At 32.3% G+C, this 288,358-nt stretch overlaps 2 protein-coding genes and 3 long non-coding RNA genes across 5 annotated transcripts in view; all 5 read left to right on the forward strand.

The window, feature by feature from the left end:
- Nucleotides 1-22,161: 22,161 nt before the first annotated feature.
- Nucleotides 22,162-113,100, forward strand: LOC127737250 (CD109 antigen-like). Its single transcript, XM_052247793.1, has 37 exons — nt 22,162-22,326; nt 22,573-22,652; nt 24,156-24,319; nt 25,175-25,200; nt 26,087-26,246; nt 28,204-28,274; nt 36,495-36,620; nt 40,367-40,406; nt 40,936-41,020; nt 44,813-44,903; nt 47,266-47,478; nt 50,286-50,534; nt 57,362-57,463; nt 58,133-58,195; nt 58,882-59,076; nt 61,550-61,699; nt 62,743-62,856; nt 63,560-63,620; nt 65,102-65,282; nt 75,090-75,207; nt 75,613-75,726; nt 78,220-78,309; nt 79,362-79,499; nt 80,897-81,035; nt 81,676-81,852; nt 82,803-82,884; nt 99,431-99,587; nt 100,840-100,929; nt 102,572-102,749; nt 103,578-103,798; nt 104,956-105,108; nt 107,303-107,365; nt 107,676-107,785; nt 111,035-111,191; nt 111,806-111,908; nt 112,421-112,512; nt 112,888-113,100. Exons 2-37 carry the CDS (start codon nt 22,576-22,578, stop codon nt 112,894-112,896), a joined length of 4,359 nt encoding a protein of 1,452 aa, XP_052103753.1. The 5' UTR covers nt 22,162-22,326; nt 22,573-22,575; the 3' UTR covers nt 112,897-113,100.
- A 16,279-nt stretch (nt 113,101-129,379) lies between these two features.
- LOC127737270 (uncharacterized) lies at nt 129,380-135,427 on the forward strand. The gene is made up of 3 exons (XR_007999330.1): nt 129,380-129,499; nt 134,641-134,722; nt 135,268-135,427. It is a non-coding gene; the product is annotated as an uncharacterized LOC127737270 (long non-coding RNA).
- A 1,672-nt stretch (nt 135,428-137,099) lies between these two features.
- Nucleotides 137,100-208,373, forward strand: LOC127737253 (CD109 antigen-like). The gene is made up of 34 exons (XM_052247797.1): nt 137,100-137,173; nt 138,390-138,549; nt 139,118-139,188; nt 139,532-139,657; nt 146,640-146,679; nt 148,195-148,279; nt 150,316-150,406; nt 151,024-151,236; nt 151,962-152,225; nt 153,028-153,129; nt 154,826-154,888; nt 155,668-155,862; nt 163,270-163,419; nt 163,599-163,712; nt 164,908-164,962; nt 167,203-167,350; nt 172,292-172,409; nt 172,603-172,716; nt 174,123-174,212; nt 175,784-175,921; nt 177,717-177,855; nt 185,611-185,787; nt 189,663-189,744; nt 191,184-191,340; nt 191,981-192,070; nt 194,501-194,678; nt 195,836-196,056; nt 196,492-196,647; nt 198,072-198,134; nt 201,614-201,723; nt 202,738-202,894; nt 204,723-204,825; nt 206,016-206,107; nt 208,145-208,373. The coding sequence occupies exons 2-34, from the start codon at nt 138,426-138,428 to the stop codon at nt 208,151-208,153; spliced, it is 4,035 nt and encodes a 1,344-aa protein (XP_052103757.1). The 5' UTR covers nt 137,100-137,173; nt 138,390-138,425; the 3' UTR covers nt 208,154-208,373.
- A 31,161-nt stretch (nt 208,374-239,534) lies between these two features.
- Nucleotides 239,535-257,361, forward strand: LOC127737269 (uncharacterized). Its single transcript, XR_007999329.1, has 4 exons — nt 239,535-239,732; nt 254,254-254,306; nt 256,498-256,653; nt 257,286-257,361. It is a non-coding gene; the product is annotated as an uncharacterized LOC127737269 (long non-coding RNA).
- Nucleotides 257,362-286,424: 29,063 nt separating this feature from the next.
- The window catches only part of LOC127737266 (uncharacterized), a 2,049-nt gene continuing 115 nt past the window's right edge, over nt 286,425-288,358 (forward strand). Inside the window, exons 1-4 of the long non-coding RNA XR_007999326.1 lie at nt 286,425-286,563; nt 286,940-287,066; nt 287,642-287,717; nt 288,266-288,358. The exon at nt 288,266-288,358 is cut by the window's right edge and continues 115 nt beyond it. This is a non-coding gene — a long non-coding RNA (uncharacterized LOC127737266). The remainder of the gene's footprint in view (nt 286,564-286,939; nt 287,067-287,641; nt 287,718-288,265) is intronic.

The following is a 288,358-nucleotide window of genomic DNA, read 5'->3' on the forward strand; positions in this document are numbered from 1 at the left end:
AAACATCAAAATTATTTATTTTGTAAAAATATTTCCTTTCTCTATTTAAACTGTACACGTATACCTAACAACAAAATTATTTTCATTTACCTGTGTTTAAAGTCATTGCAAATGGCTGATATTTTTGTTCGAGCATATTGTTTTTCTCAAATTGATTAACATTTAATAGCGGTATACCATTTTACTTTTATTATTCTTCCCTTAGTTTATTTATTTTGTATTTACATTGTATCATAGGTCAAATTTATTTGTTCAGTGTATGTTCACTGGTGTTAATATGTCCTTTGATTGAGTAAAGCTATTTCAGTTTATATTTTATAGTGTGTCTTTCTATGTTGTCATGTTACACTATTGTTTCAGAAAAAGAGTGAAGATTTGGTACCATTAAAACGTTTAAACCCGCTGCATTTGTTTGCACCTGTCCTAAGTCAGGAATCTAATGTTCAGTAGTTGTCATTTGTTGATGTGGTTCATAAGTGTTTCTCGTTTTTTTATATAGATTAGACGGTTGGTTTTCCCGTATGAATGGTTTTACACTTGTAAATTTTTGGGGCCCTTTATAGCTTGCTGTTTGGTGTGAGCCAAGGCTCCGTGTTAAAGACCGTACTTTGACCTATAATGGTTAACTTTTATAAATTTTGACTTGGATGGAGAGCTGTCTCATTGGCACTCATACCACATCTTCTTATATCTATATATTATTCTTGAATGGACCTGCCATTCGACCTAATTTTGAGCTTCTATAAGGGGTTGTAAAAAAGACAGCAAATTCCTATATTGAAAAAAAACGTCTAGAACTTTCATTATGAATTTTAATACCATATTTCAATCCATTTGAAAGTTCCACAACACTTTGATTATCAGGATATAATTCCTGAAGCTTAGGGAGTTCGTTTACATTAACAAGAGTCCTTCTTAGAGGCCTATTAAACTGGTGTGGATGTAGGTCTGAAAATATGTAAATTATTTTCTGTTAAAACCTCCTTTTGGGGTTTGTCTTTTAGCAGTGTTATTTATCACAGGTGCATTGTTATTCCTCTTAAACTTAAATGTTCCAGTATTAACTTCATTGTCCATAAATCTTCGACATTTTAAAGCAGAGGAGGATAAAAACTACATTTAAGACATGCATGTCTGTATTGGCCAAAGTCAAAATCAAAATCGTAGGATTTATATAATCAACATTAGATTGTTGTTTTTGAGTATTGGTGGTTAAAATACGTAACCACAAAAAAACCGTCTATGGATGACCATTCTTTAAGTCCAGCTGATTCGTGTATATTTTCAGAAGAATTGTGGGTTTGATGATAAAAGCATGAATCTTTGCACAATTGTAGATATATATTTGGTAGTCAATTTAAACTTTGAACCCACTCTATAAAATCCAATATGGCGGCCATTTTCAAGATGTCTGCCAATCAGTCAAAATTTCACAACCATGTTTAAATTAAAGCAAATAATATTCAAACTAAATCTTTTAATTACATATGAAATGTAATCGGACGTTTCTAGTCATGACGTTATATAAGACCTTTCATTTTTTTCAAAATGGCCGCAAAAAAGTAAAAATGCACGAAACTGAGACAAGACTTTGCTGATACCTCATGGAAATGTCGTGTTCATGATGCATGAGAGCCTCTAAAAAGAATCTGCTTTGCATAAAGAACTATGTTTCCTTCTTTGAACGCTTGTTCAACAACTATATTTTAATCAATCACACAAGGTTATCAACGATGCCATTTCTATATGAAGACCTACAACAAAACTATTCTTTGTTCTGCTAGAAGTATGTCTGTCCAGTTCCACTGTTACGATTTTGCAAAAGCAAAACACGATTGATCACAAGTGATTGTTGATACATGTCTTGGAAAAAATTAACACATTGCTGGATTGTTTTCATGGAATGTCGAATCGTTGTGACAGACTTGATCTCTTCCTGACACATTGGTCAATGCAGACTGATATATAAAGGCGGATGATCATTTTCTTGGCTCTACATGCGTTGAATGCTGTCCAAACATATTTAATGTTTTCTTTATCATCTACTTCTAGCGATCTGTGTTATCATTTTGTTAACTTATTCATATCATTGGAGGATAACAATTGACTAATTATTCTTTGTTGGCATACATGTATTTCTGGTTAGACAATTGACAGAGTGCATGTACATAAAATGGTTAATATTAGATGCAAGTATAAAAAACATGGTTATCTTGGTTAGTATGAAGGATATATCTTATTATATAGTAAAATATATACTGCGTTATAGCAATAATACGAACAGTTGTGCTGGTGCATAATATATTGGTTAAAGTACCAGAGATTATAAGGGAAATTCATATATTTCAAAGCAAAAAGGTAATGACGAATTTGCAAAGTAAAACTAAGAAAATGCTGATATATTGAAATTGTCGTACTATGTAACGGTTTTTTTAGCCAAAGTTGAACTCTTGTTGTTGTCAATATTGTCCACGGCTGCTGTTGTTAAACCACCAGGTTTCGCGGGAGGAAACACATATTCAATGTTGAATGTTTCATAAATGAAATAGTCTAGTACTGTAGATAAATGGATAATTGGATCATTCATAAACGACAAACGTAAACTACATTTTGTCATTAAGTACCTCCTTTCCTTGTCTTAGTATCCAGTAGAAGGCCTATATACATTATGATATGGTTTTAGTTTAGTTGAATGTAACGTTAAAATTAGAAGAATAGAGAAATAAAACAAAAGTAATTTTGAAATGGATAGCGTCATTTTTGCCTCAATGGAAATACTCAACTGCATCTGAATATTCGGCCAAACAATTATCAACTAATATTTTTAATGACTGTTGAAAAGACTTTTGCCTGCATCATGTCTTTTGAACTACCTGCATGTTCAGCTTTTTCAAGTATGGTTGTCATACAAACCGATTTTTGCGGTTCCGTGTTTAATTGCAACACAAAAATAATCACTAAACAGAAGCAGCAAGCATATGCCTTGTCAATGGCCTGGCAAGCCTGTGATTACTGCAATTTTTAGATCATTACTTTGTCCTCTTCCAGTTGATCAGAGAGAAAACTGTTCGAGTCGAGAAGTATACATTCTAGTTAAGTCTAGCTTAAATATTAGAATAACGCCAGCCTTTATACGTGATTCATCGTTGTAGACTAATGTTCTACTAGAATGATACCGTAGTTACCATTTTCTATACTTTCCTCACAAATGTTTTGATGTTTGGCTCTAGTATAGAAATGTGGCATATACTTGGTATTACAGGGCACTTAGTTTTACTGAAGGTACGTCAAAACATAACACTTTGTAACCTTCTATAAGTGAATTTTGTTGATTTTGATATCATATGGCGGCCATCTTTGAAAAAAAATATCACTTACCTTACCTTACCAGGGTACCTTTCAGTAAGAACTTGGAAATAAGCAATAACAGAATCAGCCCAATATACAACAGAATTTATAGTACGAGTTTTTTAACTTTCCGTCATTAATTCCAATTGTGTTTTCATTATTTGTTTGACTGTTGAAATTGTTACGATGCATACGAGACAAATCATATAAAAAAGAAGATGTGGTATGATTGCCAATGAGACAACTCTCCACGAGAGACTAAATGACACAGAAATTAACAACTATAGGTCACCGTACGGCCTTCAACAATGAGCAAAGCCCATTCCGCACAGTCAGCTATAAAAGGCCCCGAAATGACAATGTAAAAAAATTCAAACGAGAAAACTAACGGCCTAATTTATGTTCAGAAATTGAACGAAAAACAAATATGTAACACATAAACAAACGACAACCACTGAATTACAATCTACTCAAAATTTTAAATTGTATCCTTAAGCTTTTGACTAATGAATATATCAACCTCATTGAAACCAGGTAACATTAGTGGTTCATAAAAAATTTCATTAACCTACCTAAGGTAGCTTATTGTGGTTCATTCACCTGAATGTTAACGTCAGGGTGCAGGACAGCTAATTGTGGTTCATCCATCTGAATGTTAAATTCTGGCCTCTGGAACTCATGGTCAACCCGCCATCTCCTTTTTAAAGGTGCTTCATCTACATTGATAGGAGGACGCCTTTTCAAATCTCGAGAAACTGGTGGTGGTTGTTTTGCTGCTTCCCGAGAATCCTTCCTAATAACCCGTTGTGTTAATTGTTCCAGACCTCTAACCTGGTCCTGTCGGCGACGCCTTCCTCTACCTCTTGACATATTATAATTATAACAGATTAGATACATACAACAAAGCTTTAAAGCCGGTTCATATTCAAAATATAAATTCAACTTAAGTAAATTGAAATACCAATATATGTTACGGTAAATGATAACAAATCATACACTACGTACATTGTTATTGCCTGTTCAAAATGTATCATTTCACCTGTAGAAAAGCATTTAATTTGATACTAATCAATGATTAATATATGTCTGCACAATGTGACTTAATTATCAAATTATAGTTGGGGCCTCGGTGGCCGAGTGGTCTAAGTAATTACTACTGTAATCACTAGCCAGTAAACACTGAGGTTGTGAGTTCGAACCCCGCTCGTGCGGATGCACTCGACTCCAGTCTTAATTGACTAGGATTGTCAGTTTTCCTATCGAAAGTCGGTGGTTTTCTCTGGGCACTCCGGCTTCCTCCACCAATAAAAACTGGCCACGAAATAGCCCAAAAGCGGTGCTTAAAAGTGGCGTTAAAACACCAAAAATCAAATCAAATCAAATTATAGTTTGTTCAATACAATATGTTATACAAGTGAACAAACCTATTGTATTTAAAAATTCGAACCATTTGCAAATAGCTTTCCATTAAAATTAAATCTGTTTTTTTTTTACAAATTACAGAAATAAAATCGTCCAAAAAATACGACTGCAGTAAATATATTTTACTTGTACTTATCTCATGTCTGAATCAGCCTGTCATTTTGTGTTCCTTCAGTTCAAAGCACGCTATGAACCAATCACAAAAAGCATGAAATTTTATATCAAATAAAAGCAGGAAGCCGCTTATGAATATACGTTAATAAAAATAAGACGCTCATGTCATTAAAAAATAAAGAAAAGTTACCTCTTGTTTAGCAGACGATACGCTCAATTTATAAATTTGATTTAATGCTTTTTGATTAAATCTCATTAACTGCCTTTAAAGGAGTAAAGCCACTTGGAAATAAAAAAAAAATATACGGAACAGTGCATTGTGAGCGCTCTCAAACCAATTTTTTGTATGTTTTTGTCGCGATCGAAAATCATTGCTGATCAATAATATTTACTGAATTTATGTCCCTGGAAATGTAGATTCTTAGGAAACTGTCTTTGAAGCGCCTTCAATCGTACATTTGTTGTCAGTTATGTATTAAAGATATATAGCAGCAAGGTCTTAGATAATCAGCGCCAATCAATTATTTTTACTGGAGATAGGCCCATTGAAAGTAGAAAATGTATGTAAAATAATGTTGTTAGCGATATCATGCCTACATTTCTAGTGGAATATTTATAAAGAACCAAAAACTTATGTGTATGTATTGCCCCTGCAGATCTGTGGATCGGAAGAGAACATTGGAAAATGTTAACAATTTTTCTACAATTATCATGAACTTGTGTAGGTGCACATATCTACGGACTCATTTGACAGTATATAATTACCTTTATCAATGACTAATGAAAATGATTATTACTACACATCATAATCTTGTAAAGTCAGACTAACAAGACTGTATACTGTTGAAGTATAAAGAATTCAATCTGCAGGTATTTGATTTTGTATTACACACAAGGACTTTGTTCAATGTTATTATATAATTTATAATCTTTGTTTGTAACTCTGTTGTTGCTTTTCAATCCTCTGTGTTTTTCATATGCACATTATTTCGTCAACTTACTACTTGAAAGAAAACTAAAAGGATTTGTTCATTTTTCCGCATTAGAATTCTGTACAGGTTATTTTCACAAGAAAACTTACAGATCTGTCGAGTAAGCTTATTCTTATTAAAGGTTATCAAGATATTATGTAATAATTAAGATCTTTAAATATTGACTTTATCTATCGGTACTAGCATTGATATATTTTTTTAAACATAACTAAATTTGTACTGCATAAAGTATATAAATTCTTATGGTCATACATCCTGCCGATACTTATTTTTTGGTATTGTACGCGATCATGTTTTTCTCAGTTGACGAAGTCTTTACAATAAATCTATTGGATGTGTACTAATTGACATTTAAGACTTGGGAAACATAATTTATTCATATGTTATAGTTGATTTTGAAGTGGCTTTCAGTAACTGAGAGTTATTTAAGATCAGAACTTTGTGTCAATGGTCTTTTTTTTAGTTGATTATTATGCTTTCTGTCAGGCTGATGAGTCACGCCATATCCGACTGATGTTATCGGTTTTATCTTGTGTTGTGGATTGTCTTTCTGTCCCGGACTGGAGGATGTAGCGAATGTGGGAATTTTTGACCCAGCCATATTCTGTATGTGCCTGTTCCAAGTGAGGAGCCCTGAGTCGTTGGTTGTCGAAAGTCTTTGTCTATCATATTTGTTTTTCGTTAATAGTTTCGTACACACATCAGGTTGTTGGTTTTCTCGTTTGAAATGTTTTGCATTTTGTCATGGTGGAGCCTTTTATAGTTTTCTGTACGATAATTTATTTGCTTATTGTTAAGTCCGTACTGTTAGCTTTGGTCGCTAACACCCACGTCATTTAGTCTCGTGTGGAAAGCTATCTCATTGGCCATCATACCATAACTTGTTATTCTTAATTCTATCTTACTTTCAGTAACTGCTCAGTTTAGTACTTTGGGTCTTTTGTTCTTTGTTCTTTCGTAAGTGATTTATTTTAATTGATGACAAACTGGGAAGATTATTCTTCGGAATTTCGCCCTGAATATGAATATCGTTTCTAGCCAATTGTACATTTGGTTGTTATGATGATATCAATAATATTGCCTTGAAGTAAACTTTCAAAAATATGATGGTTAAAATAATCGTAAATTCATCTTTCTCCAGTGTGCAGTCCTATGAAGTTTGTAGGGCCAATTTTTTTTAATGTTCTAGAAATTTGTTAATCGAAGTCTGTCACAGAAATATGGTGCTTGCATGCGCATTTATTTCTGTATTTGCAGATTTATTATATTCTGATTATCCTTTTTGTGCACATGAATGATAAAAATAAACATCTTAAAATGTTACATAATTCTAATTCGCTGATACAATCATATTTCAATTTTTAATGTAAATTGATAAATAGATTAAAATGCAACAGTGCAGATAAGAATGTACCATATGTTTAAATACATACAAAATTATTCTGGAAAAGTACATTTGAAGTAGAATATACGTAAATCGTTTTGAATCACCAACATATTTTTAGTTACTTCAATTATGTGCAATAATCATTTGCAATCATGTGAACGTTTTATTAGAGATTTCCAATAAAATGACATTATTATACATAACCGACCTATCTGAACGTTTCTCGGCCTTATATCTTGAAGCATGACGTAGGGGAGCATAGACTGCATGAATTGTTTGCTCGTTGAATACATATTTTGTTGGAATAGATTTCAATTTAAAATTAATCCGATCTGATATATTAAATCTTTACTAATTTTGTTGTTAAAATTTGGAAGATTTTATTGACCATCGCATTTTAATGTAATAATTAATCCCGTCGCTTGTAATCAAATACACCGATCACTAATTGGTCATTTCACTTGACCTATATATTTAGTTCTTTTCAAAGTGAGAATTTAAAAACTACTTAATCATAATTCAGTCAGAAAAAATAAAAAGAATGAAATCTGAAGCGAAATGCTATTCTCATTTTGTATGTTTTTATAAGTTAAAAGAATAAACACGAAGTTTCAAACACAGCCAGATGTAAAAGGTATACCAGACTTACTTCTTTAGCGTACTTCGATAAATTATATCAACATAATTTTATCTCAGGCAGAATAATGTATTAATTAGATTGCATTTTTCATCTTTCTGTAGGCTTTTATCAAATTTTATTCATGAGAATGAATCTTCAAGATGAAAAGTTTCAATTACACCCTACCCAAATGAGTTGTTATTCTATTTCTTTGCTTGTCTTTGGTTATAATGATGCACGAAAGGAGTTTTCATGTTTATTCAATGTCATTTCTCACAAATTGGTTTTTAGAAATCTGAAAAAAAATGTCACGTATGAATTATTTCATTGCATTTTAAGGATCCTTTAAGTTTATGCCCAAATAATGATAGTAGGGGGATATACTATTTTTTCTGGTTAGAACGCCCGACGGTTTATCCGTCCCGTACCAGATTTAAAACTTTTAAAATTCTTATCAAATTTGGGTTTTGATCATGATTTTAATGTCTCAATAAACATAGAAATGTAATACTGTGAGGGAGCACGATTTCACATGAACTCTTAACACATGCCATAGATATACTATACAATTCACATGTACACATGCCTTTCATTAATGACATACATGTAGTTGAACAAAAAATAAATTTGTACAAACTTCATAATTTTGAAAATGAAATAAAATAAAAGTTGTAAAACTGCTAGAGAAGGGAAAAAATTTGGAACCTTTTTCATTTTTCTGTTTTCCAATTCCAATCAGTGTCTTCAGGTCTAAATTCTACGGAACAGATTTAAGTTTAAGAATTAAAGTAAAAAAAAAGAATTTTGTTTAATGGTGTGCTCAATGGAATTTATTACGATTTTTTAAATATTTAGTTCTGTTCAGGAACCATTTCTGGACCGATTTTAATGAAAATATATTTCAAGTATGTGCCTAAACAGGAAAAAAGGAAAATCGCAGGTCAATAGACCTCTTTAAGATGCGACATGTCTTCAACATTGGTCGCCAATCACAGTTTAAAATGGAAGAGAGGGGAGTTTTCAGTTTAACTGTGTTTAATTAATTATAGCACATCTCTCTTAAATTAATTTTTTCCTGATGATATCATTTAAAGAAAGAAAAAACGCTTAAATCCATACACAATAACCCGTCTAATTGTGATTTGCCAATTTTGAAACTTACATCAACGAAACTTAGGAGATGTGGGTAGAACGTCAATGAGACAGCACTATAACGACAATTAACAGTAACCAAAGGACATATAAAGGCCAACATACAGTATTCAACAATGGACTAGATGTCAAACTCCAAATCGTCCCGAATCTATTTTTATTATTCAAATTGTAAATATATTTAACAATGATTAATGTAATAAAAATTAAAAATACACATACATATACATATAAAAATACACGTACATGTATAATATTTAAAACATATGGAACCAGAACATGCTTTATTAAAGAACAAGTCGGTATATGTTAGTTATACTGCTTATGTCACTCTACTTGACCCGAACGACGTCCAGAGTTAATTGAAAGGAAAGTTTGTGCGATTTTTTTTTCCAGCGCACATCAACGGAAAGCATTGTCAGTCCATGGCTCCTGGGAACACATTTTTCTGTGTAAAGAAAGTGTAAAATACGCCTTTACGCAGTAAAACGTGGTTATTTGTAGATTATTAACTTTTCTGCCAGCTATTCCTTAAAGTTCATGTTATATGGCGAATTCAGTTTAACTACAATCTCTAATCGACCACACATTCTAAAGTACAATCAAAATAGGGAATTTCTTCTATAACTTTTATTAAATTCTTAAAAGGGGAAGCTAATGCGATTTATTTAAGTTTTATGCATTACGGTTTCTTCCCAATTGTGAATTATGTTTTTGTTAATAATTATTTAGTTTCAACTATTCAAAAAAGAGGGTGTCGTTTAATTTGACGGCGAGCTATAACAATTTAACCTCAAAGAAGTAAAGTCTGCATCTTTAAAACAGTATATGGGTTTTGTGTAATGGTTAAGCTGAACACATCCTTTCTTCTATGAGAATCCTTTCTGACGTTTGTTTAAATGCGCACATTTATAGAACGTTTATTTGCAAGGAATCGTGAAAAAAATAACACAAAAAAGACAATGAATTATTATAACTCAAATCAATCATATGATAGGTAGGAGATACCTGTATATAAGTGATCTTATGACAATGAACATTTAGGCGAGAATCATGAGAATCACGTGATGATAAAACAAATACAAGATTTCTTTAATTTTTCATCACCTAAAAATTATATGATAATTATTCGTGTCAACTTCACAAATAATACATGATGGTCTTGATGTATAGATTCTAGGTACTGACGTTGTTTATCATCTTTATTACGTGTTATAGTGTTCTTTTATGTGTCGTTGTAAAATATTAACGTTTACTGTTTGGTCCATTTTTGGTAGTATCCTTGTACATCCCGGCATTGAATTGTTGTGCTGTTGTCATTTTTTGTATTCTTGTATTTAAATGTTGCGTATGTGCTTTGTCTATATGCCATTTTGTTTTTCTTTGTTGACATATTTGTTTGCTTTTATAGTGATTGAGATTATAACACAATTTTGACTGCTGTATCCCTATTTTTGACATTCTTACCTATCATGTCTGTTTGTTTTGTTCACACATTGTTGTCAATATAATGGAATTTTAAGCGATAGTCATAAAAGTATGAGGTTTAGCTAGTTTTAAAACCAGGTTTAACCCACCATTTTCTACATAAGAAAATGTCTGTACCATGTCAGGAATATGACAGTTTCTTTCCATTCGTTTGATGTATTGAGCTTTTGATTTTGCCAATTGTTAAATGACTTTCCGTTTTTAATTTTCCTTGGATTTTGGAATTTTTAGCTCACTTTCAAGTGAGCTTTTCTCATCACTTGGCGTCCGTCGTCCGTCGTCCTTCGTCGTCTTCCATCGTTTACCTTTACAAAAATTTTCTCCTCTGAAACTACTGGGCCAAATGTAACCAAACTTGGCCACATTCATTATTGGGGTATCGAGTTTAAAAAATGTGTCCAATGACCCGGCCCGCCAACCAAGATGGCCGCCATGGCTAAAAATAGGACATAGGGGTAAAATGCAGACTTTGCCTTCTATCTCTGAAACCAAAGCATTTAGAGCAAATCTGACAAGGGGTAAAATTGATTATCAGACAAATCAGACAACCCGTTTTTTGGTTGCTGCCCCTGAATTGGTAATTTTAAGAAAATTTTGCAGTTTTTGGCTATTATCATCAATATTATTATAGATAGAGATAAAATGTAAACAGCTATAATGTACAGCAAGGTAATATCTTCAAATAAATCAACAAGACCAAAATGGTCAATTCACTCCTAAAGGAGTTATTTTCCTTTATAATGATTTTTTAACATTTTTTGTAAATTTTTGTAATCTTTTACAAAAATCTTCTCCTCTGAAACTACTGGGCTAAATAAAACCAAACTTAGCCACAATCATCATTGGGGTATCTACTTTACAAATGTGTCCGATGACCCGGCCCGCCAACCAAGATGGCTGCCATGGCTAAAAATAGAATATAGGGGTAAAATGCAGATTTTGGCTTCTTTCTTTGAAACTAAAGTATTTAAAGCAAATCTGTTTGGGACTAAAATGTTTATCAGGTGAACATCTATCTGCCCTAAAATTTTCAGACAAATCAGACAACCTGTAGTTGTGCTGCCCCTGTATTGGTAATTTTTAGGAAATTTTGCAGTTTTTAATTATTATCTTGAATATAATTATAGATAGAGATTAACTGTAAACAGCAATAATGTTCAGCAAGGTAAGATCTACAAATAAGTCAACATGACCAAAATGGTCAATTGACCCCTTAAGGAGTAATTGCCCTTTAATGTCAATTTTTAACAATTTTTTGTAAATTTTTGTAATCTTTTACAAAAATTTCCTCTTAAACTACTAGGACAAATTTAACCAAACTTGGCCACAATCATCATTGGGTATCTTGTTTAAAAAATGTGTTCGATGACCCTGCCTACCAACCAATATGACCGTCATGGCTAAAAATAGAACATAGGGGTAAAATGCAAGGTTTGTCTATAAATTTTTGAACCTTTATAAAAGGAGAAAATCTGAAAGGAGCAAAAATGTTCAGAATAATGAGCTCTACCAATTGTCCATATACATCAAAACTGTTAGACAAATTCTTAAAGGAGTTATTGTCCATAAATGACATTTTATCATTATTTTCATTTTTGCCTATTATCATGAAAACTATGATATTTAGGGAGAAATATTTTTTTTCCTTATGCTTTATGATTTAAATTATACACGTTATAATAGATAAATAAGCACTTTAAATCACAAAAATGATCAGCAAGGCAAGATCTAATGAAAAGTCAAATTTTGCTGATATAGTTAGTAGACTGTCGGTCACTCTTCATAGGAGTGATTGCCCTTAAACGAGGATTTTTGTCATGAAGTCCTGTTGGAGAGTGTCCATTGTTTGATATGCACATAGACCAAGGTGAGCGACACAGGCTTTTTAGAGCCTCTAGTTGTTGTATTACTTTTGACGAAAGTTCCGGTTTATGGTTTTTATTGTCTTGGAATATTTTTTTTAAACTTGAGCGGCGTATTTATCAAAATTCTGAGGTTGACAATAACGGTCCCATTAGGTCTGTACGTCTAGTTACGTACGTATGTCATTTTATTGGAAACCTCTATAAGGCCGAAAATATTGTATCGAATGTTACGAATAAGACATAAGGTAAAAAAAATCAGGTTGAAAAAGTAAATAATGCAATAATGCTGACACGTAGATTACCTAGATTTGATTTTCATAGCATTGATTGATATTTTCCGAACGGACTGAAAATAGAAAGAGCACATGGCTCGTTATATACATTCGTCATATGAAATGTATGGAGGCTTGCAAGGATCATTCGAAATAAGGATTAACACGTTACAGATTCTATTTCAGCAATATAAAATTTTAATTTGAAAATCAAAAAATATTTCCAATCTATCAAGTAACATCCTTCAGATATTTATGACACGATAGTCTTTCAGACATCAGAATTTTGTCTAATATATTTTGAAAAACGGGTTTCAAACTTCTTGCACTTGGTGCAAAACTGAAAACCTCGACAAAACTGTCACAACATTTTGAGAATTTGTCATTAATGTTTAGATAGGAGCTAAGGACTTATCATGAAAAGATATATTTGCTACAAGATGTGTTTCTCACTTCCGTTAAAAGTAATATCAGAAAAGCGTTTATAACTCATGAAATTTATAGTGTTACTATCATTCAATGTGTGTTAAATTTCTTTTGAAACTTAAAAATGACAAACTAAGCTTGATGTAACTTTAAAGGTCTGTAGATGAAACGAATTTGGCTGTAAAAGAGAAGTGAAAGATACCAAAGGGACATTCAAATTCATAAGTCGAAAAAGAACTGACAACGCCATGGTTAAAAAAGAAAAAGACCAACAGACAAAAAAAAAAAGTACATAAAACACAACATAGAAACTAAAGACTAAGCAACACGTACTCCATCAAAAATTGAGGTGATCTCATGTGCTCCGAAAGGGTAAGAAGATCCTGCTCCACATTTGGCACCTGTCGTGTTGCTCCTGTTAGTACAAACCCGGTGATAAGTCGAATTCGGTAGGTCACATTCGGTGTAAAGAGGACAGGAATGTAGTTATGACAATTAGATCATATCGGTTGTCATCTGTGTAACAAATTTTATGTGAATGAAACATACCAGGGTATTCCTGAACACAACAGAATGTTCATTTAACTTATTTCAAATACTGTTGAAGATGGATCTCATTTTTTTAATGATGTTATTTACACACATAATATCACTTTTAGTGAATATTACCTTATGTTCAGGGTATTTTTAAAAACATGTAGCCCTTATCCATAGATTTTTATAGTTTTTTCTTATCTTGTACTGTGACACAACTGTCCGAAGTATGAGGGATGGTTTGGTCCCAACAAACTAGTTTAATCTGGAAACATTCTGTATGTGCCTGTCCCAAGTCAGGAGCCTGTAATTCTGTTATTGTCGTTTGTTGCTGAATTTCATATTTGTTTTTCGTTCATTGTTTTGTACATAAATGAGGCAGTTAGTTTTTTTTCGTTTGAATTGTTTTACATTAGTGATTTCGGGGTCATGTATAGCTGAATATGCGGTATAGGTTTTGCCCATTGTTGAAGGCCGTACGGTGACCCATAGCTGTAAACGTCTATGTCATTTGTTATCATTGAAAATCATACCACATATTCTTATTTTTAAAATAAAAGTTAATACCGAAAAACGTTTGTGGTTAAGAGACAAATAACCTAAAAGGTTACTCTGTTTAATATTTCTTTAATCTTTTTGTATGACACTATAAAATTATAGTTGAACTTGTAAAATCCTGATCACTCATCTATTACACAATATCTTATCTAGTCAAGTTCAATATTTTGTTCATGTGCTAGATAACTACCACAGTTTTTTTTCCAATACAGCGAATGTTGTAGGAGTAAAAGAAAAATATGATTTGGTGAGCTTCTACTTACTTACACTCTTATGAATCGTTTAATCTATTATTGTTTTTATCGTTAAAAATGTCAATGAATTAAGAAGGAAAGTTAAAACCCGGCTTCTTATCGACTGGATTTAATTTGATGTTTTTCGTTTTGCATAAAAGCGAGTAACTTAAAAACCGCAGAGGACGTCCTTTGTGCACAAAGGAGCACAATGTAGCACAAATGACATAAAATCATTTGCACAATGGGCACAAGGGCATTCATACGATTTTTTTTTTTATTAAATACATGCGCTTAATCGATAAGTTGAAGGTTAACGACACCGTGTTACAAAGTCGGTACGGATATGCATAAAAATACGGCATTTTCAAGATTTTCAATTATCGAAAATTTTATCATACTATATTTTTAAAAGTATTACTAAACATGATCATAAAATAAAGACTGGATTTTAACAGATGAAAATAAAGCAAACATTATATACCAGCTTTGATAAGTGTTTGGTATGACTATAAATTTTCACTTCTTCGTACTATGAATAACAAAATTATTTATTTTGTTGAAATATTTCCATTCTCAATTTAAACTGTATACCTAACAACACAAATATTTTTATTTGCCTGTGTATATTATTATATTTGGCGGCTTTTTGTTCAAGGTAATTGTTGTTTTTTTTTAAATTGTTTAACATCTCACAGCGGTATTCTACTGTTGCCTTTTTTTATTTACCCCTTATTTTATTGATTTTGTATTTACATTGTATAATAGATTGAATTTATTCGTTCAGTGTATTTTCACTTGTGTTAATATATGTTTTGATTAAGTTAAGTCATTTCAATTGATATTTTATAGTGTGTCTTTCTATGTTGTGATGTTACACTATTGTTTCAGATAAGGGTGAAGGTTTGTACCTATTAAAACGTTTAAACCCGCTGCATTTGTTTGCACCTGTCCTAAGTCAGGAATCTGATGTTCAGTAGTTGTCGTTTGTTGATGTGGTTCATAAGTGTTTCTTGTTACTCGTTTTTTTTTATATAGATTAGACCGTTGGTTTTCCCGTTTGAATGGTTTTACACTAGTCATTTTTGAGGCTCTTTATAGCTTGTTGTTCGGTGTGAGCCAAGGCTCCGTAATAAAGACCGTACTTTGATCTATAATGGTTTAATTTTACAAATTGTGACTTGGATGGAGAGTTGTCTCATTGGCACTCATACCACATCTTCTTATATCGATTGTATGTCATAATTTCAATTCCACTAATAATAACTATTGTATGATGAAGACTTAATTGCGATTGGCATGAACACAGGGACAATTTTTACAATCAGTTATCAGTGTTAAAAAGCAGTCTTTGAAATCAAGAAAATTGTTTTTTTATACAAATCATATGTATTTAATCAATATTTGACAAAAAAAGAACTCTCAGATCCCGTGTTCAGATCGGTACTTAGTGTCTTTTTGTTGTGGGGATGTATAAGTACCCGTCCACGTCCACTCTGTGCTTTTGTTAGATGTTTTTCCATTTGTATCCATCTGATGAATTAAGCCTTTTTCAATTGATTTTCATAGTTTGTTTTTATGTTGTACTGTTACACCACTCTCCCAGGTTAAAGGAGGGTTGATCGCCTGGAGTTCAGTGATTGTCGTTGGTTTATGTCTGTCATATTTGTTTTTCGGAAATTGTTTTGTTATAGATTAGGCCGTTAGTTTTCTCAATTGAATTGTTTCATACTTTTCATGTCGGGGCCTTTTATAGGCGACCATACGAAATAGGTTTTGCCCTTTGTTTAAGGCCGTACGGTTGCCTATAATTGCTCACATCCACTTCATTTGAACTTTGATTGATAGTTGTTTTATTGGTAATCATACCACATCTCCTTATTTTTATATGCAGACATATGCAGAAAAAACAAGTTTTCTAAGTATAGATCGGAGAAGCAGTGATCAACGAAATCGTCTGTTGAAGTAAAAAGGGAGAAAAAATATTCAAAATCTTTCAAAGCCATACATTTTACGATGATATACTTTCATTACAATTAAGTATCGAGTCTATATAGACAACAACAGGTTTATTTTCTTTTTATGGAAATAAAAAGTCGTAAAGTAAGAACATTTCTGTAGATTATTTGTTTTTGTCCAGAATAAAATTTGATAAAGCAAAGTCTATATTGACATTTCTGAAATACGGATTAAAAAAAAATCATATTAAATTCATAGTTTTAGAAGTACTGCAATACCGATCCGTTTTGCTTCTTGTGAAAAATCTTCATAGATATTATGATTCGCAAAGTAAAAAAAATATCGATATATCCTTTGTTTTGTCCTTAATAATTTGTGACGAAACAAAGTGTATATTGACATATATTCATAGCTTTCGACAACAAAATATTATATTCAAAGACACGGAATTACTGCCATACCGATCCTTTTTGCCTGTTGTGAAAACCTTTCTTCATAGAAATTATGATTCATAATGTTTTAACATCTTTATAGATGCTTTTGTTATGTCTAGAATAAAATTTGAAAAAAGTTAATATTGACATTTCTGAAATACGGATAACCAAAATTCACATGTCTCGCTTCCTACGCCACTATTCGAAGACACCCAGTTACTTTAACACCAGTTCCTTTTTGCGTCTTGTGAAACATTTTGTTCATAGCATATACATTTGAAGAAAAAACATAGTATGATAGCATCATTTACTAAAAAAAATATATTTATGTCATCATAGCAATATCAAAGGACGAACTTACCAAGAATCAACGCTTCAATGACAAGGAAAATGTCACTGCAATAACGCCAGAACAACCTGATAGTCCGTCTTGCCCAGTGGCAGCTTTTCAGAAATACGTTTCTAAATTGCATCCTAAATGGCAAAGGCCACTGGGATCCTTTTATGAAGAGTCTGCTACTTGGTATTGAAATTCTCTAGTTGGTCGTGACACTTTGGCTCAATTTATGAATAAGTTAAGTAAACTTTGTTTGTTATCACAAGTTTACACTAACCATTCAATCCGGGCGACCGGCGCAACTATTCTAACAGAAAGCAGGTACTTTGCTGATGCTCAAATCATGTCTGTAACTGGCCTCAAAAGTGTCTCGAGTTTGGCAATATATCAAAGAACTTCCGACAAGGCAAAATTTCAAATGGGACAAATGATTGATGCTGCAATGAATGGAAGAGATCCTGATGCAAATGCCTTGCCTGCCACAAATCAACAACTAACATTACCTTCACCTGTTCAACCGTTGGCACTTCCTACTCCGGCTAGATCCTCAACAATGGCGTCCACTTCAGAAGTAACGCAAATGACAGAGATTAGAAATCAACTCTTTGGTATAAACATTAATGAGTTGTTCAGCAACTATGACACTGTTCCACAAATGCCAGTATTCCATGGTTGTTACATTTGATCCATCAACATAAACATGAACAACAAATTAATAACTTTCACGTCCGTATGTAATGAATATTGATTTGATCCACGTTTTTTTCAGCCATTCAGAACAATAACAGTCAATTTTACTTAATGTCGTGTTGTTCCAGTGAAAAAAATTAAAACTGTTGATTATCCATGAATATCTTTAATTAAATATGTAATACTCTAAGGATTTTATCCTATTATTACCATCATTGACATTGATTTTAGTAAATGCATCACTTGGCCACCACTTCGTCAATGAAAGGCACTTTTGACCTAGTTATGCAAATGACCCACGTTAACGTCACATCGTCTATGACGTAACGCTCGCGACATTAACCGCCAAATATGAATTTATTCAGTTTCTCTGTCTCTGGATTAAAAACGTCTTATATTTGACTACCTGTAGGGTACTACCAAAGGTAGTACCCTACACCCCGTAATAAATATGTCAAATTTCCAAATTTCAATAAAACTTTTTTAGATAATGAAAAAAACGTTGTTTTCACGTTACACTTTGTAAAATCATTCGATTCGGACTTAGACCGGGGATAAATTCGTTATCTGCGTTCATATCCGTAGATATGGGTATTTTAACACCCTTCAGTACCCTATACACTTCAGGGTGTTAAAATACCCATATCTACGGATATGAACGTAGATAACTTATAATGTCGGTTAAAGTATATTTTACTACCTACTTGAAATATACTTTGGCCATAATAAGGCGATATTTATTCAAACTATTTTTTCTTCCAGGTTACGATGAGGACCTTCAGTTAAGCATATTAAATATGTCTGACTAAGAATCGTATGATTTTGTAAAACCTCAGTTTTTCAATAAGCGGCATGGACGGTATAGAATCCACTTCCTTATTTTATAAACGTAGATATGTTTTTTTTTGGGTCAGATTTTGTATATTAAATTTATGTTGTGAGAAGTGAGTATTTAATTTATGTTTGTGGACAGATTTGTGTATCATTCAAACCAATACAAAATTACAGCTATCATTTCGGATATTGCAGACTTTTCAAACCAGTTCGCATTGGAAAAGATGACAAAGAGAAAAGATCTTTTCTTAAACTTTCCTTTGCCAACAAAGGTCTCGATGGCGTCAAGATAGGCAATATCCTTCATCATAAATTAGTTCGTTCGAAAATACCTCCTTATTTTAAAGATCAGTCTGTACCAATAATTTCTTATACCTATACCAAACCAATTGCAACTAAAATTTTCAATTACAAACACGTTATGCAGGATCTCAACATTGACGACTTCAAGTCTAAACCTCCTGATTGCACCTGTGCTAGTTCCCAATTCACATATAATCCGGCTGGCCACGTTATTACCGGAGACCTCAACATTGTCAATAACACTTCCCTGCGAAATTTGTTATCCAAAGGTCCGAAATATCGTGAGCCTAAATCCATCAATTGGAAATACAACTTCAAAATACTGATGGATTCAGTCGAGGATTATGCCAGGCAATGGGCTAAACGCGAGAAAGAAGACGTAGATACTCTTTCCGAATGGATTAAGGCTGTGAGGTCGTTGATACAAATCCGAATTAAGAAACTAAATGGGCATATCAATACCCACGTAACATCAATTTTTAAAGACCCAAATTTTGCAAAACACTTGACCTACCTCCATGACAAATATGTTGTTGTCCCCGCAGATAAAGCCCCAAACAACATCGTTTTTGTGTGTAAATATCATTACATAAACTGCTTGATAAATGAATTAGGTATTGACAATTCACTTGGAAACTCAACACAACCCTCACGACACTTACCAAAGAGGAAATCCTAGATAATCATAAGTCTGTTCTATGTTCCTTTGGAATTTCAACCAAAGATGAAGAACTGGATCTTCCATCACTGTATTGGATACCTAAACTATATAAGTGTCCTTACAAACAACGGTATATTGCTGGGTCTTCCAAGTGCTCCACGAAACATCTTTCTAAATTATTAAGATCTATTTTATCAGCAATCAAAGCCGGGCTCCAACGTTATTGTGAAACTGCCTATTCTAGAGGTGGCGTGAATCAGATGTGGATACTAAAAAATTCCAAAGACCTTTTAGAGTACATACAATCTAAGACTCTCTCATCTTGCAATAGTATTAAAACATTTGACTTTTCCACACTTTACACAAGTATTCCCCATTCCAAACTAAAAGACAAATTGAAAGAGTTGGTATTACTTTGTTTCATTAAAAAGAACGGCGAACGTAGATACAAGTATCTTGTCTTGGGGAGGGATAAATCCTACTTTGTAAAGAATCACTCTGATTAAAAAAAAAAATTCTCTGAAACTGACATTATCAAGATGCTTGATTTCTTGATTGACAACATATTTGTTACGTTTGGAGGACGTGTTTTTCAACAGACTGTCGGAATTCCAAAGGGAACCAATTGTTCCCCTCTTCTTGCCGACTTGTTTCTTTATTATTATGAGGCTGACTTCATACAGGAACTTCTTAGGAAGAAAGATAAGAAGTTAGCAGCATCCTTTAACTCTACGTTCCGCTATATAGATGATGTTCTCTCACTAAAAAATACAAAATTTGGTGACTATGTTGAACGAATCTATCCCATCGAACTAGAGATAAAGGATACTACAGATACAGTTAAGTCTGCCTCATATCTTGACTTACATCTAGAAATTGACAATGAGTGTCGGTTGAAAACAAAACTTTACGACAAAAGAGATGATTTCAGCTTCCCAATTGTGAACTTTCCATTTCTATGTAGCAGCATTCCAGCAGCGCCTGCATACGGAGTATATATCTGCCAATTGATACGATATTCCCGGGCTTGTGTTTCCTATCATGATTTCCTTGATAGAGGATTGCTGCTCACAAGGATGCTATTAAACCAAGAGTTCCAAATGGTGAAGTTGAAATCATCCCTTCGTAAATTCTACGGACGCCATCACGAGTTGGTTGACCGTTATGGAATAACCGTTTCACAGATGATATCGGATATGTCGTAGTTATGTCGTAACTACAATACCCTTCCCTTTTCACGAATGTGACCTACCGAATTAGACTATTTACCGGATTTGTAATAACATAAGCAACACGACGGGTGCCACATGTGGAGCAGGATCTGCTTACTCTTCCGGAGCACCTGAGATCACCCCCAGTTTTTGGTGGGGTTCTTGTTGCTTAGTCTTTAGTTTTCTATGTTGTGTCATCTGTACTATTATTTGTCTGTTTGTCTATTTATTTTTGGCCATGGCGTTGTCAGTTTGTTTTCGATCTATGAGTTTGACTGTCCCTCTGGTATCTTTCGTCCCTCTTTTTAGTACATTGTACATGTCTTAAAGAAGTTTAATGTATTGTACTGTAAACTATTTGTCTATTAAGTAAAGCGATGAATTCACTCATATAAACAAACTTTTATAAAAAAAATTGAGAATGGAAACGGGGAATGTGTCAAAGAGACAAAAAAAAAAAAAAACAACCAAAGAGCAGAAAACAGCCAATGTCCACATTTGGGTCTTCAACACCGCGAGAAAATTCCGCTCCCGGAGGCGGGCTTCATCTGGCTCCTAAACAATGATGTATACTAGTTCAGCGAAAATGGACGTCTCTCGTAACTCCGAAACATAAATGAACCAAAATTAAAAAACATACAAAGACAAACAAAGGCTAGAGTTTCCTGACTTGGGACAGACGCAAAAATGCGGCGGGGTTTTAAACACACAGCAATACGGACATTAAACGCAGTTAAAAAGAGGTCCGAGTCAGATGTTAGAATAGGTAACAGAAGAAACTAAGCAACATGACAATGATAACATGAATTAACAAAGGACTACAAGCAGTTACTAACATACCAACTCTAGACCTCAATTAAACTGATCGAAAGATTATGTCTTCATCATCTGATAAGAATTTTATAGGTAGATATTTATGAACAAAATTTTTCTCTGTGTGAATCATATAAATGCATTCGTTTTTTAGTAAATCTTTTTAAATCAAGTCATAATTTTTTTTAATACAGCTGTATTATTACCATAATAAAAAAAGAAATGTCAGAATGACATTGTTATATTAGGATTATATAGCTTGTGAATACAAGCACAAAGAGATTAGTTATACATCAATGCACCACATAATTGCATTCTTACCATAAGTACTATTACAACTTAATCGTATTACAGAATGCACGTTAGTCACGTATACAATGATGTATTTCCGGCATTGCTTATTTAACGGGATTTTTTTGCGTTTTGAAATTAGGTGAAAAGATATATAAAATACAATGTGTTGCAAATATAATCAGTTTTTAGTTTGTTTAATAAATAATGTTTACTAACGCTTAAGAAGACTTTTTATTGCAGTCAAAACTCAACATATGCAATCAGTGTCAAAGGTCTTTAAATATAATGTATTCATAGATATTTGTTCCACACAGTTCTTTGATTAAATAAAACTGTTTCTCCTCTACATTATACGGCATTTTAGCAACAAAGATAAACAGGTAAGCTTTATCAGATTGTGAATTATATTCTGGTTTAGGATTTTTGTTTTATTTCTGCTGTTAATTTTTTCCCTTAACTCTTCTATTTTCCACAGAAAAAAATTGCCAAGTTTCGCTTCCGATATTCTGTATAAGTCCTTATGATGACTGTAACATTAGCAAGACGTTCAAAAACTGTTTAATCATTTAGCGCACATATATTTATTATTTATAACAAAACATTATGCTGTTTCCTTTATGTTATAGTTCATGGATACACAAAGAGTAACCATGAGACTTGTGTTAAGTCTACTATTGGCTTTCGTTGGGCTCGTATTGACCAAAAAGTAAGTTACAGCACATTTTGTCTGCAAAAACCCTAACCAAAAACCGTAACTATACGATACCTCAAATTAAAATAAAATTGCGTTCGGTGTCCTTGTTCATAAATAAAGGCAACAGTAGTATACCGCTGTTCAATAGTCATAAATCGATTAAGCGAAAACAAATCCGGGTCACAAATCAAAACCGATGGAAACACATCAACTTTAAGAGGAAACCTCTTAACAACAATAACCCAGAACTGCACCGAAAACCAATTAAGGACATTTTTATAATACAATGCAATATAGGAACCAGTATATGGGAATGGAAGTAGTTAGGTGAGCTATTCAACCAGGTTTAACCCACCGTTTTCATAAGAAATTGGCCGTACCAAGTCAGGAATATGACAGTTATTTCTATTCGTTCCGTTGGTTAATATAGTCGAGCGTTTGATTTTGTCAGTTTTTATGGACTTCTCCCTTTCTGAATTTTTCTTGGATTTCGGTAATTTTGTTTATATTTTTCCATAAAATTAAACATACTGTTTATTTGTCATTTGAAATAATCAAAAAAGTAAATACAAAACCTTGATTATAACAAAACCTAAGTGAACGCGGGGTATGCAGTTTCTGCATCGCGTATGGAAAGCGCCGTTTAGTAATAATGACACATTATTACAATTAATGATGTGATAAACACCGAAAGTATGATGGTACTGTGGTAAACACAAATGAAACATATCCCTCGTCATCTGTGATACAGAAATTCCAGATATTACATAACGATCAACCATACCATGCGGACTCTAGTAAGCCTTTCGAAGGGATGTCTCCAACTTTACTATGGAGAACCCTTGGTTTAGTAGCTTCTTTCAAGGAAATCCCGATAGAGATTACAGCTGTGAAATATCATAACAACTTAGAGATTACACATGGAACCCTCATTGGAAATGTCTAGCCTAAGTGTTGGTCAACATATGAAGCAGACCAAACTGAACCTGTGGTACACATACATGCATTCTTTATATCAAGTCCAATGGATATATGCGACATAACCCTTCTTGAATTTTTAAAAAAATGTTCATTTATTATGACGTTTGTTCCTTTTACATGCTTTAATGTGAAATATCTGAGTGAAATGATAGACAAATGTAATTCACTTTACTTAAAATGATGACAATTTTTGAATTGAAAAATATGTATTGGCGTATAAATTTTTGTTTTTAATTGGAATTTTTGTTCGTATATCAAATTAGCATTAGGTACATTTTACCAGCTTAAAACCATGCTAACTGATATATTAAACCAATTAACATTTCAAGAACATGAACTGTATGTTGTAATAACCAGAATAAAATATGGTTTGGACCTCAACTTTTATGGCATTCATATTTGTAAGTATGAAAAGGAATCGTATTGAAATCATGATAAAACAATAATAAGGATTCAGAAAATCATAAGACCTAAATTACAGAAATTTGTAATTAATAAGTGCTTTGTAATTTATGCCTTGTAATTTTGTTACAGTACATACATAGCAACTGTACCAAAACAGATAAGAGCTGGATCATCGGCTAGAATTTGTTTATCAGCTGTAAAGAGAGGTGTTAGGCAAGTAACAATCTTTGTTACAATATTAGACAAACAAAACGGAACAAAAGCTACAGCCCAAGAACAACGCAATTTACTTCGTGAGTTGAAATATAGAAATTAAATTGTGCTCATAAGATTTATTATGATCAAACTGATAAAATCGACCAACCAATGGAAATTTTGAATAAATTATGATTATAATTTATTAAGACGAATAACAAAGTTATCCTTAACACAAGGAACTGTGTTGGACACAAGTCTTGGCAAAACGACGAAATTAAACTTTACACAAAAAACTGTTGTATATACACGTCATGGTAGAATGACGATATTATACTTAATACAGAAAACTGTTAAACGTGTTAAATATAAGTCATGAGAGAACGACGAAATTATACTTAATACAAGGAACTGTTGGATACACGTCATGGTAGAATGACTGACGAATTTATACTTAACACAAGGAGCTGTTTGGTACACGTCATGGTAGAATGACGAAATTATACTAAATACAAAGAACTATTAGATACACGTCATGGTAGAATGTCAAAATTATACTTAACACAAGGAACTGTTGGATACAAGTCAGGACAGAACGACGAAATTATACTTAACACAAGAACTGTCGAATATAAGTCATGGCAGAAGCTGTGCAATTTGAATACAATAAAGCAATGGTAGTTTACTAATTTTCAATTCACGTAAATAAATAAAAAAGAGACATCAAGGCAACGAACAAAAACTAAATGAGTCGCATGAACCCCAAAAGTATAAAAGTGATCATGCATGCTGTCAAAATAATCTTTGATATTATCATAGATGACCAATCATACTTTACATTTAAATACATGTTTTGTAAATGTACAAGATAATTTTAGTTTTACAAGTCATATATTTCATACATGATGAAATTGTTGATCTACAATTGAATGTATTATTTCTTTTTCTTAAAGGGGGACCTGGATATGTTGATATAAGAGTAAGTGTAATACATTTGAATTGAAGGATATGCTTGGGAAACATTGGTAAAATCAAACTTAGTAACGCATACAAGTATACCAAATTAATGTAGACATACATGGGTACTGAAATAAAACTTAGTTAAACACGCATATATAAAAAAAAAAAAAATAAAGACACACAGAGGTGATGAACTAAATAAGGGTGACAGAAGTTTACCTATGTTCAAATCTCCTGAATCGATTAGAAGATACAAACCAAGGTAACAAACAGAACGGCATGAACATCAAGGAGCGATATAGGGTGCAATTGTAAAACTTAGTTACACATAGAAGTGTCACCAAACAAAATAAACATACAGCGGTGATAAAATACAACCTAGGAACACATTCAAGTATACCAAAACAACGTAGACTTACATTGGTGATGATAAAATAGATCCTTTTAACACGTGTATCAGAACAATGTAGATATACCGGAGCGGTAAAAATAAATACTAGTAACACATGAAAGTGAACCTAGCAATGTAAACATACAAATGAGATGAAAATTAAGCCTAGTGACACACGCAAGTGACCCAAAACAATGTAGATATAAATCTTGTTTTCAGTTACAATAACATCTTCTCGAACGAACCCAATGAAAATGGTTCTAGAAACATTTTACCATAGTGTTCACTTAAATTGGTACGATGCTACTCGTCTGGTCAGTGATACTTAAGAAATATGGCCAACATGACGTTAAATGATCGAACAAAACTAATAATAATCTCACCATATATACAGCAAAGTGTTTTTATAAGATGAAAGTTAATTTGAAAAAAAAAAAAAAAACATTTGTTATACTTTGTTTTCAATTTTTTTTTTAAATGTTGAATTTCAGTATCTGTGTGATATTTCTTTTAGGTACCCGAAAATACCGTTGTAGGAGATGATTACAAGATAAAAGTGAGCGTTAGCGGTGATATCACATTTGACCAAACTGCTACAGGAATCATAGTAACAAGCAAAGCGTCGTCCATTTTTATCCAGACTGACAAAGCCGTTTACAAACCTGGCGATTTAGGTAATTATGACCTCATACTTTAAGTAGTTATACAGTCATAAGTAAAAATGGAACGGACAGCTCATAAGTATGAAGTTAAAGCATGGTATAAAAAAAGTAAAACAACAAAAAGACCGGACTCCTAGGATATTTCAAAACGGAAAGTCCCTTAAGAAATGCCAAAATCAAAAGCTAAAACACATCAAACGAATGGAAAACAACTGTCATATTCCTGACTTGGTACAGACATGTTCGTATGTAGAAAATGGTGGATTAAACCTGGTTTCAAAGCTAGCTAAACCTCTCACTTGTATGACAGTCGCATAAAATTCCATTATATTGACAACAATGGGTGAACAAAACAAACAGACATAATAGGTAAACATGTCAAAAATAGGGGTACAGCAGTCAACATTGTGTTATAATCTCAATCACTATAAAAACAAACAAATATGTCAACAAAGAAAAACAAAATGGCATATAGACAAAGCACATACACAAGAATACAAAACATGACCACAGCACAACAACACAATGGCGTGATGTACAAGTACCGAGCCACGTCTAAAGGATATTACCAAAAAATGGACCAAACAGTAAACGTTAATAATTTACAAAGACAAATAAAAGAACACTATAACACGTAATTAGGATGATAAACAACGTCAGTACCTAGAATATATACAGCAAGACCATCATGTATTATTTGTGAAGTTGATACGGTATATTTATCAACAAGGTATTGGTATCTTCCGATGAACATTTTTTTAGAAAAAAGGACAAGACGTTCTTTGACATAACCCTGGTTCAGTAACTTTTTTCTCAGACACTGGTGACGTTTTACAAAGTCTGAGTAGCAGCTGCAAGCTCTTGAATACGGAATGAATTGAGAAATCTATATCCGATATGCAGGTGAAGTTGGTAAAATTATATTGTTTTTTTCTTTGTCATAAGTGTTGCAGAATTTTTAAACTGTAATATAGCTTGGACTGACAGAAATTGGCAAATAATCTGCATTTTAATATCCATTTGACAGCAAATTTATGAAATCTTTTTAGTTGTCTTTGAGAAGCATTGATTGCTAGTTTGTTTATTGTATCAGATTATTTCAACTTCCCAATTGTGAACTTTTCATTTCTATGTAGCAACATTCCTGCATACTGAGTATATATCTCCCAGTTGATACGATATTCCAGGGCTTGTATTTCCTATCATGATGTCCTTAATAAAGAGTTGCTGCTCACAAAAAAGCTCTTAAAACCAAGAGTTCCAAGTTGTAAAGTTGAAATCGTCCCTTCGTAAATTTTACGGACGCCATCACGAGTTTGTTGACGGTTATGGAATATCCGTTTCACAGACGATAGCAGATATGTTCCAAATGTAGTAACTACAATTCCGTCCCTTTTTTTCCCGAATGTGACCTACCAAATTAGACTTATTACCGGATTTGTACTAACATGAGCAACACGACAGATGCCACATGTGGAGCAGAATCTGCTTACCCTTCCGAAGCACTTGAAATCACTTCCAGTTTTTGGTGGGGTTCGTGTTGCTCAGTCTTCTGTTTTCTATGTTGTGTTTTGTGTACTATTGTTTGTCTGTTGGTCTTTTTTCTTTTTAGCCACGGCGTTGTTAGTTTATTTTCGACTTATGAGTTTGAATGTCCCTTTGGTATCTTTCGCCTCTCTTTTGTAACATGTTAAGAATTGACAAATGAAATCTTTAAATGAGTGGAGCACCATGTTTCATGTTTATATATCAGGAGTTAGTAGCAATTGAGCTACTTAGATTTACATTCTTTAACAACTTCTAATATTTTCATAACTAGTTGTGGGAACGTATATCGGTTATATAGTTACATCTCCTAAGTGAGAACATTGCAATCATTCAAATTATGATAAATATTTGGTTTTGTTAGAGAAATATAAACACATGAAGCTTTCTGTTTAATGGACCAACTGTATTTATTTTTCAACAGTTCAGTTTAGAGTGTTTGGTACTAATACAAGATTAAAAGTTCTCAAAGATCCTTTGACAATTTATATACAGGTTAGTTCATTCAAGAATTTGTCGTTAAGATCCATTTTGTATTAACTTGATTAACAAATTTCATAGGACTCCGACGATAACACAGCTGAAAGAAATACCAAAAAAGTAGCCGTTTATTTGAAACCGAAAAAAAGAATAGAAAAACAATATTGATAATGGGAGATTTAAAGAAACGACTTAAACAAAAACATTACTGACTTAATACAAAAAGTGCAGACATATTTAAGACAAAAATGAAATGATGTCGATATAAATGGTAATGTTCAATTTTGAGTCAAATCAGAAAGATAAAAAATAACGTTTCATTAATTCTGTGCTAATTTGTATTGAAATTTAAATCAAGAATTACAAAACCCCAAAACATAAGTGTCAAGGATGTATTAATACCTGACACCTTGAGGAGCTATATGTTATACATAAATACATAATATTATGAGAACCTATATAACAAATGCTGACTTCATCTATGGTCATCTTTGTCTGAAGGAAGATGGAATTAGTATTTTGAATAATTTCTGAATTTATCAATGTGGTGTTTAAGAAAATTATATTAAACATCATGTCGTCAGTACCGAGAAGCTAATGATACCATCGCGTACTTACAGTCTAAATGTAGTTGTATAGGCAAAATGCTAGAAAATGTAATGAAAAATATTTTATAAATTTCGTGCGTGCTAATCGTTTTTGCTAGATTTGCCTTCTCTAGGAACACTCAAACCCAATACATATAAAATTTCAGTATCTGTAAATATATAAAACCCCATTGAGCATTTTGAATTAAAAAGACCTACAAAGAAAAGTAAAGTTCAGCTACGGTCAATTTTACCTGAGGGAATTGTAACCTTAGTTAAAAAAATCAACTCAAAAAAGTATGTTATAAATCATGTTAATACCGAAGCACTGACAACGGAGCAGTGGATACCCTCGTTGATTAAGAGTCCATCAGTAGTGGTTTCGATCCTGTGATAGTTAATTTAATATCACTTTATAAATTTGATATATCTGAGGGAAGTAGATTCCATTGTCAGGTAAGCCCTAAGGAGAGATATACAGTAAATATTGTTCCGTCTATCTACCTTCAATGAAATAGTAGTCTCAAATAACAAGTTTGCATAAATAAAATACTTGTGATTCTTATTCAAAACAAGATCATCTTAAGACAGTACTCAGTTCAGGTCCAATTTTACCATTCATTTTAGAATTATTTGAAAAAAAAAAAAAAACAAAAACAAAACGTTATAAATTTCATGCGTCAGAAGCGCTTTTCTGGATTCCGAATATTTGAAAGCCAAGGATGTATAAGAACCGAAGACAGTTGAAGAGCTATATGACCAAAAAAGACCTTAAAATAGCCCAATCAATCTAAGGTCAACTTTGTCTGAGGAAATTGAAATCTTCGTTTCTTTATAATTTCAAAATCTATTAACGTAAAAATATTAGAAAGGTTTATTTTAAATCAGATCAGTACCAAAGTACTGACAACTGAGCTGATAATACCCACGGGGACTCATAGTCAGCAGAGGTATTGACCCAGTGCGGGAACAATGAAAACAACACGTTGAAATATATACTCAGTTTCAATCTGATTGACGAGCATTTAAACTACTGAAAATAATTGTTTCATCATTCAATGGGTAGTTAAACAATCTTAAGGAGTGTGACATCATCTCTTTCTTCAGCCCGCTGTATGAATATTCGCGTATAATTACAGCTTTTTGCCACCATAGGCTGTTCCCGCGTATCGACAAACCTAAAGATCATAAACGTCATTTTCTAAAAATTAAATATATTAGCAGAAGTATTGATTTTATCAACTTATCTAGTATATTTAATGACTCTACCGTTCAAAACTTCATACCTCCCTATTTTGATAACACAGAACCACCTTTTATTTCATACACATACAAAAAATCCAGCAGAAGTTTAATTTTTAATTATACACCGGTAACATCAGGCGTCAATGTAGAAAATAATACTCCTTTAACTTGAAACTGTGAACCGTCGAAGTTTAGATATGTTCTCTATGGCCATTTTATTACGGGGGACCTCAATATCGTCCAGGACAGAGAGGTTAAACACTTTTTGAAAAAAGGACCAAAATATCGTCCTCTATCTAAAATAGATTGGAAACAGTGTCGTCAGGTCACCAAAGATGCTCTTTCCTCGTTTTGTAAAAATTGGTGTAAACGGGAAAAATCTGATAAAAAATCTCTTGATTCTTATTTAAATAAATGTATGAATGTGGTAGATAATAGAATATCACATTTTGAAAATAATTTAGAAGTAAATAATAGAGTACATAGTACGCCTATTTCCAGAATAAGAAATAAACTTCAAGAACTTTCAAAGCAGTTTGTGTTTGTACCGGCCGACAAAGCAGCCAACAATGTGGTGGTGGTATGCCGAAAATACTACACGGACGTTCTTAAGAATGAAAGTTTAAATTCATCTACATTTAAGTCCATGCGCCCCACAAAGAGTCATATAGTTAACAAACATATCATAACCACATCACAGCTTAAGGCTTCTTCTGAACATTTGAAGGTCTCTACTATGTATTGGTGACCCAAACTACACAAAAAAACAGTAAAATATCGTTTCAACTCGGCCTCTAGTAAGTGTTCTACAACTAATCTTTCAGTGCTTTTAACAATTTTAAATCAGATCAGTACCAAAGTACTGACTACTGAGCTGATAATACCCACGGGGACTCATAGTCAGCAGAGGTATTGACCCAGTGCGGGAACAATGAAAACAACACGTTGAAATATATACTCAGTTTCAATCTGATTGACGAGCATTTAAACTACTGAAAATAATTGTTTCATCATTCAATGGGTAGTTAAACAATCTTAAGGAGTGTGACATCATCTCTTTCTTCAGCCCGCTGTATGAATATTCGCGTATAATTACAGCTTTTTGCCACCATAGGCTGTTCCCGCGTATCGACAAACCTAAAGATCATAAACGTCATTTTCTAAAAATTAAATATATTAGCAGAAGTATTGATTTTATCAACTTATCTAGTATATTTAATGACTCTACCGTTCAAAACTTCATACCTCCCTATTTTGATAACACAGAACCACCTTTTATTTCATACACATACAAAAAATCCAGCAGAAGTTTAATTTTTAATTATACACCGGTAACATCAGGCGTCAATGTAGAAAATAATACTCCTTTAACTTGAAACTGTGAATCGTCGAAGTTTAGATATGTTCTCTATGGCCATGTTATTACGGGGGACCTCAATATCGTCCAGGACAGAGAGGTTAAACACTTTTTGAAAAAAGGACCAAAATATCGTCCTCTATCTACAATAGATTGGAAACAGTGTCGTCAGGTCACCAAAGATGCTCTTTCCTCGTTTTGTAAAAATTGGTGTAAACGGGAAAAATCTGATAAAAAATCTCTTGATTCTTATTTAAATAAATGTATGAATGTGGTAGATAATAGAATATCACATTTTGAAAATAATTTAGAAGTAAATAATAGAGTACATAGTACGCCTATTTCCAGAATAAGAAATAAACTTCAAGAACTTTCAAAGCAGTTTGTGTTTGTACCGGCCGACAAAGCAGCCAACAATGTGGTGGTGGTATGCCGAAAATACTACACGGACGTTCTTAAGAATGAAAGTTTAAATTCATCTACATTTAAGTCCATGCGCCCCACAAAGAGTCATATAGTTAACAAACATATCATAACCACATCACAGCTTAAGGCTTCTTCTGAACATTTGAAGGTCTCTACTATGTATTGGTGACCCAAGTTACACAAAAAAACAGTAAAATATCGTTTCAACTCGGCCTCTAGTAAGTGTTCTACAACTAATCTTTCAATGCTTTTAACAATTTTAAATCAGATCAGTACCAAAGTACTGACTACTGATCTGATAATACCCACGGGGACTCATAGTCAGCAGAGGTATTGACCCAGTGCGGGAACAATGAAAACAACACGTTGAAATATATACTCAGTTTCAATCTGATTGACGAGCATTTAAACTACTGAAAATAATTGTTTCATCATTCAATGGGTAGTTAAACAATCTTAAGGAGTGTGACATCATCTCTTTCTTTAGCCCGCTGTATGAATATTCGCGTATAATTACAGCTTTTTGCCACCATAGGCTGTTCCCGCGTATCGACAAACCTAAAGATCATAAACGTCATTTTCTAAAAATTAAATATATTAGCAGAAGTATTGATTTTATCAACTTATCTAGTATATTTAATGACTCTACCGTTCAAAACTTCATACCTCCCTATTTTGATAACACAGAACCACCTTTTATTTCATACACATACAAAAAATCCAGCAGAAGTTTAATTTTTAATTATACACCGGTAACATCAGGCGTCAATGTAGAAAATAATACTCCTTTAACTTGAAACTGTGAATCGTCGAAGTTTAGATATGTTCTCTATGGCCATGTTATTACGGGGGACCTCAATATCGTCCAGGACAGAGAGGTTAAACACTTTTTGAAAAAAGGACCAAAATATCGTCCTCTATCTACAATAGATTGGAAACAGTGTCGTCAGGTCACCAAAGATGCTCTTTCCTCGTTTTGTAAAAATTGGTGTAAACGGGAAAAATCTGATAAAAAATCTCTTGATTCTTATTTAAATAAATGTATGAATGTGGTAGATAATAGAATATCACATTTTGAAAATAATTTAGAAGTAAATAATAGAGTACATAGTACGCCTATTTCCAGAATAAGAAATAAACTTCAAGAACTTTCAAAGCAGTTTGTGTTTGTACCGGCCGACAAAGCAGCCAACAATGTGGTGGTGGTATGCCGAAAATACTACACGAACGTTCTTAAGAATGAAAGTTTAAATTCATCTACATTTAAGTCCATGCGCCCCACAAAGAGTCATATAGTTAACAAACATATCATAACCACATCACAGCTTAAGGCTTCTTCTGAACATTTGAAGGTCTCTACTATGTATTGGTGACCCAAGTTACACAAAAAAACAGTAAAATATCGTTTCAACTCGGCCTCTAGTAAGTGTTCTACAACTAATCTTTCAATGCTTTTAACAATTTTAAATCAGATCAGTACCAAAGTACTGACTACTGATCTGATAATACCCACGGGGACTCATAGTCAGCAGAGGTATTGACCCAGTGCGGGAACAATGAAAACAACACGTTGAAATATATACTCAGTTTCAATCTGATTGACGAGCATTTAAACTACTGAAAATAATTGTTTCATCATTCAATGGGTAGTTAAACAATCTTAAGGAGTGTGACATCATCTCTTTCTTCAGCCCGCTGTATGAATATTCGCGTATAATTACAGCTTTTTGCCACCATAGGCTGTTCCCGCGTATCGACAAACCTAAAGATCATAAACGTCATTTTCTAAAAATTAAATATATTAGCAGAAGTATTGATTTTATCAACTTATCTAGTATATTTAATGACTCTACCGTTCAAAACTTCATACCTCCCTATTTTGATAACACAGAACCACCTTTTATTTCATACACATACAAAAAATCCAGCAGAAGTTTAATTTTAAATTATACACCGGTAACATCAGGCGTCAATGTAGAAAATAATACTCCTTTAACTTGAAACTGTGAATCGTCGAAGTTTAGATATGTTCTCTATGGCCATGTTATTACGGGGGACCTCAATATCGTGCAGGACAGAGAGGTTAAACACTTTTTGAAAAAAGGACCAAAATATCGTCCTCTATCTAAAATAGATTGGAAACAGTGTCGTCAGGTCACCAAAGATGCTCTTTCCTCGTTTTGTAAAAATTGGTGTAAACGGGAAAAATCTGATAAAAAATCTCTTGATTCTTATTTAAATAAATGTATGAATGTGGTAGATAATAGAATATCACATTTTGAAAATAATTTAGAAGTAAATAATAGAGTACATAGTACGCCTATTTCCAGAATAAGAAATAAACTTCAAGAACTTTCAAAGCAGTTTGTGTTTGTACCGGCCGACAAAGCAGCCAACAATGTGGTGGTGGTATGCCGAAAATACTACACGGACGTTCTTAAGAATGAAAGTTTAAATTCATCTACATTTAAGTCCATGCGCCCCACAAAGAGTCATATAGTTAACAAACATATCATAACCACATCACAGCTTAAGGCTTCTTCTGAACATTTGAAGGTCTCTACTATGTATTGGTGACCCAAACTACACAAAAAAACAGTAAAATATCGTTTCAACTCGGCCTCTAGTAAGTGTTCTACAACTAATCTTTCAGTGCTTTTAACAAGTTCCTTAACTACTATCAAAGAGCTTATCATAAACTATTGTAATAAAATATATGAAAATAGTGGAATTTACTATTTTTGGAGTGTAAGAAATTCTTTGGATGTTTTAGATAAATTACAAGCTTTTGATGGTGCTTTTGATTTTGTTGACAACTTTGACTTTTCTACTCTTTACACTACACTTCCACACAATCTTATCAAACAAAAATTTGACTATTTAATTAAATGATCGTTTGGTAAATCTGAATGCAAATATATTTGCTGCAACTCATTTAAAGCCTTCTTCTCTAATGAGAAAGGTAAATATGCTAGATATACTTACTGGAGGTGTGATGAGATGATTGAAGCTGTTATTTGTCTCCTTGATAATATTTATGTACGTTTCGGCAGCAAAGTTTATCGACAGGTTGTAGGTATTCCTATGGGCAATAATTGCGCCCCTTTAATAGCAGACTTGTTTTTGTACTGGTATGAATCATAGTTTATGACCAAACTCAGTAAAGACCCGTCTAAATTGCATTTAATTGATAAATTCAACAATATTTACCGTTATCTTGATGATATTTTTGCGTTAAATAATCAAGAATTTTCTCAATATACTGCCGAAATTTACCCAAAAGAACTTACTTTAAATAAATAAAATTTAAACGGTAACAACTGTCCTTTCCTAGATTTAGATATTTCGGTTTTACACGGGAAACTACACACTAAAATTTACGACAAAAGGGACGATTTTTCGTTCCCTATTGTTAATTTTCCCTTTTTGGATGATGATATTCCTTTGGCACCATCCTACGGTGTTTATATTTCACAACTCGTTCGCTATGACCGTGTCTGTTGTGACGTTTTTGATTTTAACGAACGTAATCTATGTATTACTGGTAAATTATTAAGCCAGGGATTTCGTAAACCTTTACTAAATTCTTCCACAGATATAAAGATTTGGTTTTGAAGTTTGGTTGTACCTGTAGAAAACTTATTTCAAACGGGATTGCACATCCTCAATATTGTTTACCGTGCCCGGAAATTTAGAAACGATCCTGGTAAACTTATCGATCCTTTAAATAAACTCATTCTAAAAGGTTACCAATTCAACACTGTAATTAGATCATTAAATATTGTTTTTATTGGTACTAATATTGATTTTGTTATCAATAAATTAAAGCAAACTAAATATTATTGTTATATACATATACACATTCATAGATCTACAATCTGTCGATACCTGTATCTTGGCATTGCTCAAGGTCATGTTTTTCTCTGATTGTTTATGACGTCTTTATACTAAATCCATTGGATGTTGGATTGATAATTTAGTCTTAATTGCATGTTTTATTTTATTAGTTGTTAGTGGCTTTGAACTAGTTGTCAGTAACTGCGAGTACTCTCAGATCTGTACTTTAGTGTCTTTTTGTGGTTTGGATGTACAAGTACCCGGCCACGTCCACTTGTATTTGTAGCATTTGTATTTTTATCCATCTGATGAGTTAAGCCTCTTTCAACTGATTTTTATAGTTCGTTCTTATATTGTACTGTTACACCACTGTCCCAGGTTAGGGGGAGGGTTGGGATCCCGCTAACATGTTTAACCCCGCCACATTCTGTATGTATGTGCCTGTCCCAAATCAGGAGCCTGTAATTCAGTGATTGGCGTTTGTTTATGTGTAACATATTTGTTTTTCGTTCATTTTTTGTACATATATTAGGCCGTTAGTTTTCTCGTTTGAATTGTTTTACATTGTCATTTCGGGGCCTTTTATAGCTGACTGTGCGGTATGGGCTTTGCTCATTGTTGAAGGCCGTACGGTGACCTATAGTTGTTAATTTCTGTGTCATTTGGTCTCTTGTGGAGAGTTGTCTCATTGGCAATCATACCACATCTTCTTTTTTATATTAACCTTCAGTATCTTATAATTAAGACCATTAAGCGTAATATCAATTCAAGTGTTTATTTCAGGATCCCAAAAGAAATAGAGTAAAACAATTTCTGAATGTTCGCCCAGCGTTTGGTGTATTTGCCGGGTCATTCCAGTTATCTACCTTGACAAATCTGGGAGGCTGGACAATCAGCGTGGAGCAAAAGGTCAGTTGCTTTTATAAGATCTGGCGATTATCAAATCTCAAAAATAAATCAGACTTGTGTATAAAGCACTTTAGATTCAGATATCATTTAGAGGAATCTATATTTTCATGAATAACAGAAATATAAACATGAAAAAAAATTATACATCCATTTCATCAAAGTTGATTTTAAATTTTAACTCAAAAAGTTGATATTTTGAGTAACGTGGATGAATGACAGGGAGGTTATTTTTAAATTATATAAAGTTAGAAAATGCATCGTACACTTACAGGGATCTAAACAGTTTAGAACTAATTAAATTATTGCTTAAAGGGGATAAGTAAGAAAAAACTGCAGAAAGTATGTATGTTTCTGTCATTAGATAGACAAATATATATATACATTTTAAGAGTGTGTTTTTAAACACATTTTTACAAAATTAAAAGGAATGGCAAGCACTAAAAGCGAGGGTATATTCAACTCATAAGTGGATGATAAACTAACAAGGCCTTGGCAAAAAAAGCGTAAAACGACTAAAAGACAAAGAACAGTATATAATCCAAAATGAATCATCAAATCTTATCAATTGTCAAAATAATACCTGACGGCAACTGTAAATGCAAATTATCTCAATTAAGAATCGTCACTCAAAAATTATATCCAGTAAAAATCGTTACTTATAACTTGTGTTGATAAGTAACGCATACTAGCAGAAAGCACGAGTCCAAATGCATGTCAAGAAGTATTTGTCACTTCAAACTAGTGTACAAGTTTAATTGTAATTCCAAACTCCTGCATATGTCTAGTTGTAATAGTCACTATAAACTCATATTCAGTACAAATCGTTATTCAAAATTCATATTCAGTATAGATCGTAATTAAGAACGTCCGTCCAGCAGTAAATGTATTTCGTAACTTTTTTCCACTAGTAATTGTCACACCAAATGTGCGTCAAACAGAAATAACGGAGTAAACATATGTCTAGTAGAAATTAGCACTGTAAACATATGTCCAGTAGAAATTAGCACTGTAAACATATGTACAGTAAAAATTAGCACTGCAAACATATGTACAGTAGAAATTAGCATTGCAAATATATGTCCAGTGGAAATTAGCACTGTAAACATATGTCCAGTAGAAATTAGCACTGAAAACATATGTCCAGTAGAAATAAGCACTGCATGTCTACTAGAAATCGTCATTCCAAACTAGTGTTCCGAAGTAATTGTCATACGAAACTCATGTAAATAAGAAATCATCTATTTATCTTTGGAAGACAAACTGACAACGCCATGGCAAAACACTCAAAATGATCAAAAGTCGAACAAAAGTCTACAAAACATAACAAATAAAGAGGCCATCGCGATGTTTTAATTGTGGAAACCACAATTCCGTTCTCTTTTCCTCGAATGTGACCTACCGATTTAGACTTATCAATGGATTTGTACTGACACGAGCAACACGACGGGTGCCACACGTGGATCATGATCTCCTTACCTTTTGGGACACCTGAGATTATCCCCTGTTTTTGGTTGGGTTCGTTGTGCTCAGTCTTCAGTTTTCTATTTTGTGTTTTGTATACTGTTATTTGTCATTTGCTTTTTTGATTTTTTCCATGGCATTGCTAGTTCGTTTTCGACTTTTGAGTGTGAATATGCCTTGGCATCTTTTATGTAAAATAAATTAATAAATTATCAGAATTATGTCAAGTAGTAATTTGTAGTAATAAGTAATTCTAAACCCAGACTTATAATAACTAGAAACTGTCATTCGAAACTCGTGTCTAGTAGTAATTCTAAACCCAGACTTATAACTACTAGGAACTATCATTCCAAACACATATCTAGTAGTAATTCTGAATCCAGACTTATGACTACTAGAAACTGTCATTCTAAACTCTTGTCTAGTAGTAATTCTAAATCCAGACTTATAAATACTAGAAAATGTCATTCAAAACTCATGTCAAGTAGTATTTTTAAACCCAGATTTATAACTACTAGAAACTGTCATTCGAAACTCAAGTCTAGTAGTAATTCTGAATCCAGACTTATAACTACTAGAAACTGTCATTCGAAACTCATATTTAGTAGTAATTCTAAATCCAGATTTATAACTACTAGAAACTGTCATTCCAAACTCATGTCTAGCAGTAAGTCTAAATCCACACTTATAACAACTAGAAACTGTCATTCGAAACTCATATTTGCTAGTAATTCTAAATCCACACTTATAACTACTAGAAACCGTCATTCTTAACTCATGTTTATAGTAATTCTAAACCCAGACATAGAACTACTAGAAACTGTCATTCGAACCTCATATCTAGTAGTAATTGTAAATCCAGTCTTATGACTACTAGAAACTATCATTCGAACCTCATGTCTAGAAGTAATTGTAAATCCAGACTTATAACTACTGGAAACTGTCATTCGAACCTCATGTCTAGTAGCAATTCTAAACCCATAATTTTAACTACTAGAAACTGTCATTCCGAACTGATGTCAAGTAGTAATTCTAAATCCAGACTTAAATCTATTACAAACTGTCATTCCAAACTCATGGCTAGTAGTAATTCCAAACCCAGACTTTTCATTACTATAAACCGTCATTCGAAAATCATGTCTAGTAGTAATTCTAAGTCCAGCCTTATAACTTCTAGAAACTGTCATTCGAACCTCATGTCTAGTAGCAATTATAAACCCAGACGTCTAACTACTAGAAACTGTCATTCCAAACTTTCGTCTACGCAAGATTCATCAGTATCGCTCGATTCAAGCAGTTGGAAGGATAAACCAATTACAAAGTTAACGCTGAAACGATTATAAAAATTATAAAGGTTATGGATTATCGAGTTGAGGCCATCAATTTATTTCTATAAAAAACTTTTATGTGAGATTTTTTTTTTATCCGAACATTTAGTTTAGAAAAAACGAATAATGGTGCTTCTAATGGAACGATCAAAGTCGAATATTTGACAGCAATGGATGTTTAAGAGCCGAAACAGTTGACAATAGAAAAAAATCCCTTGGCCCCGATCCCCCCTTCCCAACCCCCCAACCCAACCCAGCGTAGGTCCACTTTGCTTCAGTGAGTGAAACCATTAGTTTCTTTATTATTTCAAAATTTATAAAAGAACAATTTTAGAAAGGTTTGTTATAGATCATGTCAATACTGACTAATAAGCTGATGATACCATTAGAGACTAATAGTCAAGCAGCAGAGATATTGACCAAGTGTTGTAAAAAGTGGGAAGTACTTTTCTGAATTTACCTTCATCAGGAAGGCTCAAAATCAAATATTTCAAGGCCAAAAATGCATAAGAACCGAAAAAGTTGAAGAGATATATAACTAAAAAGGATCTACAACAACAAGCAAAATCCATCTAATGTCCACTTTGCCTGAGGGAGCTGAATCCTTAGTTTTTTTAGAATTTCAAAATTTATAAACGAACAATTTCAAAAAGTGTTGTTGTTAATTATGTCAGTACCGGAGTAATGACTACTGACCTCATGATACTGAGCTGATTTAAGCGTGCAACAGATACATTACTTATAAATGCTGCATGGAAACTCAGTAATAGTGTAAATACTGAGCTTATTCTGTACATGTGTTATAGCCACAAGTCGCTATCAAGTAAGATAAACATTTCGCCTAGTGTCAAAATCTAAATATTGGGTATAAGAAAAATAATGCCAAAATATATATATGAAGCAGGTCTCACTTATTTTTTGTCAGTTTTGTAATGCTAGTTGCTTTATTTGTTTTAGAGAGAAAAGATATTTAAAGGTTTTGATGTTGAACGGGTTGGTGAGTATTTGTAGAGTGTTTGTAAGACCTCATTGTCCACTGAAAAACTCGAACAAACAAAAATGTATACCGGGTCAAGCCTATATGGGATTTTCGTCATTGATATGACAAATAATACAATCCATCGTACATATGTCTTTATTAATTTATAATATGATATGTTTATAGAATTTATGTATTTAATTAACCTGACGTTCTCTGTCTCTCTCTTTTGCCTCCTCACCAATGTCCGTAAAGTTCCCTGAATAATGCCATTGTGACAATACATTATTATATCCCACTAATTGTTGCGTCTGTTCACTCGATAGAAATCAGTTATATTTTCCCTATTCATTGGTAGATGGACAAATGGTTTAATAACGATTGTGTTACTTATAAGACATTTGACGATTAAAACGAAATATTCAAATTGATGTCGATTTGTTAAGCCGTCTGTCAGCAGTTATATAAAAACTTCTTTTAAACATGCATTCCAGTTTTAGTTAATACAATTGTAGATACTACTGATTTCTGATGTTTTTATATGTAGTTCTACCTAAATTTGAAGTGAACGTTGCATTGCCTTCATTTGGAGTGACAACAGACAGATTTTTCACAGTTACTATTAATGCACTGTAAGTATGCAGCACGTGCTGAGTATTGATATCTAGATGAGAACAAATATGTAATATCTGTCAAAGATGAAAACAAATATGTAACATCTGTTAAAGATGAGAACAACTATGTAATATCTGTCAAAGATGAGAAAAAATATGGACGATTTCACACTCAATACTCAAAATTCAATATCCCAAGTGAAATACCCGATTCGAATTTTCATATCCAAAATTCAGGAGAAATCTTAAAATAGCAATTTCTTTTTTTTAAATATTTTTTATGCACCCGTCGTAGTAAACGGGGGCATTAAAAATTACCCTTGACAGTCCTTCCGTCCGTCTTTCCGTCCGTCTCAATTTCGTTTCCGCACTCTAACATAAGTTTGACTAATTCAAAAACGCATACACAATGCTAAGAATCAAAACTTAAATAACCCTGTTCGAATTTATGAAGTGAGTCACTTACCGTCCTAGAGCTATGCCCTTTATAACTTGAAAAAATTCAAATTGTTTCGTTTCCGCACTCTTACTGAAGTTTTTCCCATCCAAGGTTTATGAAACTCATTCACAATGCTAAGAACCACAAAATGCTGACAAAGTTCAAATTTGATATGAAAGTCATTTATCGTTCTATAGTTATGACCCTTTTGAACTTTGAAAATTGCAAAGCTTGAGTGGGAGCATTCGTGTTCTCGGATATATTCCTCTCTTATTATAGAAAGAACTAACTGTTTTAATAAATCATCAGATAATAGATGACAAAGACACATTATTGTAGACCTAAGTTATTTTTCACTTGTTTCGTTGATTGATAGGGCTTGATTTTGTCAGTGTTTATGGATTTCCCCTTTTTGAATTTGTCTGCAGTTCGGTAATTTTGTTATATTTTTTTCCAAAAGTACAGAGGTATCGAAAGAAGACAAATAATCTAGTTGCGAAATGACTCGAACGTTCTCTTTAAGATAATTACAACTTTATGCAGACTAGACACGGTTGAAAGCTTGATGCACTCTATAGTCTCCTGTCTTTTTTTGAAACTGTGAAATAATACCAAGATCTAATTTGGTTGTTTGTGTCGTCAGATTGATGAACCATTAAGATGAACTCTAACATCACAATGAAATATGTACTTAGTGTTTGAAGAAACAAGCAACAATATAAAAAGAGAGTATTTCAAGTTTTTAAATACCAAATATGTGAAAACAAAGAAAGATGAAATAAAAATTTATCAATAGACACAAAGGAATACAATTTTTATCATTTGTTATTTTATTTATAATTATTTAATGTATTTTGTTGTTTTCTATCAATTTCATTTTTTTTAATGTAATTTGTTTTCTAGTCGTTATTTAAAGTTTCACCTCCCTCAGGCAAGGTTTACCTTAGATGGATTAGGTTTTTTTATGTCCTTTTTGGTGATACAGCTTTTAAGCTTTTTGGCTTTCCAAATTCGGCTTTGGGAGCTCCTGTTGCAGGCAAATCCAGAAAAGCGCTTCGGACGCATGAAATTTATAATGTGTTGTTTTCATTTTGTATAGCGACATAAATGAAAAGAACGAGATTTGGCTTATACGTTAGAGAATAGCAACAAAGAATCACATACTTGAAAAAGTTATGATAATAAAAACCAATTGGCTAACGTGTATTCACCAATAAACTAGTTTTGGTACCATACTTATTACTCTAAAAGAAATGATAGTTATTGCATGAGCAATTCAACAAATCTCCAACAAATAAAGTCCATTAATTTAAAAAAAAAAACATTCCAATGCAATTAGAATTGTTTTGGCATTCAAATAGACCCGAATATTTCACTTCTATGATTCGAAAAACACCATTTTTATTTTGACATGTTTCTGAGGTGTTTTACTTCGAACTCAGAAAAAAATCCAACATTGGTCGTCAACTAGAAGAAAAATATATATTATATCTTTTTGTCTCAATAATGACATTTGTTTCTAGTTGTTTTTTTTTATAATTATAGGTTTCATAACGAAAGAGTATTAGATATCGCTTGTTATCGCTTGATTTCAACTCTATAAATTTCAAAATAAGAATAAACGAACCTTAGGCAAGATCATCATTATCATCTTAAATATAAAAAGATAATATTTATCTATGTCCATATTCACGAGCTGTTTAGCGTTTTTCTCTTACGGCAAAAAACTTATTTTTGTCTTAGTGAAATATTTTTGTTTTTGCAAATAACTCCTCCTATGGTATTGTGATTATTATGTCAGGTACCCAGACTCCTGCTTATATTAGACGTTTTCAAGGTATTTACACGCTAGAATGGAATCAAATTTCACATTAAAAATATTTTGAGGTGAAATATTTGAAAAAAAGTTTTAACAAAAATACCAAACTCAAAGGTAAATTCAAAAAGAGGAAGTCCATAAAAACTGAAAGTCTCTTATCAAATTGCAAGGTAAAAGCTTAAACACACCAAAACGAATGGAAAATAACTGTCATATTCCTGACTTGGTACAGGCATTTCTTTATGTAGAAAATGGTGGATTAAAACTGGTTTAACAGCTAGTTAAACCTCTCACTTGTATGACAGTCGCTCAAAATTCCATTATACTAACATCAATGTGTGAACAAAACAAACAGACATAATAAGTAAGATAGTGAAAAATACGGGTACAGCAGTCAATATTGTGTTATAATCTTAATCACTATAAAAACAAACAAATATGTCAACAAAGAAAAACTAAATGGAATATATACAAAGCACATAACCAAAAAAAAAAAATGAAAGACAAGAATACAAAAAATTACCATAACACAATAACACAATGGCGGGATGTATAAATACCGGGCGACGACAAAAAGATATTACCAATAATAAACTAAACAGTAAACGTTAATAATTTACAAAGACAAATAAAAGAACACTATAACACGTAATTAAGATGATAAACAAGGGCAGTACCTAGAACCTATACGTCAAGACCATCATTTATTATTTGTGAAGTTGATACGGAATATTTATCATCAAGGTCTTGGTATCTTCCGATGAACTTGTTTAGAAAAAGGACGAGACGTTCATTGACATAACCCTGGTTCATCTTTTTTCTGCTTGGACACTGTTGACGTTTTATGAAGTCTGAGTAGCAGCTGCAAGCTCTTGTATACCGAATGAGTTGGGAAATGTATATCCCATAAAGAGGTGAAGTTGGTATATTGCAACTAAGGTTGGGGAAATTGATTATTTCAAAACTAACCAAAGGAACGAATGGAAAAGTAACTGTCATATTCTTGAATTAGTACAGACATTTTCAGAAGAAATATGAGTGTTTAGTATAACATTGAAAAATTCACAAATCTCAGTTCCTTTTGTGGAAATGTGACTTTGGAAAGTTATTGTTGACGTAACAAATGCCAATGGAAATGTCCCAATTGTATGTCATCAACAGAAAAACATAACAGGCCACAACATAATTTAATATATCATTGACGGTAATTATATGATAAAGCAATCGCGTGTTCATTAACATATTTGAATTTCTAAAGACGTCAAGGATGTTCTAATTATACAATTTAGGATGTGTCAGCACCACATAACAAATTTAATGTTTGGCTATCCATAAAGTCACGATCGTACCTGTTAAAGACTATTCCAGACACATGTGCTGTACGAACAGAAATGATTTCATACATGTATGTTTTACATTTGAGTTTTTTGTCACATTCATTTCATCCTCAGGTCTTGTTAAAATTATCAAATCAATTGCCAAAACTTCTCCTAAACTGTATAAAATAACACGAAATATAGCAGTAACTCTGACTCATATCAATGATCTTCAGGTACACTTTTGGGAAGCCAGTACAAGGTGATGCAGTATTGACTATTAAACGACAATGGAATACTGAAGATCAGATTGTAAAGAAATTAAAGGTATATCTGAAAAAATTATGATAGTATCATGTAATTTTTTTTACTTCCAGACATTATATTGTTATATATATGTTTCTACGTATTGTAAGGAAAATTTATGTTGGGTCATCATTATGTTCCTTAAAGCATTTCGTGACCTATTCCCGAATATGACTGTTTTGCTGAGTGTAAATTTGCATTGCTATTAGACGTGTCTCGGTATTTGTACATCCAACATTCATGTATTTAGTTATGATGTTCCATTTGTAATTCTGGTTAGATGTTGTTTTATGTCTTATCGTTTGTGGTTTTAATTCTATTTTTATTTTCTATATGTATGTAAAAGTAAAGATATTAATCACCTAGTTCATCTTTATGATTTTTAGTTTAAAGTAACAATATGCACAGGATTTATTTGTTTTAACACAGTTTGATTTAGAAGAAAAACCGACATGGTTATAAAATACAAATAATTACACCATTACTAACACAATTCTATATTAATATTCTTGTAATGGTTAAAAATACATCAACAAACACCATTAAAAACTTAATCCCAATTTCATATCGTACTTTTAGAAATTTAACTGTGACGTCACTTTTTGTTGCGTTGATATATTTGTGTGACGCACAGTTCATTATTCTATTGTGCTGTATTTGTGTTCTGTCGCAAATTAATTTTAGGTGTTCGTTGTTATTCTGTGGTTTACATGTTGAAATGGACTATTATACTATTTATTTATGTATTTCTCTGTCTTGAATATTCTTGCATTTATTTGTAGTGTATTCCTGTCACGTAATGTTGTCATTTTAGCGGTATTTTTAACATTGCCATATAAGCGTGAGATTTGGCTAGCCACAAAACCAGGTTCAACCCACCATTTTTTCTTAAAATGTCCTGTACCAAGTCAGAAATATGGCAGTTGTTATCACATAGTCCGTTTCTATGTATGTTGGCGTTTGTTTTTGTAGCAGTTCAGTGTTTCCTCTTGTAGTTGATGTGTTTCCCTCAGTTTTGGTTTGTGACCCGATTTGTTTCAGTTAAATCGATTTATGACTATTGAACAGAGGTATACTACTATTGCCTTTTTTGTGCACAATTTTATATGCAGTAAAGTTCAAACATGAAAGCTGTTTTGGAAGTTGCAAATATAGTCTATACAAAATGATACAAAAGTTTATAGCAAACATTTTGTCAAAATGTTTATCAAAAGAACTAATACCATTGGCTACTGCATAGTAAATACAATTAAATCACTTGATAGGTGGTATGATTCTTGATATAAAGATGGCATACAACTTATGTCAAAATATTGCCAACTATATATGCATAGTTTGTAGATTACATATATTTATCAGATTAAACATATAGTTTTTTTTAAAGCTAGAAGTGGCACGAGTGTAAATAAAAACATTTATTAAAATTATTGTTTGCATCAACAAAGTGGCTTTGCTCATTTGAAAAGTGTGCTTAAGATAATTTTGTCACGTTTTCTCTATTCAATGACATAATCCTCGACAGTATCCTTTCATATAAAAATAAGAAGATGTGGTATGATTGCGAATGAGACAACTATCAACCAAAGTTGTTTGTATGTAATGATAAAAAGTATTAGTTGACTCTCTCTCACAAGCAAAATACTCATAACGGTAAAATATAAAAGCATACACTACAAGCAAGGGGACACATTATACTTATCCACACAGCACCAGCAACAAACCCTGCACTCAATATAAAAAAAACTAATATCTTTAAATGGTTAAGTTTTAAAATTACCATTAGTTTGAACGGTGCACTTAACAAAACTTACATTGATGATGTTACTTATACCACAAAGTCTGATTTCTACTTCAGTAATACTGCACCAATAAAAAAGAATATAGTCCCGGGCGAAATATCGTAAAGCACCTGTTGCAATTACCGTTTGTGCTACAAGTAAAAGGTTTACCTAGCTATAAAACATGGTTTAATCCAGCATTTTCTACATAAGGAAATGCCTGTACCAAGTCAGGAATATGGCAGTTATTTTCCATTCGTTTGATGTGTTTGAGCTTTTGATTTTGCCATTTGATAAGGGACTTTCCGTTTTGAATTTTCCTTATTTTTGTTGTTATACTTTTTAAAATATAGCACCAAATATTTATGATATTTGATACGATACGTAAACAATATAATTTGATTTAATAACAAGCATAGCTGATTTGCATAATTTTCATATTGCTTTGCAGCGATTTTAGAAAAAAAGTTTTTTACCATATCATACCTTTCAGTCTTTAGGATACCCATCCTATATTGATGCTAATGGACAACATTTCGTTTTTCAGAAGCTGATCCATCATAAACATTTTCATGTTGACTTTATTTATGTACTATATAATACAGATAAATGGAAAAGCCACAGTTCGAGTTTTAATGAGTGAAATTGTACCAAAAGTGGGAACTTACATAGAGGTCATAGCTAATGTAACAGAAGCAATTACAGGCATCTCAGCAAATGATACGAGAAATGTTATAATTTATTACACACCAGAAAAACTAACGTTTTCCTCCAGTATGTCAAGCGTATTCAAACCTGGATTGGACTATACAATAATAGTGAGTACATGATTAACGGTCACCATCCAAAATTCATTGACCGATACGATTTGTCGGTGTCTCAACTCACAAATTGCATGTTTTCGCGGTCTAATATCATTAGATACTAGTAAGTTGACTGGTATGTTACGTTTTGGTCTCCGTTTCTATAACCTATATTTCAGTCAGTACTTGCATCTCACATATCCCAGTGAACATGAAATTAAGGATACTACTGATACTAGAAGGACTGCTTTATACCTTGATCTTTTCCTTGATAATGACACAGATGGACACTAAATTCTATGACAAACGGAATGATTTCAACTTCCCAATTATCAATTTCCCATTTCTCAGCAGTAACATAACCTCTGCTCCGTCGTTTGGTGTTTACATATCCCAATTGATACGTTATGCTCGTGCATGTTCACACTATACGGACTTCATATACAGGGGTATGCTCCTTACGCAGAAACTGCTCCAACAGAGTTATGAGGAGTAAAGACTAAAAATGACACTCCGTAAATTTTATGGACACCATCATGAATTGGTTGATCTATACGATGTGTCTGTGTCTAAACTATCAAACGACATTTTTACCACGTCTTAGCTTGTGGTTTACCATCTATGTCGTCTGTCTGCTAAGTACTGAACGTGACCTATTCCCGAATATGACTGTTTTGCCGAGTGTGAATTCGCATTGCTATACGACGTGTCTTGGTATTTATACATCCAACATTCATGTATTTAGTTATGATGTGTCTTTTGTAAATTCGGTTGGATATTGTGTTATGTCTTATCGTTTGTGGTTTGAATTCTGTATTTTTGGTACATCTCACATATGTCTTATTTGTCAGTATAGTCGAGTTATATTTGAATTAGTATTGTGAAAATAATTGTGAATTTTAGGATCTCGTTCCATATAATTATATGAATTTCAAGATTATATATACTTCACTGTTTGTGGTGTCCTGTGCTGTCGTTAATGTGAGATGTCCGTTGTTATTCTGCGGTTTACATGTTGTAATTTACTATTATATTATTTATTGATGCATTTCTCTTTGCTTAGTGTTCTTGTGTTCTTAACATTCCCATATAAGCCGAAGGTTTTGGCTAGCCATAAACCCTGGTTCAACCCACCATTTTTTCTTAAAATGTCCTGTACCAAGTCAGGAAAATCGCAGTTGTTATCTAATCGTCCGTTTCTATGTATGTTTTGCCTTTGTTTTTTGTTGCAGTTCAGTGTTTCTGTTGTTCCGTTGTTTTCCTCTTATAGTTAATGTGTTTCCCTCGGTTTCAGTTTGTAACGCTGATTTGTTTTCTCTTAATCGATTTATGACTTTTTAACAGCGGTATACTACTGTTGCCTTTATTTATCATGTCGAAGCACCCAGTCGCGCTCCGTTTAGAGTTGAAGCGATTCCCAATGGTTTGTTTTCGACCTTGACTTGTCTGTTCCTACTCGAGTTACAAGATTTTAACTACTGTCGTCAAAATTTAGAAAAATTTAGCAACAGTATTTACATGCTTTACCACATGTCACTATTAACGGTTCACATAATGTTCATCTAACATACAATAATGACCAGGCGACATATAGAATTGTAGTACATACCATTTTAAGAAACGGTTAAAGAAAGGCCGGAAAGCAAAATACTTTAGAAAATACCGTTGTCTTAGGGAATTGGAATATTTAAAATATAATCAAGCAAACGTATTATTTGGAAAAGACTTTAAAAAGTAATAAATCATGCTTAGCAGTATTGGAAGAACTAATAAGCACATCCAATAACAAGTGCATTACAGAACAGTTGAATTAGTAAAAGTAGATCTCTTGATAATATAGACACTCGAAATATAATAACAAATCAATTCAAGAACCTTTAACAGTTGGATTAGTAAAAAGTAGTTCGACCTATTGATAATATAGGCCCTCGAAAACCGTTGACTTCAATATCTCGACTATGTTTTTCCAATTTGCCGCCGCATTGACATATAACTGCATGTGCTTCCTTGCCTATGAAGTAATTTGTTAAAAACCCAAACGTTTTATAACGCAAATAATATGAACGAAACGATAAAAACAAAAGAAGATATGTAAGGAATAATACACACCTCAAATTTACTAAGGGTTTGTATTTACATGAGCAAAACGATAGATGACACATGTTCAGCAGGATCTGCTATCCCTTCCGAAACAACTAAGATAACCTCTTGTTTTTGGTCAGGTTCGTGTTGAGTTTTCTGTGTTGTGTTTTGTAGACTGTTGTTTGTCTTTTGGTTTTTCTTTTTTTATTATGTCCATTTGTTTTCGACTTTTGAGTTTGACTATCCCTTTGGTATCGTCAGTATCACTTTTTTTTGAACTTTGATTGACAGAGATTGAGCTGATGTGTTATAATAAAATCTAGTAATGTAAGTAATAACCATTAAAATATTAACGGCATAAAAAATAAAATGAGATATGCAAATTTGTTTCAGCTTTTTTGTTACCAATATACATTTGCACAGTAGTCTTTTCATTTAAAATTTGGCAGTTTTCTAAAAGGATTGCCACGAAGGCTTGGTGATACAAGGAATACATTTAAAAAAAAAATTCACGCAATTCATTAATATTTGATAATATAAATTGACTTGTAACTGGCCTATAGATATTTACATCTACACAATTTGGTCACTGGTGGAGAGTTGTCAAATTGACAATCATTCCGTATATCCTTACTTGTCGTTGTTATTTGAGGGATTAGTCAAATCCAATTCAAGGGTTTTTTTTATTGTAAGGTATAAGCATTTTATATACATTTTTGTCTATCAATGGTACATTTTAGTTGAGAGCTACACAGCAAGATGATAGTCCCTTAAACCCACCATTGGGCTTTGTAAACATTACGGTAAGGTATACTGTGCCTGGTGAAAAGAAACCACAAAATGGGAGACCAAGCGGTGATCAGATTATGCCTATTCGTCCATTTCCACAACCATTCAACCATTGGACACGTTTGGAACAGATCCCTGAATCAGGAATAATTGTGCTCTCAGCTAGATTCCCTAAAGCAGCACAGTCTGGTACAATACAGGTATCGATAAAAATATATAAATGAACGAAAATATTATTTGATTAAATAATCACCAACATACTTAGTCTAGTTATAGAGTTACGCAGAACCACGTGTCTCACCTGCTATTACTGCTGTCAGTGTAAAATTGTAATGTTGACTGTAAAAAAGTAATCCATTTATCAGTATAATACAGAGTTTAAAAAACAATCAAACTTTTTCTTTGGATGCTATCTATTGATTTTGAGGATTAGCTTCGGTCGAAGAAGTAAAATACTATAACTTAAATAAATATATTTTCAAAAGTTTGTAACTTTGAAAAAACTGAGTCTATATATCAATAAAACAAGGAGAAACAAAAAAAAAAAAAAAAAAATATTTTCAAAATTTTGCTTTCAGACAGTATCTCTTTATCATAAACGAGCAACTGCCAAAATGTCATAAAATGCTATGAAATTTTTTTAATTTTTTTTATTTCCATTCTTGCCCTTTATAGCTTGCTGTTCGGTGTGAGCCAATGCTCCGTGTTGAAGGCCGTACCTTGACCTTTAATGGTTTACTTTTATAAATTGTTACTTGGATGGGGAGTTGTCTCATTGGCACTCATACCACATCTTCCTATATCTATTGATAAATTACTGATTTATGACCAATATTAATATTATTATTAAGCCACAGTGGATTTGATAAAAATGAATCATAAGTGAAGTTTCTCTCTTTTTGAATAATCATTTCCCAGGATCTTAGTACATCTTTCCAAAAATAGTTGTTTACTGTCATATAAAGTTGTCTAATGTAATCAACACCACAACTAACAAACTTTTTCTGATCTATATTTGACATGAAAATATTTTGCCATTTATTATCTCTCTGCAAAATCCTTCTAATCCATGTTGATTTAAGTGCTATAATAAACATATTCAAATCAAGCATTTTCAAACCTCCCTCCAAATAATCTTTGATTAAGATATCCTTCTTAACTCTATGTATAAGTGAGTTCCATATGTATTTATAAATAAGTTCATTTATTCTCTTAACAATATCATCTGAAGGGTTTGGCAGAGAGATAATGAGATGGTTTACAATGGGCAAGACTAGAGTTTTGATCACAGTTATTCTACCTATTACAGTTAAATTCCTTTTAGACCATTGATTTAAAGTATTTTTGATCTGTACAATTCTTTCAGAATAATTTATCTTAACAATTTTCTCAAGATCTACATCAAAATTGATACCTAGTAATGTAAAAGGAGTTTCACCCCAAGACAGATTTCTGTCAGGACATAATGTATCTGTATTATATATTTTGCTCCCAAACCAAATAACTAGTGTTTTTGTGAAGATAATATTCTGTCCAGATATTTTTGCAAACCAGTCTAATTCTAATAGTGATTCCTGCAGGAATTTTTAACTCCCATCCAAAATCAAAGAAGTGTCATAAGCAAATTGTGACAATTTATGTTCAACCCGTGTGACCTTTATACCACTAATGTCACTATTTCCCCATATTTTCAATACCAGAATCTCAACACATAAAATAAAAAGATATGGAGACAGCGTATCCCCTTGTCTACAACCTCTTCCAATCGTGAAAAAATCTGAAAGGTCCCCCCCCCCCCCCCCCCCCCCTGGATGACAGCTGAATTGATATTATTATAAAAAACTTTAACTCAATTAATGATGGATTCGCCAAAATTGAAAAATTTCAAAACATTCATCAAAAAATCCCATGATATGGAATCGAAAGCTTTTTCAAAATCAATCAATAGTACAAGCCCTCGTATTTCATGTTCTTCTGTGTATTGTAATATATCAAAAATGAGTCGTATATATTCCCCAATATACCTACCACTAATAAAACCAGTCTGATCAAAATAGATTAATTTATCGAGGACAATCTTAAATCTGTTTGCTATAGCTGCTGATCCAATTTTATACAAAGTATTCAATAAAGATATTGGGCGCCAGTTTTTTATAAAGTGGCTGGGTTTATTCCCTTTCGGTAGACAAGTAATAATCCCTTGTTTTTGTGTAACAGATAGTTCTCCTGTTTTTGCACCATAATTTAAAGAATTTACAATAGAAATTTGAAGATCCTTCCAAAACATTTTATAGAACTCTGCTAAAAAACCATCAGTTCCAGGAGTTTTGTTGTTTTTCATTTTTTTCAATGCTTCTCCAGCTTCTTTAACAGTAATTATACCCACCAAGCGTTCTTTTTCCTGAGATGAAAGTATAGGAACACTTAAATTTTTCAAGGTTTTTTCAGATCGCTTAAGGTTGCAATTCTGTAAACATAGACAATGCAATTTATCATAGGAACTCCCTTTGCGGCTGAAACTGTGACACTTTTACTATGAAGTTTCGTGAAAAATGATATCCCAGAACGGAAAGTTTATATGCACTACTATTTTATTCAAAGGTCAAAATATAGGGCTGTGCGGCATATTTTCAACATTTATATGCCCTGAACTTCTAAGAGTTTAAACTTGTACTAAAATTCTATACTACCCTTACCTCCATATTTGGACCTCCTAAGAATTAAAATTTAGGCGCTACCATGTTTTTCTATACTGGTTACATTTCCAAGTAATGTAACTATGAGATGAAACACAGAGATCATAAATGGGAACCAGTACGTTAACAAATTAACATATCTATGAATATTATATATCTCCCCAAAAGAGGCGTGGTTTGAGAAATAGCTGTATTTACAAAGTGCAACCTATACAAACATTTATTCAAAAATAAAACTCTCTAAAAACACCTTTTCTCACAACAATACTTATTTATCAGAATTATAGCCTTAAAGAAATCACTGCATATACTCTAAGTTTCCTTTTACAGTACATTTGTTACCCCTATCCCTGTTTCAATTTTTTAAAGAATTTGAAAACAAGACTTTAATTATTGCCAGCTTACCCTATGTGCATGTTTTCTGACATGAACTGTCTAAAACCTGTTTGAAACTATTCTGATAACAAATTGAAAGCATTGTGTTATACTATAAGTGTATTGTTTAGTAGTTAATCATTCCAACTTTCAAGATTATACAAAGTATCCAATCCTGCCTGTGTCTCCAGTCCACATCTTACTAAATGCCTATTTGTCAATGAAAGTTCATAATTTCTGTCTCAAATGGTCAGTTAAGAGTTCTTGTCTCAACAGTATCATCCCTAACCATATATCTAACATAAGTTAGTTAATATATGAACTAGAAGTGTCTAAACAAAGCCATATTTGCAAAAGTTGTATTTAAGAATATATCAGTCTGGTGCCTAAATTCACTAAAAGTTTGATAGAAATGACTGCTTACATCTTATTTTTGCATAACTTCCCAGCACAGTTATTGTTTTCTTTACAAAAGACCTTGAAAATAATAAAATCATAGCATTTACAAGTTAAATTATCTGTTTTATGACCCAGGGGTAGGCATTTGTTTCTGTTTTTTGTCCCTAGGGCCTCACATTTCCTAAATATTTTCCCTGTTTCTAGCAATGTGGAATATTTAGTATATATTTAGGATAGAACACACTATTGTAAGTTTTATTGCGGTCTTTTTGTAATTCTAGCTTGTACTTTTTAATGCCCCGGTCACAAAAAAGCACATTTAGGTGTTACGGCTTACTTTTGGGTTATCGACAGGACAAAAGCACCCGAACAAAAATATTTAGGAAGGATCAATGAGTTGCAATGACTGCGAAGAGTAAATATAAGCACTTTTAAACAATTTAAATTACAAATAGGCATATATTATGAATTTATTTTGAATTCAGGGCTTTAAGTAAACCATGCATAAAGTACACTGTGAATTTATGCTGAGTCATCATATTTAAGGCTCAGGATTTTCTCAATCTTCATGAAATATTTATAAAACTTCATATTTCAGTTAAATTCTTTAAAATCTCTGAGATAAACCAAATTTTGTGAAAATCTGTATGTTCTATTTTTTAACCCTATATAGGTTGCAATTCTGTAAACATAGACGATGCAATTTTCCATAGGAACTCCCTTTGCGGCTGAAACTGTGACACTTTTACTATGAAGTTTCGTGAAAAATGATATCCCAGAACGGAAAGTTTATATGCACTACTATTTTATTCAAAGGTCAAAATATAGGGCTGTGCGGCATGTTTTCAACATTTATATACCCTGAACTTCTAAGAGTTTAAACTTGTACTAAAATTCTATACTACCCTTACCTCCATATTTGGACCTCCTAAGAATTAAAATTTAGGCGCTACCATGTTTTTCTATACTGGTTACATTCCCAAGTGATGTTACTATGAGATGAAACACTGAGATCATAAATGGGAACCAGTACGTTAACAAATTAACATATCTATGAATATTATATATCTCCCCAAAAGAGGCAAGGTTTGAGAAATAGCTGTATTTACAAAGTGCAACCTTAAAGTATTTTTGGTATCCCTTTTATTTAACTTCATTTAAAATATCTTTCTGTTTTGTTATAATTTCCCCATTTTCTTTCTCTACTTTAAGAATAATTTACTTATAAAATTTCGTGATTCTAAGCCACAGAAATAAATTAGTAGGTTTTTCCCCTTCCTGTATCCATTGGACACGTGATCTTACTAATTCCCCTTGTACTTTTTGTAATTGTAAACTTTCAAGCTCATGTTTTTTGCTTCTAATTCGTTTATTGAATGTTCATCAACTCTATCCTCTAATTGAGTTACTTCATTTCGGAGATTTATCTCCCTTTTTTGTCTTGCTTTTTTTATAACTTGAATATGAAATTGTTTTTCCCCTAATTTTCATCAGAAGAGTCTCAAGCAAAAGTTGACAGTAAATTCTAAAATGAATGTCTGTACTATCTATTTTGTCAATATTTTCCAAATTATAAACTAAAGCACAATATTGTTTTTTCACTTCCTGCATTTTTTGTTTAATGGTATTTATATAGTCTATATCATATAACAAAGAGTTGTTAAACTTCCACAAACCTTTTCCCCTAATGAAAGGGTTAAATTCTAAATCAAGCAAAATCATAGAGTGATCTGATCGATAGCTTGGAAGTACATTACAATTTTTGAGACTGTTTAGGACGTTTTCAGTGAGAAGAAAAAAGTATAATCTAGCCTGTTTAAAAGGATTTCTCTTCCTCAAAGTGTATCGCTGTACATCTGGAAGAAGTTCTCGATACGGGTCTATCAGATTTCTTTCTTCAGTAAATTCAAGAACCTTTTCCCTAGCTTTTAAATTGTTCATATTCACATAGTTGCAATAATCTATCCATGGGTTTTGGACAAGATTAAAATCGCCACAAATAACATAGTATTCATTTTCAAAATCATCAATAACAGACATAATTTTGGAGAAAAAAAAATGGATTATCTGTATATGGTCCGTATAGACATACAAGAGTTATCTTTCCATTTTCTACGAGAATATCTAAGATTAAATAGTTTCCATTTATATCGGTTTTTTTTTCTTTTAACACTTTGCATTCAAAATTATTATTAAACAAAATAGCTACACCCCTAGAGTTTGAACTAACAGATGAAAAGTTACAGTCATAACCCCATATAGATCTCACAATGTTTTCTATATCATCTGTAAAATGAGTATCCTGCATACAATATATATTATTGTTCTTTGACTTCAGCATATCAAATACATCTTTTCTCTTTAATGTGTTCCGAAGGCCTTGACAGTATACAGAAAAAATCTTTAATGAACTTATTGATCATAAAATGTCTGCATCCAAATTACCTCAAGTAGTTGAATGAAAGAAGTAAAAATAATTTTCAAATAATGATGTTAACACAGAAAAGTAATTAGAATGGGGATGTCAAACAGGATAATTTTCAAAAGATTGTTTAAAAATAAATGGAAAAAAATAGAACAATAGATTAGAAAAAGTTTAAAAAAATATTCAATTGATTGAATATGACAATTGTGATAAAGCATTTTCATAATTATGAACAACGCATCACACTTTTTCAGTTTATACAGAATAATATCTGTACATTAACATTTGCCATAAGTGTCTCTTATATTTGTTAAGTGTGAGTAGTATATATATACATGTTCAATTATAAGAATAATAGAAACTAGTGACTCAAGGGAGATAACAAAAATACAAGTTGAATCACCTTAAAAATTATAAATGTTAGTATGTCAAGATCATCCTTTTTAGTTATCCCCTGAAGGTTTGTTTTAATTTCATCAAGGTCCTTTTGTAGACTATTTAATCCACTAGTGTCCATACTATTGTCTGACTCACTAGACAACTCTGAATGAGTTCTCTTTGGTAATTTAGCTTGTGTTCTGGCTTTTGTTTTATCTAAATTCCTTCTGGCTGACGGTAGTGTTTGGACAGTATTAGTGTTAGTAGATTTCTTTTCTGTGGTATTTTGTCCAGTTTTATTACTTGGTAAAGAATTGCCTCCAGGCATAATGTAGTTAGTCAGTATAACTGCTCACAACAGAAAATCAATAATTCAATTCTAAAAATCCAAATGGAAATTCTTTAGGTAAGTAATTCCTCATCATCAAATTTCTTCAAAACATATATATTTAGAATCCAAATTCACTTCTCCATCTTTTGGTATTGGTTTTAACTGCTGGCACTTTGCAAAAATAACTTAATTCTGCAAGACTGTATCTACTTATTAACAGTTAAAATAAATTCAGTCCATTTATCAGTAAAATACAAGAAAATTGAAATAAATATTTTCAAATCTATGTTCTGAATATTGTCTTTGGGTCATAACCATTCATTGACCTTAAGTATGAAGAATTTTTTTTTCATAATTTAAGTTGGAATATTAGGTGTTCATGTACTACTATACATGTAACACTATTTTCATTTTTAACTACAGGCTTTTTACCGCAAATTGAGAGTAACCAGATTTTTGTCCGAAGCAGAATCCCCAAGCAGAAACTACATACAAGTGGAAGTTAAAAATAACAGAAAAGCTCAGGTACAGTTAAAAAAGAGCAAGCATTATCTATAGCCAACTCAGCCCTGAATATTCAAATGAACCTTGAAAACACAATTCAGAACAAATATTCTTATATAGTCAATATACACTTACGCTAACGGTTTTTTTGTTAAGAATTCAAAAGAAAATATTCCTTTGCGTCTAACAGTAAGACATCATATCAGGCTTGCAATTTGTCAAAGTATACAAAACTAATCATTACATTAGAGTATCAGATACATAGATAAAAGCATTCCAAAGTACACTTTAAGAAATAACTTTCGCTATTTATTTTGATATTGAAGAAACCTAATTATCAGAAAAAAATCCTCATTATTTTTTCAAAGTAAGTGGATCTGAATATTGCACGGATATGTATGGCATATAATATTAACTTAAAATGTAGGACAATGACCATCTATATCGTATGCAAATTATAACTCTTCTTCTTGATTTTTTATAAAAATCCTTTTCGAAATATACGGCAATGTCTTTCGAATGAAGGATCGTCCTATTGAAAGAGGTTATAAATTACAATTGGAAAGAAGTCCATTTATCTTCAAACAAACAGATCATTGTTAAATAGGCAATGGAAAAAAATGTTCTCTCTGTATCAATCACTTTGCTTTTATTTGTGAAAACAAATATTTGTTTTTTATTTATGTTTAGCCTGGTCAGAAATTAGCATTGGTTATAAAAGTTACAGAAATGATACGCTTCTGCAATTACAAAGTATGTTATTATTTTTGTCAGTTGGCGAACGCTTAAAAGTAATAATCGGAAATAAAATGGAAAGATGGGCATGCGTCAACTATTCAAGTTCTGTCAATTACTAATTAGTTTTTAGATGTTTTGTAAGGGGGTATATTTGTGTTTATCCTTCAATTTGTAACAATACAAAAGAGTTAAAACATACATAATTTTATGTCGGACCAATAGAAATACTAACAAACTTCATTCGCATATAACAGGTAATTTCTACACCTCCGTAAAATCCGCGAAACTATTACATAGAAGTCTCTTTTAAATGTTTACTACAAGAGGTCGGCATTTTACCTAAATAAAAAAAGGGCAATCTTATGTCATTTAAACTATCTTAAAATGAATGTTACGAGGTTTCAATTTAACACCAGGGGATCCTCTAAGAAGATGAAACTATAAATATAATCATTTTCCGAAGAAGAGAGACCGAAGTATTCGTACATGCCCTAAAAAACAATTCACTTTCGGGGTTATTGTTACACGTTTAATTCCAGAGAACATTCTCCTGGTTGCCAGTAGCAATTAAAATTACAGCAATACTCAACTTTCGTTTGTGCGTGCGTTTTTTTTATAGAATGTTAATTTTCGTTTATTTTTCATGACATCTGATATCGAAATCTTTTATGCAAATTTAAAAATTCCCGTATCATTCATAGGTTTTTTCAAAAGGATCACTTATAACTCAAGGGCAATTTAGGATGAGAAATAGAAAACAGCATGACCAGAATCTAAGTATCACATATGCGATGATTCCTCAAGCAAAGTTACTGATTTACTATGTTAGACAACAAAACGGTGAAGTTGTAGCTGATGCAATTACATTTCCTATTGAGGACATATTTAATAATAAAGTGAGTATTATTGTAGAGTTGTATATCATTTATTGCATTCAGTGCTTTCAAAAATGATTACAAATGTATAATGTAGTTAAAAAAAGCAAAATTCAAATTCACTGCAGAATCTTATATTTTATAAAATAAATTAAGTCCTACGATTGTTATCGTGATTTATAAGGGTGAATTTAAATTTGTCCTGTCAAAAGTCAGTAGTATTGATTTATGGCTCGTCTTTTTAATTCTCCCAGAAGGAAGTTGCTTCGATACAAAATTTCAAAAAGATACATTCCCGTGTCGTTTCAGTGTCAATATTAATGTACACAAAGTTTGTCGACGAAATTCAGTTCAATTTCTATCATACCAATATCATATTAAAAAAAATATAGTAGAAGCTTAACATCATTAATTACACCCTAGTCATCGTCAAGTTAGATCAATACTGATTAATACATGTAATTTGTTTTGTTTGTATTGTTGCTGACTCTAACCAACTGAGGCTAATTTTAAATCAAATAGAGTAAAACACTATGTCGTTAAAGGAAACCTTTGAAATGCATTCAGTGTCACTTTGAAAAGAAACGTCTGTATTCCCATGTCTAATGTGAAAGGTTGCATTAGAAAGTTAATACATAACGTCAGTTGCCTTACAAGCATAAAACTGCCAAATGTTTCTGTTATAAATTCTTGTTTTGTAAAAGGCACTTTAGTATACATGAACAAAATTAAAGAAAACTGTACGTGGAATCTATATTATACGTTTAATGTTAAATAAGCAGTATGTGATTGAAAAAAGAAGAAAAAAAAAAGAAATAAAAGGTCCAAGAATCTAGCTGACTTGGATACCAATTGTTCCTATCCTACGTCGATTGAAAGGGAAATCTAAGTTGTCTTTACATTGTGGAATGACCTTTTTCTTCATAAAGACGTTGAGGAGAAACATTAGTGTCAAAATGTTGGCCTCGATAGCCAGTTTTCAGACACAGTTTGAAAAACAACTAAATGATTTATGGATTCAGCTGATATATTGTGAGACCATCTTATACACCGTTGTGTAGTTTGCATACTTTCAGGTCCGTGTATTTTGAAATATTTACATATAAGTCAAGGTTATAAACAAATTTACTGATGCTGGATTGCCGCAGTGTTAAAGAATGTATACGCCTTCTTAAGACAAATGGTTCCATCAACTTTTTATTTATTTTAAGTTTTGTTTCAAGTTTGGAATATACCAGTTCAATATATTTTTATCTTTACTAATGCATTGTTCCTCTGAATATAAATTACCGGACTGGCAAATGTGATAATAAAATTAAGTACGACAATGTTTGGAACTCCTTGATTTTCTTGGGTTTGACGAAGTGGCAATATGTTACGTAGTTAAGTGAATTTTGGACAGGAGTATAAGCAAACTGACAAATTAGGTAGTTGCCTGTTTGTGTTACCAACTCCAATACCGTTTAGTAAGATATTAAAGACCCCTGTATGACAAAGATAAAGAGAAAACAGTATGTAATTGAATAACAAACGATCAAAAACGATCATTATCACCACTGGATGAAAGGCTTATAGCTTGTGAAAGGAATAATAACAGTATGACGGGATTAAATATGTTGGCAAAAATCTATTTTCGGCAACATTTTCAGTGAAGGTACTATTTTTGAGTTACTGATTTCTCTTGCAGAGTCGTCAAATTATCTCGAAAATTTGAATATCCATGGTGGGCAGCATCTCATTTTCATGATATATTTTGAGATTTTTTATTTTGCATTCTCTGAATATCCATGGTAGACAGCATCTCATTTTCATTATATATTTTGAAATTTTTTTTCGCATTCTCTTCTGGTCGTGGCCTTTCAAATGTTTCGACCATGAGAGATATGTCCCATACCAAATCGAACTGAGCGTGATAAGTACGAGTTACGATGCATATGTTAATTTGTTTGTCCTATCTTATAATGTGGTAGGGAATTGCTCTATTTTCATTAGTCATTAGCTAGGTCAATGTTAACTAGCACAAGTCACGATAGTTAACTCACAATACTAGTTATAGACAATATAATACCGTATCACAGAATGATGGCGGAAACAGTTGATATGAAATATAAATATGCTGTTTCACATACTTATATTTAAAAAAAATTTTGTGCAGGATTCTCTGACACATGAATTTATGATATCTCTACTTCTGCTGAAGTAAAATGAATACTAAGTAATAACATTAGAGAAATAGATGCTTTCATTTAGGAAAGCAAAATTAACAGAAGGAAAGGAAAAATACGCCCTGTCATCCATCTTTTTGTGTTGCACATATAAATAGACCAATGTTGATGGAGAACACCTTTTCTCACTTCATTTACTCGAAGGATAAATGTGATTATTATCATTGCGTTCATATTGTCAGTATGTTTGTATAACTGGGATATTTTTTCATAATTTAAAAAGTGATATCTTGTATAATGCTAAATTTCATAAACTAATATTTGGGTAGGTGTCTATTAACTTTAACAAAAGACGAGCTAAGCCAGGTGATGATGTTGAAGTTGAATTGACGGCGGATCCAAACTCATTAGTCAATGTTCTAGCAGTCGATAAAAGTGTCCTATTACTGAAATCAGGAAATGATATAACTACACAAAATGTAAGTTCATTCACTTTCTCTCTCTCTTATTCTTAATTTTCTACAGACACAACCATAAAGATTCAAAAAGGTAGACGAACTTTTATGATAAAGATTTTCAGTCTGACGTTGATAGGCACAAATAGGACCGAATAGAACCAGGTATGACAACTGGATTTTGTTCTCTTCGTTTCAATTGTTATCATGTTTGCCTTTAATTTGTGACAGTTTATCTGTAAATGATCGGTTGTAAAAATTCAGGACCATAACATAAGTGTCTCAGTTAAAAAAATCATTTTTTTTTCTTTACTCTATTTATAAATGAAAAACATTGTACTGCATTGATATAGCTACATTAAAGATATAATTAAATTCAACACCTTAACCTAACGTATAAAATATCAAAACAGATACGGCTGATGTTTGTACGAAATAATATTTAGAATGGAAACGGGAAAGGGCAGAAAACAGCATAAGGCCGGCCACCAATGGGTCAATGAAAATCCCACACCCAGAGGTGGGATTTAGCCGGCCCCTAAACAATAATGTATACTAGTTCAGCAAAAATGGACGCCAAATTAAACTACGAAACATATAAATGAACCAAAATTATTTTACTTTTTATTCTCATGTCAATTTTGACAATTCTTATTTCCAACTTGACGTAGAGGCTAGCAACTATAGGTCATCGTGCGACTCACAACCATGGTCAACATACATATCGCAAAGCAAGCTATAAAAGGCCCCTATATAACAGATTTTAGGTAAAACTCAAAGTTAACTTTCTCAGTTGAAAGTTGAAATTTCTCAGTTTTATTTTGACATTTCTTCTTTTCATTTTAACATTTCACACTTCAAAATTGACATTTTCAAGTTTATACTTCCTACTTCAAAGTTTGCACTGTTTATATGATCTAAATCTCTCATCCTTCTAACAACTATGCGATTGAAACTATAAATGAAACATTAGAGATTTGTTTAAATTTATTGTTTTGTTCCTATATATTTATTTTATTCACTCATTATGTTGTATAAACACAGTAAACTATCTTAAATATTTAAAGGTATTGAATGAACTTCAAGGATATAGTAACTCCGGATTCTTTGCAATATTTGATGGATGGGATTTTTGGTTGCCAAGACCTGTTAATGACAGGGATGCATTTTCGATTTTTGCTGTAAGTACAAGAGCACAAATGATTGAAAACTCGATTCAAGCTATATTTCTGAGAAATTTCCAGTATTTGAAATGTAAAATACAGTGGAGCCATCTAATTTTATCCTGGTATTTACGATGAGTTTATTTACAACCACTGGGTCAATGCCACTGCAAGTGGAGGTTTACATCTTAAGGGTATCACCAGCCAAGTAGTCAGTACTTTAGTGTTGTCAAGAATTATCATTGATTTCGAGCGTCACTGATGAGTCTTTTGTAGACAAAACGCGCGTCTGAAAGGAAGAGTCAAACTCATAAGTCGACAATAAACTGACGACGCCATGACAAAACACGAAAAGTGACCAAATTGCAATTTACCTGTAAGACGTAGTTTAGATAAAGAGGATCGAAGAAGTAAAAGTAAATACAGTCTTGGATATATAGTTCTGTCATTTCTCCATTTTCGTATATTATTTTTATTAACAAAATTAAAAAAAACAAACATGTTACATTTATAATGCTAAAACACTTAAGAAATATGACTTCAAAAATACAAGTTATATGCTTCTTGGAAATTTTTTTAAAGTAATCGAATTAAATGAATTAAAAGACATTCCGTAATCAAACTATATTAAAATATATAAATCAAACATGCGTTAATAAAATGGTCAGAAATAATTTTACACTCTCGATTTTTTTTTAAATTCGTATATTTTGTTTTACAGGGAGCTGGTGTTTATGTACTTACAGATGCGCTGCTTTATCAGTATATTTCTCAACAAGGACGTAAGCATTTATAACTTACAAAAATTACGTGAAAGATATTGATATGACAGCCAATAGAATAAACTATATGTTGTTCTGGTGTGCATCACTATGAATTAATGCCAAATGTAACTCTCATCAATACAAAAGTCCTCTTAAAATAACAACATCGATTAACATATCGAAATTAAACACTCAACCTTCTTTTTTGGGGGTATTGAATGCGAATGTAACATTTGTCACTGAGCATCTTTCGATTTGACTGAGGAACACAAAATCAACAAAAATATAAAGGGCTTTCGAAAGAATGAATATTTCTTTATCCACTTCGAACATCGATCCGTCGTCGAACATATGAACTCATGTCTGAAAAGAAAGAAATGATTAATCAGCTCGCTTAGGACTTACCAATTTCTATATATGAATTGTCTGCTCTATGGTCGGGTTGTTGTCTCTTTGAAACATTCCCCATTTCCATTCTCAATTTTATATATCAGTTGATCCGAATAGTTCCAAGTGGTATAGGTGAAAACATTACTTTGAACATTTTACGTTTGCCTTCACCAGTTGGTTGACCGCTATGAAATATCTGTTTCACAGATGGCGACGGATATTCTACAATTGTTGTTATCGTTATCCCGTCCTCTTTTTCTAATATGTGACCTACCCAAATAAACTTATCAACTCCTCCAGTTTTTGGTAGAGTTCGTGTTGCTCACACTTTAGTTTTATATGTTGTATTTGTGTACTATTGTTTGTCTTTTCGTCGTTTTTCGTTTCTTGCCATGGTATCTTATACCTCTCTTTTTAGATGCTGATATAAATTAGGGCGATAGTGTTTATCGAAGTTCAAATCTCGTAAGGTTTGAATAAGAGATACAACAACATAAGAGAAAATTCAAGATTAAAAACTTGGTACATTGCACCTACCCAAAAATGATCTAGACCGGTGCTTCGATAGAATAAGCGTTTCATAATGTGCATGCAACAAATGTCATGCAAATCCATAATCAGTTAATGTCACAATCTGGAATAAGACACATTCTTTAAAATTGCCAATCATATGGCTATAATGGGACCAAAAAATCTACGACCGCGGTAACTATTTGCTAGTGAGTTGGAAACCGACACAGAGTATCTGTCAAATAATTCGATATGGTGACCGTACATTTAATGTAGAAGTCGGTTTGAGTCATAACAGAGTATTTGAATTATGAAATAACCGGTGTTACTATAATTAATATTACCCTTTATTGGACTTTTTCTTGTTGTATGTTGGCTTTGGCTATCAGTTTTCATCTTGTAAAAATGTTTTTTTTGTTTTTTTACAAAATTGCACAGCGTTTTTAGTGTTGTCACATTGACAACCATTAAGACGATAATTGTTAGTAGTATTAATGCAAAATAATATAAATGAAGTCCACTCGTTCGAAGAAACAATTTTGCCGTTCACAACACAATTTGCTAGCAAGGAACGTATTATGATGCTGTGTAAATTTCAGCCATAAATGTTTTTCCTGTGGGAATATCAGGACCAACTCGTCTCTTCTTTGGAGGCGGCGTAGGCGGTCTGGGAGGCCTGGGAGCAGGTCTGGGAGGCCTGGGAACAGGAGGTCTTGCAGTTCCAACACGAACACGGAAGAACTTTCCAGAAACATGGTTATGGATAAACAGCACTACAGGGTGAGAATTAATCATTAAACAGTAATTAATTTCTGTAATATTGTCGTGATAATTTAAAAATTTGCACGGTTTACGTTTAATAATAATCTTGAAGCTCAAGCAAGCAGTTCAGATGGGTTTTCTTCTCCAGTTCAAACAAGAAAGGCATTTCCCGAAACATGGCTATAGGTTTATAGAACAACAGGGTGAGAGTGCTTGACTAATCAAAGGTTGAATGTAGGAAATATTATTTTTGTTATATCTGGATGGGCATTCATAATGTATTGCAAAATCTTTCCTTCTACTTTTCATTTTATTTACCAAATGTTTATTATCGATTGATATATTATGGAAATACTCGGGTAACTTGTTTAAGCTGAATGGGCACGTTGGGCATTATCTAGTGAGAAAGTAGTAGCATTTGCTCAATTGGCATCTGTTGGGAGAACTCGAAAGAAATTTCCTGAAACATGGATATGGGTCAGTAAAACAACAAGGTGAGCAACGGAAAATATATTATGTAAACCTTCGGATGATATCCGTTCTGAACACTTATTATATAGATATAAAAAGTGATATTTTGTGAATACATATAAGTTGGAATCTTTCGACTCTCTGTTTCATGTGTAAAAGAATTTAGGATGACATGATTCCATGTGATCAGATTATACATTTTGAGTTGATTTCATAGATTGCGAGCATTCTGTGAGTTAGTAAATCAAGTTGGTATTTGCATTAAGTTGAGTATTTTCTTGAACATCAACATATGTTCTTCACTGTTCGAGAAACATCGTCAAGGGTGGTTGTTTTATCTCATTTAGAGAAAACAAATTTATGGAACAGTCTCGGTCAAATAGGTAGGACATATGTGTCCTTTATTTCACTCAAAGAGTCACAACCAGTTGTAAAAACCTACTAGAATTTGAATACAAAAGAGTCTATATAATATACTTTAAGGCCTTATGATGACTTTTAGTTATGAACATCCTTGTCTTTTTGTCTTTGGTGGATTCTTATTTCATTGCCAAACATATCATACCTCCTTATTTTTATATTTTAATTCATTTTCAATAATTTCTTTATTAAAAATAAAAGAAGTATTATTCAACGATAAATCATGATATTGAAATCAAAATTACATATTTAACATGTTTTATAAGATTGCATAGAAGTACATCTTGAACCAAATAAATGCAACAGTAGTATACCGTTGTTCAAAAGTCATAGATCGATTGAGAGGAAACAAATCCGGGTTACAAACTAAAAGCGAGGGAAAAACATCAACTATAAGAGGAAAACAACGGAACAACATAAACACTGAACTGCTACAAAAACAAACGCCAACATACATAGAAACGGACTATTTGATAACAACTCCCATATTCCTGACTTTGTACAGAACATTTTTAGAAAAAATGGTGGACTGAACCTGGTTTAATGGCTCGCCAAACATCCCGCTTTATGACAATGTTGAAAAAATATCGCTAAAATTACAACTCTACGTGACAGTTATATAGTACAAACACATAATATAATAGTCGACACAACATGTAAACCGCAGAACAACAAAGAACATATTTAATCAACGACAGACACCACAGAAAATCACAAAACGCGCTTACGTAACTAACATGCAATATCGAATTTTATACAATTATTTTCACAACAATGTTATGGAAATGCAGTTTTATAATTATTTGGACTACAAACGATAGGACAAAAAACGCGAAAAAAAATTATTATCATCATTTCAAAATGTTTTTTTTTTCGCGTTTAACAATGTATTTTATCATGGCCACATGTATAATTGTTTTACAAGACATATTTATCTTTCACAGCAATATTGTCCCCTTTTGTGTGTTTTTCAGAGATTGCAATGATTAAAAAAAAGTACGCGTTATATTGAAATGATTTTTGGTACCAAGTATCGGGTTACTAAAATCTTCCCTGTGAAAGGGGCACCAAGCATACTATATACATTATAAGAGTTATTTCCCCCATTTCCCAAAACACTGTTATTGCTACTCTTCATAAACTAAAAGAGTTAACGACACATTTTTTTTTTAAATGTTTCTTACCACATGTCGCAACTTTGATACATTTAAATCGAAGCGATTTATTGACCTCTTATAGGAGTTATCTCCCCTTGAATATTTTACCTAGCGGTATGCTACGGTATCTCATAAAACATAATCCATAAAGACCTAGGGTCTTTTGATTTCAGATCCTTGGACAATAACTTGGAAAGATATAGGTCAAGGTCATGTTTAAGATTATGACGTTCCTTTGATCTCCCTATTATTCTCAAATGGTTATAGATAGAGGACATTTAAATGGTGAAAAATGTTTGGGTCTTTCAGGGGCAACTTTATTACAATATGACTGTATTGATTTAACCATTCTGTAATGGGCATAACCCCAATTGACGGTTTGCTAAACGACATTATTAGGCGTAACTATTAAACAAGAGGTCCTAGACCCATAGGGTCTTTAGCAATGGCATCGACCAATGACCTTGACAAAGGTGAAGGTCATAGGTCATGTTCATGTCCTTAACTGTCAACTTTGAGGTTTTTTTACCCTATCGTAAGGGTTTCATGCATGTTTTAACGCTTTTCAATGCCTTTTGCGTCTATTTAAATATATATTACTTTCCGTAAGGGACATGATTCCTATTGACGGTGTGCGAAGAGATATTATTAGCTATAACTATGAAACCAAAGGTCCATGGTGTCCGTCAAAATCTCAAGAAATTATATTTACATAAAACTGATTTTTTTACACACTTTGATTGGATTTGATAAAGAGAGACCTCCGTTTTCACTTCTGATTAGCACTGTAGGTAACAATTGCACAATTATTTACAATGCATTATTCATAGGGTACCTTGTCTGTTTGAATCCTAATAATAAAAAAAAAAAAAAAAAAATAGAAATTGCATTGACACAAAAGCCAGATTTTTAAAGTAGACATAATAAGAAGTAATTTCAGTAAGAGCTTCTAAAGTCCGCGCTAAATGACATAGCAAAATTTTTAGTTCGCTTGTTCTAAAGAAAAAACTAAAATTTCACAAAAACTTTCACATGAAATTAATAATTATAAGCATACCATCGAATCAGAAACCTCACAGTTTTTTATTCTTACTACCATCTTGGGGTTCAAAAATTTCCATGGTGTAGGGGAGTGTAACATGATTTTAGCGTTAGTCATAAATATACCACTAAATCCCCCCTATCAAGGGACAACTCCAGTATGTTGGTGCGACAAGTGTATGGCAGTATATTTTCTAAAAAAATGTGGAAGGAAAGACCTTTCAATTGTTCGTGAACAATCGATCTTTAATTAAATTCGTTCCTTTCGCTATAATGTTGAAATGATATTAGGTTTCGAGTATTGGTTGACCAAAAGCTATCTTGTGGTTAGGGCACCACGCCGTGTCATTTCCCTCATAGCGGTTATCTCCATTTACACCGAAAACCTTGTTATCGCTTTTTTTAAAAATTATTTTTATTTTTGTCCCCGCCAAACTATGACGACATTTCCCCAAAAAAGTTCGAAACATGTTGAAACGATATTAGGTATCATTATTGGTTGACCAAAAGCTATCTTGTGTTAGGGCACCACGCCGTTACATTTCCCTTATAGCGGTTATCTCACCTAACACCGAAAACCTTGTTATCGCTTTTTCTTAGAAACCGTAAATTTTTTAAATTGTTCCTTAGGACATAGAGCAAGTTTGTAACAATTAAGCCGAAGTTATCCGTTGACTTTTTATAGAAGTTATCCCCCTTAAATATTTGACGTAAGCGATGTGTCTCTAAATATCATGAACCGTAAGTCGTAAAGACCTAGGACCTTTTGATATGAGGTCCATTATCCATGACTTTGAAATTGAGGTCATGGTCAAAGGTCAAAGTCATGACCTAGATTTTGACCTTAGCTTGTTATCGGCATTATTCAAAAAGCGTTAAAGATGGCTGATAGAATGTAAAGGAGAATATGTGTGTCTTATAGAGATCTACGTTTGTTATATGGGTCCAAAATTATTACACCAACCATTATGGTCCTAGGGCACCAAACTGAATTCAGGGTCCGAAATGAAGATTTTTTGCTTATATTTCAAACCAGGTCAGAGTTAGAAAGAAACTTTGAATTGCAAAAATGTTCAGCATAATTTGATCTACAAAATTATGTCAATGTCAAAGGTCAAAATCCCTAGCAACGACATAAAAAACCTTAGCAACTATATTTTTTTGAACTTAGAAGGTTATGAATTATATAAATATGACATTTTAATACTGGAAATGGCATTTTTGTCCCTAGCAACGACATATAAGTCCTAAGCAACCTTTTTTTTTTTAACTTCAAAGGCTATGAATAGTAGATATGACATTTTTGATACTAGAAGTGACATTTTTGTCCTTAACAATGACATAAAGATATATTTATCCTTAGCAAGCACTCGTTATGAACATAAATAACCCCCATTAACGGTTTTTGAAAAGACAAAATTAGCTTTAACTCTTGAACCAAAGTTCCTAGACCCATAGGTTCTTTTGAAATGACATCATGGACCAATTACCTTGACACAGGTCATAGGTCAAGAGTCAAGGTCATGTCCAAAATTTCTAATAATGTTTTTTTGACAATATGTTAAGGGCTTTATGTGTTTTTTTTAGAGCTTTGTAATGCTTTCGACGCCAATTTAAACATATATTTTACATTGCGAAACGGAAAGACTTCTCAATTGTTCACGAAAAATTGATATTTTGATAATATCCTTGGTTTTCAAACCTTCGACTTAGAGTGCTCCTGAATAAGGTAAACGCATGATATTTTGTGTTGTTTTCTTCATTTTGATTTGCCAGTACTATTTTTTGCCGGTACACAAAAAAAATCGTTTTACAGAAAATATCGCATTTATAACAAATTAGAGAAACGTTACAAATCATGAGCGTTCATCTTTTGCGTTATGTACGTGTATCCTTTTGTAGAGAAGCAAATATTACCTTAGCTGAATTTGACAAAACCGTACTGAAGTTTTAGTCCTCAATGCTCCCTCAACTTCCATCTTTTTTGCCTCTGCAACTTTATTTGAGTATTATGTCACTGATAAGTGTCTGGTAGACGAAACGCGCGTCTGGCGATTGGCCTACAAGAAATAAACCTATTATATTGGATGAGCAATTTCTTTCTGCTCATTGTTGATGGCCGTATGGCGCCCTAAATTTTCTTTCATCTACGTCAGTTGGTTTCTGTTGGATAGCTGTCTAAGTGGCAATTATACAACATATTCTTATTTTCATATCTATGAATCAGGCAGTTACGTTTGAATTTACAATGTAAAACGTACGGTTTGAATAAGAGATACAACTTAAAATAAATGATGATGAAATTTAAATAAAAATATCCTGTTCATAAATCACTTGATATTATGAAACATTTTGAATCTGAATTTCTATAATCTTTTTTAAACCCGATTTTTACCAACCGAATTAGAATTAATTGTGGGTCTGTACTAAGAGGAGCAACACGACGGGTGCCACATATGTAGCTCTGCTTAACCCTCCGAAGCACCTGAGGTTGCTCAGCCTATAGTTTTTTATGTTGTGTTTTGTGTACTATTGTTTGTCTGTTTGTCTTTTTCTTTTTTAGCCATGGCGTTGTCAGTTTATTTTCGACTTATGAATTTGAATGTCCCTTTGGTATCTTTCGCCTCTCTTTTATATTCATTTTGATCTTTTAGATTATAATTTTTATAATAGTAGTATGTTACATCAAGGTATTTGTGCGATTATTTTAAATTTGCATAACTATTTATAATTTAAAAGACGTCTACAATGTATTTTCCTTTCGTTGAGTACTTCATGAGTTCTGTACAAATACGTTTTTAATTATTAATCAAAAAAGAGGGACGAAAGATACCAGAGGGACAGTCAAACTCACAGATCGAAAACAAACTGACAACGCCATAGCCAAAAATAAACAGACAAACAGACAAATAATAGTACAGATGACACAACATAGAAAACCAAAGACTAAACAACACGAACCCCATCAAAAACTGGGGGTGATCTCAGGTGCTCCAGAAGCGTAAGCAGATCCTGCTCCACATGTGGCACCCGTCGTGTTGCTTATGTTATTACAAATCCGGTAAATAGTCTAATTCGGTAAGTCACATTCGTGAAAAGGGAGGGTATTGTAGTTACGACATAAGGAACATATCCGATATCATCTGTGAAGCGGTTATTCCATAACGGTCAACCAACTCGTGATGGCGTCCGTAAAATTTACGAAGGGATGACTTCAACTTCACCATTTGGAACTCTTGGTTTAATAGCTTCCTTGTGAGCAGCAATCCTCTATCAAGGAAATCTATGGTTTTCTATTAAATCGTTGTATACCTTTTGCCTCCTTTTTATGTATTTTATCATTCGTTACAAGAATTGAAATATTATGAATAAAATGTGTATAATTATTATGTTCATGTGCAAAAAAAAAGAAATTCATTATAATGAAAAAAAACCCATTGGAATGCATACAATAGTAACCTTCTGCAATGTACACAATGAAGTTGCAGTGTGAAATCTCGCATCTCAGTTGCCGATATGATGGAGTACGATGGCGTTATTTCTGTATCACTGTGCAATGTTCTCTAAGCTTGGTTTTAGCAACTGCATTTATTATTTGGTGTTTTATTGTAAATGATATTGTTTTATGCTTAGCTGTTGTTTAATGTCAATCATTTCAGTATAATAGATGAAGGTTCATTTCTGATTTGTTTTAAATGTTCTGTTATTCAAATGATTGAGTTAAACAAAAAAAGGGGGAAATGGTTGAGTACTTAAATCTTGAATCTGTTTACTGTTCATAGTAATATAGCTTTGATTTACATTTTCAAGTATTTGTCTTAAAGGCAATTAAGTTTTGATGGCCGGATTGCATATAGTTCGATACGATAAGTGTGATTTAAAGCGAAGTATCACTTTGATACATTGTCAGTTTATAAATAACGTATTGTAGAGTGCAAGAGCTACATTGTTAAAATTGTGGTGATCAGCTACCTTCTAAACTTATACGATTAAAGCAGATAAAATACTACTAACAAGCCATAGCCTACATGTGATTTAGAGAATGATCGAGGTATTAAAGTATATGTTTACTGCCACTCATACAACTGGAGGGAAAACTTCAGCTGAATGATGGATCAGTTGCAGGAAAATTACAGAAAATGGATAAATCGAAGGCCATATGAACCAAGCCCTATACATTTATCTGAATGGATTGATTTTGTTCGATCATGCATTCAAAAGCATTTTCAAAATATGCGGTGTAAATGAGTAGACGTGTTTCTGACCATTTCATGAAAAACCCCAAAAATTACCCCTACATCATTCATCGACGAGAATATTTTAAAAAATCACCAATCCGTCCTTCTCTCCTTAGTATTAACATAAAAAAAAAACGACGAAAATATCCCATCTTTATATTGGATACCTGAATTTTATAAAATATCTATGACTAAAAATAAATAAAAGATGCGATATGATTGTCAATGAAACAACTCTCCACCTGAGACCAAATGACGTAACATTTTGCAACTGTAGGAAAGGTCACTATACGGTCTTTCCAATGAGCAAAACCAATACGAAATATCACGCTACATCAGGCTACGAATTGACTAATATAAATCAATTCAAACGAGAAAACTAACGACCTGATATATGGTAAAAACAATAAACAAAAAACAAACTTGATATACAGCATAAAAGGACAACCACTGAACTACCGGCCCACACAGAAAGTGGTGGGGTATAACATGTTTGCAGGCACATACTCTTACCTGGAAAGTTATGTGTCCAGTACAACAACAAAAAATTACTATCAAAATCAGCTGAAAAGCACGTAACTCATCAAATCAATACAAGCACAGAAACAACTAACTCAAAGAAAAGTACAGATCTGATCCTACTCATAATTACTGAAAGCTAGTTTAAAGCCAATTAAAACTAAGAATGCATCTCAATCTGTATATAGTTTTTTGCGGTCGTAGTTTTTTAGATACAGTAGAGTCGTCTTATCTTACTTGTCGACAAATTTCGACAAAAGATGTATATTCAGTGATGCTCGAGTCCAAAATATTTTAAAATCCAAACCTTATTTAAAAATAAAGAGCTAATGAAAAAACAAAATGAGCAAAACGTATAGCCAAAGCCGGGCAAGGAATCAGAGCTTTGCATGAGGAGGGAGATGTATACTTCATTCAAAATAACACAATATCCGTGACAGTACATAAGTACTGGCTAATGCCATGGCAAAAAAAAAAAAACGAAAAACGATCATAAGACAATAATAGCATACAAAAAACTAAAGACTGGGCATAACAAATTGTCTTTACCTGTCAGTTTTGCACTCGTGATCAATAACTATTCAGAATACATGTACTAAAGTCCTTTATGTATGCAAAGGACAAAACAGAATTGTAAAAATGAAAATAAAACAATCACGTAATATTTTCGACAACAATTATTGGATTACCTTTACATTTCTTCAATCAACCATTTAAATTGTAGGCCACAAATCAGAAGCAATGTCGTGTAGTAGTTAATACAAATTGCAGCTGATAGAAAGATAGAAAAATTAAAGTGTTTTACGAATAATCGTTTCGAATGAAAGAATAATTCGAATAGCATATTCAATCATGTCTAAGTTATGAAGGTGACTTGATTAGATAATAATTACTTATATATTTTAATACCAGTCACAGGTACAATTTATATATTTACAAAATTTTAAGTTTTGATTTAACCTTACATGTAAATAGACTAGCAAATTAGGAAAAGCGCAAATATTCTCAAAAGCGGTGTTTTTAAGAATTTCAACAAGAATTGAATAAAATCTGACTTGGAATTATTCTACATAACACACCCTTCATTGACGGATTTCCAAAAAACGAATTTATAATATATTAACAATGATAGAAAAGAACTCGTATCAACTAAAAGACGACATTTCTTTCAATATTGTTTTTTTCTGTTTTGGAATGTGATTCTCCTCGGTCCCAGGTCAGGGGTCTGTAACTAAGTGATTGTCGTTCGTTGTTGTCTGTCATATTAGTTTTTCTTTTATTGGTTTTTGTTAAATAGATCAGGCCGTTGGTTTTCCCGTTTGAATTGTTCTCCTTTTACGAAATGTGTGTTTTTTTTTAGCTGACTATACGGTATTTACTTTGTTCGTTCTGGGAGTCATTACGGTGGCCTAAAGTTGCTTACATAAACGTGAGTTGGTCTACGGTGGGTAGTTGTCTCTTTGCAATCATACCACATCTTCTTACTTGTATGTACGTGTCTATTTTAGTCAGTCATTATCAATAATGAACTTCATTGTTCATCAACAATATGATTTTCGGTCAATTAAAGTGTTTTTTCGACTTATTCAGAGACTTAATGCTCCGAGTTAGACAGATATCAGAAAATAGCATGAACATAGTCCCAAGTTCTCCGTTTATTTGTGCAGAATGTATGTATAATACATATATATTGTCGAAAAATGTATGGACAGAAGATACAGGAAGAAAACCGAAGAATATTGGACTGTTTCTTAGTGACTACAGATATACAATCTACGCTTAAATATACAAAAGATTGTTAATTGGGAGTACAATTGATAATAGCTCTAATCGTAATGCTAAAAAAAAAAAAAAAAAAAAAAAGGATTTAACAAAGTCTCTATGTAGTTACATTTATAACTACTTATGTCTGTTGGAATCACGCTATTATATGGAATCTATTCCAATATATCAAAGTAATAATAATAATTTAATTTTAGTTCGGATGGAACCGCAACAATAAGAACGACAGCTCCTGACACTATAACAGAATGGATTGCATCAGCATTTGCTGTTAATCCCAGCTCGGGTCTCGGAGTTGCGGCAACTACTGCAAATGTAATCAATATATGTTTAATAGTATGCCGAAGACGAGTTTACAATTAAATTAAATTCTAATTTTAAAGACAAAGGTCTGTTTATGAATCGTTGTAATTGTCTGGATGTCATGTAGATCTTGTATACATTTTGCACAAACTCAGAATTCAGAACATTTGTATTTTTAGTAACAGAGAAATTTACGTATAGGAAAAAATATGATTACTCAAATCGTAGAAGAAAAACTTTCTAATGCAATTTACATTAATTTTTAACATCTTATGTTATGTCATCTTATCATATTTGAAGCAGCACAATCATTTTACATTATGCAAAAATAATTGTTGGAAGTTTTCATTTTTATAATTTCAAGAGCAATACGTTTAACAGACATACAACTAGTAAAGCTAATACTTTCTATTTCAGTTAACAACTTTTCAAAGGTTTTTCATGCGTTTTGAACTTCCATTTTCTGCCATACGAGGTGAAATTATTATAGTCCAAGTCACAGTTTTCAATTACCTAAAAAAAGATCAACAGGTAAAATTTCATTAGCTTTGCTGTAAAATATCAATTTTATAAGCTTATATAAAAGTATATATAACCGTTGATTTTTAAAGGTTCCCCGACAATTTAGATGCGACTAATATTTTAATATCATAATTGCACTTGTTAATTACTGTAATCTATATGGATTACGTTGTATATAAACACACACACACACACAAACACACATACATATATATATATATATATATATATATATATATATAATTATCAGCACAACAATGTTAAATCTGCAAATTTGCGGAGCCAATTTTTGTTCTTCCCTCGCCTGGATTCGAACTTATGCTATTGGGTTATTGTGACAACACCGCTTGCACTGTGAATTAAACCTGGTTTTATAGCTAGCTAAACCTCTCATTTGTATGACAGTCGCATAAAATTCCATTATATTGACAACAATGTGTGAACAAAACTGTCAAAAATGTCAAAAATAAGGGTATGTGCAATCAAGATTGTGATATAATCTAAATAATAAAAACAAACAAATATGTCAACAAAGAAAAACAAAATGGCATATAGACAAAGCACATAAGCAAAAATGAAAAACAAGAATACAAAAAATGACGATAGCCCAATAACACAATGGCGGGATGTATAAGTACCAAGCCATGCCAAAGGATATCACCAATAATAACCTAAACAGTAAAGTAAATAATTTAAAAAGACAAATAAAAGAACACTATAACACGAAATTATGATGAACAGCATCAGTACCTAGAATCTATACTTCAAGACCATCGTGTATTATTTGTGAAGTTGATACGGAATATTTATCAACAAGGTCTTGGTATCTTCCGATGAACCTTTTTAGAAAAAGGACGAGACGTTTTTTTACATAACCCTTGTTCATCAACTTTCTGCTTAGACACTGGTGACGTTTTATAAAGTCTAGATAGCAGCTTCAAGCTCTTGAATACCGAATGAGTTGGGAAATGTATATCCCATATGCAGGTGAAGTTAATATATTGCTACTGAGGTGGGGTAAATTGATAATTTCAAAATTAAAATCGTCTCATTTGTCATAGATTCTGGTACTGAGATGACAGCTTATGTCAAATTCGAGGTAAAAGCCAAAAAATGGGACAAAGGAAGCCGTGTCTGTTGTTTGTATAGTTTCACATTCTGGAGGATATATTAATTGAACCCAATCAGAAAAGTTTGGATTGTTAATGGAAAGAACATCATCAATATATCTGAATGTGAAATTAAAGGATCTGGCTTCTTTGATTTTCTTGTTTTTGACAAGTGTCTGAAGGAACTCCGACTCATATGAAAATGAGAGGTCGGCAAGGAGAGGCGCACAGTTCGTTCCCTTAGGAATGCCGACAATTTGTTGAAAAAGTCTACATCCAAATTTAACAAATATGTTGTCAAAAAAGAACTCCAGCATACTGATCACTTGTTCCTCTGTGTAGCATGTTTTACCTTTTTGTTCACTTTTAACAAAATATGCCGTATGGTATCCCTAAGTAATAAATTTACAGCGTATGCTACCATTTTTATATGGAAAAGCATTGTGGATTATTTCGTTTAGACGATTTGTCAATTTCACAATGGGAATGGTGGTATACAGGGTTGAAAAATCAAAAGTTTTGATATAATTAATTTCAGAGAAAGATCGAGATTTAAATTTATCCAGAAGTTCTTTAGAGGTTATTAGAATCCACATATGGTTAATACCACTACGCGAGTAAACAGTTTCTCAGTATTTCTGAAGACCCTCTTTCAATGCGGACAGAATTTTATTCAATCTGATGGACAATTCCTTCGTAGAACATGCAGATGAGCCGGCAATGTACCGTTGTTTGTACGGAATTTTGTGAAGCTTAGGTATCCAATGCAAACAAGGTATTTTATGCTTGCCCTTTGTCAAGTAAACACAACGGACGTAAAGAAATCAGCAATTAATTAACAAATCAATCAATTCATAAATCAATCAATCAAACATTCAAGTTATACGTATAGATATATATCAATATATATAGCTGCTGTCGTCTAGGTTTAAAAAAAATAAAAGGATGCACGGAGACAACAATCCAGCTGACAGAAGATGTCATCAAACGTTATTCATCATTTAAGTTTGGAACTATACTCGATTGTCAAATACATACAAATCATATAAATTGAGAGATGGTCATACCTTGAGTGCAGATATACCATATTTCAATTCCGATAATATCTTTATTTTGAATAATTGATAATCTCGGTAAAATTTTCTTTATCCATATACTCGAAAGAGTACAAATAGGTAGAAATATTTACCTTTGTGGTTATAACTAGGCGTCCTCAAAATATGTTGTTGCATTATTTCTCGGAGTTGTAATACACTAATCAGCTACCTTTTCAAAGTCTGAATAAGTGCAAAATGATAACACTTGCGTATTTTTCATTTGGAGATTGTTACGCTATATGAACTTTAAAGTTATTTCTATATTCTTAAAAACTTAATATGAAGTTTACTTCCAGGTTTCAGTGAAGCTTGCTAATAATGTAAACTTTACCTTTGTTGATGCAAATGGAAACGACTTCAATCCAGCTCCAAACGGTTGGAGAAAGGTAATTGTGCTATGATAGTAATCCCATGGTGTTGCATAAATCATTTGATAGTTTAAAACCCATTAATTATGATTAGAGTATCAATGAATATGTATACTAATTATCATCATTTATAAAACATCCAAATACTCATTGCTTATTGTTGTGTACAGTAAGTGACCCATATTTGTTGACATCTTTGTCATTCTATCTGATGCAGATAGTTGTCTCATCGGAAATTATACCATATTTCCGTATCTTTGTATTCATTTAGTTTGTTCATTGTTTTTTATTCATATTTCCATACCATTGGATATATTTTATTATCGTTTTAAATATACACTCCTTGTATATAATATATGCAGAGAGGAAGATGTAGTATGATTACCAATGGGACAACTATCCACTAGAGACCAATCACCCGTCCCCCTAACAGTGGTGTTACAGCACAACATAAGAACAAATTGTAAAAATCAGTTGTAATGGCTGAATTCGAAAGATCAGGTCAAAGAACAAAATAATACAATCAACATAAAAAAACAGACAGTTTTTGCATTTACTGAAAGCTTGTTTGAATTTGTTTACGACTTATTAAAAAGTTATGTCCTCCCAAACAACCTGTATCAATTAGTGCACATCATACAAAGTTAATGTTAAGACGTTCTAAACAGCATGAGAAACGCTTGTGCAATGCCGTTATATATAGTTATATTTAAATCTTAAAAAAAAAAACCAAATTCAAACTTATGTTCATTCAAAGGATCATTGCGTTTATATGGACCGTATATAAAATTACGGATTCTCTTAAGAACATCACCGTTAAAATAATATGTAATAGGCCGTTTTTAATAAGGATTCTACAGATACCGCCAAAATTTATTATATGTGTATCTATGATAAATTTAGTATACGTTTTAAGTAATTTTGTAACGAAATCCATAACTAAATAATGTACAAGTTATAGACAGATAACATTCATTCAAATCTTAAACGTCCCTTCAGACACGGGCAGAGTAAATATGTGTCTTCCTATTTATCCAAATAATTGATTGTCGTTTTTTAAATGATTGCAGTCTGTGTTTGTGAAGAAAAACAGTGTTGAATCTGTATACTTTCCTCTTAAACCAACAGCTCTTGGTAAAATACTTTTGGACGGAACTGCAAGATCTACTATAGGTGCCGATGCTGTTCAGCGTGAATTCCTGATAGAGGTAATTTAATCATTTATATAAGCAGAACGATCATTTAAATTTACCACTATTTGTTGCTTTAGGTGAAACACCAATAATTCGGGCCCCTTCAGAAAGAATATACCAGAAAGTAGTACAAATTAATAACAAAATAGGTCCTCCGCTTAACTTTTAAAAGAAGGGTATATTTTGCCTGGTTTTCAGATCTGAAGTACCTATTTTGGTACTTCCTATATTCCATGAACTAGTACGCTCTTATATCCAATCAAAGGTATGTTGAATTTTTCAGCACAAGACCAGTTAAGGTATTGCATTGACATAAATAAAGGCAACAGTAGTTTACCGCTGTTCAAAAGTCATAGATCGATTAAGAGAAAACAAATCCGGGTTACAAACTAAAACCGAGAGAAACACATCAACTATAAGAGGAAAACAACGAAACAACAGAAACACTAAACTGCAACAAAAACAAACGCCAGCATACATAGAAACGGACTATTTGATAAAAACTGTTTTCCGAGTGCGAATTCGCATTGCTATACGACGTGTCTCGGTATTTATACATCCAACATTTATGTATTTAGTTATGATGTTTCTTTTGTAAGTACTGTTAGATATTGTGTAATATCTTATCGTTTGTGGTTTGAATTCTATATTGTCGGTACATTTCACATATGTCTTATTTGTCAAAATAATTATGACGTCGTCACAGCATTAATTTAATATAGCCTTTCAAGACTGTCATTATCTAATAGTTATTTGGACTAGTATTGTGAAAATAATTGTGAATTTTTGGATCTCGCTCAATATAACTGTATGAATTTCAAGATTATATATACGTCACTTTTTGTGGTGTCCTGTGCTGTCTTAAAGTCATGGTAGATGTCCGTTGTTATACTGCGGTTTACATGTTGTAATGTATTATTATATTATTTAGTTATGCATTTATCTGTGCTGAGTGTTGTTGTATATTTTTTAACATTGCCATATAAGCGGGAGGTTTGGCTAGCCACAAAACCAGGTTCAACCCACCATTTGTTTCTTAAAATGTCCTGGACCAAGTCAGGAATATGGCAGTTGTTGTCGAATGGTCCGTTTCTGTGTATGTTGGCGTTTTTTATATTGTTGCTGTTCGGTGTTTCTATTGTTCCGTTTTTTTCCTCTTGTAGTTCATGTGTTTCCCTCGGTTTTGGTTTGTGGCCCGGATTTGTTTTCTTTTGATCGATTTGTGACTTTTGAACAGCAGTATACTACTGTTGCCATTATTTGTTACTTGTTTTCGTGTTGAATATAAACTTTTCTTCAAATCGGATAGAGAACGTCTTGCCATGTAGTAAAGCATAATCGGTTAAAACTACAGTAAATTGAGTAAGTGTAAAATGAAGCCTTATATTGGATATGGGTAATTAAAATTGTAGGCCGAAGGTATAAAACAAAACTACAACGTTCCATTACTTATTGACCTCCGACAAAGAAGAAGGTTTACAGAGACCATTCCTTTGTCTTTCCCGCCAAATCTTGTTGAAGATTCAGAATTTATCAAAATTCAAGTGATTGGTGAGTATGCAATATAATCATATTAAACTCTAAGTACTTATTTTAACAACAGTATTCTGATTTTCTTATATTGACAGTTTCAATTATAGATTTAACAGCGGGTTTTCTTAACAAGTCATATGCATGCTATAATGCAATAAAAAAGGAACAAGAAAACTACTGGTTTAAGTTTAAATGATTACAAGTCATGCTATAATGCAATAAAAAAGGAACAAGAAAAATACTAGTATACGTTAAAATGAGGCCCCTTACAAAATCAAATGATTGTTTTATTGGTGTTTATACAATCTTCTAGATACAAGGCACATCGTGAAAAATAAACCAATAAAAGAGAAATAAGTCAGAAAATGAAAAAGATAAAAACATAGTAGAAATATTGTGTTACTTGAAAATTACTAGAAGACATTACATACAATGCTTTGTCACAGACAAATTCAGAAATTCACTTTTCTACTCCTACAACTACATGCGTAAGTAATGTCTAAACCCTTTTTAAAGTCGAAAACATTGCCGTTCTCTTGACACTGCACAAATTTGGGTTATTTTCATTATGTTCATTTCTCATATCATCATCTGTAAATCAATATAACATTAATCTTAAAGAACAGCATTAGCCATAAGTGTAACATATTTTTCACAGGCGACCTTTTAGGGGCAACACTAGCGGGACTTGAGGATCTTCTTCAGATTTCATACGGTTGTGGAGAACAGAACATGGTTAGATTCGCTCCAAATGTTTATGTCAGCACCTACCTGAGAACAACAAACAGACTTACAAATGATGTATTAAATAGAGTGAAAAACATTTTAGAGGGAGGTAATGCATATATATATATATATAAATACAGCTAGAAGATCAAACGTACAAGGATAGGAGGGCGTTATTTGCCTAAATGGAGAAAAAAATTACTGCAATTTCATTTTACGACTTATGCCAAAAACGGATACTTCCATCTTTCAAAAAGGGTGGGTGGATGTACGCCTCCTACGCCTGTTGAATCAGCCACTTGGATATAAATTCATAATCAATTAAAACTTATACCAAATTAGGGCTAACAAGTAGAACGTTAACCTAGTATGCTTGTGTTCATTTGACAGTGAACGGTTTGCGATATCATTATCATTTTAAAAGTATTGTTTATGAATAAAAAATATAACCAGGAACGAATGTTAAAGACATATATGCTTCAACAACAATCAATATCTGAATGTTCTGTTGAATAAAACCACTAATTCATAGCCCCCTTTCTTTCTATGTTAAATTCTGCACCTTCAAGCATGCATAGCTATTTTGTCTTAAGTTTAAATAAAGTGGTAATCATTTCATGCCAAAACTATGCCTTATCCTGAATTGTGCTAATAAAATCAACATACCTTTAATTGCATATTAGAGATCACTGGTTCCCGGAAGTTTGGTAGTACAAAAACAGGTACTGAGCAACAAGGCAAATATGCCATCCTATCTTAATTTCATATCTTTTTTTATTATTCTAAAGAAACTTTTAACAAGGGTTCTAAAGTGATCCCAAGTCCTTAAGCTTTCAGGTGATACTAGAATTACCCAAATATTATACTTATTGACAACGTTAAGGCTATGCATAGGAACTATTTTGTTTAAAATATGTACTACTTTCTTGTATGTTCTTTTGACCGGGCGGAATTAGTGGTTCTACACCTTAAATAGCTATAAACAAGTTGCACTTTTATTACTTATAAGGATCTCTTTAAAAAATGCATACAATTTATTAACATTGTTCTCTTAAATAGGTTATCAAAGAGAACTTTCATATGTTCATAACGATGGATCCTTCAGCGCTTTTGGAAATGATGATAAAAGTGGAGCTACGTGGTAAGATTTATTCATTATAATGTCTGAAAATCCCACCAATGTGTACATTATCTGTATGTTTTGAAATCTTTTAACACATCGTATACTAATATTAGAACTAGTATTAATGGAGAAACACACACCAATAAAAGAAAACGATCAAGGCAACAACAATGAAAGATGATCATGGAACGCCAAAACTGTCTTGTTTCATTATATGATGTGCATTTACCTTTATATGATGTTCACTTGTCATTAAATGGTGTGTAAACACCTTTATATGATCTGCAAGTATCCTTATATGATGTCCACATATCATTATATGATGTGCAAACATCCTTATATGATGAGCAAATATACTTATTTGATGTGCAAATATACTTATATGTTGTGCATAAATCCTTATATGATGTGTAAATATACTTATATGGTTTCATGTGCAAATGTACTTATATGATGTGCAAAGATCCTTATATGATATGCAACTATACTTATATGATGTGCGAATATCCATATATGATGTGCATTTTCCCTTATATGACGTGCAAACATCTTTTTACGATGTGGTTGTGTCTTATATTATGTGCTTGTAACATTATATAATGTGATTCGGTTTACTTCATTATACGATGTCAAAACGTCCTGATATGATGTGCTTTCATCGTTGTTATGGTCAATAAACATGATTACGATTAGAACGATTACTGTCTACGTCATAACTGATTCCGATCTGCTTCTCCGGAATTACTATAAACCCTGCTCAAATCTGTACCTTCCCTTTGGAAAATGGTTGAGCTTTTAAAAGGGAAACATTGGCACGTTGACACCTCGTTTTAAAGATGAAAAAGTCACATCTTATATAATTGTTGAAAAATTGCCAAAGTTTAGGTTTAATTGATGGTCTACAATAATGAACATAAGGTTAAAGTTATCACATTGTGGTTCCTTGACTTTGTATTGAGTACCTGGACTACAAATATTAGATCTTCCAGAGGACATCCTGCAATTTTTTTTAATGCCTGTTTACTGTTTCTGATCTAGCAGCTCCAGCCTCGTATCAGCTTCCGAGAGTGCATTTTATAGCAACAATGAGACAGTGCAATTTAACAAAAATCAAAAATCAACGTTTCAAACATTTCGGAGGAAGATTTAGATCAATTGAAACAGGAGCAAGTTGAAGAATTTCCCGGCTGCGATGAAAATATGATAAAACAACTTCTATTGCAAAAGTCACCAATTAAATCCCAGTCATGTTTAAAAGTATTTCTTAACAATAGCTATAAAATGATCTGCTCATGCATAATTATACCGGTATGGATGATTAATTGATTGATTAATTGGTGTATTGATTGATGTTAAACGCCACTTTTAACACAATCATTCAATTTCGTGGAGGTCAGTTTATATTGGTGGAGGAAGCTGTAGTGCCTGGGGAGAACCACCGACCATCGGTAGGAAAACTGACAATTCTAGTCAATTAATATTGTAGTCGAGCTTACCTGCAACGTGCGGTATTCGAACTCACAAACTAAGTGTTGACAGGCTAGTGATACAGTAGTTCGACTGATAAGGAGATATGGGATGAAATTCAACTCGGTGCATTACATTCGCGCGCAGCTCTTTATTACGATATCGTGCATTTATTTTACAGCTTCCACTAGATGACGATGGATAGATGCTTAACTTCCAGAGACAAGTAAATATGCATATTCAGGACGAGAACATGTTAATGTAATATAAATATTTACACTGCTTTGTATTACACCGACAAGCTGAGCCGGATATTGCACGTGCTAGTTCACAAGGTAACAGTCCACATGAAGACCTATCATCTTACCAGGACACATTATTCTGATTCCGAGACGACCAGTCTTTGCTTTTACTCCTTAATGCCGTGTGCTTAGCGGGGAAACAGCAAATACTAATTTAAAAGTCCTTGGTGTGACCCGGCTGGGGTTCGAACATACGACCTCCCGCACTCGAGGCAAAAATGCTACCATGAAACCAAAGAGGCGGTGGCTTCAACTAGACAGTAACCTGCAATATAAGAGGTTTCCTGTGAGTCCGCTCATATATATGTTAGCGGATATAAGTGAAATTAGGCATTAAGCTTAAATCCTAGGCAATAAGCTAACGCCTAGGCAGTAAGTTTATTGCCTGAATAATGTTAGGCATTACTCTTAAATCCTAGGATTTAAGCTTAAATTCTGAAAATTATGCCCAGGCATTAATGTTAATGCCAAAAATGATATTGAGAGTAAATAAAAAGAAATTTGTTCAAAGTTAAAATACATTTTGTACATAACAAAATAATAAGAACTGAAATTTAAATATCAATTACATGAAATAAAATCATAAGTAAAATATTGATGATAAAACTCATTGAATAAACCTTTTGAAATATATTTTAACTTGTTGGGTAGTTGTCTCATTGGCAATCGTACTACATCTCCTTATTTTTGTATTGATAGAGAATTGTATTGAACTTTATTTGTGACACATTTTATTCTATGGCACAGACTATTTCACAGCTTTAATTTTTTCTATCATTTTTACCTGGCGATCGTCCAATACCTTTGTGTACAGCAGAATTATTTCGAATATAGTCGAATTTGATTCCAATTAACCACTGTTATAAGACTATTTACCGGATTTGTAATAATATAAGCAACACGACGGGTGCCACATGTGGAGCAGGATCTGCTTACCCTTCCGGATCACCTGAGATCACACCCAGTTTTTGGTGGGGTTCGTGTTGCTTAGTCTTTAGTTTTCTATGTTGTTTCATCTGTACTATTTTTTGTCTGTTTGTCTGTTTATTTTTGGCCATGGTGTTGTCAGTTTGTATTCGATCTATGAGTTTGACTGTCCCTCTGGTTTCTGTCGTCCCTCTTTTTTAATTCGTTGTTTCTCATCCATGCAGTAAGCATGTCATGAACATTTCGGTTTGACCACTCAATACAACCCTGTGATTGGAGATGAATTGGCTTCCCATGAACGATAACAAGTTCTGGCCACATTAGTATTAATTTAGCTATAACAGCAGCAAATGCACGACCTTTGTGACTTTGATGTTTTTATTATACCTCAGTTATCCTTTTCTATATAAAATAAGTACACAATATTTTGACTATTTTTCAAATTGCAAGCGTTGAACTATTTGACCAGTCAATAGTTTCAAACTATTGGACCTCGATGAAACTTTTTGACCGCAGGCGTCATTATATTTCGCAGAATTTCAAATGCAGCTACGGGGTTGGAGGATGTTGAGAATACCGTGGGAGTTGCGACGTCGCGTTTTACCTATTGTTTATAGGGTTGACGTCTGTACAGGACGTAGCCTTAGCATTCGATACATACATGTATATGAAATAAACATTAAACAGTATGCTTATGTTTCTGCTTTTTTATATTACGATAGTTGATTTAGCCCCGACATTTATTGTCTGTTGTCTCTTTCGGTATAATTAAACACTTACTGACTGGATATTCGTGAAATAGTAAGTTCATTGTCCCCTCGGATACAACTATTGCCCTCGGCTACGCCTCAGAGCAATCGTTGCACCTCGGGGACAATAAACGTACTATTCCACTCATACCCAGTAATAAATATAAAATATGGCACACCAAATATTGTGAAAACATTAACTAAATTAGAAACCACATTCGAAGCGTTTTTTGACGTAAAAGCTCTAGAAATATAATTTTTGTTCAGGCTATCCTGTTACACCATAAGATAGCATAGTTTCCATCTCACTTTGATAGGAAATCGATTAAATGAACTTGCCCTCTACTGCAAAACTCTTTGGATAATACGGGTTTTACTATTTCCCTCTTCCCTATGCACATTTTATTATGAAATAGTACAATGGAGTCATGGGAAATGTTTGCAAAGCCATTATTAAGTTGTTTAATTATATGGTCTATAATAATAATAGGCCGCTTTGACATATTTCTTTGAATATATGTTTATTTTTGGCCATGGCGTTGTCAGTTTGTTTTCGATCTATGAGTTTGACTGTCCCTCTGGTATCTGTCGTCCCTCTAAGCTGTGAAAAATATGTTTTTTTCTCCCCAAATTACCATACAGTTCCTCTAGAAAAAAATAAACTTTGAAATTTCCCTCATGCATTCTCTTTTACTTAAGTTACCAGTCTTTAAAACCTTCCATGGTAAAAAATTGTCAAATGTTCATTGTACTTTTGCCTTGTGTATATGATCTTTGTTTTCACTGATTAAAATGTATATTCCCGCAAAGATTTAAGAAAATGTTTGTTTCTTTAATGCTAATAATTCAGTTTAAGAAACGAAAAGACAAGATAGGTATTTAGGTGTAATACCACCAAATCATAGTACGTCACATCCGTTTGCATACGAAAATAGGTCGAAAAAAAATATTCCCTTGAATTTGACAGTTGTAGGTAATTGATCCTACATTTCATTGCAGTAAAACATTTCTGGGTCATAATCATATATCTTGGGTATTTCAAAGCACCATTATTTTTTTATTTTGGGTTTCTATAGAATATTTTGGAAACTTGCGGTTACATGGTTACTAAAGCTTGTACACAGGTTAAAAAAGGGGAAAATTTGATTGGTTAACTTCCAGTGATGGTTATTTTCTTATATGCAATGAAATGGTATGTGAATTTTTTTTTATAGTACTGGACAGGATAAAACTTTACTCATGCCAAGTATTTTTTTATTTGAAACAAAGATAAATTCTGCACAAATTTTTGAAAAGTGCAAATTTAACAAAGACTAATAGGGAAAAATCAATGGTGGTATTACACCTAATATGGGAAGCTGTACATGCACATTTGACCTTGTGAGTACTCTCATGTGTTAAAATTTCTTGCTATTTAAGTGAAATATTACAAATAATGAAATATTCTGAGTGGATTGAGTATCCAAAACACATTTTATGAGAAAATTTCCTTGAAATAGGACTCTACCATGAATATTAGTTGACAGAACAAGCCATACTTAGTGTTTTGGGGAGCTTTTTCTCCTTATTTCTTATATTCTGCTATAATAGAAAATTTTTCCTAGGAAATACTTTAATAAATATATAGTTATAAGTGAATGAAATTATTTTTAAAGCAGTAACAACAAATTATTCACTAAAAGAGAAGCTTTTTATGTCCCTCTCTGGAACGCGGCGTAAATTTAAGTTTTACGTTTGGACTTATTGAAATCTCCTTGGAGACAGTAAACTTTTATACGGATAGTTCATTCAGCTTGAATACTTCAATTAATCATTTATTAAAACATTTCTATCATAAATGAGTGAAAGTTACCCCAATTTTTTTATTTATTGGCCTAAAAAGTTGAAATTTTGAGGTAATGAGAGGTATAAATGGACCAATAAATACCTTATAAGGAAGACAAAGAGGTCCTTTAGTGGTATTTATCATCCTAAAGTCATCTTTTGTGTCATATTCAACTGTTTGTAGGCAGATGAGATAAATATTTGATCATTTATTGGTCCACACCATATTCTATCATGATGCGGCTTGGTTTGGATTTTTGGAAGAAATTTTGCTCGAATTGCTGTAGATGTCGTCTTACATTATACTAGATTTTTCTCAAACTATTGAACTGGTTATGACAAAACTTTACAGGAATGCTTGAAATAACCAGTATTACAAAGGAAAAAAGTCACATTCAGTTTATTCAACAAAAAAGTCTTCTTTAAGAAAATTTACATATCAAAACAAAAAACAGATGGAAAGATGATGTCAGTGGCAAAATTTCATATCTTCAGTTGTCTATTTTTTACCACTCAATCCGGCTCGACCATTGAAAAGCAATACCACAAAGAAATAAGAGTAAGTTCTGTTTTGAATACGAAAAAATACTAAAAGATGAAGATCTTTTAAAACATTTCATATTATTTTTTGGAATATAATTTTTAAAATATTATTCATCAAGAATATTTCACCGAATTAACATGTATTTGGAAGATAAACAAAAATCCCAAAATTAACTTATTGCCTGAAATTATGTTTGGCAATAGGATGAATAATCAACAATAGATTTCAGGAAATAAGCTTAATGCCTGGAAATTTCGTGCAATAACTTAATACCTAGGCGTTAGCTTATTGCTTAGGATTTAAGCTTAATGCCTAATTTCACTTATTGCTGCTACCATATATACACCTCCAGACTCAATGAATCGAACTGTAAACAGGGCTAAGGTACCGACCATTCATCATTTTTTTTGGGGGTATGTTTTTTTTTAAATGTTTGATTCTTAATTTCTTGTTGGTCTCATACAGATAGAGAGTTGTGTTTTTTTTTTACGAGAGGCGCTGCAGAAGTTAAATCAAGCGCTATAGATTGAAAGTCAGGCGTTGTAGATATAATGTCCAGCGCTGTAGGTATGAATTTCCTTTACATCTCCGGCTCTGGACTTTACTCTCAAGACCAACAAGACTCCGAAATTATTCAAGCTTGAAGATTGAGGATGTTAAAAATGTCTTTTTTTAAAATAAAGTCCAGTTTTCCAACGGTAACTGATATTGTCATACAGGCATGTAAGGCCATGTGAGCTATTCTTGTCATTAAGCATACATTGTCCGGTAACTTTCGCATTTTCACCTTCTTCTCTGAAACCCCTCCGCCAATCTTAATAAAGCTTAAGAATAATGTATTGAAAGTATTATACAAAAGACCTTCATTTAGTTCCGATTGGTGAAAAATAATACCACCAGAGTCAATCTTTGAATTTGACAGATCAATTTTTAAAAATCCTCTTCACTGAAACTGCAAAGCTTTATGTTTGGAAACTCTATATGATTAATGATGAGTTGACTCCTTTCAACGATGACCATTTACTATTGATAGGTTGCCGATCTTGGTTACAGTGGCACATAGCTTCCATTGAAAAACAACGGGAAATAGTATTATTAAACCACTTTTTCATTAAAAAAATTGCGCAGAATTTCAAGATTTATTCCTACATGTACTTTCTATTTTCACCAAATCTATTCCGGCGATGAATCCTTGTAGGGGTAATTTGGCTTTAAATAAAGGTTTTTGGTTAGAAACAGTAAACAGTTGTAATGGTGAGCAATACGCAATCTAGAGTAATGTCCAAATAGTTTGCCTTACCTTTCATATTGATTTTGGATGTAGACTCGAGTATCTTATTCTTAATTTGAACACATTTGTTCAAGTAAAAAATAATGTTTGTAAATATTTGTCCCTCCAAGCATTTTAGAATTGTGAACTTGAATAATTTTTTTTTCGATAAAAGTTCAGTTCGGGGAGATATAGTTTGCGGCGGCGGCTTTTAATATTTTGCGTTTATCTTAAAAACTACAATAGATTTAGAAAAAAAAAAAGAATAGTGCAATGAAAACAGTCTGAATATGCTTTATAGTAATGGTCCCATTTGGGCAATTTGGACTCTTATGAGTTTTGTTGTTTCATTGCCTACTATCTCGATAACTTATTTATAGAGTTACCTTGCCTTGCAAAATGGTATAGATAAGAACAGATTTACAATTAAATAATAATTCATGACCGAAATTATAGATCAACTACTAAGGGTCATTTTCTTTCATTGGTGGAAGTGGAAGGACACATTGGAATTTCTCTTATTTTTTTCAAGTCCCAACCTTGGAGAAAGACAATAAATTCAAGACCCTCTTTCCGTAAACATAAGCATTTCACCCCCTTCCACACACACACACACATTTCTCAATACTTTTGTTCGTAATAACATAAAAAAATACATTAAATTTCTATTGCTATTATAATTATAAAATATTACGTCGGTACTGGATCTAGAACTTAAAGTGTGAAAGTTGTTTGCGACTTCAGGGAACTTCATTTGGATATTTTGATCTCATTGATATTTAAACAAACCTTAATTCAAATTTAGCTTCAAATGAAAAATACTCTGCTGGAAGAACATGTTGAAACTTAGGATTTATGTCTTAACAATTGAGGCGAGCGGATCGAGGCGTAAACAATTGATTTCTTTCGAGTCAAAACTATTTTATTTACTGTAGGGGGAAGTGAAGGGTGTGGGTCGAACCCTGAACAGTTGTGGCATTTATGGACACACTATTCAAGCTTGATACAGCTCTAAATTTTGATTATGATTAAATACTTGACACAGCATATGTTTCTGACACAGAATGAATGTGGTCTAAGATCCTACAAACTGGACATTTACCTATTATATGGTCCAATATCCACAATCTAAATATATGCACGGTTAGATACAGCATATCAAAGAACCCCTAGGATAAGGAAACATAATATAAGTCATTGTCAACTCAGAAATAATGCTAGCAACCTAAAATCTCATTTATTTAATCAGTTCTTATCAGAAAACATTATTTGTGCAAACTGTAATCACCCTGTTGAGGATAACCAGCATTTCTTTTTTATTTGCCCTAAGTACAATGATACTAGACAGATTTTACTTGATTCTATTTACTTTATTGTTGATAATATTGACATAAATATTGATTTATTACTTTTTGGAAACAGATAATTTTGATATGATATGAATATTGCTATTTTTAAATCTGTTAAAAAATATATCAGTGACACTCACTGTTTTGTTTGAAATTGTCTTAATTTATTTATTTATTTATTTATTTATTTATTTATTTATTTATTTATTTATTTATTTATTTATTTATTTAATTATTCATTTATTTATTTATTTATTTTCTCATTTCTTTCCTCTTTGTTTCCTTCAACATTAATTCATTTGTTCGACTAAGTAAGCTTAGTGTCTCTTCTAAACCTTATATATATATTTCTAATGACTTATACAAGATATTTACATGTCTCAAGGTACTTGAATAAATGATGATTGATTGCCTACATACTTAAATATACTTTATGGTTTACTTTTATAAATTTTGACTTGGATGGAAAGTTGTCTCATTGGCACTCATACCACATCTTCTTATATCTAATTACATTTAGTATTTAACACTGTAAATATATATTTGCTTGTGTGTGCTCATAAGTAGCATGCATTTTCCACTATATCTTATTATTTTAAATACAGTTGTTAATATTTGAAATATATTTTGTACATGTAATATTGAGAGAACTTTTATAGGCTTTGCCTGTTGCTCAATCCTTTTCATATCTTTATGAATAAAATATGTTTAAAATAAAAAAAAAAATCAAAGAACCCCAAGAATTTTTGCTGAAATCAAACAAAGTTTAATTTGGATGTTAATGTGGACTAATCTGAAAACGGGACTGAAAATAAAAAGTCTAAATACACGATTAGATTCGGGATATCAAAGAACCCAAATAATTCAATTTATTTTTGATGAAATCAAACAATGTTTAATGTTTGACCTCAATTTCGGACCAATTTAAGAACGGGGCTCAAAATCAAGAATCTGTTTACACGGTTAGATTCAGCATATTAAAGACCCCAAGACTTTGAATTAAACCCCATTGAAATTGGTCAAGAAATATGCAATTAATACCGTATTAGAAAAGTATTGTTTTCGGCCCCTAATTCCTTAACGGTTGAGGCTATAACCCCCAAAATTAATCCCAAACTTCCTTTTTTTTTGGTATGGAACCCTGTGGTACAATTTCATAAAGATCCATACACTAATACACAAATGATTGTCCTGAAACAAGAAAAATAATTGTATTTGGCCCCTTTTTTGGTCCCAAATTCCTAAACAGTTAAGACATTTACCCAAAAAATCAATCCCACACTTCTTTTTGTAGTATGTAATTTTGTGGTACAATTTGATAGATATCCATACACTATAATGAAGTACCATTATACGGCCGCAAATTTATAAATATAAAAACTTAAATACCACCTTTCAATTCCAAAAAATATTTCACCACCCCTCCCCCCGCCCCCCTTAATTTCCTCCTATCCTCTCTTTTTGGGGTTACACATGATCGGTTCCTTACAGGAGTCATTACCTTTCCAATGTCCGATTTTGTGTCTTTGTTTTACTTATATCTTGAGAAAAGTGATATATAAAGAGAAAGTCGAACAGCTAAAATGATCAGCAAGGCAAAAATTACAAAAAATGAACATACTTGAAATTTATGTATCTACTTCTTATAGAAGAAACTGCATATAAAATAGAAGATACTTTAAATGGAAACAAACTATGATGTTTGCTTCCCTTCTGAACCAAATAATGTCTTTTTCAAGAAATTTGGAATCAAACATTTCATTCTTGAGTGTGGAGGTGTATGTATGAGCGGCTTCCTACGAAACCTTTTATGTTACGGGTTACTGTCTAGTTGAAGATGTAGAATAAATGCATGAACACGTAATAAAAAGCTCTGCGCAAATGTAATGCACCGAGTTGAAGTTCATCCCATATCTCCTCCATATCTCCTTTCATCTATACCGGGGCCGAATAGTCTAAGTAGTCGAATTATTGTATCACTTGCCCGTCAACACTTAGGTTTCAGTTCGATTCCAGAACAAAAAAGCACGTAAGCTCGACTCCAATTTTAATTGACCAGAATTGGAAGTTTTCCTACCGAAGGTCGATGGTTCTCTCCGGGCACTACGGCTTCCTCCATCAATATAAAGTGACCGCCTTGAAATAGCACGATAGTGTTGAAAGTGGCGTTAAACACCAATAAATTTTAAAAATTGACTTGATTTAATAGGTGTCTTTTGCAATAAAAGTTTTTTTTTATCATATTTTTGCAGCAGCAGGGAAATTCTTCATCTAGCTCCTATTTCAATGGATCTAAAGCTTCCTCCAAAATGTTTGAAACGTTGAATTTTGTTACATTGCATTGTTTCATTGTTTCTATAAATAACAAATAAATAATTAGAAGCAGTAAACTGGCATTCAAAAACAAAATGCAGAATATCCTCTGGTAAATCAAATCTCTAAACTCCAGATATTCAATACACAGTCGAGGATCCATAATTCAACCGTATGTTCATTATTGTAGGCTCATTGTCGATTTAACCTAAACGTTGCAATTCATATTTTGACAATTTTCCAACAATTATATAAGATGTGATTTTCTCATCTTTAAAACGAGATACCAACGTGCCAATCTTTCTCTTTTAAAATCTCAACCATTTTCCAAAAGAAAGCTAAAGATTTGAGAAGGGTTTATAGTAATTCCGGAGAAGCAGATCGGAATCAGTTATGACGTTGACAGTAATCGTTCTTATCGTAATCACGTTTATTGACCATAACAACGATGAAAGCACTTCATATCAGGACGTTTTGACATCATATAATTAAGTAAACTGAACCACATCATATAATGTTACAAGCACATACTATAATGACACAACCACATCATATAAAGATGTTTGCACATCATATAAGGATCTTTGCACATCATATAGGTACATTTGCACATCATATAAGTATATTTGCACATCACATAAGGATATTTGCACATCATATAACGACAAGTACACATCTTATTAAGGTAAATGCACATCATATAATGAAAATGGGCATAATAAGAGAGTTTTGGCATTCAATAGATGATGATGATGATGATGATAATTTAAATACGAACCATGTTTTGGACTAGACTGACACGCTGAGGGGATTAATTAACGTGCGAGTTCACGACATTAATAGTCTATATCCCACTTTACAATAGGGGGTGTATTGCAAAAACTATGTACGTCCAGCCATACGTCGATCCGTTCGTAAAAAAAAAGTTTGTTAAACCTTGTTTAATAACTACTATCCGAATGACTTTATGTTTAGTCATCAGTTCACTAGTGATAATTCGTAATGTGTGTGCGCTTTTCGGATATGCCAGAAACATACTTCCTTTTTTCCGATAATTTGAAATACGAATGGGTTATGTTACGTACGGTAACGCGTGTATTTTTTAATAAGATTCTGAACTGTCCAGTTTGTTTTTGTGTTACTCATAATGATGAGTACTTAGCAAGGAGCAGCAAATACCAGTTTTCAAGTCGTTAGGTTGACACGACCGGGAATTGAAACATTAACTTCCCTCACTTTAGACAAGCACGCTTCTTCTTATTTTTACATTGTTATTTTTTAATACTCATTCTCTGTAACCACTTAAACTTTTTCGGCACACATAGTCACCGATTTTTCTGAAAATTGGCTGTAATGTATATCCTATTAGCCTAGTCAGAAAAATAATGCCATCTGATATATATATATTGGTTGGTTACTATGGTAACAGCGGAGAAAGTTGGGAATTTTGAGAAAAATACAATATTTGGTGTAGTGTTGTGAAATTATGCGGCTACATATATTAATAAGAAACACAAAAACAATTAATTTCAGCCTTGCTTTTATCAAAAATCAAAAAAAGTTATGGAGAATCTACTTAGAAACATCTGTAATTAATTTCCAAAAAATGGTCACTGTGCAATATTCCTCAAAATACGAATTATCTCCCTTTGACGGGTTACACTAATGACTGGACCAAAACGAAAATGCTAATAACTTTTTTATTTCTTAAAAATTTTGTCAAATTTGAATTGCTATAAATTTAGTCCATTTAATACATAAATATAAGAAAAAATATAGAAAACTTTTAAATCTTCATAAAACGTGACCTGACCAACGCTGACAATGACAGGACCAAATGAAAATGCTCATTACTTTTTTTATTTCTTAAAGGATTTATGTTAAATTTGAAATATAATAAAATTTGATCATTTAATATATAACTATATGAAAAAAATAGACAAAAATATTTAAAAATTCCGAACAATTCCGAAAACGTGACCCTTCTAACGTTGACATTGACCTGACCAACAACAGCAATGACCTAACCGATGAAAATTACTGTGTTATTTTATATCATTAAAAAAAGGGGGAAAATATATGTTTTTGGGTGAAAAAAAACTTGACCTGACCAACGTTGACTGTGTCCTGATCGTTGTACTACCTAATACCTATTTATATCATATAGGATTTGCTTAAAATTTATATAAAAAAAAACCATAAAGATTGAATGGTAAAGTCTTTATCAAATAATAATAAAAACTGGGAAAAACAGTTTAGGGTACTGTGACGGGCACCAGGTTATTTAAACTTTTTATGGTATTGAGTAGTATATTGTATTTTACTGTGTTGTAAATTATGTTGTATATTACCGGTTATAATTTGACACGTTTGATCACAAATACAAAGTAACACACAAAAGGTGTGAAGTAGGCCAAAAATACATGTAAGTTGATAAATCCAATATAATTGTTTTTTAATATTTTCATAACAGTAAATAATTATTTCCACGTACAACTTAAGGCATGCCCTAGCCTTGTGTAGGATATCTAGGTAGTTTTAAATATTTTCATAAAAAAAATAAACATTTCGCGGACTACTTGAGGTATGCCCGAGCCCCTGCATGCACGATATCTTGGAAGTTTAAAATATTTTAATAAAATATAAGTAAACATATTCAACGACTTAACTTGAGGTATGCCAAATGTTCCCGAAAGTCAATACATTTATCGTTTGCTAATATTTTTGAAAAGCATTTTATATTTTCTTATTTGATAAAATTAATGGTTCAATCTAAGTGTTTCTAAAAATTTGATGCAAAGCCTATTACATATAAATAGGTATAAAGTCATTTTTCCTTGTCATGATAACGGTCAAAATATAGGACAGAAAGTCTCAAACAAAAAGTCAAGGACAAAAAGTCACATGTTTTATATGTTATAAACATTGAGTCCTGTTTCAAAGTAAAATCTATTTTTTTTTGTTAAAAGAAAGACAATATACTAATTTTGAGAAACATCTTTCTGTTAGGGGCTTTCAGCATGTTCAGTGAAAATCAAATTATATGTACATGTAATATATAATTCTCTTAAAGTTATCCTTTCACGGTAAAGAGTTAGCATAATTTATGGTCAATATTTTTTAATTTGCTGCTAAAAATCCATAAACTTAAGATAATTGTTATTTTCTCAAATTTCAATAATCCAATGCCTAATACTAATGTTAAGATAGTGCTACCACAGGCGGATCCAGGGGCCCTGAGGGCCGGTCCCCTCCTTATTTATTGGAAATATTTGGTTGATTACATATGGAATCACTGAAGCATAAATGTAGCGGGCCATCACTTTAGGCAGTCAATTGGACCCGTTATATGAAAATTGTCCGTATGGTATATTTCCCCCCACTGCTCGTTTTAAGACCCGCAGCCACCATCTGACAGATTTTCCGTCGGTCCTCGTAGGGAAACGAATATTTTTGGAAAATCTCGAAAATTCCTCCCCGGCCAGAACGGCAAACAAGAAATGTGTCGGATGGATAGCAGGGACCATCGGGTCAACGGCCGACAGTACCCGCCCTTGTTGGTTATGCCCTTTGTTTGCTAAGGAACCCTTGTGTTAATTCTTTTAGGGGCACCCAAGTTGACTTATTGAAATTTCTGTCCTTGTCCAATTGATCCCGATTACCAGTGATATTTCAAATTGTCCGCCTTCATCCCAGCCTACCCATATATCCGGACCTTTTAGAAATTGTCTATTTTTTTCACCTTCACCTCAAAAAATGATCTACATGTAGATACTCATCATCCAATAATACAATAATATTCAAAACGTATAGCTATACATGCTTTGCCATTTCAACATTGAGTTTAATAATGAATAAACAGCTCATAATATAGGTATTTTTTCCTTTATAGAAAGAAAGGTTAGATGGTCAATTATCATTTACTTAGAGGACCAACGTCTGACTCTTCTTGTTCTATTTTTTATTGTGTTGAAGTGTATCAAATTATTGCCTTTAATTAATTTTGGGTCAGTAGACTAGCACTGGACCAACAATGCTCCTTTTAAATTTATTGATTTTGTTCTCTTATGAAATATGCATGAGATATTTGACACTGGACACAAAGCAAACCATAACTAATCGATCATTTCATTTTTACAAAATCTTACCCTCCCCCCCACCCCCTCCCCCCTAACGATATTGATTATTTTCATTTGTGATAAGTATTTATTTCTGTGCCTCACACAAACAATTTTAAGCTTGGCCTTTCTTGAACTGTCAATATTCTGATTGTATCTTCTTAATATTATGTATAAATAGTTAGGAGCTAGTAGCTAAAATTCCAAACTGTCAACACCAAGTGGCACTTTGATCTTTAATCTTCACTACAGCATTTGAATACTAGTTGACAAGACTGACTTGTAAAAGCCATCATTCTTTGACACTGCATTAAATTGAAAACTTACAGAAGAGAGTTTTTGTATGAGAGATTGAGTCTATTTTCAAGCGTTTTCCAAGTTTATGCATATACATGTAATTTGTTGTTTCCATGGCAACACTATCACTAATAATGCCTGGAATATTATTAATATTTCTTAAATACAAGAAAACCTGCTTATGTAAGCAAAACTGTATACATTCATTGTTATATGTATCGAAGTTCATTAAAACGCGTTTGTAAAAATGAGTACTTATCCGTATTTTTGCAAATGAACTACTTGTTTCCATGGCAACACAGTCAATGGCAAATATTGTACAATTGAATATGTAATTTTTTACATGATTTTATTTGTTTTTTTCTAGATTGAGTAATTGTTTTTCTTGTATATTTTTCATGATCATGAAAACAGACTGAAATTTCTTTATAATCAGCACTTTTATCCAGAATAGGGAAATTGTGTTTGTTTCTTTCAGGTGGTAACACCATTATCGAAATACTATACTAGCAAAATCAGTTATATATATACATGTGTGTATACAGTGAAACTTAATAAGTGTTTTAGTTTTCCTACTTTTGTGCACATTTAAGAAACTAACTGAAACTTTTTTCAAAATTGTTTTAAACTTGTGTATCAAAATGAAATTGTTTCCATAGCAACACAGTTTAAACTATAATACCGTTATATATGAATATGTTTAAAATTTTGATGATTACAATAATTTCTACATATTGTATATTAATTTATTTTTTTCTGACTGCAGAATTAAGTTTTAAACATTTTTTTTCAAAATTTTCAAAAAATAAATTTTTCTGAAAAAATGAAAACTAAGCATTTTGTATCCATGGTAACCAAAATATTGAGACATACTTCCCCATTACTTTTTCGCATCATTGATAAGATAAGACTATGATATTTATGAATTCATGGTTGACTTCAACTCAGGTGTCCGCAAACAATTATGGTGAGCATTCAAAAATGACCTCAAAAGGGTATTTTTTACCTAATGCAAACCACATAAAAAGGGGGGTATATGTGATTATTATTAAAATGAAAATATCAGTTATTAAATTACATTAATAAAATGCATATATTTAATAAAATCATAAAACAATATTCATTCTCTTAATTATTTATTATGAAAAATTATGTTGAAAATAGCCTTTTTCAGCTTAAAATCATAGATATTCAGAAGAGGTAAAACTGGTCATTGGTTGCTATGGCAACCGATATGCTTAGCAACCAAAATTTTGCCATTTTTTGTTTGTTTCATCAAGACTAGTAAGTGTGTGAAGTTTGAAGAAAATCCATGACCATGCGTGCCACACTCCCTATATAAGAGTTTAAATTGTTACAGAGAACCAGTATTAATGTTTAAAAATAAAACTTTCGATTTCATAGGTTGACTGCTTTTGTGATCAAATCATTTTCACAAGCTGTAAGTTTTACCTATATTGACATCAACGTCATAACAAAGGCTGTGCAATGGATTATAGAGCAACAAGAAACATCCGGGGCTTTTAATGAACCAGGAATTGTTCTCCATAAGGAAATGCAGGTACAATAAAATGTGTTGGTTAAACTATTTATGGCAGTCTATATTTATTATTTACTACACTTTCACTGTCATGGTAATTGAGTAGTAATTACAACACTATAGGTATCCTTATTTACCCTTTATGCATTACTTGCACGTGTAGTTGAAATAATGTAATACCACATTAATTACTATTATATTACGCCAAAAACCTGCTATATTTAAAAGGCTGTTTTAACTATTATTTTTTTGTTTTTAAATGTATTGATAGTCATCGTGTGCCTTTTGAAAAACACATTCAATTCGCATGACAATTGCATCTAAACCGATAAGGACATTTGTGCATAACTACATGCTATTAGCTATTTGTCTTCTAGAAATAGAGTTATTGTGTTTTATACCTTCCATCCTCTTATATCCAAGCTATGAGATCAGCAGATTTGACCTGGAATGGTAAAAGTCATATTGTTAAAATGTTAAAGGTCTTTCTATGTCAAAAACAACAACACATTTATGTTGTTTTATACAGTTTAAGCTAAAATATTACTTTTACCTAAATTACACATACAGTCATTTCAGGACAATTCCTTTGATAGATGTAACCCAAATGTTAAGAATTAGTAAACTTGGCTGTGGTAATATGTCCTAACTGATACTTATCCTGCATTTCAAATAAAATACCAACTGTTCTTTATCAGTTCTATATTATTGCATGCATATTGGACATCTGGATTCATCATTCATATCTTCAACAAAACAATCAAGAAAGTCATTATCTCTCTTTGTCCTATCTGAAATGATAGTCATAAAACTTATAGAATAACTATGATATACTCCTTAGAGTCAACATGAACAACGTTTGTTCGGTCTTTACAAATTGGACCGGGTTAGGTTTTAACCCATAGTTCATTTGAATTCACTAACGACAAAGTTAATTACAATTAATCTAATAAGTACAACTCATGAAGTACTTGAATACGAACATCGTAGAAACCTATGCATAATTTTCTTAATCAATCAGGGAGAAAGACCTTTTATTTGAAATCTTGTCATCAGTCTTTGTTTTCTGCTTTTTTTTTAAATTTTTGCTGAAAGGTTACTTGTGATGTCACTGTGAAAAATATACATGTTGAAATAGACAAATCTTAGCAAAAATGACCTGTTTGCACATAGGATATAATAAAATGTGATTGATTTACAAGTTTTTGTAGTTATGACATGACAGTTTAACAATAATATACAGTTTATAATGATTACAATTTTCCTTTGTAAGGGAGGATCTGTGTCTAGTAAAAGGAGTCTGACAGCATTTGTACTCATTGCACTTCTTGAAGCCCGAGATAATAAACAAGTGTCCAAAGAGGCAAGTAATCTTAAAGATAATGTTTTGTGATTCAAGCTAATCTCCCTCCTCAAACTAGGTTTGCACTAGGTGGGTGCATCGATCGGTTGTTTTTTCATTTTTAGTTATCAAAAAAAAAAAATCTTTTTTTTAATTTTTGATACACTGCAAAAAAAATATATCCACTGTCAATTGCTGAATCGATTGTAATTCAAAATGATAAAACTGATTAATTAATCGTTTACTAGAATTTCATTTCTGTCGTTATAACCAACTATCCAAATTGTCAAACAGCAAACAAAAACAAAAAAAAGAAAAAAATCACAAAAAAAAACCAAACAGAACTTTTATAATACAAAATATGGAGATTGTATGTTTGCCAATGAGACAACTATCCACCCGAGTGCAAATGACGTACACGTAAGTAACTATAGGTTATCGTATATTTAAACCTTAGAGCAAAGAAATATAAAAGAGGGACGAAAGATACCAAAGTGACAGTCAAACTTATAGATCGAAAACAAACTGACAACGCCATGGCCAAAAATAAAAAGACAAACAGACAAATAATAGTACAGATGAAACAACATAGAAAACTAAAGACTAAGCAACACGAACCCCACCAAAAACTGGGGGTGATCTCAGGTGCTCCGGAAGGGTAAGCAGATCCTGCTCCACATATGGCACCCGTCGTGTTGCTTATGTTATTACAAATCCGGTAAATAGTCTAATTCGGTAAGTCACATTCGTGAAAAGGGAAGGGTATTGTAGTTATAACGAGTGTTTAACCTTGCTATTATCAATGAAGTCTTAGAGCAAAGAAATGTATAGAATGTTTAACCTTGCTTTTATCAATGAAGCCTTAGAGCAAATAAATGTATAGAATGTTTAACCTTGCTATTATCAATGAAGTCTTAGAGCAAAGAAATGTATAGAATGTTTAACCTTGCTATTATCAATGAAGTCTTAGAGCAAAGAAATGTATAGAATGTTTAACCTTGCTATTATCAATGAAGTCTTAGAGCAAAGAAATGTATAGAATGTTTAATCTTGCTATTATTAATGAAGTCTAAGAGCAAAGAAATGTACAGAATGTTTAACCTTGCTATTATCAATGAAGTCTTAGAGCAAAGAAATGTATAGAATGTTTAATCTTGCTATTATTAATGAAGTCTTAGAGCAAAGAAATGTATAGAATGTTTAACCTTGCTATTATCAATGAAGTCTTAGAGCAAAGAAATGTATAGAATGTTTAATCTTGCTATTATTAATGAAGTCTTAGAGCAAAGAAATGTATAGAATGTTTAACCTTGCTATTATCAATGAAGTCTTAGAGCAAAGAAATGTATAGAATTTTTAATCTTGCTATTAGCAATGAAGTCTTAGAGCAAAGAAATGTATAGAATGTTTAACCTTGCTGCTTTTATCAATGAAGTCTTAGAGCAAAGAAATGTATAGAATGTTTAACCTTGCTATTATCAAGGAAGTCTTAGAGCAAATAAATGTATAGAATATTTAATCTTGCTATTATTAATGAAGTCTTAGAGCAAAGAAATGTATAGAATGTTTAACCTTGCTATTAATAATGAAGTATGCATACTATCTATACAATTTAGATTACGAAGAATATATTACAAACAAATGATTAATATCTATCTTTCAGGTACAGGTGAATGTAACCAAAGCTATAAAGAATGCAGTAGAGTTTGTAGCAAATGGTGCACCTGCGTCAATTACTAATTTATATGAACTTGCTATATCATTCTATGCATTGTCGTTGGCAACACATCCGTTGACAGGTGCAATTTTGGCTGAACTTGAGAAAAAGGCAAAAGTCAGTGGTATTTATCGCAATTTTTAAATAATTTTTGCTGTTGCTAGAAATTAACGTTCTTCATCAAAATATAACAAATAAACAACAGTTAGGTGTTTTACTATAGAAGGATTCAAATTTATCAGAACACTAAATTTTCAACAGCCTGTGTTGATCATTACATTGCCAAACACATTTATTTGTAAGTTTCAATTCTCTTGGAATTTTTGGCTTTTATGATTTGGCTCGGCAACTTCGTATTTGATTTGGCCGTCCAACTTTTTTGACTAGAGTGTCTTTAACCAGTCTTAGTTTTAGCTGATGTACCATATTATAAGCCTGCTATCTTTGATTAGTTTTTACAACTGCTTGGTCAATGCAACTGCCGGTTGACGATTTGATTCGAGGGAATCACCAGCCTAATAGTTCGCACGTGAAATATCATTCATATGGTCAATTTCTTAAAATGACTGTTTATTGAATATTAAATTATTGAAAACTCTTCGCTTTTTCTATCTTAAGATATGAAGGCTAAGTCGTATTTGGCCTAACTATTTGTTTATACATGTATTTGGTTTTCAATTAGTGCTGTTTAATTCCGTATTGGAAATCGCCATGTCAGTGTTTTATTTCGTGCAAAGCAGAATCAGAACAAATCTGTGCAGGTTTCTATATTTTCACTTAGATTTTTAAAAAGATAAAAAGTATTTTGTGTTCAAATCAATTCTTCAAGTAATATTAGTATTTAAAGGATGAAAACAACTTTTATATGAGGGGTGAAAATACAACTAATTATATAAACTAAGAATGATGATATGATATAATATTTAAAAAAAATAATCTTTAAACGTTTAAGGCCGTGAAAAATATTGGACATTACCCGAAACTGAAGCAGACAAACTAAAACCTTGGAAATCCTGGAGACCACCGCAAACTAAAGTCAGAGCTATAGATGTCGAAATGACATCTTATATACTGTTAGGATACAATCTCAAAGACGATACAGTCAACGGCATTCGGATAATGAAATGGTTAAGTAGACAGAGAAATCCACGAGGGGGATTCATTTCTACACAGGTATTATACCCTTACTACGGAATTTACCTTATACACTAATTTTAGAAAGTATAACCTTTTTATAGAAAATGTTGATTTCTCTCAATACATTTTGTTATAATTCGGAATTGGTCATAGAATTTAATGTTACAAAAACAGACCATAATTTATTGCATACATTTTAGATTGAATGATTGGTGTTTAATGCCACTTTAAGCACTATGTTGCTATTTTGTGACAATCAGTTTTATTTGTGGTGGAGGCCGGAGTGCGCGGACAGAAGCATTGACCTTCGGTAGGAAAACAGACAATCCTAGTCATCTGCTTACCTTTCCGGAGCACATGAGATTACCTCCAGTTTTTGGCGGTGTTCCTGTTGCTCAGTCTTTAGTTTTCTATGTTGTGTTTTGTGTACTATTATTTGTCTGTTGGAATTTTTCTTTTTTAGCCATGGTATTATCAGTTTATTTTCGACTTATGAGTTTGAATGTCCCTTTGGTATCTTTTGCCTCTCTTTTAAGATTGGAGTCAAAATTAAAATAGCAAAAATACCGAACTCCAAGGAAAATCAAAACGGAAATTCCTTTATCAAATGACAAAACGAAAATCTCAACTACATCAAACGAATGAAAAACAACAGTCATATTCCAAACTTGGTACAGGCATTTCCTCATGTAATAAAAAGGGGGATTAAACCTGGTGTTATAGCTAGCTAATCCTCTCAAGCGCGCCTGCCACGTGTGGAATTCGAACTCACAACCTCAGTAGTGACAGGCTATTGTTATAGTATTTCGACTACTTACACCAGGAACCGAGGCCCCTCATTCATTATACAACTATCTCAGCTGATCAATTGAATACAGCTTACTATGAACCTTCTGTTAGGAAGGTTGATTACACATTCAAAATTAAATTACTTTTGTATTTCTCCATTTTTCAACATTTGGCTGTTGGCGATCCTGATGAATTGTTACTTTATTTGATTAAACATAACTGCAAGAAATGATGAATGTTATGTTGAATTTTTTTTTCCTCATTGCATTACCTTCTAAAAGTGCTATCATTGGAATTCTTTCTAACCGTTCTTAATTAAAAATCAACATGAGAAAAGCAACATTATGTATTCCACATGCACTTTATGTCGATCAACTAATAAGATATAAACATGATTTATTCAGGACACAGTAATAGCAATTCAAGCTCTCTCAGGGTTGGTAGAAATTTACGTACGAAATTTTCAAATGACTGTAAAAACTGTTGGTGACACATGGCCTCAAGGAAAAACGTTCAACGTGAACAACAGGAATGCTCTTGTACTACAAATAGAAGATGTAAGTTAAAAAAATTATCCATAACAAAGATGGTAGAGAAAACGATGATCCGAAAAAATTATGTCATTACTTATTTATGATCCGAAAAAGTCATTTTCTTGTTTTTATATAACTTTGGTGAAACATGTATTGCTTTTGTGCGATGAGAACTGTTTACCTTTGGTTCTTTGCCCGATTTGTTTTCTGATTGATGCAACTACATGAGATATATAGAACATCATGTCGTAGATACAAATATATCGTTAACTTAAAACATTTATGGAATATTGTATACTTCATTTTACACACACAAAAGGGTATATAAGGATCAAAATATGACAATCCTCATCCTTCGTTTCCTGTTAAATATTTACAAGCTATATAAATAAGTCAGTGTTTAATTACATTTTTTTAACAAATTAAAGAATGATCATTTGTTTCGCATTTAAAACCATAATAAAAGACCAAATATAAAAAAGGGATACCAATGTTCAGTTAGTATCTTAAGATTTATTTCTAAAAAGACAAAATAGAAAAAGGGCACAGTTGTCAGGGTGAGTATATCATGCTGTGGATTACAAATTCATATTCCTGTGAAAATTAGAAAGCGTTGAACATGATAAAATTGTTAATACATTTGATTGGAATAAGTACATCTTTGACTATGGCATAGTTAGAAGGTCACTAAGTCCTTTGGATCAATATCTAACAATTAATGATAACAACCAAAAATCTTGTGTAAGTTTCAGTTGTTTATCATTGTTTCCCTGCTCCATTAAAAGAAACAAAATTAGATAATGGCATTTCAAAAAAAGTTCTTCATCAGCATAACTTTTAAAATGTACTTTCATAAAAAACGGACCTCCATGTCTCTTAGGTATCCTCGATTTCTAGTTCATTGAAATAAGTGAGATGTTAGTACTCTCTTTAAAATAGTTGAGAGGAAAAAGAAAGAAAAATACCATTAGGTCAAGTAATAGCTAAATAACGGACAAAGATTCAAAGTAATCGCTGCAACACGGATGATAGGCCATTGCAAAAACCATTCGACCAGAAAATAAAACCTTAGCAGCAAAACCTGATGTAAAGCCAGGGTGGTCTTAGGGGTCCAATAACGTTCAGCAATTTTCGTTCAATCCCGTTGTCTTATTACCCTAAGAAACATAATTAAAGACAACCACTGACTCTTCAAGACTTAATACGATTCAGTGGTTGGCATATCATCTATCAATCGTTAATACATTGCAATTGTTGAAAAAAAACTTATGTTCATGGTTCACAATTGGCTTTAAGGGAAATTCGTATTACTCAATATGTAATAATTGTGGAAAGTCATATTTTGTTTTCTCTTATTCAATGGTGTTGTCTGTTTTCACTTGAGTTATGTATTTTGACCTCCTTTGTAGTTTCTTTGAATCTATTGATGAGTTTTGTTGTCTCTCTCACTAGTTTTTGTTTAATTACTGTCTATTGACGTTTAATTTATATTCAATTTTGTATTCCACTAATGATTATTTATCATTTCACTAAAATGTTGTTGCAAAAATATATATTCAATCGTGTGTCGTCAAAATATGAGTTATTCTTTCTGCGACAGATATATCGAAGGCAACTATTTAATTTTTTATCGGTTAAATCTTGAATATAACAGTATTTAAATATCCTCAAATTTAATTCATTACGTAAAACACACCCGCATATATATATATATATATATATATATATACATGTATATATAAATTGTATGGCTTTCCAAATACTGTTTCGATTCCTAACATCACTGAAGAGACATTAATTGTCGAAATCCGGATATGGTGTACAAAAACCTTTGAACCTTTTGTTTGCGGTATATCATCTTTTCCGCAAGTTTATTGTTTTCTGTTTAGTATTACATTTAAAATTAAGATCCATTTATTACATCGGTGATCCGTTTATTTGGCAATCGCCAATGGCAGTCAGCAGGGTTTAAGAACATTTGTTGTTCGACCTGTTAGTCAAATGCGTTTTGTTAAAATATACTTTTTCACTTTTTTGGTCTTTTGGAAAATGTTGTTTGTGCTGTATTTAGACCCCTCTAACAAGAAATTTGTTTTGCATGCACACGTATAAAAATTGCGGTTTTTATCCAACGCAATCATAGGTTTGAACGTTGTTTACAATTTAGACTTGTATATATAAAAATATATCTAATAATGTTTTTGTTGGTGTCATTAAGATTCCAAATACAGTACGAAGTGTATCGGTGAATGCTAATGGAAGAGGGCTTTGTTTGATGGAGGTAATAAAACATTTTGTTATATAAAAAAAAAACATAATATTGTTTAAATAATGTGACTTTACATTGTTTCTATTGAACTTAAAATTTATTTCATTTCTTAAATTAATATTTAGAACCATGATAATCTTCATACATCTGAGATATTTACACATTGCATGTTAAATTACAAAATGTTTGCATGAAATCAACAGGAAAGAAATGTCACTTAATTAATTTGTTTTTAATGTATAACGTATAAGCTTATACTTTTATTTTATTCGTATACCACTGAGGAATAGACATTAGATTAACACAGATATATCATATGCAGGTTGCAGTTTATTTCAATGTCAATAATGACTTACGAGAGCCAGCATTTGCTCTGACAACTTCAGTACTCAATGATTCAACTAAAGGATTCAGACTAAGAGTTTGCTTCAGGTAAATAAAAATACACTGATTCAGGTAAATAAATACAAGCCGCTTCGTGTAAATAAATACAAGCTGCTTCAGGTAAATAAATACATGCTGCTTCAGGTAAATCAATACAAGCTGCTCATGGAAAATCAATAGAAGATGTTCGAGGTAAATCAATACAACTGCGTCAGGTAAATAAATACAAATAAATACACGCTGCTCCAGGTAAATCAATAAAGCTGATTCAGGTGAATAAATAGAAGCTGCTCCAGGCAAATAACTACAAGCTGCTTCAGGTTAATAAATACAAGCTGCTACAGGTAGATAAATACAAGCTGTTTCAGGTTAATAAATACAAGCTGCTCGAGGTAAATAGATACAACCTGCTCCAGGTAATTAAATACAAGCTGCTTCAGGTAAATAAATACAAGCTGCTCCAGTTAAAACATACAAGATGCTTCAAGTAAACAAATACAAGCTGCTCCAGGTTAATAAATACAAGCTGCTTCAGAAAAAAAAAATACAAGCTCGGACTTGATTGAATTTGGTATATCTCGGTAAGTTATATAGCTCAGCTAATAGCCAATAAATACCAGGGTAAATGCAGAAACACCAAATTCATTTGTAACACATTTATGAAAGGATGAAGTTTTCATATTTGTTTGTTTTTATAGTTTCATACAAGTGAGAGGTTTAGCTAGCTATTAAACCAGGTTTAATCCAACATTTTCTACACGAGTAAATGCCTGTACCAAGTCAGGATTAAGACAGTTGTTTTCCATTCGTTTGATGGGTTTGGACTTTTAATTTTGCCATTTGATAAGGAACTTTCCGATTTGAATTTTCCTTGGAGCTTTGTATATTTGTTATTTTACTTTCTTCTAGAACTAAGTAATTTTAAAACTGTTATCCACGAACATCAATAATATATCTGAAGTTATATTTTTTCAGTTACCGTGAATTTTGTCATTATTGACGGAATGGTAAAAAATATGTTAAAATCAAGTTACAGTATATGACCGCCTGATAGTGGATTTAGTGAAATATTGCGATGTATTGTAAGATGTATGTCCCGTTAAACACAACATGCAATTTGGCGACCAGTGATATTTTGTTAGGACACCAACAAATTTGGTAGGCAGCGTATCGCTTCTAGGACCACGTTGATTAACACTTGCAAATTATGTAGATGAGGCTCAAAATCAAAGTCCTCTGTAGGACGCAGGAGAGTAAAATTTACTACTCGTCGCTTATTTGGATCATTATTCAGTAAAATGAATGAATAATCATTAGCTTCAACCTGTTTTTGAATAACTGTGAAGAAAAAAGGAAAAACGGTCTTGGTAGCATTATAGATACCGCTTGGTTGAAATAAGTTACATGTACAGCAACATTATTGTTCGACAAAGACTTCGATCTTAAATAAGAAGGAATGCAAGTGAATTACCCTAGAACCTCAAGATAGCCCCTGATTAAATTCGTATTACATAAGCTATTACAAGCAAAATCTACCAAAAAAGAAAAGAACATACTAGTTTGATATACATTAAACGAGAAAGACGATGTCTTTCTTTGTTTTAGGGAACATGTGCACATTTAGAAGCTATAAATAAAAAAACCTTAAAAAGATATATAACAATTCTCATATGTGAAACTTTTTAACCTAAACAATATTTGGTCTATAAAATCGGTGAGAGCTTTAATCAATTGACATGATAGTTACCAACTTCCAATTAATGATATAAAACTTCGTACAATATTTGCCATACATATTTATTTATCATAAATTACAGCGACCCCGTTTTCTTAACACCTTATTTGATTTAAGTAGGATATTCGAAAACAATCCTCCCCTCTTCTTGGTCTTCGACTAGGATAAAACTCTGAAAAATAAAAAAACAAAAATCGAAACGAAAATTGACAATAACTCTTTATAAAAGTTATGCATCCGAATCGCTTTTCTGAAATTATCTTCATCAGGAACGCTCAAAGCCAAATATTTGAAAGCCAAGGATGTATAAGAACCGAAGCAGGTTGAGGGCTATATAACCAATTTTTAAAAGACCTAAAAATAATAGCTAAGTCCATCAAGGGTAAACTGTGCCTGAGGGTGTTGAAACCTAATTTTTATATTAATTTTGAAGAGTCTATCAGATAAAAAATGACCTACTTATAAAATATGTTAATTTATTTCTTATAGAACTTAAACAGAAGAACAAGTGGATGGACATAAACTATACATGCAAAGCATCAACAAACGCAAAAATGAAAGACATCGTTTGTCGACATGCATTCTTAGATAATAGACAAGTGTCCATACAATAATTCGAAACGATCAAAGAGTACAAACTTAAGACATTAGAGTAGAAAAGGAAAATGGATAGGTAGATTTTCTTTTTTTAAAAAAACTTTACCACCAGAGAAAAAGGTCAAAATATAGGCAGAAAAGTAAAATGAGAAATATTTTCGGACTTGCTTACAATTATTAATATCGTTGTAGCTATTTAGCATTTACTACTATTAAATGAGATGAAATGAGAAAATTGCGCTTATTGCATTTATCTTTTAATATATATCTCAGTCTGTTAGACAGTTACATTAACTGAACCAGAGTCTTTTCGACCACCTAAACATATCAGCTGTATCGAAGAGATGATACTACCAAACACGACAAAAACAACTCAATCGAAATGTACATAAGAATCTGCTGGCATTGATTAACTTCTCTCTGAACTATTTTTTTTTATCAAAACATATACATGGATATAAAAAGCTATCTTATAATTGTGGAACCTAGACGAGCGTTTCGTCTACATAAAACTAAACAGTGACTTTCGAATCAAAACAGTTGAAAAGGCCAAAAAGTCCAAGAACATCTAAAACCGAAAATTTCAAAACGATGTGACAAATAGGAATTAGTCACTCTATATCTACAGGTAGAAAAACCTTCATATTTAGAAAAATTCAACAGAAAACAAATATCATTGCATACAATTGGCGGATTTTAAATGTCTGATGCAACCTTTCTTATTAAAGTAAGTAAATGTTTAATAAAATGTTGTCAGTTTTACATGTTGTTTATAACTAAAGGCATGAATCTCAAGTATGTTATTAAATGTATAGGTTCAATAAGATTTTGACATCCATTTATAAAGCAGTTGTACACAGGAACATACCAATTTAATGCGCCATCTCAAACATATAAGTAAACTGATGCGCAATACTTTGTATATGTTATTTATACGTTATACAATACTATTCATTATATTACAGTTGGTTAAGGGGAGGACAGAGCACAATGGGAATACTAGAAATATCTTTACCATCTGGAATGGAAGCTGACTTAGACTCAATTGATACAACAAATACTGGAGGGCAATACAAAAAAGTGGAGAAGGCTTTCCGTCAAATTAATTTATATTTTGATGCGGTAACGATTAAGTCATTATATGTTTCTTTAATTTGTCTCCAAAATTAAAGAGCTACAAAACTAAACTGTCAGTACATATAGATTTTGACAAGTCGTCTGAATACCACTCAATTGCATTCCAATTACATTTTCCAGTTTTACACATTCAGTTTCTAATGTGTCTGTTTGAAAACAAAAGCATTCGATTGTGGTTAACTTCATATACAGGCAACAAAACAAAAAGTGCATCGGACATTATTTTTTTCTGTTATTTACTTGTCTTGTTGCTTAGTATTTTGAAAGAAGATATAGAATATCCCTATCTATAAGGGGGATATTCACTATAATAACTCTCCCTTTTCTGTCTTTCCGTCTGTCACACATATTTTATTACATTTTTCTAAACGAATAAATAGTTAAGAGGTAGTTGATATATTGTACCTAGCTTCATTTTGGTAGGCTTTACCGTGTAACACAAATCATTGTCAGTGTATAGTTCACCGTATTGAATTAAACTTTTGTACTCTTCGATCATTAAGAGTCGACGATCGATAGTATCGTAAACCATTTTCAGTCGGTATTTTGATAGGCTTATTATATTGTTTGTTAAGAGAAGTCAAATGTATTTTCTATAGATTCTGTCAAAGGAAATGTGTATTGAAGTAGACATAAATAGAGTAGCCCTGGTTGCTCGACATAAACCTGTATGGGTCAAATTGAGGGAGTACTATGAACCAAGTAAGTTATATAGTACCATAGAACATAACAACACTTTGGGTAAACAAACACCAGGCGGGTTACACTTATGAGTTTGAATGTCCCTCTGGTATCTTTCGCCTCTCTTTGGGTAAACAAACTCCAGGTGGATTACACTTATGAGTTGGAATGTCCCTCTGGTATCTTTCGCCTCTCTTTGGGTAAAGAAACTCCAGGCGGGTTACACTTATGAGTCTGAATGTCCCTCTAGTATCTTTCGCCTATCTTTTACACACTAAGCAACTTCAGATTCAAACGTTTATAATGTACGCACCTCTTTAATATTCATTCTAAATTTGAAGATGTATTATCTGGCTGTATACGCAAAAGATAAGGCTAGATATATCAATATTTCCAACTTTAAGAAAAAGGCAGATTTAAAATTTGATATGACCTTTAGCGAAAGTAAATTGCGTAAACCACGAGATAAAAAGATAATTTGCCCGCTAGATCAGTTGTGAAACAATAAGTCATCGCTGTATTTTTATTATTAGGTAATGAAGTAGTTAAGTTTTACCAATCGAAAGCTCTTGCCAATGCTACCATTATAGAAGTATGTGGTCCGAACAATTGTGAAGAAGTAAAGGTTAGTAAGGTGTCATTAAGTCTTGGTTTTCGTTTATGTGTGTTCGTTGTTGTTGTCGTCCTGCAATTGAGTCTTTACTTTTAATCGTTAAATGGAAATGACAAACAAAAAAACACAAAAAACCCAAGGTTTTCTGACATAAGACTAAGAAGAAAAAAGTTTGATATTCGTAATCACATGTATTAAACAAGCTATTTATTTCTGTTTTTAAAATGAATGATTTTAAAACAAGTAGTCAATTATGTCTTGTACTAAAATATATTTAATGTATTGATATTTTAAGTAGCTTTGTTACTGAATTTTTACAATAATGGTTCATAATATTTTAAATTATAAAAAAGGGAAGTTTCTTATGATATATATCATTTTTTTCAGAGACGGTGATCCTGAAATACGAGAAAAGGGAATGGTTTCCAAACTTTCTATAGATGAATAACTATTCTTTTTCATATACAAATAGGCACTGAGTTTAACAAGATATCTTATGGCATGCATTATTTTCATACATAAAAGTTTAACTTGTACTGTACAAATCTTAAAGCAGATTAAATTGTGTTTGTTTCAATTGTTGCTACACATTGTTAAAAATTAAAATATAAAAAGTTTCTTTGTTTATATAATTGATTAAAATAAATAAAAACAAACTTTCAGTTTGATATACCGTGGCAAATGCAACTACTCCATTGATTATACACTACATGAGAAATAACAAGAGGGTGTCTCTTATTTGGTTCATTCACTCTCCCTTTGCGAAGTATTGGAGTTAACTCTTAACGAATGCAGCTGCGATTTATACATATTTAAACATCCATCCATCTACAACATCAGTATAACTGCTGGTCGAACATTGAACAAATTAATGGAAATTTTTACACAGTTAAATGATTTCAGACTGAAACGATCATTTTGACCTTAACAGGATCTGAAAATTCTAAGCAATACATAGTCAGTCATGTTCAGCTTTTCATTCAGTTTTCAGTCTTATCGACTACAGTTAATTCAGTACTGGTCACACAGTTCTCTTGCAGTCAATTTAGTACTGTCTAGTAGCATTTAAGTATGATGTTTATGTGTACAGGTAAATAGCAGCTACTGAAAAATCTGGACATAGCCTGATTAGATTTTAATTGACAGCAAGAGAAACGTCTGAACAGTTCTGAATTTACCGCAGCGGATAAGTTTGAAAATTGACTGAACAACTGAAAATCACGTAATACCTTTAAGTTATTGTTCCGTTTTTTAAGAGCTGTTCAGATCAAAATGTGTTTACTAGTGTTATATAATCTGACAGACGTTTTGGACTGTTTGAGATGCAAAAAATCAAAACTAATTAAGCCATCATACAAGATATTTTGAATATAATTCAAGGATGGCTTGTATTCAAACATTTGGTCACGCGACATCTCTGGTATGGTAACAAAAAACGATTGATAAAAAAATGTCTTTTTTTCCTCTTCATAGTACGGATACTTCTGAGATATTTGACATCGGATGAAAGAAAACAACTGCAAGCTACTTCTCTCAAGGGAAGTTTTTCACATTTATTCGACAGCCTTCAAAATTTTGTACAATCTTAGAAAACAGTATATCGATACTTTGTTTTAATGTAATCACGGTGTTGTATTTCTGTCTTTAAATTGTTATTGATGTATACTCACTTGGTGCCTTTAGTTTATAAATCTCTTTACATTTAAAATAAATGGATCATTTGAAAACAAACACCTATATATGCATTGCTTAATATTTTCCATCCCATTTCAAAACTAAAAGAAATAGAAAGAACTACAAAAAAGACAAACAGAACTCATTTGTTTTAGTAAACAATTTACAGTTTGTATCAACTACATATTTAACTATAAAGGTTTACAAAGCAATGTTTCACAGTTTCGGGTAAAAACGTTGGACGTCAGCATCCAAAAAATTCAACAAGTTATATTCGATAGAAGTTAATTAATGACCCAAATCAATACACATAAATTCAAAGCACTAGTCGACCAAACAAAACAAGATAAGTATTAGCTTTTATGGTATAATCAAACAAATACATTCAATGGAATCTGAAAAATAATCGCAGAGAAATGAAGGGCAATTTGCTTAACAATAAAAATATCGCAAAAAACTTTGAATTTGATTGAGGAACACGAATTCAATCAAAAACAAGGGATGAACTTCTTTGCTTCATAACAGTTAGCAGTTTTCAATAATACCTGCCGTGTTGCCCAATGCAAGCAAATGTCGATGATAAATCTGCTTCGACCATGTCATTAACAAGGAAATCGTGGCAAAATTAAATTCAAAGCAAGGGGAACGTATCAGAGATAATCTATGACACAGGTATTCAATAACTGTCCGTTAAATCATGATTGCGTGACATCTTGAAAATAAGTGCTTGCACTGGAATGTCATATCAACAAGGAGATGTGAGGTATTGCTGGTATGTTCCTACAGAAAAACCGAAAGTTCATAAGAGGAATCTTGAAATTATCTATTATTGCCTATACCACCATGTAAGTTTCTAGCTGTAAGTATATATATGTAGCAGACCCAAATATATTTGTGTTATATCTTGTTAAAGGACAAATTGGATTGATGAAATTAATATAATCACAAATCGTAGAATTAATTTGTGTGAGGATATCATCTATATAGCAGTTCATGTTTTTGCTGAGAATAAGTAAAATGTGATTGACAAAGATAGTCTATACTGAAAAGCAACAGCTATGAATAGAAGGAGAGATGGAGTTATGTAAATAGGTCAATAAGCCATTACTAGAAAAAAACATTAAAAAAAGAAGTGAAGAGGTCAGCATAGTGTTCAACTGGTGTCTGTACTTTATGCCACGCAATAATAGATAACAAAAAAATATCAATAAACATGAAGACGTTATTCTGTTTAAAACATAGTTTGACTATAGAATACACAAGGTAAGAAAAGATGGGGTGGGCAATCTGGTTTTGATTGGATGCCAATAATTTGGACAAAAGATTTACTCTGATTAATGTTCATTGGACAAAGGTTAATACTCCCTGCTTGCTTCTATGACAAATTCACAGAAACATTAAATTTCTTTGGAAATCAGTATTTTTTAATAAAACAGAGGCGAAAAATCCAAAGTGAATTCAAACTCATAAGTCGAAATCAAACTGACAATGCCATAGAATCAACAAAAAACGATGAAAAGACGAACAACAGGACACAAAACACAACATAGAAAACTAAAGACTGAGGAATACAAAAAATTAAGTGATATCATGTGCTCCGGAAGGATAAGCAGATCCGGCTGCACTTGTGGCACCCGTCGTGCTGCTCATTTAAGTACAAACCCGGTGATTAGTCTACTTCGGTAGGTCACATTCGATGAAAAGAAGACAGGATTTGGTTATAACAATTGGAACATATTCATCATCACCTGTGAAACAGATACTTTAGTCTTTTGTTTATCTATGTTGTGTTTTGTGTACTGTTGTTTGTCTTTTGATTTTTTTTTTTGCCATGGCGTTGTCAGTTTATTTTCAACTTATGAGTTTGAATGTCCCTTTGATATATTTTGCCTCTCTTCTATATAAATATAAACAATCCAAAATCTAGAGAGAAAAGTTTAGAAATGAAAGAATATAAGAATGTTCTCGACCCATTTAGAGAAAGATACCGTGACCTTCGACGATTCACGTAGAGAAGAAGAACTCCTTTCAACAATCTAGATTAGATTTGTTTTGATTTCTGAAAGCCTTATAGACGACATTTGTAAAGTTAGCATTGGTGATCATGTTTACTCTTCAAACTAACGAATTTATAAAAAGCAGAAGCTGCTGGAAGTTTAGTACCTTTCTCCTTCTAGATACTGAATATGTAAAAATAATAAAACAAATAAATAGTACTACAGTTGGGAAATATGCACTGCTAGTATATAGCTGATGCTTTACATGTTATGAATAATTTGGAAATCCAACTTGTCATATTTTCTATTTTTCTTTGGTACTTTAATTTAGATCTTACTTTAAAAGAGCAGATACTTCATATTGGCAGAATGCATTTTGATAACAAGGCTTCATCAGGGGGGTACCCACACACAACCAAAATTATTAAGTACAACACAAGATATGAATCTTGGTGTACAGTATGCAAAACATGTAAGTTATATAAATCAATTGGGACAGATAGCAACAGATATAAGTGTGTAATATATGTGGATAATATTTTATTGTCAAAATATTTGTATGCATATCTATGGCATCCATAGTAGTAGGTTCTGTAAACTGTAGGGGATTAGCAAATAAGGTAAAAGGATTAGATATTTTGTCAATTTGTAAGAAACGTTATGATATTGCAGTGTTGGTTGATACTCACTGTTGTTTAGAAAATAAAAATAAATGGCTTCAAGAATGGGGATATACAGGTAAATTTAGTAGTTACTCAAACAGAAGCAGAGGAGTAGCAGTCTTGTTTAAGAATTCCTTTGAATTTAAAATAAATAATGAAATGGTAGATAATAATGGTAATTTCATTATTTTAGATATTACTGTTCAAGATTATAGGTTAACACTTGTAGCATTGTATGGCCCAAATGAGGACTGTCCTGATTTTTTTCATTCATTGGAAAGCAAAATTTGTCTTTTTGAAAATTCTTCAGTTATAGTTGTTGGAGACTGGAATGTAGTAAAAAATTATAGTCTTGATACTCTAAACTATCAGACTGAGAATAATCCCAGAGCTCAAGTTAAGATTCATGAAATGATGAATAATTTAGACTTACTAGATATTTGGAGGACACAAAATCCTACAGTTAAAAGATATTCTTGGAGGGGCCCTAACAAAAAACAAGGTCGTCTTGATTATTTTTGTATTTCTTCCGACTTAGAGCCGTTTGTTGTGATATCAGATATTGGGATTAGCTATAGATCTGACCACTCACCAGTGAGGATTGAGCTCAAATTTATTAATCAGATCAGGGGAAAAGGGACTTGGAAATTTAACAATAGTTTATTGAAGGATATTGATTTTATTAAAAAAGTCAAGCATGATATTACAGAGGTTATATCTGAAAATGAATGCAATCCAAATGAAGATCTTGAAAACCTTGATAAGGCATACAAAATTGATAACCAACTAGAAAATGAAAATAAGGACACAGCCATTTCTTGCTCTTCATTTAAGAAAAAAGAAAAAGACAAGATGGAGAATATGCTTTTTGAAAAAATAGAAAAATTAAACAACCTATTTGTTTTAAATAATTCAGATGAAATTAGACTTGATATTGAAAAGGCTGAAACAGAACTTAAAATTTTAAGAGAAGAAAAAATTAATGGAATTATAATAAGAGCAAAGGTAAAATGGCAAGTTGAAGGGGAGAAAAATACACGTTTCTTTTGTAATCTTGAAAAAAAAAACATTATACAGAAAAAAATTATATCACAATTACATTTGGAAAGTAATCAAGTTATTCAAGATCCAAACGCTATACTTAGAGAACAAAAATTATTTTATGAAACTTTGTACAGAAGTTCTAACCCAAGGGATGAGGAGAATGCCACATTCATGAATGAAAATAATCCCTTCTTAAATAAACCTGGCAGAGAAGAGATTAATTCCTGTGAGGGTCAAATTACCTTAAAGGAATGCAGTATTGCCCTTTAAAATATGAAAAATTTAAAGTCACCAGGCATAGATGGTTTTACTGCAGAATTCTATAATTTTTTCTGGAATGACATAAAATTTCCACTTGTCAATTGCCTGAATGAGAGCCTTGAAAAGGTAAAATTCTCAGTAAGTCAGCGACAAGGGTTAATAGTATGTCTACCAAAGGAGGGAAATGAAAAACACTTCATCAAAAATTGGCGTCCAATTACTTTACTATGTGTTGACTATAAATTAGCATCTGCTTGCATAGCAAATAGATTTAAACCTCTACTGCAAAATATTATTAGTCAGACACAAAAATGATTTTTAAGTGGAAGATACATTGGTGAATGTATTAGAATTATTGCAGATTTGATAGATAAATTAGAAGAAGAAGATATGCCAGGATTATTATCACTGGTTGACTTTGAAAAAGCCTTCGACACGGTCGAATGGTCCTTTATTGAAAAAAAACTTTAGATTTTTATGGGTCTGGTCCCACACTTTGTAGATGGATAAAATGTTTTTATACAGACATTACCAGCGCAGTTCCATATAATGGACATTTATCAGAATTTTTTACTTTGGCTAGGGGGGTTAGGCAAGGGGATACTTTATCCCCTTATCTCTTCATTCTTGTGTTGGAACTACTTAGTGCAGCTTTAAAATATGACCCAAAGGTATCCGGTGTCACAGTAAACGACTCAGAGTTTTTACTAAGTCAATATGCAGATGACTCCTCTCTGATTCTGGATGATAATGAGGAATCTCTTAAACAAGCTTGGCACATTTTTGATAGCTTTGCTGCTTGTGCTGGTTTGAGGGTAAATGTAGATAAAACTGAAGCTATATGGGTTGGCTCAAGATTGGGCAATAATGAAAAACTATTACCAAATTAGAAATTATCTTGGAATACATCAGGAAAGTTTAAACTGTTGGGAATTCATTTCAATCTCTTAAATGAGGATAAAACTTCAGAAAACTATACAGAAAAAATCAAAAGCATAAAACGTCTTCTCAATTTATGGTCATACAGAAACTTGACATATATTGGCAAAACCATTGTTATAAAAACTTTGGCTCTCCCACTTTTGGTACAGGTTCTGACAGTACTTCCAAATCCACCAGTTCAGGTTATGCAAGAAATACAAGGAATTTTCTTTAATTTTTATGGGATGGAAAGCCAGACAAAATAGAAAGGAAGGTTATTATAAATAATTATGATGAGGGAGGTTTAAAATTCCCCCATATAGAAAGTTTTTGTATGTCCCTTAAATTGCTAGATCCCTTGAATGTTTCCCCCTGGAAAATTTTATTATTGAGTTATATAGAAAAATATGGAGGGGATAAAATATTGTACCTGACAGAAGAGGGTATGGAAAAAATTGCAAAAAAGTTAAATCCTTTTTGGAGGGACATTTTTCTTAATCTTGCTAAATTGAAGCCAGAAAAGGTGAACAATGAAAACAATCCCATAAATATCCTGAGTCAACCCATTTGCCTTAATAGTAACATTAAAAGATGTGGAAAGCCATTTATTTATGAAAATTATTGTAATGATGGTATATTTTTTATAAATGATCTAATCTCAGATGAAAACAGTACTGACATTTGAACAGCTTAAAACTCAGTATGCAGTTAAAACCAATTTTGTTGAATATTATGGTCTTGTTAGTGCAATCCCAGGTATCTGGAAGAAAACTATTTCAGATCACGGTAGATTAGATATTTCTGATATTGTAGAAAAACTTAAAAATGATAAAAAAAACCATGTAAATATTTTTATCAACTATTTATAGAAAATATTAAAGAAAATCCATCAGGATCACAAAACAAATGGTCTGAGGATTTATGTGTTAAAATTGATGATTGGGGGAACATTTACTCGATGGCATTTCAAGCAACAAAAAACACCAAACTTCTAAATTTTCAGTTCAAGTTATTACATAGAATTGTATACACAAACTCTTTTCTTTATAAATGTGGTTTAACAGAAACAGAATTGTGCACTTTTTGCACTGAAACCAAAGAAAGCTTATTGCATATCTTTATTTGGATAACACTTCAAAATCTATTATTAAAATGTGGTTTTAGCCTTAAACATATAGAGGCAAAAGATGTTTTTTTTTTTGGTATTAGGGAAACTTTTGACCCATATAATGTAGTACAACATATAATGTTGATTTTAAAATTTTATATTTATAGCTGTAAAAATTCAGGAGAAAAGCCTACTGTGAAAGGTAGTATTACATATTTGAAATGCTGTATAAGAAAGGAACAACATACGATAAATTTCTTATCGCCTACACAAAAAGAATTTATAGATAAAAAATGGTTGCCATTACAATCTGTCCTAGGTGATTTAAATATCTCATAACTAGAACGAAAATTAGAGTTATATTTTGTTTTATGTCTTGCTATTTAGAGTTGTAATATGATAATATCTTTAAGACCTTATTTAAAACTGTACATGTGTGTAATCCTGCTTGATTGTTTTCTGTCTTTATATCAAAAATAAACAAATTACAAAAAAAACTAACATTACAACTAATGATTACAATTTCATGAGCTAAAACATGATTGCTTACAACTCAAATAAATGTTCATTTGAATATTAAATTTAATAAACAGATCTAATGCTGACTGAATAAATTTATGACAGGTGATTGCCATCGTCGGCGAAAAAAGTCGGATGCATATCATCAAAATCAACATGCTGGATTGCCTTGCCCCCAATTTTGTGTATGTAAAATCTAACCCCCGTATTCAAACGAGTTCTAAAACGTTCTATTGCCTTTTATTCATTGCATTCCTCCAAACTAGCCTTTGTCCAATGTAGAACCAAATAAATATTGTATTTGGTTACGTTGGAATTAAATATTGTAAAGTGTCCTTTATATTGAATAAAAGTTCGCCATTTTGTATGTTACATAAATCATTACCATCGAAATGAATAAGAATTATTGAAGGTTGTCTACTCCAATAATGCGGATATAATTGAAGGAACCACATGCCATAACATTCCTGAATGACTTATCGAAACAATAGCGTCTCCAAGTTTATCCAGACCAAGATCAATAGTTGCTATAGTTTATGTGTGTTCAGATGCCTTTTATTTTCGAAAGATGAACCAATAATCCAAACATCAGTTTTTGCTGAAACTAAAAGTAAATATGAGGAATTCCAATGTACCGCTTGAATGAGGACGACAACCAGCGACCAATGGTTTTTATCTGAATTTCAGATTTATCAGACATAAAGGCTGATGTCACTGCTCCTATTCGAAACGAATGCGTATGATACTCAAAAACTGGAGTCCCTTGTTAAAAACAGTCTGAAAATGATATCTTGTAAATGGTTTCCCAATAATATTGCAAAAAAAAGGGACAATCATTTCCAGATCTAATTTGTAAAAAAAGCTTTCAAACTATGTAGAGGACAAATTTTGGTCTACAACTAAAGTTGTGGATCTCCATTTTTGATCAGTTTTTGAAAATGTTATAGTCACAAACAGCTGATTTTTTACATGATTAATATAAACATCTCGCCTATGTAAACATGCTCGTGTATAACATTTGATGTAATGGCAAGTTCACCTACATGTAAAAATGCAGCAAAAGCTAAGTTAAATGATGTTTGAAACGTTATAGTTTCATATCGGGAAGAGCACACGTGCTTCAAAGCCGCTTTTAGTCTGATTAAAATATTAATAGTATTTAGTTCCCTGAGATCTTAAGATTTGTTAAGTCTATCACAACCACCCAAATGATTATGAATGATGAAAGATTTCGTTAAATCTTCATTCCCTTGAATTTTTAACTTGAAGCTTATCCCAGATATATATGATCTAACTGTTGAATAATAATTAAGTGACAAAATAACAAAATATCGAATAATGAGTCTGCTACTTGGTGGCCAAATAAAGGGAATAAAATAATCCATCCTGAACGAATGCACTGCCATTTCGTGAACGTTCTTCGTACTTTGAGAAATTGAATAATTAAACAATTTTGAAGCTTTTACATCAAAAGATCAAATAATTGTTGTGGAATAGTCTCTTGCTTCGGATCGGCATTGCTTGTTACTTCTCTTACTTTCTTCATCTGTCTACGAGATAAAGCATCAGCAATAAAATTGTCTTTAAAAAAAAGATGCAATGCTTTCAACTGAAAATTAACGTCTCAGAACTACTTTTTTCAACAAAAACACAACCCTGTAATTTTTGGAAGATTTTGTATTTAGAATTTTAACAACAGCCATATTGTCACAATGAAAAAAATTATCTTCTTATTTGTAAATTTTTCTTTCCATGGATAAATAGCCAAAGCAGTAGGTATTATTTCCAAATAATTAATGCCACTTAATAAAACTTTGTCTCAAGTATATGGCCATTGTAAAATTGCCCATGATTCATTTAAATCAGCTGCACAACTCAATGAATGACCACATGCACTGTCAGTATATAAATGTAAATAAAGGCAACAGTAGTATACCGGTGTTCAAAAGTCATAAATCGATTTGGAGAAAACAAATCCGGGTTACAAATCAAAATCGAGGGAAAAACATCAAGTATAAGAGGAAAACAAAGGAACAACAGGAACACCGAAGTGCGACAAAAACAAACGCCAATACACATAGTAACGAACTATTTGATAACAACTGCCATATTTCTGACATGGTACAGGACATTTTAAGAAAAAATGGTGGGTTGAACCTGGTTTCATGGCATGCCAAACCTCCCACTTTATGACAATGTTAAAAAATATCGCTAAAACACTACGTGACAGAAATACAGCACAAACACACGCAAGAACATTCATAACAGAGAAACGCACAAACAAATAATATAATAGTCGACACAACATACAAACCACAGAAAAACAACGAACATATTTTCCATCAACGAAAAACACCACAGGATATCAACAGTGACGCGTTTACGTTACGTAACTAACATGCAATCTGGAACTTTATACAATTATTTTCACAATATTGGTCCAAACAATTTTCATGACAATAATGGTATTGAAAGGCAATTTTATAATTATTTTGACTACAAACGATAAGACATAACAGATTATCCAACCTAAACAATAACAGAAACAACAAAATAAATCCATTAATGTTGAATGTACAAAACACCGAGACACGGTGTAAATCAGAATTTGAAACCCAGTCTACATCTTGCATATATGTATAGCCGTTAAATTCATCAAAAAAAATACTGCCACATTTGCAGATCATCTCGAATACCTTTGGTCAATCTTATAAATGGTGAGGTTTTTTTTATCATATTCAAAAGAGCCATATAGACGCCTCATAAATGCCCTACCGGAAAGAAGAACCCTTGCACAAAAAGCCAATGAACCTGTTAAATATTGCATTTCTTTAAGAGTAACTTTTCGTTTTTCCAATACTCCATCAACTATTAAACCTAAATATTCAAGTTTTGTGCAAAGACCCTCTGTTTTTTGCATTTGCTATAGGAACTTCCAAGCGTGATCAAACATTTAAATATGCAGTCTAAAACAAAGAGACAGTCATCTTTATGAGCTTTTCCAACAAATAGAAAATCATAAAGATAATGATCTAATTTTCAAAATGCGCTTTATATTTAACTGACCAATGCAAAAAGGTAAAACATTTCTCAAACGTAGCACAAATAATAGAACATCCAATGGGCATTGATTTTTTAATATAGTAATGCCATTCAGCTTGATGCCAGGTAAATCAAAATCACCCGGGTAACATTTTAGTAAGGGAAATGCTGATTTTATATCCAGTTTTTTCTATTAAAGCTGATTTCGTTTTAACAATTTTGTTAATGAATAAGACACGTTGGTAAACTGAGTATGAATGAAATCATTGATGCTTTCATTCGGAGGGTAAGATAAATGAGTTATCAATCGAAGTGAATCGGTTTTCTCATGAACTAAACCAATAGGTGAGCACTGGAGATTTGAAATAGGGTTATGTTTGAATAGGCCTGCCATTCGACTTAATGATATCTCATTGTTCATTTGTTTTTGCTTCTATAGGGTTTTGTAAAACAGACAGCAAATTCATATATTCAAATGAACGTCTAGAACCTTCATAATGAATTTTAATACCATATTTAAATCCGTTAAAAAGTACCACAACACTTTGATTATCAGGATATAATTCCAGGAGCTTCATTTACATTAACAGGAGTCGTTCCTAAAGCCCAAATATTAAACTGGTGTGGATCAATTTGTTTTACTGAATTTATGTCCCTGGAAATGTAAATTCGTACGAAACTGTTTTTGCATCGCCTTCAATCAAACATTTGTTGTCAGCTATGTATGAAATTTAGATGAAAGATCTATAGCAGCAAGGTCTTAGATAGGGATAGGGGCCCTAGCTTAGAAGTAGAAGTTATGTGTAACTTTATAAGAGATATCATGCCTACATTTCTAAAGGAATACTTATGAAGTTTTAAAGTCCAAACACTAATTTGTATGTATTGCCCCTGCAGATCTGTGCATCGGAAGGGAACATTGGCAAATGTTCACATATTTTCTACAATTACCATAACATTTTGTTGGTGCACATTACTAAAATATGGGGCCTTTATAGGATGGCATACGGTACTGGTATTTTTTATTTTCAAGTCCGTACTGTGAGCTTTGGTCGCTAACATGCACGCCATTTTGTCTCGTGTGGAAAGCTGTATCATTGGCCATCATACCATAACTTGTTATTTTCATTTTGATCTTACTTTCAGTAACTGCTTAGTTTAGAATTTTTTGTCTTTTGTTCTTTGTTCTTTTTTTAGTGGTTAATTTTAATTGATTGTTTTATTGGTAATAAGTCATATTTGGAATAATATGCTTTGAAATTTCGCCCTGAATATGTAAATCGCTTCTAGCTAATCATACTTTTAGTTGTTATGGTGATATGAATAATATTACCTTGAAGTAATTTTCATAGATATGATGGTTAAAAAAATCTTAAATTCATCTTTCCCAAAGAGGGACGAAAGATACCAGAGGGACAGTCAAACTCATAGATCGAAAACGAACTGACAACGCCATGGCCAAAAGTAAAAAGACAAACAGACAAATAATAGTACAGATGACACAACATAGAAAGCTAAAGACTAAGCAACACGAATGTATGAAGTCCTTAGAATTTTACAGTTTTTGAAGGGTCCCTTTTTAATAATGTAGGAATTGTTAATTTTAACCGTGATTGAAGTTTGTCACAGAAATATGCTTCATGCATGCGCATTAAATTATGAATTTGCAGATTCATTGTATTCTGATTATCAGTAAAAGATTGGTGCACATGAATGATTTAAATAAACATCTTAAAATGTTACATTATGTTAATTCTCTGATACAATCATATCTTAATTTTTAATGTAAATCGATAAATAGAATACAAATACAAAAGTGCAGATAAGAATGTACCATATGTTTATATACATACAAAAGTATTCTGCAAAAGTATACGTAAAGTAGAATTTACCTAAATAGTTCTGAACAGTAAAACATATATGCTTTTTATCACTGACAGATTTCCAGTTACTGCAATCATTTTCAATAAACATTTTAATCATGTTTACGTTTTATTAGGCCGAAAAAATATTGTATCGAACGTTACAAATAGGACTTGTCTAAAAATGTATGGAGGCATGAAAGGATCATTCGAAACACGGGTTAACACGTAACAAATTCCATTTCTGCAATATGATATTTCAATTTGAAAATCAAAAATTATTTCCAATCTATCAAGTAACATTCTTCAGACTTTCTTGAAACAATAGTCTTTTAGACATCAGTATCTACGTTTTTGAATTTTGTCTAATATATTTTGAGTTACGGTTTCAAACTTCTTGCATTTGGTGCAAAACTGCAAACACCGCAGACACTACCACAACAGCCTCGTTTTGAGAATTTGTCATTCGTATTTAGATGTGAGCTAAGGGCTGATCCTTGACAGATATTTTTGCTACAAGATGTATTTCTCAACTCCGTTAAAATAATATTGTGTACTGGTTCAGTATAAAATGGACGTCACATTTAATTCCAAAACATATAAAGGAACTAAAATTAAAAAAACATACAAGACAAAAAAAGACCAGAGGCTCCTGACTTTTGACAGGCGCAAAAATGCGGCGGGGTTTAAACATGTTTTGTGAGATCTCAACACTCCCCCTATACCTCTAGCCAATGTAGAATACAGAAACACATAGCAAAACAATCAGTTCATATATCCGTTTCCAAAACCTTGAAATCACAAAATAATTTTGACCTAAATTTTTAGTTTTTGATATTTGAGGAGGAATTTGTTCTTAATTCTTCAATTACAGTCTTTGTGAGAAAAAAAAAAACGCTTGTATCCATGTTTGCATACAAAGAAACGCAACTGATAAACTGTTTTTTCATATGTATCCCGTGCGTGTGTACGTGAACGTGTTCTTTCGTGCGACCGACTGTCTATGTATTTGTCATTGTTTGAAACAAATTTTAGGCGCCGAAGATTTAGCAGGAAGCCTCAAAGCCAAATATTTGAAATATAAGACAATAAGACAAGTTCCCATTAAATTCAAAATGACGTTAAACTTAACAACTATAGCAAACGGTAAGAGGATCTTAATGTAAAAACTGTCCTCTATTTAGTTTTGACTTCAAATATTAAAACTCTAATATCAAATACCAAAGTTGGAATGAATAATATGTCATGTGGTCTTTCGTAAAAGTCTATGCTGCAACCTATACTTGAAATGTAATTTGGCCATAATAAGCCAATATTTTTGTCAAAGAAGAATTCAAACTATATTAAAAAAGCGGCTTGGATGGTCTAGAATCCACTTCCTTATTTTATAAACGTTGATATGTTTTTTTCGGGGTTTTGTTTTTGGTGGGGGGAGGGGGTAATATTTTGTAAATTCATTTTATCCAATCTTGTGCCGAAATTTCGTTCAAAATGAATTTGTTCTAACTATTACCAAACTCCTCACCCGGAGGCGGGCTTCATCTGTCCCCTAAACAATAATGTTCTTGCGTTTTTGCGTTTTTTGTACATAATTCCCGTCAGGTAGTGTTGTCATTTTAGCGATATTTTTTTATTATTTATTAACTACACTGTTATTGGACTTAATATGATGAAAACTGCCTATGCAATATAAAGGTGTCAACTCGGCCAATACAGAATAACTCGGCCAATATAGATTTTTTTTCTGTATTGGCCGAGTTCTGATCCGGCCAATACAGGATTTCGGAACGTCTCTAGTTTTTAGATCGAAAGTCACGATAAACACAAACTGAAAGTAAACAGTTGTTTGGAAGACGCAGTTTTCATTTACTCACCATAAACATGCTGAAACGTTCAGTATGGCATATATTTCAGGCTTAAGACGGTCACATTCATTTAAAAAGCATTTTGAAAGCAGACGATGGAATTATTTCAGGTTTGGAAAACGAGTAGATTATCACAAAGTTCATTTCTTGTCGACCTCATAATTTCACGATGGTACAAATCGATTTACTGTTTACTTTCGCTTCTTATGTTTTGTAAACTGTCATTTATTTTTAAACCCGAACCAGGCATATGCATTCTGGAAGGGTGACCTGTAATTGTGCAAATCTTCGTTCTTTGGTCAGTTGGCTTATGGATAGTTGTATCATTTTCAACTCCTACATTATTTTTTCAGTTTGTTTCTGCATAACACATGCAATGGCAATACCTTTCCAATTACTATTTATGTGTTGTGTCTAAATTTAAATTGTAACACTTTATAGTGACTGGAAAGGGTAGAAAATGCTGAAGACACCTGGAAACGACACCAGATCATTAGATAGAGCATCTTATAAAAAGAAACTGAGATTTGGATAGTTCCACTTCAAGGTAAAAATGTTTATCTCTTGTGAAATGAAATAAAAAAAATATTGTAACACTGTAGTTAATTAATAAAGATACTATTACGTGTATTTCTGTATTGGCCTTGTTATTGGTCCTCGGCCAGCTGTATTAGCTTTCGGCTTCGCCTCAGGCCAATACAGCAAGCCTCGGACCAATAACAAGGCCAATACAGAAATACTCACGTAATAATATCATAATTTTGCCATATAAGCGGGAGGTTTGCCTAGCCATAAAACCAGGTTCAACCCACCATTTGTTCTTAAAATGTCCTGTACCAAGTTAGGAATATGGCAGTTGTTATCAAACAGACCGTTTCTATGTATGTTGGCGTTTGTTTTTGTTACAATTCAGTGTTTCTGTTGTTTCCCTCTTATAGTTGATGTGTTTCCCTCGGTTTTAGTTTGTAACCCGGATTTGTTTTCTCTTAATCGATTTATGACTTTTGAACAGTGGTATACTACTGTTGCCTTTATGTATACTAGTTCAGCGAAAATAAGCGTCACACTAAACTCCGAAACATATAAATGGATCAAAATTAAAAATCATACTAGACTAACAAAGGCCAGAGGTTCATGTCTTAAGACAGGCGCAAACATAAGGCAGGGTTTTAAACACACAGCAATATGCACAGTAAAACTCAGTTAAAAAAAGTCCAAGTCAGATGTTAGAATAGGTAACATAAGAAACTAAGAAAATGACAATGATAACATAAATCAACAAAGAACTACAAGCTGTCACTGATATGCCAGCTCCATACCTCAATTAAACTGATCGAAGGATTATGTCTTTATTATCTGATACGGATTTTACAAATAGACATTTATGAACAAAAATTTTCTGTGTGAATCATATAAATGCATTCGTTTTCTGGAAAATCTTTTTAAACCACCAAATCATAGTTTCCTTTAATAAAGCTCTATTATTACCATAATAAAAACAATAATGTCCGAATGAGATTGTTATATTAGGATTATATAGCTTGTGAATACAAGCACAAAGAGATAAGTTATACATCAATGCACCACAGAATTGCATTCTTACCATAAATACTATTACAACTTAATCGCATTACAGGATGCACTTTAGTCTCGTATACAATGATGTATTTCCGGCATTGCTCATTTTACGGGACTTTTTTGCTTTTATAAATGATTATTTTTGTCCTGAAAAAAAGCGTTATTTCCATACATATAGAAAACATGTTACGAAAGACATTATAATTACTGAATATAAAATTAGGTGAAAAGATATATAAAATACAATGTGTTGCTAATATAATCATTTTTTAAAGTTTGTTTAATAAATAATATTTACTAACGCTTCAGAAGACCTTATATTGAAGTTAAGGCTTAACATATGCAATCATTGTCAAAGGCCTTTAAATATAATGTATGTATAGATATTTGTTTCACACAGTTCTTTGATTAAACAAAACTGTTTCTCCTCTACATTAGACGGCATTTTAACAACAAAGATAAAAAGGTAAGCTTTATTGGATTGTGAATGATATTCTGGATTTTGTTTGATTTCCGTTGTTAAATTTTTCCTTAACTCTTCTATTTTCCACAGAAAAAAAATCGCCAAGTTTCGCTTTCGATATTCTGTATTAGTCCTTACGATAACTGTAACATTGGCAAGACGTTCTAAAACTGTTAATCACGTCCCTTTATAAAAACAACACGACGTTGAGGGCAAATCTGAAACGTTTCGCCCGGATTACAGACGAGAAAAATTGGTGATGAACGATTGAAAGAATTCAGAATACACATTAAAAGCTAACAAGTGTTTATTGTTGGCATATATTTTTGTATAGACCAATGTTAGTAGGTTCCTTGTATTGAAGACTTGATTTCTTTGATAGGTCACTAGCTATATAGTCTAAATGCCACATGTGAAGATAGTCGGCAAGATAAATTCGTTACCCAGTGTGCTAGTGACCTAAAAAATTCCATATAGGGTACGAGCTTCTGACCCCATATATATCGTATTAGCTATTAATTGTTAGCTTTTACTGAGATTTATGAATTTATTTCAATTGTTCATCATCAATTTTTTCATCGGTTGTCCGGGTGAAACGTTTCAGATTTCCCCCCAACGCCGTGTTGATTATATAAAGGGAGGTAAAACCACTACTAATCGTGTTTTAAAACAAATAACGCCTACTAACCCAATATGAAATATACAGAATTTCCACGCGGTCGGTTTTAACCAATCATATTCCTAGAAATGTATATGAGGTAAGATAACTAATATTATTGGCGAAAACCTCTATATAAAAGAGTTGATTGAAGACTTTGGACCAACATTAAGAATGTCAGATCATATGCAAATGGTGTTGATGTTATTGTTTTTTTCTATATCTGTAATATCTTTCAACATATTAGCCACGAACTTTATTTAACCTTGTTTTTTGTGTTCGCTAGAGCATTAATGATTTGTTTTGCTCAGCGTTCATATAAGACACAATTTTTAAATGAAAAACGGTCAAGATCATTGTTTCCAAGCTTGTCCTGATTGGCATATTGGTTTCAAGAAAAAAATACAATAGCTCGTAAGTTTGTTCTAAGTTAGCTAATGATAACAATCGCAATGATTGAATAACTAATGTATACATATTATTTTATCAATGAGTCAAAAAAGAACTAAACAAAAATAAAATCTATACTTGTATACCCTTATAAGTCACATTACAGTATTCTATTGGATGAAATATACTTATCATTACCGTTCTGAAGGTACAATATCTAAATATGCGAAGAGTTGAGAACAGTTTTACCTATATGACATCTATATCTGTGCTATCAACGGTGAAGAAGTACTTTAAATGTTTCGTGTATTGACATCTAAGACGTCATTGTCAAATGTCTATATCAAAGAAGCTGATCATTACGGAAAACAAACCCGATGGGAAGGAGCAAACTGTACAAAACCGTAAAGTAAACCTATAGTTAACAATAGAGAAGGAGAAAACATTCGGTTTATCATTAACTTCGATATATAAATTACCTTAATAAGTGTCATTGTCAATGTCTAAAAAGGTCGTTTATCTTTGGATTTAGTAAGAGTGAGTTTATATACATTTCAAAAAGACAACCTTCACTTTTAATTTCTGATTGAAAATGTCTATCATATCAGTGTGTAGCTATAGGTGAATCTTGCAAAGAATGGAAAATGCGTTTCTGCTTTTGGCAATTGTCAGCTGGGTTGCACTGATTGTTTCTTTAACAATGGAAAAGTCTGTGATGAACATTTTAAAAAATACATGGAAATATAGAATGGCAAAATGACAAAAAATACTCAAACAATCTTAAAATGAAAGGAGTACAACCTCAATAGGTTTGCAAACTCTCTGTGAAATCTTAAAGATCTCTGAGTTAAAAAATTGTTAAATCTTTTAAAATTTTCACTGACAAATTACTATTTATTAAAAATACGAAACAGTTTTTAAGTTTACAGTCGCTTGGGGAATGAACCCCCTCATTTTTGTCTTAAATATAATTTTGTTTTTTTTTATTAAATATTCTACATTACATTTTCAACTTATTTGCACTTAGCATTTATCTAATGTGTCCTGCTATTTAATTCTAAAACACTATTATGATAAAAGGATGTCAAAATTTATAACTATTGTAAACAAAAGAAAAAAGCAGGACACATTATATACATGAAAAAAGTTAAAATGTTATAATATTTACCAAAACACACAAAAACAAAAAAAAAATAGAAAAAGTGGGTCCATTCTTCAAGCACCTGGGTCTAAGGTTGGAAAATACGAAGAAGCTTCCTCAAACAATAGTAATTCTATAAAAGCAAGTGTGCAACTTAATTATGTGTGCGATCTTTCTTTGAAGTAACAATCTGGGTTGAAAACTGCATATGGAGGAAGAGATGGTTACACAAAACTAATAGTGTTATTTAACCGAAAACTATGATGACTAATTTCCAATGACTGGAAAAAGGAAATAAATCCTCAAGGATTTCAATAATAGCAGGTGTATACATTCCATATGCTTGCAATCTTTTTAGCTTAAGTTTCAAGGGGTCCGGGTTGAAAACTGGAGGACAATTTTCTTACACTTCATTCAACCCACAAAACACATGAATTGATAATCGGATTAATATAGTTTTATTCTTCCAAAATCGGGACAGTTAAGGCCGAAATTTATGTTTTCCTAAAGGAATTCTCAAAAACACTGAACAGAAAAAGAAAAGTATTAGTTTTGTAATGTTTTCCCCTAAACCATCACATTTTTGTGATAAAATTGCACAATAAATATAGTTTGGCGTTTAGGATAAGCCAGTATTCACAACTGTCAAAACCTGGGAATCTATCATTCTGGTTTATGTGTCTATTAAAACATATGCGAGCAATAACTTTGTATATCCGTGATAAAACTGTTTAGATGTTTTTATTTTATGGTCTTCAAAAGGGAATTATAGATTATCGTTGGTCATCTCAACGAGATTGATTTTTCTCGCTTGAGCCGGTACGGCGAAATTGAGAAAAGTAATCGAGTTGAGATGACCAATCATAATCTGTTTATCGCTATTTTGCCTATGACGACGTTGATGTTTACATAGACAACGGCACATGCGCCCTTAGTTTCTAGCGATAATTTTTCATATCACTCTACTGTGCTGAGAAGGAAATTATCAGTCAGTAAGATCAAAGGAAAATTTTGCAAAATAGCGATATTTTTTATTACAGCATATGCTAATGTATGTAAATAAAAATGTTTATGATGTAAAAGAATCACCTTTTCTAATCTATATGGTTTCCCGAGAGTTGTAAATGTAAACAAGTGAAAATCAAATTATTTGTGTAATTGTGTTTCCTTAACAGATAGAACAAGTAAAAATAGATACAAAATTTAGTTCTTGTGGCAACATTGCCCATGTTTGCTGGTTCAGCAGTAACCCGTCATCAATTAAAAAAAACTTTACTGAAAACAAAAAACAGATGAAAAACACCCCTTTTTGTAAGTTTTGTTTTTTGCAATTGGCAACTAGAAAATCTTTCTGCTTTTATGAGGTTAGTAGTATTAAAAAAAAACTTTTTTAAGACAATGTATTTATTTAATTTTTATACCCCCTCTCTTAGCTAACACAAACAATAGAGTTTTTTTTCGCATCCTGGAAAAATATTTGTGTACATGTATAACAAGGCATGATTTCCATATCACTTTATCAAATACTTTGGGTCTTCTTTCAATAAGTGCAAGTATACTTTGAATTGTAATTTTGATATTGACAATACAGTTTTTTTTCTCTTAAACAATTATATTGAATAGTTTTGTTTTCTGTCTCTTTAACGTGATAGAGATAAAAAAAAAAAATAACAAAGGGGGACGAGGGTAAAATACTCAAATTATATTTTCGCTTTTTCTTAAATCAATGTGCATACCCTAAGAACATCATAAGTGCTAAGCGTTAGCTTTCTCTTCACCAGAGACTCAAAGACACAGAAGTTGACCAAATGACATATATGACAATTCATGTGTCTTTTTGTTCAAATGTTGTTGGGAATAAAGGCAATAAAGAGCCTTTTATATGGTCAAGACACAATTCTTTTGTTTAAAAGGAATACAAGGAGAAATGGAGAATGATTGTTTGATTGATTGATTGATTTTTGGTTGTTAATTGTCCAGTTCCAAATATTTCATTCATGCTCAGACCGAGAACAAATTAACAATAACTACAATAGGTAAGTCCTGTAATAGAGGCCGTCCGGAATGAAGGTCGAGGAAATTTGGACTACCACTGGAAAATGAGGGCATAATGGACAGGGACAGAACTTTTGCCTTGCAACAGGTCACCTACATACCCCTCAAGTTGAGAGAATGACGTGGCACATAAGATAAGTTATCTCAAGAATAAATACACCAGAACTTTAAAAATACAGAAGAGCATACATATCAAGCACTGGGAATTAATTCATTTTAGAAAGGCAAACAATGTTCTCATTAATTTCATACTTGAATAATATTGAAATAAATAACTATCTTAAAATGCATGTTTAATTCTTTGAAAAAAGAAATACTTAAAAAATAAAAACTAATTCATCAAAGTTTTGTGAAATAAAATGCCATTTAAATAAGTAGGCTTCCTTTTTCAAACACAGGAAAAATAGCTTTATTATGGGAGCGCGAGAGTGAGTTTCATTCGAATCTTAATTCATTAAAGCAAAATGCACCAACAATGGTTTTGATTGACGATGTGCAGGCGATTCTAATAATTGAAATAATTGCTTACTAGACTATTACAATGGTCCTATTTGATAAGTACATGGAAACCACTCGTACTTAGTCTTTTGAATTAGAACTTTCCTCAGTTTTTGTCATCCTCCTTTCTATGTTTGATCTTTAAAATATGCATCACCTGCTTTACAACTCAACCATTTCCCATGCTTAATAGGATAGTTCGAAGTAACATTAAATTCAATGTATATACATTTGTAATGGATGACTAAACATTATGAAAATTATAGTTTAGAGCTTTATCTTTTTACCGTTTACCAGGTATAACCTTAATAAGGTACGTATGTTCCATAATGTGACATGGGACATTTTGTATTCTCAAATATAAATATGTTATATAAATATGATTTACATGCTTATTTGCAGATAATAATACATTAATTCAGGACATGACGAGACTAATAATCGGTCTACTGTTATGTGTCATTGGTCCTGCCTGGGCGAAAAAGTAAGTAATTGCACTATACCATACATGTTGTTAGTGGTCAAGACTTATTATTTATATGAGGCACAATTCTGATCTGATTCAAAATACAATAAGATATTTGAATTTCATCCGTCGACCAAATAGACACAAAGCCAACTGCCGACCAAATAGACACGAAGCCAACCGTCGACCAAATAGACACAAAGCCGACCGTCGATCAAATAAACAGAAAGAAGTTTAAGATATAAGTCAAAAGATATAAAAAAAAAACACGGCATAACATAGACAACCAAAGCAAAGCAAACAAAAAGCGAAAACGAAAAACAAAACAAAATGAAAATAAATAAAACAGAGCAAAAAAATAAAAACAAAATATTGTAATGCAATGCAATTAAATAAACGAAACAAAACAAAAAATCAAAACCTTAAACAGAAATGAATGTTCGTAAAAACCCATAGATATTCAATACCGTTTTTATTTGAAGTGACTGAAAGCAAGCAGTGTCATTTTAAAAGTCTCATAGCATTACAACCATTATGATATTCTTTCTGTGTTCAACTTCAAGTACATATATTGTGACGGTACCACGTCAAATACGAGCTGGTTCAACGGCTGATATCTATATAGCACCTATTAATCCAATTGAACGAGGGGCTAATGTAGTGGTTACACTTTTGGACAAAGACAATACCAAATTAGCAACTAAAAGGGAGTCAATAGTTTCAATGCGTGAGTAGACATTAAAAGAAAACAAATGAAATAAGCATCAACACTAAACGGCTTAAGAGAAAAAAAATAATCGAAAGGAACAATTATTCAGTGCTTTAGTTTTAGTGCTTGATCATTTAGTTTTCCTTTGCGTTTAAATGTTAAGTTTGAGCGTTCCGGATGAAAGTAAATACCATGTTGAGGGAGGGTTGGGCGTACACAAACATGTTAAATCCCGCAACATTCTGTATGAGCTTTCTTAAATCAGAGTCTGTATTCCAGTGGTTGTGATGATGCACCGTAGCCCATGAAATCAGAGGTGTGAAAGCCTTACAATGGGGCAGAGAGTATGTTTCTTCCTAGAGATGGAAATGTCATTGCCATATATGAGATGCAAGCACGCGTTAAAAAATCAAACGTAAGACTTTATCGACCAACGGAATGAATGGAAGACTACTGTCTTATTCCTGACTTAGTATAGGCATTTTCCAAAACTTAATTATCTAAATTGTTGCCTCATGTTCCCTTACATTATATGTTCTTAATTTTACTTTTCTTTAAGTTATGCATTTCCCTTTTTCATTTAAAAAGAATAGTAATCGTGAGTACATTCTTACATTTACTTTTACTATAAAAGTGTAAATGAATCATATTAATGCACCTTGAACTATTATGACAACAAAACTGAAAATGGTGGCAATGTCCAACAGCTCATTCATGTCTGTCCATTGTATAGGGTGAAGTGATCCGATTTCAGCACATTTAAATTCATCGGAAAAGAATAAATACTGCAAATGGCTGTAATTGGTTGATTCAAACCAACCATTTTCATTTCCCCCGCGTCAGTCAAAATACGACGCTAATTATTCTAAATAAAGTAAGATATTTGCCACCGAACTTGAATTAGAAATACTTAATCAATAATTAGATGAAAATGCATTAATACTTCTTCGAATGACATTTTGTTAGGTATATATGGTTTTTGAATTCAAAACTATATTTCAGTTAGCTTTGTCATCATTTAGGGTTGTATGCTTGATGTGCTGCTAGTGAACTCTCTTTAGATTTTGGGTAATTCAAATTTTGTGGAAAAACAAATTGGATTCTTGTGTTACGCTTTTACAAAAACGTAGAGATGTGGTATGATTGCCAATGAGAAAACTATTCACCACGGATAAAATGAAGTGGTAGGCAATTATAGGCAATGGTAGGCCAACTTATGGCCTTCAACAATGAGAAAAAACCCATACCGTATAATCAGGCCCGACATGAAGAATGTGAAACAATATAAACGAGAAAACTAACGGCCTCATTAATAACAACACATTTTACGAAACACAAATATGATATACAACAACAAACGACAGCCACTGAATTTCAGGCTCCCGACCTGAGACAGGGAAATATAGAATGTAGCGGGATGAAACATGATTGTGAGCGCTCAACCCTCCCTTAACATGGGATAGTGGTGTCTTATATATAACGACTACATTTATTATTTTAAGTCATTTTAAATGAAATTAATATTTACATCGAATAATTGACAACTCGTTTGCTGTATCTTCTTTTGGTGATTCACATAAGAAGTCCATCATTCTTGCTTAATTTGTGCATGTTTAAAGATGCCAATACCATAATTATTGACTAGCTGTAGCGTTGTTCATAAATGCATATTGTTTTGATTAACACTAGTTGAATACTGAATTTCTGATCAAGGTCTTGTGACTTAAATTTCAGGACGACCTGCAGTGGTCAAAATAAACGTAAGTTCAATTTTATGTACAGCAATTTTTATATGTCGATGATAGCTTTCGTAACAAGTGAGAATTAAATATTGCTTGATATCATCTTTGATTATTTCAGTATAATATCAACACATCAGAGGTATCACCAATAGTTTTTGATTGCATCCCTGGAATCTTTTGTATAGTTTTTGATTGCATCCCTGGAATCTTTTGTATAGTTTTTGATTGCATCCCTGGAATCTTTTGTATAGTTTTTGATTGCATCCCTGGAATCTTTTGTATAGTTTTTAATTGTATCCCTGGAATCTTTTGTATAGTTTTTGATTGCATCCCTGGAATCTTTTGTATAGTTTTTGATTGCATCCTTGGAATCTTTTCTATAGTTTTTGGTTGCATCCTTGGAATCTTTTCTATAGTTTTTGATTGCATCCCTGGAATCTTTTCTATAGTTTTTGATTGCATCCCTGGAATCTTTTCTCAATATTTACCCTACCGAGATAAGAAAAAGCTAGTGTTCTATTTTTTACGTGTGGCAACAAATGACATTCTCCTTATAAAAACTTAAAAATGGTCTAAATTTCCTTTTATTCATTATTCAACGAAATAAATGACGTCAGTGGTCGTCCTTCAAATTGGTGCGACTCATAGCAAATGGCATTTTTAAATATTTATGACAAGAAATACGCTAAAAAATTCTTGTGACTTCAAATGTTCAAAGGATACATTGGCATATGATTACAAATCAATATGATACATTGGCATATGTTTACAAATCAAAGGTTACATTGGCATATGATAACAAATCAAAAGATACATTGGCATATGATTACAAGTCAAAGGATACATTGGCATATGATTACAAATCAAAGGATACATTGGCATATGATTACAAATCAAAGGTTTCATTGGCATATGATTACAAATCAAAGGTTACATTGGCATATGATTACAAATCAAAGGATACATTGGCATATGCTTACAAATCAAAGGTTACATTGGCATATGATTACAAATCAAAGGTTACATTGGCATATGATTACAAATCAAAGGTTACATTGGCATATGATTACAAATCAAAGGACACATTGGCATATGATTACAAATCAAATGATACATTGGCATATGCTAACAAATCACAATAGATAAGCACTATTTGATTAGTGTATTGAGATAGTTAATAGTTTATATAAAGAATATATTAACTGATTTGAGTGTTTTTTTTTCTTTAATGAAGGTACCCGATACTATTCCTGCTGGACAGGATTACAAGATGAAAGTCAAAGTTTCTGGAGGACTCTCGTTTGATAAAACAGTAACAAGAATACAAGCAACTACAAAAGCGACCTCTATCTTTATTCAAACTGATAAAGCTATTTATAAGCCTGGAGACTTAGGTACATTTCTCAATATTGGAATTGAATTGTGTTTCATTGATAAACTAAGTATTACATGTACCTGACAGGATTTCCTGACATTTTTTTAAATGACTATACAGTATCATATCTTAAACCGGACTATCATAACCATAACTACAACGCTTTTTATTTTCGTATATAAAACACACTAGAAAGTATCTGCTGTCCGTTTAGTATGGATATGCTAGTTGATTAAATGAATGAGATCACCAATCAGAAAAAAAATGTTAAATTGCCAATAATTTTTTTCTTTCAACATTTTACAAGGATGCATGATTTTTTTAAATAACTTTATATTTAAGTTGAAAGAAACATAAGAAAAAGAACATATTTTTATAATTGTATTTTTAAAGGAAAAATAGATATTTCACAAATATTATATGTTGACCTATATATTTCTTTTAAAATATTTTGTTTTGCTGGGTTGCTGTTTCATTGAATGTTATATACATGATATTTGTATTTGTTCTTTTCTATCGTAACAACTACTTTTATCCTTTTTTTTTCTCTATAATTATCATTGTTCTACATTCATTTTTTACAACAGTTCAGTTTAGAGTATTCGGTACTGATCCTAGTTTAATAGTCCGAAATGAATCTTTGGATATGTTCATTCAGGTAAGACAAACTTTAAGTTTTCCTTGTGAGTCCTTTTGTTTCCCGACTCTATCAAGCTAAATGATACGAAGGCAGGAAGTATCAGGCCGTACTTTGACCTATAATGGTTTACTTTAACAAATTGTGACTTGGATGGAGAGTTGTCTCATTGGCACTCATACCATAAATCTTCTTATATATATTATTAAATAATTTTTTTCAGAATATCTTAATAATTGAACGTTACTTTCATAATTTTGGCAGTTGTGTTAAATTTTATCGATGAAAGAAAGATGGAAGGGGTAAAAATGTCCCGGCATTCATAGATATATTGAAGTATCAACGAGGCATGCTTTCATTTCAGGATCCCAAAAATAACAGAGTAAAGCAGTATCTTAAAGTAAAGCCTGCATTTGGTGTTTTTGCTGGATCATTTCAACTTTCAACTTTAACAAATTTAGGAACATGGACGATCAGAACAGAACAAAAGGTATGTTTTACATCATCAGTAAAAGTTATGTTGTACATTTTATAAATCAAAAGTATGGTGTACAACACTTTCAGTAACATGTATTTTTCACAATTTATAAGCAAAAGCTATCTTGTACAAAATTTAAGTAAAAGGTATGCTGCACAACCTTATATATAAAAGGTATGGTAAACAACATTATAAGTAAAAGGCATGGTAAACAACATTATAAGTAAAAGGTATGGTGAACAAATTATAAATAAAAGTTAAAGGTATGGTGTACAATATTATAAGAAAAAGGTATGGTGAACAACATTATAAGTAAAAAGTATGTTGAACAATATTATAAGTAAAAGGTATGGTGAACAAAATTATAAATAAAAGGTATGCTGTACAACATTATAAGTAAAAGGTATTATGTACAATATTATAAGAAAAAGCTATGGTGAACAACATTATAAGTAAAAAGTATTTTGAACAACATTATAAGTAAAAGGTATTTTGAACAACATTATAAGTAAAAGATATGCTGTACAACATTATAAGTAAAAGGTATGGAGAACACAATTATAAGTAAAAGGTATGGTGAACAACATTATAGGTAAAAGGTATGGTGAACAACATTATAAGTAAAAGATATGGTAAACAACATTATAAGTAAAAAGTATTCTGTGCAACATTATAAGAAAAAGATATGGTGAACAACATTATAAGTAAACGATATGGTGTAAAACATTATAAGTGAAAGGTATGGCGAACAACATTATAAATGAAGGTATGCTGTACAACATTATAAGTAAAAGGTATGGTAAACAACATTATTAGTAAAAAGTATGGTGAACAACATGATAAGTTAAAGGTATGGTGTACAACATTATAAGCAAAAGGTATGGTGAACAACATTTAAAATAAAAGGTATGGTGTACACCATTATAAGTAAAAGGTATGGTGAACAACATTATAAGTGAAGGTATGCTGTCCAACATTATAAATACAAGGTATGGTGAACAACATTATAAGTAAAAGGTATGGTGTACAACATTATAAGTAAAAGGTATGGTGAACAACATTATAAGGATGGTGAAAAACATTATAAGTAAAAGGTATGGTGAACAACATTATTAGTGAAGGTATGCTGTACAACATTATAAGTAAAAGGTATGCTGAACAACATTATAAGGATGGTGAAAAACATTATAAGTAAAAGGTATGGTGAACAACATTATAAGTGAAGGTATGCTGTACAACATTATAAGTAAAAGGTATGGTGAACAACATTATAAGTAAAAGGTATGGTGTACAACATTATAAGTAAAAGGTATGGTGAACAACATTATAAGGATGGTGAAAAACATTATAAGTAAAAGGTATGGTGAACAACATTATTAGTGAAGGTATGCTGTACAACATTATAAGTAAAAGGTATGCTGAACAACATTATAAGGATGGTGAAAAACATTATAGGTAAAAGGTATGGTGAACAACATTATAAGTGAAGGTATGCTGTACAACATTATAAGTAAAAGGTATGGTGAACAACATTATAAGTAAAAGGTATGGTGAACAGCATTATAAATAAAAAGTATGCTGTACAACATTATAAGTAAAAGGTATGTTGAACAACATTATAAGTGAAGGTATGCTGTACAACATTATAAGTAAAAGGTATGCTGTACAACATTATAAGTAAAAAGTATGGTGAACAACATTATAAGTTAAAAGTATGAATTATCACCCCCATTCAGGTCCACCAACTTTATGGGTTCGATTTATATTTCATTTGCCTAAAAATTATTTGCCAATGTTAAAAAATAAAGCAAACAAAACAAAATGAAGTATTTCTGTATGTTATTGATGGATTTATCAATACGTCAATTGCTCATAGAAAATGACAAAACTTCAAAGACTTTTGTTAGACATTGTATAAGCATGTTTGTTTGTTGAAGTATAATTTGTAAAATATAAAAGAATAGAAAATTGTCAGGACAGTTCCTTTGTCTGAATATTTAATACTTCATAAGGTTAGCCTTGACTTTTGAATAAGCTGTTAATGCAAAATGATAATGTCCAAACTTGTGTATGTATATGATGACCTTTAAGCAAATCAGCTTTTACATTTGCCAATAGGCTAGTATTTTAATATATATACATTTCAAACCAAAAATAAAATCAAATATTTTCATAACTGGCCCAGTAGCCAAAACTTGGGTCATATAATGAAAATACAGATATTGTTTGATTAAAGTTTGCTGCTATAAAATTTTGATATCATTTTAAATGAAAGAATATGTCTCTCTCATTTAAAGCACTGCCTTTTCCAGATTTGTTTTAATCATTTATTTGGTTTAATAAGCTCTTGGACGTTTGAACTAAGTTTTGGATTTTCAAATATTTTGGTCTCGAGCATCACTGAAGGGACATTGATTGTCGAAATGCAGCCAGGGTTGGGTTGGTTAAAAGTCGAAATGATGACGTTGCAGAGTTACCAGTAGCATTCGATTGAAACTCTTACTAGTAATTTGAGTAACTTCAACCGAAGTCAATCCTCATGTTTGAATCAAATGGCAACCTTCATGTTTAAATAAAATGTCAACCCTCATGTTTAAATCAAAAGTAAACCCTCATGTTTAAATCAAATGTCAACCCTCATGTTCAACCCTCATGTTTAAATCAAAAGTAAACCCTCATGTTTAAATCAAATGTAAACCCTCATGTTTAAATCATAGGTCAACCCTCATGTTTAACTCAAAAGTCAACACTCATGTTTTAATCAAAAGTCAACTCTCATGTTTAACTCAAAAGTTAAACCTCATGTTTAAATCAAAAGTCAACCCTCATGTTTAAATACAAAGTCAACCATCATGTTTAAATCAAATGTCAACCCTCATGTTTAAATAAAAACTCAACCCTCATGTTTAAATCAAATGTCAACCCTCATTTTTAAATCAAATGTCAATCCTCATCTTTAAATAAAAACTCAACCCTCATGTTTAAATCAAATGTCAACCCTCATGTTTAAATCAAATGTCAACCCTCATGTTTAATTAAAAACTCAACCCTCATGTTTAATTAAAAACTCAACCCTCATGTTTAAATCAAATGTCAACCCTCATGTTTCAATAAAAACTCAACCCTCATGTTTAAATCAAATGTCAACCCTCATGTGTAAATCAAATGTCAACCCTCATGTTTAAATAAAAACTCAACCCTCATGTTTAAATCAAATGTCAACCCTCATGTTTAAATCAAATGTCAACCCTCATGTTTAAATCAAAAGAAGAAAGTTTTGTCAAATGTTCTTCTACAATAAAAAAAAATATGATCTTATTAGTTTGTAATAGTAAACTCATTTTGAATAAAGTAGATGACGTTAAGTTCTTTATCAGAAATCAACTAAGAATCGTTCGTACGCGTTATGACCTGACCTTTTCTTCCTCAAGGTAGGTCATAACCTGCATTTTCATTTGCAGAGGTTGACAGGTATGTTTAAGGATTAATTCCGATTGATTCGTCAGTCATAACTTGTAATATACAGAAATAAATACTAAATTATGATAAACGCTGCTAAAATGAACGCAAAAAAGCTTGTACATATAACAAAATAGAGGCAAAAGATATCAAAGGGACATTCAAACTAATAGGTCAAACACTAAAACGCTAAAAAAGAAAAAGACCAACAGGCAAACAACAGTTCACAAAACACAATATAGAAAACTAAAGTCTGAGCAACACGAACCCCTCCAAAAACTGGATGTGATCTCAGGTGCTTCGGAATGGTAAGCAGATGCTGCTCCATATGTGGCACCCGTCGTGTTGCTCATTTTAGTACAAACCCGGTGATATGTCTAATTTGATAGGTCATATTCCGGTTAAAAGTGACGGGTTTTTAGTAACGACAATTGGAACATATCCGTCGTCATCTGTGAAACAGATATTCCATAATGGTCATCCAACTCGTGATAGCGTCCTTAATAAAGGCAACAGTAGTATACCGCTATTCGGAATTCATAAATCGATTGAGAAAAAAACAAATCCTGGTTACAAACTAAAACTGAGGGAAACACATCAAATATAAGAGGAGAACAACGACACAACAGAAACACAACACTAAAATGCAACACACACAGAAACGAACTATAATATAACAATGGCCATTTTTCTGACTTGGTACAGGACGTTTTAAGAAAAAATGGTGGGTTGAACCTGATTTTGTGGCTAGCCAAACCTCCCGCTTATATGGCAATGTTAAATATAACATTAACATGACAAGATTACATGACAGGACTACAATACAAATAAATGAGAGAACATACAGCACAGAGACACACACAAATAATAGCTATCAAAAGGTACCAGGCTTATAATTTAATACGCCAGACGCGCGTTTCGTCTACATAAGACCCATCAGTGACGCTCAGATCAAAAAAGTTCGAAAGCCAAAACAAGTAGAAAGTTGAAGAGCATTGAGGACCAAAAGTTCCAAAAAGTTGTGCCAAATACGGCTAAGGTTATATATAAAGGCAACAGTAGTATACCGCTGTTCGAAATTCATAAATCGATTGAGAAAAAAACAAATCCGGGTTACAAACTAAAACTGAGGGAAACACATCAAATATAAGAGGAGAACTACGACACAACAGAAACACAACATTAAAATGTAACACACACAGAAACGAACTATAACATAAAAATGGCCTGGGATAAGAAAATCCTTAGTATTTAGAATGATTCATACTTTTGCAAACAGTAAATTTATAAAAATGACTATATAATAGATATACATGTTAACACCGAAGTGGTGACTAACTACAGAATAAAATCGAATACGTAAAACAACCTAAATCAGCACATAAAAAAGGCACAGCCGAACAACGTATTATATGTTAGCCGAAGAGATCGACGCACAATGTGACGTCACATATAAATTTCTTGAAATTTGCGAAATTCGTTTACTGTAAGTTAGTAGGCGCGAGGTTTAGATGAGTTGTCGAGTTAACGTTGGAAGTAAAGATTTTCATTTTTGTCATTTTTTATATATAATTAACGCATGTAGTAGAAAATGTGTACATTAATTTGTTCATTATTTTTTTTTTATATATATATTGAGGGTGATTTCCACTGATTTAATACACATTTTTACAAATGCATATTCTCAAATTGCTACTATGTGGCCCTGACTAAGTTTTTTCCTATAGGTTCAGTAACATACATGCATTTATATATTTTTCTTATCAGTTCAAATATGCTTTATTTTGTAAATTAAAGATACCTTTCAGATTCCTTATCATTCAATGGAAATTTCGTATAAATCTAATGACAGTGCACCATTCAGTACAATTTGGAGGTTATTTGAACTCAATGATTAAAAAATTCAATTCATGAAAGAACTTTAACTTTGGAATGACATTACAACAATAGCTTAAATAAAAGACACAATATATAAGCATTGAATCTTAAAAAAGATACCAATCACCCTCGGGAGTCGAAGTTTCTTTTTAACTAACTAACGCTGTGTCTACTTTATGTATTTATACATTTATTGAGGTAGTTTGGTTTTAGCGATCCTGGTGAAACTAATTATATAAGGTAGATTAACTGTATACCGCCATCTTGGATTGTGAGATAGCAGTTCTAAATGTCTGGTTTGTTGCTTTATCCTGCAAATTTTGAGACATATGGGCAATTAATGGGTTATAAATATGAAGATGTGGTATAAGTGACAATGAGACAACTAGACTGATTATAGATAATGTGTTGTGTCTTATCGTTTGTAGTCCAAGTAATTATAAAATTGCCTTTCAATACCGCAATTATTATGATAATTGTTTGGACTAGTAAAAATAATTGTATGAATTTCAAGATTATATATTCGTTACAAAAAAACGCCACTGTTTGTGATGTTCTATGCTGTCTGTCATTAATGGAAGGTGTTTGTTGTTATTCTGCGGTTTACATGTTGTATCGACTATTATATTATTTATCTCTGTGATGAGTGTTCTTGCGTGTGTTTGTGCTGTAATTCTGTCACGTAGTGTTGTCATTTTAGCGATATTTTTTAACATTGCCATATAAGCGGGAGGTTTGGCTAGCCATACAACCAGGTTCAACCCACCATTTTTTCTTAAAATGTCCTGTACCAAGTCAGAAATATGGCAGTTGTTATCAAATAGTTCCTTTCTATGTATGTTGGCGTTTGTTTTTGTTGCACCTCAGTGTTTCTGCTGTTTCTTTGTTTTCCTCTTATAGTTGATGTGTTTCCCTCGGTTTTAGTTTGTAACACGGATTTGTTTTCTCTCAATCGATTTATGACTTTTGAACAGCGGTATACTACTGTTGCCTTTATTTATCAAATACCAAATATTTGTGTTTATTCGAATCAAATTGTCAACTGAGCCATTTAAGGGGATATAACTCAAATTGTAATTTTGTTATAAAAGAATGATAAAGAAGTTTTAAATGTTTACTTGTAGCAAGAAAACAAAGTCGGTGACGTCATTTTTCTTTTGGTTTTCTTAAAGCATATTTTAAAAATTATCTTCTCATATTTTTTTTTCAAAATTCTATCTCATAGATTTCTTTTTATTCACAAAAAAAAAAGTGAACAATCTATGCAAATTTTTTAGCTTGAAAAATGGCACAGTGACCCATACTTTTGTTATGTTTTCTTTTAAGGCATGTACAATCTATCTTCTGGCGAAGTATAAGAAAATTATATCTGAGGAAATATACACCAATGATTCACTATCAGTACATTCATTTGAAGCAAAAAGTTATTATTTTATTTTCAACTAATGAAACGGAATCAATTACGTCAATAAAGTTCTAAAATTACTGTTTCTTTTCTCTAAACATTTGACTGTTATTTGCCAATTACTTTTACCTAGAAATAGTGTAGTACATTGGCGTTTGCATGTTCTAGATTTTGTATTCCGTAGATTTTTTCCTAGGAAGATACACGATTCGTTGAAATGAAATCATTATATTGTATATTGTATGATTTCAGACCGAAAAAACTTCAAAAAGCTTTGACGTAAAAAGACTTGGTGAGTATATAATTTGTTATTCTGAAGTGAAAAACAATATTTCCCTTTAAAAGAGGGACGAAAGATACCAGAGGGACAGTCAAACTCATAGATCGAAAACAAACTGACAACGTCATGGCCAAAAATAAAAAGACAAACAGACAAATAATAGTACAGATGACACAACATAGAAAACTAAAGACTAAGCAACACGAACCCCACCAAAAACTGGGGGTGATCTCAGGTGCTCCTGAAGGGTAAGCAGATCCTGCTCCACATGTGGCACCCGTCGAGTTGCTTATGTTATTACAAATCCGGTAAATAGTCTAATTCGGTAAGTCACATTCGTGAAAAGGGAAGGGTATTGTAGTTACGACATAAGGAACATATCCGAAATCATCTGTGAAACGGTTATTCCATAACGGTCAACCAAAAACTTTAAAGTAGTATCACAGCACTTTCGTTTTATTGGATTAATAAGTCGAAAATAAATTGCCAACGCCATCGATAAAAAAAGAAAAAAACAAACATACAAACAACAGTACAAAGAACACAACATAGAAAACTAAAGACAGAGCAACACGAACCTAATCAAAAACTGGGGTGATCTCAGGTGCTCCGGAAGGGTAAACAGATCCTGCTCCACATGTGGCACCCGTCGTGTTGCTCATGCTCGAACCTGGTGATAAGTCTTATGCGGTAGTTCACATTCGGGGAAAAGGGGACGGGATTGTAGTTACGACAATTGGAATATAACCGTTGTCATCTGTGAAACAGATATTCCATAACGGTCAACTAACTCGTGATGGTGTCCGTAGAATTTACGAAGGAGTGAGTTCAACTTCACCACTTGGAACTCTTGGTTTAATAGCTTCTTGGTGAGCAGTAACCTACTAACAAGGAAATCATGCAAGGAAATACAAGCCCTGTAAAGTACATTTAAATTGTTAGATAAATTTATAATTATAGTAATTCTGTGTTGCGTACAATACAACTGTCCATGAATGAATGTGATATATATATATCCTTCCTTCCATATAATTATTTGCACTGTGCGCTCTTCGTGATTGGTAATATAAGCAAAATAAATGATTTTAACCTAGTCCAAATTGGTGAACACACTTGTAATAAAGGGCTAGTTCTGAACATGATATTTAACCAATAGTAAACCGTTTGGCGCTCGTATATTTTGATATATCAAGTTGATAGGGCAGCGCATTCTACCTGTTTCTGATTCTTGTACAAATAAACTTCATATTTTGAAACAATGTGTGGTTTTTGTATATTTATAGAAATAAGTATTATGAAATAAACGTCTCTTTGAATCTAATCATTGTTAGTAACAAGACTTAATACAAACATTTTATAAAAAATACTTTAATGTGTAAAATGATTTTTGGACACAATGTTACTCCTTTTTCAAAATGATACATTTCAACGGAAACAAGTCTTATTAAACACGCACAACCATGGTGTATACCTTTTGCATTAATAATTTGCCGAAGATCAAAAAGCATGTTATTCTTGATATTTTAGTTTTACCTAAATTTGAAGTAAATGTTGTATTGCCGTCATTTAAACTGAAAACTGATAGATTCTTCACAGTTGAAATTAATACAATGTGAGTATATTTAATGGAAATAACAAACGAGTTACAATTAATACAGTGAGTATATTTAATGTAACTAACCAACGAGGTACAATTAATACATTAAGTAGATTTAATATAAATAACAAACGATTTACAATTAATAGAGTGAGTACATTTAATGTAAATAACAAACTAAACGTGTTACAATTAATACAGTTTGAATGTAAATAACAAACGAGTTACAATTAATACAGTGAGTACATTAAATGAAAAAAACAAATGAATTACAATTGATACAATGATTACATACAATGGGAATAACAAACGAGTTCCAATTAATACAAAGAGTACATTAAATGCGAATAACAAACGACACGACTTTGTAATATACAATTATTGACTGTTGATGATTGTCACGTTGATATTCACTGGCAAATCTCCAGCAGTTGGAATGGTCAATTCACTTAAGGATGTTCGCAACTCTTGTTTTTGATTTTTTGCCAGATGTTCGAAATCCTCTGGTTTTAACCATGTAGCGCCATTAAAAACTTTGCCCGCAAACCCTGCTTTTCTTTTCATAATTTTATTACATATAGTTTTTGAAAATCTTGTAAAATCCTTGCTATTTTTTCATAATTTTTGAAAGAAAAAAGGTGCCATTGTTAAATGTATGAAAAATCTAGAGAGAATCATTTCCCGCCAATTTTTCCATTGATTACACCTCAAAAACAAAGACACAGTCCTGTCATTTTTTTCTTCTTTCTAAGTTCCATTATTTATATACTATCAATTTGTAACAGTCTTTTAAAAAGCTTGTTATTTTGAAACAGAGAAGCAAACATCCTTAAGCTTGATTGAGATTGCATCAATAACATTAACGTTACATTAAGCGTGAAATAAACATGTGAAGTTTATATCTAAAACTACATGTGTATATCAATATTATTGATATTGCTAGAGCCTGTTATAGTCGAAAAGGAAACGGAGAATGTGTCAAAGAGACAACAACCCAATCAAAGAGCAAAAAACAACACGAGGCCACCTATGGGTCTTTAACACAGCGACAAAATCCCGCTCACGGAGGCGGGCTTCAGCTGAACCATAAGTAAATGAGCAAACATTTAAAAAGAAAACACACAGATTAACAAACACTAGAGGTTCCTGACTTGGAACCATGTTTTGTGAGATCCCAAACCCTCCCTCTATACTTATGGTCAATGTTATGTAAACACACACACAGCAATACGCACAGAAACACTTAGTTTAAAAGAAGCCCGAGTCCAATGTTAGATTAGGTAACAAAAGAAACTCAGCAAAATGACAATGATCAACATAAATTTACAGAGGACGACTAGCAGTTACTAACATGCAAGCTCGAGACATCAACTAAACTATCGAAAGATTATGTCTTCATCATATGACATTTAGCCAAAAACCCTCCGGTTAAGGGTTTAGTATCATGCCATCATAAATTATACGAAAAGAACATAACCCATATCATTACAATAACTGGTTTGAGAATGAATGTCTTCATTTCCGACGCAAAGACCGTAGTCTAGTATAATAGTATATCTCTTGTGAATAAGTCTGCTTAAAATAATGTTTTGCTTTTGCGGTGAATGGCGACATTTTTGTGCTTTGTATATAGTATAACCATTAAAGATTGAATGTGAAATACCTGAAGGTGTCTTCACGTTGATTTATATTTACGAATGCTGTCCTTGTACAAATGAAAAAGTTAAGATCATGTTTAAAGCAAGTAAGATTATTTTAGCTATTTGACCTTTTACGTATATCAAAATAAAAAAGAAAACAAAAAATGCTCACATTATCTTAAGCAAGTTTAAAGCGTTTCATAATACTAAGACCTAGCTGCCATATAATGTAACCATTCAGACCTGACTACCTTCATATAGAATACACACGCTTCTGTGGTATAGGACAGGAAATGTAACACAACATCATAAAAACTTGCATAAAGGTTATAAGGGTCGTTCAATTTAAAAAAAATCTGGAGATAAATGTTTGTAAATACTAACAATGGTTCATTTTTAAATAATGTTTAGGTATACGTTTGGAAAGCCAGTACAAGGGGACGCAGAAGTGACAATGAAACGAAGATGGACGACTGAAAAACAGATTGTGAAGAAATTTAAGGTTTATTTGTTGCAAACAATTTTATTTCTAAACAACGTTAAATTTATCTTTATACTCTTAAACCTAAACATTAGCTTATGAAATGAGCTAACATTTAGGGTCTTTTAGGAAATACGCAACAGAAAGTGCATTTGAACATCACAGCAAACAAAAGAGACATGTATAGGTCAGAATGATTAAACAGAAATACATTGTTGATGTAATTATGGACAAAAATACTGTAGCAAAAGTAAATATTTCAATTAACTGATCACTACAGTCAAAAAAGATACATATCAGTGTTTTGATCGGTGATGTTTGAGCTCAAAATCTTTCAACGTTTTATGAAATTTTACAATCAGATTATTTAATTTTGCTGCTCTTATAAATTCAGCTCTTCACGCTTCAAATTCAAACTACTTAATGTACATTCTTGTCTTTCATTTTTAGGGTTGGGGCATATATAATGAATATAAAACCAGAAAAGAGCTCCGGACTAACAAAATATATAAAGTTTTTTTTCAATTAACATCAATCATTTTCACACCAATCATTCAGCAATAATTGTAAAATAAGTGTTACTTTGTAGATAACACCAATCTTTCAGAAATAATTGTAATATAATTGTTACTTTATAGATAAAAGGAAAGGCAACAGTCCGGGTTTTGATGAGTGAAGTGGTTCCTACACTTGGAACTTACATAGAAGTCATAGCTAAAGTTACTGAATCCATTACTGGTGTTTCGGCAGAGGACAAAGGCTCTGTTCGAATTTATAATACACCGGAAAAACTCAATTTCTCTCCTAGAATGCCTTCTGTTTTCAAACCGAGTATGAAATATGCCATAATTGTAAGTATTTTATTGTTATCGAAATGTTATAATTTTTGAAAAAGTTAGATCCAACATATGTTTTAAAACATTTTTTATTTAAATATTATTGAAGCACAGCCCTGACATTCCTTGAAAATATTTTCCGTTGTGATGGTTCTAGATTAACTTCTAATGTGATTTATTACAGGTCAGTAAACTATAACTACAACGGATTCAGGCAATTCTTATGTTGGTATTTTCCTTATAACAGTTAAAGTCATGGTGCTTTATCTTATCCGCATATTTCTGAATTCAAATACCAATAGACTGCAATAGGGTAGGCGCATATCCATTGTGTGCATAACATAAACGTTTGACAAGTAATAATCATATGTAATAGATATAAAAAAAAGTATGCATCGTCAATGTCGTTGAAATTTATTTCTTATTGTACGAAATAAGTTTTTTATGTGTTAAGCTAATTAAGAGTTGTATATTGCAAATGCAACATTGTTCTTGTCTTTAAATTTAAATTTTCACGGGGAGAAATTAAGTTAGAAATATAATCTCTGGGCGGCTTACAGCTTTTTTTTTTATTGTATTTATAGAGAAAACCCCGAATGTTGAAGTCTAGATGTTTTTTCGATTTATTGTATCCTTTTTGTTTTTCGATGACTTTCGAGTTGACGTAGTTATATCATCTTCTTTAATTAAAATTATCAAATTTGTTCATATTACATGTTATGTTATGAATGTGATTTTAGTTGCGGGCAACACAACATGATGACAGTCCAATAAAACCACCTTTAGGTGTAGTGAACATCACAGTGACATATTTTGTAACCGTTATCGTTAGTCCTGAATCATCTGGTAGTGGTGGTCAAGTCATGCCAAAGAGACACATGCCTCAACCGGAAACTCGCAGTGAACGAAAAGTATTATGGACAAGGGTGGTACAAATACCTGAATCAGGAATAATTGTTTTATCAGCAAACTTTCCGCGAGCGGCCAAAACTGGAAATATACAGGTAATTTTATAAATATTAGAGATTAACTGCAAATATAAATGAATATCATCTAGAGAAGACAGTTACATGTATAATGCACGAGTTGGCAATTCTGGATATTCTACGAAAAAGGTTATTCGCCAAAATTCTTGTGTATCATGTTACCTTTTTATTGTACAATAACAAAATGATGAGAACATCATGTTAACTTAACAATAACAGCGTAATTTGAACCTTTGCTTTAATTTGTGACATCATGCTGCTCGCACTGTCTTGGTTAACTAAGTTTTTCTTCGTCGATTAATGTCTCAGCTTCATCTTTGGCTGTTATACAAAAGGGCTAATATGTTTACTCTGCAGTCATATTGATATTAGGTTATCATATCCGTCTAAAAAATTGACAACTTAACGACTGCGATATAAGATTTAAATTATGAATATACATAAACACAGTTGAACACGCATGTCCCTATATAAAAGTTTGCATTCTCAAAAAGTAGATATCAATTATTTACTACAAATGTTTGATAAAAATTGATTACTAAATATTTTTAAAAATAAAACTACTTCCTTGTTTATACGAAGTAATTTTTGTTATGTTTATTATACTGCACATTAGAACATCATATCATCCATCGACAGATCTAGGTAAATAAGTTGGAAAATTTGTAATTAAGTAAGAAACTTCAAACATGTGCAAAACAAATTTGTGATTTCAGCGTCTTCTGATGTAAACTTTGGTGTAAACTTTGTATTACGGAATTTCTAATTTGTTTAACAGCAGTCACCTATTTTTATATATAGTTTAAATCATTACTTACAGGCGTTCTATCGTAAAGCCAATGCATATAAATATATTAATCGAGCGGAATCCCCTAGCAGAAATTACATACAGGTTTCTGTTAGGAACAACAAAGCTGCAAAGGTGTGTATTCAATTTTACAAATATTCTCTTCAAGATGAAACATATTATTTCTTATCTTACTCTAAATAATACTGATAGACACATTTCAACTTTTTTCAAAATATCCGTGAATGAAATATGTGATAGACATAAGATTCATTCTTCCATAAAGCTTTTAATATAGACCAGCTACTTTCCACTTGAAATAAAGTTTTACTTTGTTATTTGTAATTTTTGTCGAGCCTTCGACTTTTGTCGAAAGGGCGAGACATAGCGATCCTACATTCCGTCGGCGTCGTCGTCGGCGGCGTCGTCGTCGTCGTCGGCGGCGTCCACAAATATTCACTCTGTGGTTAAAGTTTTTGAAATTTTAATAACTTTCTTAAACTATCCTAGATTTCTACCTTACTTGGACAGAAGCTTGTTTATGATCATAAGATAATATTCAAAAGTAAATTTTGTAAAAAAAAAATTCCATTTTTTCCGTATTTTACTTATAAATGGACTTAGTTTTTCTGCCAAGAAACATTACATTCACTCTGTGGTTAAAGTTTTTGAAATTTTAATAACTTTCTTAAACTATCATGGATTTCTACCAAACTTGGAAAGAAGCTTGTTTATGATCATAAGATAGTATCCAGAAGTAAATTTTGTAAAAGAAAAAATCCATTTTTTCTCGTATTTTACTTATAAATGGACTTAGTTTTTCTGCCAGTTAACATTACATTCACTCTGTGGTTAAAGTTTTTAAAATTTTAACAACTTTCTTAAACTATCCTGGATTTGTACCAAACTTCGACAGAAGCTTGTTTATGATTAAAAGCTAGTATCTAGAAGGAAATTTTGTTAAAATGTTTTCGATTTTTTCCGTATTTTACTTATAAATGGACTTTGTTTTTCTTCAGGTTAACATTACATACAGTCTGCAGTTTAAGTTTTTAAAACATTTATTAGATTCATAAACTATCCTGGATTTTTACCAAACTTGGACAGAAGCTACTTACAATCAAAAGATGGTATAGAGAGGAATATTTTTATTAATTTTTTTCCTCATTTTTGTTGAGCCAGCGATTAACAGCAAAAGTAGGCGAGACACTGTGTTCCGCGGAACCCTTACGAATTTTATTATAAATTAAGGTATTGATAAGAGTGGTAAGACATTTCAGATTTAAGTGATGAATTCATCAATCATATCGTGAACTTTGTTTAATTTATTTAGAATGCATATAACAATGACGCAAAAATCACTACTCGCTCATTAAAACAAAACAAATGCAAATTAATAAACCAACGCGTTTATTGATGTTTTTTTTATATCAAAGTCAATGTCACAGTAGGAGTTTCAACATGGATAAGACAAAAGCACATAATTACAAGTGCACGCAACCACGCTTTTGAACTATGTCAAACACGCTATATGTGTACATTCAAGAACGGAGCTGTGAGTGAAAAAAATTAATGACCAGTTAAATCTGACATATTACAATTTATTCCTAAAAAACACTTGAATTATACAGATTGAGCAAATTATGATATCACATTTCAGAGAAATTGTGATATCACTTTAACATGAATTAACCAATACACTTAATGTCATAAATTTGGTAAGATCAAAAGTATTGCGATTTTTTTGCGCAGAATTTTGAAAACGAGAAATTCATTGTAATCATGCTATCACGGAAAGTTGTCTGTGATTACACATATGATTTTTTTTTAGCCTGGGGAATATTTACCACTACATGTGAAAGTCACAGAACCAATTCGTTACTGTAGTTATAAAGTAAGTATTACATGAGCAATACAATTACATTTTAAGAAATAAAACAGAACTTGATAAAGCATTCAACTCTCAATCAACGTGTGTATACTTATCAACAACTTTTAAATAAACTACAAACAAGAGTAGTTTATTGATAATCGATATAAATCCATTAGGAAGATACAAATCAAGGAAAAGACCGAAAACTGAGGTTCGCAATAACTTGTTCAAACAATCTTTAAAATTTAAGATCTTTTAATGATACGATATCAAACATGTCTTATTAATGGATTAATATTTTTGTTTAAACCTTCAACATGCTTCATGTGCCTGTCCCAAGTGATTAGCCTGTAATTCAGTGTCTTTCTTTGGTCGCTATATTTCATATATTTTTTTGTACATAAATCCGACCGTTTGATTTTTTCGTTTGAATTGATCCACTTCTTGTCATTTCTGGGTCTCTTGTAAAATACTTTACTATATGGGTTTGTTTAAAGTCCAAATGTGGACTAAAGATACTTACACCGTTCTCTTTGGTCTGTAATTGATAGTTTTATTGTTGGGAATGATACCACATCTTCTCATTTTTATATTTACACACTGTCAGATTTCAATTGATCGAATATGAAGTGATAATTTGTCATATTTTCCTCACTTAATATTTGGAGTTGAATATGTTATCTATAATTATAGGAGGGAACATAATAAACCTTATTGGACACTTTTACTGTAGTTTAAAAAAAAAACAATTAAAAATCTTAATACATAAAAATAAGAACAATTTTTATTTTTGTTGACAGGTGTTTTCGAAAGGATCCCTTGTAGCGCAGGGTAGATTTCCAATGAGACAAGAAACACAGCGAAACCAAAGACTCATGATAACATATGGAATGGTTCCTCAAGCCAAGTTATTGGTATATTATACTAGACGACAAGACGGTGAAATTGTGGCGGATGCTATCAACATACCAATTGAAGATATATTTGACAATGCAGTGGGTAATTTTAAAGTTATGATTGATATAATCGTGTTTTTTTTTGTCAAAGTTGATGCAATCTTTCTGTAAATTATCATTGAGTATGAACAGTTTATTTTTTTGTTTAACAGAGTTTAATATTCTTGGGAAATCTAGAAATATAATGGTTTATGCTTTAAAACTTACTGTATGATGTTTTATTTTTTATTGACCGAACAAAATAAATGCATTACGATTGTTTTCCACTGTCTACCTTTAGACCCCTGTAATATAATTGCAATGTTTTTTCCATGTGCATAGATTTTTCTGTTCCTTTTATCATACGCCCTTGATAATGACTTAAATTTTAAAACTGTTCTTCAAGATACTACAAACAAGAAAGTTATAGGAAATAAATGGATTGACCCTTATTGAAAGCCGAAGGGAATGATTGATATTCATTTTGGTATTTTGGTCTTTTTTGGATAATCAGATAGTTGTCAGTTATATCACATACGCATTTTTATATGAAACATAGAAGTTGGCAATCGTGGAATTTGCTATTTTCAACGTCTTTGCCGTCTCCGATTCATACAAAATGTGGTAGACAAGACATCTGGAATTCAAAAATTTGTTTTCAAACATGGACAGATTCTCTAAAATAAAATCACATTAGAACAGAAGCTGAATATAGGGAAACTATACTAAGTTATTATGGGCGCCGATCCTTTTCTGATATGCAGACGTCGTCCTTCATGCGAAACCGACTTGTAATTCGGGAGCAAGCGACAGTAACTAAAACATAACTTAACCTATTCTTATCCTGATAGACAAAAGTGGACATATAGGATCACTGTATGAGTTAACACGCTAAATAAAGAAACATTATTACAATCAATTCATGATAATAACCGTAAAACTAGTTTTTGTTGAGTGATAATGTATGTTGATCGCTCTTCTTGATATCTTTTCGAGTGAAGATTTTGAGTTACGAATATTTCTCTGCTAAAAAAACCCGTAAGGAGATTTTTCTGCCTTTTTTTGTCCAATTTTATATATGAAGTCTACCAACATAAAATTGCGTTTTTTCATTGATACTAGAAGAAATTTTATGTTGCTCATTTATTTCATATCACACAATTGATAAATTTCGGCATTGCGATTTGCGATAAAATATAATTTGATACAATACGGTTTATGTTGAAACGCCTCAGTTTTTTTGGAAAGATATATGCATTTTAAGCTAGTGCAGTTTTATGATAATATAGTATCCCTCAATCGATGAAAGACTAGACATTATCATTCTTATTCATACTGACAGAACTCTCACGTCAATCTGGCGTCCTCTTTAAAGGGAAACTTCGCAAAAAAATTAAAAATTCATATTCTGTTCATTATGTATAAAAAAGCACAAATTCATAGATATTAAAGTTTTATTCTGCAAGTTAAGAGATCAACATCGATTTTAAATTTAGAGTATCAATTCTCGCATGCGGCCATTTTGACATCCTCCCCGAATATTGACCGCGATATATCTATAAACCACAAAGGACCAAAACAAGCAGTAACCTAACGTAGCCGTAATTGAGTGTCGATATCTTGTCAAGCGTACGGTTGTTTTATCCGACAAGGAAAGCATAAACAGTTTCCCGGGTCACAAAAAAGATTATGATAGACATGGTTGTGCAACCTTTCATAACTAACTTGATACGGAAAATGTAATTTTATATATATTATTTTTTAAATAACTAGTACTAATAGTATGGTCTGTCGTTTTGAAACTGTTTTGTTTACGAAGTATTTAAAACAAGAAATTGAAATTAGTTAAAAAGTCAAAGTTATAAATAAGTGTTCCGTGTAAAATTGTTTTTGAAAATCTAGTTTGTTCATAATTGTTTAAAATAAATTCGGACCTTTCCTTATATGATCACCAGAATGGCTAAAGGAATTGTTCCCAGAGGTATTGTGAGGTGACACGTACAGGTATTCAAGCGATTTCCTGTCGGGCTTTAAAACTGTTATTACACAATTACATAAAACAAGTTCGTGCATCACTTCTTTTCTGGGGGGTATTGATCAGTGTACACGGCCGATAACATGTAACTTCCATTTTGAATCTATCAGGTGTAATATACAACTTTGTATAGCGTATCCGATAGTGATATACTAGTCATTGCTAAACTCATACGCTTGTTAATAAATAACATTTTTGGTGTAAAGAATGATATTTATGAAAATTTAAATAATTAAAAAAAAAAAAGATTTGATGAAATAAAAATCTATTTACACATTTTCCAAGGGTAAATTGGGGAAAATGTAAGTATATACTCGTCAATAATTATGGACATTTTGAAACATACAAATATTGATTTATCAAAATGTGCGGCACTTGTCGATCATTGGTTTATACGCCTAGATGGAAGGTTTAATACGGAACTATGGATAGTCGCAATATAGAACTAATATCATACAAGTATATTGAATATACGAGAGAAACATCCAGAACCAATCTGATTTAAATACAGGTCGATATCTAACTTGCTTTGGTTCATCGAAACTATAGGCATAGTAAAATCACAGATTTATATTTCAATAAGATTATTTCGAACAGTTTAAGAAATTCGTCATCATCACATTTTCCTGGTCCGACATGCATGTTATATATATATGCCACTGGACGTGCACTAATGATCACCAAAAGCCTATTTGAAGAAATAAAGAAACTTCACTCCGGATAGACTGATGGTAGTTGTATTAACGTCTGGTCAGCTAGAGGGTTGATTTATTTATTTAGTTAGCTTGTAGGGGATTTAACCACTCTTAATATTGCACTTATGCATTAGATATTAAATGACAGTACCGGTAATATAAGAGAAAATATAAATACGAAAAGTCGCATATCAGATAGAAAAGGACTCACCATGAACTATAGGATTGTACGTACGATTGTCATTCTAAATCGCATAACGGACAGTCATTTAAATGCATGCATGTACGCTGTGATAAAAAGGGGTGTCGCAGTTGCAAAGTATTCATCATAAATCTATTTCAAGTTTATTATTTCCTGTTATTTTTATAAGTTAACGCAGAGACATGTATACACTAGATCTCTATTTAACGACAAGCAACTATATAAATATCTGAATCTGATGTGACTTACAGTTCATCTCTTTCTTTTTTCTCATTTTATTTTTATTTTTCTTTTTTCTCATTTTATTTTTATTTTTGCAGGAATATACACATATATTTATAATGGTTTCTGATATAACAATTAGGGTTTTATAACATTCACACTTCTGCATGTTCTGTATACCAAATTCGTATCTTTTTTTCAGACCGAATGAGGATGTGAATATTTTCCAGGATCAAATTCATTTCGGGATTTTTTTTATTTCTTTGTATTAAATCTCAGAAATTTACAGAATATACTGCTTGTCCGCTTTAGGAGTTTTCTTGTCAGTTTAAACAGACGTATATATGTCTCTGGTTTAGAGTGGGTTTATGAATGAATGATAAGTCTTACAAAGGTACAAGATATCAAGCACAGTGAAAATTGATTTCGACGTTCTGTCTCCATTTAAAAAAGGAAAGTTGACGTTAGATTGATTCTGCTAATTTTTTTAAACATCGTTGGTCAAATAGCTTAAGAATTATATAAATACGTTGTCATTCCTGATTAGGTAAATGAAGATCGCTTTGGACGACAAAACTATATTTTTGTAACTGATAATTTTCTCTGCACATTTAAATATTCAAGGTTACCGATGATAATTTAAAATAGTACTGTTTTAATTTATACGCTCGTTTTCGTGGGCCATTTATAATATTTATATAATTATTTTATTAAAAGTGATTCAGAATTTCGATGTTACAACAAAATACTCACCTATTTATTTAAAAACTGAGCAAATGCAAAATGTTAAAAAAATATATATATAACGGCGATTAAGGTATTTTGCCACCATATTCCTCCCTTAATAATTAAAAAAAATCTGTCTCATACCTGCAACGGTGAACCCTTGAGGACAAACACCACTCTAGTGAAGATCAAAAGATTAAAATTACATAATGCTAATCTTTTAATTACCGTGAATTTAACCACGCCTTTACCAGGTGGTGTCAGCATAATACACATGCATTGTATTTACACAGTACTAGACTGAAGCAAGGATTTGTATAGTAAGACAAATCCTCGACTGAAGTAATAGGGGAGAATACAAACGTGAATTTCTATATACTATCAGTTATATATGTTGTTCAAAATATCCGTCGAAAAAAAAAATCATAAAAATATTCTATTGTATGATTTGCTTTTATTACTATAATCATATCAGAAATCCTTAAAATATAAATCGTAAATTTTAATTTAAAAAAATGCACGGCTGATCACTTTTCTTTCTAAATTGTTAGTTGGTTAATAGCTACGCTAAAAGTCGTCGATGCGCTTTAAATCGCGTTATTAGATGATTAACGAACAAGACTTACAATGAGATTTATTCACTCCCGGCATGCAAAAAGACTTAAACTACGTCACATAAGTCAGGAAGTTGGAATAAATAGAATTATTAATTCCCAATTTTCTTCTTTATTAGTGTTCATATCCAGATAAAACTTGGTGAATATGTTTTTAATGGTATTATGAACATAATAAGATGATAAGTAAAAAATCGCGAATTTTCCCTTTAACTATAAGATTTGAATTACAAACTATAAGCCGCAGTGATTGCGGAAAGAATAAAAACTGTTTCTTCCAAAACTCAATTATCCGGATCAGACAGGGTATGTGACTGGTACATACATTTGTGAAAATTTACGACTTATTGCTGATATCATATTGGTGATTACATAACAGAATTATCCAGGTCTTTTTAACTAGTGTTTTTGTTTTCAAAAAGCGTTCGATACTCTGGTATGCTGGAGTTTCTTGTCGACAACATTTTTGTTGAATTTCAAGGTAGACTTTTTCAACAAATTGTCGGCATTCCTATGGGAACGAACTGTGCGCCTCTCCTTGCCGACCTCTTCTTATTTTCATATGAATCGGAGTTCCTTCAGACATTTGTCAAAAACAAGAAGATCAAAGAAGCCAGATTATTAAATTTCATTTTCAGATATATTGATGATGTTCTTTCCATTAACAATCCGAACTTTTCTGATTGGGTTCCATTAATATGTCCCCCAGAACTAGAAATTAAAGAAACAACAGACACGGCTTCCTCCGCCTCATTTTTAGACTTATACTTCGAATTTGACATACACAGTCATCTCAGTACCAGAATCTATGACAAACGAGACGATTTTAATTTTGAAATTATCAATTTACCCCACCTTAGTAGCAATATACCAACTTCATCTGCATATGGGATATACATTTCCCAAGTTATTCGGTATGCAAGAGCTTGCAGCTCCTACTCAGACTTTGTAAAACGTCACCAGTGTCTGAGCAAAAAGTCGATGAACAAGGGGTATGTCAAAGAACGTCTCGTCCTTTTTTCTAAAAAAGTTCATCGGAAGGTACCAAGACCTTGTTGATAAATATTCCGTATCAACTTCACAAATAATACATGATGGTCTTGAAGTATAGATTCTGCGTCCTGACACTGTTTATCATCTTAATAATGTGTTAAAGTGTTCTTTTATTTGTCTTTATTAATATTACTATTACTGTTTGGTCTGTTTTTGGTGATATACATTTGACGTGGCTCTGCATCCCGTCATTGTGTGGTTTGTTTTATTTTTAATTTAAACTTGTGTGCTTTGTTCGTGTGACGTTTTATGTTTCTTTGATACATATGACGTGTTTCTGTACTTTAAACATCCCACCATTGTGTTATTGTTCTATTATAATTTTTGCATACTTTGAACGACAAAATTATTTTATATCTCTACCTGTCTGACGTTTACATTCTGACGTCAAACACGCGATTCTACGCCAGAGTTAATGTTAAAATTACGATTCGGTCCCAGTGCTTAAAATCCCTCGATCCTTTATGGGTTGATTTGGCATACATACATAAAATACAAAAATAAGTAAGCAATGAACGAGGTTGTTAAATGTGATATATGCTTTTTTGTGTTTCTTTGTTGAATATTTGTTTGTTTTTGTTGTGATTAAGATTGTGACACGGTGTTGACTGCTGTACCCCTATTTTGTCATTTTTACTTATTATGTCTGTTTGTTTTATTCACGCATCGTTGTCAATATAATAGAATTTGATGCGACTGTCATACAAGTGAGAGGTTTAGTGCTATAAAACCATGTTCAATTCACCATTTTCTACATAAGAAAATGCCTGTACCAAGTCAGGAATATGACAGTTGTTGTCCATTCGTTTGATGTGTTTGTGCTTTTGATTTTGGCATTTGATTAGGGACTTTCCGCTTTGAATTTTCCTCGGAGTTCAGTATTTTTGTGATTTAACTTTTTTCTAGAATGAAAATTTTTCAAAAAGTGTTGGTTGTTTTAATGGATCTTACTTTTGTTCTCAAACATATCTAGTGTTGTAGTTTATAATGAATGCATTTTTAGTTCATTCAAAATTGAGAGAGGTGTTAGAAAAAGATGTCCTTTGTCTTCTTTTTTTAATTATTTTGTACCATTGAACTGCTTGCAATAAGTATTTGTAAGAATAATCAGACATTTGGTAAAAGCTAAATTGGTGACATTGAAATAAAAATAACATAGTTTGCTGATGATACCAGTTGTTTTCTAAAAGATGTTTAATTGAATTTCTATGAAGCAACATAGATTGGATGAAAAAAATTCAACGCATAAAATTCCTTTTCCATTCAATGGACTATTAGCTTTTAAACGTTAGGTTTAAAATTTAATGCCTCAGAAGAAATAATGTGTTCCTACATAGATACATCTATATACAAAATTGAATAATTCATTTAAGTGTGGAGGTCAAAAACCATTCCTTGGTAGTAAATAAATTGTAATTCTCAAATCACTTGTAATATCTATGCTAATGTCTGTCATTCCATCTACTCCAGTACCAACATCATATGTAACTAAAATACATAGTGATGTTAACATTTGTATGGAATGGTGGCACTTCGAAAGTTTAATACGAATGTATTCAAAAGTCACCTAAATAGGGTGGTCTGATGCCCCAATTTTTATATTACAGCTATAATCCATTTTAATTTTGTGGAGAAAACGATTCTATCAGATTACGATTCCAAATCGAAAAATATTTACAAATCATTCATCCCTATATTTGGTTTTTAAGATTTTCGAAGTATTTCTGTATTATTTTCACAATTAATTGTTATATGCCTGTTATTTTCATTTACAAATTTTCGTATTTTAGGGCAAAAGGATTTTCAATGATGTTGTAGATGATATTCTTATATAAATATCAAGAAGAAGTATCCATAAAGAAATACAAAAATCCATGTTGATTTTCTTTTTAGAATCTCACTTTTAACTTGATGTTTTAGGTGTCTTTGAAATTTAACAAGAAAACAGCAAAACCCGGAGAAGAATTAAGCCTTCAATTGACGGCTGATAAAAGCTCACTAGTGAACGTTCTGGCTGTTGATAAGAGAGTTCTTTTACTAAAATCAGGAAACGACATCACAACACAAGATGTAAGTTAAATGCAGCTTCAATCAAAATGATGCATGTAGTTTTTTAAATTGGTTTTGTTTTTATATAAGTGTTTTTATATTTCTCGTTCATTTATTGTTTTTTTAAGACCAAAAATTTTATGAGTTATATATTGTATGATAAATACACATATGTAATCCTTGTTTTAACACCTTGAAAGGTTTTGAATGAGCTCCTAAGATATAGCAACTTTGGTAACTTCCCAAGACTTGGTGGAAGGGACTCCTGGATACCTACTCCTGTAAGCGACAGGGATGCATTCTCCGTTTTCCAGGTGAGTTTGCACTTTATGAAATTAAAAACAACTTCGTACACATTCATCTGAAGCGGATTTAATAAATAGTTACAAGATTGTTTTGCATATTATACGACTGGTTGCCAGTTGTATATCGTTACTAAATAACCTCTGGTAATATACTTATGAATCTGCCATGGCGTTTTTTGTAATATTTTGTTTTACTCCATAGGTAGTATTAAACATAAGTTGAGTCCAATGTAGAGGTTTGCTACCTAATAATTTCAGGATGGAATATATGTCGTTTTACAATTCGTCGTACTGACTCGCACACAACCAACCATGCACCTTAACTATCTTCCTTTAATTCAATTGTGGTTTATGAAATAATTATGTTTAAATCAAGTTCTATCTTTCGTTTTATTTATTTAATTGTTGCTTTAGTTACCACGTGTACAGACATATGTTTAGAGACATACTTTACGTCTCCTTATTAAGTTTTATATTTACACTTCTTTCGGTACTTACGCATCAATGACTTTTACATTTTTGGCTATGAATGTTTCCGACGAAAGTTAATCCAGAAAAGCGCATTTAATTTAGAAAATGTTATTTTCCATTTTTGTCTATAAATTTACACTGCTGGTTTCTTACTTTGTTACCATTAATGAAGAATGAAAAGAAAAGAGGGTCATATAACACAAAAAAACTATATAATAGTGAAGAAACTCTTATTTGCACATTACCACAACTTTCACCTTATGAAATTATTCATTAAATGTATTTTCATGCAGAGGAACAGTAAGAGGCCTGAATGCTATAATATTATAAATCTTTCAGGCTACAACCGGGTTTAAGTTTTAACTTACTAACACGTGTTTTAAAATGTCCTAGTGTTGTGAATATGAGGGGATGATTCCTTTGATATATTTGAATAAGTAAATGTGGTTTGATTGTCAAGAGGACAACTATCCAACAGGGCTTAAATGACGTAGTTTAAGTAATCAAAGGTCAACGTCGGCTTTCAACAATGAGCAAAACTATAAAAGGTCCTGTTATTGCAAACGATCAAAAGGATAAACCCAACGGACTGATTTACGTTATAACAACACACGAGATAAAAATATGAAGTAAAGCAACGCATAACAACCACTGAATTACAGGCTCCTTTTCCTTTAAAAGTTGCTTCAGATCTGTAATACCTTTGTATTGAAATTTGACTGATATTTTATAGGGAGCAGGTGTTTATGTATTGACTGATGCAGTATTGTTTCAATATACACCTCCGGGTAAGTAATTGTATGTATATCGGTATTTCTGCATAGCTTATTTTCATTATTCCAATATATGTTAACAAGTTCATTTTATTTTAAAACCTTTCCGAAAAAAACGTGTGTATATCTCATTTTCTTTGTTTTACACAATATCAGATTTTATATCGAACGATAATGTCAACATGGGAATCATAATACTGAAATGTTTGTATAAAAAATACATATTATATAAAAGAAAAATCAACATTGATTTACAATTTTTAATATACAATTCTCGAGAAAATGTATGATAAAACTGTCACATGCATTTGAATTTATAATATACGATAATCGCAACGAAAAACATCGTATTTCAGTCAGCACAAACGATTGGACAAACAAAAAAAATCGTTCATTGTTTATTTATCCACGATTAATCGTAGGCACAGTTTTATAACTGCTTCACTTTCTTTTACATTGTGTGACCCTTATCGACTCTGACATATTACCCTATGGTTAAATGTATACATGTTTGCTACTACTGGGTCCTTCCCGCTTATGGTGGACTATTAGTTAGTTCTTGTTAATAATATTCATCAAGTAGCCTCACAGTTTCACACGATTTAAACGATAAAACCATTTTCTGTAAAAGACAAGATAAAAGCCGTGACTAAGTACCTAGAATTGTTACACTTATATTTGTTGTAATCGCTATAAAATAAATATATTTTATAGATAGATTAATGTCATGCCATAGATCGGTCACTTCGTTGTGCAAATGTCATTTGATATATCGAAAACAATCTCAATATCGAGATACTGTAAATTCCGAAATTATTGCGATGTTTTTATTTTTGCGAAAATGCGACAAGAATATTATCGCAATAATTTAAACTCGCATTTTGAATTTTTTTATATGAAATGAACAGAATATTTCTAAATATCGCAAAAAAATAAATCGCATTTTAATCTAAAATGACAAAATCGCAATAATAAATGCACGCAATAATTTCTGAATTTACAGTATTTGACTTGTAATGGCGTTTCAAACAATTTAATATAAGTAGCAGCTTCAACCTTGTCATCTTTTTATCAGGAATGGTAGTAAAGAGTTGTTGTTAATGCTGTTTCTTATTTCTAAATGTTAAATAATATGAGAGTGCTTTTACGGTTTTTGCAGTTTTGCAAGCAATTTGAAACCTTGACTGTTTGTAAGATAAAATAAAAAAATGTTAATTAAAATATTTGAAAGATTAATCTTTTATGGAGTTCAAAAGATTGTTTTGTTTGGCTTTTCAAACTTTTGATATCCAGTGAAGATATCCAAAAGGATATTAATTTCCTTTTGAATATTTCATTACTCAATCATATTTTACTTTTCCGTTATTGATTTTTGTTAATCTAAGATGGGTTTTTGTGGGTTTTTTCTTTTCATCTCATTTTTCAAGATCTACAAATAAAAGCGTCCTGAAAGTTGTTATTGCGCTTTAAGTGAGCATGAATTTTCAGATTCATCGCTCCTTAGCTTCTTGTTTAACGAATACTTATATTTTCTTAAAATAATCTATGCAATTTTCGTCACATTCTTTAGGGAACTTAAGAAAAGAGCTTCTTAAAATGTGTAATACGCCTTCATGTGAACACGTTATATCGTGTAATGAATCATCATATCCAATGCTCTTAATCTTCCTGTTTACCGGATACTAAAAGCGGGATATCATTATTGAGTTATAGCTCACAGTTCTGATGAAGCTAAATCCAGAAAAGCGCTTCGGACGCACAAACATTGCAAAGTGTTTATTTCATTTAATAGCACTGGATCAATACCGCTTCTTGTTGATCGATCGATCTCCCATGGTATCATCAGCTTAGTAATCAGTACTTCAGTAATGACACGATTTATAACATACACTAATTGAAAATTCACCGTTCGCAAATTTATTAATTACTTGGAAACTAAGATTCCAATTTCCTGAAGCATAGTCGACCTTAGATGAATTAAGGTATTCTGTTTTTTTGGTTTTTTTTTTCAGGTTGGGGGTTTTTCGGGGTTTTTTTTTGGGGGGGGGGGGGTGTCATATAGCGACTAAATTGCAATGTTTTTACGCATCAATGGCTTTCAATTGTTTCGGTTTGAGCGTTTCTGATGAAGGTTAATACATAATATAGAACTTCGGCCTCACAAAACTTACATCATGTGTATTGCATGTGCTTGTTATTTACAATACAGAAAAAATTAAAATAATATTAGATTCATTTGATTCAAATATTTTTAGGCACTTTTCGTAAGAGAAGGACGATGTCGGGAGTGACTGTATCAAGAATGGGTGTTAGCGGTAATGGTGGTGGGGGTAGTCTAATGTCTCCCACACGAACAAGAAAACATTTTCCCGAGACATGGCTTTGGGTTGACAGAACAACAGGGTGATATTTTACTTTTCAATTATATATTGCCTGATTATTGTGTGTTATGAAATTTTGGAATTCTTGATCATGGGATCAATGCAGAGTAGATGAGAGGAGCTGGTATAATATAACTTATTACTTATTTCTCAAACTATTGTAAACCTACTTAACAAATAGAACAGTTAGTTCATGATATTACGTAACATGAAAGTGATATTGTTTACGTAAACGTTTTCCCTGTTGCAAATTTTTGAGAACGTCTGCAAGTTTTAAAAAAAAACTATTTTACACTTGTTTATATTTGAAACCGTTAATAGGAACAAAGGACATATTGGTTGTACATTCATAATTCAGCAACACAAAGAAGCACCAAAAATGCGTCAAAATATACTGTTTCCAACAAAATACAACTGTTTGTCGGTTCCCATGGGAATGCCGATTGTTTGTTGAAAAACACGTCCTCCAAACGTAACACATATGTTGTCAATCAAGAAATCAAGCATCTTGATAATGTCAATTTCAGAGAATTTTTTGTTTGAATTCTTTACAAAGTAGGATGTATCCCTCCCTAAGACAAGATACTTGTATCTACGTTAGCCATTATTTCTTATGAAACAAACCTGGACCAACTCTTTCAATTTTTCTTTTAGTTTGGAATGGGAAATACTTAAAGTGCAGAAAGGTCAAATTTTTTAATACTATTGCAAGATGAAAGAGTCTTACATTGTATGTACTCTAAGAGATTTTTGGAGTTTTTTTAGTATCCACATCTGATTCACGCCACCTCTAGAATAGGTAGTTTCACAATAACTTTGAAAAAGTATAATAACAAAAATACCGAACTCCAAGGAATATTCAAAACGGAAAGTTCTTTATAAAATGGCAAAATCAAAAGCTCAATCACATATAACGAATGGAAAACAACTGTCATATTCCTAACTTGGTACAGGCATTTCCTTAGGGATCATAGATTAATTCTTACGAGGAAGCTCCGAGCATGCTCGGAGGATGCTCGGAGCTTTTTAAGTAGGCTCTTCTCAGCAATTTATGTGACAATAATTATCATGATCCATTAAGATGTTAATCAAATCTATAGCACTTTTATAATACGGAATGTAGAGCATTATAGAGGAAGCTCCATTATTAGTTATCAACGGTACCAGGATTATAATTTAATACTCCAGACGCGCGTTTCGTCTACATAAGACTCATCAGTGATGCTCAGATCAAAATAGTTATAAAGCCAAACAAGTACAAAGTTAAAGAGCATTGAGGACCCAAATTTCCAAAACGTTGTGCCAAATACGGCTATGGTAATCTATTCCTGGGATAAGAAAATCCTTAGTTTTTCGAAAAATTCAAAGTTTTATAATAGGAAATTTATAAAAATGAACATCTGGTATATTCAAACAAATCTTGCATTAATTTTACAAAACTATAAAATAGATGAGAAATTCTTCAATATTACTGTACAATGCTTGGTATCAAGTCTTCACAGAAAGAAAATGATTTTAAAACATTTTCTTAATAATTATCATTCTTTTTTAATACACATGATACAAAAAAAAAACACTCAAATTTTATATTTGAAATATAAATATATTTTAAATTGATACTATATAAATAATAATTATATATAATATAAAAGTCATCAAAGACACAAACTATGGTTATTGATTTATAACCATACTACCAAAGCATAGTACATTCAGTTTCATGCGAAAAAGGGTTGATCTTTTTTTACATTCCATTTAATTTGACAGTTGTTTGAAATTAACCCTCCATTTCATTCCAGAAAAGTTTTTTTTAGTAGTAAACATGTTTCTTGGGTGTTTCAAAGCAATACAAATATACTATATTCTACAGGGAAAAAAGGGGGAGAAAATTTGATTGGTTAACTTCTGGTGATGTTTACTTTCTTATATGCACTGAACAGTTATGCTATATTTTCACTGTACAGGACATTAATTTTAATAATACTTCACGTTAAAATGCAAGATTTTGATTGGCTAATACGAGGGAGACAATTTACTCTATCCCATGGCTGAGCGATAGACAATTTTTTTGAATGTCACCCTCTCGTCCAGACCAATCAAAAAATCTATAATTTAAATGACAATGAATTGAATTTACACAACGTAATTAAAGACAATGCTGAAGTTCTTCGTTTTGGCTCAGATTTTATTATTTGGCTAAAACATCTTGCTTCACTTCTGTTGATTTTTCTCATACCCCCGTAACGTTGTTATGTTATTTTAAATAAAATTCATCTATAAAAAAACAATAATAATAGGACATTAAGTATAATAGATTAAATAACACATAGCTGAGAGGGTGATAGAGCAGATTGGTACTCCTCGAAAAAGCATTGTCAACCTTGGCTTCGCCGCGGTTGACAATGTTTTCTCGGGGTAACAATTTGCTCTATCACCCTCTCAGCTATGTGTTATTTATATAATGTCAAGTATTTCTTGATTTAAAACATAGATAAATTCTGCACATTTTTTTGAAATATAACAATCATGACAATTAAACAAAGACTTATAAGGGGGTAAATAATTTTACTCATGCCAAGTATTTCTTTATTTAAAACAAAGCTAAATCTGCACAATTAAAAAAAAAGCCAAGTAAAGAGAGACGTACTAGAGGGAAAACAATGGTGGTATTACCCCCTCAAACCAGGCTTCCACTAATGAATTACAACTTTTTTTTAAAGTAGCCATAATTTTCTATAAAAGAACTTAGTTTGCTATTTAAAAAAAAAAACATATTACCATTGTTTAGTTAGGGGCATTACTTATACAAGTAGATTTCAAAATTACCTATACATGTTGAAAACGAGGCTGTTTCAAATATTACTTCTATATCATGAATAAGTAACTTCTGTTAATATTATTTTTATAGGTGTCCATTCATACAGGTTTTACTAGCTTTAACAAATTTTCACAGACATCTGGTTATTTTCCCCATGAAATATATTGGTAAAACTATTCAAATCCTCAACAAGCACTTATTGCTTTTCTGATGCCAAACTTCTTGATCAAAGATTGGCCTCGTGGGGCTATTAAAATATCATTTCCCCTTAAAATCTTAGAGATAGACAGTTATAAATAGAAATGGAACCTTTAATTTAGACTTGAAGTTATTTATAATTTGAATCTTAATCAAAAGCAATTACATATATTCCTTAAATAATTGTAAGTACTAAGTTTTTTGAAGTTGTATAAAATAATTTATTAAAGTAATATTTTTGTCATTATTTTTTAAAGTAACCTCTCTATGCTCATCTAAAATTGGATAAATACTTATTTTTATTTAATGAAATGATATAAAAAGTCTTAAAAACTACATTTAGACCATGCTTTATTTGACATTTAAAATAACTATTGAGTTATTAAATAATTTTTAAAAACAAAAAATACTTATAAAAGGGATTAAAAAAATTACTTGTTTGGTATCGCCACCTGACTGTTGTTTGTGTCTTGATAACTTTTATCATATTATATAATATAAACTATTTTTAAATCATATCATCTAATTATAAAAAAAATTAATTATAAAAAAAGGAATGATTATTAAATATAATAAGAATATATTTAAACGACTTTTACTTTTTGTGGAGACTTGAGATTTCTTTCCAAGCATTACACAGCACTGTTGAAGAATTTCTAATCTATTTTATAGTTTTGTAAAATTTCATGCAAAATGTATTTGAATAGACCAGATGTTTACACACTCAGGTGTTTATGGAGCTTCTTCTATAATGCTCTACTTTCCTTATCATAGAAATAGTGTAGGTTTGATTGACATCTTAATGGATCATGATAATTATTGTCACATTAACTGCTGAGAATAGCCTACTTAAAAAGCTCCGAGCATCCTTCGAGCATGCTTTGAGCTTCCTCGTAAGAATAAATCTATGATTCCTTATGTCGAAAATGGCGGATTAAACCTGGTTTTATAGTTAGCTAAACCTCTCACTTGTATGACAGTCGAATTGAATTCCATCATATTGACAACAATGTGTGAGCAAAACAAACAGACATAATAGGTAAACCGTCTAAAATTAGGATACAGCAGTCACTATTGTAATATAATCTTAATCAAGAAGCCCGGCTTTGATTGCTAATTGAATTGATGTTAATAATTTAGAAAGAGGTTTCGTGGAGCAATTGAAAGGCCCAGCAATATAAGTAAGAACACTTATGATATTTAGGTATCCAATACAGTGATGGAAGATCCACTTCTTCATCTTTTGTTGAAAGTCCAAACATAGAACAGACCGATGTTTATGCCGGGTTTCCTTTTTGGTAAGTGTCTTGAGGGGTATATGTTAAGTTTAAATGTGAATTGTCAATACCTAATACATTTATCAAGCAGTTTATGTATTGTGATTTACACACAAAAACGATGTTGTTTGGGGCTTTATCTGCGGGAACAGCAACATTATTGTCCAACCAAATTAAAATCTCTTCAGCAACGTAATAGGTACCGTTATTGTTGTTTCTCCCTACAATCTTATTTACAACATAAAAATGTAAGACATGCTCCGGGAATTATTTAAGTTTGTTTAGTAAGTAAACATGCTGTATCTTTTCCATTTCTTTTTAATGACTTCTTTTTTCCTTTCAAAGACGATATTTGACTCATATTCAATAAAAAATGCAATTAAGTAAGCCAGACTACTTTCTCATGAAATAAATATTAAAAGAAATTGGTTAATGAATTTACACTTGTGTGCTTACATGCTTAGGAAAGAAAATGAGAACTCTTTTTATTTCTGGTTTCCATTCCTAAATAAAATCAAAGGTACATTACATGTACTATATTCAAAAACCAAACCGTGAAAATAATTCGTTTTTGTAGCAATATAAAAACCTGTACTATACATTATAGGGAAGCCGTAGAGTTTAATGAAATAGTTACATATTAACCTTTGAGTTGGTTCTGAAATTTTAGCGCTAATGGAACAGCTACTATCAAAACGACAGCACCAGATACCATTACAGAATGGGTGGCATCAGCGTTTGCCGTAAATCCTGTTTCTGGTCTTGGTGTGGCTGCAGAAATGGCAACTGTAAATATCAATTTATTTATCTATTTATATTATAAATTGTTCAATTGTGTTACCTATGTTGAAAACAAATTGTGTTATTTTTTTTGACATCTTGTGTATCAACACCAAAAACAATACTTATTCAATATTCTTTTGTAAGAATTACTGTTAATATAACATATGACAAATTATATGTAATAGTTTTTCGTTTTAGTTGACGACATTTCAGAAATTTTTCATGAGATTTGAACTTCCGTATTCTGCAATTAGAGGGGAAATTATTATAGTTCAAGCCACTGTCTTTAATTACTTAGACCAAGATCAACAGGTAAAATGGCTTTCATGAAATAGTAATTTTTGTAAAAATGCATGCAACAAAATTGAAAGTTAGTATCATTTCTTTTAATTATGGTCTTCATCTTGAAAATCAAATGAAATAGTTTTTTTTATCAAAAACTGTTCAATATTTCCAATTAATTCATTAATATCAGAATTTATAACGTTTTTTTTTATTCATCATTTAACTTTCATCAACAAACCAAGTTATAAAAAAAATAGGTGATAGAAATTGACCAAATTCTGTCGTGTTTACTAGTCTTAAAATATGGGATACGCGTTTTTCATGAAAGGAAAGTGCAATAACTATGAACGCTTTGTTGGACAGCACACGTCTTCGGATGACTTACAATTACAGTAAACATTGCATGAAATAACAATTACATTTGTTGGGAAAGCTTTTAAAACAAGTTTATATAAATGTATGATACCAATTGCAATGCACATGATATATTTTTTAAGGAAAACCCTGATCAGGGAAGTTCATGACCAAACGAGTAGCACAATATAAAACAAAAAATCAAAAAAGAAAGAGAAAGGATAGCCAAAATTGTTTGTTTTAACTCTGTTAATATAGTTTTACCTTTGAAACAATAACATTTGACAAAACCTATTCTGCAAGCTATGACACGCACAGATATTACAAAATATCAAACAGTACAAACAAACAAAAACCAAACATCCTGATTTATTTCATAAAACAAAACAAATAAAGAACAAATATGACAGACAGCAAACAACGACAACGACTGAATTACATTATCCTTACTTAGTACAAACTCTATTTGATCTAAATCGTAAACAGTCTGGAAAACAGTGGTTAATAATAGGTTTTTAGACACAACAGTGTGTACATTTGTCACTACTATCAGTATTTCGTCATTTGTTTTGAGTACCGAGTTGATGATTCTAGCCCTTTTTAACTCACTTTTTGTTCTAAAGTTGTGCTGTCACCCCGTACAGTGACCAACAAGTTGTTTACATCCATGTCAGTTGGTCTTTTGTGGATAGTTATCTCGTTACCAATTATATAATATCTCCCAAATTTTATATTCAACGTTATGGGAACAATTTTTTAAAACATTATTTTTCATACATTGTGAAACAATATTGTTTTTTTTTCTAAAAAAACATTGTACAATAATAGAAAAGTAACTCAAGATGAAATGTTTGTTAGTTTAATTAATGAAATTAAAAAAAGTCATAAACGTTACGACAAACTTAATTATCTTGAGAAAATTGAAACCTAAGTTAAAGTACAAACGTGAGATAAGACTATTATAAAAAATTATCTTGCGATGAAAATCACCATCAGTTGATCTAGGCTTATTGCTTTCATAAAACATTTACCATGTTTCATTTCTGTATTTAATAAGATCAGACAACTTTGTTCCATAGGTATCTGTGAAGTTGTCAAACAAAGCTGACTTCAGTTTTGTAAATGGAAATGGAAACAGTTTAAATACAGGTGGTGATGGTTGGACAAAGGTAAATATACTTCAAATAAAACACTGCATTTAAAAGAATTACAAAAAGCGTTGCAGGAGTTGAAAATAATTTTGTCAACAACAAACAAACAAATACTATTTTAAACTTAACATTTAAATAAAAAAAACAAAGCTTTTGCGCCCTTTCAGTTTTGTAAACTACATCATCCGTTATAGAACTGTCTACAATAGTTGCATGGAACACATCTGGTTTACACTTATGTTACAGAATGTGTCCTTCAAAAACTCCACTTTGTTTCTTTTTTTTTTTTGCTTTATAGCTGGACAATTAATGAAGAACTAATAACATAGGGTAAAATCGATGATATGTCTTTTTTAAATTTTCTTTTAAAAAGCGCATCAAAGATCTCAGGCTTATGATTTAGTACACCAGACGCGCATTTCATCTACACAAAATGCATAAAATAATTTGCAAGACCAAATCAGTTAAGAATGTATAAGTAAATTAAAAAAACAGTTAAAATGTTGACCCAAATTTGACGGAGGTCATCTATGCTTAGGGTAGAAAAACATGAGTGTTTTGTATTAATGGTCTGTACTAGGCTGTTGATATCCTCGTGCAGAAATGTCCCCAACAGGAGAATCGACCCTTTTGTTGAAAAACCTCATCACAGGTACTAGACCATCGTACATGTCTTCCTCGACATATATCGACGTTTTATTTTAAATCGTTTTTACTCTTGTAGAACCTTGCAATATTGAACAATTTGGTATTTCTTGTGAGAAAATTATATACAAAGTTAACCTTCCAAAATGCTGTACGCCAATTCATTTCAAATTTTGAAATTAACATTGTATTTATCTTTAGGCATTATTATTATTGTTGTTTTATAAGGAATGACTGTAATATTTTGTCTGTCTATTCGAAATAACCTCACAAATATGTTGCACACTTTTAAATAACCCGTTACGCGCGTTATTCAGTGTGCGCCACATTTTTGATTTTATTTCGAATAGACAGAAAAAATATTACAGTCATTCCTTACAAAGATAACAGAAAAAGACGATAGTCTTGGAAATACCAACAACACCATTGAAAACGGTAAAAAGGAACACGCAAAAATTAGTCTACTAAACAATACATATACAACTAAATATTGGGCAGTTCTTTCTAATCCACAAATATGATAATGGGACTGATCAACGTAATAAGAGTGACAGGACAGAAGATAGCAGCTATTTATTTAAAATTTTAATTGTCTATATGCGGGAAACAAAGTTAAATTGGATATTGAAAAGCAGAAGACGGCCGACAAAACTTGAAATTTGGTGTCTTAAGTTTGTATTACATATCTATATAGAAAGTGAAGCAAATATCAATCAATAAACTTATTAAACAAGTTTCATATTCATACTATATCCACCTGATTCAATTCCTATCTTTAACGATAAAAAATATTAAAAACAGATATTGTCATTCACTATTACATATCTATTATATTTCTCCCAGCAAATATGATGTTATGCCATGTAATTTAAGAAATACAATTACTAGTATGCTGAAGTTTGGACGTCTATTTTGAAAATATGATTTGTTTGTTTTTACGTCAGTCTGTGCTTGTGAAGAAAGACAGTATTAATGCTGTGTATTTCCCTATCAAACCAACTGCACTTGGTAAAATATTACTGAAGGGAACAGCTAGATCTACTCAAGGTGCAGATGCTATTGAACGAGAATTTCACATAGAAGTAAGTTTACCCGGTAAGCCCTTTTTGTCGTACTGTGTACAATTGATTTTCCCTATGCCGGTTTGATTGTACTGAAGAACTATGTATTATAATAAGAAATAACTTTTTCGTGCCATTCTCTATACTCATTTTTTTCATGGGATAGGCATACTATTTGTCAACCTTTTTATACTGAGCGTTAGGAAAATTCACAACTTTCTTCGAATCGGACTTATAAAGACGAGTTCGAAAGACATCCGTTTTCATTTGATGAAGCACAAACGTTCTAGAAAGCCCTCTGTTTCAAGATTTAAAAATGAATTGAAACATGTAAATTACTATATGAATGGTTTTATTAATTTCATAGCGAGCAACACCAAGAGAAAGGTCAGTTTTGGTCTTCGACTTTGTTAAAAAAAATCAATTGAACTTTTTAATTGTGACGTCGCATACTTGCACGCCATCTTCCTTTTTAAGCAGTAGACGGTTTTGTTTATAAAGCAAAAAAAAAAAAGAAGAGCTAAATGTGCACCTTTTGACTTTACACATGATCTAGGAAAACTACAGATAGTCAAATTGAAAAGAAAACTTACCAAATATTTTGAAACATAACATTTCGTTTCTCAGTTTAAATAATAATGAAATTAAATTGTATTGGTAGTCTCATATGCTGACAAGTATTTTGTTATATGACACCGATGATAAACAATGACACAAATTTAATTTCGGTGAAGTTAACCAATAAACTTCAATGAATACCCGTTTGGTAGGTGATATTGATAGCCATTAGGTACCACTTTATCACTACAATATGACTTGTATAAGGTCATTCGTTTCTCAGATCTTTTATGGCGTATTTACACTAAATAGGTTGGATGTGTGCTGATTGATACTTTAGTCTGGGAGAACATGATTAATTAGTTGTAGTTGGCTTTAAACAAGCTTTCAATAACTCCGAGCACTCTTATTTCGGTGCTTCGTTTCTATTATTTTTATGTTAGTTGTGTTAGTTGTGTTAGTGTCTCTTACCGATCTTTTGAGTGAAGACTAATGCTACTGATTTTTAGAGTTTGTTGTTACACCATTCTCTGGTTAGGGAGAGGGGTTAGCGCTCACAAACATGTTCAACTCCGCCACATTCTTTATATGCCTGTCATAAGTCAGGAGCTTGTAGTTCAGTGGTTTTCGTTGGTTTTTGTCTGTCATAAATGTTTTATTTGATTTGTTATAGATAAGGCTTGAATAGGTTTGAATTGCTTCACATTTTTCAGGGTCTTTTATAGACGACTATATGGTATGGGTTTTTCGCATTGTTGAATGCCGTTTAATTACTTACATTCACTTCATTTGAACTTTGATGGATAATTGTCTCATTTGCACATACCACATCTCCTTTATACATATTATAATAACGTTAATGGTACTGCACCTTCGTTGTTTTAATTTTAATTAAATTTATCTTTTTGTCACAAATGATTTTTGATTGCCTCTTTGTATCTTCGTCCTTTTCTTTGTTAAGACAATATTATTTACAAATACAAATATACTAGGGAAAAAACTTTCCTCTGGAACTATGTGTTGATGAATAGCAGTACAACATTTATTATTCTCCAAGCTAACGTACATTTCTTACCAATAATAACCAGTAAATTTCAACCCATCTTTCCTTCTATATGCGGTATTGTACTTGCATATTTCATTATTTTTTGGTTTTCTCTGAAGCTTCAATGTGAGTATTTTAACAATCATGAATCAGTGATGTGAATTTACTGAACAGGACATGTGAATGAAAATTTTTCTTTCAACTATATTGTAGGCAGAAGGTATAAAACAAAGCTATAACGTACCATTAATCATTGACCTTCGACAACAAAGAAGCTCTACAGATATTATACATTTGTCATTTCCTCCAAATCTTGTGAAAGATTCAGAGTTTATTAAGATACAAGTTATCGGTGAGTTTCAAACGTTATGTGTGTACACTTCCTTTCTTTCTTATGCATAGTTTATTCTATCTATACCATATTGCTCGCCTTGATTTAACTTTTGTGCATAGTTAAATCATTCTATACCACATTGTTCGCCATGATTAATGTGTTGTGCATAGTTTATTCTATCTATACCAAATTGTTCGCCGTGATTTAAAGTTTTTTTTTGACAAAAACTGTTGATTCGATACAATAATGTCAATACGGCAATTACAAAATTTAACCCCATAAAAGGCGAAAAGACGAAAGCCATATCATGTAATGAGCCATTTAATTTCACAAAGTTACATACTAATGAAAAATCGTTCCATTGTACTATGCGGCGATAATTGTATTTCAGATATTGTTTATCTCACTATTGATATTGGTGTCTTTTCGCGAAAGGGGTAAAACCAATGTCGAATTTTGTATAACACAGAGAAAGCAATATTTAATAGATAAAAAGGTTAATCTGTAATAAATGTGTCTAAATAACAGATTTAAGTTAGCACAGTTATGGTAGCTAATAGTAATATACAAAATAAATATATATATATATATATAAGTACGAATTCTTCTCAGTGTTCTATTAGTTTCTTCAATATATATATATATACATAAAATACAATCAAATCTACTCTAACATTGTAAGGTTGATTTTCTAGACGAATTATATATACAGAATGTATTTTCAGCCTTGTATCACCATCACTGCTGGTGATCCGATGGATAAAATCTGTTGTAGAGTCGTCACTGGTTCAGACGTACTTATAACTATTTCTGTGACTGCATCTTACATTAATTTGTATGATCCTTTACAATAGATAATTCAGCTGATCTGTAACAATTCTATCTTCATGCCTTATATAGCATGTACTGTGTTACGACGATAGATACAAACTGACGAGGAAATGTAAAATCCGGCCACCGAAAGCTTTATTATTAAAGTGCCTTATTGGTCGAGTGGTCTAGCGCGTCGGGCATAGTGAAAGGCGATTTGGTGCCACGATATCTTAGTAGCATAAGTTCGAATCCCGGCCAGGGAAGAACAAAAAATTTGCTTCCGCAAATTTACAGATCTAACAATGTTGGGCTGTTGTTTAGACAAATTATATATATATAAGTGCCTATAAATAGCAACACATATCATACGAATCTATTTGAGTGTGGATTAATCAGTACAAAGATTAATTCAATTACACAAATGAAATTATAAATTGCCTAACAATGTTATTTTAACACACTATTGAGTATGTAATTATTAGAATGTTTAAAATATTTACAACGCGATAAATAATAAACGCAATATTTCGCTAGACAAACTAGCTTCATCAAGCGTGCATCTATCCAGGTGAAATCGGATGTAGATAAGAAACTTTTGCAGCTCATTGTACATAAATTTAGCTGTCTTGTAAAGAATTCAAAATTTGAATGAAGTTCAAGATTATTAACAAAATTGGTGGGTGAAGTTTGCAACGTCCATTGGCCAATATCACAGGATAAAAGGGACGATGCTGTGTACTAAATTATTCTTTATCTTTCCTGTATCTTTTCTCGTCTTTTTCAGGTTCTAAAGTGTAGAGCTGGTGGATCCAAAAGTTCCAAATGGAATCATGGTTTCGTTTTATTGACGATATTGATTTTAAATGGACAGATTCACAAGACCATCTGAATGAATTTCTACAACACTGTAACTCTTTCCAGCATTCAATTAAATTTACACAAGAAACCTCTATGGAGAAAATAAACTTCCTTGATACTACGAGATACATCCAAAAAGAACCATTATAACGGACCTTCATACGCAAAAAACGGACAAACATCAATGTCTTTCTCCTAAAAGTTGCCATCCTAAACACTGCATCCGGGGTATCCCATTCAGTCAGGCATTGCGAATCAAGAGAATATGCTCAACCGAAAATAAGCAAAATGTTAGACTTGGACAACTACGTAAACATCTAGTTGTTCGAGTATACAATAACAACATCATTGATACAGCTTTCAAAAGAGCAATCAACACTAGTCGCCATGAACTTCTGCAGTACAAGGATAAAAATAAAGGAGTCAACAGAACACCTCTTGTACTCACTCATCATCCTGATTTTAAAAATGTGTCATCCATTGTTCAAAAGCATTGGAAAATTGTAGAAAATGACCAAATTTAAAAAAAAGTATTTTTCTCACCACCAGTCATGGCCTTCAGAAGACCTAAAAACAGCCGTGACAAATTAGTGACAGCTTTATTAACAAAGCAACCTACTCCACTTCCCGGTTGCTACAAACAATGTGGCAGAAGGAATTGCTGATGTTGTAAAGCTGCCAATACAAGCAGTTCTTTCATCAGCTCCTTTACAAAACAAAGTTATACCATCTACTCAAATTCCAACTGTAAAACGGAGAACTCAATTTATGTATAACATGTAACACTTGTGGCATTCAGTATGTGGGAGAAACAATGGATAAATTCAATATTCGGCTTAATAACCATCGTTCATGGTATAAAACCAACAAAAACTGTCCTCTCACAAGACATCTTCGCTCAAAGAAACATCCTTTTGATGAAGTTACTTTCAAATTCAAAGAAGTCAACACCGAGTGGGACACCACGGCGAGAAGGAGAAGAGAAAACTTTTGGATCCACCAGCTCCACACTTTAGAACCTGATGGTCTTAATGGAAAAGACGAGAAAAGATACAGGAAAGATAAAGAATAATTTAGTACACAGCATCGTCCTTTTTATCCTGTGATATTGGCCAATGGACGTTGCAAACTTCAACCACCAATTTTGTTAATAATCTTGAACATCATCCAAATTTGAATTCTTTACAAGACAGCTTAATAAATGTACAATTAGCTGCAAAAGTTTCTTATCTACATCCGATTTCACCTGGATAGATGCACGCTTGATGAGGCTAGTTTGTCTAGCGAAATATTGCGTTTATTATTTATTGCGTTATAAATATTTTAAACATTCTAATATTTACATACTCAATTGTGTGTTATAATTACATTGTTAGGCAATTTATATATATATATATATATATTCCTCTAGCTCTTAGCCGATTTATCCTTTTCCTGACCTGTTGATTATTTTATTTTTGATTTTTTTAATCAACGTGTGGCTCGTTTGATCTCAGTTCGTCATTGGTCAAAATATGATTTTGACGTCAAATGATCTTGCTTCCCTCTGAATTTTCTATTGTGACGTCATGAAAAAGGCGATCATGCCTGATGACGGCACATGGAATGAACATCTTTTTGTTGATCAATCGAAACAAATGAATAATATTGTCTGTATGTCGTCTAAAAATCATCAGAGAAACAGATTCCACCACCACATCTCGTGCAATACAATATTTATCAACTCTCGACAGTTACATTTTAAATATTTAAAACGCTCGGCGAGCCTCAGGTTTTAAATTTATAAATTTAACTGTCTCGAGTGGTTACATATCGTATCACACTCGATGCAGTGGTAAAATCTATATATATGGACTGATATATGATTCATTCAACATCACAATCATATTTACTGATGAAGGATATCTGTTATCCGAAATATTTATAAATAATTACATTTATAGTTCCTTTTTTTGTTATTGGTGTTGTTGTGTACACTTTTTAGGCGTTTATATAATTTATTTATTGTGTACGTGTATCGTTACTCGTAACGATCCAGCGCCCTCGTGGGAAAAATCGTTGACTATTATTCAGACGTTTTATATATATTTTTATTCTTAGTCTGTATCGAGTGATTTATCACGCGATCCGATTTTTCTTACAGCCTTACCACCAGGCAAACTATGTCTTTTTTTAAAAAGCTTAGAGCTTTGAGTCTTAAAATAGTTAAAACCGAACATCATGTATCAAATTTAAAAACTTATCTGTCTCAGGGTATTGTTCCGATGGGGCTTATTTTGAAAGCTTCACCCCTTACCACCGGTGAAAAATCTATCAGATTTATGGATAGATGGAATAATATTCTCCACAGTAGTTCCGTGAAATTGATGGTTCTATTACACGCTGAAGCGTCTCATAAACATTTAAATTTACAAACTAGTTATAACCATCTTTACAACAAATCATGCCAAGAACTTTCCAGTCCTGAATTGTTCACCATCAACGAGCGCCTCCATGACATCTTGCGCATTGAATCCCGGAAATTACACAAAAAACAAATTAATAAATTTAAACGAGACGGCGTACTTTTAGACACTGTTGTAAGAGAGCAGACCACTTTAACTCTCAATCGTACCATCATAACCGGAAAAAAATCCCGGAATCGCCGATTCAGGAGAAAAAAACAAAGTTGCATGAACTCTACAAACACTGTAGTCAATTTGTCTTCAGTTGCTTTGTCGGAGACCGAGACTAAGGTACTGTCAAAAGGTCTTAATTTTTGTCCCACGCCGGGCAAAATAGATTCTATACTTTTGGAGGATGACCTAGACAATTTAGCAAGATCCCTCAGAATCAAGGAATATTTTTCTAAGGACACCACAAAAAGTACCACTGATAGTGACACAAGTGATCTCGACTCAGATGACGACCAAGAGGATGTCGATATTCCCAGATTCAGGAAAAAAAGTTCATGGATTCCTAAACCCAGTAAATGTGCTACTTTAGAACATATTATTGACAAAATTAAATCCGACGTAACACATCTGTCCACTGCCACTTCCCAAACATTCAACAATTTATCGTCTGAAGAAAATGAAGCTGTGCGGCTACTTAAAAACAGAGACGACATTATAATAAAACCAGCAGATAAAGGTAGCGCTGTTGTCGTCATGGACAAATGTGACTACATTCAAGAGGCAGAACGTCAACTCTCTGATGAGAGATTTTATAAGAAATTAGACTCTGACCCCACCCCTCAATTCAACAAAGAGATCACCACAAACCTGAAAAACATGTGTGAAGAGGGACTTCTGATGAAAACACATTTGAATATCTAAAACCTGAAAAATCAAAGCCGGGGCGTTTCTATCTTCTGCCCAAAATACATAAAGTCAATAATCCAGGTAGACCAATTGTTTCCGCCAATGACCACCCTACAGAGAAAATATCAGAATTTATTGACTTTCATCTGAGACCACATGTGGAAAATTTACCATCCTATATACAAGACACAACACATTATCTTAAGAAAATGGAATCTTTGAACCCTCTCCCACCTGAAACGATCCTTGTCTCGCTTGATGTTACCTCCCTCTATACTAACATCCCCCATGACGGTGGTATTGAAGCCTGTAGGGAAGTCTGGAACTCTCGTAACACCTTACATCCACCGACTGAATGTCTCATCCAGCTTCTAACTTTGGTATTACAATGCAATAACTTCACATTCAATGGTGAACACTTTCTCCAAGTTAATGGAACAGCAATGGGAACAAAGATGGCCCCGTCTTATGCCAATATTTTTATGGGGAAATTAGAACAGAGAATTCTCAATTCTTCTCTTTATCAACCCCTCTCTTGGTTCCGATTTATCGATGATATTGACATGAAGTGGGATAATACTGAACAAGAACTAAACTTGTTCATTCAACATGCCAACGATGCCCATCCCTCAATAAAATTTACATATGAAATCTCTGACTCTAAGATCACATTTCTTGACACTACAACGCAAGTGAGGGATGGAAACATATTTACAGATCTGTATTGCAAGCCCACAGACAAACATCAATATCTATCTCCTTTGAGTTGTCACCCTAAACATTGCACTAAGAGCATTCCCTACAGCCAGGCCATACGAATAAAAAGGATTTGCTCCACCAACGATATTGCAAAAAAAAGACTACAAGAACTTCGCGGTCACCTAAAACATCGGGGCTACAAAAGAAAAGACATTGATAAAGGTTTTTCTCGTGCTAACAACATCAGCCGAGATGAACTTTTACAATATAAAGTCAAAAAGGTCAACAGGAGGGTGCCTTTTGTGTTGACTTACCATCCAAAATTTGACAACTTATCTCACCTAATCCGCGAAAATTGGAAAGAAATCGAAAAACATCCTAAACTATCCAAGATCTTTCCCGAGCCACCTGTACTGGCTTTCCGTAGGCCCAAAAGCCTTAAAGACTTGCTGGTGAGAGCTGATTTATCCTCTCAAGCAGGCTCTTCGTCTGTGGGCTCTTGCAAGGGTTGCGGAAACAAACGATGTCTGACTTGCAAACAAATACTGGTTACCCAGACTTTTAACAGTCACTCCACTGGTACAGAATACACCATATTTTGCAATGTTAATTGCAAGACTACAAATGTTGTGTATCTCCTACAGTGTAAATGTGGTAAACAGTATGTTGGCGAGTCAGAACAGCCGTTTCACAAACGAATGAACGGTCATCGTAGCGACTACCAATGCAAGCCAGACCTCCCTCTCAGTCGACATTTAAGATCCCCTGGCCACACTAAGGCAGATCTCAATCGACTGACCATTACAATCATTGACCACAACTCTGCTTGGTCTAGGGAGGATAGACTCACTCGGGAAAGATTTTGGATAAGAAAATTAACAACTTTGGCACCAAATGGGATAAATGAAAAGATGTAGTTCGACTCCATGCAGTGCTTCACATTTGGGTTATATTACTTTTTATTATAGTCTCTGTTTCTATTTCTTTACCTTACTCATCTGTAAAATAAATCTGTATACCAATTTAAATTGCTTAATTTTTTTGAGGGATGTAAAAGTACCAAGCCACGTTCAACTAGTTAACCTTAGTCAAAATTTATTATTATATTTTAACGGCCGTTTGTTTGCGATGTTTAAATACGCAGACTCTGTTGCAACTACTCTACCGTTGTCAAATTTGAAATATTTACAAATTTAGATCGTTCAGTGCTGTTTATTTGGAATTCTTATTGACGCAATCGTTCTTGTAACATCATAACTGTCGTCACCGTTAAAGCTTTAGAATTGTGCTAGTTCATATCGCACATTATCATTTTTATTTAAAGCATATATTTGAATTCTCTGTTGTAATTAGTCATATAACCTATGTGGTGTTTAACACATATTTAGAATTTCGAAGCGTCTTACCTGATGTTCGGTTTGACATTTTTATTGTATAAATTTCAAGATTGGTATAGTTTAATCTAAATAGACTGATATATGATTCATTCAACATCACAATCATATTTACTGATGAAGGATATCTGTTATCCGAAATATTTATAAATAATTACATTTATAGTTCCTTTTTTTGTTATTGGTGTTGTTGTGTACACTTTTTAGGCGTTTATATAATTTATTTATTGTGTACGTGTATCGTTACTCGTAACGATCCAGCGCCCTCGTGGGAAAAATCGTTGACTATTATTCAGACGTTTTATATATATATATATATATATATATATATTGATATTGTATATAAGCACACACTAATAAAGTTGTCTACCGACAGCAAAGTTCGGCATTGAGAAAGCGGCATTTTAAATATATAAGGAAACGAAAATTTATTTTCTATTTATCTTTCAAAATTTACTTTACTCTATAGACAATGAGAAGATTTATTGCTAATGAGAAACTATTCATAAATACTATAGGACGAAGATGTTAACAGCTACAAGCCACCATATGACATGTTGGCAATACAAAATGTAGTCAGCATTTCTTTATTGATCGCCGTAAAAACAGGGAACTCCGATTATTTCTATTATGACTGAACTTTTTGCTTATAAACTGTTCCATTACTAAATTATGTATGATAACGACATATACTATTGCTTTATCAGGAGACTTACTAGGTGCAACATTAGCAGGATTGGGAGATCTTCTAAAGATTTCCACAGGAAGTGGAGAACAAAATATGGTTGATTTCACCCCTAATGTTTACGTTAGTGCTTATCTGAAAGTAACTAACCAACTAACAGAAGAAATTAAAAAGAAGACAGCCAAATTTCTAGAGGGAGGTAATATAACGTTTCTAATCATCGGTTATTGTGTTAATTTGATAAAACATATGATGATATATAGATATCTAAAAGACAGGCGAAAGAAACCAAAGGAATATTCAAACTCATAAGTCGAAGACAAACTGACAACGCGATAACAAAAAACAAAAACTACAAAACGGCAGAAAATAGTCTACAAAGAACAACATAGAAAACATAAGACTGATCTACACGAACCCTCTCCAATAACCGGAGGTTGGTCTCATATGCTCCTGAAAAGTTAAGAGAATTTATCTACACGTAACATCCATCGTGTTGATGATGTAAGTACAAATTCGGTGATAAGTCTGATAAGGTAATGTCAGATATAAGAAAAGGGATAGGATTATGATTACGACAATATTGATATATCCGTCGATATCTGTAAATAAAGGCAACAGTAGTATACATAAATCGATTTCGCGAAAACAAATCCGGGTCACAAACCAAAACCGAGGAAAACACGTCAACTATAAGAGGAAAACAACGGAACAACAGAAACACTGAAATGCAACAAAATCAAAAACCAACATACATAGAAACGGACTATTTGATAACAACTGCCATATTCCGGACTTGGTACAGGACATTTTAAGAAAAAATGGTGGGTTGAACCTGGTTTTAAATCTAGCCACACCTCCCGCATATATGGCAATGTTAAAAATACCGCTTTAAATAACAACATTACGTGACAGGAAAACAATACAAATAAACGCAAGAAACAGATAAACAGATATTCTACAACGATCAACTTACTCGTTAAGGCGTCTGTGAAGGTTTCGAAGGGATGACTTAAAGAATATTAACGGTACCAATTTTACTGCACCAGATACGCATTTTGACAATTAATGTCTCTGTAGTGATGCTCGAGAATAAATATTTAAAAATCCAAAACCACTTGACCTCTTGGAACTCTTGGTTTAATAGCCTCCTTGTATGTAGATACCCTCAATCAAGTATATAATTATAGAAAACGCTCTTAAACTACTTTTTTACTGGGAAGTGTATACGCCATATGAAGATGCTGGTGGAATGTGGTTAGTTAAGAATGTAGAGTTGACCTTTGTGAAGCTGACATCACAATTTGTGTCGTAAAACTTTGTTCTCAACCGACCGCCATTGCCAATTTCTACATGTAAGTCAAGATCAGGGCGGACTTAACTGTGTATGTGGTAACCTTTATTTTAAGTTCGATAGTATAAATGCATTCACCATAGTCACCAAACTTTGAATCATACATCATCTATTTAGCAGAACGTGAAGTTAAAGGATAATACTAGCTTCTTATCATTCTCATAAAAATCTCCTATATGAAGTTTGACTTATATCAGTAAAAGAACAAGTCGGTTAGAAGAGGAGCACAATTATTGCCCATTGAAATGCCGATATTGTTTTGTTAAAAAACACGTCCGCCAAACGTAACAAGTATGTTGTATGTTGTCAAGCAAGCAATCAAGCATCTTGGTAAGGTCTGTTTCAGAAAATATTTAATTTGAATCACAGCGGTGTGTTTACGTAATATGATTTAACCTAATTTAAGTTAAACTGGGAACCTAAAATAGACAAAATGAAATCCTTACTTATGGCATAGAAGAAAAGAAAACTGACTATGGTTGGAAAAATATTGATACTACCAAAATTTACATTTTTGGCTATTTCATGTGTTGTTCCAGACAAATTTATTAAAGAAATTGAAAGCTGTTGTTTTAAATATATTTGGAAAGGTAAAAATGACAACGTAAAGAAATACAATTATCGGGGAATATCAAAAAGGGGGTTAAAAATGGTTGATTTTGATAGCTTTTTCACATCATTGAGAGCTTAATGGGTTTCCAAATTAACTACAACCACTCAGCCAACCTGGAAGATTGTTCCTACCAAATATCTCAACAATCTGGGTAAACATTTTCTTGTCTTTAACATGAATTTAGATATGTGAAATCACTAAAAGAATTTTAAAAAATACAGGACTTTTTTTTGCTAATAATTTCAAGTTGGGTGAAAACAGGGGGAGGTTTAACAAAATGTAAAGATCATTTTTCAAATATCAGAAAACAGATTATTTGGGGAAATAGACACATTAAACATTGCAACAAAAGCTTGTTCTTTCAAAACTGGGTAACAAGTGGATTGATATATATAAACGACATACTGGATCGTTATGGAAAGTTATCAGAGATTTTTATGTTAGAAAAATTAAGCAATAAGTCAAATTGGATTGCAGAGTTTAAGATATTTAAATCCTTCATCCGGAAGGAATGGCAGCAAGTTCTGAGTAAAGAAAACCTTATAAAGAGTAAAATCACTATTTGTAAGGATAAATTGAGATGGGGAAATTAACAAATACAAATAAAAGATATCTATAATAAAATGTTATATAATAGTTTAGTAGATCAAAAATATACACAGCCAATTGGTATTAACATCTGGACAAGATATTTAAAGTTAGATTACAGGCCACATATGTCATTCGTAAACGATTTTATATTTAAATTATTAAGAGAGAACAAGATGAAAATGTTTAGATAATAACTGCTACATTATATTATTCCCACAAAGCAGTTGCTATTTAAATGGAAAATTTCTAACAATAGTAAATGTAATTTTTGTAAAGCAGAAGAGGAAGATTACTTACATTTCTTTTTTACATGTTCATTTTTAAAAAAGTGGAACATCTCCTAACAAAACTCAATTTTAAAAACAAGATATCATTAAAACATATAGTATTTGGATACAAAATATCAGATCAGGGATATTATGGTTTTGCTATTATTTGACAGTTTTAGGTTTTTGCATTTACAAGTCATACTATGTTTCAGAGCAAAAATTGAAATGCTTAGATGTGTACAAATTGTTTTGAAAGGAATTACGAAGGGTTATGAATGAAAGCAAAATGATTTCTCAAAATGTATTTTTCATAAATTTAAAGAAATTGATATAATAGAATAATTAATATACATTGTCATAGTTTATGTAATGTTTTTAAATTATATTCTGAATAAGTTCCTGGCCATTCAGAAATATTCACAGGAATACTCCAGTGGCGCTTGGACAGTGAAGTATAAATGCAACAGGCAATCTAAAGAATAAAGAATATATTTTTGTTGTTAAAAAAAAAATGATTTAATCTGATTAAACAAGATATTTTTATCTAAGTTAGCCAATCTTTTTTATGATGATAAGTTGAACCAATTTTTTTCACTACGTCTTTTTTTTAGTTTGTAATACTGGTGTTAATGATGTACTTAGGTGAGGTTTTGGAATAAGTGTCAAATGTTCGGACTCCTCAGTGTTTTTCCATACGATACAAGGTAAAATATTTTGCCCCATAACACCTATTTATCTTTTAACATAAGACTTAATAGCTCATAAATGGTCATTTGACAAAATTTAAGCAGATTCTTGATTTTCTTTCTTTTGATTTGAGACCAAAATAATACCAATGCAAATATAAGGTAAAATTCCGAGTCAGCCTTTTACCGCCATATTTTATAAATCAAATATCTCGAAAAGGAGCTCCATGACCTATCAATATTTTTAGCTTATTTTGATCCTTAACTAATACTCTTCCAGCTTAAAGTATCAATTTTGAATTCTTGATTTATTCAATTTTACCTTAGATCACCTAAGTACATCCTTAAGTACGATTAAATTAATTTTCAAACTATGTTTTGCAGCCAGATTGTTAGAAATTTCGAATAATAAAGTTTTGTTTCTATACAACGTTTTATATAAAAAAATATGATAGGTCAAATCAAATAATATTTCATATGTTAAAGCTTCTTTGAATCAACCTTTGATTTCATTTAATAATTAATGATATAAATTGAATATAAGTAACGTTTTTTTTTCAGGTTATCAAAGGGAACTTTCATTTGTACATAGTGATGGTTCTTTTAGTGCGTTTGGAAGTAACGATAAAAGTGGAACTACCTGGTAAGGTTTAATTTTATCTTTTGGTTTCATTATGGGTTTGCATTTTCGGACGACTAGGAAAACTCCTCGATATCTGCTGGTCTTAAAATTGGCCATATCGAACGTTTTAGATAACTCCTCGATATCTGCTGGTCTTATAATTGGCTATATCCAACGTTTTAGAAAATTTTTAGATATCTGCTGGTCTTATAATTGGTCATATTGAACGTTTTAGATAACTCCTCGATATCTGCTGGTCTTATAATTGGCCATATCGAACTCTTTAGATAACTCCTTGATATCCTCTGGTTTTATTATGGGTTGACCTTATCCTGCGTCACAGACAACCTCTGTCAATATAAATACTGCTACAGCATCGGCTGAACTATAATTCTCAAATTAATAATAGTCAAAACTGTTTTAAAACAGAAGCTTCTCCGAACCGTTCATATTCTCTGTTATATCAATACCAGAGAAAAGTTTGGAAATTTGTGGTCTTTTTGTCATTAAAAACGAATGGAAAAAATAAAAAGAACGAATAAATTAAAAATGCACACCCCAAATTGATTGTAAAATGAAATCAATAACTTATTTCGAAAATATCAATCAACCAAGAAATAGAAAAATATTATTTTTATTTGTTTACAAGGTAAAAGGTAATGTTAAAGAACGGCGAAAGATAACAAAGGGACATTCAAACTCGTAAGTCGAAAATATAGTGACAACGCTACGGAAAAAAACCAAAAAAGACCGAAAGACAAACAGAATACAAAACACAGCATATAAAAACAAAACTAAATATAAAAAGAGTAACACGAACCCCACCAAAACCAAATGTGCTCCAGAAGAGTAAGCTGATCCACAAGTGGTATCCGTCGTGTTGCTCATGTCATTATAAACCAGGTGATAAGTCTAATTAGGTAGGTTACATTCGAGGAAAAGAGGATGGGATTGTGGTTACGACAATTGGAACATATCTGTAGTCATCTGTTAAAGAGATACTCGATAACGGTCGACTAACTCGTAATGGCGTTCGTATAATTTAAGAAGGGATGATTTTAACTTCACCACATGAAACTCATGGTATAAAAGCCTCCTTGAAAACAGCAAACCTCTAACAAAGTTATCATGATAGGAATTGAAAGAAGAGACAAATAAAGGTAGCTCACAAAATATGAACTTCAAAAGGAGTGAGACTGGGAACGTCTTTTGTTATGCATCTATCATCAGTTTTCAAGTTCAGTCTAAATGCTAGTCATGCATCTTAAGATCTAAGACCGCGAAAACGTATCGCTAGTTAGTTGAAACACATTTAACCAATTCGTGATGGTTGTCGTAAAACTTATGCCGTGTTGGTTTAAGTTACTTTTCCACATGTTAAACGCAACAAAGTTTCAAACAGATCGGTTAAGTTTACAGCTTATTATTGTTATACAATTTATGTCTGTCTTTTTTGTCAGGTTAACCGCATTTGTAGTTAAATCCTTTTCCCAAGCCGCAGACTTAACATTCATTGACATTAACGTAATGACAAAAGCTATCCAATGGCTTATTAGGCAGCAGGATCCATCAGGGGCATTCAATGAACCGGGGATTGTAATTTATAAGGAAATGCAGGTCAGTATCATGTTTTAACTTTTTCATTATCGAATACTAAGTATATCATGGGAAGAATATTAAACTGATTACAATGCTTAAATTAAAGAAAAGAAATATTATCTGCACTTTAAGATTGCATAACATTTGGAGTGAGTGTTGCATTATCCGATCAAGACGACGTTATCAACAGCATTTTAGAAAAAGAAATTAATTATAATGTGTTCTACCATTGAGAAGATGTAAAAGAGAGACGAAAGATGCCAAACGGAAATGCAAACTCATAAGTGGAAAATAAACTGCCAATTCCATTTCAAAAAACGAAAAAAAGACCAAACGACAAGCAACAGTATACAAAACACAACATAGAAAACTAAAGACTGGGAAACACGAACCCCAATAAAACCCGTGGGTGATCTCAGGTGCTGTGGAAGGGTAAGCAGTTTCTGCTCCATATGTGGCAGACGTCGTGTTGCTCATGTATGTAAAACTTATTTGATAAGATGTGAGGTAGTTTGGAAGATTCGCCACCATTGGTATGGCGAGGTATCTGTGATCAAATAATCTAATTTTAATAGATATCTTACCTTTGAAATATACTATATTATATGATTTCAATCTTATCTGTATATCAGTATTGATTCAAATGGTCATATTACAGGGAGGTTCTGTTTCAAGCAAAAGAAGTCTTACAGCATTTGTTCTCATCGCACTCCACGAAGCAAGAGCTAATGATCAAGTATCTCCAAAGGTAAGTTAAATAATACTTCTCATTATTACCAAATTACATACATGGATTGATTTTTCTTAATACCTGTTTTACCTAAATAAAAGTTTCTGATTTCTATATTCAAAACTCAAACATATAAAAAGTTAAATACTATGGTGGCCGGTTAAGGCCATTTCGCGTTTTCGCCTTAAGGGCGAAAATGCGAAGTCGGAAACTCGAAGTCGAAAACACGAAAACGCTAAGTCGAAATTGTGAAAACGCGAAATGGTTTCACCTCTTGGTTTCGCGTTTTAGACTTCGCGAATTTCCGTTTTCGAGTTTGGGTTTTCGCGTTTTCTCGATTTCTCGTTTTCGAGTTTGTCAATTACTGCTCCCTATAAAAGGACCATAAATGAAGAATTATAAACATTTCAATTGAGAAAACTAACGGCCTAATTTATAACAAAACAATTTATGAAAAACAAATATGATTTATATAGATAATTAATATTGTATGCAGAGAGCCTTACTGAAAATTGGTCTAATCCTAACGAGTAAATCTCTTTAAACAAATATATTTCTATTATTCTTATTACTTAGTACTCGTTGTAAAAATTAATAGCACTTGAAAATAATATAATCCGGTCAGGTTATCTTGAAATTGTGAATCATAATCCAATCAGATAAAAGATACGAAATGATTGACAGAAAGGGGCAGTAATTGACAAACTCGAAAACACGAAATCGTAAAGTCGAAAACGCGATATCAAGAAGTGAAACCATTTCGCGATTTCGCGTTTTCGCGTTTTCGCCGTACAAAATATGAAAGGCGAAAAGGCGAAATCGGGAAAACGCGAAATGGCCTTAAGCAGCCACCATAAAATACCCATAAATAGAACAAGTCGAATAATGTTTCATAAATAAAATGTCTAACGTAGATACTAATAACTTGTATTAGATACACCTTGAGGGCGTTAGCCCAAATGGGTGTATCTAATTTACATCAAAATACATTGTCAATGCAGAATGATAATTTTCAATCATTTAGGATTGGGTCTTTCAGCTATTTGATGATTAGATATTGAAAAGCATGATAAATGCAGGGTATCCAATTTCATTTAACGACATCTTGGTGTAAATAATGATGTTCTCCGTGGTTGTCTTAATGTTTGTACTGTTTTTGTACAATTCAGATTATCAGGCATGTGTAGCCAGTATCTGTTATTGTATTGTTTTGTACAATAGAGATTACCAGGCATGTGTAGCCAGTATCTGTTATTGTATTGTTTTGTACAATAGAGATTACCAGACATGTGTAGCCAGTATCTGTTATTGTATTGTTTTGTACAATAGAGATTACCAGGCATGTGTAGCCAATATCTATTATTGTATTGTTTTGTACAATAGAGATTACCAGGCATATGTAGCCAGTATCTGTTATTGTATTGTTTTGTACAATAGAGATTACCAGGCATGTGTAGCCAGTATCTGTTATTGTATTGATTTGTACAATGGAGATTACCAGGCATGTGTAGCCAGTATCTGTTATTGTATTGTTTCGTACAATAGAGATCAACAGACATGTGTAGCCAGTATCTGTTATTGTATTGTTTTGTACAATAGAGATTACCAGGCATGTGTAGCCAGTATTTGTTATTGTATTGTTTTGTACAATAGAGATTACCAAAAATGTGTAGCCATTACCTGTTATTCACTATTAACGGTTTCAGAACGAGTGAGAGTTGGATGTCGCTTAATATCAACTCGAGTTATTTAATTTCAATATAATAGTAAACGAGCCATGGAGTTCATTATTACTATTTAGATTAAAAAACGAGAGTTGATATCAAGCAGTTGTTAAACCTATATCTCATATGGTCAACACTCTCATTGTGTTGAATTAAAAATTTCGCGAATCATTGATCTAGTTTTTTGCACATACCAGTATGACGTCATATGTCTTGTCATAAAAAGTGAACTGATAAAAAATTTCTGTGGATATGCATATCTATATATTATTTTCTAAATAACTACAACATTTCATGAAATTGTGTTGTGTGGTTTCAGAGAAATTGCGCTGACTAACTATTGCAGTAGTATATTAAAGCTTAATTTCTAATTTCAAAGGGACATAACTCCTAGAAGAAGCATTATTTCCAGTCGGTATGCACATTTACATAGTATGCCCTAATCATCTACAAAGTTTCATGAAATATGATGAGTGGTTTCAGATGAGTTGGTTAAAAAGGCAAGGAATCTGATTATCGGAACCATTACCTCTCTGACCATCTGTCTGTTTAAAAAAATTAGTTTTTGATTTTTTTTAAACCAAAGGATACTGATTGGTTTCTACTGTCCTTTGAAATTTTCTTTGAATCAAACCTTGAAGGCATATTCAAGTTGTTAGAGAAGAAAATAACCAAAAAAGAAGAAAAAAGTATTCATATGATTTATCCTTCATTGTCATTTCAGATTAAGCAACAAGTTACTACTGCTATCAAGAAAGCAACAGATTACACTGCAAAGGGAGGACCTGTTTCAATGGCTAACTTGTACGAACTTGCTATATCATTTTACGCATTATCATTGGTTAAGCATTCTTCAACTGATGCCATTTTAGGAAAACTTGAGAAGAAAGCAAACATCACTGGTAATGATTAATATACTATCCAGTTTTATGAAATTGTAATTCATTGAAATTTGCTAATGTGTTTTAAAAAATTATTTACATTTTTATAAATATTTACATGTAGATTTTGATTTGCATATACTAGATTAATTCTCCATCCCCTCTATCTGTATGTTATTTAGGCAATGTTTATACTTTTTCATTGCTTAAGTGACTTTACATTCTAAATGCATATTTCTGTATACTAAATATATGATCTTCTGTAATTTAGTGGTTGTCGTTGTTTGGTGTTTTTTTTATGTTTGTTCCTAAATTCTTGTTTTGTCATAAATTAGACCTTTTGTTTTTTGTTTGTTTGAAGTGTTTTATATTTTGTCGTATATGGTCTTTAATAGCTGACTGACAAATGATATGGTTTTATACACATTTGTAAAGTCCGTAAGGTGACCTATAGTTGCTTAAAGTCACATCATTTGGGCTATGCTTGATATTCGTCTCATTAGCAACACCACAACTCCGTATCTTATTCTGATAATGGAAATAATTTTAAGAAAAATTTAAATAACTTTTTAGACTTGGAACTCCTAAATACAAATATGTTTGATTGTGTTGATTGCTGTTTGATTAAAGTCAATTGGTAAATATTTCAATCCAATTCAGAACGAAAACAAATTAAAATCAAATGAATATATATAGGTTCTAAAAAGTCGGTCAACTTTGTGAAAAGCCACACATTTGGATAGACACAGAACGTTTGCGGTTAACAAAAGGTCATCAGTGGTTCCTTCTTAGGGATGTTTCAAAGTTTTCATCGATTGTTTGTACATGGAACCTAGCATCAGATGTATCATCCCAATTCAAATTGTATTCGACAGCTTTTTTATACACAACCTACATAGACTAACTACCAAATCCTCAGCCATTGGATGTACAGGTTGTGGATGGCCGCAATTCCGGTTGGGCGTCAAACATTAACATGGCCAATATCAAACCAAAAGCGGTTGAACAAAACATTTCTTATTGCTGAAAAGATGCGACAAAACAAGTAAATTTAGACGGTGAAGGGTGGGTATCATGTTCTTCAGGTATTTGGAGTATGTCTGTACCATTTTTTTATTATTTCATATAAATATAAAGGAAGTACTAAATTATATATACATGTATACATCATTTTAAAGGTGGTGAAAAATATTGGGTTTTACCGGACACTGAATCAGATAAAATACAACCTTGGATATCATGGAGGTCACCACGTAATGACGTTAGAGCATTAGATGTAGAAATGACGTCATACGTACTTTTAGGTTACAATTTGAGGGATGATACAACTAATGGCATTCGTGTTTTAAAATGGTTAGCTAGACAAAGAAATCCTAGCGGTGGATTTATTTCTACACAGGTAAACAACGGTGATATAATACTATGATAATATATAACCTATAAATGCAAAAGGTATTGTAGCGGTTATTTTTTCATTTTTTTTCATTTTTGTAACACGATGGTCACTAACAAATCTAAGAAATACACTAAAATCCATAGATTTGTTGAAGTGATATATTTCATTTTATTTATGTAACCTTTTATAGTTTTCCTTTGTCAATATTCAACTACACATTTAGTCCTAAAACCTCACTTTCATTGCAATGTCGAGTCAATGTATAAACGAGAGACAGAAAACATCAAAGGAATATTCAAACTCGTATGTCGAAAACAAACTGACATCAGTATGGCAAAAGACAAAAAACGACGAGAAGACAAGCAACAGTCAACAAAACAATTGTGTATAACATTGGTTTCAATCTGTTGTATTATTATAAATCTGTATATTTTACAGGATACAGTGATAGCCGTCCAGGCATTGGCAGGACTTGGAGGAAAGATTTACGCCCCCAATTTTCAAATAATTGTAAATACTAAAGGTGATACATGGCCCGTAGGTGAAACTTTCAAGGTCAACAATCAAAATGCTTTGGTCCTACAGAGCAAAGACGTAAGTTATAAACGCAATGGTTTTAAGAATTATTTCGTATGTACAAATGTTTACATATGTAAGAAGTGGCTAAATTATTTCCTTAAGCATTACTTGTGTTTCCCTAACAACTTTCATCTTGTATACTCGAAACCAAACCGTGTCAAAAGCCAAATTTCTGTAACGTTTAAGAGCGTGAAAAAAACAGAGGGCGTAAAGACAACAGACAAAACTGTCAAGGATCATTTTTGCTTGAATTAGATTTGAAGTGAATACATTAAAAGAATCATAAATTAAAAATTACATAAAAAATATAAAAAAATTCTAAGACCTAACCCTGTTCTGAGCATTTTGCCCAAATGAAAAAAGTATTAACTTTAATGCTGAACTCCAACGTTAATTCCAAAAAGAGGAAGTCTATAAAAACTCAAACTTTTCACTTTATCAATCAACGGAACGAATGAAAAACAACTGTCATATTCCTGACTCGGAACAGGCATTTTCTGACGAAAATGGTGGGTTAAACCTGGTTTTATAGCTGACTAAACCTCCCACTTGTATAACATTTGTTTAAAATTCCGTTAAATTGACAAAATTTGGCGAGCAATCGAAACAGACATAATAGGTTAATATGACAATAATTGGGATTCAGCAGCCAAAACTGTGTAAACATACAGCACAGATATACAACACATCTGCCTTCAAAATTCAAACAAACATACAAATAAATCTAACAAGAAAAACACCAACAAAACAGATATTGCAGTTGATTCTAAATCTGACAAAGACGACACCAAAAATGTTAATAGTACATATAGTATATAGTATACACTTTCTCGATTAAGTACAAATTAAGTAAAATATAAATACAAGGGTAAACAAAACGGAACTTATTGGACGTCAGATGAGGAACCGATGGATCAAAAGTAAAGGAAATCTTTGTCTATTCACTTAACAATTGTTTCTGTAAAAACAACCATTGTGAAACTGATTTCCGATTGAACGACGAGTGTTTCCGGAATATCAATCATCATTTGAGCTCGAACGAAAACGGCTGGAGAGCAAAATCATTATATTATTTGAGAGCATAAACGAGAGGCGAAAGATACCAAAGGAAAATTCAAATTCATAGGTCGAAAACAAACTGACAATGCCATGGCAAAAACAAAACAACGAAATGACAAACAACAGTACATTTAACACAACATAGAAATTTTAGACTTTACATTTTGAATTTTTCAACTGAGAATTTTTCAAATATCAATATAAAGTAACGGAAGATCAGACTAGATAGACCTAGTGTACAAGAAGCAACCAGCAGTGGTATTAGTCATATCGAAAAAAGGCTAACCCTCCTTTTCTGGTCAATTGTATTTCAGCTGCCAACAACTGTTATTCTCTGGTTTGTTAGACAATTGTTTTTACACTTCTTTTTTCTATTTAAGATTCCAAACACTGTGAAAAGTGTATCAGTAAATTCTAGTGGTAGTGGATGGTGTTTGGTGGAGGTAAGTGTGTTAGTTAAGTTGTGTACGATGTGTTTGTGATGAAGGTAAGTGTGTCAGTAAATGTTAATGGTAGAGGATTGTGGGTGTTGGAGGTAAGTTTGTCAGAAATAATAATGGTAGACGATTGTGTATGATTGAGGTAATTATGTCAGTAAATGTTAATGGTAGAGGATTGTGGATGATGGAGGTAAGTATGTCAGTCAATTTTGATGGTAGAGGATTGTGGATGATGAAAGTAAGTATGTCAGTCAATGTTGATAGTAGAGGATTGAGTATCATAGAGGTAAATGTGTCAGTCAATGTTAATAGTAGAGGATTGTGTATGATGGAGTTAACTGTGTCAGTCGATGTTGATGGTAGAGGATTGTGGATGATGGAGATAAGTATGTCAGTCAATGTTAATGGTAGAGGATGGTGTATGATGGAGGTAAATATGTCAGTCAATGTTGATGGTAGAGAATTGTGTATGATGAAGCTAAGTGTGTCAGTCAATGCTGATGGTAGAGGATTGTGGATGATGGAGGTAAATATGTCAGTCAATGTTGATGGTAGAGGATTGTGAATGATGCAGGTAAGTGTGCCAGTCAATGTTGATGGTAGAGGATTGTGTATGAAGGAGGTAAGTATGTCAGTCAATGTTAATAGTAGAGGACTGTGTATGATGGAGGTAACTGTGTCAGTCAATGTTAATGGTAGAGGATTGTGAATGATGGAGGTAAGTGTGTCAGTCAATGTTGATGGTAGGGGATTGTGGATGATGGAGGTAAGTATGTCAGTCAATGTTAATGGTAAAGGATGGTGTATGATGGAGGTAAATATGTCAGTCAATGTTAATGGTTGAAAAATTGTATATGATGAAGGTAAGTGTGTCAGTCAATGCTGATGGTAGAGGATTGTGGATGATGGAGGTAAATATGGCAGTCAATGTTGATGGTAGAGGATTGTGAATGATGCAGGTAAGTGTGCCATTCAATGCTGATGGTAGAGGATTATGTATGATGGAGATAAGTATGTCAGTCAATGTTGATGGTAGAGAATTGTGTATCATGGAGGTAAGAATGGCAGTCAATGTTAATAGTAGATGATTGTGGATGATGTAGGTAAGTATGTCAGTAAATGTTAATAGTAGATGATTGTGGATGATGTAGGTAAGTATGTCAGTAAATGTTAATAGTAGATGATTGTGGATGATGTAGGTAAGTATGTCAGTCAATGTTGATGATAGAGGATTGTGTAGGATGGAAGTAGGAATGTCAGTCAATGTTAATAGTAGATGATTGTGGATGATGTAGGTAAGTATGTCAGTAAATGTTAATAGTAGATGATTGTGGATGATGTAGGTAAGTATGTCAGTAAATGTTAATAGTAGATGATTGTGGATGATGTAGGTAAGTATGTCAGTCAATGTTGATGATAGAGGATTGTGTAGGATGGAAGTAGGAATGTCAGTCAATGTTAATAGTAGATGATTTAGGATGATGTAGGTAAGTATGTCAGTAAATGTTAATAGTAGAGGATTGTGGATGATAGAGGTAAATATGTCAGTCAATGTTGATGGTAGAGGATTGTGTAGGATGAAGGTAATTATGTCAGAAAATGTTAATAGTAGAGGATTATGTATGATAGAGGTAAGTGTGTCAGTAAATGTAAATGAAAGAGGATTGTGTATGATGGAGGAAAGTTTGTCAGTAAATGTTAATGGTAGAGGATTCTGTATGATGAAGGTAAGTGTGTCAGTTAATGTTAATGGTAGATGATTATGGATGATGTAGGTAAGTGTGTCAGTAAATGTTAATGGTAGAGGATTCTGTATGATGGAGGTAAGTGTGTCAGTAAATGTTAATGGTAGAGGATTCTGTATGATGAAGGTAAGTGTGTCAGTTAATGTTAATGGTAGATGATTCTGTATGATGGAGGTAAGTGTGTCAGTTAATGTTAATGGTAGATAATTCTGTATGATGGAGGTAAGTGTGTCAGTTAATGTTAATGGTAGATGATTGTGGATGATGTAGGTAAGTATGTCAGTAAATGTTAATAGTAGATGATTGTGGATGATGTAGGTAAGTATGTCAGTCAATGTTGATGATAGAGGATTGTGTAGGATGGAAGTAGGAATGTCAGTCAATGTTAATAGTAGATGATTGTGGATGATGTAGGTAAGTATGTCAGTAAATGTTAATAGTAGATGATTGTGGATGATGTAGGTAAGTATGTCAGTCAATGTTGATGATAGAGGATTGTGTAGGATGGAAGTAGGAATGTCAGTCAATGTTAATAGTAGATGATTTAGGATGATGTAGGTAAGTATGTCAGTAAATGTTAATAGTAGAGGATTGTGGATGATAGAGGTAAATATGTCAGTCAATGTTGATGGTAGAGGATTGTGTAGGATGAAGGTAATTATATCAGAAAATGTTAATAGTAGAGGATTATGTATGATAGAGGTAAGTGTGTCAGTAAATGTAAATGAAAGAGGATTGTGTATGATGGAGGAAAGTTTGTCAGTAAATGTTAATGGTAGAGGATTCTGTATGATGAAGGTAAGTGTGTCAGTTAATGTTAATGGTAGATGATTATGGATGATGTAGGTAAGTGTGTCAGTAAATGTTAATGGTAGAGGATTCTGTATGATGGAGGTAAGTGTGTCAGTAAATGTTAATGGTAGAGGATTCTGTATGATGAAGGTAAGTGTGTCAGTTAATGTTAATGGTAGATGATTCTGTATGATGGAGGTAAGTGTGTCAGTTAATGTTAATGGTAGATAATTCTGTATGATGGAGGTAAGTGTGTCAGTTAATGTTAATGGTAGATGATTCTGTATGATGGAGGTAAGTGTGTCAGTTACTGTTAATGGTAGATGATTATGGATGATGTAGGTAAGTGTGTCAGTAAATGTTAGTGGTAGAGGATTCTGTATGATGGAGGTAAGTGTGTCAGTAAATGTTAATGGTAGAGGATTCTGTATGATGGAGGTAAGTGTGTCAGTTAATGTTAATGGTAGATGATTCTGTATGATGGAGGTAAGTGTGTCAGTTAATGTTAATGGTAGATGATTGTGGATGATGTAGGTAAGTATGTCAGTACATTTCATTCTTTGTTTTGGTTTTTATTTGTATCATTTATTTTTGTATGATTTATATATATAAAACCAGGTTTAATCCACCATTTTCTACATAACGAAATGCCAACACCAATTCAGGAATATGACAGTTGTTTTCCATTCGTTTGATGTGTTTAAGCTTTTAATTTTGCCACTTTATAAGGAACTTTCCAATTAGAATTTTCCTCGGAGTTCGGTATTTTTGTTATTTTACTTGTTTTATGGCCAATTTGTTATGGTGTTTTCGTCTTAATATCTGCTTGTTATTAGATTGTAACTAACTTTTATTTTCACTCGTAGATGTTTAGAACTAAATCATCAAAATCTAACCATAATTATTTTTCAATGCAACCAACAAAATGTTCTGTCTTATCTGCAGGCTGTTGTTGTGTTCAATGTGAATAAGCAATTAAGAGAGCCTGCGTTTGCCTTGACACCAACGATACTAAAGGATTCAACAAAAGGATTTAGACTCAAAGTTTGCTTCAGGTAATGTATTTATCATTTCTCTGCAGATGAAAGTCTTATCCCTACCAACACAAGTGAAAAATTCTATTATAATATAAAATTTTAAAATTCTAACCAATATGAGTGAAACATCACATTTTACTGTACATAAATAAACTCATCACAGATATGATGAATGGAATGATGTACACCAGACGTGTGTTACGTCTTGAACAGATTCATCACAGATATCATGATTAAAATGATATACACCAGACGTGTGTTACGTCTTGAACAGACTCATCAGTGACGCCCGAAACAAAAATGATGTACACCAGACGTGTGTTACGTCTTCAACAGATTCATCACAAATATCATGATTAGAATGATGTACACCAGAGGTGTATAACGTCTTCAACAGATTCATCACAGATATCATGATTAAATTGATGTACACCAGACGTGCGTTACGTCTTCAACAGATTCATCACAGATATCATGATTAAAATGATGTACACCAGACGTGTGTTATGTCTTGAACAGACTCATCAGTGACGCCCGCATAAAAATGATGTACAGCAGACGTGTGTTACGTCTTCAACAGATTCATCACAGATGTCATGATTAAAATGATGTACACCAGACGTGTGTTACGTCTTGAACAGACTCATCAGTGACGCCCGAATAAAAATGATGTACACCAGACGTGTGTTACGTCTTCAACAGATTCATCACAGATATCATGATTAAAATGATGTACACCAGACGTGTGTTACGTTTTCAACAGATTCATCAGTGACGCCCGAATAAAAAAAGATAAAAAGGCCAAATAAAGTATGAAGTTGAAGAGCATTGAGTACCTAAATTTCCGAAAGGTTTTTCCAAATTTTGCTGATGTAATCTATTCCTGGGGTAGAAAATCCTTAGTACTTCGAAAAACTCAAAGTTTTGTAAACAGTTAATTTATAAATCTGACCATGTCAATGACAAATCATGCAACACAGAAGTGCTGACTACTTTTATATTGCTAACATAGAAAATTATCAATGTTCACAGGTGGTTGAAGGCAGGACAGAGTACCATGGGAATACTTGAAGTATATGTACCATCTGGGACGGAAGCTGACTTAGATTCAATCGATACTACCAATACTGGAGGACAATATAAAAAAGTAGAAAAGGGCTTCCGTTCAATTATTTTATACTTTGACACGGTAATTAGTCTTTATTAATGAAAAGCTGTCGTTTCAATCTTTATATTACAAACTGTTTACCAGTCATTTGTAAATTACCATCTGTTCTTGTTTCTACAATTCATTACCTTTGCTACAGTCTGCAAAATTTATCCAATTATTTCTTCAAATATATATAATAGTCCAAAATATATATATTAACATCATTCTTATTGTTATGGAAACCGCTAATTTTTACAGACAAGTTTTAAAATTTGCCCAAAATACTTTTCTGTGTAAACCAATTTTCTCTTCTATTCAACATTAGGACAAAACAATGTAACAAAGAATTTAAACGGTTTTTTTTTTAGCTTTTATAATAACAATTGTCAAATAAAAGCGTTTTCTAACAATAACTATCTGATAATCATCCTCCACATTAGTTGCGAAGAAGGTGAACAGAGCTTTATTAGAAATAATGCGAAAACAATTTCTCCGCCTTCAGGATAGTCATATACTTCAGTTGCCAAAACAATTTCTCCATTTCAGGATCTTCATATACTTCAGTTACCAAAATAATTTCTCTACCTTTAGGATATTCATTTACTTCAGTTACCAAAATAATTTATCTACCTTCAGGATCTTCATTTATTTCAGTTACCAAAATAATTTCTCTACCTTCAGGATCGTCATTTACTTCAGTTACCAAAATAATTTATCTACCTTCAGGATCTTCATTTATTTCAGTTACCAAAATAATTTCTCTACCTTCAGGATCGTCATATACTTCAGTTGCAAAACCAATTTTTCCACCTTCAGGATTGTCGTATACTTCAGTTGCTAAAACAATTTCTCCACCTTCAGGGTCTTCATATACTTCAGTTACCAAAAACAATTTCTATACCTTCAGGATCGTCATATTCTTCAGCTTCTTTGTCTGTGTTATATTGTTTTGATTTACATGTCTTGGTGCACACGTTGTACGCCAGTCTGTGTTATGTTGTTTTGATTTACATTTCTTGGTGCACGCGTGTTATTTCCGTCTGTGTTATGTTGTTTTGATTGACATGTCTTGGTGCACACGTTGTATGACAGTCTGTGTTATGTTGTTTTTATTTACATGTCTTGGTGCACACGTTTTACGCCAGTCTGTGTTATGTTGTTTTGATTTACATGTCTAGTTGCACGCGTGTTATGCCTGTCCGTGTTATGTTGTTTTGATTTACATTTCTTGGTGCACGCGTGTTATGTCCGTCTGTATTATGTTGTTTTGATTTACATGTCTTGGTGCACGCGTGTTATGCCTGTATATGTTATGGTGATTTGATTTAAATGTCTTGTTGCACGCGTGATATGCCTGTCCATGTTATGTTGTTTTGATTTACAAGTCTTGGTGCACGCGTGTTATGTCAGTCTGTGTTATTGTGATTTGATTTACGTGTCTTGGTGCACACGTGTTATGCCCGTCTGTGTTATGTTGTTTTGATTTACATGTTTTGGTACACACGTTGTATGCCCGTCTGTGTTATGGTGATATCATTTACATGTCTAGGTGCATGCATGTTATGCCCGTCTGCGTGTGTTGGTTTGATTAACATGTCTTGGTGCACGCGTGTTATGTCCGTCTGTGTTATGTTGTTTTGATTTACATTTTCTTGGTGCACGCGTGTTATGTCCGTCTGTGTTATGTTGTTTTGATTTACATGTCTTGGTGCACGCGTTGTGTGCGATGTTATGTTTTTTTAATTTACATTTCTTGCTCCTTACAGTGTACGCCCGTCTGAGTTATGAGTTGTATGCACTATTGACCTATTCGTTTTACTAGGTACACTTCATACTGTAAAAACATATATTAAATTCATTTTGACAGATTTTGTCCACACAAATGTGTATTGAAGTAGATATAAGGAGAGTTGCCTTAGTAGCTCGACACAAACCTGTACCTATCAAGCTGAGAGAGCATAATGAACCAAGTAAGTTAAAGCGAATTATCAAACATGAATAGTATCTAACAGCATAGTGCCTATCAATCTCAATTTCCAAAATGCTAGCATTACTATTGATTTCCGACGTTCTCAAATACTAGTACTTATATCTCTCAAAAGTTTATCTGTTCCAACTACTCTAGATCTTAAGTGCATGTGGTGAGGAAAAATATATCAAAATAACGCTATAAAGCGACGTACAAAGAGCTTTTCTTGATTTTGCTGCACGCTCCAACCCAAAAAACATGTAAATCCAAAGATTGAATAAGGAGTAATCCTAGGATTTTTAACCTCAACTCTTACCATTTTAATATAAATCCATTATAAAAAGGTGCATTTACCACAGTACATTAAAATCAGCACTTGAAAGTATTTCTATTATTTTAAGTCGCTTATTACTTTGCTCGAAGATTTGGTTAATATTATCATTAAGCGTGCATGTAATTTGCTTGCTCTTAATTCAATGATGACGTCTAATTTTCTTGTCTGATTTCGACGTCACGGATGAAACTGAGTAAAAGACCACCACGATTGATGACATTCATATAATTAACACAACGTTTTACAGATCATTGACAAATAAAAAAAGATCAAGTGTGTACATATCGTCTAAAAACTAGTTAGATACATATTCCACCAACCTAATTAAATGCAATCAAATATTTCTCAATTTCAACAGTTAATTTCGAACACTTTGAATACTCGTCAAGTCTCGAGTTTTAAATTATACATTAAGTTAACTATCTTAAGAGAAGAGATGTCGCATCACACTTCGATGCAGTGTTAAAATTTATATGTATTGCTTTAAAACCAGCATATTATATATGATGAACAAACGTTCAAACAAACCAAAAGTAAGCAATGCTGCGTCTTGGAAACATGCTTGCAAATACTTCACGCATGCTCATAGTATTTAACCTGCTGATATATGTTTGAGAGATTGGTGCTAGAGGAGCACATGTTTGTAAGAAAAATGTATAAGGTTAAGAAAAACGCGAGGGATGACATATATTTCAACAATCTCAGAAAGTTTAGATGATGTATCACTGATTAACATTGCTTGCTCAGCGTCAAACGGCAATTATTTCGTGCCACGGACGATTCAATGAACGTGTATTTTGAAAAGGAAGAATCTGAACTATAAATATGAACATAATTCATCATAAATTTACATTTAGGTAATGAGGTCATAAAGACTTACCAATCAAAAGCCCTGTCTTCCGCCACCATCATAGAAGTATGTGGTCCTGGCAATTGTGTAGAAGTCAAGGTAACAAATATCAATAATAAATGAAAACAATAAGTATGAATTTCTTAACTCAAGAAAGAAAGAAAATATAAAACACCAAACTTAAAAAGAGAAAATCTACTTTTCAGCTGAATGGAAAAGATATTGTAGTTGTATTCAGTTCTAGCTTTCTGCGATTTATTCATGTGTTTGAATATATACGGTGACCTTTAGTTATTAACTTCTAGGTCATTTGGTGGATAGTTATTTCATACGAATACGAAGGCTTTATCTAGATTCTGTATAGTTATAACCTACAGAACATAAGCTCTCTAGCGTTTTAGCCGACATTGCTGACTGGCAATCATACTAAAAAAAAAAGCAACAGTAGTATACCGCTGTTCAAAAGTCATAAATCGATTAAGAGAAAACAAATCCGGGTTACAAACTTAAACCGAGGGAAACACATAAACTATAAGAGGAAAACAACGGAACAACAGAAACGCTGAACTGCGACAAAAACAAACGCCAACATACATTGAAACGGACTATTTGATAACAACTGCCATATTTCTGACTTGGTATAGGACATTTTAAGAAAAAATGGTGGCTTGAACCTTGTTTTATGGCTAGCAAAACCTCCCAGCTTATATGGCAATGTTAAAAAATATCGTTAAAATGACAACACTACGTGACAGCAATACAGTACAAACAAACGCAAGAACACTCAGCACAGAGAAATGCATAAATAAATAATATAATATTACATTACAACATGTAAACCGCAGAATAACGACGGACATTCCCCATTAACGACAGCACAGGACAACACAAACAGTGACGTATTTTTGTGACGTATATGTAATCTTGAAATTCATACAATATATGGAATGCGATCCAAAAATTCCAAATTATTTTCACAATACTTGTCCAAATAATTATGATGATTATGACGGTCTTGAAAGGCTATTCTAAATTAATGTTGTGACGACGTCATAATTATTTGGACTAACAAAATACTTTATCCATGGGAAATAGAAATTAACTCGACTATACCGACAAATAAGACATATGTGTACCAAAAATACAGAATTAAACCACAAACGATAAGACATAACACAATATCCAAACGAACTTACAAAAGAAACATCATAACTAAATACATGAATGTGGATGTATAAATACCGAGACACGTCGTATAGTAAAACGAAATCACACTCGACAAAACAGTCAAATTCGGGAATAGGTTACTCAGCAGACAGACGACGTATATGGTAAACCACAATCTAAGACGTGGTAAAAATGTCGTTAGTTAGTTTAGACACAGACACATCGCATAGATCAACCAATATGTGATGGTGTCCATGCAATTTACGGAGTGTCATTTTTAATCTTTCCTCTTCATAACTCTGTTGGAGCAGTTTCTGCGTAAGGAGCACACTCCTGTATATGAAATTCGTATAGTGTAAACATTCACGAGCTTAACGTATCAATTAAGATATGTAAACACCATACGACAAAGCAGAGGGTATGTTACTGCTGAAAATGGGAAATTGATAATTTGGAAGTTGAAATCATCCCGTTTGTCATAGATTTTAGTGTGAAGTCATCCATCTGTGTCAATATTGAGGAAAAGATCAAGGTATGAAGCAGTCCTTCTAGTTTCAGTAGTATCCTTAATTTCAAGTTCACTGGGATATATGAGATGCAAGTACTGACTGAAATATGGATTATTCAGTGATAGGACATCATCAATATATCTGAAAGTAAAATTAAAGAATTTCGCAAGGTGCTTTTTCTTTTTGTCTTTTAGAAGGTTCTGAATGAATTCTGCTTCATACGAGTACAAAAACAAATCGGCCAGAAGGGGTGCACAATTAGTACCCATTGGAATACCGACTGTCTGTTGAAATATCAATCTTCCAAACTCAACAAATATTTTGTCGATTAAAAAGTCCAGCATTTTGATTATATCATCTTCAGTGATCTTCTTATTTTTATTATGAATTAATTTCAAAAATCATTTGAACTAAATTTTATCGTTGATTATAATGATTTTGTTCAAAATTTTGTTTTCAGAAGCGATGATTTGACAACACTTGCTTTCCAGAGGAATTCCTAACTTTTATGATTTTTTTTTGCTTTATATAAATACTGTATTTTATTTGAAGAAGTCGATTAAAAGGTGATTGTTTTGTTTCTCTTGTATGTATTTGGTGTTTTTAAGAATGAACCTGAAAATATTTCTATGTTTTAACATTTGTGTCTTAATGTCTTTATTTCAATAAACATAAAAATAATAACGATAGTTTGATCTTACTCATTCGTAGACTATGTAAAATTTATTGTAACAATCATATAGTTAACACCTCATTTGTAGAAAAGGGGAATAGTTTACACCACATTTGTAGAAAAGGGGAATAGTTTACACCACATTTGTAGAAAATGGGAATAGTTTATACCTCATTTGTAGAAAAGGGAAAAGTTCACACCATATATGTATAAAAGGGGAATAGTTTACACCACATTTGTAGAATAGGGAAATAGTTTACACCACATTTGTAGAAAAGGGAATAGCTTACACCACATTTGTAGAAAATGGAATAGTTAACACCCTTTTTGTAGAAAATGGAATTGTTAACACCACATTTGTAAAAAAGTGAATAGTTTACAGCACAGTTGTAGAAAAATGAATAGTTTACACTTCATTTGTAGAAAAGGGAATAATTTACACCACATTTTTAGGAAATGGAATAGTTAAGACCTTTTTTGTAGAAAATGGAATAGTTTACACCACTTTTGTAGAAAAGGGAAAAGTTAACACCTTATTTGTAGAAAAGGGAATAGTTCAAACCACATTTTTAGAAAATGGAATAGTTTACAGCACATTTTTAGAAGAGAGAATAGTTTACACCATAATTGTAGAAAAGGGAATAGTTACACCACATTTGTAGAATATAGAAATTATGTATACAGGAGTGAAAGTAAAATTTCGAAAGTATTTCATAAAAGAGATACTTTACTCTAATAGATAGGACAAAAAACGATAATCTTTAATTAGTATCAAGTCATTCTGTATTTTTTTTTTATGTTTGTACCTGCGTCGCAAAAGGCGAATGCAGGTGGTCTAATAACCGCTCCACTCCGTCCGTCCGATAGACCTTGGGTAAAAATCTTTCATCAAACTTTTCTTGGCTTCAGTGGAAAAGAATGACTTTATATTTAGTCTGAAGTTTTATGATATTAAGTTGTTGCCTGTTGAATTTTTTTACATCAGCCGTGCAGCAAATTCCAGTTGCCAATAGTTTGACATTTTACAACAATAATTTTATAAGGAGATTTTCGTCAAACTTTCCTTCGTTTCTATGAAACGGAGTGATCTGCAGCTTGATAATGTTAAGTTGAAGCGTGTAAGCATTTGTTACATCTGCCGTGCAGCCACTTCTTTGAAAGTTAACAACACCCACTGTACAAGGAAAACTTTTACGAAAAACAAATATGACAGAAGTGAACCAACGACACTTACTAAACTAAAGGTTTCTGAATTTAGACAGGCACATAAAGAACTAGGCGTGATTAAACATGTTTGTGAGCTCTCAATCTTCCCCGAACCATGGACAGTGGTATTTAGATTTTAAACTTATTCTATTTGACAATGGTATTACAGCGCAACAAAAGAACAAACTAAAAAAATCAGTTGCAATTGGCTTAACTCAAAAGTGCACGATTGTTTACATTCTTTCATCCGCACTTGCACTGTGTGGTAGCCGAAGTGATAACGATAAGTCTCGTATTTAAAGTCACTGCATACGAAAACATATCTGCGAATTAGAGTTAAGGTACGGGAAAAAAAGAAATCAATCAGAAATTATTTCCTGGAGAGATGTGCAGGACTAAACAGCAAATATTTTCAGTTAACACTCAAGCCATTCTCGACTAATAAAAGGGTGACATGTTTCACACTTTTCTGTCAGTGATTCGAACATGATACATATGACGATCATCAGTTTATAAAAAAAAGTAGAAGACAGGAAAAAAGACCTTGTATCAACATATTAGATATTAATAGGCTTTCTATTGCCTACCCAATAACCTCTGGATAAACATTTAGTTCTCTCCACCTCCTCTCTTATCTTTATTAAAGTTATTTAAAGGCGAAAGATCCCAAAAGGACATTCAAAATCGTAAGTTGAAAATAGACTGACAACGCCATGACAAAAAAAAGACATAGAAAAAGACCAAAATACAAACAGTATTCAAAACACAGCTTTATTTGTGTTTACTATATAAGTTATAATAGAAAAAGGTGTGTTGAAGTATGTTCTCTTTCCCGTTATTGTGAATCAATGTTTAAAGGGTGCCACAAGGATCTATAAATGGACTTTATATTTAGAATTCGACCAGTATTTGCTCCCTCTCCTAAATTTCGCGAAAAAAGGCAAACATTAAAGACACGTAAGGATATAATAAAATGTTGGCACATTTCTAAGGAATAGTTTGATATACGTTCTTCTTCTTAACTTCAGAGTACTTGACACAGGTTGGTGTCTGTTCAAGGCAATGACTACGATTAGTTTTGATTTATTTGAGTATACTGTATCCAATTAAGCAAGGAGACAGATTAACATAAGCACTTGTTGCTTGTTTATGAATCCTATTTGTGAATGTGAATATATATTGTAATTAGTATAATTCAAAATAAACTATTGTTCACCCTCATGACTACAATTACTCGCAAAAAGTAACAACAAAAAATAATTATTGTTACACAGCAAAAAGTGCAACGCATGTTTTACGTACGTTTCAAAAAACGCCTGTAAAACGTACGTTTTACGTATGAAATACGCATTATTTTAGCCAACATGCGTTTAACGGCTGTACCAAAACGGGCGTAATACATCACATACGTAAAACGTATGTTTTAAAAACGCATGTAAATGTGTTTTACATGCGTTTTCATTATATATGTTTGTGTTACGCAGCCTTTCTTTTCCAAATTAAACTTTTTTAACATCAATTAAACATATAACTTCAAGAGAATTTCACGTCAAATTGGTCAGATTATTTTTTTCACAGAATTTATTTTCAACTGTTTCTCATTTTTAAAAGAGCATATTTATAAATGGTGTCTAAGCTGATAAAAAAAAAAATAACAACAGCATGCTGTAAACATAAATATTTGCATAAAGGTTTATCTTTTCATGGTAAACCTTTCAGTACAACATCCTCCTTTAAAAGGCTATTGCATGTACTATTAAAACTTGACTTTTACACATTACATACATGTGAATCAAGAAATTTAAAACTGCATGTGAAAATTTTCAGGTAAAGTACATATAAATGAAAAAAATTAATGTGAAATAGTAAAACATTCATTTTACAAGAAAAAGTTCCCACAAATTTTAAACATAATTACCAATATTTATTCCACAATTGAAAAATTGTATCTTTTCAAACTATTCTTGTTTCTCAAGATTAATTTCATTTTACTTACATGTAAAAGGTATACTTACAGAGACACACATGTATAATGTACAATTGCATTGCAATGTATATGTCTCTGATACTATTATATCCTTTAAATTAGATTTTTTTGTTTGGGAAGAATCTTTTCCACTTAAGGTGAGATGCTACTACTGAACCATTATGAGTCAAGATATTTTCTACTACTTGTTACAAAACACATTCATAGTTATATATTACTCAAAAAATAAAATTGAGAATGGAAATGGGGAATATGTCAAAGAGACCTACAGACAGCCGAAGGCCACCAATGGGTCTTCAACGCAGCGAGAAAATCCCGCACCCGGAGGTGGTCCTCAGCTGGCCCCTAAATAAATTGTGTACTAGTACAGTGAAAATGGACGTCACACTAAACTCCAAAACATATAAATGAACTAAAATTGAAAAAACATGCAAGACTAACAAAGGCCAGAGGCTCCTGACTTGGGACAGGCGCAAAAATGCGGCGGGGTTAAACATGTTTTGTACTGTTTTATTGTACCAATTGCCCCCACGCCCAGTCCTTACCCTATGATTAAACAACTGGGTTAATTACCATTTTAACAATATGTATTATAATTATAAACTCAGAACAAAGGAAGTTTCACTGTTTGATGTAGGAAGCATAACAGCATTCCAACTTGGATCTTGGTTTTTTTTCCAATGCAGGGATACATTGATACAGGGGAGCGAAACATAGCCTCTACCTATAAGTTTTTATAGGCAGAGGAAAGTAAAATACGAAAACAATATTATATCTGTTCAGTAAGTGATAATTTGAAACGGAACAAGTTACAAAAATTAACGGTCACTCAAAAATTATCAGCAAATCAATTACCATTACCAGAGACGTTTAATAATTAATGTATATATACATACGTCATGTATTATATATTTCTACCATTACTTTATCAAAGGATTTTACCTTAATCAACTCATCAAGGATTTAAAAAAAATATTATTGGGACATTCGGGAAGGGGTACTGGGTAGCAAGATTTTCAAAATATCCTAGCCTTGGTAAAAAAAAGAAGGTTGCTGATTGAACCAAGTAACTGTTGAAACTAATTAGATGTCCGGTTTGTTTTCAAAAAGAGAGGTGGCTGGCAAGCCGACATTCGGAGTGATTCTTTTATAAAGTCTATTCATTTATCATAAATGTAGAGTCAATAAGCCCCCCTTCCCTAAATCCGCCTTTGGTTCCTCTATTCTCATTTTACCAGAACGTCATATTGGTGTGATATTTACATGACCATATTCTAATTTATTCAGTTTATAATCACAGTAAGTACATACATTTCGGGGGGGGGGGGGGGGGGGGGGTTTGGGGGGTAATGGTTTATTGGTTACGTTGACGGCTCTTTTGAACTGTCCAATATTTGAAGTAATTTCTGTTATCTTTTTATGCATTTATTACTAATCACAGAAGTCCATTACTAAAAAAAGTGTGCAACCTGTGCTATATATTAAGGCGATCGCGATGTCCCCTTAATCAGTGGAAAGCGCCATTGGTGGTCCCCTCAAATCTCGTTTTATAACTATGGAATCATGGGTAAAAATATTATCATCGAAAAGATAGCTGTTAATTAGTCTCCTTGAGCGTTTGATTAATTATCAGTATGTTGTAAATAAAGTGAGCCGACTTATTGCGGTTGTTTCATATTGCCAGTTATTGTCAGTGTTGCAACGCGCAATAGTCTTTTTTTTTTTTGCTGTTTTATACTCACAAGACCGAAGACATCTGTAGATCATGCGGATTTAAAAAAATGATTTATCATGTGTTGCTAGCTCAACGTTTAGTGGCAAATATATTATGCACATCCCATCAAAGAGTTGTCGCAAGTGTTATTTAACATCAGAGATCGTAACATTCATCCTGAATACGCGAAGTACTGCATTTAAAGTAGCCTGGGATCCTTGCTAACTGCTCGAGGAAGTATTAGATTGGATCAGGATGCCTGGTTAGATTGAAAGTCCCTACTCCGACATGACGTGGCTGCTTTTAATATATACATCCCAAACTTGTAAGAAAGGGTTCTACTGTTGAAACCGGACAATTCCAGTGATTACTTTGTTTCTTTACGGCACAACTTAACCCTTCAGATTGATTTAGTATTTGAACAAATTAAATCAAGTTGTCCTAAAGCTAGGTTTTTAAAGTAGGACTTCGTCATATTTCAATATGAACAATACTTACATAAGGAATATATATTACTCATTTGTTTACAAAGATCGTGATCGCAACTTTTCCTATCATTTTAACCTAAACAATTTATTTGTCGAACGCACGTGTTGTGAGCGGTATTTTTACATGTATTTTAACGGATAAATGTAACAATATCTGACTGAAATGATAACCTTTGTTCATCCACACCATCATTCGAGGTAGTATTACAGTCAAGATCTCAGTTACGCAGGATCGAAGATATTTGAAATTGAACTGAGAAAGGGCATACAATTATTTCCCCCTCTTTTTTCAAAATTGTTGGTACACTTTGTTAATTTCGCTGAAAATGGTTATATCTACAGAAATCCCTTTTAACTTAAAAAAAAATCTCATTTCTTGAAATTTGTAATTCGTAATATATATTCTTAAAATAAATATAATGCTCATTCCTATTAAACTCATTCCTAATACTCTAGACCGAATTCTTCTGTCCCTATAATGCATATATTTCTTAATTTACATTTGCTTTTTATTGATTTCGCTATTTACTTCTTTCTTTTTTTTTTTGCAATATAGAGACAGAAAGCAGTGTCCATCCAAAATAGGAGATTCGCATACAATTTGTTTGCGCTCTATTTTCGCTGATTTTATACATTTTTCAGCCATCTGTACCTATATACACTAATAGATAAATGGTTTTTCTATAATTGTATGTGCCTTACAATGATCAACGATCTTTCTGAGTCTAGAAAAATACATCTTTTTTAGCTTGCTGAGAAGTGAAAGAAGAATGTAATAAATGTTAAAAAAAGGGGAAATATTATCAAAAAGGCGCTACTTTTCCATTGCTGAAAAAAGAAAAAGATCTATTTTAGAAATAATGGCAAGTCACCCAAAGGAAGAAATTACGAAGGAAAACATATTTTCATGGTAATTTATGAATATACAAATGTTCACACAAAATTGTCTTATGAAAAGAATTAAAAAAGTAAGCCATTTGATCTAATATTTTTTTTTGGGGGGGGGGGTGCATTATGACCACTTTCAATAAAATTAAAGGCTTGATCTTGTTCTTCGTCCATTATATCTGTTTGTTTACATTCAGTAATAGTTCGGAAATCATCGTATCACTTTATTTGTTTCATGTGTACTTGCAGAGATGTTCCGAAAATATCCGGGAAAAAATTACTTCCCCTTAACAAAAGTTCGGGAAAAAGTAACTTCCTCTGAATATTAAAACAGTAAACTTCCGGGCTCGTAAATGTGTAAATTGTGAAAATAGTAAAAATCTTTTTGTTATATTCTTGAGATGGACTAAAAATGTTACGAACAATACCAATTTGATAAACAGAAACGACGTCTGCGATCGGACTGCGAGAAAGGCACGTTTTCCATAAAAATCGATGGGGAATCCAGGTAGGTCAATTTTATTATTTATTTATAGCACGCAAGATGGCGTCGAGTTAGTTGCCTTTTTGTTTCTTAGTGTGGATATTAAAATGGGGGTTGTCTCAGAGTTGATAAAATCACTCGAAACTAGGTGAGACATGCGCAGTAGTGATAGATATGTAGTATAAATATAGAAATTGAATATTTTAATCAACAAAAAAAGAACAATCCAAAAACATATCTGTATCATATACCCAAGCGCCTGTGTCAAAAACATAAGAAAAGTACGCAAAAGAACACTTGCAGAAACCTAATGAAATGGATGGATGAGTCTAAATATATTCAACTTAAATGATAGGTAAACAGTACTCAGACTAATATATACAAATAACAGTTACCTAATTGCATTGAAAACGGACCGATTAAATGGTAGTAAATCATTTAGTTATTTAAGTATTATAATTTTTTTAGCATTGAAAAAACATCATAGGATAGTTTTATAAAATTAAGGGGTATATATATGTTTTTGAATTCCCAACTTTTCAAAATAACGATATTTTATTTTATAAATGAGTAAATCAAGACCCTATACAGACCTCATTTATCAATGATCAATAAATGTTCTGCACAAGAACTTCTTGTTATATACATTTGATGTTTTTAATCTGCCAGTGATCATGAAATAGATTCGTAAAGACCAGACCATATGAAAACAGTAAGTAAACTCTTCCAACAATTAGTTATTTTAAACAGTAAGGGGAAACAACTCATTACTCTAATGCAAACATAGCGTCTATGCGGGGAAGATCAAGTTTTGTGTTTACAAAAAGGTTGATTTAGCGGATCGTACATATCAGAATGACACAATGAATTATTTTCCGACTTTTCAACCGTATGATAAAATTAAAAAATCCTTGGTTTTTTGGCATATTTAGGACAGAACCTTAATTTGAAACTAGAAATGTTTAAAGAGCAGGACTACTACCTCTGGGATATGTCAATTTAACAGACCAGGGTGTCCAATTATACCCAATATAATATATGCATCTTCCTATTAAAACCTAGAGATTCTTACAGTTTCATGAACATATGTTACTATACATATAAACATTGACTAAGGACAAGTTGCATCCTCAAAGTGCATTCTTAGTAACAGACCTAGATGCCCCACTAATATGGACACCTTATACTGTTGCTACAGTTTTTGTCAGTTTTATCCATGTTGTTATTTACATGATTCTTACGTTTGTCTAATGTTTCAAAGAAGTTATTTCTTACTTCTTAACATTTTGTAGTCACTCAAGTAATGTCCCTTTATTCAACACCTTTATGGAAGCTTAATCTATATAATTTATTGAACAAAGCAGACATTTTTTTAAATTAAAGGCTTTAACCCCTAACTTCAGGTTTCCAGAAACTTTGTCATTGTCAATTGGAGTTGTTGTAGTGAAAAATCCTTCCTTGTGAATAGCATCATAGCTATTTTCTGACATTAAACAAAAAAGAATTCCAAAAGACATTATGAATCATACATATTCGCAATAGGTACTTTTTTGGATCAACAGAGAATTCAAAATAGTCACCAAAGGCAATGAAAATAAACATGAGAACCCGATAAGATATCGACTTTTGTCTTATTTTCACCTACGCTTAAAACAAATGGTCCCAGTTTTCAAGAACAAATGAAATGGAATCAAATGATGCAGGAATATTCAGTCTGTCCAACACTTTTAAAAATCTGTTTTGTGCTTTGCAACATTGCAAAGATTTAACCTGCTAGTAACAATTTGGACATTGAGGTATATATAAAGTGTTATCTGTGACTTCGTATTTTAAATGTTTCATCAAAATGATACCAATGTTGACCTGACATAACTGTCAAAAACTTTAGATAAAGTATGTTTTGGATCAAGAAAACGCTCAAATGAATACAGAAACAAATATATGTATCCAGCATACAAATGCAACATGTACAAATATTAATCAACAAATTCAAACTTTTTTCTTGGCTCATTCTGCCTCCTGATGGACCAAATGAGTCATCGTATGGTGTTATACTCTGTCGTCCTTATACTTTCTCAGGGTGTGTAGAATATAGGTTGTTTTTTTTATATGTCAATGTGACCACCAGTCCCACTATGGCCGCAAATGAACATAATAGTAAAATTAGGTAATCACTAAAAAACCATAACAGATACAGAAAATCTGATCAGCGGGTGAAATAATATTTTCGGAAGGTGAAAATTAACATACATGTATACAATTTTTACTACATTCTACAATAGCAAATTTCATCGATTCATGATCAAATAACAACCCTTAGTAAATATCACCTATAGAATATTCCTTCATGGTTTGATTTCATTTCAGTATACGTGTTCAGAGACATATATATATATCCGTTCATCCTATTTCGACTCTTCAAAATTCAAGAGTCAATCCCAAATTGAGGTAAATTATATGGCCTTCCAAATACCGTTTCGATTCCTAACATCACTGAAGAGACATTAATTGTCGAAATCCGGATATGGTGTACAAATTTTTGCACCTCATGTTTGCGATATACCATCTTTTCCGCAAGTTTATTGTTTTCTGTTTGGTATTAAATTAATATAATTAAGACCCATTGTGTTACATCTGTGATCCGTTTATTTGGCAATCGCCATGGCAGTCAGCAGGGTTTAAGAACATCCGTTGTTCGACCTGCTAGTCAAATGCGTTTTGTTAAAATATACTTTTTCACTTTTTTGGTCTTTTGGAAAATGTTGTTTGTGCTGTATTTAGACCCTTCTAGAAAGAAATTTGTTTTGCATGCACACGTATAAAAATTGCGGTTTTTATCCAACGCAATCATAGGTTTGAACGTTGTTTTCAATTTAGACCTGTTTATATTTTTTCGTTTGGGCTTGTATTATATTTGCCTTCGGGTTTATATTATCCGTTCATCCTATTTCGACTCTTCAAAATTCAAGAGTCAATCCCAAATTGAGGTAAACTATATGGCCTTCCAAATACCGTTTCGATTCCTAACATCACTGAAGAGACATTAATTGTCGAAATCCGGATATGGTGTACAAATTTTTGCACCTCATGTTTGCGATATACCATCTTTTCCGCAAGTTTATTGTTTTCTGTTTGGTATTAAATTAATATAATTAAGATCCATTGCGTTACATCTGTGATCCGTTTATTTGGCAATCGCCATGGCAGTCAGCAGGGTTTAAGAACATCCGTTGTTCGACATGCTAGTCAAATGCGTTTTGTTAAAATATACTTTTTCACTTTTTTGGTCTTTTGGAAAATGTTGTTTGTGCTGTATTTAGACCCCTCTAGAAAGAAATTTGTTTTGCATGCACACGTATAAAAATTGCGGTTTTTATCCAACGCAATCATAGGTTTGAACGTTGTTTTCAATTTAGACCTGTTTATATTTTTTCGTTTGGGCTTGTATTATATTTGCCTTCGGGTTTATATGATCCGTTCATCCTATTTCGACTCTTCAAAATTCAAGAGTCAATCCCAAATTGAGGTAAATTATATGGCCTTCCAAATACCGTTTCGATTCCTAACATCACTGAAGAGACATTAATTGTCGAAATCCGGATATGGTGTACAAATTTTTGCACCTCATGTTTGCGATATACCATCTTTTCCGCAAGTTTATTGTTTTCTGTTTGGTATTAAATTAATATAATTAAGATCCATTGTGTTACATCTGTGATCCGTTTATTTGGCAATCGCCATGGCAGTCAGCAGGGTTTAAGAACATCCGTTGTTCGACCTGCTAGTCAAATGCGTTTTGTTAAAATATACTTTTTCACTTTTTTGGTCTTTTGGAAAATGTTGTTTGTGCTGTATTTAGACCCCTCTAGAAAGAAATTTGTTTTGCATGCACACGTATAAAAATTGCGGTTTTTAAATGAAAAAGTTCTCGTTTAGTTTAAGCATGAACGTTTGACCGCCTATGGTGACCATGAGTCCATGGTGGTTCTCCGATTGGAACCAAAATAAAATACTTATGGGTAACTTCAAACGCAAACACTGATATCTGACAGGTTTGATTGTATTGGTTTATCGGCTCTTTGAAGCTAAGACCAATCCGATACCATTTAGCTCTTGCGACCACATTGGGCTTTCTGTTAGGTAATACAGTGAAAACATATTGTTAAGATATTTTCTAAATAACATTCCAGAGTGATTATCCTTCATGTGTTCCACAATATAAAAATATAAATCTGATTTTCCTTATGGTTTCATGAAATGTTGAAGAAAGAGGTGCATGGATGCCAACAAAAACCTAGTTGTAATGAACATTCTTCTTACTTTTTGTTTTGCCTGAAAGAATTCAATAATGCGAAACTTGTGTGTGCTCTTTACGGCGTTGGTGTCGCTGCTTGACAAAGTTTGTGATTAGGTTCCTTAAAAAAAACCTTGGGACAAATCGATCATATTTGGCATGCATATATTGGCGTATCTCGTATTTATGGATTTTGCATAGTTTAAATGTTGAAGTTTCTGATTAATTCAGTTTCTGAGCAAACATATGGTAAGTTCGTGATTTCTTCCATAGAGATTATTTGCCCTTTCCGCTTAGTCATGGTCCATTGAAATTGAAATTGAAACTTTTGCCTAGTTTACATGTTAAAGTTAGCGATTGGTTCAGTTGAACTGAAGTGGACCAATAACTGTAGCTAGGTCAATGACAGGTGTAATACAGTTGTATAAGCAGTAGCATATCATTCCCATTGCGATTATATGCCCCCCTTCGCCATTTTCATGTTTTATTGATTAACAATAGCAAAGATTATACATGTTCATGTTGTGGTTAGGTCATGTTAAGGAGAATCGGGTGATAAAATCAGTGATAGTGCACGTATTGGCATTTTCAGCATCAGCGGTGGATTTAGAGGGTCAAGGGACCCACCCACTCATGTATAATACGGCATAGACTTTTAACAAGTATCACCCCCCTCTTTTTTTTTTAAATTCTGGATCCGCACCTTAGCATATCTCATTTCCATGGAGATTATTTAGCCATGCGCCTTCGGTCATTGGCATTGAATGACTGAATATTTTTTCATAGTTAAGTTCTGTAAAAATTTTAGCCATTTTTTCAACCTATCCATTTTATCATTTAAATTGCTTACAAACGAGACGTATCCCTGTGTCAACAGTTAATTAAATAATAGAACCTGGGAATAGTTTACTAACTATTATCACACATAAGGTGCACAGTTTTCTATGCTTTCAAAAGTTTCCATATGAGTTTCTATAAGCACCGGCTTGCCTACAGATTCCTAGTGAACATACTTTTAGACTTTACCGTACATATACTTTAATCACAATATAGTAATCCCGTGTGAACACTGAACTTTTAGATTTTAAAGAGCAAATATCTTTAGAACATTGAACTTTAAATACGTTTTAACCAGGCAAAGCCGCTCTATATATATTCCGTATGTGATAGTGAGGGCATTTTAGATTTTAAACGATTAATAAGGCGTCGCTTTTATATATTAACGCAAAATCACGTGTGGAAAGACTTGTTTTAGCTTTGATAAAAATCGCAATGAACTATATAACATATATAACTTTTAAAATGTCAGGAGGTGTCGTTGCGGATTGAAATACTATCTTTAACGATATTCATATATGTAAATAATGTACATAATGGTGGAAGGATAATCTAAAATTCATGGATAAATTGTGGTGATGGGATCCACAGTCACAGCACCATTGTAAATAATGAGCACCGCCACCCGAAGCACCTGTTCAACACACAAAACTTGTGTGGTTCTCCTTTGAAGGGGGTAGGGATACAGAGGTAAGGAACCCGTCCTGGTTTCTTACTATTGGAATTTTAGCATGAGTATCTGGACAGATGTCAGAGTGGACAGAGAAAACATCGCTTATTATCCCGGAGAACCTCATATTTAGCATTGTAGATATGCTTTACAACATGGGTAGTGTACTTGCTCATGAAAAAGTAGTTAGCGGGTTGTTTTGAGGGTTTGAATTCTGTTCTTGTAACACAAAAGTAAATAACAAATGACAGGAAATAAACATAGGGACTTGACTACAGGTCAGATATATAGCCCGTTAATTGTCTACGTGCATATAAAAAATTGTATGCCCCTTTCTATCCAACACGAGTATAAATGTCTCTGGTTAAAGGGTGCTAGCCTGTTTATTGAATAAATAAATAAATGCAAGGAGAAACAAATATTATAAACTCTTTAATAGATTCAAGTTCAAATATTTTATTGATAACATGAAAAGAAACGAAAAAGACACAATAATGTTTATTTATATAAATATTATATGATTTCAAATTGACAAATACAGTACGTAATCCTAAAAATATTGATTAGAAAATGAAAGGATATGGAGTAAATGTACATGGGACAAAATTGCACACAATACATAGAAAACATAGAAAACTGGATTAAAATATCCTGTTTTCCATGGTGCTGTCATAAGCACATAATAACAAGCCGCTTTTGTTGTAAATAACTAAATTATGCATCCGTGTATTAATAGACAATAAATATAAACAAAACTGTGTATTGACCTTTTATTTTAGAATAATAGAGTTCAAATATATCAATATTCATGTTATAACTTATTGTCATATTGACAAAAAAGGTTTTTAAACCAATGGCAAGATAAAATTTCGATAATCTCTGATATTTAGTCGTTTGATATGGTAAAGTTCAAAAAGGTTCGAATAAGATCTTCCACGTATATTATCATTGGTTTCCCTCCCCTTACTTATATTCCCCTGTTTTAACAGCTTGTTTCACAACTAATCGAACAGACCTAGATGCATAAGGTCCTTTACAATATTCAGGTAAATGTTCATTTTGGTTTTGATTCTGTTATTTCCCTACACTATGTAAAATGTAAATGCAAAATAATTAGTGTTGTCTGTTCAGTCCAATTACTTAACAAATTTTGTTCTTATTGGTTTTTTTTTTTATTAATAAAAAAATATGCCTGTAAACTTCAATATAATAAAATCGTATTTAAATAGCCTAAATGTAACATCTTTAGAATCAAGTTATGTAGGTTTGAGTGGCTCGATCAAAACGTGTATAGATGAGATATTTTCACATGGTTGATCATTATTCTTAAATTGAAATACAATGTATTATATGAAAACAAACACTTTTATTTTAGTCGCCCGTCATTCCCTTTACACGTCTAAATGAAGCATAAACCCCTTGAAAAAAAACCGTTTACCTTTCTTAGTTTTATAATTGCCTGACATAATCATAAATTATTAATCGTTATAAAACAGAAGATAAGAACCATAGTAAAAAAATATTTAAAAAAAAATATATGTCTTTAGTCATGTAGTAAATTACAAAAAATAACTTAAAAAAAACATCAATTGTTATTGAGTGATTTAAATGGAAATTTTACATTATAACATTGTACGATATCTTGTCTTCGTGTACTTTGTACATGGAATAATTAATCAAGTTGATTGATTGTTGTTTGCTTTACATCCAGTGGCAAATATTTCATGAATGTTCATGACGAGAACACATGAATTTTAAATACAATAGATAGGTCTTGCAAAATAAGGAGGTCGACAGTTAAAATGGACGTGAAACTTGGAATACCACTGGAATGTGAGGGTATATTAGATAAGGACAGAAATTTAGGCTTGCAACAACTGGCCATATCCAGACACCTCAAATAATTGGTGCAAGAGTTTTTAATTTGCAGAGAGCGTTGATATATAAAATATACTCTGAAGTTGGCCATTGATATTTACGTGTTGTTTCCAATATCATTCAACGTATTTAATTTAGCTCGCTTGGGTAACTGTGAAAATTCTGTGAAACTATTGTTTATTGAGTTTTTAGTATGACATTCTATACTACCGACCTCCTGGTTGGTCTCGTGGGAGCATATTCGCCTCGAGAGCGGGAGGTCGTTAATTTGAACCCCGATCGGGTCAAACAGAAACGTTAAAATTGGTATTTGCTGTTACAAAGGTAAATGCTAAACACGCGACATGTAAGAGTAAGGGCAAAGACTGGTCGGCTCGGAGTCAGAAATGTGTCCCTGTTAGGGTGACTTTTCTTCCTGCGAACTTTTACCTTGTGAACTAAACTAAACTAAACTAAACTAAACTATTATATTGACATGTTGACGTCCTGAATATGCATTACGGTAAGCAACCATCCATTATCATCATTTATTTTACCGTTACTATATAGTGAAGTTTTTTTTTCTACTGGTTTATTTTACACTTTCCTTGATTTCCACTGATCGAAAGTGGAAGGTGATATTTTTCAACCACACACATGTGTCTGTTGGGATATCTTTGACGGTAAATACTATTAAATTAAATGTGCCTGTTGGGATATCTGTGACGGTAAATATTATTAAAATAACTCCGTTTCAAAGTCATAGGGCGGTTTTGAGCTTATTATTCTGTATAGGCATCTTTTTATTACAAAAGACTGAATATTGACTCTTAATGATTTGATGTGTCTGTGTCGTTTGGTTGTTGTTGCATTAATGTATACCTTTATCTCCTTTTATTCAAAACCAAAGGATTGACTCGGGTATAGAAATATTGACATCTCTGGACTTCTCTCGTCCTTCAGTATATCCTTGATTAAGGGTTTCGTCCGTTTGGCTGTGCGGATGTATAATACGCAGCTACTTCCGGTCGAAATAGAAATGTCGTATATCCAAAGCCTCGTGAAATGAGAGTTTCACGCTATCTATACGTTAAAGAATCATTTGAATAACTCTTTGAGGGGGAAATACGATCTACGCACAAGTTAAATGATTGAAACAACAACAAAGGTCAGCTAAATCTTCAAATAAGTCGCATGGCTGATTTTAACACATTGTTTGTGCCTTTTGCAAAGACAATTGTAGATGGAAGAAAAACAAAACCGGTCAGTAAGACAATATAAAAAAAAATGAAACGGCCAACATAAGTTTAATCCTTATATAAATTGTTGCCCTTTAAAACATTTTTTATCCATTTTAAAAAAAAAAAAACTTGAAACAGCAAATTGTGTCACCTAGATGAGACTGCCATCGTCGTAAGCTTCAATATATGAGTTATTGCCACTCAATGAAGATTTTTTTCTGTTCGACTCCACTCCCCCTAGTTTGGCTGGATAGGATACAAGGTAAACCCTGATATGGACTTCGTTAGTTAATGTTTAAAAGAATTAAATGGAAAGAGAAAAGTGAGGAAAGAAATGCTAAAAGTTACGTTTATGGCAGATCTTCTTGATATTAGTGAAAAAAATCTAAAATAAAATCATCAAAATCATAAAACATAAAAATGTCTATACACTATTTAATTATGATTGAAAATCCGAACTAAAGTTACCGTTTATTGAGTTGTATGTAATATTCAGCTGAATGTTTAGTTACCACCATGAATCTTTTATTTCAGATAAAACCGAATCGATTTAAAAAAATATATTCAACGTATTTTTTATATGTAGGATCCCCTATTATAGACGTTTTCAAACCTATTCATGTAAATGCAAATTCAAATATGTCATTTCTACTGAAACCCTCGCTTAAAAAATCAAATATAAAATCAAATATATAAGAAGTGGGAAACTTTTATCAACTAAAGGCTAATGATTATACATCACTAAATAAAGCTGATTAATTGATTGCTCCCTTAATGTCCAGAGACAAATATGTCATGCATATTAACGACGAGATGCAAAGTGGATCGACCTGAAGCAAATGTAAACAATCTTAGTGTGACACTTAATATGATAGAGAGTTGACTAGAGGTTAAACGTATGCCGTACTAGAAAAAAGTTGAACAATGATCAAAATTGTAAGTTAAGCTATTAGTCCCTTTTCTTTTTTTCTCCACGGTAGACGAATGCCAAAAAACAAAACGAAATTTACCTATGAAATCGTGTCCACAGATGTGAAAAAGTGTCCTTCAAAGAAAGGACAATATTTCAAATGAAAAAGTGTCCTCCATAGAAAGGACAGTATTTCACGTGAAAAAGTGACCACTCTCAACACCTACAAAATGTATACATAGCTTCAGTTCTTTATCTAACTTGAAGTTTTAAAATTAACATGGGGGTTTTGTCTCTATTAAAACATGGCATGTAAACTGGAGTATTGAATTCATACAAAATGTGAGCAACACCCTGTGTAATTAAACATAAATTATACAATAAAACAATACTCTCTCTTTTGTTTTTTAATCATTTTTTATTTTATAGTTGGATGCTTTTCTCATTGCCAGTTGAGATTGGTAGATACTTTTTGTTGACATCTTTATAGCTAAGATAATTGAAATGCTTTGGAATTCAACACCTTCCATTTTTGTTTATATCAAATTATAACTGGTTCTTAATTGGTTTGTCTTTGTAATAGAAAATTAAATATAGCTAAAACTTTTTAGTGATTTTTTATTATCTCCCTTTAAAAAACACTTTTTACTGTGAAAAAGCGTCCTCTTATTGAAAATCAACCTTTACAGGACAGAATTTAATAGTATTTTATCATGAAACTATGTCCGATTGAATTGACACTTTTTCACAGCATCGGACACATTTAAATATACCTTTTCTGTGAAAAAGTGTCCGGGTGGACGCTATTTCACAGGACACTTTTATGGCTCACACTTGGTCCCCCCCCCTTTTCTTTCCATATGGTCTTATTTTGTAAATAAATTCCTATTGCAAACAACATTTCCCGGTTTCGGACAGGTTTGTATTTCCACTCAAATACAGTCTGATTAAGCACTTTGATTCTCTGAAATTGTAAATTATGGTATTTCGCTGGATGTTTTTTCCGATCCTATGTTGGACCCCCTGATTCTAAGAGGGCGCGTCTAATTAGTCATGCCCGATTAACTTTTAGTAAATAGAACCTCAACTTAAAGACCTACACCGGGTTAATAAGTTCGAGGTACAATAAGTAAACAAAAGAGATCCTTTATGAAATAAGATCGTCCCAGGTATCTTAGATAATTATTTTGCTTTGAATAACAATGAAAAATGTACGAACAGGTTTGTAAGATCAGTTTCGGTATTCATTATAATGTAATCTTTAATATAAGTTTTGTTATGGTTTGAGCTTTTGTATACATCTTGAAATTCTCTTTCAAGTTGTAAAATTTTTGTAGGATCGCTATGTATCTCTCCATTTTTGTCTTTAAGGGCTGTTATTCTTTTTCTTGTTTGCCTAGCCTTTTCCAATCCTAAAAATAATTTTGTATTTTTCCCCTTCTTCATTTCAATTTAGTTCTTGATCTAATTGGTGCCCTTTAGGTTTTTATTCATAAACATTACTAAGTTTGTTTTCTAATCTACCGATTTCTTCATTAAAATTGATAATAACGTTTTCTTGGCATTTCATAATTATACATTGATTAAATTTTTTAAAGTTTATTTTCTAAAATGTGCATGTCTTTAACATTATTTTGTGATTTCCTTTTACAGAATGCTATAGTGTAGTCTTGCACCTCTGTTTTAAAAAGACCCTATTGAAGCCCAATATCATTGGTAAGTAATACTTTACATTCATGCTGTTTTATAAGTTTCTTAATGATGTTGTGATACTCTTTATTTTCTGAAATACTATTATTTATCTTAAAGTATCTCTTTCCTTTTTGTTGTGATCTACATATTATCATAGGATGTATTGCTTGATGATCTGTATGGGTTATAATGGCTGGTCTTATGTCCGTTGATTTTATTTGAGTTCGTTTTTCAGGTTAAAAAGAAATCAATTCTTATTGCTTCATGGATGTTATTTTCCGTCTCTAAGTCAATTGTATTTTTCCCCATGTATTTCTCGCCATATATACCTTAACTTATGCATTTTTATTAAATATTCTAAACTGGGTACAGATTTTCTCTGTTTAAAGGACTTTTTTTTTTAAATAGTATGCTTATTATCTATATTAGTTAAGGTGTCATTCATGTCTCCTCCTATGATGACCATCCCTATTCTGTTTTCTGTTATGACATCTTTAACTTTAAAAAAAAAGGATATTTCTTTTTTTTTTGGTATATTTGGTGCATAAACATTTACCAAAGTATATATACTATACTCAACTTATATATTTAAAAAGGATCAACCTGCCTTTCTCATCTTGAAATTTATCTATAAATTTACAATGTATCTCATTATTTATGAAGATTGAGACTCCTGTTGATTGTGAGGTCCAAAAGCTATGAAATTGTTGACCTTTGAATTCATATTCTAAATTTATATTTAATTTTTCTGTAAAATGACTTTCCTGTACAAATAAGATGTAACATTTTTGATATTTCATCCCCATATATAATCTATGTTTTTTTTCTTTTGCACCAAGACCTTGACAATTTAAAGAACAAATATGTATTGTTTTGTTATAATTTTCTTATTCAATATAAAAATAAGAAGCTGTGGTATGATTGCCAATGAAACAACTCTCCACAAGAGACCAAAAGACGTCTTATTTAAGTTTATATGTGTTTATATACTGGCGTGTTAACATCTTCAAGTTAATAATTTCCTGTATGACAATACAGATGCATGTATTAAATAAACTTAAATATATGTAAAATATTTGTATTATAAATATGTTAGTACAGGAATTAATATATTCTATAAATGAACTATATATTTCTTGTGCAGACATGTAATACATTCTACAAGTGGTGTTAAACAAAAAAAAGTTGTCTGCTTATATTCTTTTTGGTGTGATATTCTCATTTTATGTTCAATAAGTAGCACGTGTTATTTTCTATTTTCAGCTGCCCAACTACCTTGCCACTGATACATGAATAGGCGTGGCCTAGATAAAAATAGAGATAGAATTCCGTGAAACCAAAATGCTTGTCACCAAGTCTTTTTGTCATGACATAAATGAATTTAATTTGAACTAAACTGGATGTTTTATGTGCATAGTGAAAGATAATATCACCTGGAATATACTTTGCAATCGTCAAGATTTTCTTTTTTGAGACATGAAATGTACTATAACCAGATCCTTTCGTCAACAGAAATTCCCTTCGTGCAGCTGATAAGTGGACATCTTTGATTAAACAATACAAAAAGAGTATCATATGCGTAATCAAGCATTTCAATATGTAATGTTCTATAAACATTTAACACAAGATAACAAGAAGAACAAAGAAGCCAGATCATTTAATTTCACATTCAGATATATTGATGATATTCTTTCCATTAACAATCCAAACTTTGCTGATTGGGTTCCATTAATGTATCTTCTAGAACTAGAAATTAAAGAAACAATAGACATGGCTTCCTCCGCCTCATTTTTTGACTTATACTTCGAATTTGACATAAGCGGTCATATTAGTACCATAATCTATGACACACGAGATGATTTTAATTTTGAGATTATCAATTTCCCCTTCCTTAGTAGCAATATACCACCTCACCTGCATATGGGATATACATATCCCAACTCATTCGATATTCAAGAGCTTGCAGCTGCTACTCAGACTTTATAAAAAGTAAAACAACAAAGTGAGAGGTTAAGCTAGCTTTAAAACCAGGTTTAATCCACCATTTTCTACATAAGAAAATGCCTGTACCAAGTCAGGAATATGACAGTTGTTTTCCATTCGTTTGATGTGTTTGAGCTTTTGATTTTGCCAATTGTTAAGGGACTTTCCGTTTTGAATTTTCCTTGGAGTTCGGTATTTTTGTTGTTTTACTTTTTACTTGTATTGTCTTACCAAGTGACCGTTGATAATAAACGTCTTCTTTATACTACATGTATGTCCTTTCGTGAATATAACAATTAAAAAGTGTGTCTGTGCAGGTTCAAAAATTAAAGTTAAATATGTTTATAAAGTAGTCATCTTTTAACTATTTTTTATACAATTTTAAGAAAAGTATTTGCGGTCTTCTCGATCTATTCACATTCAATGTTTACATCGGGATAAGGTCCATTTGAATTTGCTTAGTAAATAAATTTTAAATGTAAATCTTTGCTGCATATCATCGATTCCTTTAAAAAATTGTCCCTGAACTTATCTGATCTAGCTGCATATATAGATATATACAGCCAGTAGAAAATAAATTGAAGTTGACACTCCAGGAATATATTCGCATAGCAACATTTTAAACCAGTTTTTCATCAAGCTCCTATAGCCTGTCGTACTCATGGCATTGAGTACAATAAGTCAGTCTTATCAAATAACAAAAGAAAAGTGGACAAAAAAAATAATAAAGAAGAGAGAATAATGGGGGCTAAAATGTAAAGAATAATTGTGTAAAAAAACAGAATAAGGTAAAAAAAAAATTGATTACAGAAATAAATGATAAACAGAATAATGAAATTGTGCGCTTTCTGTACTTACATTTTTAATTGATAATTGACAATAGATTAGTAGATCATTTGGTATAAAATGTCGAAATGATCGTAATCGGAACTGTTTCATTGATCTTAATCATGACAATTCTATACATTCGTAAGCATCGGGATTTTTCCTCTCAACAACTATCTTGCACAAGTTGAAAAAAAAATGTTGGAGTATCATTTCGTGCGCTAGTTCTCCTGCATTGTGTCAGCAATGATTACATATTACAACACCGATAAAACAGTTTGTGACTAACTTCAGACTAGAATAACTATTTACAACAAAAAGCATTGCAATAGAAGGGAATTGCAGAGACAAAATGTCTCTTTCGCCGGCATGATTCCTCCGTCTGAGTTTTTATATATAAAAAAGCAACAACAAAAACCCGCAATTTCTGGGAGATATCTTTGATATTTGCAACAAAAGTTAAATCCTTGTGCAAGTATGTGATCGTATCTGTTGAAGTAGAATGTGTTATCACTAAGCCTTGTAAGTCTAATTCCGGTCTTTAGTTATTAGAGTTAAATTGTACCTTTTTTGCCATTGTTTCTTTTTATTCACTGTTTGGTATTGTCACCTGGTTTGTCTCTGCATTTCTGTTCTTTTGCACTGACGCTTTGGTTTTGATCTTTTCTTTATCTAATATATGAATTCATTTGCTTCTGACTGACTATTTTTGGAGTAGTTTTAATTATATGAAAAAAGACTGCTTACCCGAGATTACCCGCTGTTTTTTTGTTGGGTTATGTGTTGCTAAGTCTAGTTGTCTATGTTGGTTTTTTTTTTAAACTTGTTTGTCTTTTGATTGTTTTTCATTTGTTGCCATGGCCATTGTCAGTTTATTTCGACTTGAGTTAGAATACTTTTTTCACCGTTTGACAAAGATTTTAAACAAAATGTGTGGAATATTTAAGTATTTCTTGTTAGAGCAAGCGAATCTTATTTTATCCTTTAGGTTTTTTTATTGTTTCTTTTACATTTTGATCAAAAACATCAATGTTCAGTTTGAATTATCGAACTGAGTAACACTTGGGTATTTTTGTCATAGATATTAGAGCTATGTTGTCAATATTAGTTATTTTGGTCAACATTTTTTGAATATACACCTATTGTGACAGTGAAACGATTTTTTCTTTTGTTATTGAACGATGCATTGACTTTTTGGTATTTAAAGCTAAGATATCTTTCTGGATGAATGAACAATTCTTTCGATGAAACATGGGTCATTTTGTCATATCTTTGAAAAAATTGTTTATAGGGCAAATGAGACAGTTTTGATCCCACAATTCAATATGGAACAAAACATATATCTTTATGTGCAACTCTTAGAGATAAATGGGTCAAAATTTAAGACATTTACTCCAAATTTTCGTTTTTTAACACACTTCCATCCCTTGGAAAGACATACCGAACTTTTTTCTTTAAAAAGGAAAACAGAAGCGGCTTTTTGAAAAAAAAAAAGAATATTTTTTTTACATGCGAGTGCTCTAAATTTGAATAATAAAGAAACTTCTCATTTTACATTTATGAAAATCAGTGTTTGTAAAACGGCACTATTTTTTAAACAACAGTTTCTTAAGCATGGTCGGTCATCACGACAATTGGTACAATGGGACTTTTAAAACTGACAATTACAATTTAATTTTTGAGATTTATTGTACACGGTATGTACAATTCAAAATGCTATATAAAAAATAATTTCAAAAAAGTGATTTATAAATATTTACAACATGAGTTTATGCTTATTTATTTATCAATTGGTATTGTAGAATTGAAACAAATCGATCTTGGTTAATATTTTCATGTCGGGGCCTTTTATAGCCGAATATACGGTATTGGGTTTTCTCATTGCTGAAGTCCGTGCAGTTGCCTATAATTGCTTACATACACTTCATTTGAACTTTAGTGGATAGTTGTCTCATTGGCAATCATGCCAGATCTCCTTAATTTGAAATTAAATTATAATTCAAATAATAACCGAATGAAAACTTGAAATGGTAATTTTTTTGTCGTCAATAGAGTCGTTATGTGCGCAAATGTGCAATGCCAGTGTAAAGTCATTTAACGAAAGTAAATTGCTGTTAAATGTAAGTTTTATGTGTATTTTTCAAAATTTTTAATAGCTTGTGCGTTGTTCAAAACACAGTAACTCATATTATAAGACATTGTATGTGAATTAGTTATTTATGATTATTCAACCCAAGTCATCTTTACTTAAAATCTTTTATATCTTTTTTTTTTCTAATTTAAAACATATCTGAGTTAGAACGGAAATGACAGTAAAATATAGAATGATCATATACATTTGAGGTTTCTAAAAAACCAAACTGTTTTGGAAGATAGCTAAATATAACTATGAGCCCATGCCGTATTAACTAAATAGTATTTATCAAGTTGTGTAGTCTTTGAGTAACAAGTAACAAGAGAGAAATTCCAAAAATTAAAAAAATTAAGATTATCTAAGCAAGGTAAAGTTGTTGTTCTCGAACGATGAGCTTAAGAAAACCTCATACAGTAACGAAGCAATGCATTCTTAAAACAACAGAAAAAAATTAATAAAAATGAACAAAAAATACTTCGATAACATGTAATAGCTATCCCCCGGATGACGACAATTATTATGCAGTGAAAAATGCAGAAACTGTCAGAATATGTTCAAAATAGATTACCTTCTATAAAGCTAATGATCAATTAGCTTAAACAAAATTTAGTCGACATGCAACATTGGGCAAAACAAATAGTGATTTCAGTTAAATCTATTATTATGCAACAACAAAAGAAACACTCGACAATGAACACAGAGATTTAGTTCCAGTGATGAGGAAGAAATGATGAAAATTGTTGAAAGCTAACTTTGTATGAGCATGACATGAACATATGCATATATCTTTCCTTACAGTATCTAATATTGACAGGAAAGAATGTCGAAATATCATTATGAACTCTCTTCTTACTACAATATTTGATGTAGGAAAGAAAACGCTGATAACGAGACTTATTAATAAGATTCTTTTGTCAAAGAATGCATGTTGAGTATCGTTTTAAACATTTCAAGCGTAACAAACTCTTTACAACATTGTTTAACCTAAACCACTACTGTAGGGATGCTTTTGTGTTTGTACCATCTTACAAAGCATGCAGCTATGGTCAGTAGTACTATACTAAGATATTCAAAACTGAGATGACATATAGTGCATCAGATTATGGTAAGTTTATATTTACTACATTTACTGTAGAAAAAACAGTATAGACAAGGTAGTCAACGGCTAAACTATGTTCCTACTCTTATTTGCTTCCTTATTTACACTTCAAACAGTTTTGTTCTTCAGACTAGTGCTCGTACACCCGTCACAAATATCGTGATAAATCGTATAATATTATCAAGTATTTCCTTCGTGTAAACATTCCCTTCAAACTCGTTGCTGGGCTATATTCCTTTTGTTTGAGTTTCAATTTGTCTCAAAGTTTTTTTTTTTGAAATCCCAATACTACTCTTCAAATAATCTTACCAAACAAAGACGATAGTATTTTTGGAAAACAACAAATGTATGTGTTACTACATCTGCTGTAGTCTTTTTTTTAAACAACAACTACACCATACACTTATTTGACAAGCTATGAAATCATTAAAGCCAGTCGTTATTTAATCGATAAAATACACTGTCGTCTTTGAGGCAAAGGATTTCATCAACTGTTTGATATTCCTGATTAGATTTATTGTTCAGCTCGTATCCTTTTTTGTTTCATAATTGTTAGGAATTCCAGTAATGGTTTCTTTACATATATAAAGATTCACATTTCAATATCTTATGATTTACTATTTTCTCGTTTGTAAATCGCACAGTCATGCATAAATACCTATTTAGATACACGTAGTTGTTTTTTCGTTATATCCAGTAATATTTATTTCAGCAAACCATAGAACGTTTCGCAGTGTAGTAGTTCCACGAAGAAACCTAGTCGGTGGAAAAACCATAGCCAAGGTACAACTACCAAGCCAGATTACGTTACATCAATGGCAGCAAAAAACCGCTAATTAATACAAAAAACACAACGGTTTGTGATTAACCTATGTGTATCATCACAAATTAAATGTAAACATACTTTTAAGGGGGTGTCCTCATTATAGAAGGCCGTACGGTGACCTATAGTTGATAATTTGGGCGCAGGACGTTTGCGCTTTTTTACCTGTAACACGAAAGGACATTTGCTCTCCAAACAATATGGACATTTGCACTTTTAACTTTGATATACCTAAACAAAATAGACAGGACATTTGCGCTTTTTAACTATAAACAATCGATAAATTAAGAAACAAGTTATTCGGGTAAACCAGACATATAAATTGTTTAACATTTCACAATGGTATCATACTTTAACTTTGTTTAAACCTGTTTATTTACTTTTGACCTTAATTATTTATCCCTTATAATTTTTATTAACTATGTATTTGCATTCAGGTATCACAGATCAAATTTATTCGTTCATTGTGTGTTAATTTATGTTTTTTGATTGAGTTAAGCCTTCCAACTGATAATTCATAGTGTGTCTTTCTATGTTGTGATGTTATACTATTGTTTCAGAAAAGGGAGAAGGTTTGGTACCATTAAAACGTTTAATCCCGCTGCAAATGTTTGCACCTGTCCTAAGTCAGGACTTTGATGTACAGTAGTTTTCGTCTGTTTATGTAGTTAATACGTGTTTCTCGTTTCTCGTTTTTATATAGATTAGACCGTTGGTTTACCCATTTGAATGGTTTTACACTAGTAAGTTTTGGGGCCCTTTATAGCTAGCTGTTCGGTGTGAGCCAATGCTCCGTGTTGAAGGCCGTACCTTGACCTATAATGGTTTACTTTTATAAATTGTTACTTGGATGGAGAGTTGTCTCATTGGCACTCATACCACATCTTCCTATATCTATATAATAAAAAAAATATAATATATATTTCTGGGTAAACGATTGAGAAAACGAAACTTTTATAAATGGAACATTGAAATTTTGCCCTGACTTTTTCAATTAGCTTTATAATTCGTTGATTTGAAATTGGAAACTATATTCCTCTTGTGTTCTTTCTGTTGCATGAATAGTCCAGGGGAACTGTACCTTAATAGTTTATCCAAGCTTGTTTAAATTTATGAAGACCGAAATTTGATTTTAAAACGACCTGCTGTACATGTTGACTTTTTATTTAGAAAGAGTCATGGTTGTTATAAGGAATTTTAAAATCTTGAAGTGTTATCGTTTTTATCTGATATAAGCATGATGGGGAAAGGTTGATTCTTTTAGCTGTATATAAATATATGAATGTTTTTTTTTTTTATTAAATGATTTTCGTAAACCTTTTATCATGATAACTCATATGTTATGTTGATAAAGCGCAAAGGTCCAATTAAAACAGCGCAAATGTACTATTTTGAAAAGCGCAAATTTCCAAATTTAGAAAAACCCAAATATCCATTAAAAACCGCAAATGTCCTATCAAAAAGGTTAATTTGATGTATATGTCATTTGGTCTCTTGTGGATAGTTGTCTCATTGGTAATCATACCACAACTTCTTATTTTTATATTGTCTCGTCCTTTATTTGAATCTGATCTTTTTTAAACTTGTTTTTTTATTATGATTACAAAACCATTCTTCAAAAAGATAGAAATAAACAAGACAGGGGAATGTTAATAAATAACATTGTGTTTGTTTTCGGGGGAAGGGGGTGTTGTTCTTTTTTTGTGGGAAGGCGGTGAGTTGTATTACTATCTAATCTTTTTACTTTGTTTTATTTTCCTGTACTATATAGTCGGTACTATGTTTAAATGTGTTTCTTCTTTTATTTTATTTTTAAATGATTTCCTTTTTTTAAAGTATTAAAAAAAGGCCCGGAAACTATCAAAGGGACAATCAAATTTCGTAAGTCGACGACAACCCGCTTACATCATGGCAAAAAAATGAAAAACGACAGAAAAACAAAATTCCAATATAACTTTTACTTGTTATCGGTAGATATGCTTTCGGTTTACTTTGAATTTATATAAAATCCCTTCGATTTAGAAATAAAGACAGCACTTGTATTAAAAAATTACCCTCTCCGGGATGATTTCAACTTCCCAATTATCAATTTTCCAGTTCTCTGCAGTAACATACCCTCTTCTTCGTCGTATGGTGTGTACACATCTCAATTGATACGTTATGCTCTTCCATGTTCACACTATACTGACTTCATATACAGGAGTGTGCTCCTTACGCAGAAACTGCTCCAACAGAGTTATGAGGAGGAAAGATAAAAAATGACACTGTAAATTTTATGGACACCATCACGAATTGGTTGATCTATACGATGTGTCTGTGTCAAAACTAACTAATGACATGTTTACCACGTCTTAGATTGTGGTTTAACATCTATGTCGTCTGTCTGCTAAGTACCGAACGTGACCTATTCCCGAATATAACTGTTATACCGAGAGTGAATTTACATTGCTATACGACGTGTCGCGGTATTTTCTACATCCAACATTCATGTATTTATTTTTGAAGTTTTCGTTATGGTTTCGGTTGAGTAATGTGTTATGTCGTATCGTTTGTTGTCCAAATAATTATAAAATTGCCTTTCAATACCATCATTGTCATATTCCCGAATATGACTGTTATGAAGACTGTGAATTTGCATTGCTGTGCGGCGTGTATCGGTGTTTTGTACATCCAACATTAATGGATTTATTTTGATGTTTCTGTTATGGTTACGGTTGGATAATCTGTTATGTCTTATCGTTTGTAGTCCAAATAATTAAAATATTGCCTTTCCATACCATCATTGTTATGAAAATTGTTTGGACGAATATTTTGAAAATAATTGTATAAAGTTCGAGATTGCTTGTTAGTTACGTAAGCGGGTCACTGTTTTTGTGGTGTTTTACGTTGATAGAATATGTTCGTTGTTGATCTGTGGTTTGCATGTTGTGTCGACTATTATATTATTTGTTTGTGCTGTATTTCTGTCACTTGGTGTTTTAGCGATATTTTTTAACATTGTCATAAAGCGGGAGGTTTGGCATGTCATGAAACCAGGTTCAACCCACCATTTTGTCTTAAAATGTCCTGTACCAAGTCAGGAATATGGCAGTTGTTATCAAATAGTTCGTTTCTATGAGTGTTGGCGTTTGTTTTTTGTTGCATTTCGGTGTTCCTGTTGTTCCCTTGTTTTCCTCTTATAGTTGATGTGTTTCCCTCGGTTTTGGTTTAAATTTGTAACCCGGATTTGTTTTCTCTCAATCGATTTATGACTTTTGAACACCGGTATACTACTGTTGCCTTTATTTACCTTAGAGAAGGTATCACCGATAATGGACGTCCAAACGATCACATAGCATATTTAAGGTCATACTGGGATAAAAACAATTTAAAAAGTGTGTGATTCTAAAGTGTTATAAACAGTTTATTATGAAATATATTAGTATTTAAAAAAATAGAGAGAGAAAACGAGGACTGCTGGCTACATCTTTGCTATTTAAAATCTGTTTCGTAAACGCTCGCTTTCAAAAGGTGTCGGATGTGTTCTACATTTGATATACCACGAATTGAGAAAATTAATCGTGAAGGAATAAGTAACGGCGGTCAAGTATTGCGATCGTTAAAGTTCTAGTGTTTAACTTCAATATATAATAATAAATCCGGTGTATCTACAAATCAGAGCTTTCTGAAATTTATAATCAACCTTCATGTGTGCATGCTGTACCGTGTGATGAGTTTTTACGTCAATCACTCATCAACCTTCGTGTGTGCATGCTATACCGTGTGATCATCCACTCATGAACCAAATTACCCAGAGTAACAAATTCTAATAGCGGGATATCATTAATGAACAATAACTAATAGTTCGACTTGTCATTCCTCAATAACATATATCTTTACTCTCAATAAACCATCATTTTGACAAGGTATAAACTGTTAAAACTTTCTCGGCAAAAAATGTTTCGACTCGATATTATTTAATTTCCAGTACGGGACGGGCCACCTAAAGGTTGGATTAGTGTTTGCTCATTTCTAAATCGTATGAAATTGTAGAATATAAATGCACATATTACTAGTGTCGATTGTGAGATGTAACATTTTCATCAACAGTTCTATATTAATGTAGAAAGAGGTAAAAATGCACGACAAAATGACAACCGTCGTGACCCTTATCTCACATTTGCCTTAATTTTTCATTTAACTGTACTGAAAGAAACATTCAGAGGGAATGATATAAGCTTGGGATTGAATGATAATTTACTTTTTGCACCTCAAATATTTGTATTTCTGTGCATAGAACGCAAGAAACGGTTAGTAGTGGTGTTACGTCCCTTTATAAAAACAACACAGCGTTCAGGAAAAATATGAAACGTTTCGCCCGGACAACAGATGAAGAGACTGATGATGAACGATTACACTAAATGCAGAAAACACATTAAAAGCTAACAAGTTGTTACTGTTGGCATTTGTTTTTGTACAGACCAATGGAAGCAGGTTCTCTATATTGAAGACTTTGATCACTTTGATAGGACACTTATATAACAATTTAGCGAAGTCGTTATAACGATATAGCTAAGTCGTTATAACGACTAAAAAATAAAACTACACCCTGACACTAACCGGCTTCTGTAGACACTAGTCTAAATGCCACATGTTAAGATAGTCGGTAAGATAAATAAGTTACACAATGTGCTAGTGACCTAATACGATATATATTGGGTCAGTACATATGGAATTTACTGACCCCATATATATCGCATTAGGTCACTAGCAAACTGTTTGACTAGTATTATGCAAATTATAAATCCGACGGCAAGATGGTTGCTTGAGTAAATATTCCAATTTTGTTCCAAGTTGGAAAAATTTTGACTGAGTATGGATTGGCCGGTCGGTCGATGCATGCATAACAATATAGTTTATTATCTTACCTCCTTTACATTTCTAGAAATACGATTGATTGAAAGCAACCACGTGGAGACCGTGTATATTTCATATTGGGTTAGTAGGTGTGGTAAATTTCAATACCAGGTTAGTAGTGGAGTTACGTCCCTTTGTAAAAACAACACGGTGTTGAGGACAAATCTGAAAGGTTTCAACAGACGAAGAAATTGATGATGAAAAAGCACACTATGTAACTGATATTACGCACGTTTATCCTGTTGACACAGAGGGTATCGCTCCTTGTGGAGATTGCGATTATTTTTGGGTTTGTTGCTTTTTTTTGTATTGGATTGTATCATCAAAATAGATTTACTAAGAGAGAATATTTTAATTTGATGCATGTTTTCAACACAACCAAATGCATAAGTGAAAATATCCAAGATAATTCAATTTAATAAAGAAATCTACAGTAAATCTCCCATATTGTTTTGTAGCTTGAAAAAAAAACCAAGTACGTTGGCCACAACTTTATTTTCTGAAGGCACATTATATAAAAGCTATCTTAAATATCTATTTCAGATCTAATTAGTCTAAATTGCAATCTTTTAGTTTTCTCTCTATTCACACAAAACTGATTTTTCAACACATTGCATTACAAAACTGACAATTTTGCACAATCTTTAGCTAAGAAAAAGCTCTGAGACAATCCTTTTTATAATATTTTTAAAAGGCATGATATTATGACTGATCAGCAAAGAGGCCATAACTATGATCAACTATAAGTTGATGTCTTGGGAAAATGACGGATGCAAATTATGTTCTGAGGGCCTTACAATGTCAGTTTTAAAAGATAACACTTGTAATATAGATACACTAACGTATGTTCGTCTTTTCTAAAACCTTTTCAGAGAAACTTTAGAGTAAGTTTTTCCATAAAAAGAGGATGTATCTATTTTCCTTAATTTTTGTTTTATTTTTTCCTCATCCCTTTTCTTGATTTTGGCAGGTAAAAAAACATCCATCTGTTACACAAAAAAAAATCAAAAGTATTGTGATCTTTAGAATACTTCATTCAATTCAATTTAGTAAAATATTGGTATTTAAATGATTATTATTGACGTAACTATATTCTTCCGTCTATAACACGACACATGTTGTCTAGAGTTTTATGATAGGATCGGTACATCCCTGTAATTACATGTGCATATTGTGTTTATTCTGCAAAAGTTAATGCAACCAAGGCGTGGCACCAAAATTAGTGCTGTTAACATTTTCAATTTCTGCCATATTTCATGTACATTTAGTTACGACATCAAGCTATTTCATCAATTTGCAATTGGAGTTTCTTTTGATCAATTTTACAGAACAGAAACGATATTTGTGGTATGTATAAGGCTTAAATGAACACAAATATATTTTATTCTGTATATATATATATATATTTTTTGAATGAGCTGACAATCAACTTCTTTTCTAAATGATTTAAGAATTCTTTTTATACATTTATGTTTTTTTTTCTTTTTCTTCTTATCTTATTTCTTTATGGTGGATTTTTTAGGCAGGTTGGATTGGATGTCTCTCCTTCAGTTATAGTTAAGTTTTTGTTTGTTCGTCAGTTTTTTTATGTTATTTGAAACGGTTTGTCTAGAATTAATATTCATTCGTTTTAGTTTATATCGTTTTATGGAGTATGATTTCTTCGTGTAATTGTTGTTGGTTTTCTTTTTCTTTTTCTTTTTTCTTTATTTCTTTATTGTATTTAGTTATTTTTTTATTGTTCCTTGTAGTTTTATTAACATAAACTTTGGAGATTTAAAGGGAATGGTTGAGATATAAAAGAAATATATAAAAGTTACCGCACGTTAATCATTGTGTCATACTTAATTCAGGTGTCCTTTTAGTAGATTGATGTGTTTTGTCATGTTTTGGTGGGCTTTTTATCAGTTTATAGAAAATTTTGTAAATCGTTTCATAATTTTTCAAGACTATCTTTTTAGAAAGATTTATATCTTGTTATATTAAAGACACTCCTCTAATTACTGACGACCATATTTTGAGTTTTATTTGTCTTTGTTGTTTTATGCAGTAGGGTTGCTGTTTCATTGGCGTGATGATGTAAGTAAGATTCTTGTTTTGTTGTGTGTAAAATGACAAATTTAAATGACATTTGATCAAATTTGTTAACTCTGTCAATGTTAATTGACGATATAGTAACATCGCATTCGCATGAGTCTTTTATTCAATGAACAGAAGTAACCAAATTATTCTTTTCTTTTGATTTTCATTTATGGAATAAAACCACTAATGCATAGCCACCATTGCTTTCTATGTTAAATTTCAAGCATTCTTATCTATTTTGTCTTAAATTCAAATAAAGAGGCGGTCATTTCATGTCAAGACTATACCTTATATTGGCTTGTGCTGAAAAATTCCATATACCTTTACTCAAAAAAACTTTCAACAAGGTATAGTAATCCCAGGTCCTTAAGCTTCCATTTGATACCAAAATTACCCAAATATTTTACTTATAGACACAGTTACATGTATGCGTAGGAACTATTTTGTTTACATATGTACTGCTTTATTGTGTGTTTCTTCTGACCGTGCCCGAATTAGTAGTTCTTAACCTGATCAACAAATTAAACATAATGGAGTTGCGTTGTGCAATGATTAATGAACCCAGTTAAGTATAGATCATCTAGTTTTTTGTAGTTTTATATCGTTAAGTTTCAATCGCGGGCCACAATTTGAACCTTTTTGACGAGTGAATGCAACGAACGAACGAAAAGGTTTCCACAGTGTGGAGCAGTTGAAATTTTACAAAATATGTACACAGAAATCTCAGTTTGATAAGTTTTGCTTTCATATAGCGACGTTGCTGATAACTCCTCCTAACACGTTGTGATGTGACGTCTGTTCACGTCTAAAAACAGTGATACGAGGGCCTGGGAAGTAAGATAATTGCATTATATCCTCCTAATATGAAAATCGGAGGATGATTTGTTTTTAACAGGCATATTTTGCAGAGAATGGAAACGGGGAATGTGTCAAAGGTACAACAACCCGACCAAAGAACAGCCCAAGGCCACCAATAGGTCTTCAACGCAGCGAAAACCCATTGGTGGTATTGGGCTGTTTGCATGTTTGTTTTACGTGTCAGTCACATTGTCATTTGACAAATGTTCACCTACCACTTTTATCCAATTTATACGGGTATTATATATGTATGTCGTTACAGCTATATGTATGTATGATTTAAAAACAGAATATCAGCAAAGAACTGGATATTATGTATTTATTTGACTTTTTAAACGTTTCGGGCATTATCACCCGAGATCAAGTCACGAAAATTGTTATAGTCCTAATGTTGTTGAAGGTTTTTCAGGTATATGGTATACAGGCCAAAATTGGTCGTCTCATCATTTCAGCTCCCTTCGTGGGTTTTTACAACTGATAGCTAACTTGAAAAAAATTATATTATAACATGAATTTTACATGGAATTTTCACAATAATTCACTTGAATCAGAGTTCATGTGGATGTCACGTAAAATTAACGTGAACAACATATGCCTGTGTAATTTGATAGTCACTAGAAGACATTCGAGTAATCGCAGGCATGTGAATTGGATTGTTATGTTCATTTTCCAAGTTATCTGTTGTCATCTTACGAAGATCACATATAGCAATTTATAATGTTGAGGATAATAACCAGTTTTGTTAATCTTAGACCAAGTCAATGTTCATCTAAGGAGGTTGTGGTGCGTTTTTGTTTCAATTTCTTTTTTGGTGCATCCTTGTTTTCTCTATGTATATTGTGGTGCGTTGGTGTTTAGCAATGATGTTAATTTGTAATCATTTTGTGTTCGTCCATTTACAATTTACTTACATAGGAAACGAATATATTTACATAAATCCGAAAAATAAATGTTCATCTCAGAACGTGAAGTTGCGTTGTTTTATATATTTTGGGTTTTTTGTCCAATCTTATTACATTTAGGTTTGTTGTGGTTCGTTGTTGTATGGATTTGTTTTTTGTTTTCGTTCCTATCTTTCTTCGAGGAAACGAAAGTTTTCACATAAAACCGAAAGGGTTGTCGAATAGGACATTCTAGAATCCTTTTTTTCCGTAAGTATTCCCCAATACGGGATGGGGGGATGAATGATGATTCATGATTTTTATTAATTTAAAAGAAAGATAAAAAGGGTACAACTCCTGGATCTCTTTTTCTTCTGGACCATCAAATTGATTTCTCTTTTATGGGTTCGAATACAGAAATTTACACATTTACAAAGCCATCGCTTAGTAGCTTAGTCCATCACTGACTATTACTTACACGACTAGCGTAACAGGTGGAGCAGAAATTGTATCCCTTGAAGCAGCTTAGTGCATCACTGACTATTACTTACACGACGAGCGTCATAGGTGGAGCAGGAATGGCTTCCTTCGAAGCAGTTTAGTCCATCACTGATTTTTTTTTAGGTGTATTCTACGATATTTGTTTTCCTTTTCTCTGTAGTGGTGCGTTTTATGGACTTGTTCGACTGGTTCGACTGGTTTGTTTATTTGGTTCCAATAACTTTGTTTGTCGTTCTTATACTTTGTATTACATCTTTGGTTTATTATTTGGTTGAAGTACCTTACATTTTAAACACGTTTTTATTAAAGTATAGTGAGATAGAGAAAGACTGGAATTCCTCGTTTGCAGTTTTAACATTGACGTCTTTAGATGCATACTAAGAAGGTATTTCGATTTTGTTGTTATAAGTATATGTATAATATACGACGAAGGAAACGAACAGATACAAAAAATGAAAAAGTCAATAAGCTAAAGGTCGTATCACTGATATGCACAACTGTTGTGCAAGATTATTACATATATATTTATATATATATATAACACTAAACATGAAATTTTGCATTTCACAATTCATGAATGTTTGTTTTTCTTGTATATGATGTAATTGGTATTATTACGAATCTTTAATAGAAATTTCTAACCATTTGCAGTTAACAAGTAATGATCATTTTGATATAAAAATAAGGGAATGTGGTATTATTGCTAACGAGACAACTATTTGCACACTGTACAATATAAACCACTCCTGTTACAAACAATAAAATGTTTTTTTTAATTAACACATTAAAGACTTTTATTCACATAGTATTGAAATACAATAAGCATTTATGATAAAACCATGATTTCTTTTAAGATTAAATTACTTAATTGTATTTGATATTCAATAAACAAAGGAGTAGGCAACATGTGATTGTATCAGTCATGTTAGTCCCAGGAAACATGGGACCAAAAGTTAGATTGTTTCAGTCATGTAAGTCCCAGGTAACATGGGACCGAAAGTTAGATTTTATCAATCATGTTAGTCCCAGGAAACATGGGACCAAAAGTTAGATTGTTTCAGTCATGTAAGTCCCAGGTAACATGGGACCGAAAGTTAGATTTTATCAATCATGTTAGTCCCAGGTGCAACAGATTTTCATTAAATAAATGAATAAATAAACTATAGAAACGAATTTCTCGAAAAAGAGTATATTATTATTTAACATGGGCAACTCGGGCATTTTTGAAGACAAATCGGACCACTTTTAATGACAACTGGGGCCAGTCTAAGTGTCGGGTCGAACCAGTTTGAAAGACCATTCGGACAACTATGAGGGTCTGTAAGAATAAAAAAGCATAAAAAAAGAACAGAGACAAAATAGCCAAACATACACTTTTAGCTACCTCTTTACAAGCAAAATCAAAAATGAAAGTTCCAACTATGTACTGGCTTCCAAAGCTGCACAAAACTCCTTACAAATATAGGTTTATTTCGTCTTCAAGCCATTGTTCCACTACTAAACTATCTATTCTACTTACTAGTACACTTTGTACAATCAAAAACCTGGTAATAAATTGTTCAAAGAAAGCCTTTGAAAATAGTAGAATTAATTACTTTTGGAGTGTCAAAAATTCGTTTGAAGTACTTGATAATTTACATGCTTATATTGGTGCTTTCGAATCTGTTCAAATTTTTGATTGTTTTACCCTATATACCGTTTTGTCTCATAATCATATTAAGAAAAAATGCACACACCTGATTAAATGGGCATTTAAAAAGTCAGAATGCGAATATATATGTTCAAACTCTTTTAGGTCATTTTTTAATAACAACAAACAAAAGAACTATGTCAATTGGACCTGCTTTGATAGTATAACTGCCCTTGAATTTTTACTAGATAACATTTTTGTTCGCTATGGAGATTCCATATATCGTCAAATTATCGGAATTCTCATGGGGACTAACTGTACACCACTTATTGTGGACCTGTTTCTGTATTGTTATGAGTTACAATTTATGACTAAAATCAGCAAAGACCCATCGAAACAACATCTAATTCAAAAATTTAATAACACTTTTAGATATTTGGATGATATATTGGCGCTCAATAATGACGACTTCAGTATGTACACTAAAGAGATTTATCCTGCCGAACTGACTTTGAATAAAGCTAATACTAACAATGAACACTGCCCACTCCTGGATCTTGACATCTATATCTTTAACGGGAAGCTTAATACCAACATTTATGATAAAAGAGATGATTTTTCATTTCCTATTGTTAATTATCCATTTTAAGATGGTGATGTTCCCTAGTTTAAACATATTTATTCGTCATGATTACAAATATATCATCATACAAAATACATAATTGTAATAGGATTCGGAAACAAGCTGTACATAGCTTTTATTAATCCGTTTCCTTGAAATACCAACTCCAATTAACGATTACATAAATATAGCATGCAATGTTAAAATGATATGGAACAAGAATAAATAAGTAACTATATAACAAACAAAAAAAGGGTGAAAAAAATTATGATTTGAAAATAATGAAATTAAAACAAAAGAAGAAAAAAATAGAAAAAAAAAAAAATAGAAAAAAAGTAAGAAAAAAAATACACTTAAATACTACACACATGTCCAGATGAAATGCAACTTTGTCAAAAATAGTGAAAAATAATTTAACTTGTAAATCTCTTGCACTTTAGTAAAATTTTTTATACTTTTTCAAAAATATCTTTGTTTTGGTCTAAAGTTAGAGCTTTTGATTCAAATAAAAGTAAATTTGTGTTTAGTTTGACTGGATAATTAATTGAGAAAATAATGTCATTACGCAATGCGTCATATTTTTTACAATGCAATAAAAAATGAACTGTAGACTGGATTAGACCACACGAGCAGTTTGAAGAATCTACTAGATTTCGTTTGAACAAATGTTCATTTAAAGAACTACTATTCATCCTTAACCTGGCATGTAATACTTGACCCATTCTTGTACCAGTGTAGTAAAAATTTGGGCATTTATTAATTGGGTTTTTTTATACGACTTTTAAAAATACTTAAAGACGAAGAATTTCTCGTTTAATCTGGTAACTTATTCCACAATTTAATAGACAAAGGAAGGAAATAATCGGAGTAAAGATTAGTTCTTGTGCGTATTTTCGAAGTATTTTGAGTCCGACGAGTGAAATGGTTATGTAAATTAACTATTTGATTTGGTACCAAGTGTTGTAAATAATTTGGAGTTTCCTTATTTACCATTTTATAAAACATAGTGAGCTAGTGTTTTTCCCTTCTTTTTGAAAGTGTTTCCCAACCCGTTTCCTCATAAAGCATCTGTATTGAAGTTAATTTATTCCCACCCGTTACAATTCTCATAGCTTCAATTTGAACATTTTCCACTTTATTTATCAAGTATTGTGTTTGGTTATCCCAAATGACATCCCCGTACTCAAATATTGGTCGAATATATGAAAAATACATTTTTTCTAAAGTGAACCTATTGAGTATAAAACGCATCTTTCTAAGGATATTTATTCTATTGTATGCACGTTTAACTATATATTCAATATGATTATTCCATAACCCATTATTTGAAAAAATAATACCTAATTGTTTATGAGTAGCACCCTCTTGAAGATCAATGTCATTCATTTTTAAGATCGGATGACTAGGTTTTATTGATTTTCTTGAAATAATCATGGTTTCTGTTTTTTCGTGAATTAAAGTTTACAAGCCACTTAGATAACCACATATGAATTTTATTCAGATCTCTATGTCAGCAGTATTTTCAGGGGTGTCTACTGTCAAATGAATACTTGTGTCGTCTGCAAATAATTTGATAGTAGCTTTAATATCAGTTACTATGTCGTTAATAAAGATTAGAAAAAGTAGCGGATCTAAAATTGAGCCCTGCGGGACACCTGCAGTTATCTATCTACATGTTGAATTGCTCCCATTTAAGACCACTCGTTGACTCCTTTCAGATAGATATTCACAAAACCAATTTTGTAAATTTCCAGAAATTCCATATTGTTTAAGTTTGGATAATAGTCCTTTATGCCAAACCCGATCAAAAGCTTTGCTGATGTCACAAAAAACCACCCTAATTTCTTTTCCGTTATCCAAAGCTCTACCGAATTTATTAGAAATATCAATTAGTTGATTTATGGCAGAATCGCCTTTGGTAAAACCCGATTGATTAGGGATGATGATCCTGTTTTCAATTAGAAAGTTGTGTACATGTTTATAGACACATCGCTATATGCACTTTGATAAGATACTTAGCAACGAGATTGGTCTGTAATTTTTTACCTCATTTCAGTTGTTACTCTTCAAAACTGGAGTTACATTTGCTTTTTTTCCAATCTGCAGGAAATATAGCTTTAGATAAAGATAAATTAAATAGTTTACAAAGTGGTTATTTTTTAGCTGTGAAGCAGCCTCTTTTAATAATATTGGGTTTATCAAGTCTGGACCTGAGGCCTTATTAGGATTTAAAATCTTTAGTACATCTTCGACTTCACTATCTCTAAGTGTAATGTCACTTAGTGTACAGTCTTGAATGGTTAAGTCAGGAATAACGGCTTCGGTATCATCTATGTTTGTCTGCATGGCAAAAAAGTTATAATATTCGTTTGCTTTATCAATATCATTAAATATCAAATTATCATCCTTAAGCAGGGGAGGAATACCCGAGTGAGAAGGTTTAATACCAGAAATTTGGTTACAGGTTTTCTACCAAGTTCTTGTTGATAGGCTACTATTTGAAAATTTTTGTAGAAGATTATTTTGATATTGTTTGCGAGCTTGTCTTATTGAAGTGGTCACTTTATTTCTATTTTGTCTAAATTTGTTCCATTCGGCGGGTTGATTAAACCGCTTTGTTTTTCTTTCTTATGAGTTTTCTTAAATCGTTATTTAACCAAGCAGGGTCAGTTTTCCTAATAGTTACGATTCTATTGGGAATGGAAATTTCAGCTGCATTTAGGATACGATTTGAAATTTCAGAATTTATTTTATCAACATCATTTAGAGCAAATATACTATCCCAGTTGGTTTTGGTTAATATGCGCCTATATTCATCAAAATCACCTTGCTTATATAACCATATTTTTCTTTTAAAATACAAACAAGCAGGCTTTTGTGCATTAATAAACCCCATTACTGGACAGTGATATCTTATTTGGTCTAATGGTGGTGGCCCAACTCCACAATACGGTACAAAATCGGAGTTATCAGTTATAATTAATTCAAACAGTGACGATGACTGTTCAGTAAAATGAATGGGATCTTCAATAAGTTGCTCTAAACTGTAATTTGTACAAATATTATGTATTTTGGAATTAGCACCATTTAGCAAGTTATCGTTAAAATCTACTGTTACAATAATTCGGTCATATTTAACATCATTTATGGCAGACGCGATTGAACTTTCAATGGTTGTCCATATCACATTGTTACCTTTTGTTAGCACGTAGAAAGTTCCATACAATAGGAAGTACACCACTAATTCGTGGCCCCATTGCTTTCTATGTTAAATTCCTCAATTTCAAGCAGACACAGCTCTTTTGTTTCAAGTTCAAATAAAGTGACAATCATTGCATGTCAAAGCAACACTTTACGGTGTCTTGTACTGGAAAAATCAACATACCTTTAATGGCATATAAGAAAGAACTGGTTCCCGGAACTTCGGATGTACCAAAACAGGTACTTCAGATCTGACATACAGGCAAAAAGTACCCTCTTTATAAAATTTGGTGCAGTTTTTTTAATATTTAAAATTATAAGTCAAAAAGTGTTCTACAATGATCACCAGTCATTAAGCTTTCATTTGATACCAACAATACCTAAATATTCTACATATTTTGAAAGTTACACTCATGCGTAGGAACTATTTTGTGCTAAATATGTACTACTTTCTGGTATGTGATTTCTGGCCGGGCCGAATTAGTGGTGTTACACCTATAACAGAACAAAACTTGCTATACTGACTTCAGCATCACTTTATTTCATTCTATGATCTATTTCAAGCAATAAAAATTACATAAAGCTTAAGTCCAAATACTATTTTACTAATTTTAAGCTCAAATTGGACTGGTAGTAACATATAGGTTATTCAAAGAAAACTGCATATGGATATTATAAATGGCCAATATACTTATTTTATTCTCAATATCATTGTTGTATTTAATAATTTCTGTTAGGAAAACAATGTGCTTACCAATAGTCATATTTCACCAGAGTTTGTTCATTTAATAAAAATATATTAGACCAAACCTAAAACATAATTGAGAAAATTGTCCCCCCTTTTTTCTTCAAATTGGAAAAGGGACATTTTTGGTATAAACCATACTTCTGTGGTACAACATAGATTATAAAGAGCAATTTATATATATTTCAGCTGGATAACTTGCTAAGCTGGTTCAAAATTGCATGTACAGTGAGATTTTGGAATTCTTATATGAGTATATACCAATTGCCTAGATTGTGAAAGGCTATCATAAGAAAACCAATAAAACTTGAAAAATCATAGAATTATTTGACCAAGAGCTATTTTTTTTACCATAAACAAGTCATTATATACATGTTTTATTGATTGCAATCCCAAATAATGCAAAAATAAGAATTTGGAGTCAAGTCTTAACTGCATGCATGTTGTGTGACCATAAAAGGCTAAAATACCTGATTATGTCAATTTAAGAGCTGAAATTTCCCATAAACAGAATTGTTCATCCAAAAAAGATGATTAAACATGTTTACTTACATCAAATATGACTTATTTTCATTGGAATAGGTACAACTTCTAAGAATTGAATTTCTGATGATTCTCTGTAATAGGAAGTACACCACTAATTCGTGGCCCCATTGCTTTCTATGTTAAATTCCTCAATTTCAAGCAGACACAGCTCTTTTGTTTCAAGTTCAAATAAAGTGACAATCATTGCATGTCAAAGCAACACTTTACGGTGTCTTGTACTGGAAAAATCAACATACCTTTAATGGCATATAAGAAAGAACTGGTTCCCGGAACTTCGGATGTACCAAAACAGGTACTTCAGATCTGACATACAGGCAAAAAGTACCCTCTTTATAAAATTTGGTGCAGTTTTTTTAATATTTAAAATTATAAGTCAAAAAGTGTTCTACAATGATCACCAGTCATTAAGCTTTCATTTGATACCAACAATACCTAAATATTCTACATATTTTGAAAGTTACACTCATGCGTAGGAACTATTTTGTGCTAAATATGTACTACTTTCTGGTATGTGCTTTCTGGCCGGGCCGAATTAGTGGTGTTACACCAATACATTTTTGTTATTTATGTTTAGCTGAATCCATATTACCTCAACACCGGGCACTTCCAAATCATCACGTCTCTTCGAGTGAATATTTTCTTTAACATATACTATCACACCTCCCCCACTTTTTATGGGACACCTATCTTTTCTGAATGGTTTCTGGTAGTTAAAAAGTTCAACTGAGTCTGTCGAGTTATTACCGTTCAACCAAGTTTCAGTAAATGACAGTTTATCAAAATCTTCTACTCAGCAACAATCAGATCAAGTTTTGGAAGTAAGCTTTGCACATTTAAATGTAAAAAGGAAATTGAAGTTGAAAACATTTCACGTGAACTGTTACTCTCTGATACACTTTTCGAAGCAAATATTATGATCGTCATTATCATCAGATAATTGATGAGGACCAGGATAAGTTTCTATCCCACCAATAATTAGAAGTAATTGAAGAACAAATAACACAAAATTAATTTGAACAACGTGATCCGAAAACTGATCGTTATCGCCAAAACATTTCGATTGATTAACACTTTCGTTAAAACCGAAGTGTGAACGATTTTTTATACATTTGTTTAAAACAGACAATTCAAGGGAAAACCAAATCATTGTGTTAATTCTTAATGTGTTAACCTTGTCTTTTGAAAAATTCAACAAGTAGAAAAGATATACCTCATACATATTACAAAATAGATTTTTCGTGTTACCACATAAGTATTGATCGACTCCAATACCCATTATGTAACACCTGACTGATCAACTAAGTAGCGAAGTGGTCATACAAAGCTACATAGAAGATAACAGTATAAATCTATACAATCTATAAATAAACATTCAATAGAATACAAGACACAAAACAGTTTGCATTTCATCGGTGCACAAAAATAAACAATAAAAAAGGAATTTAACATATATAAAAAAATTATGTTTCTGGCCCAATTAAGGAACATACAACTGGGGCATGGAGGATTTGAAAACAACGTTTTTTTTTACTATGATGACTGACAAAAATTTGAAGATAAAGGTCATTCGTTTGCGAACTATTGTTAAACAGTTTTTTGACACAACCGTTAGGTCGTGATAATACGCATGAGTAATTATTTATACGATCTTAACTGTAAAGTTATACTTATAACTCTCCTAGATGTTTTGTTAGATGTAACAAAATTTTTACACAATTTGTTGAGAACATAGATTGTAGTGAATTCATATTAAATAATAAAATATGTAGCAAAATTATCCTAAAAGCTCCACTTATGATTTACCGATAACTTTGTATATGCGATTTTGATTATTATAATTTAATTGTTATATTTGTTTTTTTGTAAATCTAAAATTTCAGATATAGATACATAAGGCAAATTTATAAAAGAAAAAAAAATACTATACCCTTTATAATAAATAGGGTTTTCCTTTAGTTTAACGGTCATACATTTACGCAAATTACAGTAAGATACAAATTTTAAGCCATTTGTGACTGATTTCTATTTTGCCATTAACATACAAAAGCTACTACCGACTTATTTTGATTTGCTATACAGTTTATGCATGTGACTGGTATCATGTCTAGGATCCATCATGTCGATCATCTGAGATGGCTGATTGATTAATAGAAGCTGCAGAAGAAACTGTCTGGGCATAAGTACGGTATTTGGGATCTTTGGTACTCTCTTTGTTGTGGCGTCTTTCTGTAGAGTTCATTTCCAGTCTATGAAGGAAATCAAAAACGCCTGGCATACACAAATTGGTACAAAACTGGTCAAATGAATGAGTGTTTACTTAGTGTATTTGTTCTTGGTTGTCCTTCACCATTATTTTGCCATCGTTTGGCCATGTGTCTTTTATAATATGTTCTATTTTTAACTGTCGGATCTTGTAAGCAATGTTGTTTCTTGTTTAAGTTAAGTCTTCGTTCAGTTTAACATTCTTCATATCCTGTCTATTTTTCGGTAGCTTTTTGCATCGAAGTATGCGTTTTTTGACTTGAGGGTCTTTAAGTCTAACAATAATTTGCCTTGGTGGTGTGGAATGAACATTATTCTCGTTTTCATTGCTGTTAATAGTGAGCGGCGCCGGACCAATTCTATGCGACCTTATAATGTCTCCAGGTTGCAGCTCTCTGTCAATCGATTTTACAAGGGTTGTTACCAACTTACCAGTTGTTTCCATATTACCACCGTCAGGAATGCCATTGATTCTCATTACATCACGACGTCCATATTGCTCGAGCAAATCAAGATCGTCTCGCAATTTTTTATTTTCATTCGTAAGTTTATTTATCTCTTGTTTATATTGGTCTATGGTTGCTTTTGATAGTATAATCAATTTCGGAATGTAGCATTTGTTTGAGTTCCAGTGCAATTCTAGTTACATCGGATTGAGTTAAAGAACACGTGATTGGCTGTGAGGTAGACTTTAAGGGTGGTTGGTGGTCAAAAGAGCTAAGTCCAGCTTCTATAGGAGCATGTCTTATAACGGACTGATCGACATTTATAGACGGAGATTAGCTGAAGTAGCTGGTGAAGTTTGTGATGACACTATAAATCTTTTTGTAGATTCCTGTTCCCTTGTCGCCATCTTATGGTGTTTATATATCTCAACTTGTTCGATTCGCTCGTGTATGTAACAGCGTATTTGATTTAATCGAAAGAAATCTCTGTATTACTTTAACAATTATTACACCAGGGTTTTCGATATCACAAACTATTCAAAAACATTTACTAAATTTTATCATCGGTACAAGGACATCATTCGAAAATATATATAAATCAACATGCAGACATCTTGTAAGTTCATGTATTTCACATCCAATCTTTGATGGTAATATTCTTTACAAAGCACAAAAATGTCGGTATTCACCTCAAAAGCTAACCAAACCTTTAAACAGACTTATTCAGAAGGGATATAGTTATGATACTGTTGTCAGGTCATTAAGGATTGCATATTTTGGTATTAATATTGATTCACTCATAGGGTCTTTGCATCGGAAATAAACACATTTATTCTAAAACCAGTTGTTGGCATGATACGGGGTTATGTTCTTCTCTTATATTTTATGATGGTATGATACTAAACCCCTAATGGGAGGGATTGTGCATGATTTTCGTATGATGAAGACATTATTTTTCAATCAGTTTAATTGAGGTCTGGAGCTGGCATGTCAGTAACTGCTAGTAGTTATTTGTTAATTTATGTATCATTGTCATTTTTCTTAGTTTCTTTTGTTACCTATTCTGACATCGAACTCGGACGTCTTTTGAACTGGGTTTTACTGTGCGTATTGCTGTGTGTTTCCTTATTCTACATTGGCTAGAGGTATAGGGGAGGGTTGAGATCTCACAAAACATGTTTAACCCCGCCGCATTTTTGCGCCTGTCCCAAGTCAGGAGCCTCTGGCCTTTGTTAGTCTTGTATGTGTTTTTAATTTTAGTTAATTTATGTTTTGGAGTTTAGTATGACGTCCATTTTCACTGAACTAGTACACATTTTTATTTAGGGGCCAGCTGAGGCCCATCTCCGGGTGCGGGATTTTCTCGCTGCGTGGAAGACCCATTGGTGGCCTTTGACTGTTATCTGCTCCTTGGTCGGGTTGTTGTCTCTTTGACATATTCCCCATTTCCATTCTCAATTTTATTCAACATATAAAGAATAGAGAAAATTTTGGTGTTAAAATATAAGGAATAGAAATTGATAGGAAAATTATTTAAAAAATAGACGGGAAATGTTATAAATATTATTGAATAAAGAAACAACTACAAAACAGTTGTAATAAGTGGTAATTGAAGGACAATAACTCCTATTAGAAATCCGCTGATGCTTTCGATCATTCATACTTATCTGTATATCTTTCTAAGCGTACAAGTTGTTTTTATCAATTTAAAGTGTCTGTTATTTAATCTGAGTGTTGAACGTCCTACACAACAAATAAATTCTTTAAGTCGGAGGGTTAAAATTTCTGAATTAGTACCCCTGCATGAAATGTTAATGACCAACTTACCAGGTGAGCCTGTCAGGCTCCTGGGAGTCTGTAGTTAGTTCTTTAAAATATCGATATCTATGAAACGAGAAGATCCTTTTTGTGTGTTGCTTCTCCGTCTTCTAGATTAAATAGTCACTATGGCTCTCTTTCCTAGAGGTAGTATGAAAATTGTAATTTTGTTATCCACATCCTTTTGATTATTCATTTTTTGGTAAGTTATTGGGGAATAATTCGGAAAACAAAAATTACCATCGTTTATGACATTGTATATATTTTTGATTACAGATAGAAAATGAAAATGTTAATGGTATTGACGGTGCTCTGTATGGTAATATTTGGTAATTATTAACTTATCGTTTACTTAATGTTAACAATCCTGATACGTGTTCTGTATGGTAATACTTGGTAATTATTAACTTATCGTCTACTTAATGTTAAGAATTATGATCCAACTACATTTCATAAATTCGTAACCTTGCCAACTTGAAGTTTTGCTTATTTTCTTTATATTGATAGAACATGTTTCCCTAGTTCCCTTTACTGTGCCTTCATTGATGTTCGTGGTATACAAATTTTCGTGGATTTTGTGGTTGTAAAAAACACAAATTGAAATATTTGACGCTATTTAATTGTGTGATTACAATAATAGTAGCAAATGACGAAACAACGTAATAAAGATCCCTCGAATTATTTTTTTCCAAAACTTGAAACAAACGAAAATAAAGGAATCCACAGTAATTGCATTCGTGGTATGGTATACAAGTGTTATATTTATGGTCACATGTGTAGAATGAACAATTGGCAGTCCACACCAATCTAAGGCATCAGTAGACTTTACGCTGAAAAACACATATTACATATATATATATTAAAAAAAACAGTGTATATGTGTTGCAAATAAAATACTGTGTAACAGATTATATAGAACCTTATATCATTTACCATGTATATGAGTCCAATTTTTGAACGATAGATAAATAAAAGAGATGTGTTAAGCTTACTACTTTATCTGTCGTGTTATTTTTTTTTAAATAATGTTTCGAAATATTCATATAATAAAAGAACGATATGTCGACAACATTCAACATTAGAAGTTGGAGGTTTTAAAAACAGTTATTCAAGTTGGACTGTCGATGTTTGCTTTTGTGAAATATCTTTTAAAACACAGTCCATCCATATATTAGAAATAAATCATTTAATGCCATTTTGGTTAAATTTGATCTCATTATATGTCCGGGCCCATTTTAGACAACTAAAATACTACTTATCGCACCAAGCATCATAGCAGTCAACAAGAACATTAGTAATGTCAAAAACGTATGCTAGAACATATAATGTAGTATTGAAAGGAAGGCTTTTCTCACATTTTTGGTTTAATGACTGAAAATTAGGAACTGATATTTTGGTAACATCCCAGAACGAACCAGCAGCTTACTTCATCACTTAGAGTTATGGAATGATTCTTTTTTCTTACTATCCCGGAACGGAGAAGGTATGAAAAGGTCACTTTTCTGTCCTTTGAAAATTATAAAGCATTAAATTGTATCAAGTGACATCGTAAAGATGTTTACGAGACCACTTAAATGTCCATGAGACCTTCCTGGTCGGTCAATATCAGCAACATTTGGTTTCAGCTTATATTAGGTACATACTGAATCAAAATGATTTCCCGACAAAATTTCACATTCGATAAGGTCGGTGGCCTTTAAGGGAATCTGTAATGTTGTATCCGGCAGTATTTTGTGATATGTTGCCTCCGTACACATCGAAGATAAAAGTCTCCATCAGTTCCTCTTGGTATCATTTATATAAATATATATATCATCTACATCTAGACCTAATTCAATGAAGATCGAAATAACAAAAAATGTCTACACAATGCTCGTTGACCCTTTTCGTGGATTTTCGTCGATTTCTAATCGCAAACTGAAACTTTAAGCGCTATATGCATATATCAAAGTTGAAATGTTTCCGGGAAAACTTTTCATAAAATCTGTGTCTATTTGAGTTTCCCTTTGTTAATATTTTTAGAGATATCATGTTTTAAAAGTACATTTTTATTAAATTTTGTTGATAAAAATCAATGAACTATAAATAAAAAATTGTGATTTGCGTAAGGGTAAACTTTTTTCTAGAACAATGATAATTTACGATTACTTGTAGAGAAGTAACAAATCTTTATCATATATGCTATTTGGCACTAATGTTTAGAACGATTCTGTTTCTTAACACTATGGGAGGAGAACGTATGATAAAGCCACTTTTTAGTTTCCTGATTTTGATAATTAAAATGCAATAAATTGTATCAAGTAACATCACAAAGACATCAATTACTAGTATAATTTATTCAAACTTTGTATTACATTTTCTGTTAGATTTTTCGAATCTCATGTATTTGAATTTCACTGTTTTTGCAGTTTTTCACATAAAATAATGACTTGATTATACCTCATTATTTAGAAACGGCGATAGTCACGTGATTTTCTGCTTTGTGTTGTGTCTACCTTTGATTTTATGTTTAATCTAAAGGTGCAAGTTCTCAGTATATGACAGGTGAGTACTGCCAGGATATTTTGTGTGAATATACGCATTCAGCAACAGATTGTATCAGCTGTTGTCAAACCAAAGGATTTAGTGCAGGTGGAGCGTGTAGTTATGACAAGTGTTTGTGTTACGTTCACGAAGGTACGTGTTGTATTATTCGGGATTTGATTAACTTTATTACGAAATGTGATGTGTATTTATAAATACGTCAAGTCATACAGTGATTCTGGTTTAGTACTTAACTAGCCTACAAACGTTGTCAAGCTGATATGTATCCGAAAAGAACCAAAATATAGCCAAACCTATACAAGGAATCAGATCTGTGTAAAAGATAACGTAATTCTAATAAAAAATAATTAGAAATACAAAATTAGAAAAAAATGTACACAACTCCATTTGTAAATATCACTGATTTATAAAAAAAACTACATCGCAAAATTCAAATAGATCTCATGTAAATAAATCTTTTGCTAAATAAAACAAAAACTGTAAGGATACATCTACCATATAAATTGGCGTTATATACATAGAAACGGTGAGTAAAACAAGCATTCGAAATATTCATAGTACCGTCTTTAAATGATCTAAAGTTGAAGTTAATTCATGAATATTTTCAGTCTCTATAAAGCAGAGATCCTGTAACATGTGTTTTCAGATATACGGATTCCATTTTCAAATATGCTGTTGAACTATTAAATCAAAATGTGTAATTTTATTTGTTAATTTTATTTATTATAATATATATATATATATATATATATATATATTTGCAGATAACAACGACCGTTGATCGTCCAAGAAAACACGCCACAGTTAAAATTCATGAATAAATAACTATTACTCTTACAATTGATTTTTTAAGTAACCTCCTGATAAATGACTTATCTAATAATACTTTTTTTCTGGTAAAAGGAGAGCAATTACATCAGTATACTTTCTACAGATTCATAACAAAAAAAGTGTACGTAAATAAAGTATGATTATAAAAATAAGGAGATGTGGTGTGATTGCCAATGAGACAACTATCCACAAAAGTTCAATAACGTGGATGTAAGTAATTGTCTGTTTACAACTTGTCATATGATATTACATCAGTATGCTGTCTACAGATTCATAAAAAATACAGTGTCCGTGAATAAAATATGTCTGTCTGTTTACACCTTGTCATATGACATAACATCAGTATACTGTATACAGATTCAGGTATGAATAAAATAGATTCTTTATATTTCCAAGTCACCATACGTCAATGTTTAAACTTTGTCAGAATGCGTACTCGGTATTTCGTATATAGAAATAAGAAGATGTGGTATGATAACCAATTAAGTAACTCTCCTCCAGAGATTAAATGACGTAGAAGTTAACAACCATAGATCACAGAAAAAGAGAGGAGAGGAAATTCGCCAAATTTCTTTTCGAAACATCCGCAGCAAGGTTTGCCAATGCAAATATTTACTGTGCCATCAAATGTGTCTGGTGATCTTCCATTTAAGTATAATTTTTCTAACACCCATACAAACAGTCAGTTCACTAACTTTAATATGTCTTGGGATGCAGACAGCGTGAAATTTCATTCTTCTGATAAAAGCCATCAGCAAGAAAAATAGGAACGTCATCGTACTGTGAATAGAGGAATCGCGTTTTCTGATTAATCAGAGCATTCTAATGATAAACAGAAGACGAAAAGTCTCAAATGAATTGAGATGCTACCCGAATGTAAGCTAGAAAAAATACTGTTCAAGTTAACACTAACGACGTTCTCGTCGCGTTTTGTTGAACGATGTTCATTCCTTCATCCGACATGATAAAACAGATCAAACGAATGAAGCTAAAAAAAAATCAATTTGTTAAGAACGAACGTAGCAAGCACAACACTGGATTGACCGTTCAAAGGTCAAAACCGGTTCTTCAAACACATCGAGAGGTAAAAAAAGAGACTTGGTCGACACAAATTTGGCGAAAGGAATTTGAAAGAGACAGAGGGACAATTCACACCTACTGAAATAGTAACTCGTTTTCAGGAGGAGCGGCCCTCTGAGAAAACAAAAACCGTTAGTCGTGCACATAGCTAAAATTATGTAGTCGTTTATAGTTTTAATACTGAGATCCGAACTTTAGGAGCACACCATAATAATCAGTGGAAAACGAAGTCACCATTTTCCCTAGATATATCCAATAAAGATAAGTCTGTACTCGGACATAATAATCTCGATAACACCCACAATTTCAACTGCATGGGAAAATAAATTTCTAAGTGATACACTAATCGATAATACTAATAATAATGATAAACACAAAATAAATAAAGTAGCATGGGTGAAACATGCAAGTCAACCTCGAAAGATACACACTACTTTAAACAATAAAAATCATTTTCCTCGGAAGGACAATGAAGAAAAGTTTTTAAATTTCCAAAGTTCTTGGCACAAATCCTGGTGGACAACATAGTATTGACAACTACTATACATTTTGAATACTTGTTGATGTATGAGTCTACATTCGTCACAACTTGATTATCAACCCTCACAGACTGATAAAAAAGGAAGTAGATATTTGTACATATTTTGTAGATGATATGAAAACTGAAATAACAGCTTAATTTGATAAACATTTTTTCTTCCAAAGATGCTAAGATTTGGTTTGAAGGTTTGGCTGTACCTGTAGAAAACTTATTTCAAACGGATTAGCACATCCTAAATTTTACGGTGATGTTGTTAATCGAGACCGGAAATTAAGATACGATCCGGGTAAACTTATCAATCCTTTAAATAAATTTATTCTAAAGGTTTACCGATTCAACACTGTAATTAAATCTTTGAATATTGTTTTTTTTTGGTTTAAATATTGATTTTGTTATCAGTAAATTAAAACCATACTGAATATTATTGTTATACACATATGTACTTTCACGGTACTACAATCTGTCGATACCTATATTTTGGCTTTGCACAAGGTCATGTTTTTTTCTCTGATTGTTAATGACGTCTTTACACTAAATCCATGGGATGTTTAATGTGTACTGATTGATGTTTTAGTCTTAGATACATGATTTATTTAATTAGTTGTTACTGGCTTTGAACTAGCTGTCAGTCACTGCGAGTACTCTCAGATCTGTACTCAGTGTCTTTTTTTGTTGTTAGAGATGAGGGATGGATAAATACCCTGAAACGTCCGGTCTGTGTTTTTGATTGAAGTGTAACTGATTTGTATCGATCTGATGAGTTAAGCCTTTTTCAACTAATTTTTATAGTTTGTTCTTATGTTGACTAGTGTGAGGCTAGCCGGCGTTAATATTCATGAGGCTATAGCTAGCCGTCAATAATATTCATGAGATGAGACCGCGTTCGATGAAGTGGTGTGTGTAATTAATAGATTGTGACAATAAAATAACATGTTGCTGTAAATATCCAATATGGTTCTGCTATTTATATCAATATAAAATCTTAAATCAATAGGTGTCTTTTGCAAGGTCTGCGTTTTTGAAACCATTTAACATAAAAGTTAATAAAAAGGTTAATGCCTCAATACACATAAAACTAAGAAACGATTCATTAAAATTATGTGATTAGTGAAATATTTTAAAATGAAACTACAATAAATAAAAGGATGATTAAATATAGAAATTAAGCGATTACTGTAAATAAAGAAATTGAACAAAGGTGACGCCATGCTTCTTCAACATAGGACATACACTCGTTCAAACAATCCATATAAATACGGTTCTTATTAATAGTTATCATCTTTGACTTCTCGAAGTGTTTAAACATTTGACATTAGTGATTTAACAAATATAATTTACACGTACATTGAAAGGAATTAAAGGGAAATAATTTTCATATGGGCATTCCATAATCTCTTCGTTTCTGCAAATATAGACTCATCTCAAAAGTACAACATGCCATAAATACGATCGTATATCTTCCATTTTGAACAGATCATACAAACAAGAAGATTTACAGTTAATGAAAAAAACTGAAAAATAAAAACTATCAGTTACTATTTCAATGACATATCATTTTTCAAAACTACGGAGATCAATCAGAGTCTTTAATCTCAACATTAATAGGCCATACCATTCAGAGGTAGGCATGGCATCTGAAAGGCCCTAGACTCGTACGATATTGTCAGTATAGGGTGGGGGAAGGGGATGTACCTCGGTATATCACATAGTCAAAATTAAGTATCGCCGGCTGGCCAAACAAGGAGATTCTCCACGTGGGCCATTATACCAGAGGTAGAGGTAGGCATGGCCTCTAAAATGGCCAAATAACACTTATGCCCTAGACCCGTACGAGTTTGTCAGCATATAGTTGGGGAGGTGGGTACCTCGGTATATCACAAAGCCAAAATTAAGTATTGCCAGCTGGCCAAACTAGGAGATTCTCCACGTGGGCCATTATACCAGAGGTAGAGATAGGCATGGCCTCTTAAATGGCCCATAGCACTATTGCCCTAGACCCATACGAGTTTGTTTTCATAGGGTTGGGGGATTACCCTTTACGGTGTCCTCGTTTCTGCGGTAACTTGCCTCTAACGGTTACTTTCAGACCCTCCAAAAACATATTCTCTATACAAATTAACTAAAATCAGCTGTCACTTCTCTAACGCGGTCAGCGGTCACCTATTTGTTGCACGACATCTTCATTTCAACTTTTAACAATGATCATTTTAGAGTTTTCTTCACGTTTACAGCACCGGAATCTTATCTTCTTATCCACTGACGCAAGAATTATAACTCTACCGATTGAAAAGACTAAAACAATTTGCCCCGATCCCGAACTTAGTCGATCTCGGAATCAATTTGTTTTTACGGAACCTCCTTTCAAAGGTAACCTCTCTTGAGCGGTCACTTTCGACACTCTACAAGATTGACTGCTTAATACAGGTTTGACTGTATATCACAAAGTAAAAATTAACTATTGCCGTCTGGCCAAACTAATCTCATCTGTGTTTGATATGAAATTCATCTTTCCCTTGCTTAATCCAAACTCTTTTAGAAATATGCGTCTAACCCGCTCAAAATGTGAAATGGAATTGAATGAATTTTGAAAGTTGATATTACAAATTGCATTTACTGTTAGCTGTATGGCGATATTTATCAGTTAAACGGGCATGGTCGCGAACTTTATTAGTTTTTAATTCTCCAACGCATATATTACAATGTAACACTTGAATCGAAAGATACATAGTGTTCATTCTTCATTCTCAAGCATTTGTATAAGGCCCGGATGGATTTGGTTGCCACGAACCCTCAACGTGCAATTGCAATTTACAAATTTGATATATATACCTTGCTCTGATAATTCTGTTTCTACAGACTCATGTTGACTGTAGTACTTGCTGTGTTTTTCTAAGATGTTTTGTCTGGTGCATTGACTTACACATTGTCGACACCAAAAAGTGTTATGTCCATGCGTTGATACATGTGATCCTAAATTTGAGACAAAGGTCTCGATCCAACAGTAGTGTTGACTATCATTATTGGTTACAAATAAAAGATCTACTAGCATTCGTCTGATTCTTTACTTTTCGATATTCTGAAGGAGTATGCTTCATCTACCTCCTTATAACAAAAACGTTTTATACTGAGATCATGTCTAATCGCTCAAATTTATTAATCTCCTTGAGTGACCTTGAAAATTTAAATCTGAATTAAAATCATCTAAACATTTGTGTAGTTTTCAATTATACTTCTTGTTCAACTTTTTTAATGGTAGCCATTCCACTTTTTTCTTTGCACTGATTTATTTCATTACAAACACTATTTCTATAAACGGTGTTTGTTATTTTAAATATTGATGTCATGTTTTATTTACTCGTAGCACTTAATAAAAAACTGTTTTTTTTTGCGCATTCAATCACTTCAAATATTGGTTCTACTTTAATTTTTGATCCAATTGTTTGGATTACAAATTTTCTTCTTTCTTTCCAAACCTAGATCCTTGGTTTCTAACCAGTGTAAAAGAAAAATATTCCTTCTTTTTTTTTGTCAAATGTAAACCGTCACTTCTCATGTATGCCCCTTTCAAGTTTGTTACCTTGTTACCCAATGCTTACCCAGTAAATCCAATACTTACAATGTTCTCCAATTTGGTCTTTAACTGTCAGAATCTTATTCATCCCAGACTTACCCTTAACTTCTACAAAATTCAAACTTTTATGAAACAAAATCAATTCGAGAGATCCTTCCACTTAAATGCTTCACAATTTTGTCCTTTGTCCTTCTCTTCCAACACGTATTCCCTCAAAAATTCATCATCTTCCTCCTTAAGCATATAGGCGAGTGACATTTCTCACAAAGACGCTAAGTTAACGACTTTAATGCACCCACCTAGCATACGGCTGTATTATATATAATTCGAAAGCTAATTATCTGTACTTTCTGTTTTGCCTGGTCGTCAATAATTCGTACGGTGCAATGTTTGTTAAATCAAGGTCAAAGGTCATGAAGGGACATTCCCAAATTTCACAAGAATTAAACAAAATGCCTTTTGCTGGTTCTTGTTGTTTTTTTTTCTTAAATTGATATGGACAAAATAGAACAAAATACCTACCATAATTCCAAATCAAATGCATATTAAAATATTAATTGCGAAATATTTGCAGAAAACGCAACTCTTAAAAAAAACTTCAAAAATGATAAAATTGCGCTTAAAACAAACTATTTCTTCAGAAATCAATATTTGTATTTCACAAATAAAATTAATTTATCGTTTATAGGTGAAGGGATGTGTTTTTGTCATTTTAATCTGAAATCAATATCATATTGGTCAGGAATCAGCCTTCTAAGGAAGCTTTTGTAGTTGCCCTAAATACCACTATCTGCAAATAGGAATCACTTTGCTTTTCATTGTTTAGACAACACATCGATTGTTTTCTATATCAGGAGAAAGTAATTTTTCACATTTAAAGAAAATGGTGATAACAGTACTTATGGAATATACAAGATATATACAGTAAAAGTATGTTTTATCGATGTCATAAGTGGAAAACATATTAAGAAGTTTATTCTCGTTTATTTTTGTTATTTCATTATTACATACTATATGAGCTGTTTTGTAAAAAAAACGACAGAAAATTGATATTGTGTAATATCATAAACTAATTGCAGCTATGAGATCTTCGGACCATTAGAAAACCAAACGAACAGATTATAGCCTGCAAAACATCGAAATGTAAAAGAATAGAAAGGATTTTACTTATTCATGTTCTTGCTTGGACAAGTTTTAGGGGTTTTCTTCATAATGCAGTTTTGAACAATTTAATTCACCCGACTTTTGTGATTAGAAAAATAACACAAACAGAAATAACCTATTTCTTCTCTAGTATAAAAATAAAGTGTGAAAATAGCCATACAATCGCTGCCAGTTCAACAACAGAGGGTTTAGCGCAGCAATATAAAAAATACTATGTTTTGTCAGAGGTCGTCTACTTTTACAAAAAGGTCTTGGTGATGATTGGTTAAATTGTTGTTGTGACACTTTCACAGTAATTTATTTCGTTATAACTTTTATTCTACCTGTAAATATTTGCTATTTAGACAGTCTAATTATAACTATAATTGTTGCGAATTGATAGAATGTTCTAATAAACAAATAAAGACTGTAAGATGATGTATATAAACTCCTCATAGATACCAGGCTTAAAATGTTTTAATGTTCTATTATATTATTTATTTATGTATTTTTCTGTCCTGGGTGTTCTTGCAATTATTTGTACTGTATTACTGTCACGTAATGTTGTCATTTTAGTACATTGCCATATAAACGGGAGGTTTGGCTAGCCATAAAACCAGGTTCAACCCACCATTTTGTCTTAAAATGTCCTGTACCAAGTCAGGAATATGGCAGTTGTTATCAAATAGTCCGTTTCTATGTCTGTTGACGTTTGTTTTTGTAGCAGTTCAGTGTTTATGTTGTTCCCATGTTTTCCTCTTACAGTTGATGTATTTCCTCGGTTTTGGTTTGTGACCCGGATTTGTATCAATTAAATCGATTTATGACTATTGAATAGCAGTATACTACTGTTGCCTTTATTTATGCTAGACGCATAGGTTTTGCCAAATACAGCTAATGTTATCCATTCCCGCGTTAGAAAATCTGTAGTATTTCGAAAAATGCATTGTTTTGCAAACAGTTAATTTATAATTATAGACACCAGACTTAAATTGTGTATGCCAGACGCACGTTTTGACTACAAAAGAAGCAATAGTGACGCTCGAATTAAAAAGTAAAAAAAGCCAATTAAAGTAAGAAGTTGAAGAGCATTGAGGACCCAAACTTTTGACAGGTTTTGACAATTACAACATGAAACTGTAACTGCAGCATATGTTCAAACAAAAACATATAGACTGTAAGATGATGTATATAAACTCTTCATAGATACCAGGCTTAAAATGTTTTATGCAAGACGCGCGTTTCGTCTACAACAGACACAATCGTGACGCTTGATAAAACAATATAAAAAAGGCTGAATAAAGCACGAAGTTGAGGATCATTGGGGTCCCCAAATTCCGAAAGGTTATTTATTCCCGGGGTAGAAAATCCGTAGTATTTCGAAAAATACATTGTTTTGCAAACAGTTTATTTATAACTAAAGACAGCAGACCTAAATTGTGTACCCAAGACGCGCGTTTTGGCGACAAAAGACGACACAGTGACACTCAAATTAAAAAGTTAAATAGGCCAAATAAAGTAAGAATTTGAAGGGCATTGAGGACCCAAAACTTCGAAAGGTTTTGCTAAATACAACATGCAACTGCGTGCAACTGCAACATGTCAATTTTTTACAAGAAAATTACGTATTTGGATAAGGTTTTCTACAGAAATTTACGTATTTAGATAAGGTTTCCTACTTCGGGACTGGCACAAAGAACATTAACAGTGTTTGAATATAAAAAGTTTTCTCTTTTTTCGTCAATGCACGATACTGTTGAAGCAACCAAGAAAAACAAATTATAATTTTATAACAGAAATATTTCAAGGTCAACTTTTCATTAATCAACTTACTTACTATGTAATTTTGTATTTTTTCTAAATGTGTTTCTTCAACCTAATATTGACTACATACATATTTTTTTAACGTAGAACAGCTTAAAAGTTATCTGTTGATGGCGGTATTTTGGGCAACTGTATTGGTTGTTATGATTGGCTGTGTAATTTGCAAGAAATCTGATAAATAAACAAATAATTTGGTTTTCACTCATTTTTATCATTTTAACTGGAATTTCTGGAAAAGGGCGCTATCTATTAAAAATACGTCATTAATATCGTAAAGTGCGTTTGATAATTAATTAATAGTCTCTGTTCTAAATGTTTTACATATTTCCACACATAATTGTATTATTTGGAAGACAGAATATGCAAAAATGCTGACGGTTTGAAAAAAAAAGAAATTGTCCGTCCTTGACCTTTCATCATGATTTTAACAGAAATTGCACCGTACGAATAATTGACGACCGGGTAAAAAAGAACTCACAGATGAAATGTTTTCAAATGGTATATGATTAAGCCGTATGTTAGGTGGATGTATTAAAAATGAAATTTTATTGCTTATGTCACTCGACTAATAGTTATGTTGGTTTTTTTTTTTTTGCCATGATTTAATTATGTAGTTTAATATTTTTTTTAAATATTGCGTACTCTCGTATCATTCTTCATATGGAGAATCTATTAGTATGGCCAGCCGACAATAGTGCAAGACTTGGGGGGGGGGGGGAGGGGGTATACCGCGATCTTTATCTAAAATCTGATGTGTTATTATGGAAATGGAAGATGTGAGGGATGTTTGTATAGGAAATTTTAAATTTTAAATTATATCCCATGTGGTATTACACACCACTAGGATAAGCTTATGATGATACAGGTCTTAAAATTACTAAAGTTAAATTGGAATTGCTTTCGGATCCAGATATGGTGCTTATGTTTGAAAAATCAACAAGAGCAGGAGTTGCTTTGATGACATGGTAAAGCTTATAATTCATATATGGATGATAATGATAATACACAAGTAACTAAATACTCATCTTATTTGAATGCTAATTACAATTGTTTGTGGACGGGCTATGTCGCAATCTTTACCTAAAGGATATTTTGATTGGGTAGATCCACAGATTAAACTGTTCAGATGATAACAATTATAAATACATAGTTTGAATATAAAAATAAACTTTATGATCCACATACTGACTATTCAATAGCACCAGAAAATGTTGAGATTAATAAGGTTGGCAAACTAATACCAACATAAATAACTGTACAAAGTATGTGCTCCATTATAGAAATCTTAAACAATATTTTTCACTAGAAGAAACGAAATTGACTAAGTTCATGGTATAATTAGTTTTGTTCAAAGCCTCTTGCTTAATAAATGTATAGTTGGATATATAGGTCTTAGATCTAAAGACATTTAAAATATGAGAAAAAAATGATGATTTACAACATGTTTTAAATATCTATGGAACATATTTGCAAGAGAGTCGGTGTGTAATTGGTTACCCGTCAAAAAAAGCACGTAAATTCGTGGTTAAACCAAGTTTTGACAGTAGAGTAATTTTTACAGAACAGTTGATAGCCGTTGATATGAAAAAGACTCCGCATAAATTTGCAAAAATCATTTTGATTTGGGGGTTGTATTTGAGATCTCCTAAAAACATTAGTGTATGACTTTCATTACAATTTTATACCCAAATTGAATGACAACAAGTCTAAGCATGCGTTTACTGATACAGATAGTTTAGCCCTGATATTCAAACGGGTGGTTTTTACAAGGATATATCCCTACATGTTCAGGAAGTGCAGCTGATGTTAACAAAATAGTAATTGGCATTTTTAAATATGAATTTCCGGGTAAAATACTGACCGAGCTTGTTGGTTGAAGGGCCACAATGTACGCCTACATGGTAGATGGTGAAATTACGAAGAAAGCAAAAGAAAATGTGATTATGATAAATATTACCTTTAAAGAATAAAAACCAGAACTAGAATCACAACTGGAAATATACAAATCCACGAATATCAGTAGGAGTCATCTCCACATTACTGACGACATTCACAAGGTTGGTTTGTCGACTAAATATTACATATTGACCGATATAATTCATACATTAGCTAATGAATATTACAAAGTTAAAAATAAGTATTAAAGAAGCACAACATATAAACTATAAATCATGATAATGAAAATAAAAAAATTGGTTTCAAAAATTATATCAGACGTCTAATAAGATGAACTTGGTAATCCAAAGTCTGAGCATCTAAATTTTGTAAAAGTTACCGGTCTTCTGAGGAAGAATATTCTGAATATCCCGATAAAGCTGATACATTAATTTGTAATTTGACTGCGGTACAACAGATACATACAACTACTAGATACGTTTAGTGGTGGGAATTTAAGTAGTTCAGATATAATGACAATGATTTTTTAATGTATATGATTGCAGAGCTGTTTACTACTAATAATAGGTATGACTCGTATGAAGATTTAAAAAAAACAATAAAAATTTTGAAAAAAAATACAATCAACACATTAAGGAACTTACAAACAAATCGAGAGCAAAGTGGACAATTCTGACTTCACTTTGCAACAAAAATCGATGCACTAATGGGATGTTGGTGGTGAAAGAGAAAAACCAAGGAAAACCTGGACAGTTTAAAGTTGTTTGTTTAATGATGTTAAATGTCAAGACAAAAACAAATTTAAATCTTTACAAAATCCGATGGTTTGATCCATGAGTTGAATATCGCGGGATAATATACCAATATGTCATTTTCTCAATTCCGGGGTCTACTTCGCAATATTCATTCGATGTGGTATATATCTGTATAAGTCTTCTGATGTTCAGACTCATAAAAGGATCCTTGGATGTATTCATCGTTGAAATATTTGAGATAGTAGGTCGGTGGCTGAGTACTTATCATTCAGGAAATAGTGAACTCTTCTTCGGTTCAACTTGTTTTGTATCCCTTTTCAAACATGTCTTTCTGGTGATTTACACTATGTCACCCAAACTAAATTTGAATGTTGCATAGAGGTTCCAACAAGAGGTTTAACAATACTCCTATTTTTCCCCTCTAACTGTAGGATTGGTAATACGATTGAGTTCACTTGACATTTTTTGTCACACATATAGTTTCGTATGAATGAATCCTTGTTTTTATAATAACGGAGATCATGTCGATAGACCGCAGAGGATTTATTATTTGGACAGCAGGAAGCAGCAAAGAAATTGCTGAAATCTTCTCCTTCGATCAGATTGGATGGATTTGGGTTTGTATGTATTTGAAAAATCGCTACAACAACCGATCAACCAACTCTTGAGGACTGGTTTGGACGGAGACATTTTCTAAAGAAGACAATTATCATCTCATCTTTATAAAAAAACAAGTGTTCTTATTTGCTACCTGATTTGGTGAACAGTATACATTAACCACCTCCGAGACAGCCGAATGGCATTGATTCCCATTTCTTTTAATAAGACAAAGATGTACCTGATCCACGCGAACTTGATATGTGGCAGAAAATTGATTGTATTTGAGAAATCATTGTTGGGAAAACAAAAGAAGTGTAAATGTTGCATATGTTTATGGACGGCACAAGTATGTCGACTCGGTATATCTCTCACAAAATTATCTGAAAATACCCCGACAGACCATTCGAGAATACACCAACTTTATTTGTCTCTTCCAACAAGACACCAAGAATCTAGATCATATTGATCGAGACCACTGTAGTGGAGACTTTGGTAAGCTTTTACAATCGGTATTGGTCCGAGCCACATGGGTTTGTCCCCCTTGATCTCACCAGCCTAAAATCAAATGGAAAGAAAAGATGAAAATTAGATGACTTCTACAGAGTATAAATTAAATGGAGAAGTACAGAAAGTTTTTTTGCTGATTTTAATACTAGTTTAATTTCAGACTCTGCATCTATATTATAGACAGAAACTATATAGACATTTCACGGTATGAGATAGGTTTGAAAAACGTGATCCAAGGAATATCAACTCAGATCGATAAAAAAAAGGGGGGGGGGGAGAAATTTTTTATTGTAAGAATAAGATAAATGACCGGAGAGAGGTGATTTGCTATCGATGTCGTATAGGTAAGTGGGCAAAGCCTATTAAATCGTGTGTATGTGTGTGTAACACAGGAAAATAATTGCAATAACCTTTGTAGACCAAATCATTACAAATGTCTCAGACACTTAAAGATGGCTTTGCAACCGCCAAATATCATCATGAAATGGCTCCGGGACTTGAAGGGATATTCTTGAGATATATATTCAAATTCAAAGGCTAGAGACCGTTCAAAACCGTTAAACACTGATCAATCCTGTTCAACAGCATTCAAAACTATTTAACACTGTTTAACAGCGTTAACACTATAAATAATTGACTCCTATTGAGATTTCTAATCATAAATAGAGTGATGCACTTGCATAGGAAATGCATGAGGTCAAACAAAATATTCGAGCAAGCAACTATGAACCCCGAATAGACGATATTGGATTAACACGCAACTTTACTAAAGAGTTTAAAAAACCACTTCTTACGACATCGACAACATCACAAATAAAATTCAACGACAGATACAACCTAGCAAATATTAAGCCAAAATTTTCTCGGTACCAAAAGTAGTTCTCTGAGAGCAACTTTAGCCAACAACTATTAAGTAGACTTTAATGTAAACAACAACATAAACACGGTGCTTAAGAAAAATAAAAACTCATACAACAAGGCTACAAACGATTACATAGAAGGTGAAAACATTGTAAACATAATGAGTGTCAACAGCATTTTAGTCAATAGTGATATCATTTAATATTGTTATATGTTGGTTTATATGTATGTTTGTTGTTTTGTCTATGTTTATATCTGCGTTTATGTTCCTCATAGCTGCTTGTACAAGTATATACCAAAAGAAAAAAATCCTTGTGGCCTGTAATGAATGCTGTAAGTAAGACATATTTTTTTTTTTTTTTTTTTGCTTTTGCCAAAATTCCAAATTTCTGTGATTTTTATTTTGTTTTTTCTCTTCTTTTTCAAATATACGGATCAGTCTATATTGATATATATGTATTATTTGGATAAATTATAATTTAGAAATGTATATATATCAAAAATAAGTTAACCAATAAGTACTAACCAAATTGTTATATACTACTAATGGTTAACGAGGCCGGGATCGGGTACCGGGATGTTTTTGTATCAAACTAACAAATGTCAAAACTATCAATAAATTATGATACACATTTGAAAAAAAAAAAAAAAATAGTGATATCATTGATGGTAGTTATGAAAATTGATCACAACAACCCATCATCTACAGATTTATTCCAAATGTTTCGCCTGGTACCCTAATCCCTAAAACCGCTAACCCCTTGGAGTGTTTCAGTTACATTTAAGGCAATCAGTCGTATGCACACTTATCTAACTGATCAAGATGGACACCTTATCGATTTGAGGAGCAAGCAATTAAATATACACTTCGCGAGATAAAACGCAACGCATGTAAGAGAGTTAGTTAAAAAAAAGGTAAAGATCTGTATCTCACCTCACGAAAATTATCCTCAGCATTTGAAAATGAATGCTTCTTTAACAAATAAGTGCTATGGGCCAATTTAAAGGCCATGCCTAAACACTTTGGCCAGCCGGCAATATTTAATTTTGAATGTGATACACCAAGGTACCCCCTCCCCCATACTATGCTGACAAACTCGTACGGGTCTAGGGTATAAGTGCCATAGGCCATTTTAGAGGCCATGCCTACCTCAACCTCTGGTATAATGGCCCACGTGGAAAATCTCCAAATTTGACCAATACTTAATTTTCACTATGTGATATACCGAGGTACCCCATCCCCCACCCTACGCTTACAAACTCGAACGCGTCTAGGGCATACGTGTCATAGGCCATTTTATACGCCATGCCTACCTCTACCTCTGGTATAATGACCCACGTGAAGAATCTCTTAGTTTGACATAATCTCTGTAGACCAGTTGAAAGGCAATTTCTACCTCTACCTCTCGTATCATGGCTTACGTGGAGAATCTTTTAATTTGGCCAGCTGTCAATAAATTTTGACGCTGTGATTTACCATAGGCCATTTTAAAGGCAATGCCTACTTCTACCTCTTGTATCATGGCCCACGTAGAAAATCTCTTAGTTTGGCCAGCCGGCAATAGTTAATTTTGAATTTGTGATATACCGGGGTACCCCCTCCCCCGTTTAACCCCTTAGCTGACAAACTCGTACGAGTCTAGGGCATAAGTGCCATAGGCCATTTTAAAGGCAATGCCTACTTCTACCTCTGGTATCATGTCTCACATGAAGAATATCTTAGTTTAGCCAGCCAGCAATAGTTAATTTTAAATTTGTGATGCCGGGGTACCCCCTCCGATATTTAACCCTTTGCTGACAAACTCGTACGGGTCTAGGGCATAAGTGCTATATGCCATTTAAAAGGCAATGTCAACCTCTACCGCTGGTATCATGACCCACGTGGAGAATCTCTTAGTTTGGCCAGTCGGCAAGTTTATTTTGAATTTGTGATATACCTTGGTACCCCCTACCCCGTTTAACCCCTTAGCTGACAAACTCGTACGAGTCTAGGACATAAGTGCCATAGGCCATTTTATAGGCAATGCCTACTTCTACCTCTGGTATCATGTCTCACGTGAAGAATATCTTAGTTTAGCCAGCCAGCAATAGTTAATTTTTAAATTTGTGATACCGGGGTACCCCCTCCGATATTTAACCCTTTGCTGACAAACTCGTACGGGTCTAGGGCATAAGTGCTATATGCCATTTTAAAGGCAATGTCAACCTCTCCCGCTGGTATAATGACATACGTGGAGAATCTTTTAGTTTGGCCAGCCGGCAATAGTTAATTTTAAATTTGACATTTAACCCTTTGTTGACAAACTCGTAAGGGACAAGGACATAAGTGTTATTGGACATTGTAAAGGCAATGTCTACCTCTATCTCTTGTATCATGGCCCACGTGGAGAATATCTTAGTTTGGCCATCCATCAATAGTTAATTTTTACTTTGTGATATACCAAGGTATCCACCTTACCTTTTGCTGACAAACTCGTATGCGTCTAGGGCATAAGTGCCATAGGCCATTCCAATGACAATGCCTGCCTCTACCTCCGGTATAATGGCCCGCGTGGAGAATCTCTTAGTTTTGCCAGCAGGCAATAGTTAATTATGAATATGTGATATACTTATGAACCCCCTCCCTATTTCACTTTACTGACAAACTCATACTGGTCTAGGGCATAAGTGTTATAGGCCATTTTAAAGGCAATGCCAACTTCTACCTCTGGTATCATGGCCTACTTGGAAAATCTCTTAGTTTGGCCAGCCGACAATAGTTAAATTTGACTTTGTGATATACCAAGGTACTCCCCTTACCCTTTGCTGACAAACTCGGACGGGTCTATGGCATAAGTGCTATAGGCCATTTCAAAGGCAATGACTACTTCTACCTCCGGTATAATGGCCCACGTGAATAATCTCTTAGTTTGCCCAGCCAGCAATAGTTAATTTTGAATTAGTGATACCGAGGTACCCCCTCCCATATTTTAATCCTTTGCTGACAAACTTGTACGAGTCAAGTGCATAAATGCTATAAGCCATTTCAAAGGCAAGGCCTAATTCTACCTCTGGTATAATGGCCCACGTAGAGAATCTCTTAGTTTGGCCAGCCGGCAATAGTTAATTTTGAATTTGTGATATACCGGGGTACCCCCTCTTCCGTGTAACTCTTTGCTGACAAACTCGTACGGGTCTAGGGCATAAGTGCTATATGCCATTTTAAAGGCAATGTCAACCTCTACCGCTGGTATCATGATTCACGTGGAGAATCTCTTAGTTTGGCCAGCCGGCAATAGTTAATTTTAAATTTGTGATATCCCGGGGTTCTCACTCCCCCATTTAACCCTTTGCTGACAAACTCGTACTGGTCAAGGGCATAAGTGATGTAAACCATTTCAAAGGCAATGCCTACATCTACCTCTGGTATCATGGCCCACGTGGAGAATGTCTTAGTTTGGCCAGCCGTCAAAAGTTTATTTCGACTTTGTGATATACCAAGGTACTCCCCTTAACCTTTGCTGACAACCTCGTACGGGTCTAGGGCATAAGTGCCATAGGCCATTTTAAAGGCAATGCCTACTTCTACCTCTGGTATCATGTCTCACGCGAAGAATATCTTAGTGTAGCCAGCCAGCAATAGTTAATTTTAAATTTGTGATACCGGGGTACCCCCTCCGATATTTAACCCTTTGCTGCCTAACTCGTATGGGTCTAGGGCATAAGTGCTATATGCCATTTCAAAGGCAATGTCAACCTCTCCCGCTGGTATAATGACCCACGTGGAGAATCTTTTAGTTTGGCCAGCCGGCAATAGTTAATTTTAAATTTGTGATATACCGGGGTACCAACTCCCCCATTTAACCCTTTGTTTACAAACTCGTAAGGGACAAGGGCATAAGTGTTATTGGACATTTCAAAGGCAATGCCTAATTCTACCTGTGGTATAATGGCCCACGTAGAGAATCTCTTAGTTTGGCCAGCCGGCAATAGTTAATTTTGAATTTGTGATATTCCGGGGTACCCCCTCCTCCGTGTAACTCTTTGCTGACAAACTCGTACGGGTCTAGGGCATAAGTGCTATAGGACATTTTAAACGCAATGCCAACTTGTACCTCCGGTATCATGACCCACGTGGGTCTACTTCTATCTTCTGTATCATGGGCCACGTGGAGAATCTCTTAGTTTGGCCAGTTGTCAATAGTTAATTTTGACTTTGTGATATAACAAGGTCTTCCTCACCCTTTGCTAACAAACTCGTACGGGTCTAGGGCATAAGTGCTATGGGCCATTTCAAAGGCAATGTCTACCTTTACCTCTGGTATAATGGCCCACTTGGAGAATCTCCTAGTTTGGCTAGCCGGCAATAGTTAATTTTGAATTTGTGATATACCCGGATACCCCTTTTGCTAGTCTTAGTTAAAACAAAAGTTCTACATGTTTCGTCCCGGTGTTCTTCGAAAATCTTCTAGTTTTTCATCTCCATTCTCATTTATATCTACACCATCATAACCAAAAACATTAATGTTAAATTCTGTATTCCGTCTTTCACATACATTTGTCAATGGACTTCAACGAAATAGGAAAAGCAATACCTTCAAAGTTAAGCTCGTGTTCCCATGTTTTGTATTGACTTACCCGATTAGTCTTTTTTTTGTCTTCTTCTTCGTGATGTAACGCCGATAAGAATGCCCATTGAAAACACCGATCATCCTTGTTTTTTACGTTAACAATAGCCTTCTTTTGTGCAAGTTTGGCTGGTAAAGCTATGCATGAACTTCACGTGAGTGGTGTTCATTTGTTCACATGAATTTGTAATTGGTTCATCCACTACCATCACACATGCACTTTGCCATATTTTCTTTTACATTTTCCACCATGAATGCAATTTCTAATTCAAGGTCTGTTGCTTCAGTGATAATAACAACGGATGATATAAAGAAGGGGGTAACGTAAGTACTGTCACCAGTTGCAGGGTTTGCTTTCACAAATTCCACTCGAAGCACTAGTTGCACCTTCAAAGCCTTCTTTTTAGTAAGAGTATCTAAAATTATACTAGACATTTTGCTTTAACTCGCCTAAAAGACGTTTCTACATGAAGCTGCTTCAAATGTTCAATAATTACTGTACCAAATACACCATTCGGTGCTTCTCTTCTATTATTTACATTAATTTCATCTTAATAACAGGTCTTTCCAATTGTACTAGATCTTAACCTAGAGTACTTGGTTATACCACGTTTCTTTGCAAGTGTTGTTAATTCCTTCTAGGTAAATTGTGGGTATTTTCCAAAAGGTGTTTAATGATTTCCTTGTTGTCGCATGGCTCATTTAGTACTCCAAGATAAACAATATTAGCCTTTTCTGTTTGATTTTTTTTCAAATTGAGATAGATAGTTCTTAAGGTCATGGACGCACATGTCTGAATTTTTTGACACAGTTCTTTTGCGAGATGAATTCAAACATTTTTTTCTGAGGTCAGTAACTTCAAGCTTTTAAAAGTAATTTTGGAAAAAAAGAAAGGCATAGATGCCCGATTAGCTGTTGTAAAAGGTTCAGATGAATCAATATTAAAAGCAATTTGTTTAGGCTGTAGAGCCTGGTAAGATGTAGCATGTATACCTCTTTTTAGGGTCATTAATGTTTGCTGATGCATGAGGCTGTCATACGTCAATATTGTCAATTGAAACTACAGTGAGAGCAGCTTGAACAAGATCCTCTAGAAACTTCGTACTTATTTTCTCTTCAACTTTGGCTGATATGTGTTGACGACATTTTATTTTGAAAGAAAGGATGCACTTCTTCAAGGATAAGTATGTGGTTAGTTTTTAAACATATCCTTTGATTTCCTCCTGTTAAACCCTTATCCTTAGCCATCTGACGAAGTTCCTTTACAGTGTTTTTTACTTGTAACGTTTCACCATTGTCACTAGTAGGTTGTTTTGAATGTTTACCACACACTCCGTTTGTTTTAGGTTTGTTTTGACAAACACCCTTCTTCCCCGTCAGTGTTGCGCCACAATATGTCTTTACAAATTTAGCACCACCGCTTTCACTTGGTATACATGGTGTTGTTGACAGCCCAGATTGACCAGGCATGTTTTCGTTAGTTGTATTCACGTCTGTATTACTACTTATAACCTATCTCTTTTCTTTCAATTTTCAAATGTGTTACTCACACCAATATTGTTTTAATCTAGTGTTTCCTAGATTAAAGATTAATTGGTATTCACTTGGGGGCTGTTTGCTAGGTGTCACTTATCGTTTGTAGTCCAAATAATCATAATATTGCCTTTCCATACCATCATTGTCGTGAAAATTGTTTGGACGAGTATTATGAAAATAATTGTATAAAGTTCGAGATTGCATGTTAGTTACGTAAGCACGTCACTGTTTTTGATACCCTGTGGTTTTTTTCGTTCATGGAATATGTTCGTTGTTGTTCTGTGGTTTGCATGTTGTGTCGACTATTATATTATTTGTTTTTGCGTTTCTCTGTTATGAATGTTCTTGCGTGTGTTTGTGCTGTATTTCTGTCACATAGTGTTTTAGCGATATTCTTTAACATTGTCATAAAGCGAGAGGTTTTGCATGCCACGAAACCTGATTCAACCCACCATTTTTTCTTAAAATGTCCTGTACCTAGTCAGAAAAATGGCAGTTGTTATCAAATAGTTCGTTTCTATGTGTGTTGGCGTTTGTTTTTGTACTTCGGTGTTCCAATTGTTTTTTTTTTCCTCTTATAGTTGATGTGTTTCCCTCGGTTTTGGTTTGTAACCCGGATTTGTTTTCACTCAATCGATTTATGACTTTTGAACACCGGTATACTACTGTTGCTTTTATTTAAGGGTGGGGCTGTGTTTACATTCTAACCAAGTCGTACGAAATATACTTTTGTATAGATTTTTTACTTATTTTTAAACCTGAACTTCTTACGTAAGCACCTTCCAAAGGTTCATTCTCTCTGTTTAACCCACTGCAAGCCCACACCCTTGTTATGTCTCCTTCCCTTGTTTTCATTATTAGTATACGACCAAACTTACCATCTACTTCGTTCACTTCATTAATTTTATACCACACCTCAGTTGGAAGGTTTTTCCATTTTAACGATTCTTCATTTTGTGCCGGTACCTTTTTTTCCAATGCACTTATACTCATAAAGTCATTCTTAAAAGAAGCCGTCGTAATATAATTACTAATAACCCATGTCTTAATGGTGTTTTTTTTTTCAATTTTGTATTGTGTTACATAATTTAACTTTCAACTCTTACTCCTATTTGAATTTTAACCCTAACCCAACTTTGAAAATTCATCTCTTACTACTATTTGAATTTTAAAAATTTGGAAGTGCGGCAGAATACCCCTTTTGTACACTACAAAAGTCTAAAAGTCTGAAAAGACCAGTTTTTGTCTTAATTTGCATGAACTTTTACTCGACATTCTCCAAAGTATGACTTGTGTCTTAATTTTTCTTGACAAATTCTCATTTATATTAAATTTGTATGAAATTTACTCGACATATTCTCGACATTCTGAATATGGTCTTAAAATTTCTTGACAAATTCTTGACATTTGAATACTGTCTTGAAATTTCTCGACATATTCTCGACATTCTTATTTTTTCTCAGTATGGCTTGACATATTCTGAACATTTTGAATCGTGTCTTAAATTTACTTGACAGTTCTGAGTTTTACAAATCATGACCAATATTCATGATATAACTTTAATCTTTATTTCTCTTTATATGATATACTGTTGTTTCAAGTTACACTTCTTTACAACAAAAATAAAAGTTGGGCATGTAAAATAATTGAAAATTTGGGTATATAAATATTTTTACAAATGCAAATATGGCTATGAAATCTAAAGTATAAAATAATTCAAATGTGGGTGTGTTGATATAAAACAATTTCAATGTGGGTTTTTAAATAATTACAAATTTTGATTCCTAAATCTTATAAATTAAATGATTCAAACCAATCATACTGTAGACATATTTCATTCTACATTCATAATATTCAATGTTGATATGGTAAATAATTATTATACCAAAATGTGGTTTATATAAATAGCAAATTATGATGATAATACAAATCATTCATTTAACAGAAGAAAAATTTGTGTAATGTCATCTGTTGGAATATATTAAGTATTACACATGGACAGGATGTTCCCCATAAAATTAAGGTATTCCACACCCCAGAGTACACGCAACTGTCAAATAGAAATTATTGCTTTACCTGTAATCAGCCATACAACTTATCAGTTGACCGACCATGCCACTACAATTTAAAAAGTTTGTTGATAGATGAAAATGAAAATCATCATTTTGATGAAAAAAAATTGAATTGAAATGGATTTTCTTCATCAAAATTATGAAGTTAATTATTTTAACATTAAAACAAATTGAATACTTCCCAAAGATTAAAAGAAAATTATTATCTACTCCAGGAATAATAAAAAAAATGTATTTATAATGGGTCCCATCAATGATTTCTATAGAAATCATCGGTCTTATGAAATTGTTCTCAAACAGACATGCATAATATAGATCTAAACATTTTTTTCTTTTCAGGAAGGAGTTATCACAAATATTTATTTTTGATAAAAAAAAATAAAATTCAACACTCAAATTTGAATAAAAAATGTTTTTGGGTTGTTTTAAAAAATGAATAAGGTTTTTGAATCAAGATGGGAACAAATTCTTTGACCTAAACGAAAGCCCCCCCCCCTCTTTTTTTAGCCACACAAACCCAAAAGATGAATTGTGGGGTCCAAAAGAGATACAATTAAAGACACCTATTTTAGTAAAGCAAATTTGACTGGCAGTTTTGCGAACGACAAAAATCTAAATGCTGTTTGTCAATACCTTCGACTTATATTCCAAGTGAAAACAATTACTTAAATGTTTAATAAAAATAAATCAAAATTAAACTACATGGGGGATTATTCAGGGTATTCCAACTTAGTTGCACCAAAAGGGTATCTTACTATACCAAATTAATCCTTGATTCTTCAAAGTTTAGTTTATCCATAATAAAAAGGAGTATATAACAGCAATAGAATGTCATAAACAGTGCAGAATAAGTCTGTTCACATTTCAGGCGAAATTTATACTGTTGAGATAGTGTCAAGACATATTTAAGACTGTCAAGAATGTGTCGAGACATATTCAGACATTATTTAGAATGTCAAGAATATGTCGAGACATATTCAGACATTATTTAGAATGTCAAGAATATGTCGAGACATATTCAGACATTATTAAGAATGTCAAGAATATGTCAAGACAGATCGAGACAAATTTAAGACAGTCAAGAATTCGTCGAGACTAATCCAGACTCTTTTCAGATGATACAGGAAGTGTCGAGAAATTTTAAGACAATGTTCATACTGTCAAGACACTTGTCAAGAAAAATCAAGAACCTTATTAGACAAATTCATACTATGTCAAGAATTTTTAAAAATTATTCAGACAAAATAAGAATGTCGAGTAAAAATTCATGCAAATTCAGACAAAAACTGGTCTTTTCAGACTTTTTGACTTTTGTAGTGGTAACCACTAATGATAGTCCCTTAAAGTTAATTTTTATAAAAATGAAAGTTAAAATAATATTAAATTCATCTTTCTCAAGTGTGCAGTCTTGAGAATTTTTGTTGTAGTTTTCGTAGAGTGTTTTTTAAATGTTGTAAAAATTGGTTGATTTTAACCGTGATGGAATAAAGGCAACAGTAGTATACCGCTGTTTAATAGCCATAAATCGATGAAGCGAAAACAAATCCGGGTTACAAACTAAAACCGAGGGAAACATATCAAGTATAAGAGGAACATACGGAACAGCAGAAACACTGAACTGCAACAAAAACAAACACTAACATACAAAGAAACAGACTATTTGATAACAACTGCCATATTCCTGACTTTTTTTTAGAAAAAATGGTTAGTTGAACCTGGTTTTATGGCTAGCCAAATCTCCCGCTTATATGGCAATGTTAGAAATACCGCTTAAATGACAACATTATGTGACAGTAATACAGTACGCAGAAAAAAATACATAAATACATAATATAATAGTACATTACAACGTGTGAACCACAGAATAACAACGGACACCTCCCGCACCTCTCGAAGTCTGTAACAGAAATATGCTTCATGCATGCGCATTAAATTCTGTATTTGCAGATTTATTATATTCTGATTATCCTTTTAAAGATTGGTGCACATGAATGATTAAAACAAACACCTTAAAAAGCTACATTATTTTAATTCTCTGATACAATCATATTTTAATTGTTAATGTAAATTGATCAATAGATTACAAATACAACAGTGCAGATAAGAATGTACCATATGTTTATATACATACAAAATTATTCTGGAAAAGTACATTTAAAGTAGAATATACATCAATCGTTTTGAACAGTAAAAACATATTCTCATTTTTATCACCGACAGATTTCCAGTTACTTCAATCATTTTCAATAAACATTTATAATCATGTGTACGTTTTATTAGTCCGAAAAAATATTGTATCGAACGTTACGAATAATACGTAAAATCAAAATAATCAAAATGTTTAAAAATTAAAAAAAGCAACAAAGCTGACACGTATTACCTACATTTACTTTATATATCATTGACTGATATCTTCCGAATGGACGGGTAATAGAAAGAGCATATGATTTGTCTTAAAATGTATGGAGGCTTCAAAAGATCATTCGAAATACGAGTTAACACGTTACAGATTCCATTCCTGCAATATGATATTTCAATTTGAAAATCAAATTATTTCAAATCTGTACAGTAACATTTCTCTGACTTTCATGACACATTAGTCTTTCAGACAACAGTATTTATATTTTTGAATTTTGTCTTACATATTTTGAATTAAGGTTTCAAACTTCTTGCATTTGGTGTAAAACTTCAAACAACATCAAAACTACTACAACAGCCTTATTTTAAGAATTTGTCATTAATATTTAGATTGGAGCTTAGTATCGGTATAATAACACCGTTATAACATGTATAAATAAATACAGAAGCGTTTCAAACTCACGAAATTTATAAAGTGTTATTATCATTTAATTTCTTTTTAAACTGAAAAATTACACACTAAGCTTGGTAAAAGATCTGTAGATGAAATGTCTTCAGCAAACAAATGCCTATGTTGTAGAATTTGACTAATAACACTTGAACTAAGAACATTAAAGCGTTCTCCCGGACACAACATAATATCAACTTAACTTATTTCAAATACTGTTGAAGATGGGTCTCATTTTTTGGACGAAAGCATCTATACACATAATTTCACTTTTAGTAAATATTACCTAATGTTCAGGGTATTTTCAAAACATGTTTAATAGATAATTGTTGATTGATTTGGTGAGATACATGTAAGCCCTTCTTACTGATTTGTGCAGTTTGGTATTATGTTGTGCTGTAAGATCACTATACAAGACAAGGATGGGACTGAGCGCACGCAAACATGTTTAACTCAAGTCCCAATTCAGGCGCCTGTTAACCAGTGGTAGTCGTGTGTTGCTGTCTATCATATTTATTTTTCGTTTATTGTTTTATTGTAAATCTAACCTTTGAGTTTCTCAATTTTTTTCACAAATTATTTTGTATTTGTGGAGGCATTTTATAGCTACATTGTAGCTATATGGAATGGGTTTGTGCATTGTTGAAAAGCTGTTCGGCGACCTATAATTGCTTACTTTGACTTCTTTATTCTGTGGTGGATAATTGTCTCGTTGGTAATCAAACCACGTATCCTTATTTTTTATGTAATGCATTTGACTGGATTTTCTTCTGATTGATTTGGGTACATTGAAATATCATACTTGCTTATCCTAATTTTGAATTGACTTTAAAGAAGTAAGCTATAATAAAAATATTGGTATAAAAGTATTCCGTAAGAAAAGAAATTCGCGCGATACAATAAAGTATTTACAATTTACAATAATATACTAGTCTTGCATTATTATACCACAATATACAATCTTTCACACAGGAATGTTGCCCTCTCTTCCGTTATGATCAATTCATATATCCATTCCATTTCCAAAACCTTGAAAACACAAAATAATAATTTCTGATTAAAACTATCTTGACCAAGGTGTCGCATCTGTATTTAACGTTTTAGTTATCATGATTTGAGGAGGAGGTTGTCTGTTCTGAATGCTACAATTACAGTCATTGTTAGAAAAAAATACACGTCCTCATGCTAGCGTACGTGTTTACGTGTACGTATAGTTCTTCCGTGCGACCGACTGTCTCTTTATTTGTCATTGCTTCAAACAAACAAAAATGAAATTTTATGCGCCGAAAATTTACCTGGAACTTGAGAAGACAAAATAACTTCAACATGTTTTAATTCGTTACTATTATCCGCAAAAAAAAAAGAAAAACATTATCACAAAATGTGTCTAGAAAATAGGAACATTATTTATATAAGTGTCCAATGAAAAACTAGCAAATACAACCAGCGAAAATGTCAGAAAATACACTCATATTATTACACAATAAAAACATTAATGTTAATGAATAAACATAATCTTAAAAAAGAAAGTAATGAATGTGTATGTTAAGTATTGTGAAAATTAACAAGTTACTCATATAGCAAATCATTTATAAAAACATGAAATTGCAATATAAATAAATGTCAATAATCAATGCGAAAAGTGTTGATGATACGTAAAAATATGTAACACAAGCATCAGCCTTTAGGTCAATGACGTGGCAATAGCCATCACCAAATAAATGCAAATTACTCATTGAAAATCAATACAAAGTAACTTCAAAAAACCTTTCAAATGAACTGCAAAATGAGTTATAAACTTCTCAAATATTAATCTAAGTAAATGCAAAGTGTTTTATAAATGTACGCTACATAGAATTAATCTATGAATTGCACAACAGCGTATGCAAATTAACGTGTACAATAAAATGCAAGTTTTCAGTGTAATATGCTTATTTAAACAATTTTGTAAATATTATTTAATACAGTTTTCTTACCAAAACAGAATTATTTAAAACAAATGTTCAGTACATATAAAATGTGTTTAGACCTCATGTTATCCAAATAGGTATATTTTCGTTGTGGGGAGCAAAACATGAAGAACAAGTAAAATGATGATGTCTGCCCATACAAGTTAGGTCGTCCCTAAAGCAAAATATGATGTCAACAAGGAAGCCTCAAAGCCAAAAAAATTGAAATCCAAGACAATGCAACGACTCTACATCAGACAAAAATGACGTTTAAGTTAACAAAGGGGAGTGGGAGGGCGAAAGATACCAGAGGGACATTCAAACTCATAAATAAAAAATAAACTGGCAACGCTATGGCTAAACAAAACAAATGTGGCACCCGTCGTGTTGCTCATGTTAGTTAGTACAAACCGGGTAAATAGTATAATTCGGTAGGTTACATTAGTGAAAAGGGAACGGGATTGTAGATACGACATTATGAACATATCCGCTATCATCTTTGAAACGGATATTCCATAACGGTCAACCAACTCGTGATGGCGTCCGTAAAAATTACGAAGGGTAGATTTAACAACTATAGCAAACATTAAGAGTGTCATAATGTAAAAACTCTACAAGTGAGAGGTTTAGCTAGCTATAAAACCAGGTTTAATCCACCATTTTCCTCTTAAGAAAACGCCTGTACTAAGTCAGGAATATGACAGTTGCTATCCATTCGTTTGGTGTTTTTGAGCTTTTGATTTTGCCATTTGATTAGAGACTTTCCGTTTTGAATATTCCTCGGAGTTCGGTATTTTTGTTATTTTTACTTTCTATGTAAAATTAAAAACAAACATTTAATTTATTGTATTGTAAACTAGTTTATTATTCAGTTAAGTGATAAATTTCGTCTAACTTTTATCATGACCGTTAAGAATTTTACAGTTGGACATTTATGAACAAGTATTTTCTGTGTGAATCATAATGCATTCGTTTTCTGGTAAATCTATTCAAATCAAGTCAAACTTTCTTTAAATAAATCTGTATTATTACCATAATACAAAAAAATGTCCGAATGACATTGTTATATAAGGGTTATATAGCTTGTGAATACAAGCACAAAGAGATTAGTTATACATCAATGCACCACAGAATTGCATTCGTACCATAACTATTTTTACAACTTAATCGCATTACAACAAGAATAGAAAAACAATATTGATAATGGGAAAAATATGAATTTAATGCAAGAAAAAAGCGTCAATACTTCAGAATATCAGTTGAAAAAAATGATAATGATACTGAAAATGCATAGAAAAAATTTAGTATCTTTTCTGTTTTGTAATTATAATTAGATTTATATACTGCTTTGGTTTATTTTATCTTTTCAGATGATGTTTGAGATGACATTTCTGGACGCCTACATGTATTTTGCGAAATGGGCAGGTGAAGAATTCCGATTGATGTAATATAACTGTCCTCACAGACTGATTTACTTTGCCTCGGATTTGCAGAATTCGCTGCATCAAAAATATTTCGTTTTATAAATATTATCATTCACTACAGATGAACAATGTAACGGTTTTGATCCATCACCTGTGTTCCCACGGCGGTCCTTATTGTTTAAATCTTATCTCCAGAAACCACAATCTGTGGTAGTCATTTATATAATAATATATATATTTGACAGCACGATAGCCATAATCAGCGATCAGCCGGTAACCTCATATTTTCAGATATACCAGTGACAGCAATCTGCGGCACATACATATATTGAGATTACTGTGGCTGTTGTCAAATACTGCCAATTTGTTGTTGGGTTTTAACAAGCATCTGGAATTGCGTTATATGTATTTTTTGAATTGCTGATAAATGCAATGACTGATTAGTTGTATTTTTCAAAATCTAATGATCGAAATAACATGCATATTCAGACGAGAAAAACCTTAACAACAAGTGAACAGTCAGGGTTGTAAAGTCAAGGCCGAGGTGAAAAGGTGTATAATCCTGGGGTCAAAATGTTACCGTGTTGTGAGCGCGACACTCTCCTATAACATGAGGCATCCCATTTGACGTTCCAAATCAAACCGAAAGTGACTGCGATTTTACATTCTTCGATGCTAAACAAAACACCTCTTTTACGCGGGAGAAATCCGTTGACAATATTTAAAACTCAATCCTTGGGTCTTATCGCGATAAAACAAAATTTTCATGCCTTAGTTTTTTATCATTTGAACCAATTTAAAAGTGTACATTATAAATTTGATATTTCTTTAAAGAACGACACTATGTATAAATGTCAATAATTACAATTCTAATCAAATGATTACAACTTTTCATATTGCACAGCTCATTGAATTACTGTCAATAAATTAGTGCATTGTACAGTTGTATTATACTTCAACCTTGGCCTGAAAAAAGTATAGGATATCTAGGGACAATAAAAATCATAAATCAGAAGACAAAACCAATATTGTGGATTCATTTATTTGAGAAAAACTTGAATTTTCGTGGATATTTGATTTCGTGGTTTTGCCAAAGTCTGCATACATTTCTATACAACATTTGTAATCGTTGGACATTGGAATTCGTGGTTCCCAGGTAGACACGAAACCACAAAATATTGGTATTCAGGAAATAATAATGAAACCACAGCATTTGGAATATCTTCTCTACATGAAAATAAAGGCAACAGTAGTATACCGGTGTTCAAAAGTCATAAATCGATGCTTTGAATTTGTGAAACAACTCTTTGAAACAATTCATTTTTACATAACATTTTACTGTGTATTTTTCTAATTTAAAAAAAGAAAAGCATCAGTAATTTTTTCATAAACAATGGTATTAATAATGTTCATATATAATCAAGACAATAGAGGCTCCATGTACTCGTTTTCGAGCTAGAGAGCAAATTCAGTCCAAAAAAACATCTTTTCCCGATATGTTACATCAGCAACGTCATTGCATTCCCTGTAACTGTATCGCATGCTCTTATTGTTTTCAAAAGTGTGTAATATTGCTTTCGTAGATTAAGAAGTATATCTGATCTTTTTCAAAGTCATTTTAATTTTACTCTTTTTTTTCTCATTTGTTATATATTTATTTTTTTCTAGAAAATGTGTGTATTTTTTACATGAAAAGAGAGACAAAACAAGTATATAAATAAAAACAATAATAATGTTCACTAGGTTAGGGTATTTTTTATTGTCTATCGGTTAGAAAATTTATCAATTGTTAATTTTACGGATAACTGCTCTTTTGCTTTTTAAACTATTGTCTTTGATATATACCAATACATTCAGGTGACATATAACACGAAAAAAGAAACTTCTCATTTTACATTTATGTAAATCAATGTTTCACGAACCGGCACTATTCTTTAAACAACAATTTCTTTGGCATGATCGGTCATCAAGACAAATTGGTACAATGGGACTTGTAAAACTGACAATTACAATTTCATTTTGGATATTTATTGTAAACGGTATGTACAATTTAAAATGCTACATACCAAATATTTTTAAAAAGCGATTTATAAACATTTACAACATGAGATTATGCTTATTCATTTATCAATTGGTATTGTAGAATTGAAGCAAATATAGGTCTGGAAAAAAACATATAAGTGCTTTCTCTACTTTTCCTTTTATGTTGTACCTGAGGAAAAAAACTGGGGGGCATTTATGCATTGTTCATTTTTGTAGTGAATAATTATCTTAGTTACCTTGAATATCGAAAGAAATTTTCAAATGTCATGATGATGAAACTTGTTTATTTTACAAATGTTTATTTTCTTTTTATTGTCAATGGAGTCGTTATGTTTACAATGATAGAGTTTAGTTACAATTTTATCATTTAAGGGTCTTGTCCTTTTGAATACTACCAGTGCTCTGAGTTCCTTGATTTGTGTTGTCCTGATGGCTACAAATGTACTGGTAATACTTCTTGTGTAAAGAACCTGACATACACAACCTCATCATCAGGAGGGTAAGTCAAGTCTAATCATTCCGCATTTTTTTCTTTATTCATTATTTATCAATTTTTAAGTCCTGTACCAAGTCAGGAATATGGCAGTTGTTATCAAATAGTCCGTTTCTATGTATGTTGGTCGTTTGTTTTTGTTCCAGTTTAGTGTTTCTGTTTTTTCGTTATTTTCCTCTTATAGTGTATGTGTTTCCCTCGGTTTTGGTTTGTGATCTGGATTTGTTTTCGCTGAATCGATTTATGACTATTGAACAGCGGTATACAACTGTTGCCTTTATTAAAGATCAGACGAAAATGAAAACATGAAATCTTTGTTTTGTATACAATAATTCAATATACAAATGAGCAATAATCACCATCACCATCACCAGCAGTATTAACAACACACACACACACACACACACACACACTAGCATAATTATCATCATCAATTTAATTAATTCTATAAATACTGTATAAAATAAATCAGTGGAAATTTCTTAACTATATCACAATTATTTAATGTAGTCTGAAGCAAATCCATGGTTTATATTTACTTTTCGTCCGTTTAACCCTATTTATATTATATTTATTACTAGGGCCATTGCTGGTGGCATTTTAGGCGGCATAGTTTAATAGCACTCGTATGCAGCTGTATCTCAGCGGCTGTTAGATGTAAGTTTCTGTGTATTTTTCAAAAGTTTTAAAAGTTTGTGAGTTGTTTAAAACAAAAAAAGCACATGTTATAAGACACTGTTACGTTAGAAATATTTGTGCAAAAAAAGTATTTGGGTTTTATACGCACTGTTTTTATGTAAGTGACTTTGTATATATTTTGACAACAAGTAATATTGATAAACCCAACCTGATATATATATATCTCATAGAACAGCAATCAATAAATAGTCAAGTAATCATTAAAACAAACTTACGCGAGCTAAAATGTAATGACTGAGTCAGCCTTTCATGTCAAAATGTGTGGTGATAAAAAATTTGGAGTGTGCAAAAGCAGAGATAATTAATCAACTAGAGACCGAAACTTAAAAGATATTCATAAATAGAAAATTAGTAGGACTTCCAGTAACATATATAAAGATTCACCGTTTCAATTTCTTATGATTTACTATTTTCTCCTTTACAAATCGCACAGTGATGTATAAATACATATCAAGATGAGAATAAAGGCCATTGTTAATCCTAATATCCAGTAATATTTTTTCCAGCAAAGTCATAGTTCTACGGAGAAAAATAGTCGGCGGAAAGACCAAAGCCAAGGATCAATTACCAAACTAGATTACGCTACCCATATGGCAGCA

This window comes from Mytilus californianus, unplaced genomic scaffold (genome assembly GCF_021869535.1).
Source record: "Mytilus californianus isolate M0D057914Y unplaced genomic scaffold, xbMytCali1.0.p SCAF_4, whole genome shotgun sequence".
NCBI lineage: Eukaryota > Metazoa > Mollusca > Bivalvia > Mytilida > Mytilidae > Mytilus > Mytilus californianus.

Excerpts from the sequence above, each read along its gene's own strand:
- LOC127737253 (XM_052247797.1), top strand. The coding sequence starts at position 138,426 with ATGAAAGTCAAAGTTTCTGGAGGACTCTCGTTTGATAAAACAGTAACA. Across the intron at positions 139,189-139,531 it reads CTTTGGATATGTTCATTCAG|GATCCCAAAAATAACAGAGT; the intron begins GTAAGACAAACT and ends CTTTCATTTCAG. Across the intron at positions 148,280-150,315 it reads ACAGTTGAAATTAATACAAT|GTATACGTTTGGAAAGCCAG; the intron begins GTGAGTATATTT and ends AATAATGTTTAG.
- LOC127737250 (XM_052247793.1), top strand. The coding sequence starts at position 22,576 with ATGGATACACAAAGAGTAACCATGAGACTTGTGTTAAGTCTACTATTG. Across the intron at positions 59,077-61,549 it reads AGGACATATTTAATAATAAA|GTGTCTATTAACTTTAACAA; the intron begins GTGAGTATTATT and ends ATATTTGGGTAG. Across the intron at positions 62,857-63,559 it reads ATGCATTTTCGATTTTTGCT|GGAGCTGGTGTTTATGTACT; the intron begins GTAAGTACAAGA and ends TTTGTTTTACAG.